General features: G+C 41.8%; 3 protein-coding genes across 4 annotated transcripts; 1 reads left to right on the forward strand and 2 right to left on the reverse strand.

Annotated features, from left to right (window-relative positions):
* Window positions 1-60,693: 60,693 nt before the first annotated feature.
* On the reverse strand, window positions 60,694-67,817 carry IRF1 (interferon regulatory factor 1). The gene is made up of 10 exons (XM_057539931.1): window positions 67,578-67,817; window positions 66,446-66,537; window positions 65,064-65,163; window positions 64,080-64,256; window positions 63,913-63,962; window positions 63,673-63,805; window positions 63,362-63,484; window positions 62,972-63,021; window positions 61,985-62,120; window positions 60,694-61,675 (listed from the first exon to the last, which is right to left on the reverse strand). The coding sequence occupies exons 2-10, from the start codon at window positions 66,530-66,532 to the stop codon at window positions 61,563-61,565; spliced, it is 969 nt and encodes a 322-aa protein (XP_057395914.1). The 5' UTR covers window positions 66,533-66,537; window positions 67,578-67,817; the 3' UTR covers window positions 60,694-61,562.
* Window positions 67,818-110,800: 42,983 nt separating this feature from the next.
* IL5 (interleukin 5) lies at window positions 110,801-113,111 on the reverse strand. Its single transcript, XM_007188554.3, has 4 exons — window positions 112,968-113,111; window positions 112,731-112,763; window positions 111,082-111,210; window positions 110,801-110,974 (listed from the first exon to the last, which is right to left on the reverse strand). Exons 1-4 carry the CDS (start codon window positions 113,109-113,111, stop codon window positions 110,876-110,878), a joined length of 405 nt encoding a protein of 134 aa, XP_007188616.2. The 3' UTR covers window positions 110,801-110,875.
* An 8,185-nt stretch (window positions 113,112-121,296) lies between these two features.
* Window positions 121,297-233,735, forward strand: RAD50 (RAD50 double strand break repair protein). 2 transcript variants are annotated; one of them, XM_007188550.2, is made up of 25 exons: window positions 121,297-121,730; window positions 123,772-123,855; window positions 151,694-151,845; window positions 154,181-154,366; window positions 154,726-154,930; window positions 165,229-165,357; window positions 165,587-165,752; window positions 167,162-167,355; window positions 167,778-167,984; window positions 169,037-169,219; window positions 170,189-170,346; window positions 173,331-173,506; window positions 173,998-174,235; window positions 177,317-177,506; window positions 177,953-178,079; window positions 178,497-178,690; window positions 182,009-182,119; window positions 182,563-182,655; window positions 182,748-182,861; window positions 188,585-188,712; window positions 191,105-191,329; window positions 228,676-228,761; window positions 229,288-229,430; window positions 231,779-231,912; window positions 233,388-233,735. In XM_007188550.2, the coding sequence occupies exons 1-25, from the start codon at window positions 121,602-121,604 to the stop codon at window positions 233,572-233,574; spliced, it is 3,939 nt and encodes a 1,312-aa protein (XP_007188612.2). In that variant the 5' UTR covers window positions 121,297-121,601; the 3' UTR covers window positions 233,575-233,735. The 2 variants fall into 2 exon arrangements, with proteins under 2 accessions (XP_007188612.2, XP_057396960.1); XM_057540977.1 differs by lacking the exon at window positions 123,772-123,855.
* The last annotated feature ends 21,476 nt before the right edge of the window (window positions 233,736-255,211 follow it).

The raw sequence follows: 255,211 nt of genomic DNA on the forward strand, positions 1-255,211 counted from the left end.
AGTCACTCTCACAAACAACAGTCACTAACTTGAGATTGTGGGGTATTTTTTCCGCGTCCTCTTTTTTAAAAAATTTTATTGAAGTATAGTTGGTTTAAAATGTTGTGTTAATTTCTGCTATACAGCAAAGTACAGCAATGTATTCAGTTACACATATATATTTTCTTTTTCATATTCTTTTCCATTATGGTTTATCACAGGATATTGAATATAGTTCCCTGTGCTATACAGTAGGACCTTGTTGTTAGTACACTCTATATATAATAGTTTGCATCTGCTAATCCCAAACTCCCAGTCGTTCCCTCTCCCATCCCCCCTCCACCTTGGCAACCACAAGTCTGTTTTCTATGACTGTGGGTCTGTTTCTGTTTCATAGATATGTTCATTTGTGTCGTATTTTTTTTTAATAAGGTTTATTTTATTTTATTTTTTTATAAATTTATTTATTTATTTATTTTTTGCTGTGTTAGGTCTTCGTTGCTGCGTGCGGGTTTTCTCTAGTTGTGGCCAGCGGGGCTACTCTTCATTGCGGTGCATGGGTTTCTCATTGCGGTAGCTTCTCTTGTTGCGGAGCACGGGCTCTAGGCGTGCGGGCTTCAGTAGTTGTGGCACATGGGCTCGGTGGTTGTGGCTCACGGGTTCTAGAATGCAGGCTCAGTAGTTGTGGCACACGGGCTTAGTTGCTCCGCGGCATGTGGGATCTTCCTGGACTAGGGCTCGAACCCATGTCCCCTGCATTGGCAGGTGGATTCCTAACCACTGTGCCACCAGGGAAGCCCTGTGTCGTATTTTAGATTCCACATGTAGGTGATATCATATGGTATTTGTCTTTCTCCTTCTGACTTACTTCTCTTAGTATGATAATCTCTAGGTCCATCCATGTTGTTGCAAATGGCATTATTTTATTCTTTATGGCTGAGTAATACTCCATTGTATATACATACTACATGTTCTTTATCCATTCATCTGTTGACGGACATTTAGGTTGCTTCCATGTCTTGACTATTGTGAATAGTGCTGCTATGAATATAAGGGTGCATATATTTTTCGAATTATAGTTTTGTCTGGATATATGCCCCGGAATGGGATTGCTGGATAATATGGCAACTCTATTTTAGTTTTCTGAGGAGTCTCCATACTGTTCTCCATAGTGGCTGCACCAATTTACATTCCCACCAACAGTGTAGGAGGGTTCCCTTTTCTACACCCCCACCTTCAGCATTTGTTATTTGTAGACTTTTTAATGATGGCCATTCTGACCAGTGTGAGGTGGTACCTCATGGTAGTTTTGATTTACATTTCTCTAATAATTAGCGATGATGAGCATCTTTTCATGTGCCTATTGGTCATATGTATGTCTTCTTTGGAGAAATATCTATTTAGGTCTTCTGCCCATTTTTCAGTTGTGTTGTTAATTTTTCTTTGTTATTGAGTTGTATGAGCTGTTTATATATTTTGGAAATTAAGCTCTTGTTGGTTGCATCATTTGCAAATATTTTCTCCCAGTCCATAGGCCATCTTTTTGTTTTGCTTATGGTTTCCTTGCTGTGCAAAAGCTTATGTTTGATTAGGTCCCATTTGTTTATTTTTGCTTTTATTTCTATTGCCTTGGGAGACCTACGAAAACATCAGTACGATCTATGTCAGAGAATCTTTTGCCTGTGTTCTCTTCTAGGAGTTTTATGGTGTCATGTCTTATATTTAGGTCATGTCCTCTTTTTTTTAAAACAGCTTTATTGAGATATATTTCTCATACCATGCAATTCCATTTAAAATGTACAATTCAGTGGTTTTTAGGATGTTCACAGAATTGTGCATTCATCACCAAAGTCAATTTAGAACATTTTCATTACCCCAAAAAGAAACTGTACCCCTAAATTATCACCTCCCCAATCTCCCCATTTCCCCAGCCCCTGGCAAGCACTAATCTACTTTGTGTCCCTATAGATTTGACTATCCTGGATCATATAAATAGAACCATACAATATGTGGTATTTTGTGTCTAGCTTCTTGCACTTGGCATGATGTTTTCAAGGTACATCCATGTTGTAGCATGTGTCAGTACTCCATTCCTATTCTTTGCCAAATAATATTCCATTATATGGGGATACCACATTTTGTTTATTCATTCATCATTTGATGGACGTTTGGGTTATTTCCATGTTTTGGCTATTATGAAAAATGCTGCAATGAGCATTTTGTGTACAGGTTTTGTGTGGACTGTGTTTTATGACTCTGTAAGCTGTAGTGACCAAGTCATGTTTTTAAAAATCTGAGAAAGGAAGAGAACTAAGTTGATGTTTGACATTTAAAGGGACAGTTTCTATGTGTAGATGTAGAACTGCATTCAAAAAGATTATCTATCTAATATGAGGTTAAAATCAAAAGGTAGTAGATCTAATTCTTCACCATATCACTTGAGTTTTCTAAGCTCTGTCTTTTAAATTCTTGCTTAAAAAAACACAAGAAAGAAATATGTATTGGTCCTTAGGTCTCACTTGAAATAATGTAGAATTAGTTTGGGTGGAGGGTTGTGCAAGTACCTTTTTCCAGATGTATTTAGCAAGTGGGTGGGGGAAGTGGAGGCATGGATCAGAGAGAGGAACAAGGCAGGAGGAGAGTCTGGGGTGATGTTGGTTCATCTTCGCCAGGGCCTACGCTCATGGCCACAGGGCACTGGGCAGTCATACTTAGTGTGGCTATTGCTTGTTATCTGGGTGATGTTCTTCATAGCTGAGTGCTTCTGTGTCCAGTTTCACTCTGCTTCTGACTCACAAAGCTCTGGTGTTGGGCTGTTGGTTTTTAGTAAAAGCAGGTGTTGGGAAGAATATGTTGAAGGGTGAATCAGCCCCTAAGGGACTCTGAGAGACATGGTCCTAAAAACATTTCCTGGCTGTTTGTTGTGTTTTTTTTTTTTAAACACCAGTTAACAGTTTTCAGTTTAACTGTGTTTTCCTTCCTGAAGTCTTTAAGTGAGACTAGTACTTGTGATTTATTCTATGCATTGTTTTCAGGGAGTTCCTTTACTTGTCAAGTCTGGGCTGGAGGTAGAGGTGGGTTTTTTTTTCCACACCAAGTATGCAGAAATAGAAATGATTTGAATTTGTCTCCAATTTATTTTTATATCTTTATTTTCCTTCCCTTGGGTAATAGAGGTCGCATTTGGGAGCATTTTAACTGAATTCTAACTTCAGGTGAGTCAGTCAGCAGGAATTTTTATGTATTATTTAATGCCTGGTTGGGGGGGACATCATAAGAGAAGAGACCATCAAGGATCTCTTGATCCTTGTGCCCTCAAGGATCCCACATTATGGTTGGAGAGTCAAAACTTTATTCCTATCTGTTAACATGCAATACTTACACCAGTGAGTGCCCAGAAAAGCCCATGTCAGGGGAGACTTCGTGAAGCTTGCCCCTGGGCTTTGGTAGGCTCAGGTAGGAGAGAAGAAGAAGAAGGCTACAGGTACACAGATGTGAGAGCAGGAGTTTCACAGGGAGCGGAGGGACCATACCCGGTACACTGGGTTGACTGGATTTTGGTGGTGGTGGGATTTGACTGTCAAGCCAAGGAGTTTCACTTTAAATATCATAAAGAATAGGAAGGAAAGACTTTTGAACAGGAGGACAAGCTTACTGTATAAAGTAGGGACATTTATTTCCATTTTACACCTGAGGGAAGCAGTGTTTTTCAAATACTGTCTTTTCAAAAGATTCTCCAAAATCACATGGCTGGTGGAGGTTGGATCTGCCAGACCCCAGAGTCCACACACACGCCTGCCCCTGCACTGGCCTGCGTTATCTGCAGAACACAGGCTGGTCTCCGGATCACCAAGGCTTCCCCCAACTCTGACCTCATGTGACCCTCTGAATCTATACATGACTGCATTTTTTTGTTAGTGTCACTCCCTGGGCTGATCCCATCTAGGGGAGAAAGGGGACTTTGGGTAAGTCACTTCCCAGCCTATCTGAGGCCCTGGGAAAGCAGGGGCAGGAACCCAGCCAGGCCTTCATGGTCTGCACAGCAACAGTCTGGACAAGTTCCGAGAGCTGCAGAGATTGTCAGGGGAGTTTTGGAGCTACAGGTCCCCAGGCATGTCTTCCCTCCAAAGTGGGAGCTGCAGGGCAGATCGAGGTCCGGGCAGGGTGACAGCACAGCTGCAGACACAGCACAAGTTGACTCTTGCTGCTACCCTAATCCTCCAGCTCGGGCAGGAGAATGTGACGACTTGGTTTGTATTGAAGTTTTCCATTCATTCCTCTGTTTATTCCTTTATAAAGTATTCAGCAAATAGTTAAGCACCTAAAAGTTATCAGCCTGTGGGCTTAGAGCAGCAAACAAAACAGCCTGCCCTCATGGAGTTTGCAGTCTGATCCGGGAGACAGGCAATACTTTATAGAGTATCTGGGAGCAGTAGGTGCTATGAGGAAGAGTCAAGCAGGGAAAGGGGTTAAAGTGACAGGCTAGTCCAGGAAGACTTCTCTAAGGAGGGGGTGTTTGAGCAGAAATCTGGGTGAAGCCAGGGAGCAAGCAATGTGACTGTCTGTGTTCCAGGAAGAGGGAACACCATGTCCATAGCCCTGAGTTGGGATTGCTGGCAGGGCAGGAAGGAGGCAGGTGCACCAGGGAGCCAGGAGAAGAGTGGGAGGAGGGGCTGGCCTTGCAGGGCACTGTAGGAAGGTAGGATTTTATTCTTGGCCCAGCTCTAAGGTGTGGTTGAGGCATTGTTCCTGGCTGGTTGGCCTCTAAATCTGCAGGTCTCCCAGATCCTGCACATCTCAGTATCCTTCTGTATAGACCCTCTTCTGGCAGTATTCACCACCATTTGTTCTGTTGTTTGCAATTGTGAGCCCTATCTGATACAGAGCTTTGCCAGGAGAGAGGGGACAACTACATTCAGAACTCAATATTGACCAGCTTTGTAGTGAAATAAAATTTGTTTTTAAGGTTAGAAAAGGTGTACTTGAATATTATGTTAAAATGTTTAAATTCTGGTTGGAGGGGCTCCACCTTGACAAAAAATGGGCCTTTTATCATCACTGTCCCCTCTTCTAGGAGCCACGAATCCTGGTTCTATCTCCCTCCTAACCTGCCAGCTGAGGGCCTAAGTTGGTCACCCTCGCTTGACCTTTCTGGTCTCACCTGTAGAATTTGGCTAGTCATGACATTCTTGCTCAAAGGGAAGGAGGGAGAAAAAAAATGGCTAATTGAGGGTCTTTCCCATTTTGGAGGTCTCTGATTCTGTGGACAGGTTCCACAGAATGTGCTTCAGGGGGTTAGGATTATACCTTAAGTGATGTCCAGGGGGTTGTGATTTATATTTGTATTTTGCAGCCACCCCCCCTTTTTTTTTTTGCTTTCAAACATTTTTACAACTGTCCTTGATCTTTATAAAGTAACTGTATGTCACAGTGGTGCAAAGCTTAGAAAAACAGACATGGTCCTGAGAGCCAGATCCACCTTTACTAACTGTGTGACTGTGGGCATGTCCCGTAACTTTCCTGTTCCTCCACAGTTTCCTGAAAATGGGAATGAAAATAGTACCTACCTCAAAGGATACTCTGAGGATGAATGTGATGATGCATCGAGCATAGGGCCTGGCTCAGAGTAATACCTCAGTGAATGGCAGCTACAATGATGATTATATGTAATTATTCCCATTTAACAGGAAGGAAATTCTAGACCAGGGAGGTCAGGTGACTTGCCTAAGGTCATGTGGAGAGTTAGAGGCAAATCTGGAAATAGGAACCATGGCTCATGGAGTCCCAGGCCAGTGCTCCCTCCCCAGGATTCACTTTGGTCTCCAGGAGAAAATGTTAATATACAGAAACAGTTCTGAGTCTAATCCTTTGGCAGCTGGTTCCGGCTGTTGTAGGGGATTGGGGGACAGGGCTTCCTCAATGCATAGGACCATCAGTCTTGGGCATTAAGAGCCCCTCAGGGAGGGACATCCATGGTAGCAGAGGCAGGGAGCCTCCTTCTTTGTTTTCTGAGAGGCGGAATGGGGCTGGGGGTGGTGTGCTTCCAGCGCTCCTCTTCCCCATTCCCCACCCTTGCCTGGTGTTGGCCAGACCCTGCACCACCCCCTGCCCCCTCCCCAGGGCAACAGAGACCGAACCTGGAGTGGGGAGGGGACAGGTGCAAACATGCAGTTGGCAGGTGGGTACTCTAGAACTCTCTGTCCCTGAGCAAAGCTGGGCCCTTACTCCTGCAGCAAACTGGGTGTGGGAGGAGTCTCCCTAAGACCCTTTGGAAAAACAAGCCTGACTTCTGCCCTGTGGGTCAGGAGTGGCAGATGCCCTTTCCATCTGCCCTAGTCACACTGTCACCTGAGGACCGCTCCCATTGGTCTTAGATACACAGTTGTGGCCCTTGCTCCTAGAAAAGTAGACTTAAGGACTACCCAAGTGGGTTTTCCCAGGGTATGGACAACTCTTAGAATTTTGCTTGAGATGGTATAGCACACTGGAGAAGTCCACAGTCAGTTAGGCCTGGGTTTGAATCCCAGTTCTGCTTCTTTGTGTGCGTACTCAGGTGAGTGGGGGGTGTACTTGGGAAATTATTCAGCTTCTTCACCTCTCAGTTTCTACATCTGTAAAATGCGAACAAGAACAACCTACCTCACAGATTTGCAGTTTGAATTAAATAAAATAACCTGTGTGAACTGTTTAGCATGTGCGTGGCCCATGGTCGCTATTTTTTATCATCCTTGTCATTCTTATTAAGCATATCAGTGGGCTCCACTAGTCTGTGGGTGGAAACAGCTTTCACCTGTGGCTCAGCTTCATGTAGGCTGTGCATCTGCCATGACTCAGGAGCCTAGAATGACTGAGCCAGAAAGCTCAAGCCTGTCTTTGCTGTACTATTATTTGCAGTCATTTCTGTTATCTGGGGTGGGTAATCAAGTTTCTGCTGATGTGTAAAGCCATACCATTTATTGCCCTGTTTCTTTTCTGTTTAGTTCAGTGTTCTTGAGAGAAAAAATAGTTATATAGTGAAAATGTATTGAGGGTTTTATACTGAAAGTTTTATGTATATTATCTTCTTTAATTCACATAATGACCAAATGAAGAAACAGAGGTTAGATGATGCCTAAGCTACACTGCTTTCATGCAGCAGACCTGAGCTTCACAGGTCCAGTTCCACAGTCCACACTCAGCCCTGTACTGCCTCCCTAAACAGGGCAGTGGTTGACTTTGGTGGCCTTGAGAGATCAGGTAATCTGGTCTGTCCCCCAACCCCCTTTCTGTGTGTCACAGAGGGGAGAATCCGTCCCACTTTAGAAACTCTCCTGAGAACACTGTGGCTCTTCCTTTGGTAGCCATTTCAGGGTCTGTGGGGACAGTGGCTTCTCTCTTAGTTCCCTTGTAGTGTCCTCTTGAGGCCAGCTGTCCGTCCTCGAGGGTCGTTCTGTTGAGAGTGTGCTCCGTCCTCAGGTGGACACGCAGACAGTGAGGGTGACGTTCCACTGGCACGCAGGTGGGGGGGTCTTCTGCCACTCTCACTGTGGTGCGTGGCATCCAGTGCAAGTGTGGCCAGACATCGTCCCTGTCTGCCCTCCAGCCGAGTTGCCTGACCACAGCTGACTCCTTCCTCACAGGTCTGTATCCACCTGGTTCTGGGAGCAGAGGAAGTGGCCTGTGGGCCAACTGGGTCACTTGAGGAGATGAGTGGCCATGTTCAGCATGGCCTGCAGTCCGGGTGACTCATGTAGGGGTGGGTCTGCTGCAGTCACAGCAGCCACTGAAGGATTATCTAAGGAGCCTTGACGCCTGAGAGCCAGCATACGCCCTGGGGGATTCTTCATTCAACAAGCAGTTATTGAGCACCTATTGTGTGCCTCAAGAGGCCCCCTGAAAGAGGCGTCAGGCATGAGATGGTGTAGGGCTGCGTCCAGCCCAGCGGGCAGGACCGCCAGTGGCCACCAGGGAGCATCACCATGCTCAGAAGGACCCGAGGCTGGCAGAGAAGCCAGGTTGGCTATGTTGCTGTTTATCTGAGCTGCTTCCATGACAACCAGGAGATAAATACCTGAGGTCAAGCAAATCCTGGAGCAAGATTAGGGTGTCTGGACAGGGTGGGGCCTGTACTGTGATTTGGAGACCCTTAAGTGACCAGAATCTTCTGGGTGGCCTATTCAGTATGTTTAATTAGTTTGTTAATTAGTTAATGTCCCACTCTATTCCAGCAAGGATTCAAAGTTGACTCCATTTAGCAGCTATCTTAGAGGGAAGAAAAGTATCCTAAGCTTGCTCTGAGTCAAATGTTGGGGTTTAGACCCCACGTGGGTCATTTACCAGCTCAGCTCCATGCTCCCAGAGCTGGCTCCTTGGGAAGCATGGCCTTTGCTGCCAAAGCTGGTTTGCAGCGTTTCTGTGATCACCTCCTGGTTCCTTTGCAACAAGTGGCCCCAACGTCTTCCTGCCTTGAAGCAAACCACGTGACTTAAGAGAAGCAAATCTGACCTCAATTACCAGGTGCAAATATCAGTCACTGGGAGTAACCAGGAGGCCGGTGTCCCTGGTCGTTTCAGCCTCTGGCGTTAAACATTAAGAGTGCACTGTTCAGAGTGTGATAAAGGCTGTCTCTCACAGTTTATGATTTCCAGTAAACCAAAGGACTTCAAGGAAGGGCCAGGGACAGGTGAGAGACTCCAGTCCTGGCCCTCCACTGAGCTGGCAGAGCAATTTCTGCAGGAGCAGAGGCCGCAGCTTCTCAAGGCTGTTCTAAAGCAGAGCCAGAGAACCACGCTGCCACGCCACGTGAGGCAGGGCCAGCTTCTGCACCCAGCCAGGCAGCTACGTGTACTCTCAAAGTGGCGATATGGAAAAGGAAGATTTCTGTTCTCAGTGTGCTGGCCACTGCACTTGCTTCCTGATGGGTGCCAAGCCAGCTGGTAGCCCTGAGCACATTCCTCTGTCAGTCTGGGCAATAGGCATCTGGAGCTGCTCTCACAGAAAGCTGGAGGAGCATTTCCAGCATCTGGAGGCTGCAGATACGTGGGCCAAGATTCCTCAGCATCTGATCACAAGGAAGCTGTAGGTAGGCAACATACCCCACCTTGGCCTGGGAAGGGAACTGAGGTCCCCCTCTCACCCTCCAGTGCCATGAGGGAGACCCTTCTCAGTTTCTCTGGAGCACCTAATCCAAGAGCAAAGAGAGAAGGCAAACATCAAATTAAATCAGAATGCAGTTAACAGTAGCATGCATTCATTTAACAAACATTTAATGAATACTCCACTGTATAGCACACACTTTGTCAGATGCTGGGCATATAACTGTGGACAAGGTTCCTGCTCACATGGAGCTTACGGTCTAGTGCTGGAGATAGAAAATAATTAAACAAACACATAAATAAAATGGCAACACAGTGAGTGCTGTGTAGCAAATTAAAATAACTGATGTGTAGCAAATTAAAATAACTGACGTGTAGTCAAGTGACTGAATGACTACTTTGGATCAGGTGGTCAGAGATAGCCCCTGAGGAAGTGGCATTTAAGAGGATTCCTGAAAAAGAAGAAGACCGAGGAAAGAGCAGGTGAGCAGTCATAAGGTTACCAGTCCTGACTGCTATTGGAGCAGGAGAGCCAGGGTGACAAGAGGAGAGGAAGAATGTTCTGGAACATATGTTCTTGATGAACATATGTTCATCAAGTTTGGTTAACTTGATGCTTTGGGATTTGTGACACTTCTTTTCTATTTTCTGAATTATTCCCTAAACGTTCATTCAGTAAAACTTTATTGAGTGTCCTTTGTGTGCCAGGCACTCTGCTGAATTGTGGTAAAACCAACATGAATATGTCAAGGTCCCTCAAGAGGTTTTCAGTCTGTTGGGAGAGTTAGGCCAGGAAACCAAGACTGTGGTATGTGCTGTGGTGAGACAATCAAAGAGGGTTAGTGGGAGCATACAGAGGGCTTCCCAATCCCTTTGGGTGTTGAGGGGAGGAGACAAGTTCAGTAAGGCTCCCTGGAGGCAATGACACCTGAGGGGTCTTGGAGGATGAGGTGAAGTTAGCCAGGTGAAGAATACAGAGTGTATGTTCCAGGCGGAGAGAGTGGCTTGTGCAAAGGCCTGGAGGGGAAGAGTCAGCGCATGTGAGAAAGGTTCTGGAGCAGAACAGATAGCCAAGAATGCTGTGCTCTGGAGCCTATACCAGACACTCAAGAATAGCTTGTAGAGTTAAGACAGATTCCTAAGGAGCCAAGTTGGCAACAGGCAAAGGCTTAAGGAAAGGATGCTGGGGTTCGTGAGCTCAGACCACTCTCTGGGCCTCCCTACCCACCGGGAGTCATCCCATGGGAGGACCAACTCACTCCAGGCAGACATTTCCCAAATCAGAATATAAGATTCACCTGAAACAGGCACACAGATGGGAGCATGCAAGTATTTGAACATCCATGTGAACAAATTTGACTACTTGGTTTTTGGAGGAAAGGGGGCACTGAGATAAAACCTATTAATGGATGTTTAGTGGCCGGTTTTCATGCTTGGTTTGTGACACTCTAAGCACAGGAGCAGAGGTTCTTTTTAGTTCTGAAACTGCTGATTCAGTTTGCATGAGGATATTACTTTTTAAGGAACTTTCAAAAACACCTAAAATTTAATTGTAGCCATAGTTGAGTTAGAGAATCCCTGGGTGCAGAATTTTCTCCACCTTCCAGTGTTTATAGAATCTGACATCACTTGGGGTTGGAGGGAGACTCTGGGGAGAAAGGCCAGGAGCCACTCAGCAGGTGGAAGGGCCTTACCCTGGGACTCTATCTGTGGGCAGCTGTATGGAGGTTGTTATTAAGACTGTCAGCTTCTGAGTGTCCTCCTGATGGCTTGTCTGGCCAGCCCTTCAAGATCTTAGCAGGAGAAGCCTATAAGAAGGCTGCTTTACATTTATTTATTAGTAAAGTTGACCCTTTAAAAAAGTTTTACATTTGTATTTCTTTTGAGAATTCTGTTCACATGTATGTTAGAAATTGCTAGTTGTTTCCAATATCCATTCCCCCCTCTTTCTTAGTAAAAAAACCCAATTTTTAGCTGAGCCGTTTGCCACCCAACTGAAAGGCTATGTTTCCCAGGCTCCCTTGCAGCTAGGTATGGCCATGTGACTGAGCTCTGGCCAATGAGATGTAATCGTCATGTGGGACTTCTAATAAGTCTCCTTAAAAGGAGAGGGCTGTGCCCTTCTATCCACCCTCCCTTTCTCCATCCTACTTCCTTAAATGAGGGCACGATGACTATAGCTCTAGCAACCAACATGGACCATGAGAGCTGTGCCCTATGGATGAGGCAGAATGAGCTGGAAGAAACCTAAGTCGCTAATGACTCCTGGAGTTACTATATCAACCCTGAACTGACTGTGCACTTTTTTTTCTTTTTTTTTAATGTGAGAGAGAAATAAAATTCCATCTTGTTTAAGCCACTGTTGTTTTCCATTTTATGTAATTGAACCAAATTGTAATTAATACAAAATGCTCTGTTTTCCTCTGAACCATTTTTTTCATTACTGGTCTGTGGTTTTTTTTTTTTTTTTTTTTTGAAGGATATTTCCTCTCTGTAAATGTTGTGAATATTTTTCCAGTTTTTGCTTGCCTTTTGATTCTGTTTGTGAGTTCTGTTTTTAAAGAATTGGTGTTTTTTAATGTTGGAATATTGACAGACGTTTAAAATGCTATTTGCTTTTGTATTTAAAGTCCTTCTCCATTCAGATCAGATAACATTCACCAGTGTTTTTTCTAGGTTTTTTTTTTGTTGTTGTTAACAGTTTCCCTGTTTATATTTAGCATTTTCATCCATTGGTGAGTGCTGTTGGTGAGTTTTGACTCTTTCTTAGGTCATAAGTTTCTAGCCCCAGCTACTCTCCTAGCTGTGGGACAGGAGCCAGCATCACTTCTCGTTTACACCACCTGGCCTGGCCTGAGCCTCCACACTCAGGCCAGCACACTCAGCACACATGCCGTCTCCGTCTCCTTCCCCCACTCACCCCTCCTCTGTGGGTCATCTACCCACTACCCAGGATAGCACTCTGAGCTTCTTCTGGAACTTCTGTCTTTGCCACCCTGTGTTCAGCTCTATTCCAGATCATCTCTAATTCCTGTTTACCTAGACCAGGGCATTGACAGACATCCCAAATATCCTAGGAGCTTTTTGTTATTTTTTTCTCTGAATAGGAAATATGAAGAATTTTTATATTTTTTTTCCAGGTGGACATAGAGCTTTTTAAATTAAAATCTTGTTTTCTTTTAAGAGGAATGAACTATGTTTATCACCTTTAAAAACTGGTAAGTACAGAAAAACACCAAACTAAATAAAAATAAAAGCCTGAATCTCTCTATTACTAGTACTTTGTAAAAACATAAAAAGTAAAAAGTAAAAGCCCTCCACTCCGAGAAATAACCTTTATCAACAGTTGATGTATCTCCTTCTAGACTTATTTATACAAGCACATGTAGAAGATATGTATATGCACAATTTTGTTTGTGAAAACTGGATCTTGCAGTGTATTTGTTCAGCAACTAGCTTTTTACAAACAGCAATATAATGTGTACATCTTTCTAAGACAGTACAAAGAGACCTGCTACATTCTTTTTAAAGGCTGCATGGTATTATTCCATTGTGTGGATGTACCATGTTTTATCTTCCTTCCTACAGATGAACATGGAGTTTTCTGATGTCATCCTAATATATATGAGGCTACTATAAACATCCTCATCCTTATACTTTCATGCATTTGTGCTGCCGTTTCTGTAAGATTTCTAAAATTGGGATTGTTGAGTTAAAGAGTATATACATAGAAAATTATAGATGCTGCCAGTTTCTTCTTGTCAAAATCTTGTACCAATAAATGCACTGTCCTTTTAAATGGTCCTTTTGCCACCATGTTCCCTCCCCACTGGTTCATTCCTTACTCTGTTGCTAGATAATGTTTATAAAATTCAGATCTGATCATGGCTTCCCCTGTTTAAAAGATCTCTTGTTGGCTCCTCCTTGCCAACAAGACAGAGTCCAGATACTGAGCATTCATCCAGGATCCTTCTCAGTCAGTTTGGGTCCTCTGGGAAGAGGACACCAAGATGGAATTTGAAGTGCAGGAGATTTACTTGTGGGCTGGGGGGTAATGCCTATGAAAGATAAAAGGAAGGGAGCAGGAGTAGATAGGGAGAAGGCAGCCTTCAGAGGGCAATCCAGCAGTGGAGGTCTACCTCCTGGGAAAGGAGAGGTGGGGAGGAAGGAGGATTGGATAGGAAGATCCTCTGACTGTGATACAGCTTTGAGAACATCTCAGTCAGCTCAATGGGAAGCTCCAGCATAAAGATTGCCCATTAGAGGAGTCCCACTTTGAGCAGAAATGGACAAGCCCTGCCACCCCTGCCATAATCTGCCACTGGTTGGGAGCTTCCTAGGAGGCAGTGGGGGCTTGACTTGAATGGTAGGTTTAGCAGCTGCTGAAGCTGCAGGCTGGTCCTCTGAATGGCACTTATCCATGGCTATCATAAACCGCAGCCTGCCTTTTATTTCCTCTTTCCCTGCTCCTAGACCCCATGCTCTGGCGCCACTGGCCTGACTACATGCCGTACCCGACATGACCAACTATCCATACCACCCCTCCCAACCGTGACCTTTGCTCACTCAGTTCTTTCTGCTTGGAATGCCATTCCTTCCCAGCTGTACCCATCAAAATCCTAATATGTTTTTAAAGCCCAACTTAAATGTCACCTCTCTAGATCACCTTCCCTGATCCCACCATGCAGAATTAATTGTTTCTTGCACCTGTGGTGCTATTTGTAGATTAGTACTTCCCAGGTTGGATTATTCTTAGCTGCTCTTTTCTCAGATTCTTGTCCCTTCAAACTTCAAAACCTAGCACAATGTAGGTACACAGTAAATGTTGACTGGACTGTTTTCCTGCTCCTCTCAAAACGCCTAGAGGTTGCAGAGCTCCAACTCCTGGAATGGTAGGAAGCACACATTCCGTGGTCAATAAATGTTTGTTCAGTTGTCCAGGACCTCATGTTGGGTGAGGCCAAGTGAGCTGAAGGGTGCTGGGGAGAGGTTGTTTACTGTTGTTAGGGATCACCTAGTTTGGTACCAAGTCAGAGTTTTAAGACTAGAACATGTCTTTCTCTGTTTATATTTTCCTCCATGATTTGGAAAGACCCCAAAGATTTTTTTTTTAAGTCATCATTTTATTGCCTCAACAGATGGGAACTTTTGGGGGGCTTCCCTTTTTCAAACACATTTTTATGTGTTGGGATTTTGCATTTCTTCACCAGTCATTCTCCTTAAGGGTGTAAGAAGAGCCATTAAAATACCTGGCATGAGATCTCCAGGTCAGATCCAGTCATTTTCTAACTGGGTGTTTATGGAGTGGAGAGAATTGGGAGGGATAGAAATATTTTTCCTCTTCCTCTTTCCCACACCCACCAGTTAAAGAACTTCCCTGGGAGGGGACCTGTGGGGAGTGACTGAGGGTTTCCAGGGTGGGCATAGCAGGGCTGACATCAGGGCTTGGTGGGGATAAGGGTGGGTGGAGAGAACAGAGAGGAAGAACTGCTGACCCAGACTCTTCACCCTCCTTTAGATGTCCCTTGGCCACTGTCCCTCGGCTGAAGGAGGTTAGGGCTGGGGTGGCCACACCCTCCCTTCTCTCCTCAACCTCTCCAAGCTGTTGGGCCCTCAGGAGGAACACTAGGGTTTTCGCCTCAAGGCATGAGGGCCCTGTGCCTCTGCCTTCTCTCCCACGGTGTTCAGTGCAAGTGGAAGCAGGGAGGTTCTCGGCTGAGGCCTTAACTGCTGATGCTTGTTTGGCAGTGGTTAGGAATATTAGAGGCTTTGTGTTATCAAGAAGCCCGTCCAAGGCCGAGGTTCTTATCTCTGTGTCCCCAGGCTCATCTTCGTGGGCTGTGAACCCACCCTCTCCCCTCAGTTAGTATTAAATTGTGCATTTGGTGGAGGCATAGCTCTCATCAGATTCTTTTTTACCAGAAAAGTCTGTGATCCAAACCACTGCTTTAACCCAAAGAATAGCCTTTCTAATTAAAAAAAAAAGAGGATGTTTTCCTACAAAAGCTGGATTCTAGTTGGATTGCCAACACTGAGCAATGGAGATCCCAGGGTGATTCTAGAAAGAAACCCAGATCATTACCTTCACATTGTGATTGTCCCCCAGGAACTTTCCATTCCCCCATAATCAGCGTTTGTGGTTTAGGGACCATATGGATTTGGTTGGTACAGATCCAGAGAGCTGAACTCCTGAGGGTTGCACCAAGTGGTCTGACATCCACCTCCAAGGAGGTCAACCCAGAGACAGAGCAGACCCTGCAGGTGTGTGGAGGGGGAGAAGGGGACCATGCTGACTCTGGTGGGCATGGAATGTCTATGAGAATAGAATATTCCCAGGCTTTTAAATGAATTCCAGCATAGCCATGCTAAAACCCCCTAAAAACCTGAGTTCTGGGCAGATTCTGGTCTCCATTTCAGGGAGACAGTTCTGATGTTATAAAAGCACCGAACTTTAATGTGACGGCCTCTCCAATTTTGACAACCCCTCTACTTTTATTTTTTAAGTCCTGGCCACAGTTGTAAATAGGGAACCATATCTGCTGAGACTTCCCAAGAATTACATAAACAGTTTGGATGGTTATCTTTTTTTTAAACAACAGTTTCTGAAAACACTGAAGAAAATCCCACTTATTTAACAGTGTGATGCCTGAGCCAGCCCTGGGAGTCCCTGGGAGGCTTGCAGAATCACTTCCTCCTGACTGCCCTGGCTTGGTCATGAAGCTCACTGATGAAATGGAGGAGGAAGAGCCCGGTGCAGGGGGAGGGAGGAGGAGGCTGCAGATTGTTCCTCCTCAGGGTGGCTGCTGAGAGTGGGGACCCAGGATGCAGCAGACATAGCTTTTCCTGGGGCTTGGCACTCTGGGGAGGGAGCATGTGCTTCAGACACACTCTTCCCATTTGAGGACTGGTATGATTGTAGAAACAGGGTTCCTGGGCCCCTATGTCAGTGAGAATCTCCCCTTCTTTCTAAGGTCTTAGCAGCCTCAGTGGCCTTGAAGGTTTCTTGAACCTGAGGGGCTGGGCTTCGTCTGAGAAATGCCTGTGTCTCTTCTGACACATCCTAGTCACCAACTCCCGTCTCTACTCCAGTAGACTTCGAAAAGCCATATAGACAGACAAACTGACCTTCTGCACCAGTGGGAGTGGCTGAAAGGATAGCGAGAAGGCCTCCTGCTTTGGTGTCATCCTCCCCACCTCAGGTTTCAACTGTACTTCAGTTTTGCCATTAGAGAGATGTTTTCAGTTAAGCAGTCTCCTTCCCCAGGTGTTATTTTGGAAGTGCAGTTAGCTGAAGATGCATAAGTCATTAGTGTAAATTAACTTTATCTTTAAATAGAGGGTTTGGTCCAGTGGTTCTTAGCATTTTTGAGGTCACACACCCCTTTCAGAATCTAAGGAAACAGATGGACTCTTTCCTCAGGAAAACGCACAAATATCCAGAATTTTGTATACCATTTGTGGATTTCAAGGGCCCCTTTGACCCTACCCTGGAGTTCTGAGTTCTCACGAGGGGATGGTAAATGGGAAAAGGTAGTGGTTAGGGGTAGGGAAACAGGACAGACAAGGAACCTGGGTGCTGCTAGAGACCACTTTGTGGTTTTGCCCAAGACCAGTTGTATGAACATATCAGAAACAAATGTCTGTCACCTGGCTGTGGTCACTCCCCTGCCCCAGAGAGAAGGTATGCTTCTATGGGTAGCAACGCTGGGGACCCTGTGCACTACATCTCTGAGCTCCCAAGACCATGTGCGGCATATCTCCATGAAGCTGGATAAGGAGAAAACCGCCCCGGGGGCACTGGGGCTGCCTTTCTCCTGGAGGAGGCAGAAGGCAGCTTGTGTCTGTCTGGTGGGCCGGGGTCCCCTTGGCAAGGTGGCAGGGGCCACCAGCCGGCCACCACCCCCCAGCAGAAGAGGCGGGGGCTTGGTCACTCTAGACTGCATACTTATCATAACCTTGAGTCTGAGATTCCTTTTATTTCCTTTGGGGAAGTCAATTTTACGAGGCAGCTTGTGATTCCCTGGGTATTGTTCTGTTCAAACTGGGGGAAACATGGGGAAAGTTTTTGGACCTAGACTTCATCTGAAAGCCTCACAGGGGATTTTGGAAGTGATGCAGCATAGTGAAACAAGCATAGCGATCATTTGTAGTCCCGTGCTTGTTCTGTGACGCTCCTTCTGTTTGTGGTGACTCAAGGAGGGGAGAATTTCCCCATCTTGAGCCAGCTGGACAAGTGTCAACACTGCTGTCTTTGCAGGCTCTGGCACAGAGGAGGAGAAGCAGGGCCTGGACTAGGGGGAGCCCCCAGGGTTTGGGGCGTTAGACCCAGGTTAACACACATGAAATGGGGTGGTCCTTCTCTTGAGCCAGTCAGCCAGGGTCCCCCTGTCCCCGCACAGCCATCCTCAGACCTGGCACAGCACCCTATCCAAACTGTGCACCAACACCTGCTTGTTGAACCGATCGGAGGCTCACCTCTCACCCACATCACGTCATAGAACAAAGCCCGGGCTTTGCACGTCACACTCAAGTGGGCACACCCTCATGGTATGATGCAGTCTTTCTCCCACTTACTGCTTTTTATTTTTATTGCATTTTTTTAAGATTTTTTTGATTTTAAAGGCTTTATTGACTTTGTTACAATATTGCTTCTGTTTTTATGTTTTGGTTTTTTTGGCCATGAGGCATGTGGGATCTTAGCTCCCCAAACAGGGATCAAACCTGCACCCCCTGCGTTGGAAGGCGAAGTCTTAACCACTGGACCGCCAGGGAAGTCCCTGTATTTTTAAATATTAGTTTTTTAAAAATTATTTCTATGTTCACTGGATTTCTTGGCATTAAAATAAAGATTTCTTAAACAAGATACAAAAAGCAGGGCTTCCCTGGTGGTGCAGTGGTTGAGAATCCACCTGCCAATGCAGGGGACACGGGTTCGAGCCCTGGTCTGGGAGGATCCCACATGCCACGGAGCAACTAGGCCCGTGAGCCACAATTACTGAGCCTGCGCATCTGGAGCCTGTGCTCCGAAACAAGAGAGGCCACGATAGTGAGAGGCCCGCGCACCGCGATGAAGAGTGGCCCCCGCTTGCCACAACTAGAGAAAGCCCTCGCACAGAAACGAAGACCCAACACAGCCATAAATAAATAAATAAATAAATATTAAAAAAAAAAAAAGATACAAAAAGCACTAGTCATAGATGAAAAGGTAGAGAAATTGAACTTTCATGGTCTTTTGTTCATCAAAAGATACCATTAAAAGGATGAAAAGGTAAGCCACAGACTGATACTTTCAGTGACATACCCGAGAGAGGACTTGTATCCAGAGCATATGAGGAACTCCTATAGGTCAATAAGAAAAAGACAGGCAAAATCAGCAAAAGTCTTGAACAAGAACATCTTTAAAGTGGATATCTAAATAGCCAGTAAGCAAATTAAAACTTATAACACTATATATCCACCCCAAAGGACCAAGACCTAAAAGATTGAGAAACTAAATGTTGGCAAATCCTCACATATTGCTGGTAGGAGTGTAAATTTGAGTGTTTGGAAATTTGGAAAACTGTTTAGCAGTATCTACTAAAGCTGAGATTATACCCATTCCATAAACTACCAATTCCACTCCTAAGTATATACTCAAGAGGACTGAGTGCGTATATCCACCAATGCTTGTAGTGTTCTTATTCATTGTAGACCCAACTGGAAACAGCCCAAATTCCCAACAACAGAATGGATAAATAAATTGTGTCATATCCATACAATGGAATACACCACAGCAATTTAAAAAAGAACAAACTATGTTGACATATAGCAACACAGATGAATCTCAGACATGTTGAGTAAAAGAAGCTGGACACCAAAAAAGTACATATTATATGAACCTGTTCTCCTGAAGGATAGGACCACACCTTTTATCTCTGAAACTCCAGAGCCCTGCCACATATAGCAGTCGCTCAATAGATGTTTGTTGACAGAGTGAGTGAAGTAAGACGTGGCCTTTACTCCTGAAGGTGTTTCTCAGAGTAATGTTTATGTGTGTGTTAGGGTGAAATCAGTCTGGGAGGCACTTAGCAAATGCTCACAGCTTGCTGTAAAATGAAGCAGAAAATACACAGTAAAAAAAGAAGCAGAAATGAATCCCTTTTACGTTAATGGGGATGGGGATGGCAAAAGGGCTGTGGGATTCAGAAAGAGGCATTCACAGGTGCTCAGGGGACAGGAGGGCTTCCTGAGAGGGATAATATTGAGCTGAACTTTGAAAAGTGGTTGAAATGACAACAAGCAGGAAAGGCCTGAGAAGGGCAACCCAGGCTTAGGGAATGGCATAACCAGGTGGTTCTCAGGCTTTAGTGCGTGTCAGAATTATCTGGAGGACCTGTGAAAACACAAGCAGCAGCGCCCCACCCAGAGATTCTGGTTCAGTAGCTCTAGGGTGGGACCTGAGAATTTGCATTTCTAGCAAGTGTCAGGTGATGCCGATGCTGATGCTGCTGGTCTGGGAACCACACTTTGGGACCCACTGGTTTAAGTCAAAGCTGGCTGGCCCAGGAAATTGCATCTCACTTGAGCCACACTCTTAGGTAAGTGAAGTGCAAGATGGGAGGGGGGTGTGGGCAGGTGGAGTGGGCCATGGCCTGGAGGCCTTTGGCTGCTGTCTGAGAAGTTTAGACCTAATCCTATAGACTTAATTTAGGGCCACATGCTTAGACATGTGTAATATCTGGTTTCCAGGATGCCCCACTGTAGGGTCTAGGTACCCTCAGCCTGAGGCTTAAGGCTATACAGATGTGCAGGTGATAAATGCATACTGAGTTTGGCCTTGTAGAGACAAACCCTGCATACAGCACACCTGCAGAGGGCAACACAGTTTATACTCATGGACAAACAAGGATTGAAGAAAGGCATTATTTTAAATCTGCAACATCAGAATTATTTGTAGCCATGCAACATATACATGCTGTGGGGATGGCAGGTGGAAAAAGAACCCGCCCATCTGACCAGACAGAAGCAGCACTTTTACTTTCAATAAAGATATAATTGCTCTGAATTTTTCTTTCGCATGGCCCACAGCCCTCCAGATTCCCAAGGACAAGGATGTTACACCACACACCCAGTCTATTTCTATCGCCAGGGAGACACAGAGAGCCAGGAGATTTTCCCCAAATGGTATTTCTTTGGCTAAGGAAGGGAGAGTTAGTCACCTGGGTGGGATTTGGGGAGGGAGGCACATGCGGTGAATGGCCAAATGAAGAGTCCCTGCCCTTCCCTGGGGCCATTCTTGTCAGGACACCGGACTAGCAGGACTTCCCTTTCTGGGATGACCCAGGCACAAAGAGCAGATGCCATCTGTCATCCTATACACTGGCTTCCAGTTATACCTCCAATAAGCTACACTTACTGAATACCAGCTCTCTTCGAAGTAATCTACTGGGTGTGGTCGATACGCAGATGAATCAGCCACAGACCTGCCCTCCAGAAACGTATAATTTAATAGGGAGAGGGAAGACAGAGGTCATTCTTGGTCATTAAAAACCCTCCTACCTGGTCCCTTGTTTACTCCCTCCGCATGCCTGGTTTAGGTCTAGCTCCTTCCTCTCCCTTACTCCCCATTGTTGGAGGCTGGGGGTCTCACTCATTCAGTAGGATCCTGGGGTCACAGAGATGAGTAAATCAAGATGCTTGTGGTCTGATAAGGAACTCTTCCTGCCCCATAGCTGAAGATAGGCCAGCCCTGAACAGGTGCCCTACAGCTCCCACCCCTGCTGCTGGGTCCATGACCATCAGCTCTGGGCTGAGGAAACCTAAGTCCCCTTGCTGGCTGGGTTCCACACTGGAAGATGGTGCCTGGGGGCCCCACCTTTGCATCAGCCTGTCCCAGACCAGCCAAACCATAGGCCTCTGGGGGCTGCAGCTGTTGCACGCGTGATGATCCACAAGAAGATGAGAGGGGGCTCAGGTGACTGCTGGTGCCCTGACAACTTTCCAACTCCCCGAGGACCTCATTCCTCAGTCAGGCTGAGTTCTGCCTGACTTCTCCCTCGGGGACATGGTAACTGGCTTGCTTCCTTCTCACCTCCACTCCTATTTGCAAGAGAGTCACCTAAAAGAGGGCAGGGGCCCAAAAATCAGAAGCAAGTTTAGATCTTGCTCTGCCACTCCCTGTCTGTTTAGGGCAAGGCACCTAATCTTTCTCCAACCTCAGTTTCCTTATCTGTAGAATGGGAATAAGGACCTTGCTTACTTCGTAGTGTTGTTCAGAGACCAGAGGATACAGACAAAATTCTTATCCTTAAAGTGCCCTGAAGTCTAATGGGGTAGTTGGAAAAGCACACACACAGTGTGATGTGTACCACACCAGAGGCATGTTTGGGGTACAGTAGTGAGCAGAATAAAGGCAAACAGTTCTAACAAGGGGAAACTGCAGACCTTCATGTCAGTGCCAGGGTCAGGGCATGGTGGAAGCAACTCTCCAGGGCTTTGGCCTCTAGTATTTCTTGAATACCCGACACTGTTAAGTATTTTACCCGTGTTTTATTTTTTAATTCACAACAAGCCTGTGAGAAGGTATTATCATTCCCATTTTACAGATAAGCAAACTGAGGCTCAGAAAGGCTCATGCATTGACCTGGCATAGTATTTATTGAGCACCTACTATGTGCTAAATGTTGCAGATAAAAAAGATATGCAAGTCCCTCCCTCATGGAGCTTGCATTTCACAGGTAAAGTCACTTGCCCAAGGTGAGGCTGGAATGTGCCAGAGCTAGGATTCAAACCCAGGTCTAGTGACCTCCTGGGCTTGTGCTTTTCCCACTCACTCCAGAACTCACTGTCCCTGAGGACATTCTTCACGTGGGGGGGACATAAACTGTTCCTGCCAGCCCCTCTGGGGAATTCAAGGATTCAGCAACAAGGCTGGATCAGGGATAAGAGAGGAGCTGCTATTTCTGTAGAACCCTCTATTTCACAATCACTCCCCAGCAGCCCTGCCCCAAAGAAAGACTGACTGCCTAACCACTCAGATGTTTACCCCAGGGAGGGATGGAGGGAGGAGCTTCCCCAAGGGGATTTCAAGAGAGGATAGGGGTAGCGGTCTGTGCTCAGGTCAGAGAGTGACACCCTCTTCCTGGCTCAGGTGGGGAATCCCTTTGAATTTCACTTGGCTTGTGGGAGGGTCTATTGTTTTCCTACTCCTCAGGCCCTCCAGGGAGCAAAACTCAGGACTGGGGTATGTCAGAGGATTAAATCAGACTCTGGCATCTGAGTGAACTCTGTGCCCCTTGGGTTCATGGGTCAGCTCTGCCCTCAGCCTCAGGCTGCCTCTAGATGCCATGAGACCTGTGGCACTCCCACTGGGCAGTGACATTTTCTTTTAACCCAAGGAAACAATCAGAGATTTGCAAGCCTCCCCCACTAAAGAAAAAAGATACATATAGGATTATTCATTATAGTATTTACTCACAGTAGCAGTCACTTGGAAACAATCTAAATGGCCAATGTTTGGGAATTAAATAAAATATGGTAAAAGTATGCCTTCAGTAAAATACTATGTAGCCATTAAAAATCATCATGTAGAAGAAAATTATATGATGAGTGCTTATAATAGGTTTAGTCAGAATTCATGACTAAAACAATGTACACAAAACAGAATGCACAACATGATCCCATCTTTTAAACATTCGTCTATATGTGCATAGAAAAATGTCTAGAAAGATGCACACCAAATGTGAACAGTAGCTGTCTCTGGGTAGTGGAATTGTAAGTAACTTCTGTTTTCAATATTTTCCAAATCTTTCAGTGAAAAATTCATGTATTTTCTAATCATGGAGAAAATCCCCACAATATATATTAGAGAGAGAAGAGAATATCTCTTTTTGGGCCTATACTTAGCTGGCCCCAGGCCCTATCCTACCTTGAGAGATTTGCAAGCTCAAGAGCAGTGTGGGGTAGGGGACAGCTTGAGGGGAATTAGCTGGGCACCATTCTCCAGGTCTCATCTGAAATGTCATCTCCCAGAGAGGCCATCTGACCACACACCCTGGCTGAAGGAGGCCCCTCCCACATTCTCTCTCCCTCTTTCACCCCATTTTATTGTCTTCATTGCACTTACCTACGTCTGCAGTGACCTGCCTGCTCATCTATTGCTCGGTGATTATTCCTCTTCTCCACCAGAAAGCAGACTCCATGAGAGCAGGAACCCAGCCTGTCTTGTTCCCTCTGACTTCCCATCAGGAGAAGAGACCCAAGTGAGATCTTGGTTTATATGAGGCCTGTTAGCAGCCCTCTGAAGTTGTGGGCATTGATCCTAAGGCTACTGGTGACCTTGAGAAAATGGGAATAACGTCTTGGGAGTCTAGAGACAAGCTGATTACTATCTCCTGGGGCCAGAACTGGTTGAAGCTCAGCAACATCGAGAACCTGGTCCAGCTTGGTAGCAACAGCTGCCAGATGGTTACATGTGTTGTGGAAGTGCCAACTTTGTGCTTCACAGTTTATAAATGAGAGAAGTGAAGCTAGAAGCAGTTTATCTGATCATCCCTTTCCCCTTTGCTTCCGGAGCTCCTACAGCTGCCAGCCCATTCTGTCCTCTAGCTCACGACTTGAGCTCCTCTCTTTTGAACCTGTTCCAGTCGGGTTCTCATCCCAGCCATTCTACTGAATCTGCCCTTGATCAAGATCACCTATGACTCCAAGACAGTAAATCCAGTTATTAACTCTCTGTCCTCATATGACTTGACCTATCACAGTGAACTGCTCCATCTCCTTGAAACCCTTTCTCCTGGTTTCCTTCCTATTGTACTTGCTACTCCTTCTTAGTCTCCTTTGCTGAGCAATTGAATGGGGCTCAGTCCTCATGGACTGAGGGCAGCTTCTCTATTGACAGTCCCCTCCTTGGTGATCTCCTCTAATATCATGGCTTTATAAGAGCTACATGCTGAGCACTCGCAAATCTTCATTTCCAGCCTGGACCTCTCCCCTGAACTCCAGACTCATATATCCACCTGCCTACAGGCCTCTCCACTTGAGTGTCTAAAAGTCATCTCATACTTAATATGTCCAAAACTGAGTTCCTTATCTCCCCGCCAAACATGCTCCATCATCAGGCTTCTGCATTCAAATAATGGCTATTCCATCCTCCCATTTGCTCAGGCCAAAAATCTGAGTCCTCTTTGACTCCTTTATTTCATATCTCACTTCCAAGTCCATGAGCAAATCCTGCTGGCTCCACTTTCTAGAATCTGCCTAGATCTCAACAGCACCCCTGCAATCTCTCCAGTCCAAGCCACCATTGTCTCTTGCCAGGATTTCTGCAGTACCCTCCCAACTGGTTTGGCCTATGCTCCCCAGTTTACTCTCAACACAACATCCAGAGTGACCTTATTAAAGTGGGAGTCATGTCATGTCACTTCTCTGTGTAAAACTTTCTAGTGGCTCCCATTTTGAGTCAAAGCTCCAGTTCAATCCATGATGCATTTTAATGCCCTGCACACTCCGGAGCCTCTCACTACCTCTAGGATCCCCTCTCTTCCCCTTCACTCATTCTACTCTGGTCACACTCCCCTCCTCTCTGATCTTTACCGTGTCAGGCAGGCTCTCACCTTCAGGCCTTTGCACATGCTGTTGACTCCACCTGGGAAGCTTCTTCCCCACTAATTCTCAGGTGCATGTCCTCATTTCTTTCAGGTCTTTGTTCATAAGTCATCTTCTCAAATGTCTGGGCTTCCCTGGCCACGTTATTTACAGTTTCAGTACTCCTTCCCACCTTCTGCTCCAACATTTCCTTCTACCATCTTTTGCTTTATTTTTCCTCCAGAACAGTTAACTCTTCTGACTACCATTTAATTAATTAATTTATCTGGTTGGTTGGTTGGTTGGTGGGTTGTTGGTCTCCCCCAATAGACATCAAGTTCCACAAGGGCAGGTTTTTTGTCTGTTTTGTCTACTACTGTATCCCCAGAGCCCAAGGACAGTGCCTGGCATATGGTAGGTACTCAGTAAATATTTGATGGATGGATATATGAATAAAAATGTATGACAGGGACTTCCCTGGTGGTCCAGTGGTTAAGACTCTACGCTTCCACTGTAGGGGGCACAGGTTTGACCCCTGGTCGGGGAATTAAGATCCCACATGCTGCATGGTGCGGCCAAAAAAAAAAAATGTATGACAGAACCACTTACTGTTTATACAAGGCCTTGAGACAAGGGGAAAGAGCATTGGGTTTCTGCCAGCATAGGAGCATTAACAAGCCAAGTGAGAAGGAACTGCCCCAAGCAGGAGAAGGCCCCTGTGTGGACGTCAGGGGCCTGTTTCTGCCTTGGCCAGCATGCAGCCAACTCACACCTCAGTGGCTTGTGAAGAACTTGCCACTGGTGAGCACTCATCACTCAGCTTGCATTCAGGTTACTTTGCCCCAAGGCTCCCCCTCAGTGCTCTGCCACAATCCATCGCTTACTTTCCTTTTTCCCTCCAGGTGCCAGAGTTAGCAGCCTATTGAAGGAAAACAACATCAAGGTAAAAGAACAATAAGACTGTGTCTAGTTTAGAACTGCCCCACCTAAGAGGCCTTGAAAGGTATTCAAGGAAGACCCAGAGTGCTGAATGTGTTGGCAACTGGCAGCCGAATAAAGTGAAGGTCCGGGAACTCGCATTAGAGTGTGAGTTCTCGGTTAGAGTGTGAGTGCTGGGGACAGTGAGGTACAGCTCAGTATCGAGGAGGGGATCATCAGAGGTGGCTGTCAGGTCTTCAGACCCAGGAAGACAGTGCTTCCCTTGGGAAAACCTGGCGACCTCCCCCATGCCAGTCAGTTGTGGGCCCACAGCCTGGCCCTCCTCCTCTGCTTTCCTCCCTCCAGGCCTCTCCCCTTCCTTGCTGTCTCTGGAGGTTCTGCCCTGCCTGCTGAAATCAGAGCAGGCTTTGGCAGAGTGTTTGGGCTTTTTTTTTTTTTTTTTTTAAGCAAGGTTGGTTTGGTTCTAAATCTAGAGGAATACACTAGGATGCTTCCTGCATAGGGTGGTCTCTGTTTCTGTGTTAAATCACAGTCCAAATTTTAAAAAGTGAAAATACTCAGTAAATAATGGATGTGGGGGAACATTCAATGATGTGTACTGCTGATGTGATTGGAAAAGGGGCAGCTTTTAAAAATGTGTCTAGCCTTTGTCTAAGCAATTCCACCTTCTGGAATTTATGCTACGAAAATAACCACATTTTTGCAGAGATGTATGAACAAAGATATTTATAACTGCATTGTTTATAATAGAAAAAAAAGGAAACATTAGAAAGCCCTGCAAAAAGGAATTGGTTGTTTAAACTCTAGCATATCCACACACAGGCATGTCATGCAGCAGGGTGATCTACGTGTATATTTATTGACAAGAAAGATGTTTGCATATATTGCTAAGTTAGAAAGAAAGAAGGAAGGAAGGGAGGGAGGAAGGGAGGAAGGGAGGAAAGAAAGAAAGAGAAAGAGAGAAAGAAAAAGAAAGAGAGAGAGAGGGAGGCAGGGAGAGAGGGAGGGAGGGAGGGAAGAAGGAAGGAAGGAAGGAAGGAAGGAAGGAAGGAAGGAAGGAAGGAAGGAAGAGTATGGTCAGGCCACTCAGGATGGCTATTCTCTTGTTCTCTGTACATCCCCTGCTCAATCAGTGCCTGCTTCACCTACACCTACCCTACTCACATGACTGACCTTCCTACATACTTGCCCCAGGCCTCAGCTAGAGATCGTTCTTATCGAAGAGGTGGTGAGGAGCGTGCCCCTCTGCTAGTTTCCCTGGTAACCTGACATCAGTTCCCCCTATAACTGGCAATCCCCCCTTCCCTCTGGGAGCGAAGACTGCTGCCTTGTCCTGTCCACCGTCACACGGTGGGGTGTCGCTCCAGGACCTTGCTTCACGCAGGTAAGATCCCCCTATCCATTAAATCATTGATGTCTCTGTCGCTGACTCCAGGCTCTTTATTCGGTCTTGAAGCTGGGCAAGTGCAGGCCTTGTAGGCCTGTGAGGTGCAGCCCAACAGAAAGAAAAAGAAAAATGGAAAAATCTTAAAGAAACATGCAAGGAAAGTAGCTTTGTACTCAGCCTGGAGGGTTGAAATCCAGATCTGTCTCTTAACCAACATGAGGACACAGGCAAGTGATATGATCTCCCTAGCCTCTGCTTCCTGCCTGTAAAATGGGCATAATAATGCCTGCCTCGCACAGTTGTGAGGATTTGGTGGGATTAACACCTCTAAAGGCCCAGCTCAGGGTCTGGCATGTGGTGAGTGCTCAGCAGTGGGTACCCAGATGAGATGTGGACCAGTAGTATTTTTACTGGGTACCTGTGAGGAAGCCTGGAAACATTCTGGAAATTCATAGACAAATATTGGTTTTATTTGGCTGACTGGAATTATGGGTGATTTTCAATATTTTAAAATTTTTCTACAAGGAATACGCATTACTTATGTTGACTGAAAAAAAATGCACAGCCTAAAAATTGAGAATTACATTTTATTCGGTGGACCTTCTGAGAACTTCAAGCCCAGGAGGCAGCCTCTCAGATAGCTCTGAGGGACTGTTTCAAAGAGGGTAAGGTAAGGGAGGAGCCAGGATATAAAGGAAAGAGTTTTGCAACAAAGACCAGGTAGTCGGAACATCAAAAGATTACTGTTAATTAAAGAAAACCAGACATCTCGAGTTAATGAATTTAGTGCTTTTCTGTATATGGGAAGATGCAAGAGTCTGGGCTCACTGAAATCATTCCCTTGATATGCACCTTAGCTATCTAAATCCAGTATTCTTTCTTTCCCTTCCTGAGTTCACTCTCGCTGACTGCTGGGGGCCTTGTTAGTGGCTGATGGCTTGATGGCCGCAGCATCCTTTGCTTGCTGATATGGCAGGAGGCATGTTTCATCCACACTTAAATAATGATGATGTAGTTTTTAAAAAGGAAGTAACAATTGAAAAGGTTAAAAAAAAAATATTGCAGGCAAGCCAACTGAGCAGCCCCCAGGGCAAAGATCCTGAGGACTGAGGTAGGGGTGGGGGGGTGTGGAGAGGGGGAATAGGCAGTGGGTGAAGGAAAAGGATGATTAGGCCTGAGGGCTGGTGCCCAAAGAGATGCACCTCAGAGGTCAGGCTCAAGGCCTCCCAAACATGTTCCCCACTTTGGCGCCTCCTGGGGGAGCCTCTGGTAGGAGATACGGTGACCCGTCAGATGACCATGAGTGTGTGCAGCCACTTTTGACTGATGAGAGAGCCTGACTCCGGCATCTCCAGGGAGCGGCCCTGTGGCCCTCTTAGAACTGCTTTTGCTGCGTCCCATAGGTTTTGGGTCATTGTGTTTTCATTGTCATTTGTTTCTATGTACTTTTTTATTTCTTCTTTGATTTTTTCAGTGACCTCTTGGTCATTTAGTAGCATACTGTTTAGCCTCCATGTATTTGTGTTTTTTACAGTTTTTATCCTGTAATTGATTTTCAGTGTCATAGCATTGTGGTCAGAAAAGATGCTTGATATGATTTCAGTTTTCTTAAATTTTCTGAGGCTTGATTTGTGACCCAAGATGTGATCTATCCTGGAGAATGTTCCATGTGCACTTGAGAAGAAAGTGTATTCTGCCACTTTTGGGTGGAATGTTCTATAAATATCAATTAAATCTATCTGGTCTATTGTGTCATTTAAAGCTTGTGTTTCCTTATTTATTTTCTGTTTGCATGTTATGACCATTGGTGTAAGTGGGGTATTAAACTCTCCTACTATTATTATGTTACTGTCGATTTCCCCTTTCATGGTTGTTAGCATTTGCCTTATGTATTGAGGTGCTCCTATGTTGGGTGCATAAATATTTATAATTTTTATATTTTCTTCTTGGATTGATCCCTTGATCATTATGTAGTGTCCTTCCTTATCCCTTGTAACAGTCTTTATTTTAAAGTCTATTTTAACTGATATGAGTATTGCTACTCCAGCTTTCCTTTGATTTCCATTTGCATGGGGTATCTTTTTCCATCCTTTCACTTTCAGCCTGTAGGTGTCCTTTGGTCTGAAATGGGTCTCTTGTAGACAGCATATATATGGGTCTTGTTTTTGTATCCATTCAGCCAGTCTGTGTCTATTGGTTGGGGCATTTAATCCACTTACATTCAAGGTTATTATCGATATGTATGTTCCTATTACCATTTTCTTAATTGTTTTGGGTTTGTTTTTGTGGGTCTTTTTCTTCTCTTGTGTTTCCCGCCTAGAGAAGTTTCTTTAGCATTTGTTGTAAAGCTGGTTTGGTGGTGCTGAATTCTCTTAGCTTTTGCTTGTCTGAAAAACTTTTGATTTCTCTGTTGAATCTGAGTGAGATCTTTACCAGGTAGAGTCATCTTGGTTGTAGGTTTTCCTCTTTCATCACTTTAAGTATATCCTGCCACTCCCTTCTGGCCTGCAGAGTTTCTGCTGAAAAATCAGCTGATAACGTTATGGGGATTCCTTTGTATGTTATTTTTTGTTTTTTCCTTGCTGCTTTTAATATTTTTTCTTTGAATTTAATTTTTGTTAGTTTGATTAATATGTGTCTTGGTGTGTTTCTCCTAGGGTTTATCCTGTATGGGACTCTCTGTGCTTCCTGGACTTGGGTGGCTATTTCCTTTCCCATGTTAGGGAAGTTTTCCACTATAATCTCTTCAAATATTTTCTCAGATCCTTTCTTTTTCTCTTCTTCTGGGACCCCTATAATTTGAATATTTGTGCATTTAGTGTCGTCCCAGAGGTCTCTGAGATTTTCAGTTCTTTTCATTCTTTATTCTGCTCCTTGGCAGTTATTTCCACCATTCTGTCTTCCAGCTCACTTATTCGTTATTCTGCCTCAGTCATTCTGTTATTGATTCCTTCTAGTGTATTTTTCATTTCAGTTATTGTGTTGTTCATCTCTGTTTGTTTCTTCTTTAGTTCGTCTAGATCTTTGTTAAACATTTCTTGTATTTTCTCAATCTGTGCTTCCATTCTATTTCTGAGATTCTGGATCATCTTTACTATCATTACTCTAAATTCTTTTTCAGAGTAATAGGTAGATTGCCTATTTCCTCTTCATTTATTTGGTCTTGTAGGTTTTTACCTTGCTCCTTCATCTGTGACATATTTTTTTGCTTTCTCATTTTTTTTTTTTTTTTGATGGGTGGGATTGTGTTCCTGTCTTACTGGTTGTTTGGCCTGAGGCTTCCAACACTGGAGTTTGCAGGCTGTTGGGCAGGGCTGGGCCTTGGTGCTGAGATGAGGACCTCCAGGAGACCTCACTCTGATGAATATTCCCTGGGGTCTGAGGTTCTCTGTTAGTCCAGTGGTTTGGACTTGGAGCTCCCACCACAGGAGCTTCGACCCAACCCCTGGCTTGCCTGCCGGCACATGAACCAAGATCCCGCAAGCCACATGGGGTGGCAAAAAATAAAAGGAGAACAATAACAAAGAGTAAAGAATAAAATTAGAATAGGAAACAGATATGTTAGAAAGAATATAAAAATAAAAATATAGGTTAAGCGGGCTTCCCGGGTGGCGCAGTGGTTGAGAATCTGCCTGCTAATGCAGGGGACACGGGTTCGAGCCCTGGTCTGGGAAGATACCGCATGCCATGGAGCAAATGGGCCCGTGAGCCACAGTTGCTGAGCCTGCGCGTCTGGAGCCTGTGCCCCGCAACAGGAGAGGCTGCGATGGTGAGAGGCCCGCGCGCTGCGATGAAGAGTGGCCCCCGCTTGCCACAACTAGAGAAAGCCCTCACAGAAACGAAGACCCAACACAGACAAAAATAAATAAATAAATAAAAACAAAAAACAAAAAACAAAAAAACCACACATCCCCATTATAACAAATTGCCCAATTTAGAAAAAAAAAATATATATATAGGTTAAGCAACAACTGGGAGGTAAATCAGAACCACAATAGTAAAAAAGAGTAGAAGAAAAAAAAAAAGATGGAAAAGGCGTTGGCTGTGGAGGATGGGGCCTAAGCGGAGGCGGGGTTTGAGTGGTGGGCAGGGTCTATGCTTAGGACCCACAGGGCTGGTAAAGGCTTGGGGTGGGACTTAGGCTCAGTGGAACAGAAGGGGCCCAGGCAGTGCCTCTGGTCTCAGAGGGTGAGGTACCCCACCTTCCTTGCCTTTATCTTCCAATCCTTCTATTGATTTTTAAAAATTTTGGCTTTTATATTTTTGGCTTGTATATTTTTAATACAGAAGTACTCATTCTTGTTTCTGATTTTTCCTTTTTCATAACATTACAGTCATGTTTTATGGATATACTATCTCCTGCTTATCTCTCCGAAGGTATTACTTACTTTTCATGTGTCTATTAGTTTTGTTTTAATATTCTTGTATTCTCTAAATTGTCTTTTTTTCCACCTGGCTTCTTTTGGTTTCTCTCTCTCCTTCCTGTTGGAAGCTTTCCTCAAACATCAAAAATATCTATTGATATTTATGAATGAAGCAATGAAAAGCTGAATTAAACTGTATTTGGGGAAAACTTATCAACTGGGGCCTCACTATAGGAAGCAAGCCAATCTTTTCATTAACAAGCCTCTGAATGTCAGACTCTTTTCTCTAGAGTTGGCTTTCTCAACTTTTGCATGCTGACATTTGGAGCCAAATAATTCTTTATTGTCAGAAGCTCTTGTGCATTGTAGAATGTTTAGCAGTATCACTGAACTCTGCCCACCAGGTGCCAATAGTAACCCCCCTCCCAGAGTTGTGATAACAAAAAATGTCAATAAACGTTGCCAAATGTCTCCTGGGGGGCAAAATCACCTTGTTGAGAACCATTGCTCTAGAGCCACGTGGCTTCTCAGGAGAAGCATTCTGACTCCCTGTTCCAGTTATTACTGTTACTGCATAACAAACCACCCCAATACTTAGTAGCATAAACAACAACCATTTTGTTGTGCTTCAAGTCAGGAATTGGGAAAAGGCACGACTCTTCTCTGCTCCACAGTGTCTGGGGCCTAGGCTGAGATGGCTGGAAGTTGGAACCAGCTGGGGCTGAAGGATCCGCTTCCAAGTTGGTTCTTCACTTGGCAGGGATAGTTGGAAGAGGGGGTGCAGCTGGGACTGGAGACCAGAGAGACTATACATGGCCTCTCTAGGACAATAGTCTGGTAGTTGGACCTCTTGTGTGGTAGCTCAGGACTCCAGTGTGAATATTCCAGCCAGCAATATGGAAGCTGCATGGCCTTTTATGGCCTGGCTTTTGATGTCACATAGCATCACTTCCACTGTAGTCACAAGCCCGCCCAGATTCAGGGAAGGAGACAGAGACCTACCTCTCAATGGAAGAAGTGTCAAAAAGAATTGCAGCCATGTTTTAAACTCACTGTACTCTGGTACAGGGTGGTATGTGCCTGCGGCAGGGTGGGGTATGCAGAGGGGGGACATTGAGTCCCACTGTTCAGTCTTCAGACTTTGCCCTCATCCCTCTGTTTTCATCCTTGTGGTCATCTGCCTTCTCTCCTGCCAGGGTCTCTCCTGTTTAGTGCCTTCAGTCTCCTGGTGTGTGGGACAGAGTATGGGGTGGGATCTGGGAGGATTCCAAACATTTTCCCTGGTTCCTTACCCCACCCACTCTGTACCTGACCCCCACCATCATAATACCTGGTCTCCCCAAGGTCTTAGCTCCCCCAGGGTTCTGAGGGGGAAGTGGCTTGCCTCCTGTCAGTATACCCCTCTGTGGGCCAATCTCTCATCCACCGATGTCTCTTTACCATTCTGTTTGCTCTTGAGGATTTATACCATTTTACTTTTTGACTGGCATTTTAGTAGCACTTCAGGAGAGAAAGGAGATTGAAATGTGTGAATAACCTGACATGTTTAACCCAAAGCTTGTTACACTTCTTTTGGATGGATTTATGGTGTCTCTAAATTGTGTCATAATCTTCTCCCCTGTTGAAGCTCTGTCAAGTAGTACAGTGACCACATTTAATGTTTTGCTGATAATTTAGAATCATCTTTATGAACATACATGTTTACCTTGGAATTATTACACTGAGTAGAGCTATCTGTCCCCCTTCATGTTGGAGACTCAGATCACTGTGCTAAACTTCCTTAAACCTTTTTCCATGGTCATCTCTGTCTCTGACTGCCTCTTGTCCCATTTATTTGTGGCGAGGGTGCCACATTACAGCACATTAACTTCTAATTTACTCCTTTTAAATGGCTACTAAACTAGATGACCATGCCGGGTGTCCCCCCACCAGCCTGCCCCTACCCATTTTCTACCCTTTCCCACACTCCCAGTATTTGCCCTTTGTGGATTGCATCAACCAGGCACCATGCCCTCATGCTCCCAGTTGGGTTTGGCCAATTGAAGACCCTGCAGGAGATAAGAGAGTGATTTTGGAGTGCATTAGGGTACTTTATCCGTAACCCCCTCACCAGCTCCCTCCCTCGCCAAGCCTCAGGTCAGGTCTGTGTTCTTCTCCCTAAAACCACCACTCTTCCCAGCAACCCTCTCCTGCAGCTCTCTCAGGGTCCTAGTAACACTCCCACCTCTTCCTTCCTCCAGGCGGTGGTAATTACTCCCCACTGTTGCTGGCTCCAGGGTGCTTCTCCTTCCCTTATCGGTTTCTTAATGCTGCTCACCCCCTTGGAAACAGTCCTTCCTTAAGCTCTCCTTGTTACCTGTGCAATGTGCATCTGTTTCTTACTGGGACTCTGCCCATACGGAAACTTCTGATTTACATCTGAAACAAGAATGGTCCCTGCGTGAGCCCTGAGAGATCCTCCTCGGAATGCTGTGTGTGAGCTCTGTGACATCTCTGGGCTACTGGGGCTTTTGAAAATTCACTTCCTAGTTGTTAACTAGAATACATGGTAGAGGGTACTGGATTACTGACGTCCCCATATGGGGAAATGTTACTTACTGGAATGTTTTGAGAAGGAAAATATACATGTAAATAGAAGAAAACCTGGAGAGAGAATTTGTAATGATTTTCAGAAATTATATGACAGGCTGGAAAATATCAACAGTTTCAGAAAAGGATTAAATACCTTCCTGGATAACAGACCCTTGCTGGGTCTTACGGTAAAGTGGATGTTTGGGGGAGATCCAGGCCATGTCTGGATGGGATTCCCCAAATGTGACATTAGAGGTTCCTCAGTTAGGACCTGCTGGGCCTCTGTGCTTCCAGGTCAGTAGCTTCTCTGATGGTTTTGCTCTGGGGAGTGCCATGTGCTTGTCTGTCCACTGGGCTGAGGATAAACTGGAGACCAGTGAGGCCCACGGCCTTGTAGCAGCATCACATCTCACACCCCACAGCAGCCGAGCTGTCCGACGGCCACCTCTGAGATCAGCTTACACGACTCTCCTGCTGAAGCACACTCTGGATTCTCTCACTTCCTCACCCTACTACCCTGTCAGCCCTCCGTTCTGTTGAATTGGTGCACCCCTTTGAAGCACATGTACCTCTAGGGGAAAAGTAGAATCAAGATCTCTTCCTGGCCACCCATTTCCTGAAGCACAAAAAGGAAATGTATCATAAATGCTTCTTAAAGATGACAGGAAGGGGTAGTGCCACTCTGGGTGGCAAGGGTTGTCACTGTGGTAATTCACAGACTGGGAGGTGAGGCGGCACATGGGGGCTGAGGTCCCAGCCAGGGGCAGCACAGGCACAGCCCTCAGGGTCCAGCCTTCCTGACCCACTCCAGCAGGCTGTGGACCTTCAGCCCTCCTGGGCAAGAGGAAGAGGCCTGGGAGGCATTACCTCTATTTCACAGGGAGGAGCCCAAAGCCAGGGAAATCGAGAGCTGCAGCTTCGGTGAAGAGACACTCTTATACCCTGGCTTCCTTATTCATGATTCTTTTACCTTTAAGGATTTTTCTTTTTAATTTGAGGAGTGGGGACTGGGCAGTTGGAGATAGGTTTGTTTGTTTTTAGTGTGGCTACCCTCAAGTGATGTAGCCTTTTTCAGTTCAGCTTATTCTCTTTCAACCCAGGCCACTCTGCGTCCTTTAGCCAAGTGAGCCCAACCAAGGCCCCCCAGCGTCCCGCCCAGCAGAGGTGCAAGAGGCCCATCCTGTTCATCCTTGCTCTGTAAATGCAATGCAGGAAGGCAGATATGCAGGAACATGGCCAGAGGAGCCAGCCCAAGGCTGGAAAGTGGAGGGCCCTGGAGGGCTGGGGGAGGCTTCTGAGGCCTCTCTGCACTGCTCCTCCCATGGCAAAATGTTCATGGTCCATGCACTTCAGGGAGGGTAGATGGGGCCCAAGTGGGCAGAACACCTGTTTAGTGTGTAAGTCCATGTCCTGTCTTGTCCTTTCCAAGAATTCAGCCATTGCTAGGTTGGCTGCCACTAACCACATGGAGTGTAAGGAAAATTCTCAAACCAGGCACTTGAGCCAAGCCTGACGTGGTCCTCAGCAAGATGTTGCAAGTTCCTAATCTGGACCCAGAGGCCAGGGAGTTGGGGCATCATCTGGAGCCCAGAGTTGGCTGTTCCCCACAAACATAGACACCCTGAGTGGGACCTACACACCCCGCCTTGCCTGAGGTGGGACCAGGGCCCACTTCGTTCCCATTACATACCATTACAAGCTGATGCAACCAGGTTTCAACAGACTCTGCCAGGGAAGAAACACATTACAACAGTATGCTGCAATACTTCCTCTGCCCATGCAGGAGGCTTCATCACATCAACAAAGTCGGACCTCTTCCCACCCCAGTATCTCACCCCACCAAGCTGGAAGTACCTTTTGTCAGGACCATTTACGGCCTTTGAATGGGTCTGCTTTTCCCAAGAAATTAAACCAGTGGCTTTCCATCCTGGCTGCACATTACAGTCATCTAGAATATTAAAAAATACTGATGCCTGGGCCTCACTCTCACCCCAAAGATACTGACTGAATTGATCTGGGTTTTTTTAAAAACAATTTTTTACTTAAGTCTTTATTGAAAGATAACATACATGCAAAAAGAAGAAGAAGAAAAAGAAAAAAGCACAAACCACAAGTGTAAATCTTGGTGAATTTTGACAAAGTGAATTTACCCTGAGTAATTTGCTTCCAAATCAAGAAACAACATCACCTGCGTCCCCTGGTGCCCCAAAGGGTAACCACCATTCTCATTTCTAATGGTATAAATTAGTTTTGCTTGTTTTCAAGCTTTATATTATATAAATGGAATCATACAGAATATATCCTTTTGTGTCTGGCTTCTCCCGATCCGCAGTGTGTTTGTAAGGTTCATCAAAGCTGTTGCTTGTAGTTGTTAGTTAGTTTAGTTAGTTAGTATTGTAGTAGTTCGTTTACTCTCATTGCTATAGGGTATTCCACCATGTGGATATTCCTCCATTTATCTATATTTGGGTATGTGGGTTGTTGTTGGCAATTTAGGGTTATTATGACTACTGCTGCTATGAGCATTCATTGGTGTCTTAGAGCATGTTTGCTTGCATTTCTGTTAGGTCCATACTTGGACATGGAATTGTTGGGCAGGTATGGAAATCAGTATGTTCAGCTTTAGTACCTTATGCCAAATAATTTTCCAAAGTGACTGTACCAATTTATACTCCCTCAGGGATGTATGAGAATTCTGGTTGCTTCACATCTTTGCCAACAGTTGGTATTTTCTAACTTTTTCGTGTTAGCCATTCTGGTGGGTGTGTGATGATATCACAGTGTGGTTTTAATTTGCATTTCCCTAATGACTAATACAGTTGAGCACCTTTTCACATGTTTGTTAGCCATCAGTCTTCTCTTTGCACAGTGCCTGTTGAAGTGCTTGGACTTGAGTACTTTTAAGAAGTCCCTTAGGTGGCTCTAGTGTGCAGCCAAGGTTAAAAACCATCGAGCAATACCACAACTTAGCACCTGCTGTTCTGTTTCTCAGTGTTCTGTCTTTGAGCTTAGAGTATTTTGGATCTGAAGGGACCTAATGGACCTGGAGAAAGATAACTGTCACCCACCATGCCAAGATGAGCCTACCAGGAAGAAGCAAGAGATTGGAGCTGGAGTTTAGGCAGTTGAGAATCTTTGGGAATGTGGTCTCCACTTCAGAAGAGTTCAGAGAGGGCCTGTGGTGTCCACAGCTGCCACAGGCATTTCCTGACCACAAAAACGACCCCTTGCTGGTCACCCTGGAGCTCCAGGCAATCATGTGGAGGAAGTGGAGGGGCCCCATGCCAGGTACTTCCCAGTTTCCAGGCCAGCATGAGCGGGACCCAGCTCGTGTGGCATTGTGGTCAGGCTGAGGACAGTGGAGCATGTGTTCCAGGGACCTGGGTGGGGCTGAGGGAGGCCTGCTGTCTGTGGCCTGTCTCCCGGTTGAAAGAGCGGCCTGTGAGCCTGTCCCACGTGAGTCCAGGCCTGGCTAGCCCTTGAGTTCTGCGGGTTTCCATAAAGGTTCCAGTTGTTGTCTCCCTCAGCTGTAATGGTCTCCTCTTCCTCTGCTCCAGGGCCTTCCTTGGTCACCCTACCCCTCCTTGACCCCTTACTCCTCTGAACTCCTGCAGCACTTAGAGTGAGAGCACACGATGTGGCTCCTGATTACACTTTGCCTTCTATTAAGTCCTCATTGCATCATCTGTGCTCATCTCATCCCCCCTTCTGGACTGCAGCCTCATCCCAGGGCTGCTGGGTGCTTCTCTGTGCTCCCCCACAGTGGGTTAAGTGGCATTTGGTAACTCAGTGATAACATCCTCCAAATTGGAAAGGGAGGTGCAGTAAAAATACAAACCACACACAGAATCCTTCCCTCAGACTGGAGCTATGCAGGTGTCAAGCAGCGCTGCCCTGTGTGGGCTCCGTGTTGACACATGTGCCACTCGTCTGGTAGGCAAGTTGGACCACCAGCAGGGGCTAGGATGCTGGTGCCTGACTGGGTGTGCATAGAGGCCTCTCAAGCAGAGGGGTTTTGCACACCCTGATGGAGTTCACCGGAGGGCCCAGAGCCCGCACCGTGTGCTCCTTGAAAAGAGCAGAGTCCACCTTCTGCCGACTGAAGTCCTGCCAGCTGCCTGACGTGAGATGAGGCGCAAGGAGGCACGTGGGCAGAGTTGACATTTTGGAGCCTGGTGAGCACAGAGCCAACTCTGGGCTCTTGGTTGTTCCATGTCCCCTGGATTCAGGCCCATCTTGGAAATTGCTCTGGACACAGAGCACTTCATGTCTGATAGTCCAAGTGCAGATGTTGGGGTTCCCTTGATTGGCCCCAATGGTAGCTTGAACCAACCAGCAACCAGAGTGCTGTCTGCAGCCTGGGAGAACACTCTCCCGGCAGTGGATGAGAGTTCTAGTTGCTTCAATCCTTGTCAGCGGCTGGCGTTTCCTGTCTTTTTCATATTGGCCATACGAGTCTCTTAAAAAGAGAGACCCCTCTCGTCCCACTGACCCTGCACCCCTGCCTCTCCCCTTTCACCCAACCCCCTACCCAGCAGTCAAGCCCTTCAGTTCTCTCATACTGGTCTTCAGACTCTCCTTCTCCACTGGCTCCTGTAGTGCAGTGTTTGGCATGCTCCCGTCTCCATCATCCCTGTAATGCTTCCCTCCACCCCCTTCCCCATGGAGTACAACCACGCTGTCTGCCTCTCGTGGCCAAGATTCTGGAAGGAGACATCTCCTCTCTCCTCTTCCTTCTCCTCACCTGCTCATTTATTCAGCGAGTATTCATTTTACCCCTGTCTGTGCTGGGCATAGCAGGGTTCAACAGTGAAAAAGACTAGCTGGCCCTGCTCTCATGAAGCTTATAATGGAGTAGGGAAGACAGACATAAATCATTAACAAGTGTTTATGTAGGGGCTGCCACAGCCCAACAGCACAGGCCAGTTCTTCTCTGCCCTCACGCACCTGCAAATGTCTGCTCGTCTTTTGGGGCTCAGCTCACATGCCACCTCATCTGTGCTGCCTTCCCCATGCTGCACCCGTAGACAGTGTGGCCCGCTGGGCCCACAGCAGCCTTGGGTATAACTATTTCCCACAGAGGTTGAAATCCGAGGGCAGAGACCAGACCATGCTCAACTTGGAGCCCCCTGCCGGGCACAGAGCCCAGTGCATTGGAGGTGCTCAGTAGATGAATGCAGGTCCCTGCCAAGACTGAGCCAAAGTGTGTGAACATCTCCAGGGCCTGAGAATCCACATCTTTCTTCTTCCTCTTTTTTAATAGCCTTTTCTTTCTTCTTATCATTATAAAAGTAATTTGGGTTTGGTCACAACCATGTGCATTTACTTAACAATACTGAACTTGACATTTATAAATGGTCATGAATGTAAATTTTATGTTACGTGTATTTTACAACAATTTTAAAAAACCATAGCGCAAAGATTAAGTACAAAAAAGGAGGAAAAGGTCCATATTATCAAGAAATAAAGGACAAAAGATTTGATTCAGGCAAAATTGGATTTAAAAAGTAAGTAGTTTGGATTAGGGAAATGCAAATCAAAACCACTAGAGGGGCTTTCCTGGTGGCGCAGTGGTTAAGAATCCGCCTGCCAAGTCAGGGGACACAGGTTGAAGCCCTGGTCCGGGAAGATAGCACATGCTGTAGAGCAGCTAAGCCCGTGTGCCACAACTACTGAGCCTGCGCTCTAGAGCCCGTGAGCCACTACTACTGAGCCTGCGCGCCACAACTACTGAAGCCTGTGCGCCTAGAGCCTGTGCTCCACAACAAGAGAAGCCCTGCAATGAGAAGCCCACACACCCCAATAAAGAGTAGCCCCGCTCACTGCAGCTAGAGAAAGCCCGCGCACAGCAACGAAGAGCCAATGCAGCCAAAAATAAATTTAAAAAAAGAAAAAAAAAATCCCACAGTGAGATACCACTTCACACCCTTTAGAATGGTGATTATTAAAAAAAAGAAAAGAGGGACTTCCCTGGTGGCACAGTGGTTAAGAATCTACCTGCCAATGCAGGGGACACGGGTTCGAGCCCTGGTCCGGGAAGATCCTGCATGCCACGGAGCAACTAAGCCCGTTGCCACAACTACTGAGCCTGCGCTCTAGAGCCCGCGAGCCACAGCTACTGAGCCTGCGTGCCACAACTACTGAAGTGCATGTGCCTAGAGTCTGCACTCCGCAACAAGAGAAGCCACCGCAACGAGAAGCCTGCACACCGCAACGAAGACCCAACGCAGACAAATAAATAAATAATTAATTAAATTTATTAAAAAAAAGAAAAGAAAAATAACAAGTGTTGGTGAAGATGTGGAGAAATTAGAACCCCTGTGCCCTGCTGGTAAGAATGTAAAATGGTACAGCCACTGTGGAAAACAGCATGGCAGTTCCTCAAAAAATTAAAAATAAACTTACAATATAATCCAGCACTTCTACCTCTGGCTATATATCCAAAAGAACTGAAAGCAGTGTCTCAAAGAGATATTTGTATACCCATATTCATATCAGCATTATTCATGATAGCCAAAAGGTGGAAACAATCCAAGTGTCAAGTGTCCATTGACAGATGAATGGATAAACAAAATGTGGTATACACACACAATGGAATATTATTCAGCCTTAAAAAAGAATGAAATTCTGCCACATGCTACAACATGGATGAACCTTGAAAACCATTATGCTAAGAAGTGAAATAAGCCGGACACAAAAGGGCAAATATTGTACGATTCCGCTTATATGAGGTACCTAGAATAGTCAAATTCATAGAGACGGAAAGGAGAAAGGTGGTTGCCAACCACTGGCAGTAAGAGAGAATGACGAATTAGTTTACTGGGTTTGGAGTTTATGTTGAGGATGATGAAAAAATTCTGGGGCTGGATGGTAGTGATGGCTGCACCACAATGTATATGTACTTAATGCCATTGAATTGCACACTTAAAAATGATTGAAATGGTAAATTTTATGTATATTTTGCCATAAAAAAGTAATTTGTGTATATTACAGACATTTTAGAAACTACTGATAAGCACAAAAGGGAAAAATTCAAATCATTCATAATCTTACCAGCTAGAGAAAGCCCGCTGTTAAAATTTCATTGTGTGTCTTCCATTCCCTTCTTGTTCTCTCTCTCTTAAAACAGAAGTGTGTGTGTGTGTGTGTGTGTGTGTGTGTGTGTGTGTGTGTGTGTGTGTGTGTGTATGTGTGTATCTATCTTTGGAGACCACACTGGACCTACAGAAAGTCTCCTCACGTCTGTCTCTCGACTGTTCCCATTGATACTGCTTCCTCCCTTCCAGCCATTCAAAACAAGGCTATCCCTGTTCTGGACATCAATCCTTTGAATAATTTCTCACACCTAATTTCACTGCCCTGTACCTCTAGGGTTACACTGCTCTGAAAATGCCCATTTCTTCCATGTGTCTGAAAATACGGTACAGAGCAGCCTCAGTAGTATGTTGGAAGGGGTTGGAGAGAACAGTGAGTGCCTCTCCCACTTTCTCAGGTACTGCACGTCTTAGATACGTCCATCTGAGCATGTCAGCTCTCTTGGATGATGCAGTTGTTGTGGTTCCTGCAAAGGTTACTGACAGCTAAAACCCCAAGCCTGTTAGTCAAGGCTGCACTTGGCCCAGGTCCCCATGCCCTGCCTTGGTGTCCTTACTTCTTGGACCTGGTGCTGGACCTCACATTATCCCTGTTGATTCTTACTCCTAGATTCAGCTTCTGCAGCCAGTCAAGAGCCTGTGGCCTCATGCCCTGATGAGCAGATCTACCCTCTCCACTGTGAGGGAGCTTGAAGAGTGAAGGCCCCATAGGCTCTACCCCTGCTGGGCCCTGGGAGGAGCAGCCTCTTCCTTTCTTCCTCCCTTGAGAAGTGGGCCTCCCTCTTTACCCCCGGCACCACTCTGCCCTGCACAGCAGTGAGTCAGCAGGAATGAGCCAAGCTGTCAGAGATAAGGGTGCCCTCCACCACATGGGCTCTGTGGGCTGAGGGGGCTGCCATCAGGCCTGGCCCCAGGGCCATGCCACAGCTGTCACGCCTTGTAGAAGTGCCCCCAGGCCCCTACATTTGTTACCACACATTTGGGCAAACTCCTTCCCCAGCTTTGCCACTTGGTCCAGGAGCCAGGACATAGCCAGCTTCATTGGCAGTGAGAGGTGAAGCAAGAGGCCATAGCCACTCAGGTGACTAAAGTTCATGTCTGTGCCCAGCCTTCATTTGTTTCCAAATCCAGCCACAGACGTGAGACCCTTCTCTCTTGGCTTTGAGGCCTCCACAGAAGGGTTTATTTAAGGTTTTAACCAGAACCTTTATAGCCCAGTCCTGAGAAGATTATCTTTTTATTGCAACTTTGATTAATGATTGATCAAAAAGTGATACAAGAAACACTGAAGAACAAATTTGCCCTAGAGATTACAAAGGTCTACATCTGCCAGGCTTGGGGACCTGACCACCTGCTCCAAGGTCAAACCACTGTAAGGGTGCATCGGAAGACCCACCCCACACACAGTCAGTCTCTGTCTCACATACACAGAGGAGAAAATACAGACATAAATGTCCTTAAATCCTTTTTGGAATTAGCAGGGACAGAGCAAAAGGACATAAGGGCTCTTAATAGAATTTTTCTTTCTTTTGTTTCTATTAATGCGTATTACAAATTAGCATCTTAAAGGGAAATTTGGAGTGTGAGGAAGAGAAGGGGTTGTGTGAGGACCATGACCTGGGCTTCCAGCAGACCTCCAGCCCCAAAGAGCTGACATCTGAAATGTGTCCAACACCAGGCAGGGAAGGGGGAACAAAGTTTCACAAGCACTTGTGGGAAGAGCCTTGGGGAGTGATTGGGCAGTGCTCAGCTGTGCTCTGGCTGTTTTGATGGTCTCTGAGGCTGTGAGTCCTAGTGGGGTCCATAGGCCACATCAGAATCAAAGGGCCCAAATCTACCACCTCAGAGACTGGGGAGCCAGGAATCTGCATTTTAACAACCTCCCCTACCTGGGGTTCAGCCAGTCCCCACCCTCTGTGAGCCCCAGGGAGCAGGGTACTGGCTGGAACACTTTTTTCTTGCCCCTCAGCTCCTCTGGTGCCCTGGGGCATGAGGAGTGGAGAGCTGGCAGAACAGCTTCTAAACGGAAACTGGAAAATGAAACTGGAAATCACAGCCTCACAACCCAAAGAGCTGGGGTTTCTTTTCCACAGGGAGAGTCCCCGAGGGAGAAAGAAGCAGAGGAGGGGAGAGAAGCATGTTTAGTGAAGGCAGCAAGGTGTTCCTTAAGGAGCCTAGCACTGGGCACACTGATGCAGGGTTGCGACGGCAGCCTGCAAGGCGGGCAGTGCCAGCAAGGACGGCCACAGCGCTGCACCCACTTCCCCAAGGCTGGCTGGCTGCCGTCAGCCCTGGAGGGCTTCCTCTCCAGCAAAAGCTAATTTCACGCTTTATGCTGAACAACTATTTTCAGAGGTACTTTAGGAAGGGCTCTGGCTCTCGGTTAATCTGAAAATGTTTAATTCTGAAAACGCATCTCAGAATTGAACATTTCATCCCAGCATTTCATCCCAGCAGCTTCGTGCCCCGCTGGCTACCTTCACCCGCCTTGCCCGGCCGGGGCTCTCCCACATGCACATGTAGGACTTTGATGAGGAATGGAGGTGCTTGAGTTTAGCTGAGGATCAAAGATCAAACACCCTAATCTGCCCTCCCCTCTGGTCTCCTACACCACACACACCTGAGTTTGTGCTCACCCAGGCACAAACACTAAAAGCAGCTGCCGCAAAAGCACCGCTTGAGGCAACTTTGAAGATACTTAGCAGAGCAGCTTTCATGGAAGCAGATTTCCTGAAGGGACAGGAATGCGGGGGAGAGGAGGGCAGTGGGATAGGGGCCAAGAACTGTCCCTACCTGCTAACTCCACACCATCCTGGCTTCCTCAGCCCCCAATCCCACACACTCCTTCTTTGATTAGTATTCTGAAGGGGTATCCTCTCAAAGCACGCTGTGTTTTCCAGCTATTCGTGTAATTATTTGCCTCACGTCTGTGTCCCTCATTGGAACTAAACTCCTCAAGGCCTGAAACATGGTCTGTGTTATTTACTGCTGTATCTTTGATACTTTGAATAGTGCCTGACTCTTGGTAGGGGCACAAAAAAGTGTATGTTCCATGAGTGAGGGCAGCCTGGAAAGACAGCACTCCAGCAAGGGATACGCACTGGCATATCTCAGTGTCCAGACCCCACCCCAGGCCCTCAGAGTGCCTTCAGCTGAGGATGCGGTGGACAGATAGACGCCCCAGCTCTGCTGCCCGCAGTCCCCAGACCCTTGCCCATGGAATGCTTTAACTGCCCCATGTGTACAGGCAAAGGCTTAGCAGGAGGAGGTGGGAGGTGTGGCGTTCTGTCACTCACCCTCCATGGCCCTGGCTTTGCCCCCCTTACCTGACAGATGGGCTCACATAGCTTCTTCCCAGCAGGCCAGGACACCTGTCTCCCTGGGCTACCCAGAAAAGAAAGGCCACTTTATAATATTTTTTATTCTTATTTTTTTATTTTTGGCCACACGGCATGCAGGATCTTAGCTCCCCGACCAGGAATCGAACCTGCACTCCCTGCAGGGGAAGCGCAGAGTCTTAACCTCTGGACCGCCAGGGAAGTCCCAAGAAAGGCCACTTTTAGCCTGTGGGTCAGGAGACAAGCTGGGGTTGGGTGCGGGGAAGAGGGGGAGGTGTGAGTGATTAAAAAAAAGAGGGGGGGAAGAAGGATGCCAGTGAATGGTCCTCCGGGAGGAGATGTGGACATGGAAAGCAGCCCTCATGTCAGGCCCCACACCTTTTATTCTTCTCAGCCTCACTTTCTCATCCATAAATAGGATTTGTTCTTGTGTATATGCCTTGAGGGGCAATATAACAGGAGATAATAGGGCAGACTTTGGAATTGGGCTATCTGGGATAAAATCTCAGCTCTGCCTTTACAGACTAGTAATTGACCTTGAGCCAATTACTGAATCTGTCTTTGCCTCATTTTTCTCTTCTGTCAAGTGGGAACAATTATAGTGGATTCTATGAGCTAATTCATGTTCCTGACACCTGGTGAGGGCTCAGACATTGTTAAGCTATGATTACCTTAGCAAGGCTTGTGAGGATCCAACCAGATGGCAGATATGAGCACAGTTCCCAGACTCGAAGGTGCTGTACGAATATGAGGAAAGAGGAGAGTGTTATTTTGGAAATAGTGAAGGCACAGCTTCCCTCCCACATTTGCCTGGGGTGGGGCAACAGTTTTACTTATTTAATGTTAAGCTAGAAGATGCACCAAAGGAAGGTGAAAAACTGAAACCGCCAACCGTTTGAGCTGTAGGCTGCACTGAAACAGCGTGGCCGGTGCAGATGTTAAGGGCCTGGGCAAGGCCCACTTCCTCCCTGCGTGCCATGGGTCTTCCTCATACCAGCAGCTTCCCAAGGCTACAGGAAGTGGGTCCAGGAACACTTGAGGGTGTGTGCAGGGAGGCTTGGGCTGGAGGTCGGCAGCTGCTGGGGCGAGAACAGAAGCCTTTCAGGTCCTTGGTGGGTCCTGGGGTCGCCTGTGCAGTAGCCCCTGCCCTCTCCCAGGGACGGGAGAGGCCTGCCCAGGATGGGTGTGTAGCCGACTCCCCACCAAGGCTCTTCTCTCTTGAGGTTGCAAGCCACTGTACAAAAGGCATCCAGCCCGAGAGAGGCAGGCTGGAGAGGAGAGCCGAATCTTTTCTCAAAGGAAGTGCAGTTGTGGTTTTGAGATGTTCACTTCACATCTGTGGTTGGCGTTTCCCAGAGTTCTCAGAGGTGAATGCAGGGTCAGCCCGATGTCGCCAAATAAGGTTCACCAGTGACCTTAGCAACAGGCTTCGCTGCCCATTGGCTGCCACTGCTGCTGCCAGCCAATGCGGCCTCTGCGGGCCAGCGCTGAAGCTGGACTGAAGCTTCCTCATGTGCAGGGATCCAGCTGCTCCCTGTCAGGAATCACTGCACTCTGAGGCAGCCACAGATAGGTAGAGAGCTCTGGGCAAAGGTGCCAGGGTGGCAGGACTGCCTGGGTGCCCACGTTTCAGAGTCGACCAGGCCAGCACTCCGGTGAGTCTTCACACAGCACCGATCTGCACCGTCAGCTTGATGGCCTGCTCCCAGCTTGCCAAGAAGAGTTGTTCCCTCCCACTCCCACCTTGTCCTAGCTGTCAACCTTGGAACTCTATAGCTCCTATTTCATAGTTCTGTTCCTTCCTCCTTTGTGCCAGGCGCTCTACTAAGCTCCTTCTACACATTATCTCTCTTAACTCTCTCAATAACCCTGTAAGTGAATTAGCCGCATTTTACAGATGAGGAAACTGAGGCTGAAGAAGGTAACCGGCCCAGTGTTGCACCAGTACGTAGGGAAGCCACAATTTAAAGCCAATGTAAACAAATACAGATCCTACACTATTAGCTGTTGTACTATATTGCCAGTTGCTCCGTGTCTGTGTGTCTCAGTGTCTTCATCTGTGGCATGGGACGATAACAGCTACCTCACGGGTTTGGGGTGTGGATTACGTGGAGTGACTTAGGTGCAGGAACCTAGTGCAGAGTGGCGGCTTGTCCCGTGGCACACCTTGGCACCTGTAGGCTTGGTGCCTGGTAGGTGTGCTCCACAGGCTTCCTGCACGTTCCTCTCGCATGGAGTGTGCTGCTGAAACATTGAGATTTGTGGACCGGACTTCTCTGTGGCCCTCATGTTTGGTTTCCACTTCCTTATTCTCAGCCTCCTCCCGCTCTCACCCAACTACATCACTGAAGCAGGGAGGCTGGAGAGGATCCTGCCGCGAGAGGCCCCGGCCTGTGAGTGCCGGAGGGGACAGGATGGCTGGGCTGGAGGGGGCAAGTTTGGAGGACCGAGCGTAGGCCAGTCAGACTGCAAGGGCAGGCATCCCTCATTTCCTCTATCCCAGATACAGCACTGCTTCCCTGAGAAACATTTTCAGAATTGAAAAATACGTAAGTGATCTGGTAAAGATGAAAATACATGTACCCTGTAACCCAGCAGCCCCACTCCTCAGAATCTGCTCTAACCAAAGTCTCACTCAGGTGCATCACAGTATTCACAAATAAATTGCACAGTATTCCTGCAGTGAAAATGAATGAACTACTGCGACCTGTAATACTGTAATATTGGATAATAATACTGTAATAATACTGTGACTCTCATCAACATAACGTTAAATGAAACTGCAGAAGAATACACACAGTATAATTCCTTTCATGAAAAGTTTAACAACTGGCAAAACTGAACTGTATTGTTTAAGGATATATGCAGAGGAGGTAAAACTATAAAAAGCACAGAAATTATTATCACAAAAGTCAATTTAGGGGACTTCCCCTGTGGCGCAGAGGTTAAGAATCCACCTGCCAATGCAGGGGACACGGGTTCGAGCCCTGGTCCGGGAGGATCCCACGTGCCGCAGAGCAACTAAGCCCGTGCGCCACAACTACTGAGCCCGCGTGCTGCAATTACTGAAGCCTGTGCTCAGCAACAAGAGAAGCCACCACAATGAGAAGCCCACACACCACAACGAAGAGTAGCACCCGCTCTCTGCAACTAGAGAAAGCCTGCGTGCAGCAGTGAAGACCCAATGCAGCCAAAAAAAAAAAAAAGTCAATTTAGTCATGAGCACAGGGGAGAGTTGGGGTTGTGATAAGGAGGGGCATAGCAGTCTTTGAGGGCGTTGGCATTGTTTTATCTCTTGACCTGGTGGTGGTTATACAGATATTTGCTTTCTATTTTATACTTATTAAACTAAACATATGCTTTGTGCATTTTTCTGCATAATTATTGTTTTGCAAAAAAAAAAATAGTGTACGTGTCATTTCTAGCACTGAACAGTGCAGTGAATGGACAGGACAGCAGAATGAGCTCTACCCCACATGAGCCTTTTTTTGGAATTTGGCATTCAGGAGTTCCACACTGTTTGCTGAACCACAACTTTTACTGCAGATGAGGAGCCTTGGAAGAAATGGAAGATAAAAGCCATTATGCAATTTAGGATTGAAGGATATCCTTTGACATATCACTGCAGCTGGGGACGATGAACCAGTGCTTGTGGAAACAGGGACCGGATCACACCACGGTCAAGACCTGGCTGGACTTGAGGGGATCTGAAGGGGCAGAAGGACACGTGCAAAGACCATACCTGGGAACCAGCCTGCTTGGCCCCCACAGAGGGTTGATTCAGCTGGAGTTCCCATCCCAGGATCCCCTCTTCAGGGATGTGTATATTTGTTGATTATCTGCCATATGACTGACCCCTTCAGAATACTGGAAGAAAATGGCCTTCAGCAGTGGCTGAGACAGGGCCTTTTAGGATGCACAATAAGGAGTCTCAGGTTACAGGATGAGGCTTTCCTGACTCTGCCTCCTAGGGTGCTGGCATTTCTAAGCTGGCAAGCTTGTTTTATTCATCCTTATTTCCCTAGCCTGGAGTAGGCCATGAATGACAGTTAATAAACATTTGTGTGTGAGCCAATGTGTAGAATATATGCTGTAGAGAGTAAGGCCTCATCAGGTCCCAGAGAGGCAGCCTACCAGACACCCTGCTGCTTCTCTGGTCCATCTCCAGACATCCCAGCCAGCTACAGCAGACTTCCTCAGGAGGTACCCAGGGCTCTGGCCCAATGGCAGCCTGTCAGGTGTTAAAAGATAACCCTCCTTTTTTCTTCTCCAAGCTAAACATCACCAGTTTCCACAACCATTTGTCTTATAGATCCAGTATTCTGGTTATCCAGTCTGGAGAGGCAATAAGAGGATCCAGACATGGTCTGAACAGGCAGAACCATGGATGCAGATGGCAAATTTGGGTTTGTGTGCTTTGACCGTCAGTGTATTCAAGCTGTGATGGTGACCGCTGCTGGCATGGCCTCTGACATGGTAGGAAGGTTCAGGGTCACTGCTGAGTGCCTTTCTTTCTTTCTTTGGTGTTCTCATGGGCTTTATGTAGACACTTTTTTGATATAAAACCCCAAGCTGTAGTCCTTGTCACAGTGTTGTATTTCTCCTCAACTCTCCTGGAGACTCCCTGAGAGCTGGCTAGAAGTAGGCACTCCATAGATATTAGCTCCTATTATTTACTTTATTGTTGTCTTTATCTGAATGAACAATCATGAATTCAGTGTCATTTATTGAGCATGTACTATATGTCAGGCACTGCTAGGTGCTGGAATATAGCGGTGAACAGAATATGCCTGTCCCTGCCCCCAGAGCTCCCAGACACTCTGGGAAGACTTGTTGATTGAATGGTTGAACTCACTGTGATCCACACCACCACCACCAGACATTCAGACATTCATTGGGTGCCCTCTGTGTGTTCAGCTCAGAATACATCCTCCCTTCTTCCAGTGCTGGAATGTGGGAGTTGTTGAGAAAGACACCACTGTGGGAGTGAAAAAACACTGGACTTGAAATCTCTAGAGATCAAGTCCTAGCTCTGCCACAAACCCATTGTGGGACCATGGGTGAGTTGGCTTGACCTCTCTGAGCCTCAGTTATCTTGTCAGTGAAATGAGAATAACAATACAACCCTCAGAGGCGAAAGAGGATCAAATAGGGTCACTACACTGCACAACTCCAGGGGGGTGCCGTTCAAATTTTAGTCTCTGCAGCTGCTGGTGGCCTAGGATTAAATGAGACCACTTTTGCTGTGCGACCTGAAGTTAACAGTCAATAAACGGTAGCTATTGTTATGTACAAGTTAGAGGGAAGCAGGGTTCACTGCAGGCCAGCAGGCTGCATAGGATTTGGCCAGGCTTTGTTCTTCAAGGAAGGGCAGGGCTCTGAGAAGTACAGTCTGTGATGCAGGCAAATGCCAGGAGCTAGCGACTCCCAGGGCAGGTCTGGGAGAAATGAGGCTGGTGAGGGAGGTGGTAAGGAGAAGCCACTGGAAGCTGAGCATGGAGCAGGGATGGATGAGACTAAGACGAATACTTTAATTATTGAGCTGCAGAGAATCCTAGAGAGCATCTTGTCCAGCATCCAGTCTCACCGGGCCAGCAGAGGCCAGGGCGGGAAAGTAGTTGAGTCTCCGAGATCCCGCAGCAAGGGCCAGGGTCAGGACTCCTGCCTGTGCAGAACCCAGCTCAAATGACTCTTCTAGCCCAGTTTGTGGTTCTACAAAAGGAAGTTCCTGGCATTTTTCATATATACATATATATATATAATTTTTTCTAAATGTAAAAGTACTTACAAGTCATTGTAGAGCATTTTTAATTTATACAAATATAAAGAAGAAAATATAATCCCCTGTAGTCCTACCAAAGATACCACCATTAGTATTCTGATGCATTTCTTCCAGTAGGTATCCCACATATAAAATTATATATTATATATTCATTAGATTGGAATTGTATTGTGTACAGTTTCATGTTCCAACTTTTCCCTGTAAAATCGTGAGTATTTTATGAGAAGGAGGGACTGTTTTTTATGCAAAAGAAACTCTAGAAAACTTTTTTTCTTAGGGGAAAGAAAAGGTGCAAAGCCCCAGTCTGCGGGTGGTTGGGAGGACATCCTGCGGGCTGCAGGGTGGCTCTGTCTCACGTCCGGTCTGAGCTCTGAAGCAGTGGCTCAGAGAAAGACAAGCCCTTCTCTCCTCTCCTGGCCAGGGTGCAGCCTCCTGCCTGTGGGCAAGGCAGAGTTGATGAGTCTGCACTCACCCTTCCTTCCCTGACACAGGATGTATGATCATCCACTCCATACAGAAGTCTGTGGGGCTGTGATCGTTATTGCTCATTAATAACAACAGCACCTCAGTCTGTGCAGCACAGCATTTTCTCATGCATTATCTGACCTGAGACTCACACACACTGTGAGGCAGGTAAGACAAAAGCTGTTATGCCTTTTCTGGATGAGAAGCAGGCTCCCAGAGGTTTAGTGCCTTATTTGAGGCCACACAGCTAGTAAGCGGCAAAGCAGGGATTTTATGAAGATCTGGCTGACATCCACTTTAGTGATTTTTTTCCTCTAAACTTTTTTCTCTCTAGTCCTCGGTTTTCCTAAGCCAAACTGAATTCCCTTAGTGAGGCCAAAGACTGAGAGAGCTGTGAGCATTATGGGTGTGTGGAAAGGACACAGAATGCCACCCTGGGAGTCTTAAGGCAAGTCCTGCCGGCTCTGGCTGGATGTGCTGGGTAGCCTGACCTCAGGGCAGCTCTTCCTGGACAGCTCAGAGCCAGAACCACTGGAGCTTTGGGGAATAGGTTCAAGGAGACAGCTGTTTCCTGTAGGCACATGCAGCAGAGGCACTATTCTTCGGCATCCTTCTTGACCCACCCAAGTCACGGAGGCCCATTCCCTGCGCAGGGCTCCAGAGTCACAGTGTCTCCCAGGACAGAGTCGGCTCTTTAACAGAGCGACTGTGGGACGCTGTGAGACTGACTCTAACCAGGGGATTCTGAGCAGTTACATCCTTCAGGTGGTATCCCAGTATTGCTGCTGTAACAAATTCCCGTAAATTAAGTGGCTTAAAACAACACAAATGTATTATCTTACAGTTCTCTAGGTCAGAAGTCCAAAATGGGTCTTACTGAATTAAACTCAAGGTGTCAGCAGGCTGCGTTCCCTTCTGGGGACTCTAGTAGAGAATCTGCTTCTTCGCCCATGCCAGCTTTTAGAGACCACCTGCATTCCTTGCCTTGTAGCCCCTTCCTCCATCTTCAAAGCCAGCAATGGCTGGTCAAGTCTTTTACATAATGCTGCCTCCCTGATTCTGACTCTTCTGTCTCCTTTTTCATTTAAGGACGCTTGGGATTACATTGGACCCACCCAGATAATCCAGAATAATCTCTTTATTTTAAAGTGAGCTAATTAGCAACCTCATTCCCCATTGCCATGTCACAGATTCCATGCATTAGGATGTGGACATCTTTATACCACCATGGACCATTATTCTGCCTACTCCTCTGGGTTCTCCAAGGGCTCCATTCTCAGGCATAGAAAGCAGGCTGGGCCAGACCACAGTCAGGATGTGCCCACCCTTATTAGGAGGGTCCTTTATGCCTAGGTCCCCTCCCACCTGTTCTGCTCCTCACTCAGCTCAACCTGTCCGAGATTCCTCCTTTCCCATGCTCTGCGCCCAGTCTTAGGTGGAGATGGGCTAGGCAGGAAGCGCCAGCGGGTGTGGACATGGAGGAGGGGGGATGCACGGCTGGATGCAGCAGGGCTGCGGGAAGCCCTGGAGGCTGAGCACCTCCCACCCAAAGACCCTAGGGCTTCCAAGGACTGGGGCCTCTGAGAACTAAGGCACTGAATTCTAAGGGAAGTTCCAGGCCTGGAGGGGCAGGCAGCCAAATATTGAAGCCCCTCCACCTCAGCATCCCTGGCTGACCTTGACAGCCAGAGGTCACCTGGCCCCTTTCCTCAGTATGACTGCCTGTCTGCCTTTACTCATTCCCTTTCCCCACTCCTTCCCTGGGCCTCAGGCTGGAACTCTGTGGGAGCCTGAGGAAGCAGTGGGCCCTGCGGAGCCTCTGTCCCTGAGCTGCCTGCTGAGGTCCCCAGGGATATAAGACTCAGTAGGAGGGCCAGTGGGCAGTGCAGAGAAGGAGGGGCTGGACAAGGCCTTTGGTCCTCCAAGTAGAGGGACCAACTCACCCCATTTTGCCCAGGACTTTCTCAGTTCTAGCGCTGAAAATTCCCACATCCCAGGAAACTCATCTGTCCTGAGCAAACTGGGACAGTTGGTATCCTGCCTCCAAGGCCCTTTGCCCCTCCTAATCTACTATAGATTACCTTGTCAGCCTGGATGGCTAGCCCTTTGGACTCTTGGATGCCAACCTCTGCACGGTATCTGGGAGCAGAGAGATCTGGGGGCTGGGGAAGGGCCCCAAGCGAGTGCCGGGGAAGTATAGATCCCTGCTTGCAGTGTTCCTGGACCCATGCCTGTATCTGCATGGGACAGAGCTCCTAAATATATGCACAGGGGGGTGAAGAATTGTGTTTGTACCCAGTTTCTAAACACTTAACAGCATGATTATTTTGGGGTGGTGTATTGCAGGTGGCTTTAATTAATGTTTCTATTTACTCATCTGTATTTCTTACTCTGTACAATTAAACCATGTTCCTTTTACTTGTGTACATTTTTAATAAAAGAAAGTAATTAATGACTCAGCCTTCCATCTCCAGCAGTCCTGCTGAGGGACACAGATGGGTTGTGCCGCATGTCGTGGGACACAGTGGCTCTTATTCTGGGCTGGTTGGTCATGGCCCATTCTGCCCAAGGCTCTACCTCAGGGTCAGAGCTAGTTACCACTCTGTGCCTTCCCTGTCTCTCAGCCTTCTCCCTGCACCCCAGAGTCCAGCCTGGATTGTCCCCCAAGGAAGGACTCAGAAAAGCCAGGTGGACAGTGGGTAGAGAAGGTGAGCAGATGCTAACTGCAGGGCTTTGCTGACCCAGCATTTTGCAAGAGATGTTCTCAAGTGCCATTCCTGCCTGAGCAGGATCTCCTTCTGTGAGAATATGGAGGAGATGAGCTGCTTGCCCCTGGGGAGCTTCCAGTCTGGTTGGAGAGGTTGGGCATGTGGGGAGTAGCAGACAGGAAGGGGACAGGCACTGGCTGCTGAGGTTTTGCCTGTGTGAGCCGTCAGATACGGGAGGGCCCCAGGACTGCATTGCATGTGTCTCAGTCTGGCCAGAGGCCAAAACTGGGGTCCTCCCGAGTGTCCTGAGGCAGGCCCCCAAAGTGGGGGCAGATGGTCTCCTAGGAGGAGAACTCTGGCTGCTTGCCAGTGCACGACAGAAGGGTGGTGATGAACTGTTTTCAGACGCTGTTCTGCGTCTTAGAAGTTTGGACACCCTTCAGGCCCTCCTCTGCCACACCCCACCCCACACACCTAGGAGCTCAGCCCTCACCCTGGCAAGCCCAGAAGGAGCACTGGGAGGGGAGCCCTGAGTCCCCAACAGAGGCAACCACCCTTCACCTCCCACAGGCAAGGACAGCAGCCCTCACCCCAGTCCACCATTGCGGTTGTATGGGCAACGTGAAAGGACTTCTTGACTTTTTCTCAGTTTTAAGGAAAGTAATTGCTATTCTGCCCTAATGACTCCCTCTCTCCCTGTTCACCCCAGATCCCTAAACACCAGCTCCACACAACCGAACAACTTCCTCGTTCCATGAAGTCAGCTTTCTCAGAGAAACCTGGCACACGATTCACCCTACCCCCACCCCAGGGCTCATGTGGCCTGGGCCACTTACTTTGCTCCTGAACTATGATCCCAAGCGTACCTCTTCACCTGTCTGAGCAAAGGTGTGGCTGGATATTTTTAACTGCTGTGGAAGAACTCACTGCACCTGCCCTAATCTCGGCGGATTTAGGATGGGCAGCGTGAGGGAGAGGTTGATAGTAGAACCAGACACCCCGTATCCACCTGGATGGTAAGGAAAAGGGGATGGCAGAGACTTAGAAGGACCCAGGCCAATCCAAGGCATGTGGCCAGGAACGGAAGTGAGAGCCACCCTTGCTTCCTCTCAGCAGAGTCTGGAGGGCGGGGGAGGCCTTCCCTGAAGGGAAACTGCCAGTGAGTCTGAGAGCCCACCTGATGTAGGGCAGCAATCAGCCAGCTGCCAGGGGCACTGGGTTTTCTCAGGGACCAGGAAGCCAGGATTAGACTCAAAACAGGAAGAGGGTGGCCCCAGCCTTGTGGCTGTGAGTTAGGATGCACCCTTGATGGGCTTGGCTCATACAGTTACCCAGAGTCCAGATCTCTGAGGATCCCAGGACTCAACAAAGGGTCTGATTTAAAGCAGGAGAACGAGAGAGATCCCGTTGCCTTGCTCGGACAGAAACGCAGCTGAAAAAGTCCTTTTTTTTTTTTTTTTTTTTTAAACATCTTTATTGGAGTATAATTGCTTTACAATGGTGTGTTAGTTTCTGCTTTATAACAAAGTGAATCAGTTATACATATACATATGTTCCCATATCTCTTCCCTCTTGCATCTCCCTCCCTCCCACCCTCCCTATCCCACCCCTCTAGGTGGTCACAAAGCACCAAGCTGATCTCCCTGTGCTATGTGGTTGCTTCCCACTAGCTATCTATTTTACCTTTGGTAGTGTATATATGTCCATGCCATTCTCTCACTTTGTCACAGCTTACCCTTCCCCCTCCCCATATCCTCAAGTCCATTCTCTAGTAGGTCTGTGTCTTTATTCCTGTCTTGCCACTAGGTTCTTCATGACCTTTTTTTTCCCTTAGATTCCATACATATGTGTTAGCATACTGTATTTGTTTTTCTCTTTCTGACTTCACTCTGTATGACAGACTCTAACTCCATCCACCTCACTACAAATACCTCCATTTCATTTCTTTTTATGGCTGAGTAATATTCCATTGTATATATGTGCCACATCTTCTTTATCCATTCATCTGATGATGGACACTTAGGTTGCTTCCATGTCCTGGCTATTGTAAATAGAGCTGCAATGAACATTTTGGTACATGACTCTTTTTGAATTATGGTTTTCTCAGGGTATATGCCCAGTAGTGGGATTGCTGGGTCGTATGGTAGTTCTATTTTTAGTTTTTTAAGGAACCTCCATACTGTTCTCCATAGTGGCTGTATCAATTTACATTCCCACCAACAGTGCAAGAGTGTTCCCTTTTCTCCACACCCTCTCCAGCATTTATTGTTTCTAGATTTTTTGATGGTGGCCATTCTGACTGGTGTGAGATGATATCTCATTGTAGTTTTGATTTGCATTTCTCTAATGATTAATGATGTTGAGCATTCTTTCATGTGTTTGTTGGCAATCTGTATATCTTCTTTGGAGAAATGTCTGTTTAGGTCTTCTGCCCATTTTTGGATTGGGTTGTTTGTTTTTTTGATATTGAGCTGCATGAGCTGCTTGTATATTTTGGAGATTAATCCTTTGTCAGTTGCTTCATTTATAAATATTTTCTCCCATTCTGAGGGTTGTCTTTTGGTCTTGTTTATGGTCTCCTTTGCTGTGCAAAAGCTTTTAAGTTTCATTAGGTCCCATTTGTTTATTTTTATTTCCATTTCTCTAGGAGGTGGGTCAAAAAGGATCTTGCTGTGATGTATGTCATAGAGTGTTCTGCCTATGTTTTCCTCTAAGAGTTTGATAGTGTCTGGCCTTACATTTAGGTCTTTAATCCATTTTGAGTTTATTTTTGTGTATGATGTTAGGGAGTGTTCTAATTTCATACTTTTACATGTACCTGTCCAGTTTTCCCATCACCACTTATTGAAGAGGCTGTCTTTTCTCCACTGTATATGCTTGCCTCCTTTATCAAAGATAAGGTGACCATATGTGCGTGGGTTTATCTCTGGGCTTTCTATCCTGTTCCATTGATCTATATTTCTGTTTTTGTGCCAGTACCGTACTGTCTTGATACTGTAGCTTTGTAGTATAGTCTGAAGTCAGGGAGCCTGATTCCTCCATCTTGAAAAAGTCCTTTTTAATCCCTAGAGCTGAGATAAGGCCTAGCGGGCCAGAGTCCCCTGGAGCTGGGAGCTGGTTCACAAACGGACATGCGTGGCTGAGGTGCCCCCTGCATTGAAGCCAAGTTACGGGCCTGTGTTCCACCCGCGCTGGGGGCCTCACCCATCAAACTGCAGGTGGCCTCTAGGGCATTTGCATCGCTTTCCTTTAGGATCAAGTCAAAACTCACCTCCCCGGGGCCCTGGGGCCTGTAGCTGCAGAGCCATGTTGCCTGGGGTTAGGGCAGGGAGCTGAAGGCAGGGGTCCCACACAGTGTCCAGAGCAGCTGCAGCTTTTGCTGCCTTCCCTCTGTGTTCCCAAATGCTTTTTCGGCATGAGGTGCTAGCTGCCCCAGGCAAGCTCTTCCAAACTTCTTCCCCAGGCCTCAGTTTCCACCTCTGTGGGCAGCCTGACATCGTGGAAACAGTCTGGGTTCCGGGCACAGACAGATGTGGGTTGGAATCCAGGCCCAATACTGATTAACTGAATCATCCTGGACAAGCGCCTTGTGCTGGTTGAGCTTTGGTTTCCGTGTCTGTGAACAGGGGCTGTGGTGGGGTGCCAGTGCCATGGTGCATACAGGGTGCTTGGCACAGTGCCTGATGCAAAGTGAGCACTCAAGGCTGTGTTGTCATTATCCAGCTGGACTGTGAGGTCCTTTTCAGTTCTGCTCCTTTCTGAGCTCGTGGAGCTGGATGAGGGATGGTGTGGTGGGTGAATGTCTGTCTCTCCCCTTGTACTCAGCCCCCATGTCCTTGCCTCATTGCCTCTGGTATCTCCCCAATTGAAATTAAACCCAACACAGACTCCGTAGGCCTGCCTCACCGTTGAGCCTGCAGAAGTGGGGGGTTCTTCTACAACCCCCCACCCCTAGGAAGTCAGCAGAAATGGGTCTCTTGGGAGCTGCCTGGAGCTAGGAAAACCATGTAGCCAACCAGCTATGCCCTTGTGCTGCCTTAGACTTGGACTCACAAGTGAGCCCTGGCTGACTAAGACAAGTCTTATTCTGCCCAGTACTTTGACTCCTGGAAAAGGAAGTACATGAGCTCCTCATTCACCCTCCAAGCCTCTGCCCCTGTGACTGCTGGCACAAGTGGGGAAAGGTTAGTGCAGAGTTCTGATGAATTTCAAACATTCTCATGATAGGAGGGTTAGCTGTGCCCAGATTAAGAAAGGGCATTACGTCTGACAGGCAAAAGCTTCCTGGGTGCTCCAACAGGGCTGCTGAGGAATCCTGTACCCCACTAATACAAGGATTTTTGGATGTGTGCAAACCATGTGAAAGAAGACCAAATGGTCCCAGAGAATGACAGCCTGGGTATGACCCAGCCCCACCAGCCTGGGGGCATCACTTGCAGAGGAAAGGACTTCACCTCCAACCAGGCCCAAGACTTTTTCCAAGACTTCAGTTCTGTCTTTGGCAGTCCCCACCCAAGACTTCCAGAGAGATCTGAGGATGCGCTTATCTTGCGCACAGTGCACTGAGAGATGTTGAATACTGATATATCAAGAAGGGATGGTTTGCATGTCTTCCCTAAAGGTCTTCTGCCACCATGAGCCTTTGTATGGGAAGCTAGCATATTAGCCTCTAGCTTCCTTCCTATTGCCAAGTAAGCTGAATGAGTAACAGCCCAATTAAAGTGACACCTTTGAAGTAAGGCAAGGAAACTCCTATTACTAACCAGAAATGCCCTTGAACATCTATAGACTCGGCAGGGCAGGAGTTCTAGCTGGTGTGCCTGAGCCCCACACTGCTGGTTTACCCCATTGGAAAGTGGTCCTTCATGACCATGATGTTATCACAACCCCAGCGAAACAGGTCTTTCAATGAACTCCTAGTCCCTCAGCCAAGAGCTTCTACCATTAGCACTTAAACTGAAATTCTTGGGAGTGAGCCAAAAAAGCACTGGCAGATTCTTCGAATGAATTTAAGTTATTTTGCCCAAATTTGACACAGATTATACTGATGTTGCTCCATTTCAGGCACTGTTTGACTAATGAGTTAGTATCAGCTGCCATCATCCTTAGGTGAGCATTTGGACTTTACTGTTACTCTTGTCAGGCACGGGCTGAGGTCCATGGTGGGGTGTGGTGAGACAGCTCACCATCCTGGAAAACCTGGCTCCATCCCACACTACTCCTCCATGTCTGGTCCCTAGGACTCAGCTCCCTTGTGATGGGGAGGGGTAGGTTTTTGGGGTCCCTCCCTGGACATTCCAAGGAGTTGGTTCCAATTGTTTAGGATGCCTAGGGTAAGAAGAGTTAGAGACCAGGACTCCATCTTGGCTGTAGAGATTGGGACCTCACTGATGGAATTCCTCTCCCATTTTGGTAACTTACAAGTGATGAACTTTGCATATTAGAACTTGAGAGATTTCCACACCTGCCTGGGACTTCAACATATCCACTGCCTACTCTCTGTCAGGGAATACGTCAAAGGACAAGAGGAGAGAAGTCAGAAGCTGTCCATGCTGTTTGCTCTGGGTTGCATCCCTTCCTCCCCATCCCTCCTGGGTCTACTCTACCTGGCTTCACACCACTCCCAACCATCCTTAGCTGGAAAATCCACGCACTAGAAGACCTTGCCAAGCCCCCAGTTAGAAGCCATAGGAGGCTAGCCTCCCCATCCTATTTTCCTCAGTAAGGGTGGGGCCCTGCAAGAGCTGGGAAAAGTCATCTTATCCCTTCCCTTTGGCCCCCAGATGATGCTAACTCTTGAAAAATCCAGGTGGATCTTCTGATGAGCAGTGCTTGAGACTGGTCTATCCAGGCATCCACAAACAGAATGCCTACCCAGCAGGAGGGCCACCTGCCCTTCAGGGAACAATACTTCCCAAGCTTTGCAGAGAACATCTGACTGAACTTCGCCCATTTTCCAGTTTTTTCATTATTTTCCCACTCAGCCTTCCCTCTCCCACACTCCTTCCAGATGGCTAGGCCCTACAAGGGGGTTTCTGGGACCAAGAATATGAAAGATGTGTCCACAGGGCTTGGTTTCCCTGAGTGACCCCTTCACTGCCATGGCCTCATTCCCTAGACGGTGCTAGTGATGCCTGCTGGCTTCCCTTGGCCAGCCTGCCTACTGCTTTGGGTGCTGTTTAGCCCCAGGGCCAGACTGTGGAGGGAAATGAGAAAAGCCTATTTCCAGATCTCTGCCTCTCAGACACTGTGACTTGGTTCTTATCTGAGACCCTTCATTGCTATGTATCAGTGATTCCCAGCCTGTGGTTTTCAGAAACGCTGTTCTGATCAAAGATATCCCTTCACAGAGATGCTGTGAGTCTCTTATTAGCCCAGCCAGAACCCTGAAAAGATGTGGAAGAAGGAAGCCTGCTTCATGTAAGGCCATCCACGGTTTTCCTAACACATTTGTGCATGGAGCTGTTTCACAGCACACTGCAGGCTGGTATTCAGCACCAGTTATTACTGACTGTCAAAATAGTAAAATACTTTTGAACAGTCAGGTAAATAGCCTCAAGCCCCTGTCCCCAGTGTCCTCCAACCACCCCAGCCCTTCCCCCTCAAATCTGCTCCCAATCCAGCATCGACCTGTACTGTCCAATATGGTAGCCACTGGCCACATATGGCTTTTAAAATTTTAACTAATTAAATAAAAATCCAGGGACTTCCCTGGTGGTCCAGTGGTTAGGACTCCACACTTCCACTGCAGGGGGGCACAGGTTCCATTCCTGATCAGGAAACTTAAGATCCCGCATGCCTCGTGGCGCAGACAAAAAAAAAAAAAAAAAAAAAAAAAATTAAAAATCCAGTTCCTCCATTGCACTGGCCACATTTCAAGTGTTCGGTTAGCACATGTAAGTATGCCGCTACCTACTGCAGTGGACGGTGCAGAGACAGAACATTCCTGTCACTGCAGCAAATGGACAGCAAGTACTGCTTGGCGGCACAGCAGGCCGCGGGAACCTTTTGGGGGCTGGTGTCTGTTCTGATTGCCAGTGACCATGCTGTGCCAACTGTTAACTTTTTGGAGTAGCACCTGAGTACACTTGCATTTGAATTTAGCAGGACATTCGAGTCTATGGCACATTCCTCAGAAGAGCTCAAAACCTAACACTGCCCAGGCCCCAGGAGCCCAAGTTCAACTCATAGCTCTGCCTATAAAGCCATGGGCAAGTGACTATATTTACATGAGCATATCCCTGTGCCGTAACTGTCCCTTCTCCTGCCACCTTCTCCATGAACATAATTGAAAGGATTTCACAATAGGTGCACATCACCGCTCACCCTAAAGGCAAGCTCAGGCAGGATGCCAACAATGAGTCCATCAGAATGTGTCTACAAAAAGTAAAATCATCTAATTTATGTCTAAGTAAAAGGCCACACCACTTATAAACAATTAACGTTTTATAAAAAGACAAATGTACATATTTACACACATGTACATGTGTGGTCACACATGACTTAGTGGTCAGATGACGTTTCCAATTTTAAAAGTCACACTCACACTTGCCTCCCTGGGCCTGCTGGGGGCTGCTGGGGCCTGCCTGAGGGGGCAGGTGGGTGCAGAGCAAGGCACAGTATAAATAAATGCAAAGGCCAAGAGCTTGGGGGAAACGTTAGTGTACACCTCTGATCAGAAATGTGGCAAGGTCCACAAGAAAAAGTGCCAGGTTTTTTCACAAGCCCCTCAGCCTACGCAGGGAGCGGGGCAGAGCTCCTCTGAGGCAGAGGGGGCACTGTCCCACAGGACCCCATTCTTCCTTCACATTTCACTGGCTTTGGAACAGTCCCCAGGGCTCAGCTAGGAAGGGAGGTGGTTCTTTGGGAACAGGATTCACTTAGTGCAATTGTCTCTTAGTGCAGAGCCAGCCCTGGAGTTGGTGCTGTGCTTTCTGAGGTCACTGGCCCGTTCCCTTGGGCCAGCTCAGTGACAGCAAGACCCTCTCCAGGCAGCTGGGCTCAGAGGGAAAAGCTGGAGGCTGACTCCTCTCTGAGACCTCCACCTGACACACCAGTCTCAGGACGCCATCTTCCCAGGAAGCAGGGCCAGCTTTACCCCACAAGATAAGCCCAGACCCTGGCCTGCCGGACCCCCAGAGGCCACTGTCCCAAGGAGGAAAGCCCCATCCCTGGTCAGCAGTGGGGTTACACTTTGTCGTATCAAGGGGCCACAGGATTCCTGCTTCTCTGCACCACAGCTGCCATGATGCCAGGTCCTGCTTGCCTAGAGAAGTAAAAGGGGGCCAGGGGCCCACCTATGGTGCACAAGGAATGGCCTGGATGGAGGGCAGCCTGACTGGGGGCAGCAGGCTGTCCAGCCAGCTGGTGTCCATGTTCTTCAGATCTGAAGATATCAGCCCAATATACCCTAGAAGATGTGAAGAAGGTTTTGTGAGGATTGGGGGTGGGGAGGCAGGTGTGTTCTCCCCCCACCCTCCAGCCCTATCCGTGAAGGCCACAGACACAGCAGCCTCTGCTGTCCGCCCCATGGCAGCCTCAATCTTAGGCAAACCTGAGGGCCTGGAAGGAGTAGCCAATTTGCAAGCTGTCTGTACCCAGATGAATTTAACAAGGATGCTTTACGCCTGCTGCTCTCTGGCCCTGCCCCCAAGCCTTCCCCACCCGCTACTTGGTTTTCCCTTCTTTGAGAAACCATATGGATCCAGGGTCTTCTTACCCCCAGGGCTGTCAACTTCTGGCTCCTCCTTGCAGCTGAAGTCTCCATAGACAGAGGTGGGCTGGGCCCCAGGTTCATTGAGCAGGTACCCCTTCCCATCCACGCTTGTCTGCTGCCACCCTGACTGCTCCAAGAGCTGGGGACAGATAAATAAGAAGCCATCAGCTCACTCCCAGTACAGACTCACCCTCTGGTCCTGCCTTCAATGAGCCAACGCTTCCCAGCCAGGATCACATCCTTGGCCATTTTCACATTCTCAAATGGATACAGACGTGGAGTGCAGTTAGGATAGGGGCCTGGGAGGTGAGGGTCTGCCCTGGGCCGACACTCCCACATCTACCTTCTGGCATAGAATCTCCAAGACTTCCCTCTCAACTGGGTAAGGACATACCAACTGGGAGGGTGGCTTAAAGCAATGGTTCACATATTAAGTCAAGAAAAGATGCCTAGAAATTTCAGGTAGAGATAAGGAACTATGCCCATGTCTCCATTTTCTGTGCTGATGGAACAGAGCCTGGGTACAGCTACTACAAAAACTTTTTTACATTTATTTCAAAAACTGAAGCAGAAAAAAACCTGGAGAATAATTTGCTTAAACAAAGAAAAGCCATCATATTACAGATCCTGAAGGCTGATTACTGAAACCTGATGTGCATTTCCCAAACTAACAGGACTGGGGCATGTTGGGGCGGAGGACACGGGCCAGGGACCCGGCACTGATGGTGGCTGACTCAGAGCTATCTGAGGCCCTAGGACAGTATGTCAGAAACCCAGCCTCCCTCCTGCCCCCACTTCCACAGTGTCTTTCCCACCAGCCAAAGAGGTCAGTGGTCCCCAGCCACATGGATGTGACACTTGTAGGACCATGCAAGCAGACAGGTCACAGCAGCAACTGCCTACCCTCCAACTTAGAAGCTCTCACTGGTTCTCTCCCCTGAGAAGTAGCCACCTCAAAAGAGCACTGAAGAAGGAAGGAAGGGGCTTTACCTTCATGATGTCCTCAGTTAATTTCCCTTCCTCGTCCTCATCTGTTGCAGCTGTGGGTGGGGAACAGCAGAGAGGTTGGCTGAGGTCAGTCAGCCAGGCTCACCCTGCGGTGCCAGCCCCACCAAGTCCCCCTACCCCTTCACACATGCGCACACACACGCTGGCCTCCCACTGGATATCTGCCTGCCATGAAGATTCCAGAACAGAACACTGTCCTTGTGACTCAGCCTCTTGAACCCTGAAGCCACACCTCTTCCCCTCTTCCCTCTTCTCTCCAGCCCACCAGTCAGCTCAGTGCCAGGTGGAGTTCTGAGCATCTTTTCTCCCTCAGGAAACCCCTCCTTGGATCCCAACAGTCAGGCAGGCAGGCCAGGCCCCGGAGGCACGAACCTTCAGAGGTGGAGGGCATGGGCGACACCTGAAAGTTGTACAGGTCACTGGTGCTGTCTGGCACAATTTCCACTGGAATGCGCCAGTCGGGGAGAGTGCTACTGACGGCACACGGTGACAGTGCTTCAGGACAACAGAAACTGAGGGTCAGAGCTGTGTGCTTTCTTAGTTTGCCAGGACACCCAGCATCCCCCCCCACTCGCAGCCTGCTCCAACAGGTCACCATCTACAAGCACGGTGCCCCCTAGACCCAAGAGAAAGAGCCATCCCACCAACCTATGTGGTCCCCTGCCAGACCCGGCCCACCTTACCTGGAGTAAGGGCCCGTTCAACGTCCAAGTCCTGCCCCATGTAGCCCTGAGTTGTGTAGCTGCTGTGGTCATCAGGCAGGGTGGAGCTGCTGAGTCCATCAGAGAAGGTATCGGGGCTGGATTCCCCAAATGACTGTAGAGGGAGAAAGAAGCTTAGGCCCAGGCTTGCTGGGGCACTCCTTCTACTGCCCACCTTGACTCTCAGGTGACCAAAGGCTAGCTGCTTAGGATCATACTCACCTTCTTCTTGGCCTTGCTCTTAGCATCTCGGCTGGACTTGGACTTTCTCTCTGTGGGGCAGATAGGCTGTCAACCTTGGTACAGGCAGGCATGCCAGCCCCAGCTGACCTCCTTCCTCCTTCCCTCTCTCCCTGAGGGCTTTCCCAGGACCCAGAGCCCTTGGATACCTTTCCTCTGGTTCTTGGTGAGGGGTGGGAGCATCCGGTACACCCGCACAGCTGAACTGCCCTTGTTCCTGCTCTGGTCCTTCACCTCCTCGATATCTGGCAGGGAGTTCATGGCACAGCGAAAGTTGGCCTTCCATGTCTTGGGATCCGGCTCCTTTTCCCCTGCTTTGTATCGGCCTAGTGGGCAGGAAAGTGAAGAGGATCATCAGGACTATAGGTGGGAATCCTCAGCTGTGCCCTGGCTTGGAAGGAGAAAGACAAGAGTACCCCTGAGCTCTCATGCTGCCAGAGATCCACAATGGTCAAACCAGCAGGTATTCCTGGGTGACACTTGTGCAGGCCCTGGGCTTCTCAAATGCCCAGACTTGGCTCAAATACATCCAGCAAGCCTCAGCAAAGGGCCTAGCCAGAAGCACTAGAGGGCCCAAGCCCCAAAGTGCTATCTTTGTCACAGATCATGCCCAGTCTCCCTTTGTCTGTCAGCAGCCAGACAGCAGGGACTGGGGCTTATGTGATAGTTCCAAACATGGGAATGGACACAGAGTAGGCATCAAAGAATATTTACTGATAGGTGGGCTGACTGGTCCGAGATGGGCCAAGAGCCCCATCCCTGAAGGATAAAAAGAGGTTGCCAACCAGATGGGCCTTGGACCCAGGACTATTGGTCAACATCAAGAAAAAGGAGGGCCTGGATCTCTTTCAGTGTCCGTGCTCACAACTGCTTTTGCCAGGGAGAGCTTTAATCTAGCCACAAACTCCATGAAGCCACACTTTCTAAGATTTTGGTTTCATAAATTCCTTTGTGAACGTGCTGAAATGATGAACCCTCTCCCCAAAAACACAGGTCTGCTCCCTGCCCACCCCTGAGTTCTGTACAACATCTCAGGGAGCTCAGAGACCCCAGTGAAGAGCCTCTGTGTTAAGAGAAGTGCCTCCCCTTATCGCCTCCCTGCCCCTCTTAAAGCTGGAGTCCAGGGCACACACCTGTGTGAATGGCCCAGCTCCGAAACAGACAGGCATCCTTGTTGATGTCCCAGCCATGCTTGGCAGCGTGCTTCCATGGGATCTGGAAGATCATCTCCTCCTATACAGCACACAAGCACACATACATGTAAGACCGTGTCAGCTCAGAGACCACAGGCTTTTGGCCTGAATCTGCCCAGCCCCCCAGATCTGGGAAAAGGCTGACTTCCCCTTTTCACCCTCACATCTGGCTTGGGTTGACCCATCCTGAGAATGGCTTAAACAGGCTGCTCCATCACTAGATCTTTCAGAAGGGGCTCTGGGTTCTGATGAGCTAGGGCATCATCAGCTCAGCAAAGACCTCCTTCTGCCTATTACAGATGTGCTAGGACCCATACAGAGTACCCTGGGATGCTTCTCTCAGACTTGTCAGCACCAACATGGAAGTGAGAAGTCAGTTCATTAGATGGAGCTGCTCAGGACAACTGCGACCACTGGCTCCTACACAGGGGGTCCTGGCCATATACCTGTGGGAGCCCAGGGCCAGACTTGGATGATGACTACCTGTGTGACCCTGGCATTGTCACTATACCTCTTTGTCCCTCACTGTTTTCTCTTCCGTGAAATGAAAAAAACACAGTAACAAATATAAAAGCTAAGGTCTCACTGTTATCATTACTGGTGGTTAACAGTATGGATTTTTGAGTCAGACCGCTCAGGTTCAGATCTTGACTTTATCGCTTTTTGTGTGATCTCATCATCTACTTCTCAGTGCCTCAGTTTCCTTATCTGAAAATGGAGATATTAATAGAATCTACCTCACAGGGCTATGTTGAGGATTAAATGACACAATGTAAGTAACATACTTAACATGGTGCCATGCTCGCTCATAGCAAGTGTACAGTAAGCATTAGTTGTTATTATGAATACTATTATTACTACTAAGTCTGCAGGGTCTATGTTGTCCTTTGTGCACCAGCAAGAGGCCTCTTGGGTCTGGACAACTGGTGCAAGGTTAATTCTTGGGTCGCCTGCTGAGCCAGTCACCTTCCTGCCAGCAGTGCCCACTTTTCTGTCTCCTATCTGCCTGACTGGAGCCCTCTAGAATGTTGTGTGTGCTTGTAGGGGTCTCCCTCAGGAGAGACCAGAACTTTGGCTCTGCAGATGCTGGGAGAATCTTGCTGCTGGAAAACTGTCAGTGCCTTCAGGTGGATGCCCAGGGAGGCAGGCAGAAGTCAGCCAGTGGGGCCCTGGCTGGGTCTTGTACACTCCCTGCAGGATCCACTGAGAAATACATCTGCCTGCTCCCTATCACTTCCCTTTTTGAGCTGCATCTGAAGCTTTGGTCCCCTAAAGAACATGGGTTAAAATAGTGGCAGAAAAACCCAAAGAGTAACACTCACTTTATTAATCCAGATCAGCCCTGGGATTTGGTTGGAATTAATCTGCATCTCTAGCCAGGGTCTCATGCGCATCCGAGTGATGGGCATGTTGGCTGTAAAGAGAAGACAGAAGGCTCCTGTTTGGAGTCTGTTGAGCAGCCCCTGGGCACTACCCTGCCCCACCCCAGGTCATTCAATTACCCTCCCCTGCCCTCATCCAGATACCAAGTACTACAATCATGGGGAAGGGGGCTTTCTCTGGAATAAAACCGCCCTCCAAATCTTTTCAGCATCTTGAGCAAAATGCTTCTTCCCTCACCCCCTCCTAGACAGTCTTGGGAGGAGACAGGCATGCATGTGTTAGTTTCAAGATTTATGTGCAGGAAAAGAGACAAAACACAGAGATATCTAAATACCAGAACTTTTCTCCCAAAATTCAAATCCTTTGGGAAGCAAGGGGCTTCTTTTGCTTGATGCCAAGAAATTTTCCTGCTTGAGTTGTTGCCACTAGATGTGCACCTTCCCTGATGGACAAGCAGTCACCCTACATCCTGGACCCCCCCCCCCCAATCTATTCTATGCCTCCCTGACAGTCACAGTGTAGAGGCTCGGACGCCAACCCTTCCGGCCTCGTTCCCCTCCTCGGGCGAAGTGGCCCAAGGAACACCTGTGGCGCCTCTTCCCGCGGCCCCGGGAGGTCCTCCAACCATCCAGGGCAGCAAGCCCCAAGCCCCGCCACCTGCATAAATAGCCTGAAACCTGGGGCCTGGGCGCGAGCTGGGACCGCCGAAAGCCGGCGCCGGGAGCAAAGGGCGCCCACGCGCCGGCATACACTCGAGTCCCGCGCACGGCTCCTGGATGCGCGCAACCAACACACAGGGCCACCCAGAGGCCGTCAGCGGCTTCGCGCACACAGAGCTGCGGCAGCCGCCGGGGTCGGGCAACCTCGGCCGGGTGGGAGGTCCACGCCGCGGCCCGCCCTCCCCGCGCAGCTGCTTGCCGCTCTCCACCGCCTTCTCGAGTCCGCGCGGGGGCCCAGGCCACGCCGCGAGCCCGCCACTCTCCCGGCTGGGGTTTTCGTCCCCCACTTCCTGGTGCCCAGCACGCTTTTGTTCGACGCCACCGGTGCCCCCTGCGGCGAAGACGGGCTCACCTCGGCTTCAAGCGCTTTTCAGCGGCGGCGCCCGAGGGTCCCGGCGCGGCGAGGGCTGCTGAGCGGGCGCGGGGAGCGCGTGGGAGCGGGCAGAAGGCAGAGGATGCCTGGGTCGCGGAGCCGCTGGGCACGGCTGGCCTCGGCTTGGCTCGGCTCCCGCTGGCCTCTGCTCCGCCCGGCTCGGGCGCACGTCCTGCCTCGACGAAGGAGTGGCGCGCTCTGCCGGGGTATCGGCGCCGGCGAGAAATCTAAACACTTAGCGGGATTCCCCCAGCCCAGGCCGGGCCCCGCCTCCTAAAGAGCCGCGAGGGCGCCCATTGGCCAGCGCCGCCTCATCATTTCGGGGAAATCAGGCTGTTGTAGAGCTAGCGGCGAAGGGGAAGTACAGGGCGGCTGCCCCTCCCCACCCCCTCCGGCCTGGCGCCGCCGCCCCGGGGCGAACGCGGGCCCGCCCCGCCGGCTCCCACTCCACCCCCATACCAGCTCGCCCGGAAGAAAGCTGTCCTGGAAAGTCAAACGCCCCCGGCCCATAGTTACTCCCCTCACTCCGCACTCACCCAGCCTGCTAGCTCCTCTGTCCATCTCCTTGCCCTCCTTTCCTGGGGATGGGGACATCTATCTCCCCAGCCCCGGTGAGGGAGTCACCCGGGCACCTGCGCCTTCTTCAGAGTGGACGCCAGGACTGAATCCCCGGAAAACCAACCTGCTTCCTCAAGCCCGTTAATGGGGTGTCAAGAAGGGAGAGTTTTGGCTCTCAAACTGCCCCCTTTTTGAGGGATGACCCACCTCCAGGTCATTCACCTTCCCTGGAGAAGTAAAGGAAAGCCTGCCCTGCTTGGGGCTGCCAAGGCGAGAGGAAATCCCAGCTTGGCCGCTGCTGGCGCAGCCTGCCAATGGACTAGGGACCTCAGTTTCCTCAACTACAAAATAACGATAGCCCTACCTTGCTGGTTTACAGTGACAGAGATGATGTCTGTAAAGCATCATGCCCTACTTGGGCAGCAGATGATGCGTGGTTTGCGAGGTCCCTGCTCAGAGTCTAATAGTGACCAGGGAGAGACCTCTTCTGCTTCTCCTTCTACACCCTTGGGACTGCCCCACAAAGGGAGAAGGGTTTCAGAGAAGCCAGGACAGCTGAGTTGAGGTGGGTGTGGGCTAACCTTGGCTCCTCCTAGCACTCCTGCCTTAGGCCACCTCCACAGTCTCATGTGGCCCTTGCATGGGAGCCCCTCGGTGGCAGCATTAGTGTCATCTCTGGGCCCTCAGAGCTTGGCCCAGAGATATTCTGGGCAACATGGGGGAATTGCTTAGGTCTGACCAAGGCCTTAGGTCTAGCCAAAGGATTGGGGAGCCCAGGTCCCAGGCCCCTTGGGAATGGAAGCTATTTAACTCTTGGGCTTACAACTAGACCTTGACCTACTTGTACTTCTAGACGCTGGGCTGAGTGTTCATTTTTCTATCTAGAACTCTGGCACAGCAGGCTTCTTCCTTCAACCCCATCAAGCTGCTGATTCAGAGGTAAATCACTCTTCCAGGCCGGGTTGGTTGTGTCACTCCTGTCACCCCAGCTCTCCCTCCATAGTGGCACCCAGTTGCAATGTTGCAGGCTATAAACAGACACATTGATGCAGCATTCCACCTGTCAGTCACACTAGAGCTTCCTTCCCACAGAGGAAATGGATGGGTCAATCCAATAATGGTGCACCAGAATCTGATGCTGTGACTAAGACCAAGCTTGGTTCCCAGGAAACCAACAGGAATGGGTCAGAGCTGTCTCCCAGATACTGATGGGTGCAGGAGCCAGGAGAGGCAGAAAGGCAGGAAAACTGTGAGGAGTGAGCCTAGCTCGGTGTTAAGCAAAATAGAAGGTGCTGAGGCCCTGGAAGTGGGGAGAAGGGTTGGGGTGCTTTAAGTGACAGAAGGGAGTGGGAATGCACTACAGATACCAAGACCTTCTGAGCAAGAAGAGCAGAAAACAAGTGGCTCCTGAGTTGCGAAGTCTGTTCTCTGTGCAGCAAATGGGTGCTTGTCCTACCCCTAAGAACCTGACATAGCCACTGGAGAATTCAGAGTGAGATTAGGGAAATGAAGTTTGCGTTTCATGTGGTCTGAGGAATTGACCCTGTGAAGGCAACAGGAGAGTGTAAAAAGTGCTTTAAAACAAGAACTTTATTTTAATTCATAATCATCTGTATATATATATCTATAATGAGCATCTTTCTGTGTCATGAAATGTACTTCTGCAATATCATTTGTAATGGGTACATATTATTCTATCATAAGGATAAATAAAAATTTACCCAATTAATCCCCTATTGTAGGACATTTAGGTTATTTCCATTTTTTCATAATACAGACAGCGCTGTGTAGCTAAATCTTTGCGCACATCATAATTTTTTGCTAAGGAGAAATTCCCCAGTGTTAGTATTTACCAGTGAAATTGTCATTTACATTTTTGAAGTGTTCTTTGCCTTTTTTTTTTTTTTTTTTTTACTTTTAACTTTAGGGATTCTTATGTAATCTTGAAGTCTATAAGAATCTGCTTATCATGATTGGGGGTGCTATACTCCAAATCAGTGAAATAAAGCTAACCCCTGTTTAAGTATCTGAAATTTTTATTGTAACTGTTCTTGATGAATCCCATTCTAAGATATATCACACATTCCTTGGGAAGCTGGACAGAATATATATTGTCCTTTTTAGGTTTCTCTTAGTAGTTCAGGGCTGGCCCTTTACCCTCTCTGACTCAAAATACTCATCTTCTGTAATTCCAGCCATCCCCTCTGGGCAGGTGACCTCCCAACCCAAGCTCTGGCTGCCTTCTGGGTGCTCTTCTACAACCCTATCCACAGATTCACACACAAGCAAGCAGAACTTTTCACCTCCCCCTTCCACACTGCCCCAGCAGCTTTCTCTCTTCCTAATTCCAGCTCCCTCTCTGGTGAACTCTTTGCCTCACCTGGTCCTCTGGTCTTCCTTGCCTGAATCAAGTCCTGCTTTCACATTTCAGGATCAGACTATTGTTGCCACAGCCTCCCCTTGAGACTCCCTGCCTGTCAGGCCTGCCCCTGCAGGCACCTCTGCCCTAGGATTATCTCCCTAACTTTGATGACCTCCCTAACATTCAGGTCCACACAGGAGCCTTGTGGTTCCCTCAGACTCCTTAGCCCCACATTCAATTCACTGCTAACTCTGGTCCCAAGGGTCCCATTCCAACCTTCTTTCCCACAACTCCCCTACCCTTGGCAGTAACTACAGGGCGGTGGAAAGAGAGTCTAGGAGTCTCATGCGGTGGAAAGAGAACATGGGATTTGAGTCTGAAAGCTGTGTGCTTGTGCTTTGCCATTTGCTGTGTGACCTTAGGCAGGTTACTGTCCCTCTCTGGGTCTCAGTTTTCTCTTCTGTAAAATAGAGGTACTCTCTGCACATCTGTCCTAATTGTTACAAAGATGAAATTAGATAGACTATCAAACTCCTTTCTAAACTGTAAAATGTTAGTCAAAGGACATGTGTTCACAGTAAAGCATGAACCTTTCACTGTATTTCCATTCTCTGAACACACTTTGTGTTTTTCTCCTGTCTTTGCTCCTTCCATTTGCTCCTCATCCCTGACTTCCTAGGATACTTAGCAACACTCACCTCACCCGCCATTCCCCCTTGCTCTCTCAATCTTAGTTCTCCCCCTCCCATTCCCCCCCCCACGCCCGCCACACTTCAATTTCAGTCTCTGTTTTAAGGCCCAGAGCAAATGCCTGGTCTTCTATGAAGCACCTCCAAAGCAGCCAACCAGAAATCCTTCCCCTCCTCAAAACCCCCTAGCCCTTAACATTCATGTTTTCTTTTCTCCACTTATCACCTTCTGGATGGTGACCTTCTGGGGAACAAAGTCTGCTGGGGTTTTTTTCTGGCCAGGCCACACAGCATGCGGGATCTTAGTTCCTTGACCAGGGATCGAACCCGTGCCCCCTGCAGTGGAAGTGCAGAGTCTTAACCACTGGACCACCAGGGAAGTCCCAAAGTCTGCATTTTTCTGCAAGAGACCTGAGCGGGTTCCTCACACTGCAGCTGGAGTTAGCTGGGGGTTAGCTCTGGAGCAGGGTCTCACTCAAAGGGTACCTCCCATCTATACTATCACTCAATGAGGGTAAATTTATTGCAGTTTCTCTGTATCAGGCTCTGGGGTTTTCTGGGCTGGCAGAAGAGGCTGACTGGCTGGCAAGATCAGCCTTTGAGATGACTTCTGCAATCAGGCTGCTTGGGGCAAGATCACCTCTATGGAAACCTTCCTCGGTGGACCAAATCATGTCCCTAGCCCCCTCTCTCAGGCTCTCAGAACACAGTGTTCACCCCTTGGGTGGGTTCCAGTTAGTCCTGAAGTACAGCACCCAGCAAGGTTTTAACTAGGGTTTTGAGAGTAGGGCAGCCCTGGGCCCCTGTGGCGCCTGCTACCCAGAGAAGAGGCCACAGTCCCCAAAGCAGATGAACCCCAGCAGGCGTTCCACCTCCCAGGTCCAGAGGGAGGGCTCTCTTAGATGCTAAAAGTCCCTCCCAGCCATCCTCTATTTTCACAGCAACCTGGGAGGCAGGCAGTCCTAAACTATCAAGTGCAGAACACAAAGCCAGGCATAAAATAATCTGAAAGCAACAAAAGCTTGAAGATAGAATCTAGGCGTCATCACCCTGGCTGAAAGGAGCCTAATTATAGATAAAGAAAGTCGTTTCTTAATTCATTCAACAAATATGAATGGCATTCCTGCTCTGGGTCAACTACAGGTTTGGCCCTGGGGATGTGCTGAGGCACGAGACGAGCCCCTCCCCTCTCGCAGCTCCGGCAAAAATGGTGTATGACACAGCAGAATAAATGTTGTGCTGTTATAAGAATCCTAAACGCAGAGTGGGAGGCTGCAGCTGGCTGGGAAAGCACTAGGGGTCCTGCGATGTAAGAGTGGGCCGAGAATTGCTCCAGCGCTCTGGGCTGTTCGGAACCCCGGAGGAGGAGCGGGGTGTCAGTGTGGGCTGCCGCTGATGCCCTGTGCAGTTTCATTTCTTATAAACACTGCATTGGGAGGAAAGAGGCCTCGGCCCTCCATCCGCCCCAAGGGGCCCCGAGGCGGGGGTGAGGCTCTGTGGCCAGGCCCGGCGGCCGCGACCCGGAATGGGGCTGGATGGGAGCAGCACCCTCCTCCCCCACGCAAATGGGCCTTGCACCACGGCCAGCGTCCCTGGCAGGCTTCTTGGCCTTTATGGGGGCAGCAGCACCCCTGCTTCAACCTGGGTAATCGAGACCCGATCTGGAGCCCTTCACCGCCAGGTGACCCACGCTCGCGCTGACCGGGCTTGAGATGGGTGTGTGTTTGGAGGGGAGGGGGCCCAATCCCTTCCGGCCAACTTCCACATTCCTGCTCGGCCCCGGCTGGGGGTGAATTGGGGTGAGCAGCCGGCTCCGGGCTGGCCGGCTTCCTGGAAAGGGAGGGAGGGAGGGAGGGAGGGAGGGACAAAGCAAAGCTTCCAGTCCTGCGGCCCGGGTGGCTGCCAGGGACCGCCCCTCCCCCTCCCCAGCTGGCTGCCCCGCCCGTGCCAGGCGGCTCACCTGCCGGCAGCCTGCCGGGGCACTTCCTCCTCCTTCTCTGCCCAGCCTCTGGCTGCGGGCCACAGGTTTGCAGCCAGCTCCACAGCTACAGACTTTGTGACCTCGGGCAAGTTGCTAAACTTCTCTGTGCCCGCCCTCCCAAGATGAAGCTAGCCACATTCTGGGTGCAGAGCTCTTTGTAAATGCCCTTCCGCCCCTTCCCTGGTTTGGCGGACACACAGTAGGCGCACAGAAATGGCGCCCACCTCTACGTTGCTGCAGGGGAGGCCGCACTGCGTCCCCTCCCTCGCTGGGCACTCCGCCATCCGATGCAGCCAGAGCGATCGGGTTAGACTTGCAGCTTTCCTGTGGGAGGCGCGGGTGGTGCTGGGCCGCTGGGGACGATTCCCGCGGGGGGTGGGCGCCGAGCCGAGCCCAGGCACTCAGAGGGCTCCCCACCTCCGCCTCGGCCCTGCCGGTGGGGGAAGGGCCGCTCCGGCCGCCCAGTTCGGATCCGGCCCCTCACGCAGGCCCCAGCCCCCAGCCCCACAGCCCCCAGCCGGCGCGGAAGGCGGGGCCTGGGTTTCGGTTTCTTGCAAACGCCGAGGCGACAGGGAAATCGAGGAGTTTCCGGGAACCAAGCCGGGAGCGCAGAGGTTCGCAAGCTGCGGATGGGGGAGGAGGAAGGGGACGGGCGGGCGTCCAGTGTCGCGGGTCCGTGGCCCTCTGGAAGTTCCAGCGGGAGCGGGGGAAAACCGGCCTCGGAAAAGCCCCACCTGAATGCACCTGCCCCCAGCCCGCTCCCGGGTGGCGTTCCTTCAGAAGGGGGCGTGGTGGGGTGTGGATGAGGGAGCTATACTTGCATGGGAGGAGGGCATTGTGGGCAGGCAAGAAGTGTCTGAGGAATGTGGAGGCCCCCCTCCAGTGGCTGAGGTCCCCAATTGTACCACTCGCTGTCGCGGTCACATCCTGATTTATTGTCTTCATAGCTCTTACCATTGCTGAACTTATCCTTTTTGTGTATTTTATTTGTTGGAGGATTCCTCCTACCTGTCTTGGAGCCCCTTGAGGTGCGGGCCTGCCTGCCTAGTCCAGCCTGCTGGGTCCTTCGGGCCTCGAATGGGGCTAACACAAGGAGGGTCTCAGTGAGTGCTTATTGAATGAATGAAGAAATGGAGTGAGTTAGAGGTATTTAGGGTGGGCCTTGTGGCCTTCTGACCTGCTCCCAGGGGACCTCTGGGCCCATCTCTTCTTGGCCCCTAGCCCAGTCAAGTCATGCTGATGCCCCCAGCTGAAGGAGGCCCCCCCTCTGTAAGAGAGGCCTTAGCCTCTTTGGGAGGGAGTCCCCTGTGGCTCCCTGAGAACTGCCCTCCAGATGGGGTGCTTGGGCAGTGAGCAGACTGGCGTCATCACAGAGGAATGCTGGCTGTGGGGTCGGCCACTTCCTTCCCTCCCCAGGGCTTGCAGCTCAGGCCAGGGATGACTGTGGGTTGGGCCTGGATCTGAGCCAGGGAGGCTGGGAGTTTGGGATGGTGAGGCAGAGTCCAGCACCCTACCCTCCCTGACCTCTTCAGACCAAAGTAATAGCTGCCGTGAAGGTGGGCAGTGCTGCCTGCAAGCCCATATTTCCTAAATTCTTGCTTTTGAGCTCCTACGTAGGGATCTCCTTACTTACAGTCTGGAGAACATGGCTCTTGGAAAGACACATCGAACAGGTAGAGCTCCCTCAGTCCAGAGGAGCTGAGGGTGGGGCAGCTAGCAGTGGTGGCCACTCTGGAGGCCAATTAGCTAGTGGAGGGGCAGACAGACCCTTAAGCATTCCTTGTCCAGTCCAGCATTGATTTCCTCTGGTCCAGGCTCAGGATCAGGGTGGTTGGCCTGGGAGAGGGCCAGGGAAACTCCAAATGCTGCAAGAGTGGAGCGTGTGCTATGAGCACAGCCCCTGGTGACCCTGGTGACTCAGCCTGGGAATCCCGACTCCAGGGGCTTCCCTGGAAATAAGGCTTAAGACAGTGAGGGGGTGCACCTAAGGGGTCCAGGGACCATGGCAGCAGTTTAGTGAGGTCCCAGACCAAATAGGGTCTTGTCCTCTCCTTCTCCTGGGCTCAAGTCTGGACCCACTGATGCTGTTCCTCTGCCTAGTCCAAATAGTATCTTTGAGGCAGAGAACCCAACCCTGATCCTAGCCCATAAATTGGACTTGGTGGAGGACCTGATCTTCAGAGTGTCTGTGTTGGGCTCCATTTGAGGTCACATTTTAGAAACAGTAGATGTAGCTTAAACTAGAAAATATCAACAGGAATACGTCTTTGTAGCTTGGACTCAGCAAGTGCTGAGTTATAGGAACATTCATAGAAGGAAAGCAGGGCAAGAGGCAAGAGAAGAAGGGGTTGGTCCAGTGGGTGCTCTGTCCTGTTCACTGCTGTAGCCTCCAGATCCAGCCTTGGCTGAGCACAGCAGGTGCCCTATGAACCAGTGTGGCATGGATGGGGATGGATAGATGGACGATGGTTTCAGATTGTCTCAGCAGCATGCACGTTTTCCCTGAGATGGTCTTGGCAACAGACAGTTTTCACAGAAACTCATAGATGCCCCCAAAGGGAGGGAGGAAGGGAGGGACATGGCTTCCCTGAGTAGCACTGTGGTCATTTCTGTCTGGTTCTATCCTTCCAAGGGGATCTTTGCTCTCTCTCCCATTGCCCTGTTCACATGTGTGTCGTCTCCCGGTCCTGCAGAGAGACTGGGAGTCTAGTGACGAGGGCCTGCCAGCCACTTAACAAGGGGAAGGAGCTGTTAACATCAGGTAGGGTCTCTCTTCCTCTCCTGGAAGGTAGGTCCACAAAGGGCCTCAATTTAGATAGAACCTCAGCCAGGTGTGAGAGGTTCCAGTCCTTTCTCTGCATGAGTAAGTCCTCAGGAAGTATCTGTTGGCTGACTGAGTGACTGGCGGGAGGGGTGAAAAGTCAGCAGAGACCCACCTGCCTGGCTAGTCCAGAGAGAGCATGACTGTCTGCCCTCCAGCTTGGCAAGTGAGAGACTACAATGAGCATGTCACTATGTCAGATAGCCAATGTGAAATGCTGCTCTGGGAGTATTTCAGAGGACTGGGTCCATATTGGGGGGCAAAATGGACCAGGGTTTGCTGGGAGAAGGAGCTCTGAGCCAGGAGGCCTCAGGTGACTGGCCACCCCCAGGAAACAAAAGCTAGTCTCCCTTCCTCGAGAACCCTCAAGAACATTGGAGAAGGCTTCCCACAGCCTCATGGGCTGGAGCACACATGTATTACTTTATTTTTAGTGGAGTGGTAACTCCAGAAGGCTGAAGACTTAGGGGCATCTGATGATCACAGAATGTTACTCAGCCCTGTGCCTTTGCCAGCCATGCAGGGGGACTTAGAAGTGAGTAGGCACAGTTCCCACCACTAAGCTGGATGTGAGCTCTCCAAGGACAAGAGATGTGGTTATTACACTCAGAGCCATTTCCCTGGCACCCAGCACACTCCTTGCAAACAGTAGGCACTTAGTAAGTGTACTCGATTACAGAATGACAGATGTATGTCCTACCTGGAGTGTAAGGCGAAGGAGCAGCAATGCTGGGGTGTGGGGACAGGAGCAATTTATCTCAGCCAGTGTTCGCAGATGGCCACTCTGAGGAGCTGGCATTCAGCAGGGCCTTGAAGGATGATGAGTCAGCAGTGGGAGAGGGTGTTTAGGATGCAGGAACAGCCCAAGCAAAAGCCTGGAGGCTCAAAAGTGCAGGACAGATCCTACACTGTGGTGTGGCCTTGTATGGCTGCTTTAGGAACTAAGGCTGGACCAGCCAACCAGGGCCACACTGTGAAGAAGCTTGAATGCTCCTCAAGAGTATGGACTTGATCCTGGCAGACAGGGCTCTGAGGGGTGAGACCCATGGTTTCTCTCGTACTGGAGAACCAAGGTCTGTCATCAGATGTTTGTTGAAGTAAACTCTAGGCCAGGCCCTGTGAGAGTAACTGGGAGTCTGACCTGTGCTTTAGAAAACCTTCTGTGGAGGAGGCACTCATGCAACTCTGTTCTTGAATGACCATGAGAGTGAGTGCCTCCTTAAATGTTGTACCATAGGCTCCTGCTTGCATCGCCCTAGTCTGGGACCCTGCTGCACACTGGATAGGAGGCAGCTCAGGTAGCTCCATGTGGCTTAGGACTCTGGCCGTAGGGGATAGAGAGAAGTGGGCCTGGTTGAGAGCAGGATCCGTGGATGGTCAGGATGTGAGATGGGTTGGAGCAAGACCCTTCTCAGTCCCTCCCTAGGTTCCCCACTCTGGGAGAAGTGTAGGGGAACCCCCACTCTGCCTAAGGGGCCTTTGCTTCGGTCTTAGGTTGTGAGTCTGGGGAACTGAGGGCATTGAGCTAAAGAGTAGGGCAGGAGGTCAAAACTCACAGTTTGCCCCAGGAATGCCCAGGTCGCTGGTGATCACAGCCAGAACCAGAAACAACATACCAGCACTGCTCAGCCCTGCCCTTTGGACACTGCGTGTGTGGGTACAGCAGGTAAGGAAGGCCGGATGAGGACGCCCCACTGCTGGATGGGGTGTGTCTATCAATTCATCATCCCTCTGCTATCCAGCAGGACCAGAGTCCACCTGCTAGGGGATTAGCAGTTCTGCTCCCAAGCCCCAGCCCTCTGGATGCTCTGACCCTGTGGCAGCAGTGCCCCCTGCTGGATAGCACCCTCCTCGGGGTCTAGGGAAGAGAAAAGGGTGCATGGACAATGCTGGCTCAAAGGGTAAGAGCAGGAATTGAGGATGGACTTTGGCTAAGGTAGATAGGCGGGTGCCACCTGGTAAACAAAGCACCTGCTTCCTGGTCAGTAACCTTTAGCAGACTCCAAGAAAAGGGAGACGTGGGGTTTCTAAGGTGAGGGGAGGCGAGAGAAAGAGGACCCTGTCCTCTCCTCTGGTGTCATGTCCCAAGAAGGCCTGCATCCTAGACAGAGCACACATCTCCTCAGGTGGGCTCAGGAGCCCCATCAGGTTCTCCCAGAGCAACCCCCCTGGTCCCTAGAGGGATTTGTCCTGGGACTGAGGGCCAAGGGATAGGCTTGTGAGGGGACAGTGCCTTAGGCACTCTAAAAAGAGGAAGAGTCATCCCCAGACAGAATTCCTACCCCAGCTGTCCAGTCCAGGCTGAGAATGGAGACAGGGACATGTCAGAGAACAGGAATCAGAGAGTCCATGAGCAGCTGCCTGGCTTCTCAGATTCAAACCTTATCTGGACTCATTCCCCTCCTGAGCCCCAGGCCAGTGCCTCGGACACAGGGACCAACTGGGAGTGCAATGAGATGCCCAGCGGACAGAGGAGTGAGAGGACCCCACGTGTGCCACCTCAGTCCCCCATCTCTGAGCCAGAAAGTCCACAAACAGGGCCACACCCTGGGCAGCCACTTCCCAGGAGTTTCTGCCACTAAAAAAGAAGGTGGCTTTCCCCGACAAGTTGTGCTCTCCCATAGCCCTGGCACCTGGAGTCCCCACCTCAGATAAGAGGCTTCTGGGAGTTTGTTTACATCGTGACTCTTGGTTACAGTGAGGCCTCACCTGGCTCCTCGGAGCCCAGGCAACAGTCTTGACCCCCAGGAAACTTGTTTCCCTGGCCAAAACAGTGTGGGTGTTTGCTGTTCTCTTTGAGACAGACCCTAGAGAAGGCCTAGTGCTCAGGAGAGCAGTTCCTCACCATGGCCCAGGTGTGACCTTAGCAGCCATCTTGATGCAGCAGGACAATGTAAGCTCCTCACAGAGACTCCTCAGAGCCCTCAACTACCAGGCTCTCAGGGAGAGAAGAGGCCTATAGGAGGATCCTTGAAGAGAAGAAACAGATGCTGTGTGCTGAAACTGCGTACGCACCCTAGGTGCCAGCTCAGCCAGCAGGCCAGGTGCCACATGGCCCGAGAGAGGGTGGAGGCCCTGGGAGCAGTGAGCTGTCACCCGTTCGTGGGAGGGCTGGCCCACCGTGCTGAGGATTGTGGGATGGGAAAATCAACTTGCAGACCCCCGGAAGCACAGGAGCAGAGTGAACAGTGGATTAGGTCAAAAGGGTCTAATTTCCTTTGACAAGCAAGCCTTGTGAAGGCCTTCTGGGCTGTGCCTACGAACTGCACCATTACCTCGTGTGCATTCTGTGTGGGCCTCACAGCCCTAGCAACCAAAGTAGGGCTGTCCCTTGGGTGGGAGCCCACACCAGAGCCAGGGACATGACAACTCTGTCACAAAGCTCCCAAAACACTTCTAGAGGAATTGATCTTCTCTCAAGCTTCTCTGCAATTTTTCTCTTGTCCTTTTCCTGCATATGTGTCTTTTCTCTCCCACTTCTAGCCCAGGGATACTTTTGATCATTGGTGCCATGGGGATGGATTACTTGACAAATTCAGACAGCAAACATTTACTCTCTAGCCAGGTGACAGGCACAGAGGTCGGTGCTATGGGCACAGACATTCAACCTGTACTATGTACAGCCTGTACTATGTGCCAGGCATGGCTCTAGACACTAGGAATATAGAAATGAATAAGATGAAGTCCCTGCTGTCATGAAACTCATATTCTAGTGAAGGCAGGCAACAAACAACAAGGAGAGTGTCATACTGTGATAACTATTCTGCAGAGAAATAAAATAGCATGATGTCATAGACAGTATGGAGGTAGCAACTTTAGATTTTGTGTTCAAAGAATATCTGTCTAAAGGAATGATATTTTAACTTTCTAAATGACAGAAGGGGCAGCAATGTGCAAAACAGTGAAGAGCACTCCAGGCAGAGGGAATAACTAGTGCAAAGGTCTTGGGAAGAGAACAAACTCAGTGTGTTTAAGGAAAAAGATTCTTGTGACTGCAGCATGGAAGCCAAGGGGGAGAATGATAGAAGATGCGGCCAGTAAGATAGGCAATGGTCAGATAATGTGGGGCATTTGGGGCTTGAGCGTATGCCAAGGGATTGGAAAGCCTTTGTATGATGTTATGTATGGAGGTGAAATGATTCAGTGTGCATTTTTAAATGCTCACTAGCTGCTGTTTGCAGATTGGACTGTGGTCTAGTCCAAGTCTTTCTGCAAGTGTGGAAGCAAGAAGACCATGGGGAGGCCAGTGTAGGAGGATGATCCTGGAGAGATGAACCAGGGTGGTGGTGGTATCAATGGAAAGAACAGGGAGTGGATCCAGGTAGAGTATGGAGGGGAAGCCAAACAGAGCTGAAGAATGGGAGAAAATATTTGCAAATCATATGTCTGATAAATGACTTGTATATAGAATATATAAAGAATGCTTAAAGCTCAATTATAAGAAGACAACACATTTTTTAATGGCCAGAAGATTTGAATGGCTATTTCACCAAAGAAGATATGCATATGGCAGATAAGCACATGAAAAGATGCTCAACATCAGTAGTCATTAAGGACATGCAAACTGAAACTACAATGAAATACCACTACACATCCACTAAGAAGGCTAAATGAAAAAGACTACACCAAGTATTGGCAATGATATGGAGCAGCTGGAATGCTCCTAAGCTGCTGACAGAATGTAAAATGATACAACTACCTTGGAAAACATTTTGGCATTTTCCTAGAAAGTTAAATATACACCTACCGTATAACCTAGGCTTTCCATTCCTAGGTATGTATGCAAAATAAATGAAAGTATGTGTTCACGCAAAGACTTGTACATGAATGTTTATTGCTGCTTAATTTGTAAAAGACAGAAACTGGAAACAACAAAAATGACCATTAATAAGAGAATGGATAAATAGATTGTAGCATATTTATACAGTGGAATACCACGTGGCAGTAAAAAGGAATGAACTAGGTAACATAGAGTAAATATCCTCTTCCCTGTCTCTCCCAGTGAATGCAACATTAAAACCTTGACAAAATGCATGGAAGACTTTCAAGAGTAAATAGTAGGAGGTGAATTGGGGAAGAAAAGCAGAATTTGGAGTACCATTGAACTAGGGGTGAGTTTTCCATTTTCCCTCCAGTATTCCCTGGGCCAGACTCAAAGCATCCTGAAACCTGAAAGTGGGTAACTGGGCCACAGACAGTGAAAACTCTAGGAGAACCCTTCTAGTTCTGGTTTGAAGAATGGAAAAGGAACTCCTAATGCTCAGAGAGAGTGAGGAAATACCCCTTTAAAAGTTTTTCTCCATTCTCTCATACCCCAGCCCCCTAACATTCCTGCTGCAGTCTGAGGCATTCAGGTGCCTAAAACTCTGAGGGAGAGAAACCTTTGTTCTGATTGGAGGTGTATCAAGAGATCGGGACAAATCTAACTGCTCTCCTCTTTCATTTGCTCTCTCTTTCTCCATCCTTTTACCACTTAGCCCTGGATGCAGGAAGTACACAACAAAGCAAAGTAACTGAAACTCCAGGTTTTTGGCTAGAGAACCAAAAAGAGGAGCCCCAGAGAACCCAAAAGTACCAAAGAGATTGTGGAGAAGGCAGCACTCAAGAAACTGACTCCATAAAGCTGTTTATGAACTCCTGGGCTCACCCCCAAGATGAGCATGCATGGATTTGATCCTAAGCAGCACACCAAAGACTTGAGAACTAAACTAAAGAATAAACCACCGTCTGTTCTCAGACTGACCGCTGGAGGGTGCACATACAGGACAGATCTAAACAGCACTGAAAAGCCTTTGAAAATGGAACTAACATTGAAACCACAATCCACAGTAGGCTGGTCAGAATTTGTGGCCTGAGCCCAATAGAGTCAATTGCCTGCTAAAATATAAATGTCAACATTCTCCATAGTATTAAAACAGGATCCAGAGTCTCATAAAATTCAAATGTCCAGTATTCAAAACAAAATTATTTGGCGTACAAAGATCCAGTAAAATCTCAACTTGCATGGTAAAATATGATAAAAAAAAAGGCCAACAGTGAGATATTGAAATTAAATGACAAAGATTTTAAAGTGCTATAATGAAAATACTCTAAAAGGTAAAGGCTAACACTCTTGAAATAAGTGGAAAGATAGAAAGTCTTAACAAATAAATAAAAGATAAATAGAGAAACTAAAATTTTAGAACTTAAAAATATAAGAGCCAAAATCAAATACTCACTAGATAAGCTCAAGAGCAGAACAGAGATGACAGAGGAGTCAGTAAGTAAGTAAACTTGAAGATAGGCCAGTACAAATTATCCAATCTGAGTAACAGTGAGAAAAAGATTTTTTTAAAAAATGAATAGAGCCTCAAAGACAATACCAGAAAGTCTAACATTCATGTCATTGGAGTTCCATAAAGAGAGGAGGAAGAGTGCAGTGAAGACAAAAAATTTGAAGACATAATGACTGAAAACTTCCCAAATTTGGTAAAGGACATAAACCTACAGATTCAAAATCTCAGCAAGCCCCAAACAGGATAAACCAAAGAAATTCATGCCCATATGTATCATAATGAAACTGTTGAAAACTGAAGATACATACACACACACACACACACACACACACACACACCTGTATGTGTGTATTTCACTATATATTTCATTATATATTATATGTATTTATGGTATGTGAATATATTAAAAGATGTATATATTTTAGTATATGTATGTGCATATTTCACTTGATTTATATCTGCCAGAAAAAAAAAGTTTCATTGTGGAAACCAGAAGGAAGTGGATCACATCTTTAAAGTACAAGAGGAAAAGAACTATCAACCCAGAATTGGATACAATTCTGTATCCAGTAAAAATACCCTTCAGGAGTGAAAGTGAAATAAAAACATTTTCAGATGAAGGAAATCTAAGAGAATTCCTTGACAGCAGACCTGTTCTAAAATAATTTCCAAAAAAATTTCTTCAGACAGAAGGGAAATGATACCAGAAGTTAACTTGGAGTATCAGGAATGAAGGAAGACCAAAAGAATGGTAAAATCTGGTTAATTTAACATTCTACTCTTTTGCTCTTGAGTTCTTTAAAAAATGTTTTATGTTTAAAACAAAAATTATAACATTTTCTGATGGTGTTTTCAATGTATGTATATGTAATATATTAAAACTACAACAGAAGGAGGGGAGAGTAAAGGAAGCTACATGATGGTAAGTTTTTACATTCTGTTTAAAATGGTAAAATGTCTATTCTAAGCAGACCTGAAAAGGAAATATGTATATATTGTATTGTAATCCCTAGAGCAATCACTAAAAAAAAGAGAGAGGTAATTACAAACACAACACATGCATTTAAATGGAATGCTAAAAAAAAATGTTCAAACAATCCAAATATACTCAGGATAAAGGGAAGGGAAAACAGAAAACAAATAATAAAATCCCTATACATAAATCCAACCATATCAGTAATTACATTAAGTATAAATGGTCTAGGAGTAATGTCAGCAAAAATGGAGGAGTAGGGAATTCCAAAAGCCTATCGCTACACAAAAGCAGCAGAGAAACTGGCAAAAACTGTCAGAATCAACTTTATTGGAACTCTGGATACTTACCAAAATTTTACATCAACCAGAGAAATGCTTAATCAAGAAAAACAAAACAAAATGCTGAATCTTGGTAGGAGAATTTTGTGGTGTTTTAACTTACCCATTCCCCTCTCCCCAGCTTGGTGAGAGCCTTGAAGACAACAGCCTGAATTCCCAGTTTAGGTTCTCAGTACCAGAGGGAGCAGAATGGGCCCTGTTCTCAAGGAATTGTGGTTGTTTGTTTTGACCTATCTTTTCAAATACACATGGAACATTCTCAAGGAAAGATCATATGGTAGGACATAAAACAAGTCTTAGCAAATTTAAGAGGATTGAAATCATACCAAGTATCTTTTTGATCACAGTGGTATGAAACTAGAAATCAGCAGCATGAGGAAAGCTGGAGACTCTACAAATTGTGGAAACTAAACAGCTCATTCCTGAACAACCAAAGGGTCAGAGAAGAAATCAAAAGAGAAATCAAAGAATATCTCAGAACAAATGAAAATAGAAACACAACTTACCAAAACATATGGGACACTGCAAAAGCAGTTCTGAGAGGGAAGTTTATAGTGATAAATGCTTACATTAAGAAATTAGAAAGATTGCAAATAAAAACCCAGCTTTTTACCTCAAGGAACTAGAAAAAGAAGAACAAATTAAGCCCAAAGTTAGCAGAAGGAAGGAAATAATGAAGATCAGAGTAGACAAAAATGAAATATAGACCAGAAAGACAATAGTAAAGATCAATGAAACTAAGAACTGCTTTTTTAAAAAGATAAACAATTGACAAATCTTTATTGAGACTAGTAGAAAAAAAGAGAAAAGACTCAAAATAAAAAATGAAAGAGGAGAGATAATAACTGACACTACAGAAACACATAAGATCATAAGAGACTACTATGAACAGTTATACACCAATAAATTAGATAACCTAGAAGAAAGGAATAATTTCTTAGAATCATACAACCTAGCAAGACTGAACCAGGAAGAAATAGCAAGTCTGAACAGGCCAATAATAAATAAGGAAGTTGAACCAGTAATCAAAAACCTCCCAATACAGAAAACTCGAGGGCAAGATGGCTTCACAGGAGAATTCTACCAGACATCTAAAGAAGAATTAATGCCAATCCTTCCCCAACTCTTCTCAGAAATGGAAGGGGAGGGACCACTCCCAAACTCATTCTATGAGGCCAGAATTACCCTGATACCAAAGCCAGGTAAGCACACTACAAGAAAAGAAAATTATAAACGAATATCCCTGGTGACCATAGATGCAAAAATTCTCAACAAAATATTAGCAAACTGAGCTGAGAACTTATTAGAAAGATTATATACCATGGCCAAGTGGGATTTATCCCTGGGATACAAGAATGGTTCAACAAATGTAAATCAATAAATGTGATATACCACATTAATAGAATGAAAGAAAGAATCATATGATCATCTCAATAGATGCAGAAAAGGCATTTGACAAACTGCAACATCCTTTCAGGATAAAAACCCTCAATAGATTGGGAATAGAAGGGACATACCTCATTGTAATAAAGGCCATATACAACAAACCCACAGCTAACATTATAATTAATGGAGAAAAATGGAAAGCTTTTCCTTTAAGATAAGGAACAAGATAAGTGGGCCCACTCTCACCACTCTTATTCAACGTAGTACTCTTAAGTACTAACTAGAGCAGTCAGGCAAAACAAAGAAATAAAAGGCATCCAAACTGGAAAGGGAGAAGTAAAATTATTGTATTTGCTGATTATATGATCTTATATATTGAAAATCCCCAAGGGTCAACTTAAAAAATTATTGGATCTAATCAATGAATTTAGTAAAGTTGCAGGAAATAGAATCAATACAGAAGTTGCTTTTCTGGGACTTCCCTAGTGGTCCAGTGGGTAAAACTCTGCGCTCCCAATGCTGGGGGCCTGGGTTTGATCCCTGGTCGGGGAACTAGATCCCACATGCATGCAACTAAGAGTTTGCATGCCTCAACTAAGAAGTCCGCGTGCTGCAACTAAGAAGTCCGCATGCTGCAACTAAAGAACCCGCATGCCACAACGAAGATTGCGGGTGCCACAACTGAGACCTGGCACAGCCAAAATAAATAAATAAATATATTTTTTTTAATTAAAAAAAAAAGAAGTCAGTTGCTTTTCTATACACTAACAATGAGACATCTGAGAAAGAAATAAAACTATTTCATTCACAATAGCATCAAAACAATAAAATAACTGCTCCTATGACAATTATATTGCAATAAAAATGTATCAAACCAATATATTGTACACCTTAAACTTACACAATCTTGTGTTTCAAATATAACTCAATGAAAAATAATAAAAATTAAAAAACTTACTATAATGCTACTGTAATCAAAATAGTGTGGTATTGACAAAAGATAAATATATATGTATATCCAAATTTATACATATATATATTTGGAACAGAATTGAGAGTACTAAAACAAACACTTACATTTATAGTCAATTCATTTTTAATAAAGGTGCCAGGACAATTCAATTGTATTTTCAATAAATGGTGCTAGGACAATTGAATATCTATGTGCATGAAGAAGAAGTTACATAATTACCTCATATAACACTCAAAAATTAACTCAAAGTGGATCATAGACAGAATTGTAAGAACTAAAGTTATAAAATGTTTAGAAGTAAACGTAGGAGAATATCTTTGTGACCTTGGATTAAGCAAAGATTTCTGAGCTACAATACCAAAAGCACAACCCATAAATGAAAAATTGACAAGTTAGACTTCAAAATGTAAAACTTTTGATTTTCAAAAGACATCATCGAGAAAATGAAAAGTTAAGCCATAGATTTGAAAATATTTGAAATCCTATATTGGATAAGACATATCTAAAATATATAAAGAACTCAAAAGGCAGAGACAAGAAAATAAAGAAATGAGACATGAGAGAACAAACAAAATGAACAAAAAAATGAAATGGCAGACTTAAGCAATAATATATCAATAATTACATCAAATGAAACTGTTTCAGCATAATTAATAGGTAAATGCAAATTAAAACTATGATGAGCTATCACTACACATCTATTAGAATGGTTAAAATAAAAAATATTGGCAAGACCAAGTGTTGGTGAGGAGGCGGAGCAACTGGAATTCTCATACGTTGCAGATGGAAATACAAAATGATATAGCCACTTTAGAAAACAATTTGGCAGTTTCTTATGTAGTTAAACATTCATTTATTATATCATCCAGTGATCCTACTTTTAGGTGTTTATCCTAGATAAATGAAGATGTATGTTCACACAAATACCTGTACACAAATGTTTATAGCAGCTCTATTTATAATTGTGAAATACTGGAGGCAACTCAAATATGCAACAAGTGAACGGATAAACTCATGCATCCATTCAATGAAATACTACTCTTCAAAAAAAAAAGGAAGAGAGGGAGGGAGGAAGGGAGGGAGGGAGGAAGGGAGGGAAGGAGGAAGGAAGGAAGGAAGGAAGGAAGGAAGGGAGGGAAGGAGAGAGGGAGGGAGGAAGGGAGAAAAAAGAGAGAGAAATGAACACATGATTTGGGTGAATTTCTTAGTCATCATGCTGAGTAAAAGAAGCTGATCTCAAAAAGCTATGTGCTGCCTGATTCCATTAATATGACATTCTCGAAAAGGCAAAACTATGTTGATGGAGATCAGACCATTAGTTCCCAGAGGTTAGGGGCAGAGGAGTTGGAGATAGCATCAAGGATTATTTTGTTCTGTATTCTGATTCTGTGGTGTTGGTAACTCACATATACCCATGTTAAAATTCATAGAACTGTTCACTAAAAAAAATTTTTTTTAACTGTTTGTTAATTTAAAAATAAATCAAACAAGGAATAAACTACAGTTGACCCTTGAACAACACAAGGGTTAGGGATGCCGATTCCCCTATACAGTCAAAATCTGAATATAACTTTTGACTGCCCCAAAACTTGACTACTGATATCCTACTGTTGACTGGAAGCCTTAACAGATAACATAAACAGTCGATTAACACACACACACACACACACACATTTTTTTGGTTTGGCCGCGCCACGTGGCTTGCAGGATCCTAGTTCCCCAACCAGGGATTGAACCCGTGCCCCCTGCAGTGGAAGCACAGCGTCTTAACATTGGGCTGCCAGAGAATTCCCCAACACATATTTTCTATATGTATTATATACTGTATTCTTAGAAATAAGTAAGCTAGAGAAAAGAAAATGTTATTAAGAAAACAATAAGGAAAAGAAAATACATTTACAGCACATATATGTATTTATTTTTAAAAATCTTCATTTAACTGGACGCATTGCAGTTCAAACCCATGTTGTTCAAGGGTCAGCTGTATTGATATATACTACAATATGGATAAATCCCAAAATAATTCTTCTCAGTCAAAGAAACCAGGCTGAGGATGATCCTATTTTTATAAAATTCTAGAAGATGCAAACTATAGTGAGAGAAAACAGACCCATGATTGCCTAGGGGAGGGGAGGCACAAAAAGAGTAGAGGAAGGGATTGCTAAGTGGTACAATGAAACTTTTGGGGGTGATTGATCTGTTCGCTATCTTGATTGTGGTGATGGTTTCACAGGTGCATACAGATTCCAAACATTAAAAATTGTACACTTTAACTAAGTTCAGTTTCTCCTATGTTAATTATACCTCAGTAAAGCGGTAGAATAAAATGCAGTGGTTGCCCTCAAGGAGCACAGGGTCTGGTGACAAGGGAATTGAGTTTTGTAACCCAGAGTTACAGGAAAAGAAACTGTGGGAGCCCAAAGCTGGAGCACACCCCCACCCACCCCAGTCCCCACCCAACTTAGAAATCCTCCTGTAGCTGGCTACTGCTAACACTGTTTAACCTTTGCATCTGCAGCCTGAGTGACAGAAAACACACGGCCAGCTGATGGTAAAGCTGAGCACTTGAGAAAACTTTTTCTCTTTTCAGAATGCTCTCCCAGCACTTATCTTTTGTCCTCATTCTGTATCCCAACCTACCTTTCACAAGCTGTGGGACTTTGAACAAGTTACTTAGCCTCTCTAATTCTCACTTTCCCCATGTATGAAAGATGGATAATTAAGTGCCCTCCTGGCAAAGTGAAAGACACCGAGGCTATAAAGTAACAACATATCCCCAACTAATGGAGGATACTTCTGGGAGGCTTTTGTCTTATACATTTGTGAATGTATATATTTTTTTACATCATGCCTGCAACACTTTTGTTGCTGAAAGAGAGAACTGCAGCTCTGGGATAGGACATCACAGTCCTAAGTAAGGTTGGGTACCTTCTCATTCCACTTACTTCCTAGGGCTGGGAGTGCCCCATTTTAGTTATGGATGGGGCGATGAGAAACTCCAGGAGCTCATTGATGGCAGAGCTGGGATTCCTGACACACCTAGCCCAGTGTTCTGACAACAAGGGCGGATCTTGGAGACCAAGGCCAGGGGGGAACCAGAAAAATTGTCACTTGAGGGCTGGAGGTGGGAGAGTAGGGGAGGTAGTTAAGTGGAAAGCTATTAAGAGCCACAGCGCACTGCATTCTAGAGGCAGGATGAGAAGGCAAGAGGGAGCGAATGAGCCATATTCATTACACGCATCCATCCCTGCATCCATTCACTCTGCCGTCTGAAATTTGTAGATTGCCAGCACTGTGCTAGCATCTGAGGGATGAGTAAGGTAGGCCCCTTCCTCTGACGGAGCTAACACTGATATGAGCCTGAGGGATGAGGAGAGAAAAAGTGATGCTTGGACACAATTTTAATTGTCAGTGCATATGGTTCTAACCATTGGCCAGAGTCACCCTTGTCCCCTGGATTTGTTCTTGCTGCCCATTGGGGCAGTGTTTAGGGTGGAGGTCAAAAAGCTGTGAGATGTGAAGTGGTCAAGAGAAGGACTTGAGACCAAAGATGGGTGGTGATCTCTGGATCCCTTAGGCCATTCAAGCTCAGGGTCCCACCTGACCTCTTTCCTTGACTGGACTCAGACCACTGCTGAGACTCAACTGGGTAGGCCCCCAGAAATCTAATGGCTCCTTCGCAGAAGACAGAACTCGGTCCAAGGACGTGGCTCTGTCTACACCTGGGGAATGAGCCATTGGACATCAAGGTGGGGAAGGCTGGTGCTTGGCCTCAGAGGTGGGAACAGTGGGTTTTAGAATTAACATCTGTCAGCCACCAGAGGGCGGTGTTGGGGCATGTGAACGTCCCTGAAAACTGTGTAAACAGAGCTTGGCTTCCTTCAGCCTAGGCTTCTGTGTCGGACAGGTTTCATTTGTTTTCTGATATGTCTTAAGCACCTTAAACTCTTAGGATGACTATATGTGCAGGGGCTTCAATGGCAGCCTTGCAGCCAGTCACAGTATCCAGTGTTAGTAGGAATTCTTGGGGAAATACCTGGGTCAGACAGTAGAGGGAGCCGGGAAGCTGAGATCGTGGGTCCCTGGGTGAAAATAGGAGCTGAGGTCCCGAAAGGGCTAGGAAATTGCTCTGTATTCGAAATGAACTGGAATTGGATGAGAAGGGATGGGGAGCTGGCAAGATGGCACAAAGCTGGAGATGAGGGGCATGAAAAAGGGGATGGAGAAGAGGAAAATCCACCACATGACTTCAAAGACCAGGAACACTAGTGTTCAGTTTGAGATTGCCTCTGTCATAGAGATCTGGGTGGCTGGTCAGCTTTGCTGTGTGAACAGGATTCAGTGGAAAGGGCTGCATTCTAGGAGCAGCACTCGTAGAGTATCTGGATAAACAGCAGGAGCAGGAACCCAGTGATGGTCATGCGAACACAAGCCCCTGGGACATGCGGCCGCCTTGGCAAATGCTGCATGTGGGCAGATGGGAGTTGGAGGCTGCTCATCCAGGTCTCAGGAGCTGGATGAGCCTAGCATTCATCTGAGTTACACAAGAGGGCTCCAGGGCTATGAGGCAGCAGGTGGGGAGAAAGGAGGCAGGGACCCTAGGTCCAGAGAGGCCTACTACCTACAGAGAGGGTGGAATTCAAAGAGGGGGAGGGCTTTTCCAACAGCAAGTGGAGTTCAGATATGGATCCCAAGGGCAGGGAAGAAGCTGCAGGGAGTGGTCCCACTACAAGCCCTGCATGATGGGATTCTGCCTCCTCCAGCCCATCCCACACTGTTCATCCTGTATCCCACGCAGACCCAAGTTCAAGCCACCAGCACTAGAGCAATAGCCTCCTAACTTATTTTATTTATTAAACATTAGTACACTCATCTGTTTCTACACAGATGCAAGAGATCTTTTAAGAACATGTCAGGTAATGTCCCTCCTCTGCTTTAAACATTCAGTGAGTTCCCATAGTAGAAGAAATGCCAAGTCTTCTCATGGCCTGCATGGGCCCTCCCTTCCCTCCCTAGCCTTGTCTCCTGACCCTCAACTAATGTGCTCCAGCCACCTCTGTCTTCCTGCTGCTCCTCAGCCGCACCAAGTTCACACCACTTCAGGACTTTCACACTTGGTAGTCCTTCTGTTTGGCAGTCTCTTCCCCCAGACTTCCACAGAGCTGGCTCCTTTTCACCATTAGCACAGAGGCCTTCCCTGACATGTAAGGTGGCCCTTGCTCCCCAGCACCTCCCTGATCTCCCTCTGTCATATCAGTACCTAACCCTTATCACTACCTGAAATGGCCTTTGCTTATCCAGGGACTTCCTCCACTACGTTGTAAGCACCTTGTGGGCAAGGCCTTGCCGTCGTCTTCACTACTAATCCTTTGTGGCTGGCACGTAGAGGTGCTCAGCAAATATTTTTTGAAAGAATAAATGTTCAGTCAACTCTATACAGTAAGTTTGTTTATCACTTCCAATTTATAGAAAGGAAAACTGAGGCCTAGGAAGGTTAGTTAACTGACCCAGAGAATAGGCAGTAGAATTTGAACTTGGGTACCCTGACTTTCATACTTATACCTTGGCATGGGGTTATTTTCCTCCACCTCTGTCTGTTTTTCCTGGATAGCACTGACCACAGCTTATAGTTGTTTCATTTGCCTATTGTCTGACCTGTCTGCTGGTGTAATGCTGCAATGCTGCTAGAGCAGGCCTGTGTCCTGCTCCCTGCCGTGTCACCAGTGCTGAGAACAGTGGCACATCACAGGTGCTCGCTGAGTGTTTTCTGGGTGAAGGATAAACAATCATGTGCCCAGACAAGGGAAGGATGGATGTGGAGGAATTGAGGGCACAGGTGGTGGCAGACATCCCCGGGCCCCAGCTGGAGTCGAAGCCCAGAGCCCAGCAGTGCCTTCACTGTGGTACAAGGCTTCTTTGGGGGCAGATGACGTGGCCTTGCTCACTCTTACAGCAAGAGGCACCTGCTCCATGAATCTTGAAACTTGGGGCCATTCCCCAACTAGGGGCCTGGGTTTGGCCTTTGCACCTGACCACAGCTGAGAGTCCAGCCTGTCCACTGGGGTGGTACCCAGGGTTCTGGGTGGATCTGTATAAACAGCCTTGCTTCCACTCATTACATCATGTCAGCACCTTTTTCAGCTTCTGAGAAACAGGAAGCACCATGATGTGTGGTGGGATTTGAAAGGATGATAAGAGACATAATCACATTTCTTTGGTTTGGGCATGGAGGGCTGGGGTTCCTGTTTCCTCTGACACTAACGCATCACCTTTTCCCTTAAGCCAGAATTCTGGAGGATGAGGACTGTGTGGAAAATACGCTTTAGGGGAAAAAAAAGAGCAAGGGGGTAAGAGCTTTAGAATTATTATTATGAAATGTATCAAACATACAAAATAAAAGAAAAGAAAATGTACATGGACAGTTTAAAGCTTAACAAAATAAAAACCCATGTGCCCACCACCCTATCCCCGTGAAGATGTCTCTTCCATAGCATCCCACTCCATCCCCACCAGAGGTAACCACTGTCTTGATTTTTTGGTTAATTATTTCTTTGCTGTTCTTTATAGTTTTATCACATATGTAAACATCCTCAAATTATATATGATTGTATTTTGCTGACTTTTGACCTTTTCATAAATGGGATCATGTTGGGTATATTTAAAACCGACTTTTATTGCTCAACAAAATGTTTTCAGATTCATCCATGTTGACCCATGTAGCTATACGTTCATTTACTGTATTTACTGTAATCTGGTGAATGAATAAACAACAATTTATTTATCTACTGGTGGATATTTATGTTTTCCCCCAATTTTAGCAATTAAAAACAATAATTCAAAAAGGACATTAGACAAATAATAAGGAAATCTGAATAAGGTATAGACTTTAATTAATAATAACATATCAGTATTTGTTCATCAATGTGACAAATGTACATTTCTTATATAAGATGTTAATAAGAGGGGAAATTGGGTGTAGAGTACTCTGTACTCTCCTCACAATTTTTCTGTAAATCTAAAATTATTCTAAAATAAAAAGATTTATTTAAAAAAACCCAGTGCTGTTATGAACATACTTGCTTATAGCTCCTGATGTACACATGTAAGAATTTCTTTAGAATACACAGTAGATTGAAATTCTGGGTCAAAGAGTACATGCATCTTCCATTTTACTAGGTACTACATTTCAGAAGTACCAGTTTACTGTCCTGCTTACACTTATACTTTACAACGTGTAAGAATTCCTTTTACTTCACATCCTGGGCAAGACTTGTAATATCTGACTTTTTCATTTTTGCCAGTCTGGTGGGTGTGAAATGTTATCTCATTGTGGTTTAATTTTGCATTTCCCTGACTACTAACAAGGTTGAACATCTCTTTATGTTTATTGGCCATCTGTGTTTCCTGTTCTGAGAAATGCTTATTCATGTCATTTACCTTTTTTTTCCTAGTGGGTTATTTATCTTTTTCTTATTGATTATGAGGACTTTGTTACATGTTCTGGAAACTATCCTTTGTCTTTTATACATGATACAAATATTTGTCCTAGATTGTGGCTTGTCTTTTCACTCTGCTTATGGTAAATTTGAGGAATGTTGACTATCCGTCTTCTCCTTAATAATCTGTACTTTGGGGGTTTATTTACGAAATCCTTCTGTTGGCACTGGAGAGCTTCTGTTTGCTCCTTCAGACCCTCTCCCACCCCTTCTTTAACCTTTCCCAAGTCCTGGGAGGCAGAGACCTGTGTGGACTACGTTAATGACTTCTTTGCTCACGGGCTCCCCATTGGGTTTGGCTGGGAGCTCAGTCAAGTCAGGGTACATGTTCTCCCAGCTCTCTCCTTGCAAGGTTGCTGCATGCTGGCTGTGTCCCTTGACTGAGTGTCCCAGCTCCTACCAGTGGCCCTCTCCACACAGCCCTCTGGAGCTCAGAGTTTCAGTAACTATTCCCTCTTCTGTTACAGCTCCTGTGATTAGCCCCAGAGGACTGCATTTTCCCTCGTGGTTTTCCTATACCCTGTTCTCACTTTTATAATGGTCCCTTTATTAAGTAAACTCTCCTCAAGTTGCCTAACATGAGTGTTCCAGCTGTTTCCTGCTGGATATGCCCACCCCAAGGTCATATTTTTTGTTAGTTATTTGTTGGTCTACCTCTCTCCCCAGGATTTCACAACCTTGGCACTATTGGCGTTTGAATGCGATAATTCTTTGTTGTGGGAGCTGACCTGTGTAGTGTAGGATGTTTAGTAGCATCCTGGCCTTTACCCACTAGATTATGGTAGCATCCCCTCCGTCCTCTCCAGCTGTAACAACCAAAAGTTGCCAAATGTTCCCTGGGGGAAAAATCGCCCTCTGTTGAGAACCACTGCTCTACCCCATGTCAGTATCAGACTGACCTAGCTATTAAAGCCTGGTATCTAGTGGGGCAAGTTCTCTCTCTGTGACCTCCCTCTTTAGGATTGCAGTGCCTGTTCTTAGACTCTCATTCTTTCATGGACATTTTAGAATCAACTAAGTAAGTACCATGAAAAAAACTGTTGGGATTTTGATAGAAGTTGCATTGAATTTTTAGATCAGGTTCCAAATTATGGTATTGAGTTTTCATATGCATAAACATAGTAGATCTCTTCATTTGTTAAGGTCCTTTTAAAATGTCTTTCAGTAAAATTTTAAATTTTCTCTCATATTTTGTTAGATTTATTCTTTGGCACCTTATATTTTTGTAAGTATTATAGGTGATATCTTCTTTAAACTTGCATTTCTATTTGTTGGTGATGTGTAATAATATAATTGATTTTGCATATTGATCCAGCAATTTGCTGAAGTCTTGTTCCTTATAATCATTTGACTGACTTTATCTTCTTTTGGGTTTTATTTTTGTCATATTGTATCATTTGCATATATACATACATATATATGTATATATGTGTATGTATGTATGAGTTTTGTGTCTTCTGTTACAATCCTCATATTTATTAGTACTACTTATAAAATCTTATTGCAAAGTCCAGGACCATCAGTCACAGTTTTTAACAGAAATGGAGTTAACATTATCCAGGGCCACCACTTGCCCATATAAAGCCTTTGTGCAAACTGGAAGAAAAAGCCTCTTCCTCAAGATACTTTACTCCTGTCTAGTAGGAAATCCTCATGATACATATTCAAATCTGCAATGGTTATGGTGTAAATGGTGCTCCCTGGGATTGTGCAGGGCACATACAGTGGTCCTGCAGGCATTCTTGCATTGTCCTTGCTTTCAGAGGAATGCTTTTACATGTCACCATCGAGCACAGTATTTGCTGTAAGCTTATCAGCTTAAAGAAGTTCCTTTCTATTTCAGCTTTGCTAAAAGTAGTTATAATAAATGGATTTTAAATTTCAGTATTTTTTTTTTGCATTGATATAATGTGATTTATCTCTTTAATTGGTTAATGTAGTAAATTATATTAATAGATTTTCTAATATTGAATCTTGAATTCCTGGAATAAACTCAAGTTAGTTTATTATGTAATATCTTTTTATACATGCTGGATTTGAATTAATAACATTTGTTTACAGTTTTTGCATCCATGTTCATGAGTGAGTATAGGATCATAATTTTCTATTCTTATACAATCCCCTTCTGATTTTATTATAATATATATTAGCTTCATAACATGAATTGTAAAATATTCCATTTTATTCTCTGGAAATGTTTATATATGTTTGGAATTACATATGACTTGAAAGTTTGTGGAGACTTACCTATAGAACTATCTGGCCTTTGTGTATTCTTTGTGGGAAGATTTTAAATGATTGATTGAATTTCTTTAACGGTTATAGAACCCTTCCGATTTTCTTTGCCTTCTTACATCAGTTTTGGGAATTCCTGTTTGTACTGGACACATGTTTGTGTGCCTTCTCAGAGCTTCTCCCCTTCACTTGCAGACGTAGATGAAATGCCACACGGTGTGGAATGAGGTCTGGCTTCTTATGTGGCTGCTGATGACTGGGTGATATGGTTTGGAAGTTCAGGGAAGTAAGCTCCTGTGGAGTAAACCTTGAAAAATGGGGTATGGGAGAGAAAAGGGAGTCTGGCATATCAATTCCTCTCTCCTTTGCCCTTTCTCTGCACTGTTCTAAGGTATACTTTCTCCTTTCAGCACTTCTGCAGCAATTCCATGAGACAAGCAAACGTACCTGCTGAGACTTGCTATGCTTCTTCCTGCCTCCGTGTGATGTTGTGGCCAGTATATCACATCACATTGCTTCACTTATTTCTCCCCTCACTTCCCCCTTTTCCTCAGCCTCACCAACCTAGGCTTATACAGTAAGTCCCTTACATACAAATGAGTTCCACTCGGAGAGCACGTTCGTAAGTCCAATTTGATCGTAAGTCCAATAAATTTAGCTTAGGTACCCAACTAACACAATCTACTATATAGTACTGTACTGTAACAGGTTTATAATACTTTTCACACAAATAATACATAACAAACAAACAAACACAAAAAATAAAACATTTTTAATCTTACAGTACAGTACCTTGAAAAGTACAGCAGTACAGTACAACAGCTGGCATACAGGGGCACGGTCGCATCTTTGAAAGTTCACAACTTGAAGGTTCATATGTAGGGGACTTACTGTAACTCCCAAATAAAGTGTCAGCACTTCAATCCTTGCCTCAGGCTCTGCTTTCTGAGGAGACCTGGGCTATGACAATCGGTATCAGGTGTAATGAACCCTTGGGATGAAATTTTGGAGTTGGATCGCTCACCTCTCTAGAGTAATAGGAACCTACTGCTGAGAATAAGTAGGTTGGCAATTATTTATTTATTTATTTATTTTTGGTGGCTCTGCGCGGCTTGCAGGATCTTAGTTCCCAATCAGGGATCAAACCCATGCCCCATGCAGTGGAAGCGCAGAGTCCTAACCACTGGACCACCCGGGAAGTCCTGGCAATAACTTCTGCCATGCAGTGGCTTTCAGATGTCTTAAGCTTTAAACTTTGGTTAATTTGGGTGAAGGGCAGATGGAGAGCAAGGCAATGGCAGTTACAGTGGCTGGGACTTATGGGAACCATGTTAATTATTATATAAGGATTGCAGAATACACTGACTCTTCTGACAGCACTGGAGACCTTACCAAACGAGAATGATAGGCTCAGGGCACTCTAATTCCACTTTAAGATATGCTCCGAATACTAGGATATGCCTATGGCAACTTTATAGCAGACCCTTATCTCCTACAGCCATAAGGCAGACTGAGCTGAAAATTAGGCTCAGGGTCTGATTATTTGCAGGTCTTTGTAGCACTTCAAGGGAGAATAGTTGTGTACCTTTGACATTCTTCTTTATCAAAGTTGGGGCTCTTATAGGGAAAGAGTAAGACCATGAGACCTGTGATAGGAAATTTTGGATGGGAAAACCTGAGACTCTTGAAAGCCCCAGTTTTTCAGAGGCCTCCTTAACTGGCATAAGCAGCCCTTTCCCCATTACCAGAGTAGAGTAACTTCTCCTTGCTTGGAGACAGAATAATTATTTCTCCTGAAACATATGCTTCACATGATGACATTTATTCTCCTTGTGACCCTCCCTCAACATCCCTCACTGCCTCTGGGCTAATAATCACAGTCAGATCTCAGATAGCCTGTATCAATTAGGGCCCAGTCAGGAGACAGAAGCTATACCAGTTACTTTAATAGAGAGAATTGACTATAAATAACTGTTAGGCAGGCATTTGAAAATGAGAAAAGCAAAAAGGGAAAAATATATGTACCACATCTTCTTTATCCATTCCTCTGTTGATGGACATTTAGGTTGCTTCCATGTCCTGGCTATTGTAAATAGTGCTGCAGTGAACATTGGGTACATGTATCTTTTGGAATTATGGTTTTCTCTTCAATAAGTGGTGCTGGGAAAACTGGACAGCTACGTGTAAAAGAATGAAATTAGAACACTCCCTAACACCATACACAAAAATAAACTCAAAATGGATTAAAAACCTAAGTGTAAGGCTGGATACTGTAAAACTCTTAGAGGAAAACATAGGAAGAACACTCTTTGACATAAATCACAGCAAGATCTTTTGTGACCCACCTCCTAGAGTAATGAAAATAAAAACAAAAATAAACAAATGGGACCTAATGAAACTTAAAAGCTTTTGCAGAGCAAAGGAAACCATAAAAAAGACAAAAAGACAACCCTCAGAATGGGAGAAAATATTTGCAAACGAAGCAACTGACAAGGGATTAATCTCCAAAATATACAAACAGCTCATGCAACTCAATATCAAAAAAAAAACAAACAACCCAATCAAAAAATGGGCCGAAGACCTAAATAGACTTTTCTCCAAAGAAGATATACAGATGGCCAAGAGGCACATGAAAAGATGCTCAACATCACTAATTATTAGAGAAATGGAAATCAAAACTACAATGAGGTGGGCTTCCCTGGTGGCGCAGTGGTTAAGAATCCACCTGCCAATGCAGGGGACACGGTTTCGAGCCCTGGTCCAGGAAGATCCCACATAATGCAGAGCAACTAAGCCCGCGAGCCACAACTACTGAGCCCGTGTGCCACAACTACTGAAGCCCATGTGCCTAGAGCCTGTGCTCCGCAACAAGAGAAGCCACCACAATGAGAAGCCTGTGCATTGCAACGAAGAGTAGCCCCCGCTCACCGCAACTAGAGAAAGCTGGCGTGCAGCAACAAAGACCCAACGCAGCCAATAAATAAATAAATAAATAAATAAATTTATTAAAAGAAAAAAACTACAATGAGGTACCACCTCACACTGGTCAGAATGGCCATCATCAAAAAATCTACAAACAATAAATGCTGGAGAGGGTGTGGAGAAAAGGGAACCCTCTCACACCATTGGTGGGAATGTAAATTGATACACCCACTATGGAGAACAGTATGGAGGTTCCTTAAAAAACTATTGCAGCACTATTTACAATAGCCAGGACATGGAAACAGCCTAAATGTCCAGCAACAGAGGAATGGATAAAGAAGATGTGGTACATATATACAATGGAATATTACTCAGCCATAAAAAGGAACAAAATTGTGCCATTTGCAGAGACGTGGATGGACCTAGAGTCTGTCATACAGAGTGAAGTGAGTCAGAAAGAGAAAAACAAATATCGTATATTAACTCATATATGTGGAATTTAGAAAAATGGTACAGATGAACCTATGTGCAAAGCAGAAATAGAGACAGAAGTCCAGAACAAATGTATGGACACCAAGGGGGTAGGGGGTGGAATGGATTGGGACATTGGGATTGACATATGTACACTACTGTGTATGAAGTAGTTGGCTGGTGAGTGACTACTGTATAGCACAGGGACAAAAAAAGAGAAGGTACAGTCTGTTTGCAGGACATATATTAAGTTAACCTTAAAAATGCATTCCAATACACATTAATAATAAGTGCAGACAAATACTGTTTGATTCCACTTATATGAGGTACCTAGAATAGTCAAATTCATAGAGTCAGAAAGTACGTTGGTAGATACCAGGGGAGGGGAGGGGGGAGGGGGAATGGAGAGTTAGTGTTTAAAGGGGACAGAGTTTCAGTTTAGGAAGGTGAAAAATTTGGGAGATGGATTGATGGTGAGAGTTGCACAACAATGTGAATGTACTTAGTGCCACTGAACCGTACAGTTAAATATGGTTAAAATAGTATGTTTTATATTATGTGACTTTTACCACATATAAAAACATTTTTTAAAAAAGGGAACAGGGAGGGCTTCCCTGGTGGCGCAGTGGTTAAGAATCCACCTGCCAATGCAGGGGACACGGGTTCGAGCCCTGTTCCAGGAAGATCCCACATGCTGCAGAGCAACTAAGCCCATGTGCCACAACTACTGAGCCTGCGTGCTGCAACTACTGAAGCCCGTGCGCCTAGAGCCCATGCTCCGCAACAAGAGAAGCCACCACAATGAGAAGCCCGCACATCACAACGAAGAGTAGCCCCTGCTTGCTGCAACTAGAGAAAGCCCACGCACAGCAGCGAAGACCCAGCACAGACAAAAATAAATAAATAAATAAATAAAATAAAAAGGGAACAATAAGGTATTTGATGAAGCTAGCAACTGTGGGAAGCAGTTACCACCTGTATGGCTGGGGATCAAAGGGAAAGGGTTAACAATATTAAAACCTAGTACCTTGGAGGGCCTGAAACTCAGACCTCTGAGAAGGGGGCACTGCCCCACTGGTGGTAGTATTTCTGAGCTCAGGAAATGGGTTTATGGGAATGGGATCCAGACCTCTGAGGGGGTGCTGATTGGCTGATGCTGCGGTCCCAGAGGGAAATGAGGTTGTGCTGAGGTTGGTTCTATGAATATGGGAAAAACTGCAAACTGTAATCAGTTGCTGCTACTTGAACAAACTGTTGCTGCCAGGGTTAACCTTAGGGTTAGGAATAAGAATATTAAAGGCAGGAGTAGGAAACAAAAATAAGGAATAGGAAGCAAACAGAAAGGAGCAAGTCCCTTCTTCCTCCAGCCTCCTAGTCTAGCTTCTGCTATTGACAGATTCTAACAGAGAAACAGCTGGCAAAGGAGAAATTCGTTTGCAGCACCCCAGTTCCAGCAGAGTATAGAAAGTAGGTTTGAAGCTGAGAGGCAATAGCTTTAAAACTGACATACAGTCTTGGCAAGGAAGTGAAAGGCCTGCAGGAACTCACTAATATGTACTGTCAGAATCCAGAGCACAGTGGTCCTGAGGCTATTTGTCTAGAAGAACATAAGAGTTGAGTAGGTTTGAATTCATTGACATGGGGGCTACTCACTGACTCAGGATTTAATGTTTTGGCAAGAACACCTAGAGCTAATCTTGACAGTTTGCTGGAATGGCTCTTTGAAACCGGACCCTGATGATGGCGTACAGAATATGAAATGGAGGTGCCAGAACTTCCTTTCTGTGGTGTTGAAGCTCTGACTACGTTCCCTAGAGGGCACAGAGAACACTCCTTCACTAACACAGCAAAGGATGCACTAGTGAGGAGAAACAGGCATCATTGCATAGCTTGGTAGTGGATGTTCTCTGTAAGCTGGGTTGAAGGTGGGGGATGCTTCCATTGACCCCCTAATATCAATGGGCATGATGGGATCCCTAGAATGGCAGTGGCCAGGTTGGGGGCACTTAATCATCAGAGAAAAGGTAGGCATAATTACTACAATTGGCAGCAAGGCTATAGTGGCAACCAGGGTGCCTTGATCTTTGACGCTTAGGGATTTATAGTGATGGCTGTTACCTTAAGTTGTTCCTAGAGGCAAGAAAGGTGGATAATCAATCAACATGCTATTCAATGTCCAGTCGTCCCTCAGACTTAGACCAGCTTGCACAAACTAGCCCTCTGGCTAAGAACAATTAAGAAAGCTGTTTTTAAATAGATTTAAAAATCTATTTTAAAAATCAGAGAGCTAACAAGGCAGTGAAGACTTAAGATACTAAGGTCCTAGAGAGAAGGAAACTTAGAAGTGAGCCTGACATGGCATAGCTTTTGCCTTGAGGCATTTACTGACCAGTAAGCATTGGTCTAGAGGTTGAGGAGCTGAGCCACAGAGAAGCTGACAGAAAAGCTGTGGCTGAGGGACTGGACTGTGGATAAAGCAGAGTTTTAGGCGGTCTCATGGGTAAAGAGGAACAAAAATGGAAGTTCAGTGCCCACCAGGTAGGTGGGGTTCCTGTAAATACTGCCAGGTTTTCAGTTGGGACCCCTGAAGATTTATACTCTCAGAATAATAACTAACTTAAAATAAACCAGTCTGTTAAAACCAAAGCCCAGCTTTCTATCACCCATCTCAGACTAAATTAAGATGGCCTGTCCTTATGCTAAAGTGAAATAAATCATTTCTGGAAGAAAATAATATCATCCTGTATAAAATAGTAACTGGGTAATTCCTTCTTGCATTTCAGACCTTCCTTCTGAGATGATTTTTCTCCTTCCAGAGGTGCAATCTATCAAAGTTCTTTTAGTGAGAGTTTATTGGTTTATCCCGGTTTTTATTCCTCTTAAAATGTTTTTAGCCTATTTTAAAATGGGCAAAAGACATGAATAACACCTCATCAAAGAAGAGGTACAGATGGCAAATAAGCATATGAAAAATGCTCAACATCCTCTGTCATTATGGAATTGCAAATTAAAATAACAAGATACCACTACACATCTCTTAGAATGGCCAAACTCCAAAACACCAAGTGCTAGAAGGATGTAGAGCAACAGGAACTCTCATTCATTGCTGGTGAGAATGCAAAATGATACAGTGACTTTGTTTTTGGTTTTGTTTTTCTTCCAGTTTTATTGAGTGTAATTGACATACAGCACTGTATAAGTTTAAGGTGTACGGCATAATGGTTTGACTTCCATACATCATGAAATGATTATCACAATAAGTTTAGTGAAATCCATCATCTCACATAGATACAAAATTAAAGAAATAGGAAAAAAATTTTTCCCTTGGCATGAGAACTCTTAGGGTCTACTCTCTTAACAACTTTCATACATAATGTACAGCAGTGTTAATTATATTTATCATGTTATACATTACACCCCTAGTACTTATTTATCTAATAACTCGAAGTTTGTACCTTTTGATTACCTTCATCCAATTCCCCCTGCCCCCAGTACAGCCACTTTGGAAGACAGTTTGGCATTTTCTAATAAAAACTAATACAGTCCAACAATCATGCTCCTTGGTATTTAGATAAATGAGTTGAAAATGTATATCCACACAAAAACCTGCACACAAATATTTACAGCAGCTTTATTTATAATTGCCAAAACTTAGAAACAACCAAGATGTTTTTCACTAGATGAACGGATAAATAATTGTGGTACATCCAGATAATGGAATACTATTCCGCACTAAAAAGAAATGAACTATCAAACTATGAAAAGACACGGAGGAACCTTAAATGCATATTACTAAGTGAAAGAAGCCAATCTGGGAAGGGTACATACTGTATGATTCCAACATATGACATTTGGAAAATGTAAAACTATGGAAACAGTAACAATATTAGTGATTTCCAGGGCTTAGGAGGGAGGGAGGGATGAAAAGGTGGAGCCAGGAGATTTTTAGGGCAGTGAAAGTATTCTGTATGACACTATAATGGCAGATGCATGTTATTATACAATTGCCAAAACTCATAAAACATACAACATCAAGAGTGAACCCTAATGTATACTTCGGGTGATAATGATAAGCAGTATAGGTTCATAGATCATAACAACTGTACCACTCTGGTGGGAAATGTGGATAGTGGCGGAGGCTGTGCATGTGTAGGATCAGAGAGTATATGGGAAATCTGTACTTTCTGTTCAATTTTGCTATGAACCTAAAACTGCCCTAAAAAATAAACTCAATTTTTAAAAAATGTTTTTAGTTCATCCTTATTTTTGAAGGAAATTTTCACTGATCATAGAATTCTAGGTTAACAGTTTTTTCTAGCATTTTGAATGTAACATTGTGCTGTTTCTGGGCTTTAATTTTTTGCTGTTGAGAAATTAGCTCTCACTCTAATTATATATCCTTTGTAGGCAATCTATCTTTTCTCTCTGGCTGCTCTTAAGTTTTTTTTCCCCCTTTGGTGTTTTAGGCTTTTACTATATGTATCTAGGTATTGGTTTCTTTTAATTTATCCTGCTTGATTCACTAGATGTCCTGAAGCCATGGATTGGTGTTTTCATCAACAGTGGAAAACTCTCAGCCATTGTCTCCTCATATATTTCCTCTTCCCCATTCTCTTTGCTCTTTCTGGAACTCTCAGTAGTTGCACGTGAGATGTTCTCATTTTATCCTCAGTATCTCCTACGGCTCTTCCTGTGGGTGCTGGGGATCCAGAGGAATGGCTGCTCGGCTCTGTTTCATAAGTAGCACTGAGAATGGATTGCAGAGTAGAAGGATGGGAAGCCATCTGGCATTTGCCTTGGATTTTGTTTGGGGTCACCTATAATAGGGAACTTTCTCAGTGAGAAATATTCACCAGGACTTGGGCCCACAGGGGAGTACAGCTTCTGGCTCTGGGGCTGGGCACATACCAGGGTGCCATGAGGTTCACCTGACCTGCCTGAGAGGCCCTCACAGAAGCTACTTTGTGGGAATGTCCATGATGCACTACATCAGAAAAACCCTGGGGCCTCCCGAGTTGGTTTTTCCACACGTGTGTCAGCACTTTGTTTTTCCGATGTACAGCCTGCTGTTTCAAAATTCTGTGGATTCCTAAAATGGAGGGAACATGGGATCTGTCTGCTCCTCGTGGAGGTAAGCCTCTGTATCATCCCAGATGCTAGAGGAAAATGTTTCTTTTTAATGTGTATTATGGACTGAATTGTATTCTCCAAAATTTGTATGTTGAAGCCCTAATGCCTGGTACCTCAGAATGTGACTGAACTTAGAGACAGGGCTTTTAAAGGGGTAAATAAGTTGGTCAGCCATCTTTTCTACTTCACTGATTTCTTAAGGTCAAGAGAATATGACTTCCTCAGAAATTAAGGGAGGGAAAAAAAAATTATGGGGGGTTTGGAATGAGACATACCAGGGTTTGAATCCCAGCTGTATCACTTATTAGCTGTGTGACCTTGGCCAATAATTTAACCTCTCTGAACCTTTGATTCCATATCATAAAAAAAGAATAATTTTATCTCACATTGGCTTGTGATGAGAATTAATTGAGATAGTGATATAAAATGTCTAAGAAAGTCCTAACCACAGTAAACGGTCAGTAGACGGTAGTTTGGTTCCCCCCCTTGACAAAACATTGGAACATTGCGAACATCTGTTGAGGGTCTATTGTGTTAGATATTAGTGTTACTCTTTAATATGTCTGACTCTCCTCTCTTTCTGAGCACATGAGAGAATTGTATTTCCCCCCGCCCCTCGAAGTTTTTCATGGCACTGTGACTTGATCTAACCAATGTGATTTAAGTGGAAGTTTTTTTTTTTTTAATTAATTAATTAATTAATTTATGGCTGTGTTGGGTCTTCGTTTCTGTGCGAGGGCTTTCTCCAGTTGCGGCAAGCGGGGGCCACTCTTCATCGCGGTGCGCGGGCCCCTCACTATCGCGGCCTCTCCCGTTGCGGAGCGCAGGCTCCAGACGCGCAGGCTCAGCAGTTGTGGCTCACGGGCCCAGCTGCTCCGCGGCATGTGGGATCCTCGCGAACCAGGGCTCGAACCCGTGTACCCTGCACTGGCAGGCAGGCTCTCAACCAGTGCGCCACCAGGGAAGCCCAAGTGGAGGTTTTTAAGAACTGAGGTGTGATTCTCCAAGGGAATGGCAACAGCAATTGCTGACATGGCAGTACCATAGGATGGAAGCATCCTGGAACACTGAGCCAACACGTGGAGGACAGCTGCTCTGCAGGGCACACCCATAGTGTGATTAAGAAAGATAGTGTGATTAAGAAAGAGACTTTTGTTGTGTCCTTCTGCTGGGATTCAGAGGTGATTTATTACTATAGCATCATCTAGATGATACTGACTGATACATATTCAGAGTTGTATAAGGTGGATCTGAAAATACTACAATATAAAAACAAGAGCTGTGATAGAGGAATGTCCAAAGTAATGCAGGACACCTAATACTGCTGGGAGTAATAGCCAGGGAGAGAATCAAAGAGGAGGTAGTATTGGAGCCAGACTGTAAGAGCCAAGTTAGAGGGATGGATGAAAACATTCAAAGGGCAATTGCATGTTCCCCACGTGAGAAAAGACAGATGTACTGAGACAGTGTGGGCAAAGGCACAGAGGTGTAAAAACTCCAGCGTATTCTGGGAAGAAGAAGAGCTAGCATACCCTACAGAACTTCTCCCCAGTTTTCCACGTAGAACATTTCTTCATAGAACATATAGGCCTTTCAGGACTTCCCTGGCGGTCCAGTGGTTAAGAATCTGTCTTCCAATGCAGGGGACTCAGGTTTGATCCCTGGCTGGGGAACTAAGATCCCACGTGCCACGGGGCAACTACTGAGCCCACACACCACAACTAGAGAGGCTGCGAGCCACAGCTACAGAGTCCACATGCTCTGGAGCTCACATGCCAAAACTAGAGAGAAGCCCGCACAACACAAGGAAAGATCCCACGTGCCGCAACTAAGACCCGACACAGCCAAAAATAAATAAATAAATAAATAAATAAATATTTTTTAAAAAAAGATCTGTAATAAAGAACCAATAGAAAAAAAAAAGAACATATATGCCTTTCAATACAATCCTTTTCTACCAATACTTACATAGGGAAAATATTAGATATATGTCCCCCAAACTCAATGCATTTTTTAAAAAATTTATTTATTTATGGCTGTGTTGGGTCTTCATTTCTGTGCAAGGGCTTTCTCCAGTTGCAGCAAGTGGGGGCCACTCTTCATCGCGGTGCGTGGGCCTCTCACTATCGTGGCCTCTCTTGTTGCGGAGCACAGGCTCCAGACACGCAGGCTCAGTAATTGTGGCTCATGGGCCTAGTTGCTCCGTGGCATGTGGGATCTTCCCAGACCAGGGCTTGAACCCGTGTCCCCTGCATTGGCAGGCAGATTCTCAACCACTGCGCCACCAGGGAAGCCCGGCAATGCATTTTTAAACAAAGTGATGAGGGAGGGAGCTCAACAGAGAAAGCCTTTAGGTTTATTCCAAATATATTGGTAGCATATCAAAGTTCACAGAAGACAATTGGAAAGGCTCTGAATGTCAACTAAAGGGACATGTAGCATGTTATATGGATAAAGAGGCCATATTAATGGTTTAGTGATCAGGAAGTACAGTTTTAAATATTTTACATCCTTATTTTACCACAATTTATTAAATAAACAAATACAGAAATATAAATTTTAAAATATTTTACAACCTAACATGTTAGCTTGTTGCTTATACACAGGCATTTTACTGTGTTTTGTGTTTTATGCTTTGAAAATTGGTTGAGGATTTTGGATTGAGATGTAATGCATGAAAAATTTTCCAATTTAAATAATGGGAATGAGGCTCCTGGTTAGCATTTTCTTGCCAGCAGTGTTTAGTGAGAGATGCCTGTATTTCTTTTTTTTTTTTTATAAATTTATTTATTTTATTTATTTATTATTTTTGGCTACGTTGGGTCTTCGTTGCTGCGCGCAGGCTTTCTCTAGTTGCGGCGAGCGGGGGCTACTCTTCGTTGCAGTGCGCGGGCTTCTCATTGCAGTGACTTCTCTTGTTGCGGAGCACAGGCTCTAGGCACGCGGGCTTCAGTAGTTGTGGCTCGCGGGCTTCAGTAGTTGTGTCTTGCGGGCTCTAGAGTGCAGGCTCAGTAGTTGTGGCGCACAGGCTTAGTTGCTCTGTGGGAGATGCCTGTATTTCTGAATGGCAGGGCTTGGAGGGGACAAAGGTATGACCTGTGAAGGAGATGGACCTGAGAGCCAGAGGTTTTTATGCCCAGAAGTGACATATGGCCGTGAGTGTATTTTATCAAAAGCCCTGACTTGACAGTCATGGGGAGATCCTAAAGTAGGGAGCTGGTGATGGCTTGAGTCTAGGTGAGAGGCAAGGGCCTCAACTGAGGCAGCAGGGATGGAGAAGGGGAATTGGAGAGACATTTCAGAGGCTGAATGGTGGATGGAAGGGCACAGAGGGTAAAAGTCAGGGAGTCTTCCGGAAAGGTGATGGGAAGGTAGTCATGGTTATATTAGCCAAATAGGGAACCTCAAAGGAAGAGGAGAAAGAAGGACAAGGAGGAGCAGCAGCAGCAGCAGGTTTGAGGGGATGAGGATGGATTCCAAAGAGGGACTTCGGTTTTAGATGCATTGTGTTGAGGTGTTCTCCGGAAAGGTTCCTCTGTGGCCCTGCAAAACCCAGCCTAATATTTCACTCTGGCTCCTCCCACTGGGCAGTAACAGCGACATCACTAAGAGTGCAAATAGATGCTCTTTTATTGGGATAAGCTTTGAGAGGAAAAGCAAGACTCATGAAAGTTTTCCTGTAACCTGGAGCCTGCCAAATCCCTCTCCTTTGATACCCTAGGTTCTGGAGCCCCACAGTAGTCAGGTTAGGTGAGGGAGCAGTTGATATAACTTGTAAGAATCCCACTCTTTCTGTCCAGGGACCATCTGGTTGGCATTACTTTTATGGGGAAAGTAGATCAGCTGGAGAATCATTGTTTCTGCCTTAAAAATCGTTGGTAGGTCTAAGAAGTCCCATTTTGGTTAGTTTCATACAGCCCTGTTTGCGTTCGGCTTCTCTGAGATGGTAGATTGGTAAGAGTTCATTAGTGGGACTTTAGGATATTCCAGCCTTAAATCCATAACTATATTGGACCTTGATAAAGAAGTGGGAAAATGACTTTTTTTTCCCTACCAAATTAATTTTATTTTTATTTTAATGGAGGTATAGTTGATTTACAATATTAATTTCAGGTGTACAACATAGTGATTCCAAATTTTTCAAAATTCTATTATGGAGTATAATAGATTGTACTCCATTTATAGTAATTATAAAATATTGACTGTTTTCCCTGTGCTGTACAATATATCCTTGTAGCTTATTTATTTTATACATAGTAGTTTGTGCCTCTTAATCCCCTACCCCCATATTGCCCCCCTTCCCCTCCCTACTGTTTGTTCTCTATATCTGTGAGTCTGTTTCTTTTTTGTTATATTCACTTGTTTGTTTAATTTTTTAGATTCCACATATAAGTGATAACATACAGTATTTGTCTTTGTCTGTCTGACTTATTTCACTAAGCCTAATACCCTCCAGGTCCATCCATGTTACAAATGGCAAAATTTCATTCTTTTTTATGGCTGAGTAGTATTCCATTGTATATATATATCAATATATACACCACATCTTCTTTATCCATTCATCTGTTGATGGACACTTAAGTTGCTTCCATATCTTGGCTAGAAAATGACCTTTTCTGAGAGAGAATACAAGTTTACAAGGGCAGGGAATTTTGTCTTTTTTATTCACTGATGAATCCTAGTCCCTAGAACAGTCCTGGAACATATGGGAGCTCAATAAATATTTGCTGAATTGAATTAAATTGACATTCAGTCTCTTCTCAAATTGAGTTTCCTGTTTCCTGTCAGTTTCGAGAACAGTCAGCGTAGCACTGTGCTGACACCTCTTCATCATCTCAGCCCCAGCTCTTGGGGCTTGGTGGGTGCACAAGTTGGGAGCCTAAGCCACACCAGAGTGCTGACTACCATGTCTGTGTTTGTGCTGGAAGGGAAATATGTCTTCTTGCACAAAAGGACTTGCATTCTCCCACCTGGGAATCTGTGTCTGACTGCCCTGGCCCCTCTCCCACATCCAGAAACAGTAGGAGCAGTTGCTTCACACAAGTAGTGAAGCGCAACACGTGCAATCTATGCAGATCATGCCCAGGGTAATGGCACCATCCGTAAGGCCCTGTAGCACATGCCCACAGCTGCCTCCCAGCATGCAGTATAGGGCCTGTGATCAGTAAGCAAAGGAAGGAATTAATGGCATAGCTGAATATTGTTACTGGGCCTCTCCCCTCCAGGTCTCAGTTTTAAAATATATCTTAGGGCTTCCCTGGTGGCGCAGTGATTGAGAATCTGCCTGCCGATGCAGGGGACACGGGTTCGAGCCCTGGTCTGGGAAGATCCCACATGCCGCGGAGCAACTGGGCCCGTGAGCCACAACTGCTGAGCCTGCGCGTCTGGAGCCTGTGCTCCGCAACAAGAGAGGCTGCGATACTGAGAGGCCCGTGCACCGTGATGAAGAGTGGCCCCCACTTGCCACAACTGGAGAAAGCCCTCGCACAGAAACGAAGACCCAACACAGCCATAAATAAATAAATAAATAAATTTATAAAAAATAAAAATAAAATAAAATAAAATATATCTTAAAGAACATATTTTCTGAATCCTTAAGAAATTTCCTCAAGAGGAGGAACTTCCGATTATGGTACTGATAGTCATAAACAGGCAGATTGGAGTGTTGTTCTGCCTAATGCTGCTCTGCCCCTGGGAATACAGATGGTGGGCACCTCTAGAACCCAGCCTCCCCAATATAACTGCCTACCAGTGCTTCTCTGACCATTGTTATGCCACAATGTCAGGTGAGGTGAAGAACCCCCAGGTCACAGTGCTCTGGGCTCCACAAGGAACGTTTCTTCCCCAAACTGGCAGTGGGATTGGCCTGCCACATTCTTCTTATAGGCTGGGAAGAGACCTAGATACAGATTCCTACACTGCCCTCCTCCCCAGGGGAAGCCGTGAAACTCATTTTAATTCTCTGGCCAGTTCTGGAAGGCCCTTATAATCATTCATTCATTCACTCATTCATTCATCACCTCCCATTTTACCTGCACCAACCTAGGCTCTGGGTATACCATGGAGAGGAAAACAGGCTCCAGCCCCCGCCCATGTCCCTGCTACCCCCTTCCCCACTAAGTCCTGCTAGATCTCATCCACCCATGGCATGCCTAGCAACCTGTGACTTCTGCCACCTGGAAGATGGGAATGCCCTCCAAACTTGGCATGTTCTCACACAGACTGTGCTCACTTCAGAAGTCAGACAAAGGCCAGCAACAAATTAAACCAGAGTTGTCTATTTTTGTTTTATTGGAACATAGCCTAAGGTGAAATAAATATTAATTTTCCAAGTTCTCAATTGTTTCATAAATAATATTAAGTTAACAGACATTTTACAGAATGTTATGTTAAATAAGACAGATGAAAGTATATATCTGTTTTGCTTAGAGCAAACTGATGGAAAATACTTCAATGATTCTGATATCTGAAATACAGCTCAAATATTTTGTTTTTGTGCTTTCTGCCTGTGTGAGGTAGCAGTATGCCTGAAATATTTATTTTGCCTCTGAAGTTTCATTACACTGAATATTAAGACCCCACCCTTGGTTGGCCCTCATCCTTGTTGCAGTAAAACATCCTTCTCCTCCTCCAGGATCTTTCGCTACAGTGAGACAGGTTGGTCTCAACTTTCCGTTGTCCACTCGGTGTTTATCACACTAAGAAAAGCTTGCAGGTAGTCTAGGAATTGTTTTACTCTCCATCTTTCTCCTCCACACTTCTTCTGTGAAAAGAGTAGACAGTAAGTATTGTAGGAAACTGTCAATTCTTGTAAACATAGGCAGAGCCCGACAAATATACTTAAGTTTCCACTAAATGTTTTTAACTTACTCTTTGGAGGTCTATGTATTCTTTTATTAAAAACAAGTTTTGGAATAGTTTTTCCACGGCATCCCCTTGTGCAGTTTGATTCTTCAATGTGTCTATTCCCTGAAAGACTTCTTTAATGCATAGTTGGTGCTAAATAAGGAAGATTTAAAAACTATAAATAATCAAAACAAGGTATAAAAATTTAGTTCCAGAAGTTAGTTGTGTTGTTTACATGAGTTCTCTTCTCCAAAGAATATTTTACTTGTTCCTTTTCCAAGTGGCAAACCACTTCACACTGAGATATAATTTCCAAAAGTAGATAAAGTTTATATGACTACTGAGGAGTTTTACAAATGATATAAATTAACTCCTTAACGGAAATTAAAATGTTTAGGAAGTATAATGCATCTACAATACTGATTGAGCTCCCATGAGTTTCCTTTTGTAGTTCTGGCTGGTAATTTTATTCTATTTAGCCTAATGAAATCATATATTTTACATTTTAATACAACCATGACATACTCCAAATGTATACAATTCCATTATATGGTCATAATAATTTAAATATGTGGAAATGACACATATATTAATATAGAGCATTCATTGTATATTTTAATGTCTACTGACCATGATTCTAAAAATATAAACCTAACTTGCTAAACTTTCAGAAAGACATGAGAGTGAGAGGAAAGCCATAGATAGAGTTGAATGGAGACTAGGAGGCCCCTCTCACCCAGTATGGAATTCTTCTGGAAAGAAGCACTATTTACAATAGCCAAGACATGGAAGTAACCAAAATGTCCATCGACAAATGAATGGATAAAGAAGATGTGGTACATATATACAATGGAATACTACTCAGCCATAAAAAAGAATGAAATAATGCCATTTGCAGCAACATGGATGGACCTAGAATTATCATACTAAGGGAAGTCAGAAAGAGAAAGACAAATACCATATGATATCACTTATATGTGGAATCTTAAAAAATGATACAAAGGAACTAATTTCCAAAGTAGAAACAGACTCACAGACATAGAAAGCAAACTTATGGTTACCAAAGGGGAAAGGTGGGGGGGGGGATAAATTAGGAATTTGAGAGTAGCATATACACACTACTATATATAAACTAGATAAACAACAAGGACCTACTGTATAGCACAGGGAACTCTACTCAATATTTTGTAATAATCTATATGGGAAAAGAATCTGAAAAATAATATTTATATAAAAGAACAGACATATATATATATATACATATATATATATATATATATATATATATATATAACTGAATCACTTTGCTGTATAACTGAAACTAACACAACATTGTAAATCACCTATACTTCAATTAAAAAAATAAATAAATTTTAAAAAGCATGTAGCAAAGAAAAAGACATTAAATACCTAAAAAAAAAAAAAAGAATGCCTTACATGAGGCTCTTTGAGATGGAGAACTGACAACATCACCAAAGGGCCTGATCCACTTGTTTAATGAATTCTACTTGTAAAGTTATTCCTAATATTTATAAGTACATACATTTGCATCCACACACACAAAAACAAAATGGAGAAAATTAAATCATCCCAGTGATAACTAATGCTTTATAGCTTAAAATATGAAATTTACTTATTCACTCAATCATTTATCAAATCTTGATTTAACTTACATTTGTATGTTCGGGAGTAGGAATCATCAAGTTCTGAAAAGGAAAGAAAATACATTCATGTTTAAAGCACTCTAGCACTCATAACTTTTAGTAAAATGCTTGCTAGTAATATGGTTATCAATTATATAGTACTAACACTCTCATAATTTCATGATTAATGACAGATCTTTAAAAATTAGCCACCACAAATGATTACCTATATATTTTAAAGACTGTAGGAATCAAAAAGAAAATTACCCCGTCGCCTATCAGCAGAGTTCGATGAGTGGAGAGCAGTGTCAAGGTCTCTGCCACCAGTCTATTCATGGGACTTTCTACAGCAATGACACAAACGTAGGCAGCTCCAAGAGCCAGCAAACTCAAATGCAGAAGCATTCTCATGGCTCTGAAATGTTGAGTGTTTGCCTTGGCAAAGAAAGTGCATAGTACAAGATTTCATCCCCAACCAATTTATTCTGTCTCTTTGAGGAAATGAATAATTTCTAACAATCAGATAGAGAATGCTTAATAATGGCATATAGTGAAACTGTTTCCAATGCCTGTACCTTAAAAAATAATTTTACTTTTATCTTTTAATAATAATAAAAATCCCTATTTTTCACCTTTAAAAACATTTTCTATTACAAAAGAAAATCCTTAGGTGGATACATCATTGCCCCACCTTTGCATTTCTTAAAATCAGAAGATTGAATTTCCTTTTAAAAGATTTGTGTAAAAGGAAGTATAATGTAAACCACTAAATAGAATTTTATGCTAAAATACGTAAATATTGAGAATTTCTTTTTGCGTCAAGTAAACTCTAATGCAGTTGTAGCCAGGTTGATCTGTCTTAAAAGGAATTGAAAATACTGGTGATTGAAGATGGTGATTAGAGCAGAGACCATCAAAACTTAGCTGGGTCAAGTTGTGTTCACTGGGGTCTCAATTAGGATCCTTTCTGTTGCCAGTGATCAAAAACCTAACCCAAACTGGTTGAAGGCAGATGGGGGATTTGTTAGCTCATATAACCAAATGATCCAGGGTGGAGGCTCCTTTATGTTGCTTACCTCAGTGACCATTGTCTTCATTCTCAGGCAGTGACCCATTCTTGGGTCACTGTGGACCCAAGATGATGTCCAACCTCCTGAATCTATATGCACCCTGTTCATGAGCCTCAGGAGAAAGCAAATTGTGTTTTTCTGATTGCTCAATTAAAAGTCCAAGAATTTACCCTTGTTCACCCTTGATCCCTTATTCACCCTTGAACTGTGGCCAGGGGTATGAGATATACTAATTGGTTCTCCCTGGAGCTGGAGATGGGCTTCATCCCACCCAAACTTCATACCTGAGAAATTTGGGGTCCTAGGTAGTAGTAAGAGGGACCTAGATGCTAGGAAGGCAACCAAAAAACATCCATCACAGCCACATAACATATGGGCATGCCCTCTCCTTCACGTCCCACAAGGGTAGGAGTGTCCTTTCACACCCTGGGTGGGCCATGTATGAATAGGTGTAATCAGGGGAATCAGCCTTTGTGTACCTTAGGCTCTGACCTATAACCCCAGAAGGGAGCAAATGAGGCCCCCTTCTAGACCACACACTTCCTTCTTCCCTGGCCTTAGCACACATAATGGAGGTGTAAGCCATTGCTTATAATGGAGAGTTTCAGTGAGCATCCCAAAGTGGTTCTTTGTTGGTGGCCTGGAAGCCTGGCTTTAGGACTACCTTGAGTATCTAGCACAGATTGTACCAAATATGAATTGTTACCTAGAATCCTTTTCCAAAGCTGGATGTAGTTCTGTATGTGAAGTAGAGGCATCTAGGAGGTGGACAAGCCTTTTATTTTATTTTTTTAAGATTTATGTATTATTTATTTATTTTAGGCTGCGTTGGGTCTTAGTTGCGGCATGTGGGATCTTTCCTTGCAGCGCGGACTTCTCTCTAGTTGTGGCGTGTAGTTTTCTCTTCTCTAGGTGTGGCACACAGGCTTCAGGGCGCGTGGGCTCTGTAGTTATGGTGCACGGGCTCTAGTTGAGGCACGTGGGCTCAGTAGTTGTGTCGCGCGGGCTTAGTTGCCCCGTGGCATGTGGGATCTTAGTTCCCTGACCAGGGATTGAACTCGCATCCCCTGCATTGTAAGACAGATTCTTTACCACTGGACCACCAGGGAAGTCCCGTCAAGCCTTTTACATGGGAGTAGTCACAGCTCTGCACAGGTAGGATAAAAGTAGTATGGGACTTCAGTGGCAGCCTTCCTGTACCATGTCTGGTTTTGTTTGTGCTAAAGTTTTGGACTCTTGGTTAGATATGCCTGGTTTGAACACTTGAAAGACCTTTTCCTTGAGACTGCAGGAGTGACCGTGGCTTGCTGCAGGAGTGAGGTAGGAATCACAATAGACTGGATCAAGGTGCTCTTAAAATGGTGCTTTCAAAACCAAAGCTGAGTTCTGGCAGAGCCTTCTCTCCCCAGAAGATTTCATAGAGAGAGTTTGTTCTGGTTCTCCTCAGCTCCTTTGGGCTACACTGAGGAAGTGTGGGCTTAGATGAAGGTTTCAGAGGAACTGCCAAGTGACTTGTTATTTTAGTACCTTAAGCACACGAAGTTCTGCGTTTTAAACTTCTCTCTGTTATAGGGTTGCACAGGGAATCTAGGTGGTGGAGGATTGAGATACCACTGTACTAGTGTTCACTAAGCAGGAGAAAACTCACCAACCACTCACTATTTTTAGGGAGTCATGCTGGCTATGAAAATGAGTGAGATGGGCAAGGTGTGACAACAGCACAGATGGTGGGGCTGCAGAAAACTGCAGCAGAGTGACCTGTCTCCAGGTGGCAAGTACTGCTCAGCTTCAGCTGACTGTTGCCATGTGACACCCTTGGACTTATGTTGCCAAATCATCCAATTTTTCAAAGAAGCCAGAAATCCTGATTATTATGTATAATCTCCTGATTTTTAAATGTTGGCAATTCACAGTTTTAAGAACCATACAGGGTGCTATTGTGCAGTCTCTGATCTACAGTATAACTGTGGGTCCCTATTGGAGGGCAAGTTATTTAAAAATCCTCCTATTCAAAATTATGTATCTTCAAAAATGTTTTAATTGTGGTAAAATACATGTAACATAAAACATAACATCTTAGCCATTTTTAAGTATACAGTTCAGTCGTGTTGAGCATGTTCATAATGTTGTACAATCCATCTCCAGAATGCTTTTTATCTTGCAAAGCTGAAACTCTGTACCCATTAAACAACAACTCTCCGTTTTCCCCCTCCCTCCCAGCCCCTGGCAACCATGCTTCTACTTTCTATCTCTATGAATTTGACTATTCTAGGTAACTCAGATAAGTAGAATCATATAGTATTTGTCATTTACTGACTGGCTTATTTCACGTAGGATAGTGTCCTCAACGTTCATCCATCTTGTAGCATGTGGCAGAATTTCCTTCCTTTTTTTTTTTTGGCCTCACCACAAGGCTTATGGGGGATCTCAATTCCCCGACCAGGGATTGAACCTGGGCCACGGCAGTGAAAGCCCGGAATCCTAACCACTAGGCCACCGGGGAACTCCCCTCCCCTTTTAAGGTGGAATAATCTTCCATTGTATGCATATACCACATTTTGTTTATCCGTTCATTTATCAATGGACATTTGGGTTGCTTCCATCTTTTGGCTATTGTGAATAATGCCATTATGAACATGAGTGTACAAAATTACATTTCTTATAACGTTTTCATAAGTCAATAACTATTCCTCTATTAGTCTGATCTCCCCAACCTGATTGCAAACTCTCTGAGCAGGGACCATAAAATAATGTATTTGAAAGAGGTTTATTAATGTTAACCTGCAAACAAAAGTTAATAATTTTAATCTCCTATGAAGAATTCCAAGTAATTTTTGTAGATATTCTAGCCTCAAGGAAATGAAGCATAATTCTCTTTAAGTGTGGGATACACTTAAGGTAAGTGTGGAATACAATTCATTTTAAAGTGTGCAGTCTGGAAGGGGGATTGTGAGAGGAGTAACTTTGCAATGGAGAAACCTGACAAACCTCAGCCAGGTGATTAAGGTCCACATCAACAGTGATAACTCATGTTAGTAGCATGTCCCCTTAACATGATGTAATGAGAATGGCATTTTATCTCTGCGGTCTTCCTCCCCAAAACTTATAACCTCTGTCTAACCATGAGAAAACATATTACACATATCCAAATTGAAGGACAAAATACCTGAAAAGTACTCTTTAAAACTGTCAAGGTCATCAAAAACCAGTAAAGTATAAGAAACTGTCACAGCCCAGAGGAATCTAAGATGACATGATGACTAAATGCAATGCGGTATGCTGGATGACATCCCAGACAGAAAACCCCGTAAAACTAAGTAGGTAAAAACTAAGAAAACCCCCTAAAAACTGTGGAGTCTAGTAATGTGCCAATGTTGGTTACCCAGTTGTGACAAATGTACCATAGTGATATGAACAACAGAGGAAACTGAGTACAGGGTACACAGGAAATCTCTATAATATTCTTTCAACGTTTCTGCAAATCTAAAGCTAAATGAAATAAAAGTTTATTAAAAATAACCTTGCAAATTGAGAAAAAGTTAATGATTGTTTATATTATTATGTAAAAAGACTTTGTAGCCCATAAGTGTCATGCACTTGGGACCTTTTTACTTCACTAGACTGTGAGCTCCTTGAGAATGAGGGTTTTATTTAATTGATCTCTTTATCCTCAATGACCAGCCTATTATACACACTCAATTAATGTTTATTGAATAAATAACTGAATGAATAAGCAGGAACTTGGTTGTATTAGTTGAACACATTAATGTGAATACTGTGGAAACTGAAGGAGTCTATTCCCTGGGGCCAGGAGCCTGATAATAGAAACAACTTTGGCAGGACTCCTGGAAAAAAGACAGAGCAAAGCTGTCGGCTCATCTATAGAGAACAAACCAATGTGAACTACCATGGTATTTTAAAAAACCCACATTATTTTAGGAGACTAGAAAGAAATTAGCAAACAGTATTGAGAATTTTAAAGAATTACTAGTAATTGTATAGTTTAGAAAAAGGACTTTGGTGTTGAAAAGTTGTATTAGTAGGCAACATTCATCCTTTTGCCCTAAAACCTTTGTCTCTATTAGTGGCTTCCAAATTGGCAACATGTTTTTAAAAACTGATAACTGTGTTTTTTTACTAACTGTGTAGTTAGTCATTAAGGTCAAATGACTTTTCTATGAACTGATTCTAATCAATTAACAGGGCATGATGCCACAATTTTTTTTGCAGTGACTAAATGTAAAATGATAGCATCTCTTTCTTTTTCTTGACCTTATTCTAACCTCCATCCTTTCAATCTCCAAGTATATCTTTTAAATAATTTTTTATTATTTAAATAACATCATATGAAAATAAACACAAAACTTCTTCCCCTCGACATAGCAACTACTGTATTAGGTTTTTGTTGACCTCTTCCAATCTTTACTAAGACAGCTTTACAGAGTTGTAATCAATGAATGTGTGCGATTTTGTTTATCTTTTTTGTTATTAATACTTCTCTTTCATGTAGCTACTTATTATTTTAATGGTTACCTGCTATCAGATGAAATTGATGTACCACAGTTTACTTCACCATTTGGGATGTTGCTAGTATTCCACAATTACCAACAATGCTACTAAAAAGCTCTCTGTATAATATAAAAAATATTTCCTTATGCTGAGGAACTTGTGTGATCATTTTAATAGCTTTGTTACAATTTACCAGATTAACCCTCGAAAAATATTCAATGCACAAAAAATAAATCTCATATTTTTACAGTGTTTTACCATTTATAAAGAACTTTCACAAAAATAACTTTGTTTAATCCTGATATCAGCACTGTGGGATAGATTTCTTTCCCTCAAGATTCTTTAGCACTAGGGTTTAATAGTTCTGCTAATGTAATGAGTGAAATGAACCACAAAGGATGGTGTGATACAAGAAGCAGTAGTAGTAAAAAAGCTTGATAAATATGTTGGTAAACATAAATAATGCTGATTTTAAAAAATAACTCAGAGGATTTCAAGACAACATGGAACAAAAATACTAAACAATGATAATGTGGAAGACTAAGATGCAAGGAGTGATCAGATTCGGTGCATTTTATGGTTCCTGTACTGTTTAAAAGGATACTAAAGGTATTAACTTCAGATTTCAAAATAGGCACGTGAAAAATTCAAGAATAATGACTAAAAGAATCAAAATAGAATGTGCAACTTCAAAACCAGTAGAATAAAACAAGAGAATAATGAAAACTCAATCAATCCAGAAACCTGGAAAGGAGAGAAAGAGGGAAAAGGCACAAAAAAAGATATGAGAAATACATCCAAATTTATCAGGAATAACAGTTCACTTCATGCAAAATGACATTAAGAGGTTTAAAAATCAAGGGATAGAAAGACATACTAGACAAATACTAATCAAAAGAAAGCTGATTTACCGATATAAATATCAGAAAAAGACAATTTATGTCAGAAAGTATTATTAGGATAAAGAGATTCACTAATAGGTATAAGATAGTATCTCATGGTATTTTATTTTCCATTTCATTAATTATGATATAAGTGAAACTAAACATTTTTCAGTAGTAGTTTACTGAGAACTGGGAACTTGACTGATTCGCCTTTTTAGTTCTTTTTATTTTAAAGATTAATCATTTTTATTGCAAATCTTTCCACCTGCCCCTCCTAGAGTTGTTATCTTAGTTTTATAGTTTCCTACTGTTACAAAGTTGAAAATTTTTGTAATGGAATCTGGCACCTTGTAATGTCCATTTTTTTCCTTCAACTTACTTTTTTTTTTTTTTTTATAAGCAACTTTTTTTTTTTTTTAAGATTTCTTTATTGATTGATTGCTATGTTGGGTCTTCGTTTCTGTGCTAGGGCTTTCTCCAGTTGTGGCAAGTGGGGGCCACTCCTCATCGCGGTGCGCGGGCCTCTCACTATTGCGGCCTCTCTTGTTGCGGAGCACAGGCTCCAGACGCGCAGGCTCAGCAGCTGTGGCTCACGGGCCCAGTCGCTCCACGGCATGTGGGATCCTCCCAGACCAGGGCTCGAACCCGTGTCTCCCGCATTAGCAGGCAGACTCTCAACCACTGCGCCACCAGGGAAGCCCCCTTCAACTTACTTTTTCTCAAGTATTTTAAAGTAAATTATAGAAAGCCTGACACTCTATCATTAACACTTCTATATGCATCTCAAAAAAAGGATCTTTTTCATGTAGCAAAATATCATCACATCTAATATAATGAAAACAACGGGTTCTTTTTTAGCATTTAATCTCCAGTCTACATTCAAATTTCCCCACATATACCCGAAATTCCCTTCACATCTCTATGTCCTAAGCAGGATCTAATCCAGGATCATGTGCTGCATCTTGGTAACATGAAACTCAAATCTCTTTTAATTCTCAACCATCCTTTTAGAATCTACAAAAGTTCTTGTTCTATAACAGTAATCTGAAAGTCTGGGCCAGTGTTTTGTAGCACATTCCACCTTCCAGATTTGCCTTTTCCATCCTTGTGATATTATTAGCTTAATACTTCCTGTAAACTGGAAGCTTAATCTAAAGGTGCTAAAGATTCAAGTTAAACTTTTTTTTTTTTAATCCAGCTGCATAAGAGGTAATTTTGGCTACTTCATATTAAGCAGGAGACATAATTCAATGCCATTGGTATATCCGACACCTCCAAAAGTTTCTTCTCACCTTCCTTACGTTTATTTTCTATTTAATTATTTATTAATTTATTTTTTGTGATAAGAACAGTTAACACAATGTCTACCGTCTTGGCAAAATTTTAAGTATACAATACATTATTGTTAAATATAGGCACGATGGTGTACAGATCTCTTATTATTCATCTTGCATAACAGAATCTCTTAAAGGTGTCTATTCCTATCTTGGGGTGGTACTTACAGCAGTGGATTTCCTTCACATATTTTCATAACATTTTATACTCTTATAATAGCTTTTTGGCTTTTAGTCTACAACGGCAGTTCACAAACTTTTGGTATCAAACCCCTCTCTGAGGATCCCAAAGGGCTTTTACGTGAGTTATAACTACTAATATTTACTCAATTAGAAACTAAATTTGAAATTTTTAAAAAAGCACAAGAATATACAAGCACACATTCCATTAGCCATCATTGCGATGGTGTCCCGCACGTCACGTAATTACTAGAAAACTCAGTACATTAGGGAGCGACTGAGAGCGCAAAGGCAAATAACGTTTTAGTATTGTTAGAGAAAGTTTTGACGGGAGCGAACACCGCACCCCCCTCCGCTCCAGGAATCCCGAGATCACACTTTGAGAATCGCTGTCCAACACAAGTCGTCCCTTAGAGTTAGTGCCTCTCAGTGCTGTCCCGCCCCGCCCCCGCCGCCAGCAAGGAGCCGGAATCCGTTTTCTAGACGACATTGCACTCAACTTTCTTGCGCGGTAAGGTTCCTGGAACCCAGAGCTGCGCGCGCACAGCGGGCCTCTGACTTCCCGGCGTGCCCCGGGCCTGCGGCGTAAAAGCGCGCAGGCCGTAGCGTCCCACGTGACCCGCGGCGCCGCGGAGGCGGGAGTCTGTGAGTGACCACGGTCGCGGGGTCCTCGGGCTTGTGTTCTGTGTCTCCCGCGGGCAGCCCCGGGCTGGCCCCCACCCCCACTCTCGCCCTCCAGGAGGGAAGAAAGCCGGTGTGGGAGGAACGGTTCCAGCCCGAGCCTTCGCTCTCACCTGGAGCCTCCCGACCCTGGGACGCGCGAGTCCTTACGACCCGCTCTTGCTCTGCTCGGGCCTCACTGCTAAACCTTGGTGTGCCCTGGGCTCTAGACCCCTGCTGTTGAGAAAAGAAACATTTGCAAACATGTCCCGGATCGAAAAGATGAGCATTCTGGGCGTGCGGAGTTTTGGAATAGAGGATAAAGATAAACAAATTATCACATTCTTCAGTCCCCTCACAATTTTGGTTGGACCCAATGGGGCGGGGAAAACGGTAAGTCCTAAGTAGCCGCCTTCAGTTTACAGGTCGCCACGTGTTAGAAATCTGGAGTAAAATATCTGCAGAGTTCGGAACTCTTGATTAGGATGAGAGGAGTCCATATGACTCAGCTCCTGGGGCCCCAGGGTGTACCTGAGTCTCCGGCTGACTTCCCGGCCCAGGGGCGTGGCTTGGTGTGGCCTTCAGGCCACTGCGACCTCAGGAACCGACCAGACTCCTGTGTTCAGTCATGTCCGGTGGACAAGGTTTCCACCAGAATCCTAAGAGACCGGGAGTTACCTCCGTCCGGGTTCAGCGAGCTCACAGTCCCACAGGAAGCCTTTTTGTCTACATTGATGTTTTATCGTTCCTTACGTGGCATAGCATTCACTTCCTGGTAGTCGCCCCCGTACAGGATTTCTTTAAAAGTTATAAAACATGATAAATATGTGACTTTAAGAAGACTGTCTATCCCGACTAAGATAATAAATGATAAGTAAATGACATTTTAAAATGAAACATGCATTGGGGCTTGGTTAAATTGAGACAGTATTTTGTTGTTAGGATGCTCTTACTTAGTAAAAATAAAAGATCGGAGCGCAGCTTATATACTGTGCTCCAGTACTGGAAATATTTAGAAATTTGAGTTGGACCTGGAATGGTATGCAATTATGAAAAAAGTACAGCCAAGAGGCTCTCTGATCTGAAAGGGTGCTTTGAGAAAAAGCAAGGTGATATCATTGTAACAGGGAGAGGAGTAAATGAAGTGAAAATCATAGAAAAAGACATAAGGTTTAGTGTTGAGAGTTGAATGCCAGACTCTTGTCTACTTTTATTTGTTTATGTAGAAATATTATTTATTGAATGCTTTTTATGTACCTAGCATTGTATTAAGTGCTCTACTGGTAGAGAGACTAGTATGTTTAGTGTTTATGAGCCCTAGCTTCTTTAATACAAATTTTTTCCTTCACCATTTATTAGCTGTGTGACTGGGCAAAAGTGACCTAAATGCTCCATGCCTTAGTTTTCTCCTCTGTAAAATGGAGGTTAAAAAATAGTTTCTACGTGGGGCTTCCCTGGTGGCGCAGTGGTTAAGAATCTGCTTGCCAGTGCAGGGGACACGGGTTTGAGCCCTGGTCTGGGAGGATCCCACATGCTGTGGAGCATCTAAGCCTGTGCGCCACAACTACTGAGCCTGCGCTCTGGAGCCCGCGCAAGCCACAGCTACTGAAGCCCGCGCGCCTAGAGCCGGTGCTCCACAACAAGAGAAGCCACTGCAATGAGAAGCCCGCGCACGGCCCCGAAGGGTAGCCCCCACTCACCCCGCCCGTGCGCAGCAAAGACCGAACACAGCCAAAAATAAGTAAATGGATAAATAAAAAAATAAATTTATTAAAAAAAATAGTTCCTACAGCCTAGGATTAATGTGAGAATTAAAAGCTTAATGTATGTAAAAGTGGTTAGTACAATACCTGGCACATAGTAAGGTCTTTGTAGATATTAGCCATTTGTTTAGTTTCGACTTTTAAAAAAATTTTAGCTTTATTGGAGTATAATGACATATAAATTGTAGGCTATTTAAAGTATACATCATGGTGATTTGACACACATGTATATTGTAAAAGGATTCCCCCTATCTAGTTAATTAACATGTATTTATGTTTTTTTGGTGAGAACATTTAAGTTCCACTCTCATTAAATTTCATTTATACAATATAGTGTTATCAACTATGGTGACCATGTTTTACTTTAGCCATTGTTATTAAAAACTTGACTTAGTTTAAAGGGTTTTAATTAGAAATAGAGAAATTTTCCCTCAAATAATAATTCTTTATTTTATTTCAGTATACCTCGTTAAGTATGTAGCTTTTCTATGAACTTACAGCAATTATTCTTTAACACTTAATCATATTTATATGGTTTTATAATGTCAAATTTTATCTGATCATATCTTTTATAGTCTCTATGGTAATAATATTTTATAATGAGTTAACATTTTATGATTAAATTCTGCAGTTCTCTAATAACTAAACAATATAATTTTCTATTTCTTTAGACCATCATTGAATGTCTAAAATATATTTGTACTGGAGATTTTCCTCCTGGAACCAAAGGAAATACATTCGTTCATGATCCCAAGGTAATGGTGCTAGTAAAACTTTGTACTTTTAAAGTAAAAAAAAAAAATTGATTTTTGTTTTTTGTTTTTTTTTAATTTTTTTTTTAAATTTATTTATGGCTGTGTTGGGTCTTCGTTTTTGTGCGAGGGCTTTCTCCAGTTGCGGCAAGCGGGGGCCACTCTTCATCGCGATGCGCGGGCCTCTCACTATCGCGGCCTCTCTTGTTGCGGAGCACAGGCTCCAGACGCGCAGGCTCAGTAATTGTGGCTCACGGGCCTAGTTGCTCCGTGGCATGTGGGATCTTCCCAGACCAGGGCTCGAACCCGTGTCCCCTGCATTGGCAGGCAGATTCTCAACCACTGCGCCACCAGGGAAGCCCGTTTTTTGTTTTTTTTAATTTTTGGCTGCGTCAGGTCTTAGTTGCGGTGCGCGGGCTTCTCTGTAGTTGTGGCATGCGGGTTTTCTCTCTAGTTGTGGCGCATGGGCTCTGTAGTTCGCGGCATGCAGGCTCTCTAGTTGAGGTGCCTGGGCTTTGCTGCCCCACGGCATGTGGGATTTTAGTTCCCCGACCAGGGATTGAACCTGGGTCCTCTGCATTGAAAGGCAGATTCTCTACCACTGGACCACCAGGGAAGTCCCTAAAATAAAATTTTTATAATTATGGAAGTGATGATAGCTCATTGTAGAAAATTTGGTAATGGAAAAGTATGAAGAGATATGAAAGTCACCCACATACAGTCTTAGCACCCAGTGATAGCCATTGTTGACATTTTCATGTATTTCTTCTCCTTTACATACAGTCTTATATAGCTGAAGTCATACTCTAATTTTATATTCTGAGGTGTTTTTCCACCTAACATTATAATAAAGTCCCATGTTATTAAAAAACTGTATTAAATTCTTAATCTGGGTGTTTGATACATGGGTGCTTTTAATCTTTCTACTTTTTTGTGTGTCTGAAGTATTTCCTACGTAAAACATGTAACCTTTTATGACCATTTTTAATAATTGCATCATTTTCTTACATTTAGATTGCTTTTAGTTTTTCTAAAACTAAAACATTAAAGTGTACCATGATGAAAGTCTTGGTGTATGAATCTTTGAATGGTATTTATTTTTTTAAAATAAATGTATTTATTTATTTATTTTTGGCCGTGTTGGGTCTTCGTTGCTGCACATGGACTTTCTCTAGTTGCAGCGAGTGGGGGCTACTCTTCGTTGCAATGTGCCGGCTTCTCACTGCGGTGGCTTCTCTTTTTGTGCAGCATGGGCTCTAGGCGCGCAGGCTTCAGTAGTTGTGGCACGTGGGCTCTAGAGCACAGGCTCAGTAGTTGTGGTGCCTGGGCTTAGTTGCTCCGTGGCATGTGGGATCTTCTCGGACCAAGGCTCGAACCCGTGTCCCCTGCATTGGCAGGCAGATTCTTAACCACTGCGCCACCAGGGAAGTCCTGTGAATTATGGTGTTTAAACTCTTAGTGTGTGTGTGTATAGGACATAGACTTTTCTATACACATTTTGGCCTGTAGGTTTTTCTTTCTTTTTTTTTTTTTTACTGAAGTATAGTTGATTTACAATATTGTGTTAGTTTCAGGTATACAGCAAAGTGATTCAGTTATATACGTATATATTTTTTAAAGATTATTCCATTATAGGTTATTACAAGATATTGAATATTGTTCCCTCTGTTATATAGTAAATCCCTGTTGCTTATCTATTTTATATATAGTAGTATGTATCTGTTAATCCCAAACTCCTAATTTATCCCTCTCCCTGAATAGGTTTTTCTTGTTCATGTATATAGTGGGGTCATGTGCCTCGCTCATTACCCTGCCTGCCAAGAGTTTGTTGTGTATTTCCTCCAGGCTTTTTTCTGTGTTTATAAAAACATATCTGTGTGTGTGTATGTAAATACGCTCATGTAAGTATTTTAATACAAATAGAATTTTATTTTACCATTGTATCAGTACACATCAAATATTTATTTAGTGATATACTGTGGATATGTTAAAATATATATACACCTTTGTTTCATTATTTTTAATTACTAAATAGTATTTCATTGAGTTTATATTCTCTAATTTATTTAACCCACTGTTGATAGTCTTTTAAGTTGTTTCCACATTTTTGTGACTAAAGATAACTCTGTGATTATGAAAGTAATCTCAGGTGGCCTTGGCCTGCAGTGGCTTGAAGAGGATTTCGGTTCCCTGGCCAGGGATTGAAGTCAGGTCGTGGCAGTGAAAGCGCCAAATACTAGCCACTAGACCACCAGGGCCAGTGGGCAGTGACAAGGCCCTGGTCCGCTGGCTTTGTAGAAATGAATTTCCACAAAGACATGGAAAGTAGTGAAACAAGTAAAGTATTTATTAGGAAAAAGAGTACATGTGAATAGACTCACACGGGCGGGCTCAGAGAGTTGCACCCTCATGGTAGTTTCAGTCACTTATATGGGACATTTCTTCTGGGTTTCCTCTGGCCAGTCATTTTGCTTTGTCTGGCTCTGAGCCTGTATTTGGTTTAACTCAGGGTCCTCCCCTGTGTGCACACGTGTCTCTTAGCCAAGATGGATTCTAGCGAAGAGGCCTATGGGTAGGTTGACATCACCTACTATGGGGTGGCGCCCCCTCCCTTTTTGGCCCCCAGGAGCCTTTTTGCGCAACTGTAGTCGGGAAGGTCTCCTTGACCTTGAGAATGAGGAACATGTGGTCTCTTTATCTTTTATCTGGGCAGAGCTCAGCTCCTCCTTGCTCCTTGCTATTCATCTTGGAGTACCTGTCCACAGGGGACAAACTCCAGCTGCTCAGCCTGGGGCCCATCTATCTCCTGCCTCAAATCCCCCCTGTGAGACATGAGCCCCAAGAAATCTTTCTTGGGAGGGTGTAGGGCAAAGGTCTGTCTTTCGTAGCTTCTTCAGGCTGGCATGTGGCTCATAGACCCTACCTAGTTGGGGTCACGGAGCTCTCACCGTCTCATTAAGGGGCCCAGGGTGACTTCTGTTGTTATTCCAGCAGGATCTGTTCCGAGGAATGGCCAGAATCTCTGCATCACCGTTGTCTTGATGTGAAACTATTGTAATCTGGAAGAGACAAACTTAACAAGTAGATTAAAAAGGCAGGGGCCAAAGACCAATAAAAGAACTGTTGTAACCAGTGGCCTAAGCAGGAGTAAGAACCAGGTTATGTTTGGTAGCAATTTTGATCCTGGTCCAGATAGAGTCACTGCTTGGGTTACCCTGTCCAAAGGAATGGAGCCATTTGGCGTGGTCATATATATTTTTGATGTCTGCTTCTATTAGCCCAGTGTGATTTGATGTGGGTGTAGTACACTCAGTTAGTTGGACAACCTGACATTAATAGACAAAATAGATCTCATTTCTTTTCAGGAGAATAAGCCTGAAACCCATTCTGGACCTGGCGCTTTGGGGAGACTTGTAGCCAGGTAGCTAGTTGTTTAGTTTTATCTAAGTAGGTTGTAACCTTTGATGTGGTATTAACACATAAATAACAGGAGCTATTGGTCATCATGCATGTCTCTTTTTTTGGTTAATATATGATATAAAGCTATTTCATTGTCTAAGAATAATAATTATAAGAGGAGACCTTTAAATTGTTTATTGTTTTATCTTAAAGTCAATTAAGTCCTCTCGGAGGCTGGATCAAATCAGTCCCTTTTGCCAAGTCAAGCATTTTGCTTTTCAGTTGTCCTTGCTCCTGCATTAGCAGTTTCTCCCTCTTTAGGGGATCATTTATATCAGCATATAAACATGGCCTGGTAGCTCCAGTCTACAAACAGACAAACTCTCCCTTTACTGCAGATCAACCTCTGGCTACTACTTTGTTCCAGTTTATAGCAAAATTCACAAGAGTTGTGTGTACTGATTGTTTTCACTTTATTGCTTCCCCTTTCCTCCTCAGCCTACTCTGTTTAGATTTTTCTCCTTTTTTTCCCCTCACTAAAACTGCTCTTGTAAGGTCACCAGTAATCTCCATACTGCCAGATAAAACGGTTATTTTCTAATTCTCAATAACTTCTTTGCAGATTTGATATAGTTGGTTCCCCCCTTTTTAAAAAACATTGCTCTGTTGGCTTTCATGACACCATAATCTCATACCTCCTTTTTCACTGGCCATACTTTAGTCTCCTTTGATGAGTCTACTTTTGCCTGACTCTTCTTGGGTGATCTCATTCACTCTCACAGCTTTAAGTATTGGTTATGTTGCTCTTGTCTAACACTTGGAAATGAATTGTCCGAGGAGACACACGTGCTGACAAAGCAAGAGACTTTATTGGCAAGGGGCACCTGGGCGGAGAGCAGTAGGGTAAGGGAACCCAGGAGAACTGCTCAGCCGCGTGGCTCACAGTCTTGGGTATTATGGTAATGGGGTTAGTTTCCGTGTTGTCTCTGGCCAGTCATTCTAACGCAGTGTCCTTCCTGGTGGCTCACACATCGTTCAGCCAAGATGGATTCCAGCGAGAAGGATTGTGGGAGGTTGGTAGGACATATGGACTGGCGTCTCCTCTCTCCTTTTGACCTTTCCGGAATTCTTCCGGTTGGTGGTAGCTTGTTAGTTCCGCCTTCCTTACCAGGACCTCCTGTTGTAAGATAACTCATGCACGTGATTACTATAGCGCCTGGCCAGGGCGGGCGGTTTCGGTCAGTGGTTCCCCTAACAGTTACATGCTGATGAATCCCAAATTTATATATATAGCCCTAACTTCTTTCCTACACTCTAGATATATATGTCCAGCTGCTTGATTATTTAATGGGCATCTCAAATTTAACATATTCAAAATAGAACTTTTGGTTCCCTGTTCCCCCATCCCTTTCACATTCTCAAGCCTGTTACTACCTTAGTACTCTCCAGTTTAATAAATATCATCATCATCCACATGTTTGCTCACGCAAAAACCTGTGTGCCATCCTTTGAGTGATTCCTTTATCTCATCCTGTTTCTAATTCATAAGCAGTTCTTACCTACTCTTCTAAAATATGTCCAGAATATGTCCCTTCATTCCATCTCTACTCCTTTCCTGGTCCAAGCCACCACCCTTTTCCCTTTGAATTATTCTGGTAGTCTCCAAACTTGTTTTTCCTGCCTCATTCCTTTTTTTTTTTTTTGGCCGTGCCACATGGCATGTGGGATCTTAGCTGCCCAACCAGGGATCAGACCTGTCCCCCACTGCAGTGGAAGCACAGAGTCTTAACCACTGGACCCCTGGGAAAGTCCCTCCTGCTTAATTCTTTTTTTTTTTTTTTCTTTGATAGTAAGAAGTGGATTTATTTAGAGAGAACCTCCTGCTTCATTCTTGAAGTTCTCTTTTTTACATAGCAACAAGTTATCTTTAAATATTTATTCATTCATTCAACAGGGAGTGAGTCACTCAAAATCTGAGGGAAGAATATTCCAGTCAGTGTTAATACTAAGTGCAAAGTCCTTGAGGTAGGAGCATGTTTGGTGTGTTCAAGGAATCACAGGAAGGAGCAAAATGGTAGGGGAAGACTGGTAGAAAATTAAGTTAGAGTAGTTGAAGGGTCTAGATCTGGTAGGACCTTGGGTTCTAATTTAAATAGGAATCTATTGGAAGATTTTAAGCAAGAAGAGGGCATGCTCTGTATTTTAAAGTGATCAGTCTAGCTGCTGAGAGAAGACCGTCTGTAGGTGGCAAGGGTAGAAGGGTGAAGACTAACAAAGGGGATTTTGTGGTAATCCAGGTGAGAAATATTGGTGGTTAGATTAAGTGGTAATGGTAGAATGTATGAGAAATGCTTGGATTTGGGCTGTATTTTAAAGGTAGAACCAGCAGATTAGCTAATGATTTGAGTAGTGATGTATGAGAAAAATAGAAGCATCAAGCAGAACTCCAAGTTTTTTGACTTGAGCAAGTAGAAAAATAGTGTAATGAGGAAACACTGGAAAAGGAGATTTGGGTGGCTCTAGTTTAAACGTAAATTGGGATCGGAATTCCCTGGTGGTCCATTGGTTGGGACTCGGTGCTTTCACTGCCGGGGGCCCAGGTTCAGTCCCTGGTTGGGGAACTAAGATCCCACAAGCTGCACAGCACAGTCAAAAAGAAAAAGAAAAAAAACCCATGTAAATTGGGGATGTTTGTTAGATATCCAAAGGAGATGTCCAGTAGGTAAGTAGAAGTATGACCGGGGGAGAGGTTTGAGTTAAAGAAAGAAAACTAGGAATCATTGATGCATACAGTTATATATGTGTATAGTTAGTCTTAAAGCCTGATGGGATCACACAGGAAGTGAATATAGAGAAGAGATCCAAGACCTAAGCCTAGAGCACATTAGCATTTAGAAATAAGAAAGAGGAGGAGGAGCCAGCAAAAGATGCTGAAAGAACAACTAGTAAAGTAAGGAAAACAGAGAATAGTGTCTTAGAAGACAAAAGAATAAAGTGTTACAAGAAGGAGGAGTCATCAACTGTGTCAAATATGTCGATAGCTCAAAATAGATAATTAATGAGAACCTACTGTATAGCACAGGGAAATGTACTCAGTGCTCTGTGGTGACCTAAATGGGAAGGAAATCCAAAAAAGAGGGGATATATGTATACATATAGCTGATTCACTTTGCTGTATAACAGAAACTAACAAACATTGTAAATCAACTATATTCCAGTAAAAATTAAAAAAAGAAATGTCGATAGCTCAAGTAAGAAGCAGGTTTGACTATGGGAAGGCCATTGGTGATCTTGACAAAACCAGTTTTAGTAATCTGAGAAAACAGGAGGTAAGGAAGTGAAACACATAGAATTGTCTTATGAATTTTGCTGTAAGTGGAAAGAGAGATAGGGCAATAGCTGAAAAGGTTTGCAGGATCAAGGAGAGTGTTGGCTATTGTTCTTGTTTTTCTACATATGTATGTATGTATGTATTTTCTGGATGTTTCCGTGTTGATTGATGCTCTAGTATCTCTGCCAATCTCATTCGTCACCCATCCCAAATGCTTTCATATTTCTAGAGCTGTTTTTCTCAGCTATCTGCTTATGTCCTCTCTGTGGTTCTTCTGGCCATGGTGGTTTAGCTCTCTTCACTTACTACCCACTTTTTGGCTGCTCTCATTTCCCAGTTCTGAGCTCCCACCCACACTTGCTCATCAACTCTTCTCTCCTGAGTCACTCGCACCTCCTACTGTCGATGGAGCCATTCCACTTACCTGAATTGCCCACATCCCCTCAGTTTTCCCTATATGCTATGTTCTTCTCATTATTTCAGTTCTTCTCACCCTCTTATATCTTCAGCTTCTCTTGTCTTTCCTTTTCCCTGTTTAAATTTGACCCTGAACCTAATATTGTTTACCTTGTCTTAAACAAACGCCTGAATTTTTCTGGTTCTCCTCAATAATTTTTCTTACCTATGTTCAGTTGTTTCTATCTTCTTAGGAACTTTGATTTCCATGTTGCTCCATTTGCCTAACTTCCCACTTTTCTCCTTTACTTCTTTCAAACTTTTGGCTACATCAGTCCTTCCATTCTTCCTCTGATCTAATTTGCATCTCCTCAGTTGACCTGGACCCTCAGAAGCTCATTTCTCTGTTGTCTGCATCTTAACAGTTTTGTTTTGCTTTTGGCTGATACTGTAAATTGTTTGGATCCTTATTTCTTCAGCTGTTCCTTTATCCCGTTTTGCTCCCGTATGTTGTGTTCCTAAAAGTGGGAGATACTAGAGCATTTATAAACTGATAGGAGTGCCCCAGATAGAAGGGAAAATTGATGCAAGGGAGAAGATAATCACAGAGCAAAATCCTTGAGTAGGCAAGAAGAGATAGGATCCATTGCTCAGCTGAAGGAGTTAACAGGAGTGCACACTGTTTATCCATTGTAAAAGGATGGCAGGCAGAGTATATATGGTAAATTTAGTACTGAGAGAATGAATCAATTCTCTTTTGATTGTTTCTGTATTCTAAGTGGAAAAAAGAAGTGAAATCATTGGCTGAGGGTGGGAGAAGGGGTTGATTGAGGCTAATAGAAGTGTAAAGTAGTTTTTATCTCAGAGTAAATTGATTAGGGAAGTGTTAAAGGGTTACATGACAGTGTTAGGGGGTCACTTGAGGTCTGTGGGTGAAAATTTATAGGGAGATCAGTCATTATGGTTGTGTTTTTTCAGTTTTGTTCAGCTGCTCAATGGCAAGCACTGAGTAAGCTGGAAAGTTGGATTTAATCAAGGTTGGGCATTTGCCTGGTAAATAAAATGAAGGAAGTGAGAAGCAAGGAATTGACTGTATTCTTAATACATTTACTTATTTGATCAATCCCCCATATGTAATGAATCTCCTATCACTGCCCTAGAACTCTAACACTCCATACTGGACCGACTCTACCCCCATGTGCAAGCTCTCTTCACCCTGCTTGGGCAGTAACTCCTCATGCTGGCCCTCTCAAATGGACGTTTTCCCATTTTGCTTATGCTCTGACTTCCCATGCAAGGCCACCTCCCATTTCCCACCCATGGACAGCTTACTTACCTTTCTCAATCCCTAATACTCTTTACCAGGTGGCCTCTCGTAAGGATGCCCTCTCTAATCTGGGATCTGAACTACCCTAGCAGGCTTCCCCCGTCACGTGGATTCCTTCCTCAGTGTTGTCAGGCTCTGAATCCCCACATCATGCCTTCTCCCAGTATGGACATCGGCCTCCTCCTCCTGAGCTTGGTCATCCATACTCACAGATGCCCTTCTTATCCGGCTTGAACTGACACCCTTGGACTTTTGAAACTCTGTGCCAAGCTATCTCCCCATATGGATACCCTTCTTAGCCTGCTCAAGCTCAGCATGCTCTCTGTTGAGCTACCATGTCCCCCCACCTTCAGCCAACGTGGACATGTACCTTCTTCTGCCACATCTAATGGTTTTACAACTAGATTGTTTGGAAAGAGAAGGACTTATTTTATTTATTTTTTTATTTTGGATAGATATTGTTCTAAAGTGTTTCTCTGCCCTAATAAATTAGCTCAATCTAAATTACTCTTTTTGAAGTGATTCTTCTTCAGTAAGAGCATCAACAACAATATTGTGCTTGAAATGCTACAAGATACCCCTTCTCTGAATTACATTTACTCTTTTGATACTTGACAGAAAGGTAGATGCCAGGAGAACAAATATGTGTGTTTGGCCTGCTAGTCAGGCACATTGTAAACAAATTAACTCATTTTCTGGTACATAGATGGAAAAATCCTTTGTTTAACTACTGTGGACTAAGACCTCAGCAGCTACTTTCCTTGGGATGAAATTGTTGCAGGAAGGGGGACCCCTTCCAGGCCCGAGAGGAAGGGAAATGAATTGTCTGAGGAGACACACGTGCTGACAAAGCAAGAGACTTTATTGGCAAGGGGCACCCGGGCGGAGAGCAGTAGGGTAAGGGAACCCAGGAGAACTGCTCAGCCGCGTGGCTCGCAGTCCCAGGTTTTTTGGTAGCGGGGTTAGTTTCTTGGTTGTCTCTGGCCAGTCATTCTGACTCAATGTCCTTCCTGGTGGCTCACACATCGCTCAGCCAAGATACAGTCCAGTGAGAAGGATTCTAGGAGGTTGGTAGGACGTATGGACTGGTGTCTCCTCTCTCCTTTTGACCTTTCCCGAGTTCTTCCAGTAGGTGGTAGCTTGTTTAGTTATGCATTCCTTACCAGGGCCTCCCGTTGTAAGATAACTCATGCAAGTGGTTACTGTGGGGCCTGGCCAGGGTTGGCGGTTTCAGTCAGTGGTTCCCCTAACAAAATGATAGGGTCAAGTCCCTGGGCTCTAAAAGCTGAATATCAATCTCTGGCTACCTCCTCACTGAGATGTCTATATCCTGAATTTCTCCTGGATTACTCTCAGCTTCCTATCTTGCCTCAGTCCAGTCTGTTTACCCTAAAGACAAAATGATTCTTCTAAAAATGCATATCTCTTGCATGCTTTTCCCCTGGATTAAACCTTTTAGTGATTTTCCATTGTTTTAAGTCCAAAACCCTTAACATGTTTCAGAAAGCTTTTAATTACTGAAACCATTTTCTGTCTTTACTTCCCTTTTCCCTACTTTCTGCACCAAACATTCTGAAATTACTTTAGCCATTCAGTGACTCAGATCTTTTCATCTGCGAACTCTTGCTTATCTCTTTCGGGTCTCAGTTTAAATATTCACTTCCTTTAGAAAACCTTCCCAGAACTCTCCTAAATAGGTTAGATGCCCCTACTTTGTGCTCCCAAAGCAACCTGTACTTCTCTTATGATGATGTTTAACATTCCTTTCTCTACTCTTTGTTTAACCTCTCTGTCTTCCATGCTTCAAAGGAAAAAACTGTCATTTTGGGGCTTCCCTGGTGGCCCAGTGGTTAAGAATCCACCTGCCAATGCAGGGAACATGGGTTCGAGCCCTGGTCCGGGAAGATCCCACATGCTGCGGAGCAACTAAGCCCGTGTGCCACAGCTACTGAGCCTGTGCTCTAGAGCCCGCGAGCCACAACTACTGAGCCCGTGTGCCACAACTACTGAAGCCTGCATGCCTAGAGCCTGTGCTCTGCAACAAGAGAAGCCACTGCAATGAGAAGCCTGCTCACCATGATGAAGAGTAGCCCCCGCTTGCCGCAACTAGAGAAAGCCTGTGCACAGCAACGAAGACCCAATGCAGCCAAAAATAAATCAATTTATTTTTTTAAAAAACCTGTCATTTTTGAACCAAAACAACAAATGAAAGCTACAAAGTGCCTAATAAATATTTGTTAAACAATTTGATGAGTTAATATAAAAGTTAAATTTATGCCCAAAGGTCATGAAAAGTCCAACAAAAGTTATTTATGATTTTAAAAAAAGGCTGAATCCAGGGCTTGTGATTTTGGTTGCAATAGAGTAGTGAGTATCATACTTGTGCTCCCAAGATGAACAACTATAAAACTGGAAAAAATATTTGAATCCACTCTTTTCAGGCATTGGGCAACAGATGGTGCAGGGCTGTGATTTTTGAGAAAAGAGAAATATATGCGGTGACTACACATTTATTCTAGTTTTCTACCTAGGGATATTTTGCGAACTTCAGTGCATAGAGTTAGAACCCAACAGAGAACAGGAGTCACTAGGCAGATGAAACAAAGAAAGAAGTTTGGGTTTGCTGAGGTGGTTGTGAATTGTGAGGCAGGGTACAGGGGTGGGGTTTTTGTGCAGAGATGGGGCACCAGGAATCTGTACAAGGAGCCCATGAGTCTTTGGCCAAATACTAAGCTGCATGTGTTCCAGAATGAGATTCAGTGAGGACTAGCAGTGAACAACTACTGGAGTAGAGGAGTGGGATTGTGAACTGAATGGAGATTCTAGAGTTTACACAATGCTGGGAGACATTTGAGTCATGATATGCCAGAGTAGGAGGAGCTTGTGGAACTCCTTAGTATTCTGTTGAGGCCTCAGAAAGGCCATCCTAACAAATCCTAAAACAAGCTTTGACAGAATCAAGCTGAGTAGCCAATAAATTAACTGCCTTCTAGCACAAAACTCAGCACTTTTTAAAGGAAGTCAGGACAATCCAAACTCACATTGTAGCATCTACAATGTCCAGGATATAATAAAAAATTAGTGTGTATATGAAGAAACGAATGTAATCCATAACTGAGAGGAAAAAGTGAATAGAAACATATCCAGAGATGACAAATTTTGGAATTAGCAGACAAGGATTTTAAAAGCTATCACACATAAGTTCAAGAATTTGAAGGAAATTGGCCGTAATGTGGGAAAAGATCCCAACAGAGAAATAAAATTATAAAAAAGACCCAAGAAGCTCAACACATAACAAGCAGCATAAACACACTTATATTGCATATTATACTAAACTTGCTGAAAACCAGAGGTGAATTCTTAAAAGCAGACTGAGGAAAAAGTAACACATTAAGCAGAGGGGAAAAATAATCATTTCTGACTTCTCATCAAAAATTTCCAAGCCATGAGATAGTGAGACAGCATCTTTAAAGTGCTGGGGAATAAAAATTAATCTAAAATTCTATATACAACAAAAATATCCTTCAAAAATTGAAGATGAAATGGAGAACATTTTCTGATTGGGAAAAAAAAAAGGTAGAGGTATTAGTTACCAGCAGATCTGTACCATAAGAAATGTTAAAGGAGGTTCTTGAGGCTGAGGGAAAGTGATACGAAATTAGTCCTAGAGTAAAGGTTGCTGTAGATGCCCCCTTACAAACCTTAAAAACAAACGTTCAAAAGGACCAGGCCTATAAGGAATTCCCTGGTGATCCATTGGTTAGGACTCCACACTTTCACTGCCGAGGGCACGGGTTCAATCCCTGGTCAGGAAACTAAGATACTGTAAGCTGTGCAGCTCGGCCAAATAAAGAAACAATATCCACCATTAAATATTGGACTTCCCCAGAGGTCCAGTGGTTAAAAGACTCCGTGCTTCCACTGCAGGGGGCCCTGGTTTGATCCCTGGGAGAGGAAGTTCCACATGCTGCGTGGTGTATCCAAAAAAAAAAAAAAAAGGATCAAGCCTCAAGAAACTTAGCTGCATGCCTGAACCAAATTCAACACTCATTAAAGGAGTAAAACAAAATTATTCATTCAACAATGTAAAATTCACAATCAGAAGTTACCAGGCATGCAAGGAACCCATAACCAGGCGAAAATGAAATCATAGAAATAGATAAAAAATGAAAGAGATGACAGAATTAGCAGACGATCTTAAATTACAAATCTTGTAAATATGTAGACAGATGGAAAGGAAAACGTGAAGTTTAATGAATGGAATAGAAGATATAACAAAAAGACCTAAATAAAGCAAAAGGAATACCAGTGGGGGTTTTTTTTTTTTGATTGAAGTATAGTTGATTTACAATATTGTGTTAGTTTCAGGTGCACAGCATAGTGATTCAGTATTTTTGCAGATTATACTCCGTTGTAGGTTTTTACAAGAAAATGGGTAAAGTTCCTTGTGCTATACAGTGTATTCTTGTTGCTTATCTATTTTATATGTAGTAGTTTGTATCTGTTAATCCTATAGCTCTGATTTGTCACTCTCCCCTCCACTTTGGTAACCACAAATTTGTTTTCTGTATCTGTGACTCTGTTTCTGTTTTGCATATACATTCATTTGTATTATTTTTTAGAGGGAATAACAGTGTTTTTAAATATAATACAGATAGGTTAAAAGTAAAAGGATGGAAAATCCTTTAGTTGGCATACTAAAATATGCTAGCTAATAAAAAGAAAACTGAGTCGGCTATATTAATATCAGACAGTGTACTGCAGAACTAGTAACATTAGCGTAAGAAGTGATGTTTTATGATGAGGATATAACAAGAGGATATAACAACTCTAAATGTAGAGCTTTGATATGGAAGAGGCAAAAAAAATCTATGGAACTAAAGGAGAAATAGACAAATCTGCAATTATAGTTGGAGATCTCAATACCCCTCTTGGTAAAGAAACAGAAAGAGTAGACAAAATATCAGAAGGACGTGGAAAACTTTAATACAATTAATCAAATTAGCCTAATTGATGTTTATAGGACATTCTACCAGTGAACAGCAGAATATACATTATTTTCAACCACTGTAAAACATTCACAAATATTTTGAACCATAAAACAAGTGAAAACAAATTTTAAAGGATTGAAGTCATACAGAATGTGTTCTCTGACCACAACAGAATTCAACTAGAAATCAATAACAGAAAATCCCCAGATATTTGAAAATTAGGCAGTGCATTTCTAAATAACCCATGGATCAAAAAAGGGATCATGAAGGAAATTCAAAAATACTTTAAATAAAAGCATATCATACAAAAAATTTGTGGAATGCAGCTAACTAATGCTTAGAAATTTATAGGATAAAATGTTTATATTAGGAAAGAAAAAATGTCTAGAATTAATTACCTGAGCTTCTATCTTAAGAAACTTGAAAAAGAAGAGCTAATTAAATTCAAAATAAGTAAAGGAGGGAAATTAAAGATAAGAGCAAAAATCAGTGATACAGAATACAGAGACAGAGAAAACCAGTGAAACCAGAAGATGGTTCTTTTAAAAAAAAGAATCAATAAAATGAATAAGCCTCTAAGCAAAGTGGTAAAAATGTCATAAGTTACCAGTATTAGGAATGAAAGAGGCAACATCACTGTGGATCCTACAGACATTATGTAGGTAATAAGGGAATACTGCTAGCAGGTTTATGCCAATAAATTCAGTAACTTAGATGAAGTGGAAAAATTCCTTTAAGAACATAAGCTACCAAAGCTTACGCAAGAAGAAATATGCCTACTAAAGAAGTTGATTTGTAGTTAAAAACTTAACAAGAACTTCAGGTTGTGATGATTTTACTGGTGAGTTGTACAAAACATTTTAGGAGGAAATAGTGTCAGTTCTACATAAACTCTTTCAGAAAAGAGGCAAAGGAACTATGTCCCAACTCATTTTATGAAGGTAGTATTACTGTGTTACCAAAAACCAAAGACATTATAAGAAAACTACAGATGGGTAACTCTCATGCATGCAAAAATCAATAACAAAATATTAGCAAATCAAAGTCAGCAATATATAAAGATAATACACCATGATGGAGGTCCAAAAGCCAGTAGATGAGGGACTTCCCTGATGGCGCAGTGGTTAAGAATCCACCTGCCAATGCAGAGGACATGGGTTCGAGCCCTGGTCCAGGAAGATCCCATATGCTGCGGAGCAACTAAGCCCGCGAGCCACAACTGCTGAGCCCACGTGCCACAACTACTGAAGCCCACGCGCCTAGAGCCCGTGCTCCACAACAAAAGAAGATACCGCAATGAGAAGCCCGTGCACCACAACAAAGAGTAGCCCCCACTGGCCACAACTAGAGAAAGCCTGCGTGCAGCAACAAAGACCCAACGCAGCCAAAAATAAATAAATAAATTTATTTTAAAAAACCCGCAAAAACCAGTAGATGAGACTGAGAGAGGAGGGCATCCACAAAAACCTGGTTGGGAATTGGAGCCCAAGAGAGGAATGCATGAGTCCATAGTGATATTTAAAAAATGAAAAACAAGGCGGCGGTTGGGGCGGGTGTGAAGGACAAAGCCCTTCCTTATAGTAGAATCTTAACTAATGTAGGAGGAATAATGGAATTAGAAAATTACTCTTTGATAGCTATCACAGTAATCATTCATTTAAGAAACATTAATAGAGATGTTAAAACTAATGGAGGAAAAGCTTGATGAGATTATGAGACATTTACACAGTCTCAGTGTATCTCTTTCCCAAATATTTAGTAACAGCAAAGTAGAAAAAATAATATTCTGCCAGAAATATCTCCTGGTAGATAACCACCTTTACCAGGAGATTGAAGGTAACATCCTCAGTAATGAAATAAATTGAAATCGTGCCCATCCGATAAGATGCAATGTAAGGAACATATCATCACTTCTGTAATATTGCTGCAAAGATGCATAATCTGATTCTAGTCCTGAAGAAATATTAGGCAAATCCAAATTTTGGGAGATATTCTATAAAATAACATTTGGTAGTTTTTAAAATTACCAGTCATGAAAGAGAAAATCTGAGGAACTGTTCCAGACTGAAAGAAACTAAAGAGACATGACAACAATGTGTAATTCTGAACAATGTGTAATACTGTGTGTAATTCTGAACTGGATCCTATTGTTGTAAAGGATATATTGGAAGAATTGGAAAAATTGAATGGGATCTGAGGAAAAATTGAATGGGATCTGAGGACCATATGGTAGTAATATATCACTCTCAATTTCCTGATTTTTATGGTTGAAAATGCCCATGTTTTATAGGAAATATCAGTGTTGAGATATCAGATCAGCAGCTTATTCTCAAGTGGTTTGGGTGAAAAGTCATGGTGTATACTGTATTTCTACTTTTCTGTAAGCTTGTGATTGTTTTTTAAAATATTTTAAAAAACACTTTTGGTACATAAAAGGATAAAATTCATTTATTTGAAAAATCCACATAGCTGATCTCCTAATGATGCTGAATAATGGAGGTAGATAATACAGTTCTAGTAAATCAAACAGTATTCTTTTCCTCCTTATGTATTTTTTAAATTTACTTAAAAATTTTTTTTTACTTTATATTGGAATATAGTTGATTTACAGTGTTGTGTTAGTTTCAGGTGTACAGCAAGGTGATTCATTTATACATATACATATGTCTATTTTTTTCAGATTTTTTTCCCATGAGTAGAGTTCCCTGTGATGTACAGTAGGTCCTTGTTGATTATCTATTTTATATATAGTACTGTGTATCTGTTAATCCCAACCTCATAATTTATCCCTCCCCCCACCACCTTTCCCCATTGGTAACTATAAGTTTGTTTTTGAAGTCTGTGAGTCTGTTTCTGTTTTGTAAATAAGGTTTTTTACATTCATGTATAAGTGATATCATATATTTTTCTTTGTCTGATTTACTTCACTTAGTATGATAATCTCTAGGTCCATTCATGTTGCTGCAGATGGCATTATTTTGTTCTTTTTTATGGCTAATATTCCACTGTATATATATATTACCACATCTTCTTTATCCATTCATCTGTGGATGGACATTTACACTGCTTCCATGTCTTGGACATTGTAAATAGTGCTGCAGTAAATTTTTGGGTGCATGTATCCTTTCGAATCATGGTTTTCTCCAGATATATGCCCAAGAGTGGGATTGCTGGATCATATGGTAGCTCTATTTTTAGTTTTTTAAGGAAGCTCCATACTCTTCTTCATAGTGGCTGTACCAATTTACATTCCCACCAGCAGTGTAGGAGGGTTTCCTTTTCTCCACACCCTCTCCAGCATTTATTGTTTCTAGACTTTTTGATGATGGCCATTCTGACCAGTGTGAGATGATACCTCATTGTAGTTTTGATTTGCTTTTCTCTAATAATTAGTGATGATGGGCATGTTTTCATGTGCCTGATGGCCATCTGTATGTCTTTTTTTTTTTTCATTGAAGTATAGTTGATTTACAATGTTGTGTTAACTGCTGTACAGCAAGGTGATTCAGTTATACATATATATATATACATTCTTTTTTTCATATTCTTTTCCATTATGGTTTATCATAGGATACTGTATGTAGTTCTCTGTGCTATACAGTGGAACCTTGTTGTTTATCCATTCTATATATTAAAGTTTACATCTGCAAACCCCAACCTCCCACTCCATCCCTCCTCCAACCCCCTCCCCCTTGGCAACCACCAGTCTGTTCTCATGTCCATGATTCTGTTTCTATTTCATAGGTAGGTTCATTTGTGTCATATTTTAGTTTTTATTATTATTATTTTTTAATTTATTTTATTTAATTTTTATTTTTGGCTGCTTTGGGTCTTAGTTGCTGTGCACAGGCTTTCTCTAGTTGCAGCGAGCTGGGGCTGCTCTTTGTTGTGGTGCATGGGCTTCTCATTGCGGTGGCTTCTCTTGTTGTGGAGCATGGGCTCTAGGTGTGTGGGCTTCAGAAGGTGTGGCATGCAGGCTCAGTAGTGTGGCTCACGGGCTCTAGAGCACAGGCTCAGTAGTTGTGGCACACGGGCTTAGGTGCTCTGTGGCATGTGGGATCTTCCCGGACCAGGGATCGAACCGGTGTCCCCTGCATTGGCAGGCGGATTCTTAACCACTGTGCCAACAGGGAAGTCCCTGTATCATATTTTAGATTCCACATATAAGTGATATCATATGGTATTTGTCTTTCTCTTTCTGACTTACTTCACTTAGTATGATAATCTCTAGTTGCATCCATATTGCTGCAAATGGCATTATTTCATTCTTTTTTATGGCAGAGTAGTATTCCATGGTATATATGTACTACATCTTCTTTATCCATTCATCTGTCGATGGACATTTAAGTTGTTTTCATGTCTTGGCTATTGTGGATATTGCTGCTGTGAACATTGGGATATGTGTATCTTTTTGAATTATAATTTTGTCTGTATATATGCCCAGGAGTGGGATTGCTGGATCATATGGTAATTCTATTTTTAGTTTTCTGAGGAACCTCCATACTGTTTTCCACAGTGGCTGCACCAACTTACATTTCCACCAACAGTGTAGGAGGATTCCCTTTTCTCCACACCCTCTCCAGCATTTGTTATTTATAGACTTTTTAATGATGGCCATTTTGACTGGTGTGAGGTGGTACCTCATTGTAGTTTTGATTTGCATTTCTCTAATAATTAGCAATGTTAAGCATCTTTTCATGTGCCTATTGACCATCCATATTTCTTCTTTGAAGAAATGTCTATTTAGGTCTTCTGCTCATTTTTGGATTGGGTTGGTTTTTTTCTGTTGTTGAGATGTATGAGCCATTTGTATATTTTGGAAATTAAGCCCTTGTCAGTCGCATTGTTTGCAAATATTTTCTCCCATTCTGTAGGTTGTCTTTTCGTTTTGTTTGTGGTTTCCTTTGCTGTGCAAAAGCTTGTAAGTTTGATTAGGTCCCATTTGTTTATTTTTGTTTTTATTTCTATTACCTTGGGAGATTGACCTAAGAAAACATTGTTACAATTTATGTCAGAGAATGTTTTGCCTGTGTTCTCTTCTAGGAGTTTTATGGTGTCATGTCTTTTTTTTTTTTTTTTTTAATATAAATTTATTTATTTATTTATTTATGGCTGTGTTGGGTCTTCGTTTCTGTGCGAGGGCTTTCTCTAGTTGCGGCAAGCGGGGGCCACTCTTCATCGCGGTGCGCGGGCCTCTCACTATCGTGGCCTCTCTTGTTTCAGAGCACAGGCTCCAGATGCGCAGGCTCAGTAGTTGTGGCTCACGGGCTTAGTTGCTCCGCGGCATGTGGGATCTTCCCAGACCAGGGCTCGAACCCGTGTCCCCTGCATTGGCAGGCAGATTCTCAACCACTGCACCACCAGGGAAGCCCTATGGTGTCATGTCTTACGTTTAAGTCTTTAAGCCGTTTTGAGTTTATTTTTGTGTATGGTGAGAGGGTGTGTTCTAACTTCATTGATTTACATATGGCTGTCCAGCTTTCCCACCACTTGCTGAAGAGACTGTCTTTTTCCCATTGTATATTCTTGTCTCCTTTGTTGAAGATTAATTGACCGTAGGTGTGTGGGTTTATTTCTGAGCTCTCTATTCTGTTCCATTGATCCATATGTCTGTTTTGGTGCAAATACCATGCTGTTTTGCTTACTGTAGCTTTGTGGTATTGTCTGATATCTGGAAGGGTTATGCCTCCTACTTTGTTCTTTTTCTTCAGTATTGCTTTGGCAATTTTCTTCAGTATTGCTTTGGCAATTTTGGCAAAAGTATTGCTTTTGGCCTCCTACTTTGTTCTTTTTCTTCAGTATTGCTTTGGCAATTCTGGGTCTTTTATGGTTCCATGTGAATTTTAGGATTATTTGTTCTAGTTCTGTGAAAAATATCATGGGTAATTGGATAGGGATTGCATTAAATCTGTAGATTGCTTTGGGTAGTATGGCCATTTTAACAGTAATAATTCTTCCAATTCAAGAGCATGGGATATCTTTCATTTCTTTGAATCATCTTCAGTTTCCTATAATTAATGTTTTATAGTTCTCAATGTATAAGTCTTTCACCTCCTTGGTGAGGTTTATTCCTAAGTATTTTATTTTTGGGGTTCCGATTTTATTTTATTATCATTTAAAAAATTTATTTATTTATTCATTCATTTTTGGCTGCATTGGGTCTTCGTTGCTGCGTTCCGGCTTTCTCTAGTTGTGGCGAGAGGGGCCTACTCTTCATTGCAGTGTGCGGGCTTCTCATTGCGGTGGCTTCTGTTGTTGCAGAGCCGGAGCTGTAGGCGCACAGGCTTCAGTAGTTGCGGCATGTGGGCTCAGTAGTTGTGGCTTGCGGGTTCTAGAGCACAGGCTCAGTAGTTGTGGCACATGGGCTTAGTTGCTCTGCAGCATGTGGGATCTTCCCGGACCAGGGATTGAACCCGTGTCCCCTGCATTGGCAGGTGGATTCTTAACCGCTGCGCCACCAGGGAAGTCCCGGGGTTACAATTTTAAAAGGTATTTTTTTTTACATTCCCTTTTTGATATTTCACTTCTGGTGTAAAGAAATGCAACTGATTTCTGTATGTTAATCTTGTATCCTGCTACCTGGCTGAATTTATCAGTTCTAGCAGGTTTTGTGTGGAGTCTTTAAGGTTTTCTATATATATTATCATTTGCATATAATGACAGTTTTACCTCTTCCCTTCCAATTTGGATACCTTTTATTTCTTTTTCTTGTCTGATTGCTGTGGTTAGGACTTCCAATACTGCGTTGAATAAAAGAGATGAGAATGGGCATCCTTGTCATTTACTTATTTATTTTTTATTTGGCTGTGCCGGGTCTTAGCTGTGGCACTCGGAATCTTTGTTGCGGCATGCAGGATCTTTAGTTGCAGCATGCGAACTCTTAGTTGTGGCATGTGGGATCTTGTTCCCTGACCAGGGATTGAACCTGGGCCCCCTACATAGGGAGTGCAGAGTCTTAGCCACTGGACCACCAGGGAAGTCATCTGGGCATCCTTGTCTTGTTCCAGATTTTAGCATGAAGGCTTTCAGCTTTTCACCATTGAGTATTATATTGGCTGTGGGTTTGTCATAAATAGTTTTTATTATGTTCCCTGTGTACCCACTTTGGTAAGACTTTTTGTCATGAATGGTTGTTGAATTTTGTCAAATGCTTTTTCTGCATCTATTGAGATGACGTGTTTTTTGTCTTTTCTTTTGTTTATGTGATGTATCACATTGATTGATTTGTGTATGTTGAACCAACCTTGGGAACTTGGGATATATCCTACTTGATCGTGGTGTATGATCTTTTTATGTGTTGTTGGATTTGGTTTGCTAATATTTTGTTGAGAATTTTTGTATCTCTATTCACCAAAGATATTGGCCTGTAATTTTCTTTTTTGGTGTTGTCTTTGGTTTTGGTATCAGGGTGATGGTCACTTCATAGAATGTCTTCGGGAGTGTTCCCTTCTCTTCCATTTTTTGGAAGAGTTAAAGAAGGATCAGTATAAGTTCTTTGTATGTTTGGTGGAATTCTCTTGTGAAGCCATCTGGTCCTGGACTTTTGTTTGTAGGGAGTTTTTTAATTACACATTCTATTTCACTTCTAGTGATCGGTCTGTTCAAATGATCTGTTTCTTCTGGATTCAATTTTGGTGGACTGTATGTTTCTAGAAACTTGTCCATTTCTTCTAGGTTGTTGAATTTGTTGGCATATAATTGTTCATAGTACTCCCTATGGTTTTTTGAATTTCTGTGGTATCAGCTGTTATGTTTCCTTTTTCATTTCTTACTTTGTTTATTTGGGTTCTCTCTCTTTTCTTCTTGGTGAGCCTGGCCAGAGGTTTGTCAATCTTATTTATCCTTTCAAAGAACCAGCTCTTGGTTTTCTTGATTTTTTTTCTATTGTGTTTTAGATCTCTATTTTATTTATTTTCTCTCTGATCTTTATTATTTCCTTCCTTCTGCCAACTTACGGTTTTGTTTGTTCTTCTTTTTCTTATTTTTTTAAGTGGTAGGTTAATGTTGTTTATTTGAGATTTTTCTTGTTTTTTTTGAGGAAGGAATGTATTGCTATGAACTTCCCTCTAAGAGCTGCTTTTGCCGCATCCCATAGTTTTTGTATGGTTGTGTTTTCATTGTCTTTTGTCTCAATGTATTTTTTAATTTCCTCTTTGATTTCATTGTTGACCCATTGGTTTTTTAGTAGCATGTTGTTTAGTCTCCATGTAATTGTTTTCTTCTCTTTCTTTTTCTGTGGTTAATTTCTAGTTCCATGCTGTTGTGGTCAGAAAAGATGCTTGAGATAATTTCTATACTCTTAAATTTGTTGAGGCTTGTTTTGTGCCCTAGTATGTGGTCAGTCCTAGAGAATGTTCCATGTGTGCTTGAAAAGAATGTATATTCTGCGTTTTTTTGGATGTAATGTCCAAATATCAGTTATGTCTAACTGTTTTACTGTATTGTTTAGGATTTCTGTTGCCTTATTGATTCTCTGCCTGCAAGATCTGTCTGTTGATTTGAGTGGGGTGTTAAAGTCTTACTATTATTTTATTCCTGTCAATTTCTTCCTTTGTCTTGTAGTAGTTATTTTCTGTATTTGCATGCTCCTATATTAGGTGCATGTATGTTGACGAGTGTAAAATACTCTTCATGTATTCTTCCTTTTATCATTATATAGTGTCCTTCTTTATCTTTCTTTATGGCTTTTGTTTTAAAGTTATTTTGTCTGATATAAGTATTGCGACCCCTGGTTTCTTGTCATCTCCGTTAGCATGAAATATCTTTTTCATCCCCTCACTTTCAATCCATGTGTGTCCTTTGCCATAGGGTGGGTCTGTTATAGGCAGTGTATTGTAGGCTCTTGTTTTTTTATCCAGTCTGCCACTCTGTGTCGTTTGATTGGAGCATTTAGTCCATTGACATTTAAAGTAATTATTGATAGGTATGTATTTATTGCCATTTTAAACCTTGTTTTCCTGTTGATTTTGTATTTCTTCTTTGTCCCTTTCTGTTTTTTTTTTGTGGTTTGATGGTTTTCTTTTGTATTATACTTATGTTTTCTTCTTTTTCATTTTTGTGAATCTATTGTATGTTTTTGATTTGTGCTTACCTTATTTTTCAAGTATGTTAACCCCTTCCTATATCTATTGGGTTGGCCAAAAAGTGCCTTCGGTTTTTAAGTGAAAATAAAAGACACATTTTTCATTTTCACAAGAACGTTATTGAACAATGTATTCACCCTTTTGTTCCACTACCTAGTGCCATTTTTCAGGCAACTTCATAATTCCATCTTCCCAAAACTTTTTATCTTTTTGAGCAAAGAACTGTTCCAGGTGCCTTTTACAGTATTCCAGAGAATTGAAATTTTTTCCATTAAGAGAATTTTGTAAAGACCAAAATAAATGGAAATCTGAAGGTGCAATGTCTGGTGAATACAGCGGATGAATCAGAACTTCGCAGCCAAGCTGTAACAGTTTTTGCCTGGTCATCAAAGAAACATGTGGTCTTGTGTTATCCTGATGGAAGAGTATGCGTTTTCTGTTGACTAATTCTGGACGCTTTTCATTGAGTGCTTTCAGTTGGTCTAATTGGGAGCAGTTCTTGTTGGAATTAATTGTTTGGTTTTCTGGAAGGAGTTCATAATAGAGGACTCCCTTCCAGTCCTACCATATTCACAACATCACCTTCTTTGGATGAAGACTGGCCTTTGGTGTCGTTGGTGGTGGTTCATTTCGCTTGCCCCACGATCTCTTCTGTTCCACGCTATTGTACAGGATCCACTTTTCATTGCCCGTCACAATTTGTTTTAAAAACAGAATGTTTTCATTACGTTTACATAGAGAATCACATGCAGAAATACAATCAAGAAGGTTTTTTTCACTTAACTTACGTGGAACCCAAACATCAAAGCAATTCACATAACCAAGCTGGTGCAGATGATTTTCAGTGCTTGATTTGGATATTTTGAGTATGTCGGCTGTCTCCCGCATGGTATAACGTTGATTGTTCTCAATTAATTTTTTTATTTGATCGCTATCAACTTGGTCTGCCCGACCGTGGAGCATCGTCCAGCGAGAAATCTCCAGCACAAAACTTCGCAAACCACTTTTGACACGTTCAATCAGTCACAGCACCTTCTCCATACACTGCACAAATCTCTTTTTGCATTTTGGTTGGGTTTTTACCTTTCTTGAAATAATAAAGCACAGTATACCGGAAGTGTTGCTTTTTTTCTTCCATCTTCAATATTAAATGGCTACACAAAAATTCACCAATTTTGAGAAGTCTTTTTTTAAATGCACGCTGATATGACAGCTGTCACATACAATCTAACAAAATTGTTTTGAATGAAGTTAAAGAGAGCTAAGTGCCACTAGAGCCGTCTTATGGAAAAAACCGAATGAACCTTTTGGCCAACCCAGTATTTCCCTTAGACTGGTAGTCATATAAGCTCAAACCCATAGTGGGAAAAAAAAAAATCTACATTTTCTTACTCTTCTCATATTACGATTTTGATGTTCTCTTTTACATCTTCATGATCATTCTTTTGCTCTTCATTGTGGTTATCATCACTTTCACAGAAATATTTTGATTTTTTTAAAATCTGTGTATTGGCTTATTTAAGTGATTTACTTTCCAATTGTGATTTTCTCTTTCCTGTAGGTTCTTCTTTTTTATTTAGAGAAGGCCTTTCAGTATTTCCTTTAGGATAGGTTTAGTATTGCTGTATTCTTTAGTTTTTGCTTTTCTGAGAAATTCTTTACCTCTCTATTTTTTAACTTATTTATTTTATTTATTTTTATTTTTGGCTGTGTTGGGTCTTTGTTGCTACTTATGGGCTTGCTCTAGTTGCAGTGATGGAGGGCTGCTCTTTGTTGCAGTGTACAGGCTTCTCGTTGTGGCTTCTTGTTGTGGAGCACGGACTCTAGGCGCGCAGGCTTCAGTAGTTGTGGCTTTTGAGGTCTAGAGTGCAGGCTCAGTAGTTGTGGTGCATGGGCTTGGTTGATCCGCTGCATGTGGGATCTTCCCAGACTGGAGCTCAAACCCGTGTCCCCTGCATTGGCAGGCGGATTCTTAACCACTGCGCCACCAGGGAAGCCCTCCTTCTGTTCTAAATGATAATCTTGCTGGGTAGAGTATCCTAGGTTGCACGTTTTTCCCTTTCTGGACTTTGAATATGTCTTGCCACTCCCTTTCGGCCTGCAGTGTTTCTGTAGAGAAATCTGCTGATAGCCTTATGGAGTCCACTTAACTCTTTGTGAAGTATTGTGTGCAGATGCGGAGTAATTAACTCTGTTTTTCTTTTGCTGCCTTTAGAATCCTCTCTTTATCTTTAAATTTTGCCATTTTTATTATATGTCTTGATGTAGGTCTGTTTGGGTTTATCTTATTTGGAACCCTCTGTGCTTCCTGAACCTGCATATCTGTTTCCTTCTTTAGGTTTGGGAAGTTTTCAGCCATAATTTCTTCAAATACATTTTTTTTTAAAGTAAATCATCACCTTTTTTGACCAGGATTCTTCCTTCCTTCCTTCCTTCCTTCCTTCCTTCCTTCCTTCCTTCCTTCCTTTCCTTCCTCCCTCCCTCCCTCCCTCCCTCCCTCCCTCCCTCTCTCCCTCCCTTCCCTCCCTTCCCTCCCTTCCCTTCCTTCCTTGCTGTGTTGGGTCTTCGTTTCTGTGCGAGGGCTTTCTCTAGTTGCGGCAAGTGGGGGCCACTCTTCATCGCGGTGCGCGGGCCTCTCATTATCGTGGCCTCTCTTGTTGTGGAGCACAGGCTCCAGATGCGTAGGCTCAGTAATTGTGGCTCACGGGCCTAGCTGCTCCGCGGCATGTGGGATCTTCCCAGACCAGGGCTCGAACCCGTGTCCCCTGCATTGGCAGGCAGACTCTCAACCACTGCGCCACCAGGGAAACCCATCTTCAAATACATTTTTGATCCACTTTTCTCTTTCTCCTTCTGGGATCCCTATTATGTGTAGATTGGAATGCTTTATATTATCCCATAGGTCTCTTATGTTACTTTCTTTTTTTTTTTTTTTTTTGATCTGGCTTTCTGTCTGCTGTCCTGATTGGGTGGTTTCTGTTATTCTATCTTCCAGGTCACTTATTTATTCTTCTGCATTGTTCATTCTGCTTTTCATTGCTTTTAGCTCAGCTTTCGTCTCTGCAAATGAGTTTTCTAATTTTTCGTGGTTCTTCTTTATAGCTTCTTGTTCCTTTTTACAGTATTCTACATTTCCGTCAATAGTCTTTCTTAATTCCTTCAGTATTTTCATTATCTCCTTTTTGAAACTGGTGTCTATTAGAAGAGGTGTGTTTCATTGTTTGTTCTTTCAGGGGAATTCTCTTGGTCTTTGGGAGTGGTTGCTGTGCTTTTTCATTTTATTTATATTTCTTTTACTTTGTGAGTTTAGGAGAAACAATTATATACTGTAGTTGTGGAGGGCTATTTATACATAGGGGTGTTTCTCTGTAGATTGTGTGAGTTTAATATATTTGGTGCAAGGGCTCTTTTTAGTATGGATGCCTATCGCCTCTTTCCTCAGCGTGTGCTGGTTATTTTCTTGATAGCGGGTGTGCAGATGTGGCAGCTCGTGCCTGGTCCTCAGGTTTGTGGTGGTGGCTCAGGAGCACCCTAAGAGCATATAATGGGAATCAAGGTGGCTTGTGACCACTCCTGGAGTCCAGGCAGGCAGCGGCAGGGCCTCAGAACCACTCCTGGGGTCCGGGAGGGAGGCAATGAGGCTCACGACCCCTCCTGGGGTCTGGGATGGAGGCAGTGGGGGCTTGCAACCACTCCTGGCATCTGAACGGGTAGTGGCAGTGGATTGCGACCACTCCTGAGTTCTGGGAGGGAGGTAGCGGGGGCCAGGAGACCACTCCTGGAGCCTGTGCAGGCAGTGTCCTGCCCTCTGAGACCACACACACAGGGAAAAAGGCTACAATCCGGGTCCTGCTCCTCCTCTCATGCAGCCCCAAAACAATGGTGACTGGCCTCTAAGGCGGCCCAGGCTTCCTCTGAGTACACCCTCAGTTGCGCTCACACTGGATTCCAGTCCCCCTGCAGGCTGTTTCCACACGGCCAAACCTAGTCCTCTCTCTGGTTCTGATCTCTGAAGCCAGAGTTCCAGCACCCAGCCCCTGCCCGCACTGGTGGAAGAGTGTCTCAGGCTAGGGAGTGCAGGGTGGCAGCACTGACCATCTGTGTAGTTCTCCCTCTGCTCTGGCTGCCACAAACCCAGTGCTGCATTCACTTATGAGGCTCAGAAATTCCCCTTCTGTCCTAGCCAATCTCCCCACTGGTGAGGGAGTTCCCAGGGTACAGGAACCTTTCCTCTTTCACAGCTCCCTCCCAAGGGCGCAGGTCCCATCCCAATTGCTTTCTCGCTATTTTCTTCTTTTTTCCTACCCGCTTACTGGAGATTTTCTTTCCGTTTCAACAGTCTGAGGTCTTCTGCCAGCTTACAGTAGATATTCTGTGAGAATCATTCCACATGTGGATGTATTTTTGATGTATTTATGGGAGAAGGGGAGCTTCATGTCCTACTACTCCACCAACTTGATCACTCCTCTGTGTGTCTTCTTTGGAGAAGTGTCTAGTTAGATTTTCTGCCCATTTTTTGATTGGATTGTTTGTTGATATTGAGCTGTTGAGCTGTTTGTATATTTTGGAGATTAATCCCTTGTCAGTCACATCATTTGCACATATTTTCTCCAATTCTGTGGGTTGTCTTTTCCTTTGTTTATGGTTTCCTTTGCTGTGCAAAAGCTTGAAGTTTTATTAGGTCCCATTTGTTTATTTTTGTTTTTATTTCCATTACTCTAGGAGGTGGATGCAAAAAGGTATTGCTGTGATTTATGTCAAAGAGTGTTCTGCTTATGTTTTTCTCTAAGAGTTTTATAGTATTCAGTCTTACATTTAGGTCTTTGATCCATTTTGAGTTTATTTTTGTGTATGGTGTTAGAGAATGTTCTAATCTCATTCTTTTAGATGTGGCTCACCAGTTTTCACAGCACCACTTATTAAAGAGACTTTCTTTTTTCCACTGTATATTCTTGCCTCCTTTTTGGTAGATTAATTGACCATAGATGTGTGGGTTTATTTTTGGTCTTTCTATCCTGTTCTGTTGATCTGTAAGTCTGTCTTCGTGCCAGTACCATACTGCTTTGATTTCTGTAGCTTTATAGCGTAGTCTGAAGTCAGGGAGCCTGATTCCTCCAGCTCTGTTTTTCTTTCTCGAGATTGCTTTGGCTATTCAGTGTCCTTCTGTATTTTGAATGATATGTAATCTCATTTATTTTGGATGTTTTTCTTTTTTTTCATTTTTGATGAGTAAGATTGCTTATATATTTTCTTTCAGAACTAATGTTCTGATACTTATTAAGGTAGCATAATTTTTCTCTCTTTACCTTCAAAGGTTGCTCAAGAAACAGATGTTAGAGCACAGATTCGTCTGCAGTTTCGTGATGTCAGTGGAGAACTTGTAGCTGTGCAGAGATCTATGGTTTGTACTCAGAAAAGCAAAAAGACAGAATTTAAAACCCTGGAAGGAGTCATTACTAGAACAAAGTAGGTGTTTATTATATATTTGAATTATCTGTTCATTTTTTTGTCTTTAGGTCTATAAAACTATGGTTTTTTTACTACTACTATAAGTTTATTTTAGGGGAGCTTATTAATTTTTTAACAGACTTTATCTTTAGAGCTGTTTTAGTTTCTTAGCACAACTGAGCAGAAAGTATAGAGATCCACCTTGACTCTATACCTGCGCAGCTTTGTCCACTATCAACATTTAATTATTTATTTGATACTATTTATCAGTTAAACAGAATGATCCCATTAAAGATTTAGTGATAATGCTCCACTCCTTTGAGTAATTTATGGACAGTTGCTGAATTGAAGGTGCATAATCACTCAAATATAGATTGAATGAATGAAAAGTGCTAGTAATCATGTCTATAGGGAAGGATGAAATAAGCAGACAGGTCCCTTTCAACTATTGTCATTCTGTTAAGGGCAGGTATTATATTGTAATGGGTATGGATATTGGAATTAGGTAGGCTGCCCTGAATTCATGGCTTTATCCTTGTTGAGCAAATTACTTATCATCTTATCCCTTCCTTTCATTTATTCATTTGTTAAACTAATTAAATAATTTCTTTATTTAATCAGTAATGTGTCACACCTGTCATGTGCTAAATACACTGTACTAGCTACTGGCTTGTCAAGTGGATTCTTTTCACTGGCTTTTAAACATACTCAGGTCTCTCCCACACCTCAGATTTCATTTCACTCCAGTTACGGTCTGTCTCCATCTTCCCCTTTACAGACAATTTTTTCAAAAGAGTTGTTGATACTCACTGTCTCCATTTCTTGACATCCTCCTGACTCCTACTGTAGCCCCATTCTTGTACTGAAACAGCTCCAACTAAGGTCACAAATAACCTCTGTATTAATTAGGATAATGCTATTGCTATACAAAATAGACCTCCTTATCTCAGTGAATGACACCCCCATCCGTCCAGTGACACGGAGCTAAGTCTGTCTTGACAGCTTCCTTGCTATCTATATTCAGTTCATTACCAAGTCCTATGGATTTTGCCTAACTGGCTCTTCAGTCTGTTTCTCTCCATCTCTGTGAGAACCATTCTTGTTCAGGCTACCATCATCTTTCCCTGGTCTAATGTCTTAATCTCCTGGTCTATCTTTGTCCATTCCATCCCCCTACAAAACATTCTTAGTACATTCAGTGTAATATTTTCAGAATACATATAAAATGACAGTATAGACAGACACTGCGTCCACTCACCTAATCTAGTTGTTAACAGATACTGGACAGAAGATATGAAAGAAAATGGTCAGTTTATCCTTCTGTTGAAAGATGCTGAGAGATCTCTTGGAATCCGAGGGCAGGGATGCTTCTGGCCCTGGGTATAATGAAGTAGGGAACTTATTTAAAAGACCCTGAGGCAATTCTGTCTATTTGATCGCTTTGTCAGTGTGACTGTAGAACTTAGGTCTGTTGATTAAGAATCTTCCTTGGATTTGCTTGGATGGGCATCACTAAGGTTTGCCTTTACACTCCTTTTACTGTGTGTCTTTTACTGAACAATCCCTTATCTAAGCTGTACAGTCAAAAACAAAACAATACAAAAATAATTGGCAAAAATTATCTTTCTTCTAAATCAATATAATTTACACTTTGAGAACTTATTTACCATAAAATAAAAACAATAAAATATTACATATAAGGCAAATATTTTTAAAGTTTTAGTAATGTACATTTCATGTATATACAACTCATTTTTTTATACTATCAAAAATTTGTTTCATGAGAAAAGTCCAAATGTATTGCTGCTTTCCTAAGATTTTATTCTGAATCGTGGTAAGTTTAATTGATATTTCTTTTCCTCCTATTTAAATATATACCTATTTTTCAGCAATGAGGTTTTACTGACCTTACAGAATAAATTGGTGACTTTAAAAATAAATAAATAAATAAAAAATAAACTATACAGTCTTTAGATGTTTTTAAGTACCTTTGCCTGTCTGTTATGTATCATCATGTTTTGTTTTATTCTTTTAAGTCTCTTATTTTCAAGTTCTGGGGATAGAAGATAGTTTATTTTCCTCTATGTATTGTCTATAAATGTTTTAGATTATTATATTAAAAGTCCAACTATGTATAAAAAAAAATTCTGGCACCTTTTCCCTATCACCGTTTTACATTTTCATTAGGGAACTACTGAGTCATTTAAGAGTTATACTTTTTAATATGAGAAAGCTATCCACAGGGAGTGGATGAGGGGCCTTTTTTTTGTTGTTTTTTTTTGCAAGTACAGCATGAAAGATTGATTAAGTAACAGAATATTTTACATAAGTTCTTGATTTTCATTTTCTATAGGCATGGCGAAAAGGTCAGTCTCAGCTCCAAGTGTGCAGAAATTGACCGAGAGATGATAAGTTCTCTTGGTGTTTCCAAATCTGTGCTAAATAATGTCATTTTCTGTCACCAAGAAGAGTCTAATTGGCCTTTAAGTGAAGGAAAGGCTTTGAAGCAAAAATTTGATGAGATTTTTTCCGCAACAAGGTTTGTAACCTTTAATTAAGATTTTGTAGTCCATTAAGTTATTGAGCCAGAGTTGCAATTTGGATGCTTCTTTTTTTTAAACAGAAAAAAATTGTAAAGCAAGAAAGTCAGCAGTTATTACCGCTTATCCAGTGGCAACCAGTCAGCATATTTCCTTTCAGTTTTCTTTCTTTGCATCTTCATTTACCTGGTTGACAGTATATATGTAACATTTGTACTTACTATTATGTCATAAGCATTTTCTAAGTTATTAAAAACTCTTTGTAAATGTAAGCTTAATGACTGCATTATAGTCCATTGTTTGACTATACTATAATTTGCTTAGCCAGAAATTTGATTTTTATTTAATATCTTCAAAGGTACATTAAAGCCTTGGAAACACTTCGGCAGGTACGTCAGACACAAGGTCAGAAAGTAAAAGAATGTCAAACAGAACTAAAATATCTGAAGCAAAATAAGGAAAAAGCTTGTGAGATTCGCGATCAGATTACTAGTAAGGAAGCCCAGTTAACATCGTCAAAGGAAATTGTCAAATCCTATGAGAATGAACTTGATCCATTGAAGGTAATTTAGTTTCTTGTATGCTGAGGAGAAGGTCACCATTTACCATGGTATCTCTCACCCTAAAAGCATTATTTTTCTGTGCATTTGAATGGTGTGTATATTTCTTGAAAAAATTATCAGAGACTATATAATGTTATGGTTAATGCCTTACATCTGTGTTTAAGTTGCCCAAAGAGCTTGGATTTGAGGGTAAACAAATTTGTAGCATCATTAAATTAGTAATGTAGATCACTAATTTTTAAATATCAGTGTAATGACTCAACCTTACAGTTCTGTATTCTTAAGGAGACTTTTTTTTTTAATTGACAGGTCTTTCTAGGGAATTTTTATAATTTGCAGGATGTTCTTGACGTTGCACAAGATTTGAAATTGGTGCATAATGTGTTGATATATTTGCAAATGAGTTAGCTTTCTAAATTCTGTGGTTTATAAGTAAGATCTTAAAGAAATCCCATTTATTCATTTCACAAGCATTTATTAAGTGTTTTCTGTGTGCCAGGGTATACTATGCTTGGGGCTATAGGTACAAGGAGAACTACAATAGTGTCCTTGCCCCTTAAGGTATTCCTAGTCTAAATGAGAGCATTCTTAAAAATGGCTTTTTGAAGTTGCAGATAGTGGGAGATTTAAGAAAAAAAATAAATTATTGATTTAGTTTTTTAAAACTCACCTATAAATGCTGGTATAGATCTTGGAATTGTAATATGGAAAAACTTTGGTTTTCTGTCCCAGTGCCCATTGACATGAATGCATCTTTTAGTGAATATTTATTGTTTTGTGCATAGCACTGTGCTAGGTGCTCTTGGGGATAAGGAAGCTGAAGACTTAGACCTTGCTTTTAATGATCTTATAGTCTAGTTGGAGAAATAAGGAATATATTTTAAAAGACAGTTAGGATTACAGAGAAGTAAAGTGAAGAGCTATGTGAATGATATAGTTTAGAACAGAGGTTCCCAACCCCTGGGCCATAGACCAGTACCGGTCTGTGGCCTTTTAGGAACCAGGCTGCACAGCAGGAGGTGAGTGGCGGACAAGCGAGCAAGCTTCATTTGCTGCTCCCCATTGCTCGCGTTACTGCCTGAACCATCACTCCCCCAACCCTGCCCCAGTCTGTGGAAAAACTGTTTTCCACAAAACCGGTCCCTGGTGCCAAAAAGGTTGGGGGCTGCTGGTTTAGAACATAGGTTCTTTAAGAGCTAAAAGATGGTGACTGTGGCACAAGTGAGAAAAGAAAAGAAAAAATGGATAAATTGGACTTCATCAAAAGAAAAAACTTTTGTTCTACAAACTATACCATCAAGAAAGCAAAAAGACAACCCATAGAATGGGAGAAAATATTTGCAAGTCACATATGTGATAAGGAACTTCTATCTGGGATATATGAAGAACCCAATAAAAAAAAGTAACACAATTTGAAAATGCACAAAGGCTCTGAATAGATATTTCTCTAGAGAAGATACGTATGTGTCCAATAAGCACATGAAAAGATGCTTGACGTCATTATTCATCAGGAAAATGCAAATCAGAATCACAATGAGCTATTACTGCACATCCACTAGAATGGCTAAAAGTCAAAAAGATAGGTAATAATTATTGAAAAGGATGTGGAGAAATTGGAACCTTCATACATGATGGTGGGAATGTTAAATGGGGCAGCCACTTTGGAAAACAGTTCAGCAGTTCCTCAAAATGTTAAACATAGGGACTTCTCTGGTGGTGCAGTGGTTAAGAATCCACCTGCCAATGCAGGGGACATGGGTTTGAGCCCTGGTCCGGGAAGATCCCACATGGTGGAGCACCTAAGCCCGTGCGCCACAACTACTGAAGCCCGCCCACCTGGAGCCTGTGCTCCACAGCAAGAGAAGCCACTGCAATGAGAAGCCTGCATGCTGCAACAAAGAGTAACCCCTGCTGACCACAACTAGAGAAACCCCACGTGCAGCAATGAAGAACCAACGCAGCCAAAAATAAATTAAAATAATAAATAAATTAAAAGAAAATGTTAAACATAGAGTTACCATATGACCTGGCCATTTTACTCCTAAGTATCTTATACCCAAGAGCAATTAAAATGTACATCTATACAAAAACTTGTATAGGAAAGTTCATAACAGCATTATTCATAATAGCCAAAAGATGGAAACAATTCAAATATCCATTAACTGATGAATAAAATGTGGCGTATCCATACATGGAATATTATTCAGCGTTAAAAAAAGAATGAAGTTCTGATACAAGCTACAGTAGGCAAGAACCTTGAAAACATGTTAATTGAAAGAAGCCAATCATAAAAGACTACATAATTGTATGATGCCATTCCATTTATTTGAAATGTCCAGAATAGGCAAATCTATAGAGACAGAAAATAGATTAGCAGTTGCCTAGGGTAGTGGGTAGAGAGGAATAAATAGTTGACTGCTTAAGGGCACAGAGTTTCTTTTTTGGAAGTGAAAATGTCATGGGGGATGGTTGCACAGCTCTGAATATACTAAAATATGTTGAATTGTACACTTTAAATGGGTGAATTGTATGGTAGGTGAATTCCGTCTCAATACAGTGATTTTTAAAGTGATGGCCTGGCCTTTGGGATGGAACTGCCATCTTCCAGTAATTCACCAAAATGACCAACACAAAGGGAAAGAGGAGGGGTACCTGCTATATGTTCTCTAGGCCTTTTAGGAAACGTGGAGGTGTTCCTTCGGCCACATCATGCAGATCTACAAAAGTGGTATTGTAGATATCAAGGGAATGGGCACTGTTCAAAAAGGAATGCCCCACAAATGTTAAATGGCAAAACTGGAAGAGTCTACAGTGCTACCCAGCATGCTATTGGCATTGTTGTAAATAAGCAAGTTAAGGGCAAGATTCTTGCCAAGAGAATTAGTGTGTATGTCAAGCATATTAAGCACTCTAAGAGCCAAGATAGCTTCCTGAAGCAGTCTGAAGGAAAATGATAGAAAAAGAAGGAAGCCAAGCAGAAAGGTACTTAGGTTTAGCCGAAGTGCCAGCCTTCTCCACCCAGAGAAACACACTTTGTGAGAACCAATGGAAAAGAGCCTGAACTGTTGGAACCCATTCCCTATGAATTCATGGCATGATAGGTGTAAAGAAAATAGAAGACCTGAATTGTAAAAAAAAAAAAAAGTGATAGCCTGGAATGGAAAGCTATCACAAGACCTTCAAGGGAGAAGCTGATCTGGGCTATAAAGATGGGGAAAAATCAAATTGACAGACTAGAAGCTATTTTATATATGTTTGTTTTGTTTTTTTGTAATTTTTTAAAAATTTTATTTATTTGTTTATTTGGTTGTGCCAGGTCTTAGTTGCAGCGGGCAGGCTCCTTAATTGTGACTTGCCAGCTCCTTAGTTGCAGCATGTGGGCTCCTTAGTTGTGGCTCCAGGGCTCCTTAGTTGTGGCATGTGAACTCTTAGTTGCAGTGTCCATGTGGGATCTAGTTCCCCGACCAGGGATCAAACCCGGGCCCCCTGCATTGAAAGCTCAGAGTCTTATCCTCTCTGCCACCAGGGAAGTCCCTGTATGTTTGTTTTTATTTTGTATTTTTTTCTTTTAAAACTAATACGTGCTCACAATGAAAAAATTATGGAAGAATATTAGTTGAAATGTAAGAGATGCTCTTCCTATTCCTCATGTCTGACCTCCCACATATATCTTATGATCAGGTGGGTTTTCTTGCAAAAATACACTACATGTGTGTATACAAACATGCACATGTATATATGTACATATTCACAAATACGAGCTTATTAAAACAGGACTGTGAGGAAGAGCCTGGGTTAAGTAAATCAAGGTAAAAGGAGTGGGAGCTATGACTTGCAGTCAGATTATGAAGAGCCTAATGGGTTTAGAATTTAGTGCAATAGACATAAGAGTGAGAAAAAGTATGTTATATTTTAGAAGTAGTTGTTTTAATAACTGTGCGCAGGTACTGTGGTAGTTACCAAGATATTGGAACACATTTTATTTTCTTCAGGAGCAGCCTGGTTGGAAAGATGACAAGCACATATAAGGCAGAAAAAGACAAGAGCTGTGAGAGCTTTGAGGAGGAAAGAAGAGAAAGTCTGAGGTGGCCAGAAAGGATTTCATAGGACTGAATTTGGGGTATCATTTTATTGACCTTAAGTAGATGGGTAATTACAGATATGGTGACAGCAAAATGCAGGCTGTCTTTGAACAGTATCAAGGAAATCCTCATAGTTGAAATGGAGCATTTGTATAGGAAATAATGTCATGGTAGAGCTAAGTGATAATACCTGGTATTTATTGAGCAGTGCCAGGATTCTAAACAAGGTTGTAGCAAACGTTGAGGTGTTTGTTTATTTCTTTATTTGTATTTAATTTTGGCTAGTCCAAGGGTTTAATCTTACTCTCTATCTTTAGAGCCTAGCCTGGTGCCTGGCACTTAGCAGGTGGTTCAGTAAATATTTATTAAGTGGATGATTTCCAAAGTCCTTTTTTTTTTTAGCTCTGAGTTAAAAGGATTCTTCCCTTCATAGAACTCAGCATAAAGCTTGAATCAGATCATCTTCCCAGCAGCCATCCAGAAGACAGCTCCATTTCAGTACTGCACTATAATTCATGCTTTCCCATTTTTACGGATTTCCTACATTTTCAGGAACTGTCTCATAAACTACTTTATTCCCATACCACCACATCCTATCCTGACCTTGGCCCACTTAGGCCTGTTTTCCTTTCTTGCCCTCAGTGGAAATGGCTTGAGAAATTTGTTTTCAAGTTCAAAAGCACCCTCTGGCCCTCTTATTTATTCTTCCACACATAAGTTCATGATGCTTGTGTACCTTATAGCCCAAGTGCCTGATTCTTTTGTCTTATTTCACACACCTAAGCTTTAAACACTCTGCTGCTATATTTTTTGTTGTCTTTCTATTTGTTTTAGCTTCTTTTACTAGGTTGTTTGCTCTGGGGGTAGAGCCTGTGTTTTGTGCTCTGGGGTTCGAGCCAAAACACAGATGTCAAAGAAGGAATCCCCAGCATCTAGTTACTGTCTGGATTTAAGGAATGAAGCAGCTAGAGATGTCACAAAAGATCTAAGCCAAGATAATGTTAATGCTGCCACAATACAGTGAAAACATTGATAGAAACCGAGTAGTTTCTGAGAAGTAGGGTACCATAACAGAGGTGTTAATATTCGTTGCTCTTAAGGGTTAATCCAGTTCTCTTTGTTAGATTGCTCAAAGATATTTTGTGAACACAGAATTTTTTTCACAAGTGATGTGAATGGTCCCGTTCATTGAGGGCCTACTGTATGCCCAGTTGCTGATCAAAGTGCTTTAAAATGTATTATGTGAGCCCCACAGTAACACCGTGAAGTTTCATAGATGAGAAAAGTGAGGCACAGGTATTCACGTTGGAAGTAAGGGGTAAAGCCAGGATTCGATTCCAGGCTTCTCTGATTCCTAAACTGATACTTTTTTTTCCTTAGTCAGATTTATTGAAATATAATTTACGTTTAGTAAAATCCACCCTTTTGAAAGTAAATGATTTGATGAGTTTGGGCAAATGCATACAGTAGCATTACTATCAGTACAGTCAAGATATAGAACGTTTCCACCCCAAATAGTTCTCTCAAGTCTATTTGTAGTCGGTCCCCTACCTCCATTTCCAGCCCTTGGTAATCCCTGATTTGTTTTCTGTCAGTATAGTTTTGCCTTTTCCAACGAATGCCACATCAGTGGAATCATACATTATATAGCCTTTTGTATCTGACTTCTTAGCATAATGCTTTTAAATTTATCTATGTGGTTGCATGTATGAGTAGTTCATTCCCTTTTATTGCTGAGGGTATTCCATTGTAAGGATATATTACAGTTTGTTCATCCATTCCTTTGTTGATGGACTTCAGGTTGTTATCAGCTTTTAGCTATTACAAATAAAACTGCTATAAACTTCTGTGTACAGGTCTTTGTTTAGAGATATGTTTTCATCTCTCTTGGGTAACTCCCTAGGAGTGGGATTGTTAGGTTGTGTGTTAAGTGTATGTTTTACCTTATGAGCTGCCAAACTATTTTTCAAAGTGGCACGTTTGGTAGTCCCACAACAAGGTACAAGAGTGCAGTTGCGCTTCATCCTTGTCAGCACTTAGTATTATCAGCTTTTTATTTTATCCATTAAAATAGATGTGTGATAGAATCTCTGAGCAGCTTTTTTTCTTTCATTATGGTTTTAATTTGCATTTTCCTAATGTTAATCAACATTGAACATCTTTTTATGTGTTTATTTTCCATTTGAATATCTTTTTTGGTAAAGTGTCTATGCATATCTTTTGCCTGTTTTCAATAGGTTTTATGAGTGTGTATTTTTTGGTTTTGTTTTTGGTCTTACTGTTGAAGCTGTGAGAGTTCTTTAATTATTCTGGACGTAAGCCCTAATCGGGTATGTGTTTTACAAATTTTTTTTTTTTTTCTTAACTGCTTTCAAAGGGCAGGAGTTTTAAATTTTGATGAAGTCCAGTATTTCAAAATTTTCTCTTATAGTTTTTGCGTTTTGTTTCCTATCTAGGAAATCTTTGCCTGACCCAAGGTCACAAAGATTTTCTTCTTGAAGTTTTCTAGTCTGAGTTGTTATATTTACGTATATGCTCTATTTCAGGTTATCTTTTGAATATGATGTGAGGTAAGGTTGAGGTTTACTTCCATTTTTTTTTTTTAGTTCATTTTTATTGGAGTATAGTTGCTTTACAATGTTGTGTTAGTTTCTGCTGTACAGCAAAGTGAATCAGCTCTAGGGAGGTTTACTTCTTTACACAGAGATGTCCAATCATTCCAGCTCCCAGAGCCTGTAGTCTTAATTGTTATACCATCCTGCCTCCCAGTCTTATCTCCCATTTTTAAGTATGTGGCTTTATACAAGTCCTCTGAGTCTCCTACTTAGCATGTACAGGCATACTTTGCTTTACTGTGCTTTGTATATTTCTTTCTTTCTTTCTTTTTTTTTTTTTTAACAAATTGAAGGTTTGTGGCAACCCTGTGTCAATCAAGCAAGTGTGTTGGTGCCATTTTTCCAATAGCATTTGCTCACTTCGGAAGGCAGCTATGCTCGCCACTATACCACCAACACCATTTGCTCACTTTGTGTCTCTGTGTCACATTTTGGTAGTTCTTGCAATATTTCAACCTTTTTCATTATTATATTATGCTGTTCTGCAATCAGTGATCTTCGGTGTTACTATTGTAATTGTTTTGGGGTGCCACAAACCACATGCATATAAGATGGCAAATTTAATCGATAAATGTTGTATGTGTTCTGACTGCTCTACCAAACAGCCATTCCCTCATCTTTCTCCCTTTCCTCAGGCCTTCCTACTCCTTGAGGTACAACAATATTGAAATTAGACCAGTTAATAACCTTATAATGGCCTCTAAATGTTCAAGTGAAAGGAAGAGTCACACGTCTCTCACTTTAAACTAAAAGCTAGAAATGATTGAGCTCAGTGAGGAAGTCATATCAAAAGTGAAGAGAGACTGAAAGCTTGGGCCTTTTGTGCCAAATGGTTAGCCAGGTTGTGAACGCAAAGGAAAAGTTCTTGAAGGAAATTAAAAGTGCTACTCCAGTGAACTCATGAATGGTAAGAAAGTTGAAACAGCCTTATTGCTGATATGGAGGAGGTTTTAGTGGTCTGGGTAGAAGATCAAACCAGCCACAACATTCCCTTAAGTAAAAGCCTAATCCAGAGCAAGGTCCTAACTCTCTTCAATTCTGTGAAGGCTGAGAGAGGTAAGGAAGCTGCAGAAGAAATATTTGAAAGTAGCAGAGGTTCTCGAGGTTTAAGGAAAGAAGCTGTCTTCAAAACTTCAAAGTACAAGGTGAAGCAGCAAGTGCTGATGAAGCTACAGCAAGTTACAAAGAAGATCTAGCTAAGATCATTAATGAAGGTGGCTTCACTGTACAGTAGATTTTGAGCGTAGGTAAAACAGCCTTATACTGGAAGAAGATGCCATCTAGGACTTCCATAGCTAGAGAGGAGAAGTCAATGCCTGGCTTCAAAGCTTCAAAGGACAGGCTGACTGTTGTTAGGAACTAACGCGACATGTGACTTTTAAGTGGAAGCCAGTGCTCATTGACCATTCCAAAAATCTTCAGGGCCCTTAAGAATTATGCTAAATCTACTGTGCCTGTGCTCTATAAATGGAGCAACCTGGATGGCAGCATCTCTGTTTACAACATGGTTTATTGAATATTTTAGACCCACTCTTGAGACCTGCTGCTCAGAAAAAAAAAAAAGGATTTTTTTTCCCCCAAAATATTACTGCTCATTGACCATGCATCTGGTCACCCAAGAGTGCTCATGGAGGTGTACAATGAGATTCATAGTTTTTTAAATTAATTTATTTATTTTTGGCTGTGTTGGGTCTTCGTTTCTGTGCGAGGACTTTCTCTAGTTGCGGTGAGCGGGGGCCACTCTTCATCGCGGTGCGCGGGCCTCTCACTGTCGCGGCCTCTCTTGTTGCGGAGCACAAGCTCCAGACGCGCAGGCTCAGTAGTTGTGGCTCACGGGCCCAGTTGCTCCGCGGCATGTGGGATCCTCCCAGACCAGGGCTCGAACCCATCTCCCCTGCATCGGCAGGCAGACTCTCAACCACTGCGCCACCAGGGAAGCCCGAGATTCATGTTTTCATGTCTGCTAACACAGCATCCATTCTGCAGCCCATGGATCAAGAAGTCATTTGACTTTTAAGTCTTTTTAAGAAATATATTTCCTAAGGCTATAGCTGCCATAAATAGTAATTCCAGTGATGGATCTGGGTAAATTGAAAACCTCCTGGAAAGGATTCACCATTCTAGATGCCATTAAGAACATTCGTGATTCATGGGAAGAGATCAAAATATGAACATTGTTTTTTTTTTAAGACATAATACTATTGCACACTTCTACAGTATAGTGTAAACAACTTTTATATGCACTGTGAAGCCAAAAAATTGTGTGACTTGCTTTATTGCAATAATCACTTTATTGCAGTGGTCTGGAACTGAACCCAGTATATCTCTGAGGTTTGCCTGTAGTGTCATAATGATTAGAGGGAATGTATGGCAGCACCTAGTACAGTGTCTGCAATATAGCAGGCATTTGATCAATGATAGCTATGACTGTTATTACTGGTAAAAAATTTTTTTTCAAATCTCTCAGCTAACATACTGAACACTTGTTACATGTGCTGAGGAAGCATTGGTGAACAAAGTAAAGTTTCTGTGGTGATAACGTGTTACCTATTAATATACAAATCATAAGATATGGTATTAGTATAATTTATCAAATGACATTGAAGTTGAGGATGCATTTTGGTGCAGCCATGAAAGCTTACAATTGATATCTGTAATAATGTGTTAGTTTAAAAATCAGGTTCTAAAAATGTCTTAGAAGAGGAGTTGGTCAGCCTTGGAATTGTAGAGGCAAACACCAGAAGAGTATCCAAGGAGGGAAGACTCTGAGCCAGATCACTCATATTCCTAGGAGATGAGGCAACCAGCTGTCCCTGGAAGCAGGCCACTGAGATCATTTGTCACATTTCACTTGTGATGCACCATGAGTTTCCAGTCCACTCAGTAGTTCTAGTTTCTTTTTTAATAAATTAAATAGTTAGCCTTTTAAGGATTAAGTTCTGTTTAAAAAAATTTTTTTTTATTTTTGGCTGTGTTGGGTCTTCGTTGCTGCTCATAGGCTTTCTCTAGTTGCAGCGAGCGGGGGCTACTCTTTGTTGCAGTGCGTGCACTTCTCATTGCGGTGGCCTCTCCTGTTGGGGAGCACAGGCTCCAGGCACGCAGGGTCAGCAGTTGTGACTCACGGGCTCTAGAGCACAGGCTCAGTAGTTGTGGAACATGGGCTTAGTTGCTCCACGGCATGTGGGATCTTTCCGGACCAGAACTTGAACCCGTGTCCCCTGCATTGGCAGGCAGATTCTTAACCACTGTGCCACCAGGGAAGTTCCAAGGATTAAGTTCTTAAAATGTGGTACTTTACATAATGTGGCTCCAAGTACCCAGTGAATGAATGACTTTTGTGGGAGCTGTTGAGGACAGGGGATGGGCTTTGAAGTTAGAAGGGAGTTAAATTCCTGCTTTTCTTTACTAGCTGTAAGGAGTTGGACAAGTTACTTAATGCCTCTGATCCTCAGTTTCTCGATGCTCCCTTTATAGCAGTGTTACCGTTAAATGAGATCACTTTTACTAAGTGCCTGGTCCTGGGACATGTTATTTATCTTCAGTTATTTGCCGTGTAAACAATAGTGAATTCTGTTTATGTAGGGTGTTTGTTTATTTTCAGAATCGTCTAAAAGAAATTGAACAAAATCTCTCTAAAATAATGAGACTCGACAATGAAATTAAAGCTTTGGATAGCCGAAAGAAGCAAATGGAAAAAGATAATAGTGAACTGGAACAGAAAATGGAAAAGGTTTGTGGTGGTAGAATTTTGTTTTACTTCAGAATTGTGAGATTATTGTAATGAACCTCATTTGATTCCATTTTGACAGTCATATTTTGAAACAAACATACAAATCTTGATGTTTGTGTTACTTCCATGTTTATGTTAAAAAGGATATTGAATAAGCTTTGGTTCATATTTTGTACCTCAGAGTGATACCTTGTTATACATTAAAGCTCTTTATTTTGGTTCTACACAGGTTTTTCAAGGGTCTGATGAGCAGCTAAATGATTTATATCACAATCACCAGAGAACAGTAAGGGAGAAAGAAAGGAGACTGGTAGAATGTCAGCGTGAACTGGAAAAATTAAATAAAGAATCTAGGCTTCTCAATCAAGAAAAATCAGAACTACTTGTTGAACAGGGTAAGAGACAGTGTTTACTTGGTCTTTTTCCCTATTATAATATTACGCATTTTTTGCATGAATGACAAATCTCCAGGGAATTATGCTGAGTGAAAAAAGTCAGTCTCAAAAGATTATATATAGTATGTTTCCACTTTATATGACATTTTGAAATGCCAAAATTTTAGAAATGTAGAACAGATTAGTGATGGCCAGGGTTACCCAGTAGGAGGAAGAGCAGGAGGAAGGTTAATGTGGTTATGGTTTTAAAAAAAACAAGAAGGGTCCTTATGGTGTTGGAACTGTTCATTATCTTGGCTGTCATGGTGGATATAAGAACCAACACAGTTGATAAAATTATGTAGAACTTAATACACACACAGATATGAGTAAAACTGGGGAAATAAGAATAAGATTGATGGATTGTATCAGTGTCAGTATCCTGGTTGTGATATACTATAATTTTGCAAATTGCTAAAAGAAAACACTATTTTTCTACTCAACAACAGTTCTGACGCCAGGTGTGTGTGGGTTTTTCCACACCAAGCAATTCTCCAATTCTCAGTGAACACCAACTAAGTGTCCTGTAATTTATTTCAGTTCTGACACTCCCTGTCCGGAGTTAGCATAGACCCCACAGATTAAGGGCTCAGTCCCATGAGACTGTCTCCCACTCCACTTCAGCTGCCAATCCCAAGTCCCAGGTTGTCTGGCACCTGTACTTCTGACCACTGGCTATAAATCAGGGGTTTCCACAACCCTTTTCTCAGGTTCAGTAATTTTCTATAACAGCTCCTAGAACTCAGGGAAGCACTTACTATTACCAGTTTATTAAGGATATAGGTCAGGAACACCCAGATGGAAGAGATGCATAGGGTAAAGTATGGGGGAGGGACATTGAGCTTTCATGCCTTCTCCACATGCATGACTTGCCCAGCACCTCCATGTAGTATTCACCAACCTGGAAGCTCTTTGAATGCCATTGCTTAGGGTTTTTATGGAAGTAATCATGTAGACATGATTAATTAAGTCATTGGTCATTGGTGATTGAACTCAGACTTCAGCTCCTCCCCAGAAATGCGAGGGGTGGGTACTGAAACTTCCTACTCTGATCACAGAGCTGATTCCTCTGACGACTAGGTCCCATTCTCCAGGAGTCACCTCATTAGAATAAACTCAGGTACAGTTGAAAGGGACTTATAATGAATAACAAAAGATACTTCTCTCACCCCTATCACTGAGAAATTCTAAGCGTTTTTTGGAGTTCTGTACCAGGAGCTGAAGACAAAAACCAAATATGTATTTCTTACTACATCTCAATACAATAGTTACCATTGGGGGAAACTGAGCAAAGGATGTAAGAGATCTTGCTCTTTTATTTTTTAAAAAATCAGCTGATAAAAAAATTACTATGATTGTGTTTTTTAAAGGTCGTCTACAGCTACAAGCAGATCGTCATCAAGAACATATGCGAGCTAGAGATTCATTAATTCAGTCTTTGGCAACACAACTAGAATTGGATGGCTTTGAGCATGGACCATTCAGTGAGAGACAGATAAAAAATTTTCACAAACTTGTGAGAGAGAGACAAGAAAAGGAAGCAGAAACCGCCAGGCTACTGATGGTAAATACTGTTATTTTCTTTTGTTGGTATCAGATTGTCTAGTTGAATTGTTTTAATTTTTGGATTGACCTTATTTTGTCATATTTTTGGATTAGTGTTAGGATAAAATTTACTATGAGATAGAATAAAACCTTTACGGAAGCAAATCTTTTAAAAGTTTATAAGTATAAAAGTACAAAGAAGATATAGACCTATTTTTTTAATTTGATTTTAAGTAAAATTTCTTTTTAAAGCTAATTGTAAAGAAAAAGTTTGCTCGAAGTTAATAATGATTATCTCTGGGTTATGATCATTATATTTTTGTATGCTCTTCTATATTTTCCTCAGAGTGCATGTGTTACTTTTGCATCAGAGAAACTTTTTCTTAATGAAGTTTTTACTGAAAAAATTGTTAATGCTCATGCTTCTCATTATGTATTTAGAACGACTTTGCAGAAAAAGAGACTCTGAAACGAAAACAGATAGATGAGATAAGGGATGAGAAAACTGGACTAGGAAGAATAATTGAGCTAAAATCAGAAATCCTAACTAAGAGGCAGAATGAGCTGAAAAATGTGAAGTATGAATTACAGCAGTTGGAAGGATCTTCAGACAGGATTCTTGAACTGGACCAGGAGCTCACAAAAGCTGTAAGATACTATTTGAGTAATCTAATAAATTTAAGGTGTAAGATATTTAGAAGTATTTTTTCTTTTGCTAATCCTAAGATTATGGCCTTTTAATAAAAATATCAACATTGTCTATCAATCTCACGTAAAATGAATTTATCTGAATATCTTAATGACCCAACTCTGCTCCTGGAACCTGGTGGATTGAAAATTAGAATCATCTAAGGAAGCTTAAAAAAAAAAAACTTATGCTTAGACCTTAAACCTTGCAAATAAAAATCTCTAAGAGTGGGGCATAGAAATGTGTTCAAAACAGAACTGGGTGATTCTTATGAGTACCTTGGTTGAGAACCACTTACCTAAGTTTAAAAAAAAAAGTATTTTCCCTCTAGGTTCCACACACTACAGATTTTATATGATTATTGCTGTGTTATCGCTTTTTCTGTGGTAGAAACTTTCTTAGCCCACCTCTTCCTTTCATGAATTTCCAAAATTTCTTCTTTGTTTCTAATCTCTTCCCTTCCTTCACACCTCCATTACCAAAATAAGCATCCTAAAGCTTGGCAAATGCCACTTTCAGGTCCCGTCTTGATAATTTAAACATTTCTATTTACTCCCAAACTTAACATCTAGCATACATTTTTGTCAGTTTAGCACAATATTGTCCTGTTGTGATGGGGAGATACTGTTCAGGGACCACATAACACTATTTTTAGTTTCTATATGCCAGGCAATGTAGTGAGTTACATGGCTACTTGATAAATGCTTAGTTATTGACTGAAGAGTCACTAAACTGTATACTTAGGCATATTTTTCTTAATTTTGCACTAATTTTCATTTTTCCCTCCTGTTTGACTCTTCCAGATTCATTTACTAAGTCTCTACTGTTATAAAATAGTAAGGTAACTTTATAAGATATTTCTTAAAAATTTTATACCTTCTGCTTTTTCTGTTGTTGGATAGAATCAAACAGTAATATTTTGACCATCCTGAGGAGTAGCTGATTTCTAATACACTTTGTCATTATTTTAACACAACACATATAAACCTGTTCATTTATTTGAATTATTAAGGAACGTGAGCTAAGCAAAGCTGAGAAAAACAGCAATGTAGAAACTCTAAAAACAGAAGTAATAAGCCTTCAAAATGAGAAAGCAGATCTAGACAGGACCCTGCGTAAATTGGACCAGGAGATGGAGCAGTTAAATCATCATACAGCAACACGTACCCAGATGGAGATGCTGACCAAAGACAAAGTATGACCTTTCTTTTTGTTCTAATTATACTGTCTGGTATTTAAAATAGCTTATCTTACATTCATAATCATTACACTGTGAAGTATTTTGTTGATATTGGCTTTTTATTTTAGAGGTTAAGTGAACTTAATATAAAATAGACTTTCAAGTTTAAAAACTGTTTTCTAATTACAAAAAAATAATAATACAGAAGTGTATACACACAAACACACACATGTACATTGCTGTTAATTTTTATCATATACCATACAGAAGTTTTTTTTTTTTTTTTTTTTTAAATTATAGCTACTTTATTTATTTATTTATTTATTTTTGGCTGTGTTGGGTCTTCGGTTCGTGCAAGGGCTTTCTCCAGTTACGGCAAGTGGGGGCCACTCTTCATCGCGGTGCGGGGACCGCTCTTCATCGCGGTGCGCGGGCATTTCACTATGGCGGCCCCTCCCGTTGCGGGGCACAGGCTCCAGACGCGCAGGCTCAGTAGTTGTGGCTCACGGGCCCAGCCGCTCCGCGGCATGTGGGATCCTCCCAGACCAGGGCTCGAACCCGTGTCCCCTGCATTAGCAGGCAGACTCTCAACCACTGCGCCACCAGGGAAGCCCCCATACAGAAGTTTTTAATTTTTATATCATCAGACTTGTTATTCTTTTCTCTAATGGCTTAGAAAGTCCGTCCCCACTTTAAGAGTTTAAGAAATTTTCAGGAGTTCCTTGGTGGCCTAGTGGTTAGGATTTGGTGCTTTCACTGTCATGGCCCGGGTTCAGTCTCTGGTCAGGATGCTGAGATATTCCTCAAGCTGTGCGGCATGGCCAAAATTTAAAAAAAAAGAAGAAATTTTATATTTTCTTCTTGCATTTTTGTAGTTTTATTTTTTAAGCCTAGAACTGTAATCAATCTAAAATTTATTTTTGTTCTTTATATATTGTGGCGATATTGAGCTTTATTTTTAAACGATTTTTTTTTTTCCTATAGGCTGACAAAGATGAACAAATCAGAAAAATAAAATCTAGGCACAGTGATGAATTAACTTCATTGTTAGGATATTTTCCCAACAAAAAACAGCTTGAAGATTGGCTTCATAGTAAATCAAAGGAAATTAATCAGACCAGGGACAGACTTGCCAAATTGAAGTAAGTAGTTACAACATTTGAAGATGTAGTAGAAGTCTCTTATTTCATGCTTTCACTTTTCATTGTTTTGAAATCATTTATTGTCATGAAGTGGTATGTCTTATTAATTGACTTTGATTTTCCTATATTTTACAAATTAAGTAAAATGGTAACAGTGAGTTGAGCTTCTTGTTCCTTGAAAGTTTACAGAACTAAGTGAGAGGGTTAAAATATTCCTTTATAAAAAGTGAGACCTGAAACTATAAAACTCCTAGAAGATAACATAGAGGAAAAGTTTCATTGTATTGAAATTGGCAATGATTTCTTGGATATGACACCAAAAGCACAGGCAGCAGCAGCAAAAATAGACAAATGGGACTATATCATACTTAAAAACTGCTGCACAGCAAAGGGAACGATCAACAGGGAAAAGGCAATCAACAGAATGGGAGAAAACATTTGCAAATTATATATCTGATAAGGGGTTAGTATCCAGAATATGTAAAGAACTCATACAACTCAATAATAAAAAAACAAATACCCGGATTAAAAAAGCGGGCAGAGGGACTTCCCTGGTGGTGCAGTGGTTGGGACTCCGAGCCCCCAATGCAGGGGGCCCGGGTTCGATCCCTGCTCAGGGAACTAGATCCCACAACTAAGAGTTCGCGTGCCACAGCCAGGGAGCCCGCCTACTGCAACTAAGACCCGGCACAACCAAATAAATAAACAAATAAATATTTTTTTAAAAAAACGGGCAGAGGACTTGAATAGACATTTCTCCAAAGAATATATATAAATGGTCAACAAGCATATGAAAAGATGCTCAAGATGATGCTAATCATCAAGGAAATGCAAATCACAACCACAGTGATATCACTTCACACCACTTAGGATGAGCATTATCAAAAAAAACAGAAAATATAGTAGTGTGTCATAATAAGCTATAATGGAAAAGAATCTGAAAAAGAATAATATAACTGAATCACTTTGCTGTATACTTGAAACTGATACAACATTGTAAATCAACTATACTTCAATTTAAAAATAAAATAAAAAGTTGAAAAAAACCCCAAAATAACAAGTGTTGGTGAGGATGTTGAGAAATTGGAACCCTGTGCACTATTAGTGGGAGTGTAAAATGGTGCAGTTACTGTAGAAAACCTGTGGAGATTCCTCAAAAAATTAGGAAAAGAATAACCAGATGATCAGCAATTCCACTTCTGAGTATATATTCAAACGAATTGAAAACACGATCTCAAAGAGATAATTTGCTAATCCACGTTCACTGCAGCATTATTCACAATAGCCAAGAGGTGGAAGCAACCTAAATGATGGATGAATGGATAAAGAAAAATTGGTGTATGTATAATGGAATATTATTTATCTTTGAAAAAGAAAGAAATCCTCTCATATGCTATGACTTGATGAACCTTGAGGATATTAAAGTGAAGTAAGCTAGGCACAAAAACATAAGTACTGTTTGGTTCCGCTTATGTGAAGTATCCAAAGATGTCGAACTCTTAGAAAGTATGTAGAATGGAGGTTCAGAGTAGCCAGGGGACGGGGGCGGAGGGGGAGGGGGGGGAGTTGTTCAGTGGGTATAGAGTTTTAGTTTTGCAAGATGAAAAAGTTTTAGAGATCTGTTGCACAACAATGTGCATATGGTTAACACTACTGTGCTGTACAGTTAAAAATGGTTAAGATGTTAAATTTTATGTTTTTCCCACAATTTAAAAAAGTGATCAATTTTTTCAAATATCACCTTGAGTGGTACTTAGATAGGAGGGTCAAAAATTCCACAAATATTTTTGAGGAAGATAGTGGATTTGACCATGTTAAATTTGTGTTTCTTGTGGAAATGTCTGTTAGGGAGTAGAATACTGGAGTTTGAAGTTCAGAAGATTGGAAGTTGTTGCTTTGTAAGCGATAATTGGAGTCAGTAGGTCATGTCAACTTGAAGGAGTTATTCAAAGAGAAGAGAAAAAATTGTAGTCAGACTCCTGGAAAACACCAACATTTAAACTGTTGACAAGCAAAGGAAGAGAGGAGCAAGTGAAGTCAGTGCCGCAGGAGCCAGGGTGAGAACAAGACAGGAGTGATGTCTGAGTTGCCTTGAGAAAATAGTCTTTCAAGGAGGGGTTCAACCGTGTTTGGTGCTGCTGAGATAGTGATCTTAATGAGCAACGCTCAATGGCTAAGATGGTGAGAGCATCATCTACATGTTATTTTTTTTCCAAATTTTTACTGTGACTTACAATGGGAAGTATCAAGATGAGGCACATGTGCACTCACACATTTATCTGAAACAAATTTCTTAAAATAGTACCTATCCTAACCATGCACAATCTACTCCAATATATTCTACGTATTATGCTTAATTTTTCAAAATATGCTGAATATAATGCATTGAATTGATTATATGACTTGCCTAATGCATCAAAACCTGTAAATTGAAAACCCCTGATCTATAGGGGCATGGAGGCTGGCTAGGATTATATTTAAGAGTTGGAGTGGAAATAAATTGTACTAGTGAGCAAAGTCTTTGATGAATGAGAGGCAGTGAATGATCAGGTTGTAAGTAGATGACAGCAACAAGGAGGGAACAAAGGAAAAGTTTTTACAGGAGGGAATGGAAGTACAGTTGTGAAAGGGTCCACACAGAGTTAGGAGAATGTTCTCCTTTTTTTCTCTTCCCTCCAGATCTGGCAAGCATATTCTCCTTGCTGAGGCTCTTAACCCAAGATCTAAGACCATGAACCCCTGCAAAACCAAGCAGGGTTTTGTCTGTACGCATTTTTCTGGGAGCAGGCATATGACCAGGGTGAGTCCATGTGCTAGGGGTAGATTCAGGCAGTAGTGGACTGTTGCCATGACTTCTAAAAAAAAGTGCTTGGTCACAGCAGACCTTTGTAATATTTTCTGGCAGAGTTTGTCTTGGATCTACCTTCTCACACTTTTCATTTCTCATATTTTAAAATTGTAATCCATATTTGTTCTTATTTTAGCAAGGAACTGGCTTCAGCTGAGCAAAATAAAAATCATATAAATAATGAGCTAAAAAGGAAGGAAGAGAAGTTGTCCAGCTATGAAGACAAACTGTTTGATGTTTGTGGTAGCCAGGATTTTGAAAGTGACTTAGACAGGCTTAAAGAAGAAATTGAAAAATCCTCAAAACAACGAGGTAGGTTACCTACTTTCTATTAGAAAAGGCATTTTGATGTTTTTGAATTTTTGTTCACAGGTAACTATTAAGGATGGGAGATTTTTAAGCTTGGTTCTGGAGCTTGGTGGCTTAAGTTTCAGTTCTGGTTCTACAACCTACTTGCTGTGTGACTTTGAGCAAGTTATCGAAACCTTTCTGTACTTCAGATTCATTAATAATTGCCTACCACGTGTAGGGTGTTAGGGAGGAGTAAATGAGATGATAGTTTCTGGCACATAACAAGCTCTAAAAGTTTTATTATACTTGTGTGTTACCAGAAAATAATTTCTACAAATCTGAATGTATTGTGCCCTTGGGAAGATTTAAATATCAGAATTTTGATTTCTTTCATTGTGTGTTTATAAAGCAAGAAGAATAATCATGTATTTACAGAAAAGGATATAACCATGTTGACAAAACTATATTTTATATTCTTTTCACTGGGAGTATATATATATATTTTTAAATAGCCATGCTGGCTGGAGCTACGGCAGTTTACTCGCAATTCATTACTCAGCTAACGGATGAAGACCAGTCGTGTTGCCCTGTCTGTCAGAGAGTTTTTCAGACAGAAGCTGAATTACAAGAAGTCATCAGTGATTTGCAGTCTAAGCTGAGGCTTGCTCCAGATAAGCTCAAGTCAACAGAATCAGAGCTAAAGAAAAAAGAAAAGCGGCGTGATGAAATGCTGGGACTAGTGCCCATGAGGTGAGAATAGGGATTTACCATTACTGTACCTGTACAGTAACACTGTAAGAGGTACCTATTCCACTGTCTTAACATATGGTAGGTATTCAGTAAGCAAGAATTGAATGAATAAAGGTTAAAGTCAGGATTCTAAGCCAGTATGCTCATCTCATGTTATTTATGTGATAAGAAATATTTTGTTTCAAGATAAGCTTGTTTCTTAAACTAGTCACAGGGTAGATATAATCTTTAATTTGTGTATGTTTGTTTCATTCCTGAGACTTGGCTTGAGGGCAGAAATTTTGATAGATTTTATAACTATGTGTCACTTTCTAAACCCAGCAAAGAATTAAAGTACTGGAAAGCTCCCCTCGAGACAAATTTTAAACTATACTTTTATGTTTTTCTCACTTCCAGAAAGAATGAATCATAGATGATTTCTATTGTTTATTTTTCCCTTGCTTGTATAAGAAGTTCAGATGATTTTCTATTTATAAATAAAATCAAGTCAGAAAGTATGTGATGATTGCCTTCGTGTCTCCCAGAGCACAAAGATGGTCACAGAGACCAATAAGATATGACCTTCATGGAGCTGATGGTCTATGTAAGGAGAAAAGCTCTCAGAATTAGACATAGAAAGCTGGGCTTAATAAAATACTTAATTGGTTCAAATAAATGCATTAATTAGGAAGAGAGAAGCCAGTGGACTGCAGAATGAGAATAGGATTTTGAGAACAGGGTAGGAGGAGGGATGTAAAGCATAGGGAAGGTGGTTTGACTTATTTAAGAGGAGGAAAGGGGAGAGGGTGTGTGTAAAGGGTAGGAGAGTAAGACCTGTGCTGCAGTAGAAACATTATCTGGAGTTTGAGAACTTATTTGTAGTGATTGATTCACATAAGTAGGGAAGATAGAGCTACAATTATGTTCAGGCCTAGTTATAGCTCTATTAGGTGATGGGGAGCCATCCTAAGAGATTTAATGAAAGATGTGTTTTAGGAAAATTAATCTAATGTTAATACATTGGATGAAAGTGAGACAAACTCTGGAAGCAAAAAAACCCGGAGGGTATGTTTTCCTGGAAAACTGAAGAGGAGTTTAAGGAAAAGAAGGAAGGGAAGATGCAGGAAGATGTGCTTTGTGGTAGCCAGCCTCTAAGATGGTCCCCAATGATCCCCGCCTCCTGGTATTCACACTCTTGTATTAGTCTTCTCTCATGTTCCAGGATTGGTCTGTGTAACCAATAAAATACAACGGAAGTGATATCATGTCCCTTCCGGCATGTCCCATACCATCATGAATGAAATTTCAGCTGAAAATGTACCTCTTTATCATTTTTCTTAGTACTGACTTGGGTTCATTTTTTATAACACCTCATTTAAATAAAAGCTCAGTATTTTTCCCACAGGTGTTTTTCAATACTGTATCTGCTTTGGTCCCTTTTACATAAAATTCCCTTGGAAAAAGAATGCTGTCACAAAATTGAATTTCTGAAAAACTTAAAAGCAAAAGAGAAAACCCTACTAGAGCTCAGTAACCATTCACTCAGGAAATATCTTTACTGTTTCTTAGAATACTTATTTTAGCATCTTAGGTAATCATCAGAAAAGAAGGCACCAAAACCTGGACCACATCAATAAGGGGTTTTTGTGTGTGTGTGAAAATGTAAAAATGGGGTTAAAATTGAATGTATGCCTGTAGTTCTCCGCAAAAATGTCCCAGTCAAGTGAGTGCTTGACTGTCATTAGGCTATCATAGCTTTGTCACTTTCTAGGTACTGGGTACATAACTTAAGAGCAACTTCTGGTCTATAACACTGGGAAGTAATGTGAGCATGAATTATTCATAATCTGAATATGTTCATATTTATTCAGGGAATTTTTTCATTGCTCTGGTATAAAAAATTACAGGTCTCTGTCACTCAGATCAATTCAGGTTGGCATTTCTTGGTCATAGTATGGACTTTAAAAAAATCATTAAGTAATAACAGTATCTAAGAGCTAATCCTTGAGTTTCTGGTTTATTATAAGGCTCCCATTAGAAACCAATTTAATTTATTATACTAATTTGATTTTAAGAATTTGGGATTTTTCTGAAATAAGCTTAATAACTTTTTTTTTAAAGATTACATACAAGTTTTATTGTTTCAGAGGTATCAACAAAAATAGGTGTGGGGCCAGTACCTGCCATAGGGATGGTAATTCGTTAGCTAGAGTAGCAGCGGTAAAGTGGGTTTAACAGCTTTTGTACCATAAACCCATGTATCATTTGACTGATACATGGGTTTCCTTCTTTCCTATTTTCTTCCTATTTCCTTCTTTCCTATTTTCTTTCCTTCCTTTCTTCTGTCCTTCCATCATTTTTTAAACTTTTTTATTTTAAAATAATTTTAGACTTACAGAAAATTTACAAAAATAGTACAGAGAATTCACATATACCCTTCACCCAGCTTCTCCTGATGTTCACAGTTTATGTAACCATAATATGATTATCAAAATCAAGAAATTAACTTTGATATAATTCTATTAATTAAACTACAAACCATATTTGAATTTTAGCAGTCTTTCTATTTAACATCCTTTGTCTATTTCAGGATCCAACTCAGGATTCCCACATTGCACATACTTGTTATTTCTCCTTAGGCTCTTGTAGTCTACCATAGTTCTTCTTTGTCTTGACAGTCTTTCTTTGTCTTTCATGGTCTTGACACTTATGATGAGTATGGTCAGGTAATTTGTAAAATATCTTTCAGTTTGGCAAACAACACGGTAAAACTTGCTGCTTTCAAGATCTGTCAATAGGTACTATTTATAAAATCAGTGGACAGAGGTTTGAGGAGAAACAGGATATTTACATTTTCTTCAATGTATTTCTCCTATGATACTTATCGATTACATAGAGAAAAATAGTAACTTTACAATGGGTAAATCTGGCTGACATCATCTTAACTAAGAGTAACATACTGACATCATATACCCACTGATATGTTGCCCTAAGAAGGATACAACATCACTTCTGTGGTATTCTTGCCAAAAATACATAACCTCAATCTCATTATGAGAAAACATTAGATTGCTTATTTTTAATTGTGTGTGTTCTGTGAAGGCAAAGCATAATTGATTTGAAGGAGAAGGAAATACCAGAATTAAGAAACAAACTGCAGAATGTGAACAGAGACATACAGCGCCTAAAGAATGACATAGAAGAACAGGAAACACTCTTGGGTACGATCATACCTGAGGAAGAAAGTGCTAAAGTGTGTCTGACAGATGTTACAATTATGGAGAGGTTCCAGGTAAGTTTACTGCAGTTTAAGGCAGACTAAAACTTGTTTCATGGTGGTTTGAATATGAAATGTGAGTATTAAAGATAGTAGCTAGTATTCTGGTACAGATTGTGTTTAGAGTTCCCTATCCTGAATTTTAGGTAGTCTCAGGGAGTAACTGCTTAGCTTATTTATATTCCTGAGTTTAGATTTTATTATCTATAAGTTCTGAGAATTAAGAAGTAGTCTTGTTTATTTTTCTTTTTTAGTCTGCTTCCTTTTGTTTACATCATTTAAATTAATTTCATCATAAAAATTAATTTTATTTTTATCCTTTAAAATTTGTTAAAATTATATCTGAGAGCAGTTACAAATTAGATTTTTAAAAGTAATTAAAAGCAGTTAATTCTTAAAGATTTTGAATAATGATAATGGCATAAGTTTCTTAAAGGAAATAACTTTGATTTATTCTTAAGATGGAACTTAAGGATGTTGAAAGAAAAATTGCACAGCAAGCAGCTAAACTCCAAGGACTAGATTTGGATAGAACTGTTCAACAGGTAAACCAGGAAAAACAAGAAAAACAACACAAATTAGATACAGGTAATAGAGTCTGTTTCCTTATAAAGACTTCAACATTCCCAACATATGCTTTTTACCATAAACTTTATAACTATTATGTGGACAAAGAACAGTCTTTCTTCCAGTCCATGGTATATGCAGTTTCTTTTCTCAAAGGCATCACTTCTCCTCTGTTTCCTTTCTTTGCAGAACAGATTTTGAATGATGAGTAACAAATGAGCTGTACTCTTTCTCAGTCATATCTGCCCTATTCAGGAGGGGACAGCAAGCAGGTTTGGGAGCTGGACAGGTTCTTGTGGCATTTTTATTGCAGTAGGTGGGACCCACAGAAACTCAGCCTTTGTGAATGCCACAGAGACCTATAAAACTGGAATGAGGCTGCTTATAGTATTTTCTATACCCTTACATTAATCACTGTATCAATATGTTTTCATGCAGTTTCCAGTAAGATTGAATTGAATCGTAAGCTTATACAGGACCAGCAGGAACAAATTCAGCACCTAAAAAGTACAACAAATGAACTTAAATCAGAGAAACTTCAGATATCCACTAATTTACAACGTCGTCAGCAACTGGAGGAGCAGACTGTGGAATTATCCACTGAAGTTCAGTCCTTATACAGAGAAATAAAGGTAAAAACATTCATATATATTAGTTTTAAAAATCAGTTCAAATATGTGAAATTCTCTTTATTGGGGCAATGGCCAGAACTATGGTTATTGTGAGGATCAAGTGAAAACGGTATATAGAACTTCTACTAATAGGTAAAAATTTCTGGAAGATTTATTGACCATAATAAGGAAGAACTGGCTGCCTGGTTAAGTAGTGAACTTCCTGTTACTGGTGGTGGCTGGCTAACTCCATATAAGGATTCCTACTTGTATGGGAGGTTTGTCTTATCTACAGATCCTATATCCATGACAGACACTGCCTCTCAGGCATAGCACTTTTTCTTTTTAATTCCAGATGTAGTCTCGGAATACTTCCCACTACACTGAGCAGGCACTGAGTTGACACATGGAATGGAACCCATTTGGCATCCCTCATCTAGATTTATCAAATCTAAGACCCAACCAATTAAATCTGGTTAGAATCTGATTAGAATCTGTTACTAATTACTATAAATGTTTCTTAAGTAGTTTTGGATTACAAAATAACAGAGGCTTAGAGTATGGTATAAAATGTACTACCTTACATTTGTATTTTTTATTGCTTATAAAGCACTTTGACATTAAACCGTTCAGTGTCTCATTTTGTATTCAGTGTGTCATTTTGATAAATGTGACTAAATCTCCTTTTTATAGGAAAAGAAATTGAGACTTACAGATATCCCATGACTTGCCCAAATTCATACAGTTAGTAGGAGGCAGGGTTAATTTTCTGGTAGGTCTTCTGATGTGTAAGACATTTGACTTCCCACCACACCAAACTACTTCCTAATATAAAATATTCCTACATTGAAGTAATACTAAATAATTATTTCTACCTTTATGGATTCATTAGGTATTTCAGGATCTTAAAGTACTTGAGGATCATGGTTTTGAACAGTGGTTATTGTATACTTATTCTGTAGAGATGTTATAAGGCCAAATGATGTGGAGTTCTGATTAGTAAAATAGTTTGTTATTTGAAAACCCCTTTCCTTCCAAAATAATTGTGGGCACACCAACATCAATGTACTAGTATGCTTTCATTACCATAAAATATCTACTTAGCCTCAGCAAACTAAGCTTAAGATCAAAAGTTCCTTTACGATCGAGACAGGCTACAGCAGACTGTGGACCTTTCGGGTACAGAGAAAAATATTCTACCTTCAGGATGCTTTGGCTGCTCAAATTCAGAAACACTTATGGAAGTAGGTATAGTTGAACAGTCCCTAGTTGCTGTGCTTATTAATTCAGCAGGCAGTCAGAATACCAATGTCAGGAATGTCGGTGCATCTTATCTCACCTTGGATAATCCCTTGATGGAAGTAGAAACATCAAAATGTAACCCTTCCTTTAAAATTCCATTTCCACTCAGGATTTACAGCTTCCAGAAAGTAATGTTGAAATGTCTGGAACAAGTAAGGAATATGGGAATTGCCCCTTCTCGTAAGTCTCTGTGGCAGTTGTCAGCCCTCTGTAGAGTCAGCAGAGGAATCTTGCTCATCTATAACAGCAGCCTTGAAGGAACTTTATGAACTTTTGGTCATTAGTAGTAAACCAGCTTCAGAAAACACATCTGAAGAAGTTTTCTGTCAATCAAAGACAGTAACTGAGGGCCAAACAGGTATTAAGGACCTTTCTGAAAGGTGGACCCAAAATGAGCATCTTACAGCTACCGAGAATGAGCAGGTCTCCTTTCATCAGGCCATATCTGTATCAGTGAAGATGGAAGAATTAACAGACACTTCAGCTGACACTAGAGTAGAAGATGTAGAAAATATTAACTTCAGCGTCTAGGTGATGGCCTGTTAGTACTGATAAGGAAGGTGTCCCCAAGTCTAAGGAGTCAATAAATGAGAGCAGTTCTGTCACTCTAGCCTCAGATGAAACTTCTAATCCAACTACATTGCACCTTTGGTGTAGAAATTTCACCCAGACTTTTAGCAGGTAAGGAGGATGCACTCAATCAGACTTCTGAGCAAACTGAGTCCTTGTCATCCAGTTTCATATTGGTTAAAGATCTGGGTCAGGGCACACAGGCCTGAGACCAGAGAAAATGTCTGTTCTGAAGCTGCAGGGCCACTTCTAGAATTTGAACCACCTACCAGCCATCCATCATCAAGTCCCTCCTTTCTTGCACCATTAATTTTTCCTGCTGCAGACATTGATTGGATCCTCCATGCCGGCTTTACTTTGCAGGAAGCTCTTGGGGCTTTGCATCGAGTTGGTGGAAATGCAGACCTTGCACTTCTTGTTTTGCTAGGAAAGAACACTGTAGTTCCTACACAACCATGGAAACGTGGACTAGACCATACTCCGTTCCCTTAAAAAAAGCTATATATCTACACACACACACACACACACACACACACACACTTGCTGTAGAAACCTGCAAGCAGAATGTTGAGCTGTATTTTTTTTTTAAGTTTTTTTTTCAGTCAAAATAATTTATGATCTCTTGTCTGATGAACTTGTCTAATCTTTTGTTAAAATTTGGGCCTTTTTAAATGTATCGGCAGTACGTGCATACAAAAGCTTTTTATTATTAAGATGATGTATTCTGGAATAAAACTGATGGTTTTGTGTATAACATACCATTTTAGAATGAGAGTGAATACTTTAAAAAGCAGAAGTCATGAGAAATCCCACTACCCATGCAGCTAAAAGCAGATAAACTTTATAATTTGGCTGTGTCTGTGCTGAAGGCAAGGTATGGCTTGTTAACTCAATTTTTGGTTTACAAACTTGATCACATGGTTTTGTGTTTGGAATCATACTTAGTGCTCTGTGTATTATGATTCATCAGTTGTAACAGGAAATGGAGGAATAATTGAAAAAAAAAGTTCTTTTATGATCATATTTCCATCTGTAAAAGAAAGACCTGGACTGAAAGAGCTTTCCTATTCTTCAGTCACACAGAGCTGATATGGGCCCCTACAAACTCATGAAAATTTATACCTGAAGCCACATGCTCATATAATTGGGAGTACGTGGTGTAGATTAAGAATCAAGTCAGTGGCTGACGCAGTATAGCATAGTGGTTAAAAGAAAGACTCTGGAGCTGGATGAGATTTGAATCCTGGCTCCTTCATTTACTGGCTTTTGGGACCCTGGACAAATCATCTCTGTGCTCATCTGAAATATAGCAGGAAAATAATGTACCTTCCTCATAGGGTTGTTGGAAGGAGCGAATGAATTGACTTTTAAAGCCTGGTACATAGAAAGTGATTTTATTATGAAGTCTGACACCTGAAATAAGGTAATGGAATGTTATATAAGACCTTATATTTTTTATATCCTTAGGATGCTAAAGAGCAGGTAAGCCCTTTGGAAGCAACATTGGAAAAGTTCCAGCAGGAGAAAGAAGAATTAATCAACAAAAGAAATACAAGCAACAAAATAGCACAGGATAAAGTAAGGTTTCATGTATATATTTACTTATCAAAAATATATGTTAAAATTATTATTCAGAGCACCATGTTGGATACTAGTATTTCACACGAAATTAAAAACATGATGAAATAGTATTTTCATATTTGTGACATAATCTTAACATTCAAAATTTTTTAGAATGATTAAATGTAAATTATTTTGCTTCTTGATCTAAAATAGAAGTTGAGAATTGAGACCTTTTAATCTAATCCCATAGGTAATAAAGGGAGATCATAAAATTTGAGTTCAGATAAAATCTGCTGGTGATGGAAACTGGAACCCGGGGCTTCTAACTTCCAAGCCAGTGTTTCACTGTACTCTCCTATTAAGTTTTTGTTATCTTAATAAAAGATATTCCTTGGAAATAAATCTTCTTAAATGCCCTAGTCCCAACTACTGTATTTTTAATAAATATTTTTCCACAGATAAATGATATCAAAGAGAAGGTTAAAAATATTCATGGTTATGTGAAAGACATTGAGAATTATATTCAAGATGGAAAAGACGACTATAAGAAGGTAATTTAAAACTATTTAATTGAATATAATTTAAAATGATTTATTTGTTTATATTTTTATTTCTTGTGCTTAAGAAATTTTCATTTTTGTAGCAAAAAGAAACTGAACTTAATAAAGTAATAGCTCAACTAAGTGAATGCGAGAAACACAGAGAAAAGATTAATAAGGAAATGGGAATCATGAGACAAGATATTGATACACAGAAGGTAGGTCCTATTTTGGCTAATGATTTATGGTGGCACTTATACCAGTAACATTCTTATCTTTCTTTTTTATTTTTTACTTTTATTTCCAATACTTGTATTGAGTAGAAATGCAAACAGTAGAGAAAAGCAATTCTTTTTTTTTTTTAATGTGTATATGTTTATATAAAAAGTATGTTCCTTTTTTATGTTACTGAGAGACAAAATTTTCCTTTGGCAGTATAAAAAGAGACATATTTTCATTTGTAAAATGAAATAATAAAAAAAGGTGCACTTGGTATAACTCAAGCTGTTGTGATTCTTTTCATCATAACATTTTTACCTGATTGTATTCTTTTTTTTAATTTATTTTTTATTAAAGTATAGTTGAATTACAGTGTTGTGTCAATTATTGCTGTACAGCAAAGTGACTCAGTTACATATATATATTCTTTTTCATATTCTTTTCCATTATGGTTTATCACAGGATATTGATTATATTTCCCTGTGCTATACAGTAGGACCTTGTTGTTTATCCATTCTATATATACCAGTTTGCGTATGCTAATCCCAAACTCCCAGTCCAACCCTCTCCCACCCTCCTCCCCCTTGGCCACCATAGTCTGTTCTCTATGTCCCTGATTCTGTTTCATAGATAGGTTCATTTGTGTCACATTTTAGATTCCACATATAAATGATATCCTATGGTTATTTATCTTTCTGACTTACATAGTATGATAATCTCTAGTTGCATCCATGTTGCTGCAAATTGCATTATTTTGGTTTTTTTTATGGCTGAGTTCCCTTGTATATATGTAACACATCTTTATTCATCTGTTGATGGACATTTAGGTTGTTTCCATGTCTTGGCTATTGTGAATAGTGCTGATATGAATATAGGGGTGCACGTATCTTTCTGAATTATAATTTTGTCTGGATATATGCCCAGGAATGAGGTTGCTGGATCATATGGTAATTCTGTTTTTAGTTTTCTGAGGAACCTCCATACTGTTTTCCACAGTGGCTGTACCAACTTACATTCCCACCAACAGCGTAGGAGGGTTCCCTGAGAAAAGCAATTCTAATAACATTGTCTTTTCTTCTTTCCTTTTTTTATATTTATTTTCAGTAAAAGACTTACCTGGTAAAAGTTTAAACATAAAAGCATAAAATTAAAGTCTCCTTCCCCTTCTGCCAATTCTCAATCTCACTTCTAGATATCATTCTTAAAAGTTGTCTGTAAGTAAAATATGTATATACTAAGTTGTTTTTCAGTTGATTCCTTTATCATTTACTTTCTTGATTAAGGAAATTAATTTCCACAGTATAATTAAAATCACATTAAGAAAATAATTTTCAGCATGCCTTATATAAGCATGATAGTTAATGCCTTTAAAAACTACACCGTTTCTCTGTTCCTGCTGTTTTGAATAAAATTTGCTATTTGAATGCTTTAATCACTTGGTTATAAATAATGGTTAAAATCTCTTTGAAGATTAGCCATACCCGTTTTCTGCAGAATCTCTGGCCATAGTGCCAGGAATGTCAAATATATGAATATCAGTCAAAGGTAAATCAAATCTCTGCCATCTAATAAATGCTATATAAATTTATGATGCATGTATAACAAAATACTTAGTTATCACTAGCTTATATGTGGGTTTTCTATTTAAAATCACAGTCTATAAATCAGTAATGTCCATACAAATATAGAGAGATAATTAAGATACACCAGTCTGTGACCCTTTTCAAGTTGAAGGTCTAAATTTAGTGGATCTGACTATATTAGTTTACTTTTATAACCTACCGTGTTCTAGAAATTGTTTACTAGGTTATATACATAGAGTAATGCTAAATAACATTTTAAATTGATGAGAAAATGAGACAATGTGGAAATAAGGACAAGAAGAAGGCAATGAAACCAGGAGAGTAGTAAGTATATAAAATGTAGGCCATGAAATCTGATATGCTTGCTAAAGATTTTAGTAGTCACATGAAGAGAGAAAGTCATAATTAATTGTTTCACATTGTCTCAAAGCTAAAAAGAAACCAGTTCTGTGGACTGAGACCAGAGAAAAATGTCTCCATAGGCATTCATGGAAAGGAAGACACTGTACAGATTAATAAAAAGCAGGTCTTCAACAAACTTCATGGTTGGCTTTGTTTGTTTGTTTGTTTGTTTTTACAGTGTGTTTCAGCACCTTTATCATCCCTTGATGAGTGTAGAAGGTGGTGTGATTGGAGCCTAAAATATATGTTAGAGTGTTTGGAGAGCAAAAGTTAGCTATAGGCACCCATCAAGATCACCTGGGTTTTTCCCACTCCTAAGTGTATAATAACCAAGAAGACGTAAAACATATGTTTACATAAAAACTTGTACAAGAATGTTTATAGCAACATTATTCATGACAGTCAAAATATGGAAAAACAGCCCAAATGGTTATCAACTGATGAACAGATTAATAAAATTTGGTATATTCATATGTATTTGTCAGGGATCTCCAGAGAAGCAAAACCAGTAAGAGATCAATAAATATAGATATAGATAAAGATATAGATATAGATAAAGAAATTTATTATAAGGAATTAACTCAAGTGATTGTGGAGGCTGAGATGTCCCAAGATCTGTGGTTGGCAAGCTGGAGGCTCAGGAGAGCTTGATGGTATAGTTCCAGTTTGAGTCTGAAGCCTGAGAACTGGGAGAGCTAATAGGCTCTAGATCCAAGAAGAGCCGAGGTTTCAGTTTAAATATGAAGGCAGGAAAAAACCACTGTCCCACCTCATACAGTCAGGCAGGATGAGTTACCCCTTATTCAGCCTTTTTTGTTCTGTTCACGTCTTTAGTTGACTGGATGAGGCCCACCCACATTAGGAAGGGCAGTCTGCTTTATTTATTCAGTCTACCAGTGTAAATTTTAATCTCATCCAGAAACACTGTCAAAGACACTCAGAATAATGTTTGACCAAATGTCTTGGCACCCTCTGGTGTCAAGTTGACACATAAAATTAACCATCGTGGAATGTTACTCAGCTATTAAAAGGAATGAAATATTGATAGATGCTGCAACATGGACAAACCTTGAAAACATTATGCTAAATGAAGTCAATCACAAAAGACTGTATTGTATGATTCCATTTATATGAAATGTACAGAATAGGCAAATCCATAGAGACAGAAAGCAGAGAAGTGTTGCTGGGGGTTGGGGGGAAGGAAAGAAAAGGGAATAGAGAGTGACTGCTAATGGGTATGGAGTTTCTATTTGGGGTGATAAAATGTGCTGGAATGAGAACCTTGTGAATATACTGAAACCACTGAATTGTGCACTTTAAATTGCTGAATTTTATGATGTATGAATTACATCTCAAACTTAAAAAAAAAATCACCTGGGTTATTGAAAATACACATCTCTTTCTCCATTCCAGACCAATAAATAGGAACCTCTGGGGCATGGGCATACGCATACGCATGTATATTTTGTTAAAGTTCCTCAGGGGTTCTGATGTATCCCCTTAACTGTCAATCACTGAGTCAGAGCACCGCATGGCTTTCAGGAAATCCTCTATAAATGGCATTTTTGCCAACCAGACTTTTGGTGGATTTTGGAATCGGGTTTATTCAGCATATTACTCTATCACAGGTAACTAGAAAGCAGCTAATTTTTATGCTTCCTTTAAGTGGCCAGCTGCATGCATTAACTGCTCTGAGCTGAGTGATTGGGGTTACTATCTAAGAGTTGAGGAGCCTAACAGCTTATTTACGCACTTAAGCCCTATTAAATTTACTCCACAGAATTTTAAAATTTGGAAGTTTAATAATCTTCCTCCCTCATTTTTCAGATGAAGGGAACTGGAGGTGACCTGAATTGCCCAAGGTCACAAAAGTAGTGAGTAACAGAGGTAGAACTTGACCCTACATTGTCAAATTGCTAGTATAATAGAAAAAGTTTTGGTGTAGTATACCTGCATCTGGTTTTCTCTGATACTTCATCTTCTTTCTCTCCTATTTTCTATTTTGAAGACTGTAACTGGAATTTTTACTGCTTAAAGTATAAGGACAGATTTGACCCAAAAGGTATTTCACTAGCAATTATTGAGCCAGGCACTGTATTTAGTACTTTTTACATACACTAACTATTTTAATCTTTAAAAGGCTCAGAGAATTTAAACTAATTTGTCCAAAGTCACCCTATTTGAAAGTTGTAATGCTGAGATTTGAGCCTAGGTATACCTGACTTCAAAGCCTATGCTCTTTAACTACTGTGCTATATACTGTCTTTCAGAATGAAAGAGCAATTAGAAGCTGACCTAAAAGAAGGAAATCCCTAGCTTTCTGGTGACCATGCAGGATAACACACCAGGAACATTATTTCATGCAAAAAATCATTCTCACCTAAAAATGTGATAGCCCTTTAAAGAGTCCTTTCAGGTATTCATGAAAGCAAATTCCATTGTTATATAATATTAGATGAAAGCAAGCAGTGCCACATTCTTTTGTTCCTAATAAGGAAAATGTATAAGCATAGTTCCCCATGGGAGAATCTTGGAGAGTCATAGCAGCTGCGGTGGTACATTAGGTTGCCTTGGCAACAAAAGGACATTTACAACCATATCATTTTAGTCATCTCTAACTGCTTATAATGATGCCTTTAATAGAACGTATATATTTATATTATTAGTTCCAGGAAAACTGAAAGGAACCTTAATGACAGTTAAGAAAAACAAAAAAAAACTCAAAATAGTGATTCATAGATGGGCAGGGTTGGATGTGAACATTAAGCATATGAGAGAAGTCCTTGGCTTCCCTTCTTCTCTCCCACCTCCCAAATCCTTTTTCCCTGGTGACTCCTGTGTCAGTACTGTTGGCAACAAAATGTTACCAAAGATCTGCCCCTGCCTCCTACTTCCCACATCACTGAGTTTATCTCAGCTACAAGGGTTGCTGTAGAAGGGTCTTTGAGAAGGCCTGACTCCAAACTTAGGATGAATTTTTTCTGTTCAGGCTTTTATGGGCCAGACCACCACTTTCTGCAGGAAATTTTGTTTTCCTAAGTTCCAAAGAGTCAACTTATAAATTGTTTCCTGTTTGTCTCTTGACAACATAGTCCATTTTAATCACCAGGAAAACTACTGAAATAATTGTGTTGGTGCTGCTGCTGCCACCAGATGATTTAGTGGTTGCTTTTTAAGGACAAAACTACTCAACAAGAACAGCTAAGTTTGAATTTTTCAGTTCAATTCAGTGGCCAGAAAAGTGTCATCAAGTATATAGACTTACTGTTTTTGTGAAACTTCTTACTAACTTGTATGATTATCTGTCAGCTCGAAGGTAAAAATCTTATCTGACATACTTAATAGTATGTAATGGTCTTGGCACGTGTTAGTAGACAAATACAACTAGGGGAAAGTGGGGGAGACTTTGATAGTAGTCTTGCTCTCTTGTTATCTTTTAGATCACTAGGCTCCATTGTGAGGTTATTATGCAAGATGATCCAATGGGGCATAGGTATAAAATATTAAAAATCCAGTTATATCATTTTATCTCATCATTTTAATGTCTGTTTTGTGTGTATATGGGCCATCCAGATTCCTCCAGGCCTGGAGATTCCTTTACACTGGCTTCTTCTCCCTCTGCTGAGTTACACATGATTCTAAGGCAGAATTAGCACTACCTGTCACCAGCTGCCTGCTATGAATCACATGTTTGTAACTTGATTATTTTTATTAACGAATTTAATATTTACATTTAGATACAAGAAAGGTGGCTACAGGATAACCTTACTTTAAGAAAAAGGAATGAAGAACTAAAAGAAGTTGAAGAAGAAAGAAAACAACATTTGAAGGAAATGGGTCAAATGCAGGTTTTACAAATGAAAAAGTATGTTTTTAAAAATAGTCTTTAGTTTAAATAAAGGTCTTTATTATTGAAACATGAAAAATATTCAATACATGTTTTTTAAAAAGAATATAAGCCTGTAGCCAAAGTGTCCTTTCAGTCTTAAAGGAAGATGGGCACTTTTTTAAAAATTTTATTTATTTATTTATCCATTTTTGGCTGTGTTGGGTCTTCGTTTCTGTGCGAGGGCTTTCTCCAGTTGCGGCGAGTGGGGGCCACTCTTCATCGCGGTGCGCGGGCCTCTCACTGTCGTGGCCTCTTCCGTTGCGGAGCACAGGCTCCAGACGTGCAGGCTCAGTAGTTGTGGCTCACGGGCTTAGTGGCTCCGCGGCATGTGGGATCTTCCCAGACCAGGGCTCAAACCCGTGTCCCCTGCATTGGCAGGCAGACTCCCAACCACTGCACCACCCGGGAAGCTCCGATGGGCACTTTTTATACAAATATATTTCATGGCTTTACAAGCTGAAGTAGTAATATAGAATTTATAGTCACACTATGACTACGCAGTGATGGCCAGTATTAAAAATACCAAGTTCCCAGACTTTTGCGAGCCTGCTTCACAAAATCATGGCATAAAGAATATATGGCCTCTGGACCCTGCCTGGGTCAGAGCTTAATGCTTAACTCTTAATGGAGTTATTGCCAAAGCAATTTGACATTGGTGACCCATTCTACATGGTCCCAGGTGTAATTATGCGCCAACCAGAGCATTATTTTTGTGATTAATAGAATTCTCCTTTCATCTGGTTTTATTGGTACTTACTGTAGTTGCTATCTTCCTGCTACAGCAGAAAAGATTTTATTCTTGCTTTCTCTGCCTTAGAGTTGCCTTAGGAATTCTGTAAGAACCTGGTTGATGCTAAGGCACTAGACTGGTGTAAAAGGTTGTACTAGCCAAAAAGATTTTTTGGAACCACCTCAGCTGGTTGGATATACTCATTCATTCAGCCATTCCTTGTAGATTTTTCATTTTTCTTGTGATTTCACAAAGAAATCTGAATCAAAGAATGCTTAAGTTTTTCTAAAGGATATAATAAATTGAAATTTAATTTAGTTATTAAAACCTAACAAATAGTTACTCCTATGTTATTGTAAGTTCTCTTGGTTTAGCTATTTTAAATCTCTTTCATATATCAAGGAAATCAGACTTAATAACTAGAAGAGTGCTTCATCTTTCAGCCTGTTTGTTTTTTATGCATTAGGACACTGAGACCCAGAACAAAAGATCACAGGAAATTAGAATGAAAGCCAGGAATGTGACCAGATATCCTAGCTTCCAAGCCTCAGTTCTTTAATACTGTAATGTTTGTGTTCTTGGTGCCAAGTTGAAAAAAAAAAGGGAAGCTTATAGAACAAGCTTTTAAATGAAACAGTTTATTCCTTGCTACTAAAGATCAAAAGCAGATATTTTTATAATTCCTTCTGTAAATAGTACATAACAGTGCTTTTTACATTCATTCAGGCTACTAAGCATAACTTCTCTTTTTCAAACCTTCAACCAGGACACAACAGAAATGTCAACAAAACAGGATAATCAGGCCAGTTCTATAAGGATGTTCATAATCTTGAGAGAAGTTCCTGGCAAATAAGAGGATGCCTAATAAGTAATTGTTAAATGAATGAAGATTTTTAAAGCACACGTTAAAATCTGTATTATCTACCAAGTTATCAGAAAAGTTTAAGTATTTTACTGTTTTGTCAGTATTGATGCTTTGTTTTTTGGAACTCCTCTCCATGTTTTTCTTTTCTTTTTTTTTTTTTAATTTTTGTTGGAGTATACTTGCTTTACAATGTTGTGTTAGTTTCTGCTGTACAGCGAAGTGAATCAGCTATACGTATACATATATCCCCTCTTTTTATTGATGCTTTTTATACTTATGCAAGAGAAATTTTGTTTTAATAGAGAAATACAAACTTTTAGTAATACTACTGCGTAAATTGTTTGAGATAAAATTTTATTTTGTCTGACATACTGTGAACGAACTGATGATACCTGTTGCTCAGTAACTTCTCAGAGTTGGTAACTGCATTCTTAGTTCACAATGAGAAGTTTGTGAATTTGTAATATTAATCACCAAGAGTACTTTTCTTAGGTTAGTGTGTAAACGTCAGGAACATTTTCAGTGTTCACATGTTACGAGAGTACTTTATTCAGCACACAGAAATCAGCTGTTCAGAAATGTGGATGCTTCAGAGATTTGGAAAGAAAAAAGTTTTCTTTAGTACTGAAACCTTAAAGAAAAAGCAAGGAGAGACTGTTTTCATATGCTGATTGCTAAAGAGAATGATATTTATCTATCTGAAGAAATCTGTCTTTTCCACTTTAGGCTGCGAAAATCTAAAAATGGTCCTCATTTGTCGTTTTCCCTCCTAGTGAACATCAGAAGTTGGAAGAAAAAATAGAAAATATAAAAAGAAATCACAGTTTGGCAATAGGGCGACAGAAAGGTTATGAGGAAGAAATTATTCATTTTAAGAAAGAACTTCGAGAACCTCAATTTCGGGATGCCGAGGAAAAGTATAGGGAAATGATGATTGTTATGAGAACAACAGAGCTTGTGAACAAGGATCTGGACATTTATTATAAGACCCTTGACCAGTAAGTATTGGACTGGGAATTTGGTTCCCATTGCAATCAATATTAACTAGCATAATTTAGTCTTACTTTTCCCCTTTTTAACTTTTTTAATGTATTTCATACCTACCACAGAATGGAAAAATATATGTATATATGTGTGTACACATACACACATGCTTACTTGAATTATGAAGTTAAGTTATAAAGCATATTAATATTAAGGAGCACTCATGATCCCACCCCCCATACACAATCCAAGAACTCTACAATTATCACTAACTGCCATCCACGTAGATGCTCCTCCTTATCTCAGCCATTTGTCATCCTCACTCCTTGTAACCACTGACACAGATTTTTGCTCCCTGCTTTTTAAAAAATAATTTTATCATATGTATCATTTTTTGAGCTTTTTTAAAAAAATGATATACTCTGTGTACTCTTCTAGAATTTGCTTTTTTGCTTGTTTTACTTTGTATTGCTTTTATTAAGTTGCTTATAGCTGTGGTGTATGCATTTTCACTGATGTACAGAATTCTTTTGTGGAAATATACCATAATGTATCCATTTTCCAGTAGATGGACATTTGGGTTGTTTCCAACTCTTTACTGACATAACCCTTGCTTCTAGGAACATTCATGTCACGTCTTCCAGAGCAAAGGTGTAAGAGATTCTCTAGAGTACATGTGGGAGTAAAATTGCTGGGTTGCAGGGTATGCTCAATTTTACAAAATAATGTTAGATTGTTTTCCAAAGTCGTTTTACTAATTTATACCACTAGCGGAATACAGGGTTCTTTGATGCATTCTGTGACATTGATTTTGTTGATTTTTAATTTTTGCAAATCGAATGGGTTTTATTTTTATTTTATTTTATTTTTTTAAACATCTTTATTGGAGTATAATTGCTTTACAATGGTGTGTTAGTTTCTGCTTTATAACAAAGTGAATCAGTTATACATATACATATGTCCCCATCTCTCTTCTCTCTTGAGTCTCCCTCCCTCCCACCCTCCCTACCCCACCCCTCTAGGTGGTCACAAAGCACAGAGCTGATCTCCCTATGCTATGCGGCTGCTTCCCACTAGCTATCTATTTTATGTTTCGTAGTGTATATATGTCCATGCCACTCTCTCACTTTGTCGCAGCTTACCCTTCCCCCGCCCCGTATCCTCAAGTCCATTATCTAGTAAGTCTGTGTCTTTATTCCCGTCTTGCCCCTAGGTTCTTCATGACCATTTTTTTCTTTTTCTTTTTTTTTTAGATTCCATACATATGTGTTAGCATACGGTATTTGTTTTTCTCTTTTTGACTTACTTCACTCTGTATGACAGACTCTAGGTCCATCCACCTCACTACAAATAACTCAATTTCGTTTCTTTTTATGGCTGAGTAATATTCCATTGTATATATGTGCCACATCTTCTTTATCCATTCATCTGTTGATGGACACTTAGGTTGCTTCCATGTCCTGGCTATTGTAAATAGAGCCGCAATGAACACTGTGGTACCTGACTCTTTTTGAATTATGGTTTTCTCAGGGTATATGCCCAGTAGTGGGATTGCTGGGTCGTATGGTAGTTCTATTTGTAGTTTTTTAAGGAACCTCCATACTGTTCTCCATAGTGGCTGTATCAATTTACATTCCCACCAACAGTGCAAGAGGGTTCCCTTTTCTCCACACCCTCTCCAGCATTTATTGTTTGTAGATTTTTTGAGGATGGCCATTCTGACCGATGTGAGATGATATCTCATTGTAGTTTTGATTTGTTTTTCTCTAATGATTTATGATGTTGAGCATTCTTTCATGTGTTTGTTGGCAGTCTGTATATCTTCTTGGGAGAAATGTCTATTTAGGTCTTCTGCCCATTTTTGGATTGGGTTGTTTGTTTTTTTGATATTGAGCTGCATGAGCTGCGTGTAAATTTTGGAGATTAATCGTTTGTCAGTTGCTTCATTTGCAGATATTTTCTCCTGAGGGTTGTCTTTTCATCTTGTTTATGGTTTCTTTTGCTGTGCAAAAGCTTTTAAGTTTCATTAGGTCCCATTTGTTTATTTTTGTTATTATTTCAATTTCTCTAGGAGGTGGGTCAAAAAGGATCTTGCTGTGATTTATGTCATAGAGTGTTCTGCCTATGTTTTCCTCTAAGAGTTTGATAGTATCTAGCCTTACATTTAGGTCTTTAATCCATTTTGAGTTTACTTTTGTGTATGGTGTTAGGGAGTGTTCTAATTTCATTCTTTTACATGTAGCTGTCCAGTTTTCCCAGCACCACTTATTGAAGAGGCTGTCTTTTCTCTTCTGTATATTCTTGCCTCCTTTATCCAAGATAAGGTGACCATATGTGCGTGGGTTTATCTCTGGGCGTTCTATCCTGTTCCATTGATCTGTATTTCTGTTTTTGTGCCAGTACCATACTGTCTTGATTACTGTAGCTTTGTAGTGTAGCCTGAAGTCAGGGAGCCTGATTCCTCCAGCTCCGTTTTACTTTGTCAAGATTGCTTTGGCTATTCGGTGTCTTTTGTGTTTCCATACAAATTGTGAAATTTTTTGTTTTAGTTCTGTGAAAAATGCCAGTGGTAGTTTGATGGGGATTGCATTGAATCTGTAGATTGCTTTGGGTAGTATAGTCATTTTCACAGTGTTGATTCTTCCAATCCAAGAACATGGTATATCTCTCCATCTATTTGTATCATCTTTAATCTGTTTCATCAGTGTCTTATAATTTTCTGCATACAGGTCTTTTGTCTCCTTAGGTAGGTTTATTCCTAGATATTTTATTCTTTTTGTTGCATTGGTAAATGGGAGTGTTTTCTTAACTTCAATTTCAGAATTTTCATCATTAGTGTATAGGAATGCAAGAGATTGCTGTGCATTAATTTTGTATCCTGCTCCTTCACCAAATTCATTGATTAGCTCTAGTAGTTTTCTGGTAGCATCTTTAGGATTCTGTATGTATAGTATCATATCATCTGCAAACAGTGACAGCTTTACTTCTTCTTTTCTGACTTGGATTCCTTTTATTTATTTTTTTTCTCTAATTGCTGTGGCTAAAACTTCCAAAACTATGTTGAATAATAGTGGTGAGAGTGGGCAACCTTGTCTTGTTCCTGATCTTAGTGGAAATGGTTTCAGTTTTTCACCATTGAGGACAGTGTTGGCTGTGGGTTTGTCATATATGGCCTTTATTATGTTGAGGAAAGTTCCCTCTATGCCTACTTTCTGGAGAGTTTTTATCATAAATGGGTGTTGAATTTTGTGGAAAGCTTTCTCTGCATCTATTGAGATGATCATATGGTTTTTCTCCTTCAATTTCTTAAATGGTGTATCACATTGATTGATTTGCATATATTGAAGAATCCTTGCATTCCTGGGATAAACCCCACTTAATCATGGTGTATGATCCTTTTAATATGCTGCTGGATTCTGTTTGCTAGTGTTATGTTGAGGATTTTTGCATGTATGTTCATCAGTGATATTGGCCTCTAATTTTCTTTTTTTGTAGTATCTTTGTCTGGTTTTGGTATCAGGGTGATGGTGGCCTCGTAGAATGAGGTTGGGAGTGTTCCTCCCTCTGCTATATTTTGGAAGAGTTTGAGAAGGATAGGTGTGAGCTCTTCTCTAAATGTTTGGTAGAATTCGCCTGTGAAGCCATCTGGTCCTGGGCTTTTGTTTGTTGGAAGATTTTTAATCACAGTTTCAATTTCAGTGCTTGTGATTGGTCTGTTCATATTTTCTATTTCTTCCTGGTTCAGTCTCGGAAGGTTGTGCATTTCTAAGAATTTGTCCATTTCTTCCAGGTTGTCCATTTTATTGGCATATAGTTGCTTGTAGTAATCTCTCATGATCCTTTGTATTTCTGCAGTGTCAGTTGTTACTTCTCCTTTTTCATTTCTAATTCTATTGATTTGAGTCTTCTCCCTTTTTTTCTTGATGAGTCTGGCTAATGGTTTATCAGTTTTGTTTATCTTCTCAAAGAACCAGCTTTTAGTTTTATTGATCTTTGCTATTGTTTCCTTCATTTCTTTTTCATTTCTTTTTGATCTGATCTTTATGATTTCTTTCCTTCTGCTAACATTGGGGTTTTTTTGTTCTTTCTCTTATTGCTTTAGGTGTAAGGTTAGGTTGTTTGTTTGAGATGTTTCTTGTTTCTTAAGGTAGGATTGTATTGCTATAAACTTCCCTCTTAGAACTGCTTTTTGGGTCGTCGTGTGTTCATTGTCATTTGTGTCTAGGTATTTTTTGATTTCCTCTTTGATTTCTTCAGTGATCTCTTGGTTATTAAGTAGTGTATTGTTTAGTCTCCATGTGTTTGTATTTTTTACATGTTTTTTCCTGTAATTGATATCTAGTCTCACAGCGTTGTGGTCGGAAAAGATACTTGATATGGTTTCAATTTTCTTAAATTTACCAAGGCTTGATTTGTGACCCAAGACATGATCTATCCTGGAGAATGTTCCATGAGCACTTAAGAAGAATGTGTATTCTGTTGTTTTTGGATGGAATATTCTATAAATATCAATTAAGTCCATCCTGTTTAATGTATCATTTAAAGCTCGTGTTTCCTTATTTATTTTCATTTTGGATGATCTGTCCATTGGTGAAAGTGGGGTGTTAACATCCCCTAGTATGATTGTCTTACTGTCGATTTCCCATTTTATGGCTGTTAGTATTTGCCTTATGTATTGAGGTGCTCCTATGTTGGGTGCATAAATATTTACAATTGTTATATCTTCTTCTAGGATTGATCTCTTGATCATTATGTAGTGTCCTTCTTTGTCTCTTGTAATAGTCTTTGTTTTAAAGTCTATTTTGTCTGATATGAGAATTGCTACTCCAGCTTTCTTTTGATTTCCATTTGCATGGAATATCTTTTTCCATCCCCTCACTTTCAGTCTGTATGTGTCCCTAGGTCTGAAGTGGGTTTCTTGTAGACAGCATATATACAGGTCTTGTTTTTGTATCCATTCAGCCAGTCTATGTCTTTTGGTTGGAGCCTTAGTCCATTTACATTTAAGGTAATTATCGATATGTATGTTCCTCTTACCATTTTCTTAATTGTTTTGGGTTTGTTATTGTAGGTCTTTTCCTTCTCTTGTGTTTCCTGCCTAGAGAAGTTCCTTCAGCATTTGTTGTAAAGCTGGTTTGGTGGTGCTGAATTCTCTTAGCTTTTACTTGTCTGTAAATGTTTTAATTTCTCCGTCAAATCTGAATGAGATCCTTGCTGGGTAGAGCAATCTTCGTTGTAGGTTTTTCTCCTTTATCACTTTAAGTATGTCCTGCCACTCCCTTCTGGCTTGCAGAGTTCCTGCTGAAAGATCAGCTGTTAACCTTATGGGGATTCCCTTGTGTGTTACTTGTTTTTTCCTTTCTGCTTTTAGTATTTTTTCTTTGTATTTAATTTTTGATAGTTTGATTTATATGTGTCTTGGCGTGTTTCTCCTTGAATTTATCCTGTATGGGACTCTGTGCTTCCTGGACTTGACTATTTCCTTTCCCATGTTAGGGAAGTTTTCAACTTTAATATCTTCAAATATTTTCTCAGTCCCTTTCTTTTTCTCTTCTTCTTCTGGGACCCCTATAATTCGAATGTTGGTGCATTTAATGTTGTCCTAGAGGTCTCTGAGACTGTCCTCAATTCTTTTCATTCTTTTTTCTTTATTCTGCTCTGTGGTAGTTATTTCCACTATTTTATCTTACAGGTCACTTACCGTTCTCTGCCTCAGTTATTCTGCTATTGATTCCTTCTAGAGAATTTTTAATTTCATTTATTGTGTTGTTCATCATTGTTTGTTTGCTCTTTAGTTTTCCTAGGTTCTTGTTAAACGTTTCTTGTATTTTCTCCATTCTGTTTCCAAGATTTTGGATCATCTTTACTATCATTACTCTGAGTTCTTTTTCAGGTAGACTGCCCATTTCCTATTCATTTGTTAGGTCTGGTGGGTTTTTGCCTTGCTCCTTCATATACTGTGTGCTTCTCTGTCTTCTCATTTTGCTTAACTCACTGTGTTTGGGGTCTCCTTTTTGCAGGCTGCATGTTCGTAGTTCCTGTTATTTTTGGTGTCTGTCCCCAGTGGCTAAGTTTGGTTCAGTGGGTTGTGTAGGCTTCCTGGTGGAGGGAACTAGTGCCTGTGTTCTGGTGGAAGAGGCTGGATCTTGTCTTTCTGGGGGGCAGATCCACGTCTGGTGGTGTGTTTTGGGGTTTCTGTGACCTTATTATGATTTTAGGCAGCCTCTCTGCTAATGGATGGGGTTGTGTTCCTGTCTTGCTAGTTGTTTGGCATAGGGTGTCCAACACTGTAGCTTGCTGGTCATTGAGTGGAGCTGGGTCTTGGCATTGAGATGGAGATCTCTGGGAGATTTTCACCGTTTGATATTACGTGGAGCTGGGAGGTCTCTTGTGGACCAGTGTCCTGAACTCGGCTCTCCCACCTCAGAGGCACAGCCCTGATGCCTGGCTGGAGCATCATCCACATGGCTCAGAATAAAAGGGAGAAAAAAAAGAAAGAAAGAAGAGAGCAACCAAACCAAAACACAAATCCACCAATGATAACAAGTGCCAAAAACTATACTAAAAAAAAAAGAAACGGACAGACAGAACCCTAGGACAAATGGTAAAAGCAAAGCTATACAGACAAAATCACACATAGAAGCATACACATACACACTCACAAAAAGAGAAAAAGGGAAAAACAAATATATATATTGGTGCTCCCAAAGTCCACCTCCTCAATTTGGGATGATTCGTTGTCTATTCAGGTATTCCACAGATGCAGGGTACATCAAGTTGATTGTGGAGATTTAATCCGCTGCTCCTTAAGCTGCTGGGAGAAATTTCCCTTTCTCTTCTTTGTTCACATAGCTCCTGGGGTTCAGCTTTGGATTTGGACCCGCCTCTGCGTGTAGGTCGCCTGAAGGCGTCTGTTCTTCGCTCAGACAGGACGGGGTTTAAGGAGCAGCTGATTCGGGGGCTCTGGCTCACTCAGGCCGGGGGGAGGGAGGGGTACGGAATGCGGGGCGAGCCTGTGGCGGCAGAGGCCAACATGATGTTGCAACAATCTGAGGTGCCGTGTGTTCTCCCGGGGAAGTTGTCCCTGGATCTCAGGACCTTGGCAGTGGTGGGCTGCACAGGCTCCTGGGAGGGGAGGTGTGGATAGTGACTTGTGCTTGCACACAGGGTTCTTGGTGGCTGCAACAGCAGCCTTAGTGTCTCATGCCCGTCTCTGGGGTCCGCGCTGATAGCCGTGGCTCACGCCTGTCTCTGGAGCTCCTTTAAGTGGCGCTCTTAATCCCCTCTCCTCACGCACCAGGAAACAAAGAGGCAAGAAAATGTCTCTTGCCTCTTCGGCACCTCCAGACTTTTTCCCGGGCTCCCTCCCGGCTAGCTGTGGCGCACTAGCCCCCTTCAGGCTGTGTTCACGCAGCCAACCCTAGTCCTCTCCCTGGGGTCTGACCTCTGAAGCCCGAGCCTCAGCTCTCAGCCCCCGCCCACCCCAGTGGGTAAGCAGACAAGCTCTCGGGCTGGTGAGTGCTGGTCGGCACCGATCCTCTATGCGGGAATCTCTCCGCTTTGCCCTCTGCACCCCTGTTGCTGCGCTCTCCTCTGTGGCTCCGAAGCTCCCCCCTCCGTCACCCGCAGTCTCCGCCCGCGAAGGGGCTTCCTAGTGTGTGGAATCCTTTTCTCCTTCACAGCTCCCTCCCACTGGTGCAGGTCCTGTCCCTATTCTTTTGTCTCTGTTTTTTCTTTTTTCTTTTGCCCTACCCAGGTACGTGGGGAGTTTCTTGCCTTTTGGGAGGTCTGAGGTCTTCTGCCAGCGGTCAGTAGGTGTTCTGTAGGAGTTGTTCCACATGTAGATGTATTTCTGATGTATTTGCGGGGAGGAAGGTGATCTCCACATCTTACTCTTCCACCATCTTGAAGCTCCCCCAGTCTAATGGGTTTTAAATGGTAAATCATTGTGGTCTTCATTTGCAGTCCCGATTTCTAATGATGCTGAACATCTCTTTATGTTTGATCATGTTTCTTCTTTGAAATGTTTGTATTTTGTACTCATTTTTTTTTAATTTAATTTAATTTTTGGCTATGTTGCTGCCCGCGGGCTTTCTCTAGTTATGGAGAGTGGGGGCTACTCTTCGTTGCGGTGCGCAGGCTTCTCATTGTGGTGGTTTCTCTTATTTCAGAGCACAGACTCTAGGCATGCAGGCTTCAGTAGTTGTGGCACGCAGGCTCTAGGGTGTGCGGGCTTCAGTAGTTGTGGTGCACGAGCTCAGTAGTTGTGGCTCGCAGGCTCTAGAGTGCAGGCTCAGTAGTTGTGGCGCACGGGGTTAGTTGCTCCACGGCATGTGGGAGCCAGACCAGGGATCAAATCCGTGTTCCCTGCATTGGCAGGTGGATTCTTAACCACTGTGCCACCAGGGAAGTCCCTGTACCCATTTTTTTTTTAAAACATCTTTATTGAAGTATAATTGCTTCACAGTGGTGTGTTAGTTTCTGCTTTATAACAAAGTGAATCAGCTACACATATACACACGTTCCCATATCTCCTCCCTCCCGCATCTCCCTCCCTCCCACCCTCCCCATCCCACCCCCCCAGGCGGTCACAAAGCACCGAGCTGATCTCCCTGTGCTATGCGGCTGCTTCCCACTAGCTATCTATTTTACATTTGGTAGTGTATATATGTCCATGACACTCTCTCACCCTGTCACATCTCACCCCTCCCCCTCCCTATATCCTCAAGTCCATTCTTTAGTATGTCTGTGTCTTTATTCCCATCTTGCCACTAGGTTCTTCATGACATTTTTTTTCCCCTTAGATTCCATATATATGTGTTAGCATACTGTATTTGTTTTTCTCTTTCTGACTTACTTCACTCTGTATGACAGACTCTAACTCCATCCACCTCATTACAAATACCTCCATTTCATTTCTTTTTATGGCTGAGTAATATTCCATTGTATATATGTACCACATCTTCTTTATCCATTCATCTGATGATGGACACTTAGGTTGCTTCCATGTCCTGGCTATTGTAAATAGAGCTGCAATGAACATTTTGGCCTGTACCCATTTTTAATGTATTATTGGTAGTCTTAACTGATTTGCATGTGTTCTTTTAGCTCTTCTGAATTTTAATTCTTTTTCAGTTATATGTGTTATAAATATCTCAAGTTTTTTGTTTATCTTTTCACTTTCTTATAGTGTCTTTTAATAAACAGATTTGATTGTAAGATAGTTATATTTACCAGTCTTTTATGGTTAGCTCTTTTGTGTCTTAAGAAATCCTTCCCTATTCCTATATTTTCTTCTAAAAGTTTTACAGTTTTGCTTTTCACATTCAAATACATTTAAGTATTTAATTCTAAATTGAATTTTATGTACAGTATGAGGTAGGAACCCAATTTCATTTTTTCCCTTATGGATACCAGTTGTCCTGGCTCTGTTTATTGAGAAGTCTATCCTTTTCTAATGATCTGCAGTGTCACTTCTGTCATGTCAGAATTCCATGTGTGCATGGTTCAGTTCTGGGTTTTATATTGTTTCATTGGTCACTTTGTCTATCTCTGTCCCATTACCAAGACTGTTGTAATTGCTACAACTTTACAGTATATTCAGCATGTAGCAAAATTTTGTTTTTTATTCAGTCTGTCCATCTTTTGTCTTTTAACTAGTGAATTTAGTCTGTTCATTTCATTGTGATTGATTACTTAGTTATATTTATTTCTAGTTTTTTTCTACTTTCCTGACTTCTGTGGGATTGATTGATTTATTTTTCTTTATTCCTCCTTTTTCCCTTCTTTGGGTTGTAAATGATATATTATACTTTAGTTATTTGGGTGTTTACCTTTAATTTTTTAACATGCATATTCAACCTAAAAAAATCAAATGTATTGATTCCCAAAGGGGTCCTGGAGCAACATTATCAGCATCACCTTGGAACTTGTTAGAAATGAAAATTCTCACTTTCCACTCCAGACCTGTTAGTTCAGAAATGTTAGGGACAAGTCCCAGCAGGCTGTGTTTTAACAGGCCTTCCAGGTGATTACAATGCACATCAAAGTTTAAGAACCATGTCTCTAATATGACTTGCTTTATCTTCTTCTTGAATGTTAATTAATTTCTCCTGTCTGCTGTGTTTCTATTGTCTGGTATTTTCATTTTACCTTGTTTTTATATCATCTCAAATTAGTAATAATTAATGTTATGGTTTCATAGTCAGTGCTTATTTGGATAAGCCCACATATGTTTACCAATTTCTTGTAAATCCCACTCCTTCCTTCTTTAGCTTCAGTTTCTCTCTCTTTTTTTTGTTTTTTTGAAGTACATCCTTTAATAATTTTTTTCAGTGAAGGATTGTTAGTAGTAAATTCTCTTCCAGTCTTTGAAAAGTCTTTGCTTTCAGTCTTGATAGTTTAGCTGAGCATAGGTTCTAGATTAAAAGGTTGTTTTTTTCTTTTAGTACTTTGAAAATATTCCATTTTTTCCTGACCTCCATGTTTGCTGTTGAGAAATCATTCTAATTATTCCTTTGGAGGTAATCTGCCTTTTTTCTCTGGTTCTTTTAAGATTTTTCCCTTGTCTCCAGTATTCTGCATTTTTTTAGAGTGCGTCTAGATGTAGGTTTAGTTTTAGTTCTATTCAGGAATTATGCCTATTGATCTGAGGGTTGATACCTTTCATTAATTTTGGAAAATTTTCATATATTATCTCTTCAAGTATTATCCTTCCCCCATTTCTTACTATTATCCTCTCCTTCATTTCTCATTAGACATAAATAAACCTTCTCATTCTTTTCCTTCCATATTGCTTAACCCCTCTTGAATATACTGGTAATACACTGGGTAACTTCCTCATAAATACCTTCCAGTGCACAGATTCTTTAGCTGCTGCTTATACTGCCTATTGAGTTGTCCTATTTAAATTTACTTTTCATTTCAGTATTTCAACGTATTTTTCAATTCCATTAAGTTCTATTTTATGCATTTTCAGAAATTTTTCTTTTTTTCATAATATATTTTTTCCTTAGTGTTTTGATTCCTTCTTGTATGTCTTTACTCATTTTAAATATACATATTTCATATTCTCTTTCACATTGTCATTTTTTTAAAATTATTTTATTTTTTGCGGGGGGGGCGGTGTGTTGGGTCTTTGTTGCTGCATGAGGGCCTTCTCTAGTTGCAGCGAGCAGGGGCTACTCTTTGTTGTGGTGCGTGGGCTTCTCATGCCAGTGGCTTCTCTTGTTGCAGAGCACAGGCTCTAGGCACGTGGGCTTCAGTAGTTGCAGCATGCCGGCTCTAGAGTGCAGGCTCAGTAGTTGTGGCGCACAGGCTTAGTTGCTCTGCAGCATGTGGGATCTTCCCAGACCAGGGGTCGAACCCATGTCCCTTGCATTGGCAGGCGGATTCTTAACCACCAGGGAAGTCCCCACATTGTCATTTTTTTATTTCACATTTTTAGGAGTCTCTTTCTACTATTTTGTGTGCTGATTCTAGCCCTAGTGAAGTATTTCTTGGGTTTCATGTAGTGTTTAATTGTAAGCTCATCTTTAGTAGTGCTTTTTTTTTTTTTCCTATGAAGCGCCCTTGTGACCTTTTTGTGTGGCTGTCCTTCCACACAGAGATTTGTTTTGTATCTGCTGGGCACTCTGGGATAACACTGGCCTAAGTCTAGTTTTTATGTTAATTTTTCAATTTGGGAGTTCCTGAACTACACTGGTGGTATAACAAAGGACCTTAAAACCATGTAAGGCATTTGCCCAGTACTTTGAACTTGCAAATTATTAATTTTCCACTCTTTTATTGAAGGTTGCTGTTCAAGAGTCTTAGCCTTTATGTTGGGAGTCACTTCTTTCTGCCTCACTTGGGTCCTATGCCTCATCTTCTGTCCTGGGTTATAATACTGAAACTCTGGGTTATGAAAATAATAACTAAATTCAGCTGCGGTATCATATCACACATTGACCATTCTGGTTTTTAGTTCCATCTTTGTTTCCACCATGTAGGGATTTGCCTTTCTTTCTTGTAAACTCAGCTATAATGTAAAGTAATTTTTTTTTATAAATCAGACTGTCTAGCATTTCTAGGTATTTGTAGCAGGAGAATTATCGGTCATCTTAGATTTTATCTGTTGTTGTTTTCTAAAAAGGAAAATATCCTCCTCAGTGCTAAGGGAAGTACACAGACAGGGGCTCTTCTCTCTTTTTTTTTTTTTTTAAATTAATTAATTAATTAATTAATTTTTGGCTGTGTTGGGTCTTCGTTTCTGTGCGAGGGCTTTCTCTAGTTGTGGCAAGCGGGGGCCACTCTTCATTATGGTGCGCGGGCCTCTCACTATTGTGGCCTCTCTTGTTGCGGAGCACAGGCTCCAGATGCGCAGGCTCAGTAGTTGTGGCTCACGGGCCTAGTTGCTCTGTGGCATGTGGGATCTTCCCAGACCAGGGCTCGAACCCGTGTCCCCTGCATTAGCAGGCAGATTCTCAACCACTGCGCCACCAGGGAAGCCCGTGGGTCTCTTCTCTTTTAAGGCTTCCTCTGGAAAGAGCATAGTGAACAGACCAGCCTCAGCAGTGGCATTCAGACCACAAGGCTCAGGAGGACAGGAAGACCCCACTTTTCAGTATGAGGATTCTTTTAGTTAATGATGATAGCAAAGGTGGCCCCAGAATCACCTAGCTATAACTCTGGCATGTATAAATTTTGGAAAGTACATAGTCTTTTAAGATAAGTGAAAATTGGAACTGAGCCAATTATGTTATTTTCAAAAATAAATACTAATAAGATTTTTGTTGGATTAAGTTCGACTTCTACAATGACTTTTGGAGGGACACATCTTTTGTCCTCTTTCACTGTGAGTGAATAAGTTAACATTACAGTGCTCCTTGGGTCCAGAAAGGCTCATGGATATGTATGTCTGTACCAAGTGGAAACTTTTTTTTTTAAACCTCTTCAAATATTGAAATTATTCTCTCCTAGATTTTTAGATCCAACGGTTTAAATTGTTGAAATTTAATGTTTTGAAATAAGAGCATAAACAAGACATTACTAAAGAATCCTCGCCTCGGGGACTTCCCTGGTGGTCCAGTGGTTAAGACTAGGCGCTTTCACTGCAGGCAGCTCGGGTTCGATCGCTGGTTGGGGAATGAAGATCCCACATGCTGTGCCACGGCCAAAAAAAAAGAAAAAAAATTCCTTGCCTGGTAGACTATTCATATATAACATTTGTCTTTTTTAAAAAAAAAATTCCGTAATTCCTTTTAGTCTTTCCAGCTATAGGCATATATGCCTTTAGAAGGCTTTTTACTTCTTGAGTTCTTTACCAACTGATGCTATGTGTGCAGTAAACTTACCAAACATTTGTGAGCACTAAGGAGTAGGAAACCCAGTCCTTACTGGCAAGTTTATTTGAAGAGACAAAAATCAAAACCGATTTTTATCAGTAAAAATCTACTGTACAGAATAGGATGACTTAAGTTGGTTTTGATGAAAAAATTGAACTGAGTTTTAAACAGCAAGAAATGTTTGTGTAAAAGTTGATAAATTTCATCTTCTTGAATCCTGAAAAATCCATAATCCGTGGTTAAAAGTATTGTCTCTAGGGCTTCCCTGGTGGCGCAGTGGTTGAGAATCTGCCTGCTAATGCAGGAAACACGGGTTCGAGCCCTGGTCTGGGAAGATCCCACATGCCGCGGAGCAACTAGGCCCGTGAGCCACAACTACTGAGCCTGCGCGTCTGGAGCCTGTGCTCCGCAACAAGAGAGGCCACAATAGTGAGAGGCCCGCGCACCGCGATGAAGAGTGGCCCCCACTTGCCACAACTGGAGAAAGCCATAGCACAAAAACGAAGACCCAACATAGCAATCAATCAGTCAATAAAGAAATCTTAAAAAAAAAAAAAAAAAAAAGTATTGTCTCTAGAGACTACCTGAATCTGAATCTGACTGTTGACCTTTAGCAAATTATTTAAATACCCTGAGCTTCAGTTTCCTTATCTATGAAATGGAAACCTTTTTTTTTTTAAGTCCATTATAGCATTCAGTATAGAGTCAGAATTAAAAGGGAAATTTACCGGCCATTTAGTCCAGCTTTCTTTGTCGTGTTACATTCTTTATTTTTTATTTATTTATTTGGTTGCACTGGGTCTTAGTTGCGGCAGGCAGGATCCTTAGTTGTGGCATGCAGACTCTTAGTTGCAGCATGCATGTGGGATCTAGTTCCCTGACCAGGGATTGAACCTGGGGTTCCTGCATTGGGAGTGCAGAGTCATAACCACTGTGCCACCAGGGAAGTCCCAGTGTTACATTCTTTAATGTATATTGTTAAATTCTCTATTTCTTTTTTTTTTAAATTAATTTTGTAAGTGAAATAGGGAGCGTTTTCTTTTATTTTTTTTTAAATTTTATTTATTTATTTTATTTATGGTTGTGTTGGGTCTTTGTTTCTGTGCAAGGGCTTTCTCTAGTTGTGGCAAGCGGGGGCCACTCTTCATCGTGGTGTGCAGGGCTCTCACTGTTGTGGCCTCTCTTGTTGCGGAGCACAGGCTCCAGACGCGCAGGCTCAGTAACTGTGGCTGATGGGCCCAGTTGCTCCGCGGCATGTGGGATCTTCCCAGACCAGGGCTCGAACCTGTTTGCCCTGCATTGGCAGGCAGATTCTCAACCACTGCGCCACCAGGGAAGCCCAAATTCTCTATTTCTTAAGAGCACTAAGGAACTTGACCAAGAAAACGTAGGTTTCTGTTGTTTCTATTTAAACATGCTTTAAGACTAAATTTCTCAAGGGCGGGGGCTCTGCAGAGGAGATACTAATATTAATTCAATACTTAATATGTGTTAGCCATAATCTGATTGAATTCAGGCATCTACGTGTAAAGGGCAAGTATTCATCAGAGAGATTAAGAAGACTGTCCAAGATTACCCAGCTAAATGGTTGAGATAAATTAGATCTCAGAACTAAGGCCTTTATATTCCCACTCTGCTGTGCTGCTACCATGGTCCCCCCCACCCCACCCTTTTTAACCTTTAAAAAACTAATATCAATATTTATATAGAAAGTTTTCCTAACTGTTAATTAACTCATACTTCCTGGTTTAGAGCCACAAAAGTCAATTTATTTTAATATATTTTATACCTCCTCAGCAAAGTGTGTATGTATGTATGTGCATAATATATATTGTCATATGTATTAGGATTTTGTTCAATTAAGATTTGAGTGCTTACATGTTTGCTACTGTTCTAGATACTGTATACTAAGTATACAGGGATGAAGAAACAGAAAATTAAGAAATAAATCCATAAACAGTGAAAATTAACTGTGGTGATGGGAATAACTGAGGGGCTACTTCAGGCCTTTTCTAAGGCAGAATCTTTCTGAGAATGTGACATTTAAGCTGGGACCTGATTGATGAGAGGAAGCAAGATATGCACAAAGCTGAGATGCAAGCATTCCAGATGGAGATAGTAGCTGATGCAGAGGCCCTAAGACCAGTACAAACATGAGGTGTTCAAGGAATAGGAAGAAGCCAAGCGTGGCTGGAATATAGTGAGCAGGGGAATAAGGTCAGAGGAAGATGGTTCCCAGAGTATGCCATGCCTTGCAGCCTTGGTTAACAGTTTGATTTTATTCTAAGTGTGATAGGAAGTCACTGGACAGTTTGAAGGAGGGAGGTAACGTAATCTGATTCATAGTTTGAAGAAATCACATGTGTTGCCGTGTGGAGAATGGATTATAGGGGCACCCAGGAGAGAGTGGTGGACTGGTGTAGGATGGTAGCAGTGGAAATGGAGAAAAGTAGATGGACTCCATTTTTGTTTTGGAGATAGAGTTGACAGGCCTTGCTTCTGAATTGAGTGTAGGGGAGGAAAAGCAAAAGAAAGAAGGATTTATCCTACATGTGTTTTCTTGAGCAGTAGGATGTTGGAAAAGCAAATTCCCATTCCCTAAAATGGGCAAGATTGGGGAGGGGAAAATCTAGAGTTCTGTGTTGGACACTTTAAGTTTGAGGCGCCTGTAAACTTCTAAGTAGAGATGTCAAGCAGGCAGTTGGATGTATAATCTGGAGTCTAGAGTTCAGGGGAAATGTATAAATTTAGGAATTATCATCATATCTATAGTATTTAAAGCCATGGAATGAGATTACATATGGAATAACTGTGGATAGAGATGGGAAGGGTCCCAAAACTCACGATGTTTACAAATGCAGTGAAAAAGTAGCTGATGAAGTAGAAGAAAAAATTTAAAGGCGTGGTAGCTTGAAAACCAAGTACAGAAAGTATTTCAGGAGTCTAATGCTATTGAGAGGTCAAATGAGATGAAGGACTAAGAAGTGACCCTTGAAATTGATAAAATGGAGGGTGTTCATCACTTTGGGGAGCAATCTCAGTGGCATGGTTGGAACTGAAGCCTTAGAGTTGGATGAGGAGAGAATGGGTGGTAAGAAATGGAGACAGTGAGTATAGATAATTCTTTTAAAAATTCTACTGTGAAGAGGAGCAGAAAAATGGAGTGCTAACTAGAGGGGACAGAGGGGCCAAGTTAGGTATTAGTAGGTTGGTTTTGTCTTAAATTTTATGTGCACATATTCTGCTACAAGGTAGCTCTTCCTCTTAGTACACTGACCTGCAGACCTGGGATTTCATGTGTTAACTAAATAGAAAACTATACCTAGGAGCCCTTCTGCTATCCCTACAGACCCTGAGAGCCATTGACAGCAGGAACAAGAGGAATTCCCTCAATAAGGCACCTGTTCATTCAAAAACCCCTGTTCTGTCTTCTCTTGGCAGACTCTGGGAAGACAGAAATATCATACCCTGTCCCTCCTGCAAAGTGGTAACAGTTTAATAGGGGAGACCATGGTAGGTGCTCCATAGTCTATACGTGACCTGGGCCATGAATAATGAAGGAAGGGCATTTCAGTAGAGAAAAGTGCCTCAGTCATAGAGGCATCACACTGAGCGGAGTGAGGCCATGTGAGGGAGCTTGATGGGGCCAGCCAGGAGCTTGTGGGGGTGGGGAGGTACAGTGGTGCTTTCCAGCAATTTCGGCTTGCCTGAGGAACAAAGTCAGGCTGTTTACTGAGTTCTGTTATCTGGTTATCAGATGGGTTCTTCTAAATGAGAAGAAAAGAAGTGGTACCGATTTCTCCAAAATTGAGTGTTTGTAGGCTTATGCTTGCAAATCTTCTTAAGGTTTATACTGTGAGCCTTAAATTTGCCTTCTCACCTAGAAGAAAGTAAGGTCCAAAATTTCCCTTATTGTTTCACCTCTTAGAAGCAGCATGCAGTCATTGTAATTGTTGCATTCATCTGTCTATTTAAGGTAACACAGGAAATTAGCAGTGCATTTTCAAGAGAAGCTGATTACCATCTTTTATTAGTAATCATCTAAAACAATCACTGATTGTAAGCATTGCCAATGGTCAGAGACACACTAGATAAGAAGAGGGAAAACATCCATTATTTAGAATTTATTATCCCTTATCCACCCCCTTAAAAGAAGACATCAATTAAAATTAAGTGATCTTGGAATATATCAAAGTACACTGTTCTACCCTATCCCCAAAATGTTCCACTGTCATTTTCCCCCAAATGTGGAATGTTGCACATTAAGTCATATTTCTTCTGAGACTCAGTGAAAACATGTAAGTTTTGCATCCAAGGCAGCCAACTCTCTTTGAGTCTTTTCAGAGCCTGGCTTCTTACAACTCAAGGAGAGCTTGGGGGTGAGGGCTTTAACCAGGACTCACTCATGGCCACCATTCTCATTCTTGTCTTGGGTGCAGTACAGTTTCACATCAGCAGCCCCTGTAGCATCAAATAAGTAGATTACAAAACCAAATGATAGCTGGTGGCATTTCACACTCGCAGGTTTTTTTAACCAAATATTTATCAAGCACTGTATTAATAGTGGGTGACCATTGCCTGAATTTTAAAAGCTGATATTTGGGAGTTTGGCTAAAGGAAATACAACAATTCAACAATTTTAAGTGTTTTAGGAGATTAGTTTAATAGTCTTAAACATTTTATCCAGAAAAAGAGGACATTTTTCTTTTAAATGTGCAACTTAAGTTTGGCAAGTTAGGGATTTTAAAATGTGCTAAGTAATAAAAACCACTATTAGTTTGGAACATGATACTCAGTAGAATGTGATACTCATCATATCATTTCCTTTATACTAGAGGGCTTCCGCTGACCTAAATGTTGGAAGACAGGAAATTCTCACGGTGGTAACTACAGTAGGGAAGAGTATTCAATCAAAATTGATCTTAGTCAATTTTTTGGCAACCTGTATATCTCATAGTTTGGTACAATTTTGTAAACAAAGATGAGGATAATACTGTTGGCAAATGTCTTTTGTAAGTATAATCTTTTCTACTGCTTTTGTCCAGCTTGGATAATCTTCATGAACTTATTTGATTTTATCCTACTTCTGAATGAATTTTTTTTATTAGGAAGGCACACATGTATTTGGCCCTTTTAATTATTATTTTATTCACTGAAATAGCTTGAGACATGAGGAAATCCAGTTCAAATTTTGCAAAATGGTAACTAACCTTCCTCGGTAGTTTGAGTCCTGGAGATGGCTAAAATACGAAAGATGTAAGAGCTGGAAGGGTCTTTTCCTGGCAGGTGAGATTTTGGTCTACCTAATGACTAATGACCTAATGACATTTGGTCTAATGACTCTATTTCAGGCATTCAGTTCTCTGCTAATGACTAAGTCCTGAGATGATTTTAAAAGTGGCCTCAGAGCAGGGTAGCAGCAAAAACCCTGAACTACTGTCCTGGGGATGCCTAATATGCTTCATTCGTGACATCAAGCTAGAACCCATGTGCACTTAGAAAGTAGATAACTCCGAGGCTTGCAGAAGCTTTTCATTACAGGTCCAAGAGTGGAGGCAGTTAGATTAGAACACAAAGGAAAATCATCTAGAAATTGCTGGGGCAGAAGCCATAGTGCAAAGAGGTGCTGAAGGACAGTATAGTTAGCTTGGCATTCAAAGGAGGTGTCTGTGTGAAGAAGGAAGGAGGGGCATGGATGAAAACAGCTCTACATACTACACTAGCGCATACCCCTTTCTCTCTCTTTTTTTTTTTCTTAAATAATTTTATTTATTTATTTATTTTTGGCTGTGTTGGGTCTTTGTTGCTGCGCATGGGCTTTCTCTAGTTGCGGTGAGCAGGGGCTACTCTTCGTTGCGGTGCGCGGGTTTCTCATTGTGGTAGTTTCTCTTGCTGCAGAGCACGGGCTCTAGGTGCACGGGCTTCAGTAGTTGTGGCTTGCAGGCCCTAGAGTGCAGGCTCAGTAGTTGTGGTGCACAGGCTCAGCTGCTCTACAGCATGTGGGATCTTCCCGGACCAGGGCTCGAACCTGTGTTCCCTGAATTGGCAGGCAGATTCTCAACCACTGCGCCACCAGAGAAGCCGTCTCTTTTTTTAAATAGACTATTTTTTGGAGCAGTTTTAGATTCACAGCAAAATTGAGCAGAAAGTACAGAGATTTCCCATATACCTCTGCCTCCCCCCACCCCAACCATAGCCTACCCCACTATCAACATCCCTTACCAGAGTGGTACATTTGATGAACATACATTCACACATCATAGTCACCAAAATCTGTAGTTCACATTAGGGTTCACTCATGGTGTTGTACATTCTGTGGGTTTAGACAAATGTTTAATGACATGTGACTACCATTATAGTATCATATAGAATAGTTTCACTGGTATTTGTCTTTCTGTCTTTTGGCCTCATTGTGCCTCCCTTAAAACAGTAAATATATTAGGCCTTTGTCATTTGTGAGGATCACATCCTAAGACTTTCATGGATCACCAAAATTATAAATACCACTTAAACCATCATTTGTCCCCATAAAATGCGACAGATTGTTACTGAAATTTTCAAGGAAATCTTTCAGATTCTTAAGAATATTTAAATATAAGATTGATTTATAAATCACTATTTTCTTAGATCTTAGACCTTTTCATTTTATTTTGGGAATCAGTTTTCACAAAACATACACTTAATATGAGTTAGTACTATGTGCATTTAACTGAATGACATGCACACTCCAGGCACATGGTGGTGCTGATGCAACCAGCCAGATGACCACTTACCCACAATAGTTTCTAGCCCATGAAATTTATATCTTTGCCTCAGCAGAATGATAGTTTACTAGAGGTCATGGACCTTCAAGGTCATTCTTAAATGTTAGTTACCTGTAAAGTCCAAGTGCTAAAAAGTGTGTTAGGTTAATCTTTGGGTCTGTATAGTTCAGTCAGCAGTCAGCTCCCACAGGGTTCCTGCACAGTTCTGTTTCAGAGCTGCTTTTCTTCCACAGCCCATGCCTAAGTCAAGCCCTCCTTAACTCTTACCTGTATTACTGTGGTAACTTCCCCCATCTCGTTATCCCTCCCACCCCTGTTAAACTTCTACCAGGTTAATTTTCTTAAAGGTGGTGGTAGCTATTCTCTTCTAATTTTAGGAAAGACTTCCACACCTGGCCTTTCCCATTTCATCTCTCACTACTCACTATTTTCTAACCAAACTGAATAATTTTGTTCCTTTAAGACACCTTGCATTTTACTATGTTGTTTCTCGTCCTTTGAATGTTACCTTGATAGAGCCCTTCCCAAACATGTAATTTTTTCCTTCCTTTGTATGCCATAATATTTTGTGCCACTTAACCCATTCAGCCTTGTATTACAGATATTTATGCTTCCTCTACTCCATTATTCTGCAAATCACAGAACATGGTTCAAGCTGGGACTTCGGTTCATTTCCTTGACAATGTCTAACATTTATTCAGCACTTAAGTAGTAGTACATTGGTGACATATTTTCATTTCCTTCACAGTGCTTTTGCATGTATGTACACACAAATCTTTTTTGTTTTGTGTGAATAGTATCACACTGTAGGTGTTTTTTGTTTTTTTTTTTCCACTTTACCATGTGATGAAAATCATGTTCATATATGTAAATAACTCATTATTTTTAATGGCTGCATAATATTCTATAAAATGGATATTACCTACTTTATTTAACCACTGATAGACATATTAGGAAGCCTTTAAATGCTTGCTACTACAGATAATGCTACAATGTATGTCTTTGCACACTTGTGCAGATATATCAGAAAGATAGCTTCTTAGAAATAGAATTACTGGGTCAGAGGGTATGTATATTTTTAACTTGTTAGTGCCACATTGCCTTCCAAAAGCACAAAGTTTATGTTTCTACCAGTAGTGTATGAAAGTACCCATTTCTTTATGCCTGCTTTTCATATTATCAACCTTTTTAATTTTTGACAGTCTGTTACACCAAAAATGCTCTCACTTTAATTTACATTTCCCTGTTTAATAGTGAGGTTAAATGTCTTTTCATATGTTGGCTGTTTGTATTTCTTCTCCAAGAATTGCCTATTCACATCTCTTTGCCAATTTTTCTATTAGGTTGTCTTTTTCTAAGTGATTTGTATCATTTTTTTTTATAGATTCTAGATATTAATCCTTTCCACATACATATCAAGGAGTTATTCCCAGTTTGTCACTTGTCCATTAACTTTCTTTTTTTTTAAAGGAATTCCTTTATTTTATTTATTTATTTATTTATTTATTTATTTATTTATTTACTTTTGGCTGTGTTGGGTCTTCGTTTCTGTGCGAGGGCTTTCTCTAGTTGCGGCAAGTGGGGGCCACTCTTCATTGCAGTGCGTGGGCCTCTCATTATCGCGGCCTCTCGTTGCGGAGCACAGGCTCCAGACGCGCAGGCTCAGTAGTTGTGGCTCACGGGCCTAGTTGCTCCGCGGCGTGTGGGATCTTCCCAGACCAGGGCTCGAACGCGTGTCCCCTGCATTGGCAGGCAGATTCCCAACCACTGCGCCACCAGGGAAGCCCCATTAACTTTCTTTATGGTGTTATTTGTGACTTAATTTTTAGGTAGACAAATCTTTAGTCTTTTTATTTATGACTTCTCAATTACAAGGGCCTTCCCAATCCTAAGGTTACAAAAATGTTTTAATAGTCTCATTTATTTTTAATCTTTTAATTTATATGAATTTTATTTGAAATTTGATAAAGGATAGTGATATAATTTTAATCTTTTCCTCTTTCCAACACTATTAAAACCTGTCCCATTGATTTGAAATGTCAGTTATAAACACTAAAGTTCTGTGTGTATTTATTTAGTTTTTATTCCTGTCCCAGTACTATGATTTTATTTATTTGCATTATCTCTCAAATATGAACTTTAGAGTCACCTTGTGGGTTTCATTTAAAAATATTATTTAATCTTGTTGGGAGTTTTGTTTGGATTGCATTTAATTTATGGATTACTTGGGGGAGAATGGACACCTTTGCAATATTGAATCTCCCATTTTGGACCCCTATAGTATGTCTCTCATATTTATTCAGGGTGTTTTTTGTTTGTTTGTTGTCCTATTGTAAAGTTTTATAGCTTTTTCCTCTAGATCCTGTACCTTTTTGTTAGATTTCTTCCTTGGTATTTCATAGTTTTTATTGCCACCATGAATAGGATCCTATTTTCTATTATGTTTCCTATTGGATTTTGCTACTAGGTAATGTATAGTTTATTTTATTTCTGACCACCTTATTAGTCTTAATAGTTTTTCAGTTGATTTCTTAGGTTTTCTGAGTATACAGTTATATCGTCTGCAGAAACAATGACAAGTTGCTGTTTCTGTTCCCCTCATTTAGTCTTCATTTCTTTTTATTGTCTTGCTCAATTGTTAGGCATCTCCAGCACATTATTTTAGAGTAGCAATAATAAGAGGTATCTTTCTCTTGTTCTTAGCTTTAGGAGGAACGCTTTTGTATATTTTAACATTAAATTTGATTCTTGATGTGGCTATCTGATAGTCATTTTGTCTAATTAAGAAAATTTTCTATTTTTCTCTTATTGAGTTTTATCAAAACTCAGTATTATAACATACTTCTTGACACCTATTGAGATAATTTTTTTCTTTTAATCTCTTAATGCAGTAAATTAATTTTTTTTCCTGTTGTACTGTTCTTGGTTTCTTGGGATAAACACTGTTTGGTCATGATACATTGTTTTTAACACCTTCAGTCCTAAATTTGATTTTATTTAAAATGTTTGTATCGGGCTTCCCTGGTGGCGCAGTGGTTGAGAATCTGCCTGCTAATGCAGGAAACACGGGTTCGAGCCCTGGTCTGGGAAGATCCCACATGCCGCGGAGCAACTAGGCCCGTGAGCCACAACTACTGAGCCTGCGCGTCTGGAGCCTGTGCTCCGCAACAAGAGAGGCCACAATAGTGAGAGGCCCGCGCACCGCGATGAAGAGTGGCCCCCACTTGCCACAACTGGAGAAAGCCATAGCACAAAAACGAAGACCCAACATAGCAATCAATCAGTCAATAAAGAAATCTTAAAAAAAAAAAAAAAAAAAAAAAAAGTTGCTAAAATGTTTGTATCTATATTCATAAGCAAAATAGGCCTATACTTTTTTTTTCTCTTTTTACTTATGTTTCTCCTTGCTGTGTAATACTTTATATACTTGGGAGCTAGGTGTACCTTGAAGAATTGATAACATTCACTTATAAAACTATCTGAGCCTGATGACTTTAAAGACGGCATTTTGACTGCCTTTTTAATTTTAATTATATTCAAGGGCTGTTAATATCCTATTTTTCTCTGATCTTGAGCACATTACTAATTTGATTAAATCTCAGTTTTCTCCCCCCTCCCTGTTTTATTTTATTGAGAAATAACATACATCACGGTATAAGTTTAAGGTGTACAGCATGATGGTTTGATATACACATATTATGAAATGATTACTATAGTAGGTTTAGTTAAAATCCATCATCTCATAGAAAAAATAAAAAAGGAAAAAAAAATTTTTTCCTTGTGATGAGAACTCTTAGGATCTACTTTCTTAACAACTTTCTTACATGTCATACAGCAGTGTTAAGTACAGTCATCATGTTGTACATTACATTCCTAGTACATATTTATCTTATAAGTGGAAGTTTGTACCTTTTGACCACCTTCATCCAATTTCCCCATCTCCCCATCCCTCCACCTCTGGTGATCACAGATCAGTCTCTTTTTCTATGAGTTTGGTGTTTTGTTTTAATTTTTTTTAATTTATTTTAATTTTGGTTGGGTCTTCATTGCTGCACGCGGGCTTTCTCTAGTTGCAGCGAGCGGGGGCTAGTCTTCATTGCAGTGGCTTCTCTTGTTGCGGAGCACGGGCTCTAGGCGCATGGACTTCAGTAGTTGTGGCATGTAGGCTCAGTAGTTGTGGCATGTGGGCTCTAGAGCACAGGCTCAGTAGTTGTGGTGCACAGGCTTAGTTGCTCTGTGGCATGTAGGATCTTCCTGGATCAGGGATCGAACCTATGTCCCCTGCATTGGCAGGCGGATTCTTAACCACTGCGCCACCAGGGAAGTCCCTGTTTTGTTTTTAAATTCCACATATAAGTGAGATCTTGTCTTTTTCTGTCTGACTTGCTTCTTTTAACATAATGCCTTCAAGGTCCATCCACGTTGTCCCCAGTGGTAGGACTTCCTTGTTTTTTATGGCTGAATATTCCATTGTATGTATGTTTGTATATGTGTGTATATAGAGATATGTTATAGATTTAGATATATATAGATACGTATAGATATATATCTCACATCTTCTTTATCCATTCATCCAACAATGGACACTTAGATTGTTTCTGTGTCTTAGCTATTGTAAACAATGCTGCTATGAGCACAGGGGTGCAGATAACTTTTCGAGATAGTGTTTTCATTTCCTTTGGATATATTCCCAGAAGTGGAATTGCTAGAGCATATGGTAGTTCTAGTTTTAATTTTTTTAGGAACCTCTATACTGTTTTCCACAATGGCTGTACCAATTTACAGTCCATCCCACCAACAATGCACAAGGGTTTCCCTTTCTCCATATCCATGCTGTCATTTGTTATCTCTTGTTGGTGATGGCTGTTCTAAGAGGTGTGAGGTGATATCTCATTGTGGTGTTTTTTTTTTTTTAAAGATTATTTATTTATTTATTTATTTAATTTTATTTTGGTTGCATCAGGTCTTAGTTGCGCCACGCAGGATCTTTCGTTGCAGCACGGTGGCTCTTCATTGTGGCGTGTGGGTTTTCTCTTTCTAGTTGTGGCGCATGGGCTTAGTTGCCCCACAGCAAGTGGGATCTTAGTTCCCTGACCAGGGATTGAACCTGCGTCCCCTGCATTGTGAGGTGGATTCTTTCCATTGGACCACAAGGGAAGTCCCTCATTGTGGTTTTAATTTGCATTTCCCTAATGACTGTGAGCATCTTTTTTCATGTACCTGTTGGCCATTCATATAACTTCTTCGGAAAAATGTCTATTCAGGTCCTTTGCCCATTTTTAAATTGGATTTTTTGTTTGTTTCCAAGTTGTATGGGTTCTTTATGGGTTTTGGATATTAACCGCTTATCAAATACATGGTTTTCAAATATTTATTCCCATTCTATAGGTTGTCTTTTCACTTTGTTGTTGGTTTCTTTTGCTGTGCAAAAACTTTTTAGTTTGATGTAGTCCCACTTGTTTATTTTTTGTTGCTTGGGCTTTAAGGTGTGATTCCCAAAGAATCATTACCAAGACCCATGTCAAGGAGCTTTCTTCTAGGAGTTTCACAGTTTCAGGTTTTACATTTAAGTCTTTGATCCATTTAGAGTTTATTTTTGTGAGTGGTGTAAAATAGGGATCAAGTTTCATTCTTTTACATGTGAATATCCAATTTTCCCAGCACCATCATTGAAGAGACTGTCCTTTCTCCATTGAGTATTTTTGGCTCCCTTGTCAAATATTAGTTTACCATATGTGCTTGGGTTAATTTCTGGGCTGACGATTGTGTTCTCTTGGTCTGTTTGTCTGTTTTTATGCCAGTACCATACAGGGTTTTTCTGTAAGTCTTTTTTTTTATATTGAAATATAGTTGATTTACAATATTGTGTTAGTTTCAGGTGTACAGCACCTGAAACTAACATATTCAGTTATACATATATATTCTTCACTTACACATATATATATTTTTTTAATTCTTTTTAAAATTTTTTTTTATTTTTACAAGTTATTCAGTTATACATATATATATTCTTTTTTTTAATTAAAAAAAATTTTTTTTTATTTTTACAAGAGATAAATAAACTGACACCAAGCATTGTAAATGGATGACCACAACAAAAGCAACAATGATTGCAATTACCAAACACGAAACACACTCATACTATGTCATAATATTGACATTAAATCCAGTAATCCTCCACTGTAACAGCTCCATTACTTTGCAGTGAAAATTGATTTGTATATTTTTTGCCTCTGAGTCCTTGTGGGATTTTTTTTTTTTATTGGAACAGAAAGTCACATAAATTATAATCATCCTCATCAGTTCACTCAGTCCCATGTAATTACTTTTTTTTTTCATCTTGATCTTTTGTTAGCACTTTTATGAATTCATCAGTTTTCCATTAGAGTTCTGAAAATGCTTATTCATTCAGTTGAGCAGTATGGTCAGTTACCAGAAACCTGTACTTGTCAGAGTCTTTTCCATGAATTCCTTGAAGATGAAACCCTTTTATAGGAACATTCTTGCTAAAGCATCAGAGTACACCCAGAACTGTCTGTAAATGACAAAAGACATAAAAATGACCACGGTTAAAGATTTGATGAAAGTTCATAATAATGCAGTTGACAAGAAAATTAGTTATTTCTGAGATATACATTTTAAAGTAATAACTAAGATTATGACTTATAACATTACACCAGAACATATAAGATTTTTAGAAATTTCATGTAATGTCTGAAACATTTATATTAACATATTTCCATACAAATAACCCAAAGAAAGTTTAGTATTAGTTGTGTTTTTTGTTTGTTTGTTTTTTTATACTGCAGGTTCCTATTAGTCATCAGTTTTATACACATCAGTGTATACATGTCAATCCCAATTGCCCAATTCAGCACACCACCATCCCCACCCCACCGCGGTTTTCCCCCATTGGTGTCCATACATTTGTTCTCTACATCTATGTCTCAACTTCTGCCCTGCAAACCGGTTCATCTCTACCATTTTTCTAGGTTCCACATACATGCGTTAATATACGATATTTGTTTTTCTCTTTCTGACTTATTTCACTCGGTATGACAGTCTCTAGATCCATCCACGTCTCAACAAATGACTCAGTTTCATTCCTTTTTATGGCTGAGTAATATTCCATTGTGTATATGTACCACAACTTCTTTATCCATTCATCTGTCGATGGGCATTTAGGTTGCTTCCATGACCTGGCTATTGTAGATAGTGCTGCAAGGAACATTGGGGTGCATGTGTCTTTTTGAATTATGGTTTTCTCTGGGTATATGCTCAGTAATGGGATTGCTGGGTCATATGGTAATTCTATTTTTAGTTTTTTAAGGAACCTCCACATTGTTCTCCATAGTGGCTGTATCCATTTACATTCCCACCAACAGTGCAAGAGGGTTCCCTTTTCTCGCCACCCTCTCCAGCATTTGGTCTTCTGCCCATTTTTGGATTGGGTTGTTTGTTTCTTTAATATTGAGCTGCATGAGCTGTGTATATATTTTGGAGATTAATCCTTTGTCCATTGATTCGTTTGTGAATATTTTCTCCCATTCTGAGGGTTGTCTTTTGGTCTTGTTTATGGTTTCCTTTGCTGTGCAAAAGCTTTGAAGTTTCATTAGGTCCCATTTGTTTATTTTTGTTTTTATTTCCATTACTCTAGGAGGTGGGTCACAAAAGATCTTGCTGTGATTTATGTCAAAGAGTGTTCTTCCTATGTTTTCCTCTAAGAGTTTTATAGTGTCCAGTCTTACATTTAGGTCTCGAATCCATTTTGAGTTTATTTTTGTGTATGGTGTTAGGGAGTGTTCTAATTTCATTCTTTTACATGTAGCTGTCCAGTTTTCCCAGCACCACTTATTGAAGAGACTGTCTTTTCTCCATTGTATATCTTTGCCTCCTTTGTCATAGATTAGTTGACCATAGGTGCGTGGGTTTATCTCTCGGCTTTCTATCTTGTTCCATTGATCTATGTTTCTGTTTTTGTGCCGGTACCATATTGTCTTGATTACTGTAGCTCTGTAGTATAGTCTGAAGTCAGGGAGTCTGATTCCTCCAGCTCCGTTTTTCTTTCTCAAGATTACTTTGGCTATTCGGGGTCTTCTGTGTCTCCATACAAATTTTAAGATTTTTTGTTCCAGTTCTGTAAAAAATGCCATTGGTAATTTGATAGGGATTACATTGAATCTGTAGATTGCTTTGGGTAGTATAGTCATTTTCACAATATTGATTCTTCCAATCCAAGAACATGGTATATCTCTCCATCTGTTGGTATCATCTTTAATTTCTTTCATCAGTGTCTTATAGTTTTCTGCCTACAGGTCTTTGGTCTCCCTAGGTAGGTTTATTCCTAGGTATTTTATTCTTTTTGTTGCAGTGGTAAATGGGAGTGTTTCCTTAATTTCTCTTTCAGATTTTTCATCATTAGTGTATAGGAATGCAAGAGATTTCTGTGCATTAATTTTGTATCCTGCAATTTCACCAAATTCATTGATTAGCTCTAGTAGCTTTCTAGTGGCATCTTTAGGATTCTCTATGTATAGTATCATGTCATCTGCAAACAGTGACAGTTTTACTTCTTCTTTTCCAATTTGTATTCCTTTTATATCTTTTTCTTCTCTGATTGCCGTGGCTAGGACTTCCAGAACTATGTTGAATAATAGTGGTGAGAGTGGACATCCTTGTCTCGTTCCTGATCTTAGAGGAAATGCTTTCAGTTTTTCACCATTGAGAATGATGTTTGCTGTGGGTTTGTCATATATGGCCTTTATTATGTTGAGGTAGGTTCCCTCTGTGCCCACTTTCTGGAGAGTTTTTTTCATAAATTGGTGTTGAATTTTTTCAAAAGCTTTTTCTGCATCTATTGAGATGATCATATGGTTTTTATTCTTCAATTTGTTAATATGTTGTATCACATTGATTGATTTGCTTATATTGAAGAATCCTTGCATCCCTGGGATAAATTCCACTTGATCATGGTATATGAGCCTTTTAGTGTATTGTTGGATTCTGTTTACTAGTATTTTGTTGAGGATTTTTGCATCTATATTCATCAGTGATATTGGTCTGTAATTTTTTTTTTTTTGTAGTATCTTTGTCTGGTTTTGGTATCAGGGTGATGGTGGCCTCATAGAATGAGTTTGGGAGTGTTCCTTCCTCTGCAGTTTTTTGGAAGAGTTTGAGAAGGATGGGTGTTAGCTCTTCTCTAAATGTTTCCTAGAATTCACCTGTAAAGCCATCTGGTCCTGGACTTTTGTTTGTTGGAAGATTTTTGATCACAGTTTCAATTTCAATGCTTGTGATTGGTCTGTTCATATTTTCTGTTTCTTCCTGGTTGAGTCTTGGAAGGTTATATACCTTTCTAAGAATTTGTCCATTTCTTCCAGGTTGTCCATTTTATTGGCATAGAGTTGCTTGTAGTAGTCTCTTAGGATGCTTTGTATTTCTGCGGTGTCTGTTGTAACTTCTCCTTTTTCATTTCTAATTTTATTTTTTTTAATTAATTTATTTATTTATTTATTTTTGGCTGTGTTGGGTCTTCATTTCTGTGCGAGGGCTTTCTCTAGTTGCGGCAAGTGGGGGCCACTCTTCATCGCGGTGTGCGGGCCTCTCACTATCGTGGCCGCTCTTGTTGCGGAGCACAGGCTGCAGATGTGCAGGCTCCGTAGTTGTGGCTCACGGGCCTAGTTGCTCCGCGGCATGTGGGATCTTCCTAGACCAGGGCTCGAACCCGTGTCCCCTGCATTGGCAGGCAGATTCTCAACCACTGCGCCACCAGGTAAGCCCTCTAATTTTATTGATTTGAGTCCTCTCCCTCTTTTTCTTGATGAGTCTGGCTAATGGTTTATCAATTTTGTTTATCTTCCCAAAGAACCAGCTTTTAGTTTTATTGATCTTTGCTATTATTTTCTTTGTTTCCATTTCATTTATTTCTGCTCTGATCTTTATGATTTCTGTCCTTCTGCTAACTTTGGGTTTTGTTTGTTCTTCTTTCTCTAGTTCCTTTAGGTGTAAGGTTAGATTGTTTACTTGAGATTTTTCTTGTTTCTTTAGGTAGGCTTGTATAGCTATAAACTTCCCTCTTAGAACTGCTTTTGCTGCATCCCATAGGTTTGGGATCGTCATGTTTTCATTGTCATTTGTCTCTAGGTATTTTTTGATTTCCTCTTTGATTTCTTCAGTGATCTCTTGGTTATTTAGTAACATATTGTTTAGCCTCCATGTGTTTGTGTGTTTTACATTTTTTTTCCCTGTAATTCATTTCCAATCTCATAGTGTTGTGGTTAGAAAAGATGCTTGATATGATTTCAATTTTCTTAAATTTACTGAGGCTTGATTTGTGACCCAAGATGTGATCTATCCTGGAGAATGTTCCGTGTGCACTTGAGAAGAAAGTGTAATCTGCTGTTTTTGGATGGAATGGCCTATAAATATCAATTAAATCTATCTAGTCCATTATGTCATTTAAAGCTTCTGTTTCCTTATTTATTTTCATTTTGGATGATCTGTCCATTGGTGTAAGTGAGGTGTTAAAGTCCCCCACTATTACTGTGTTACTGTCGATTTCCTCTTTTATAGCTGTTAGCAGTTGCCTTATGTATTGAGGTGCCTCTATGTTGGATGCATATATATTTATAACTGTTATCTCTTCTTGGATTGATCCCTTGATCATTATGTAGTGTCCTTCCTTGTCTCTTGTAACATTCTTTATTTTAAAGTCTATTTTATCTCATATGAGTATAGCTACTCCAGCTGTCTTTTGATTTCCATTTGCATGGAATATCTTTTTCCATTCCCTCACTTTCAGTCTGTATGCGTCCCTAGGTCTGAAGTGGGTCTCTTGTAGACAGCATCTATATGGGTCTTGTTTTTGTATCCATTCAGCAAGCCTGTGTCTTTTGGTTGGAGCATTTAATCCATTCACGTTTAAGGTAATTATCGATATGTATGTTCTTATGACCATTTTCTTAATTGTTTTGGGTTTGTTTTTGTAGGTCCTTTTCTTCTCTTGTGTTTCCCACTTAGAGAAGTTCCTTTAGCATTTGTTGTAGAGCTGGTTTGGTGGTGCTGAATTCTCTTAGCATTTGCTTGTCTGTAAAGCTTCTGATTTCTCCATCGAATCTGAATGAGATCCTAGCCGGGTAGAGTAATCTTGGTTGTAGGTTCTTCCCTTTCATCACTTTATCATGCCAGTCCCTTCTGGCTTGTAGAGTTTCTGCTGAGAAATCAGCTGTTAACCTTATGGGAGTTCCCTTGTATGTTATTTTTCGTTTTTCCCTTGCTGCTTTCAATAATTTTTCTTTGTCTTTAATTTTTGCCAATTTGATTACTATGTGTCTCGGCGTGTTTCTCCTTGGGTTTATCCTGTATGGGACTCTCTGCGCTTCCTGGACTTGGGTGGCTATTTCCTTTCCCATGTTAGGGAAGGTTTTGACTATAATCTCTTCAGATATTTTCTCTGGTCCTTTCTCTCTCTCTTCTCCTTCTGGGACCCCTATAATGCGAATGTTGTTGTGTCTAGTGGTGTCCCAGAGGTCTCTTAGGCTGTCTTCATTTCTTTTCATTCTTTTTTCTTTTTTCTGTTCCACAGCGGTGAATTCCACCATTCTGTCTTCCAGGTCACTTATCCGTTCTTCTGCCTCAGTTATTCTGCTATGGATTCCTTCTAGTGTAGTTTTCATTTCAGTTATTGTATTGTTCATCTCTGTTTGTTTGTTCTTTAATTCTTCTAGGTCTTTGTTAAACATTTCTTGCATCTTTTCGATCTTTGCCTCCATTCTTTTTCCGAGGTCCTGGATCATCTTCACTATCATTATTCTGAATTCTTTTTCTGGGAGGTTGCCTATCTCCACTTCATTTAGTTACTTTTCTGGGGTTTTATCTTGTTCCTTCATCTGGTACATAGACCTCTGCCTTTTCATCTTGTCTATCTTTCTGTGAATGTGGTTTTTGTTCCACAGGCTGCAGGATTGTTGTTCTTCTTGCTTCTGCTCTCTGCCCTCTGGTGGATGAGGCTATCTACGAGGCTTGATGGGAGGCACTGGTGGTGGGGAGAGCTGACTGTTACTCTGGTGGGCAGAGCTCAGTAATACTTTAATCCAGTTGACTGTTGATGGGTGGGGCTGGGTTCCCTCCCTGTTGGTTGTTTGGCCTGAGGCAACCCAACACTGGAGCCTACCTGGGCTCTTTGATGGGGCTAATGACAGACTCTGGGAGGGCTCAGGCCAAGGAGTACTTCCCAGAACTTCTGCTGTCAGTGTCCTTGTCCCCATGGTGAGCCACAGCCCCCCACTCCCCCCCGCCTCTGCAGGAGACCCTCCAACACTAGCAGGTAGGTCTGGTTCAGTCTCCCCTGGGGTTACTGCTCCTTCCCCTGGGTCCCGATGCACACCCTAGTTTGTGTGTGCCCTCCAAGAGTGGAGTCTGTGTTTCCCCCAGTCCTGTCGAAGTCCTGCAATCAATTCCCACTAGGCTTCAAAGTCTGATTCTCTAGGAATTCCTCCTCCCGTTGCTGGACCCCCAGGTTGGGAAGCCTGATGTGGGGCTCAGAACCTTCACTCCAGTGGGTGGACTTCTGTGATATAAGTGTTCTCCAGTCTGTGAGTCACCCACCCAGCAGTTATGGGATTTGATTTTACTGTGATTGCACCCCTCCTTCCGTCTCATTGTGGCTTCTCCTTTGTCTTTGGATGTGGGGTATCTTTTCTGGTGAGTTCCAGTGTCTTCCTGTTGATGATTGTCCAGCAGCTAGTTGTGATTCTGGTGTTCTCGCAAGAGGGAGTGAGAGCACGTTCTTCTACTATATATATTCTTTTACAGATTCTTTTTTTATATATATAAATTTATTTATTTATTTATTTTTGGCTGCATTGGGTCTTTGTTGCTGTGTGCGGCTTTCTCTAAGTGCAGCGAGCGGGGGCCACTCCTCATTGCAGTGCGCAGGCTCCTCATTTTGGTGGCTTCTCTTGTTGTGGAGCATGGGCTCTAGGCATACGGGCTTCAGCAGTCATGGCACATGGGCTCAGTAGTTGCAGCTCTCAGGCTCTAGAGCGCAGGCTCAGCGGTTGTGGCACACGGGCCTAGTTGCTCTGCGGCATGTAGGATCTTCCCAGACCAGGGCTCGAAACCGTGACCCCTGCATTGGCAGGCGGATTCTTAACCACTGTGCCACCAGGGAAGCCCCTACAGATTCTTTTTCCTTATAGGTTATTACAAAATATTGAGTATAGCTCCCTGTGCTATACAGTAGGTCGTTGGTTATCTATTTTACATATAGCAGTGTGTATATGTTAATCCCATCATCCTAATTTATCCCTCCCCTCCCCCCTTCCCCTTTGGTAGCCATAAGTTTGTTTTCTACGTCTGTGGGTCTTTTTCTGTTTTGTAAATAAGTTCATTTTAATGTTTTTTTTTTCAGATTCCACATATAAGTGATATCATGATATTTGTCATTCTTTGTCTGGCTTAACTTCACTTGGTATGAAAATCTCTAGGTCTGTCTGTGTTGCTGCAAATGGCATTATTTCATTCCTTTTTATGGCTGAGTAATATTCCATTGTATATATGTAGCACATCATGTTTATCCATTCCTTTGTCAATAAATAGTGCTGCAGCAAACATTGGGGTGCATGTATTTTTTCAAATTATTTTCTTCTCCGGATATATGCCCAGGAGTGGGATTGCTGGATCATATGGTAGTTCTATTTTTAGTTTTTTAAGGAACTTCCATACTGTTCTCCATAATGGTTGTACTAATTTACATTCCCACCAACAATGTAGGAGGGTCCCGTTTTCTCCACACCCTCTCCTGCATTTATTGTTTGTAGACTTTGATGATGGACATTCCGACCAGTGTGAGGTGATACATCATAGTATTGATTTGCATTTCTCTAATAATTAGCGACCTTGAGCATCTTGGCCGTTGCGTTTTGGTCATCTGTTTGTCTTCTTTGGAGAAATGTCTCTTTAGATCTTCCACCCATTTTTTGATTGGGTTGTTTGTTTTTTTGATACAGAACTGCATGAGCTGTGTGTATATTTTGGAGATTAATCCCTTGTTGGTCGCTTCATTTGCAAATATTTTCTCCCATTCTGTGGGTTGTCTTTTCATTTTATCATTTCCTTTGCTGTGCAAAAGCTCATAAGTTTAATTAGTTGCCATTTGTTTATTTTTATTTTCATTATTCTAGGAGATGGATCCAAAAAGGTATTGCTGTGATTTATTATTTTTTTAAATTATTTATTTACTTATTTATTTTTGGCTGTGTTGGGTGTTGCTGCATGCACAACAGTTGCGGGGAGTGGGGGCTACTCTTCGTTGTGGTGCACAGGCTTCTCATTGTGGTGGCTTCTCTTGTTGCAGAGCATGGGCTCTAGGCACGCGGGCTTCAGTAGTAGCAGCACTTGGGCTCAGTAGTTGTGGCTCGCAGGCTCTAGAGCGCAGGCTCAGTAGTTGTGGCGCACGGGCTTAGTTGCTCCATGTCATGTGGGATCTTCCCGGACCAGGGATTGAACCCTTGTCCCCTGCACTGGCAGGCAGATTCTTAACCACTGCACCACCAGGGAAGCCCTGTGATTTATTTCAGAGAGTGTTCTGCCTGTGTTTTTCCTCTAGAAGCTTTATAATATCTGGTCTTACATTTAGGCCTTTAATCCATTTTGAGTTTATTTTTGTATATGGTGTTAGAGAATGTTCTAATTTCATTCTTTTACATGTAGCTGTCCAGTTGTCCCAGCACCACTTATTGAAGAGACTGTCTTTTCTCCATTGTATGTTCTTGCCTCCTTTGTCATAGATTAATTGTCCATAGGTGTATGGGAGTACCATACTGTTTTAATTACTATAGCTTTATAGTATAGCTTGGAATCAGGAAGTGTGATACCTCCTGCTTTGTTGTTCTTTCTCAGCATTTGTTTGGCTATTTGGGGTCTTTCATGGTTCCATATGAGTTTTAGGAGTGTTTTTTTCTATTTCTGTAAGAAAATGCCATTGGAATCTTGATAGGGATTGCATTGTATCTATATATGGCTTTGGGTAGTACTGACATTTTAACAATATTAATTCTTCCAATCCATGACCATGAGATACCTTTCCTTTTTTAAATTTTTAAATTTTTTTAATTTTTGGCCCTGGTGCATGTCTTGTGGGATCTTAGTTCCCCGACCAGGGATCGAACCCATGCCCTCGGCAGTGAAAGCACAGAGTCCTAACCACTGGAGTGCTGGGGAATTCCCACCTTTCCATTTATTTCTGCCTTCATTTTCTTTCATCAGGGTCTTGTAGTTTTCATAGTAGAGATCTTTCACCTTCTCAGTTAAATTTATTCCTAAGTACTTTATTGTTTTTGATGCTGTTGTAAACGGGATTGATTTATTTCTTTTTTAGAAAATTCATTGTTAGAATCCCAGTTTTCTTAATGGTAAAATGGAGATAACAGAATCTAACTCTCAGTATTGTAGTAAGGATTAAATGAGATAAAATATGATTATTTAGCGTAATTGTACCTTACATAAGGTAAATGGTCATCAATAGTAGCCACTTATCATTGTTATTCCCTCAAGTAGATTAATGTAGTTACTGTAATCATTGCACAGTGGGGTTATAAGCTCCATATTAGCAGAGAGATAAGATACAAAGATAAGTGAATGGTCCAGCCAACAGTAGTGGGCATCCACTCTGTCTGCCGTGATCGATGGTGAGTCTGGATCCCTCTAAGGACTAGAGCTTTTTCCTGCATTGTTGTCTCTCAGCAGACCTACCCATGGGCGAGGATGCACCACCTCTGTTGTACCAGGGAGCTGTGGTGTAGGCTATATGTGTGCACGTGGGACATCTGTGCCCCACCTGGAGCTTGTTCTCCACATTGGGAGTGCTTATTTATGTTGATTATGGAAGATTTTTAACTTGAATGGAAAGATGACATTTTTAAAAAGTCATTTGAAGAATCAAGGTCATACTGTATAAAGCTAAGCATTACATGATTGGTCTCAAGAACATTCTCTGAGGTTTTTATTTTTTAAACAAACACTTAGAAGTTGTGTCTCTGTCTTTTTGAAAGAAGTATAAAATCTGAGACTGAGATAGATGTATAAAATAGAAAATGGAGACGTTGCTTTCTCATCAACAAGCAGAATATGGTTTTTTCCGGTTTTTATTACTTCACAATCCTTCATCTGATATTTAAAATGTATTTATGTTGAGTCATTTCTTTCTCTTTTGCTAGTAAACTGGAAGATCATGAAATGATTCTGCAGAGGCAGTAGCATTACGTTCAGTTTCTTTTTTTGTATATATCAGATAAGAGACTTGTAAATGGAAGTATGTCCACCTCACATCCTTTGTATGGTAATGGCAGTGTTATTTGCCTTTTTGTGACTGGTGCAACATTTATTAATTCATAAACCCACTTCCAAATAACCTAAGGGCTTTTTGACGAAAGGTGACTCTAGTAAGAACGGTGTTAGATTTTGACAGGCTACTTTTGTTTTTACAGACATTTCTTTTCTTCTTTTTAGTGTTTCGAAACTACTAGTATTTTAAGAGCGTTGTGGGGGCAGAGGGGTGCCACGGTCAAAGAAAGTTAATGCACATATTTGGAGTTAGGGTTTCTGAATCTTCAACTAGGAAGGGAAAATTAAAGTTTTGAGGCTCAGCTCAGCTTAAGCCTCTTTATCACCCTCTCCGAACCAACACTTCTGGTTGGTAAAAAGCTCACAGATCTGAGAAATAAAAGCAGCTTAAGAGGTTGACTTTGGTCAACCTTAGTAATAATAGAAGAGGAAAAGGGCAGCAATTCCAGAGATTCACCTATTTTCCCATAGACTAAGGGACCCTGTACACCTCCTGTCCCCTCTTTAACTCACTGTCATCTGTTCAGCAGGGCTTCCTATAACCAGTTGGTATCAGTAGAAACAGTCCTTCCATTAAGCCTAAGAAATGTCTCCTAAAAAATTGTTTCAGAAGTGTTCACAGTATTTGAGCATTTAAGGGAGTATTTGTCATATCATAGAGAGTGAAAATGGAGAAGGATAAGGACTCCAGAGTGCTGGAATTATATATGCCTGAGAGTTTGCCATACTAGCCAATAGCAAGGTTTGGGTTCTATTTATTTTTTATAGCTCTTACTATATTCTACTTTTATCATTGAGAATATTGGGGAATTTATCTCATGATATTACTTATTATATACATTATTATACATTGCATTTTTTAAAATATATACTGTTAAATTTATTGTTACAATATGTTATCTTGAAAGTATCAATGGCTTTTTGCAGAGCAATAATGAAATTTCACAGTATGAAAATGGAAGAAATCAACAAAATTATTCGTGACCTTTGGCGAAGTACCTATCGTGGACAAGGTAATTAACATGGTGTACCATGAATGCTCTTTCTAAAGCCCTATATCCAGCTCTTGCCTCATATGACTGCTCATCATGCCAGTATTACCTCTGGGCCTCTCTCGGAACATCTCTTTCAGATTTTCTAAGAATTCTTAGCAAGAAAAAAATGCAAAGTTTTCTATTCCAAAGCCTGACAGGACTTACAGATTTGGCCATGGTGCACATTATATTTAGTTGATGATGTAATAGGTTCTGTCGAAGTGCAGATAGGGATAAGCCGAAATGTGATAAGAAGAAAACCATCAGGAGGAAACTCTTAATAGGGGAACTAAGAAAAAGCCACCTCGGAGACTGAGGGTTGGGGCATCTGGTTGCTTCTGGCCAGGAATCTTCATCACCAGAGAAAAAGTTTCCAAACCAGCCAGTGTTTTCCTCTGGTAATGTCAGCCTCACATGTTGCTTGTAACTTACTTTGATAAGGTTTGCAAGTGACAAAAGGCTGCAGAGTGTAGGTTCCCCTAAAATCTTCTTCTTTCTGTGTCAGATATTGAATACATAGAAATTCGATCTGATGCCGATGAAAATGTATCAGCTTCTGATAAAAGGCGGAATTACAACTACCGAGTGGTGATGCTAAAGGGAGACACGCCCTTGGATATGCGAGGACGATGCAGTGCCGGACAAAAGGCAGGTATCTCAAGAGCCTAGGGAACCACCTGTACACAGAGAATTGACAAAGAGGAATCATTGTCAGTGCAGTGGAAGCACCCAAAGTTGCCCTTGAATGGTAGGAAGCTCCTTATAGCACTCCTTGCTGCCATGTAAAGTGAATCAGGCTCAGTCACTCTCATTACACTCTCTCAATTCTAACCAGCATTTCCTGCAACATTATGTAAAGTAGGCTTTTAGAAGAGAGGCCTGAAACAGTCTCACAGGATAGCCTAAATGTAAACCAAGAAGTTGAAGACCATTCACTGTTCCACAGCACTCCTTATGAGAATAAGGTTACTGGGTTATCAGTTATAGACACACCACTATTTTATGTGCCACCAAGAAAGAAAAAATTCAATTGTAATTGTAAGATGCATCCTCATTTCAGAGAAGTCAAAGGGTGGGGGAAGGGTATGTTTTAGAATCAGTGACATACAGTATTAGCAAACCAGATCCTAGATTGAGCCAGATGAGGCATTACAATAAGTGAGAGTCTTAATTGAGAAGGTAGCCTCATCATAGGACTGAGTCCTCACCACCACTCCCAGCCTAGCCTTTGGGCCTGAGGACCATCTAAAAGAAGGGTCTGCCAGGGTCAAAGGCTTTGATACCCACAGGTGCCTCTGTCCCCACCACCACACACACAGGGACTCAGTGCTGGGCCAGACCATCTAACTCTACAGGAAGCTCTAGGAGGATAGCCTGGGTTGGATATATAGAGCACAGAGGAATAAAGTTTCAAAGAGTTGGGAAAGTGGGACCCGCATCCTTAGGGTACAAGGCTGGGTTCTTTCACTGTGCACTGGTTTGTAAAAGATGTTAAAGGTTTTCGAGCTTCCTCCTTTCAGATTAGAAGCAGAACATTATACTTGATAACATCTCTGGACCCCTGATTTTCTTAACAAAATTTTATAGTTCCAGAAACGGATGCTCACATTATCAGAGTTACTTTCATAAAAGGTTTGCAATTTTTGCTTAAAGACACTCTATGCGTGTATGCATTTTGTCATCAACCCGGACAGCTGATACCAATTAATAAGGCATCTGCAGATTATTATCTTAATCATAGTCTGCAAAAATGACAAATTTGTGATCTACAGTCAGTATCTCCTACTTGCATTGATGATTTTTTGTGGTAATTATGAATGAGAAAATAGTTTGAAACATGTCTGTTTGGATTAAAAATACTTTCTGAACAAAAGCAGATTTCCTATAGCTACTCCAAATTATAAAAATTAATTAGCAGTAATTGCTTCCCTGGTGTTGGGTGACAGAATAGGCAAATGGTTTGGTAGAGGTGGGCCAGGAGCTCCAGTCATACTCCACTCTGAGTGGGTGGTGGTGGAGGTGGCAGCAGGAGAGAAGTGCCTATCCCCAAAGGGCCAAACTATGGCCCTGGCATCTTCAATCTGCCAGTGTCAGAGAAAAGCTATAAACTGCTCTAAAATCACTAACTCACTCACTGATGCTCCTTCACTCACAAATCGGGGTGGGGGGTGGGGTGGAGGGGGCATTACAGCTCACACAAAAAGTAGTGTATACTTCCTAAACTAGTTCTTCACTCTTAATTCTTTGTCCCTTGTACCCTCAAATGGCTTCAGCGGTGGCCTGTTTTAGTATTAGGCTTCTATTAACCACAAAAGTGCCTCATAGTTTTGGTTGCTTGGATTTCCTACAGTCAAGCTTAAATAAAACCATACTTCTGTACTCCTGGTACTTTTCCCCCTCCCTTCCTTTCCCTCTCTCCCTCAGAATCATACACATAAACATTTAAGTGTGGGTTAGAGCAGTGGTGCCTCTTTGGGAGCCATAGATCTCACAGAACATAGAGATTTAAAGATGTCTCTGAGAGAAAAGGTGTCTGTGAGGCTCTGGAAAATGTATTATGTCTAAGTTTTCTAACAAATATCATTATCAGGAAAATAGCCAGGTCATGAATTTTTAAGGTTGTTAATCTTATAGCATTATTAAAATTACTAGTTAAGATAAATGTTAATGCATTTCTGATTCAAGTCTGTAATTTGAAGTTTTGTTGTAGCTGATGTGAGGTGTTTGTGCAGGGTCAGCACTGCTTTTAGCATTGTATTTCATTGCAAATGATAGGATGAGATGGTGCAAATGATAGTTCACCTTCTGTAAGGGCATGAGCGTTTGGTCACAGTGCCAGGCTCTCCCAAACAAGAGCAGTGACTTACCTAAGGTCAGTGATCCTGTGACATTGCCCCACCTTTCCCTTCTAAAGACATTATGCCAGGTCTTCCTGCTTTCCTAAGGTGAATGAGAAAAATGTGCAGTGCAGCTAAGCTCTGGTGCTTTTTTTCCAGGTATTAGCTTCACTCATCATTCGCCTAGCCCTGGCTGAAACATTCTGCTTAAACTGTGGCATCCTTGCTTTGGATGAGCCAACGACAAATCTTGACCGAGAAAACATTGAATCTCTTGCACATGCTCTGGTTGAGTAAGTATCTCAAATTTGGGGCCAAGTTATGATAGTTTTTAAAGTAAGGTTAAGAGAATTCTATGATGAAAATCCTCTGTAGATGTGTCTTCCTTGAGGAAACTGGTTTTGCCAGACCTTAGGCTTTAGCTGGATCGTAATTCTTCAGATGCTTAAGAAAAGAACTACATGGTGAACAGCCACCCCAGACACATCCTGCATCTCCCCAAGAGTGTTCATAGGGAAACCCATGGTGAGGGTCTCCTGGCTTGGTTTGGTTTTCCTGTAAACCCACCAGAGGGGCCCACATGTCCTGTACAGGAGTTAGCATTCCCTGCTAAAGCCTTCCTAGGTGGTAACGGTAGTGACAGTGGGTTTTAGACTATTTCCCCAGCTTCTCACGTGTGTCAGCATCTATGAGGAATGACGGTGCTTACTCAAAAAGTGTATTAGTGGTGAAGTAGAATCCAGAGGGTAAAACTGCATACACTTTTTTACCATAGTTCATCTGTGGTGGGTGCATGCTCTAGGGATGGCAGCCCTTGCTTATGGGCTGTGCTGGCAGAGGAAAGGCACTTTCCGTGAGGTAGAGAAGCTATTTTGGGTACTTCTGGCTCCAGACAGACTCCTTCTAGCAGAGAAAGCGTTTCCTGTGTGATAGCAGGGATGGAGCCAGAAGGAGACTTGAGCAGCCACAAAGCCACCTTTCTCCAGCCATCTCTCAGTAGTCCCGTGTGACCAACAAGTAAGGGCTGGTGCTTTTGAAACCTAAGTGCATCCACCTCCAGGCAAGGGATAAATAAGTGGTTAGGTAAAAGAAAAAGTCTTTCAAGTCTCAGACACGTAACTAATTACCTCAGCACATAGATAACAAGCAAAAATGTTCTCAGTACACCCACTCAGGCCCCCTGTGTGTCATACCAATGATGCATCCAGTGACTGGTGGTGGCAGAATTCTAAGTAGACCCAGCTCCTAAGAAGGCAGTGGGGCTCACAGTGTTATTCCCCTTGCCTGTAGTCTGTCTTGTCTCTCTTTTTTTTTTTTTTTAATGTAATTTTATTCCAGAGAAAACTAGTATCAGGTCAAGAAAACCCCAGGCAAAGGAATAATCAGACCCCTAAAGTTGAGCAGCACAGACATTAAGGAAAACTCAATTAAACATTTCCACCTGCTTTAAGAATAAACTAGATCATGTATTCTCACCAGTCTCTAAGCCAGACCTGAGTGAAGAGTCATACCATGCATCCCCACTGTCCGGAGAGGAGACGGGACTGCTACCTGGCTGGGCTGAAGGCCTGGATCCACCCCACCCCTCCCCCTGCCACTTCCTGCAGGGCTGTCAGAGGCCCTGATACTCACACAGCACAGGAAAAACCTGGTCATCACACACAGCATACATTTATGTGTCTGACAAGGTTCTCAGTGCTTTTTTCAAATAAAAGAAAGGGTTATGTATGTTCTTTAGTAATAAAATGTTATAAATATATTGTTTCAGGATAATAAAAAGTCGCTCACAGCAGCGTAACTTCCAGCTTCTGGTGATCACTCACGATGAAGATTTTGTGGAGCTCTTAGGGCGTTCTGAATATGTGGAGAAATTCTACAGGATTAAGAAGAACATTGATCAGTGCTCAGAGATCGTGAAATGCAGTATTAGTTCCCTAGGATCTCATGTTCATTAAAAACATTCAAGATTTATATGCCTTAGAAACATGGGTCCTCAGCCAACTGCTTATTTCTGGTATTGAGTCAATATGAAAATATGTTCTTTCAGATGAGCCTTGTGTCTAGGGTTTTTAATGTCTGAGAGGTTCAAAAATCATTAAAATTGTTTCACATGGAATTTGGACTGCTTCCCTGAACTTCATTCCCCTCCAGGCAGCCTCTGACAGGCCTGTGGAGCTCAACAGCAGCACAGTTGGACTCAGCTTCCCTGCTTCCCTTCCTAACACTAATGAAGGAGTCTATGGGACCTGAAGCTTCTTACTCGCCTTTCACTTCTCAAAGCATTAGTGAGAAGCAGTTCTCTGCCTGGATACTTTAAATTTGAAGTAGTCGAATGGGGGCTTCAGGGTTTGAAAAGAACCTTAATTATCTAATTCAATACCCACTGTCTTCCCTCCCCACATATCCCTACTAGGTAGTCATCCAAACCTGGGCTCTTTCTAGAGAAAGGAAGTTCCCCACTGTGCACATTGACGTTTGGAAAGCTCTGCCCAAGAGCAAGGCCTCTCTTCACTTGGGGCCTGACCTGCACTCATGAAGGAGTCTGTAACTTTCCCATATGTCTATGCTATTTATCAGGTTGGCCTTATCATGAATCCCGATTGCTCTCCAAGTATGCAACTCTGGTGTGGAAGGTAAGCAGAGCTCACTCAAAGTCAAGACTGGCTCCCCGTGGGGTCCAAGCAGACCTGAAAAAGCAGGCCTCATTTTCATTCCAGGTGTTGTTTCTAATAAGAGCCTAATCATACCCTTTCCCTGGAATTGCTGGCTGACAACTTGAAGCCTTTCACAAGCATTCCACACAGAATGCTACCAAGTGATGCACTTTTGAATTAGACTTTCAGAGTCAGTCTGTCAGTCATGTGGCGCAATCACTAGGAGCCAAGAACCACTTGGCAACCACTAGAAGCTGAAAAAGGCAAAGAAACAGACTCGTCCCTCAGAGCCTCCAAAAGGAACCAGCTCTGCTGACACCTTGACTTTTAGCCCAGTAAACTGATTTTCAGACTTTTAGCCTTCAGAATTACATAAGAGAATAATACTTGTTTTAAGCTGCAGAGTTTGTGCTTATTTGTTACAGCAGCAATAGAAAACTCATACACTATCCACTGTAAATATAATCAATTTCTGTGTATCTAATATGATACTAGTTACTACTATCCTTGAGACAATTGAAAAAAGGTTACTCATCATTTTTTATGTTCTGTGGTTCATAAGGATGCTGGTTGAGAAAGTCTGGTCCAGACCCTCACCCAATCCATGGATGAAAGGGCCAAGCAGCAGAGCCACCACTCCAGCCACCTGCTTCTTGTCCACTGACTGACAATGTTCAGTCATCCTAATTAGCTTTGAAAACCTAAAATCACCATTATTAGCCAAACTAGCATGATATCAACAAAGGTACCATGAGAAAAAAACAGCAGACCAATCTCACTCAGAGGACACATCCAAGAATTCATAAATTAAGAACAAATCAATTCCAGTCATCTATTAAAATAAACATACATAATAACCAAGGTGTCTTTATCCCAAGAATGCAAGAATATTTCAGAAGATAGTTCAAGGCATTAAAAGAAATCTCTGTCCAATCATCAATATACCACTAAGCTGAGACTTCAGTGACCACACATGAGAAAGAATACAGCTTTACAAAATTAGTCCAGGAAAGTCACTAAACAACAATTACAAACTCTGGGGAGAGGGTAATCTGATTTTCAGAGTTAACACATATTACTTTAAATGTCCAATTTCCAACAAGAAATTATAAGACATGCAAAGAAACAGGAATATATGGCCCATACACAGAAAAAAAAAAAAAAAGCAGTCAATAGGAGCTGTCCCTGAGGAAGCCCAGATAAAGACTTTAAATCAGCTTTTATAAATATGTTCAAGGAACTAAAGAAAATCATGTCTAAAGAATTAAAGTATGAGAATGACATCTCACCAAATGGAGACTATCATTAAGGAAGTAGATATTATTTTTAAAAGAACCAAATAGAAATATAGAGTTCAAAAATACAATAACTGAAATAAAAATTCACTAGAGGAGCTAAACGGCAGATTTAAACTGGCAGAAGAATCAGTGAACTTGAAAACAGCTCAATTAAGATTATCTAGTCTGAGGAACAGAAAGAAAAAGAATGAAGAAAAATGAACAGAAAGAGACCTATGAGACACTGTCAAGCATACTAACATACCAAGCCCACCAAGCTTAACAGGAATCCCAGAAGGAGCAAAGAGAAAGGGGCAGAAAGAACATTTGAAGAACTAGTGGCCAAAAAGTTCTGAAATTTTATGACAAATGTTAATTGTCATATCCAAGAAACTGAACAAACTGAAAAACCCAAATGAACCTTTCGGCCTACCCAATAGAATAAACTCAAAGACCCAACAGCTAACGTCATACTCATCAGTGAAAAGCTGAAAGCTTTTCCCCTAAGATCAGGCACAAAACAAGGGTGACCACTCTTGCCACTTTTATTCAACATAGCATTGGAAGTCCAAATAGGAAGAAGTAAAACTGTCACTATTTGCAGATAACATGATATTATAATAATAGAAAACCCTAAACACCATTAAAAAAAAAAAACCTGTTAGAACTAACAAATCAGTAAAGTTGCAGAATACAAAAGCAATATATAAAAATCTGTTCCATTTTTATATACTAATAATGAGCTATCAGAGAAATTAAGAAAATCCAATTTACAATTGCAATAAGAAAGCATAAAATACCTAGGAATAAATTTAACCAAGGAGATGAAAGACCTTTAAACTGAAAACTACAAGACATTGATGAAAGAAAATTGAAGATGACACAAGTAAATAGAACAATACTCCATGTTCATGGATTGGAAGAATTAATATTGTTAAAATACTTCCCAAAGCAACCTACAGATTGAATGCAATCCCTATCAAAATTCCAATGGCATTTTGCATAGCAATAGAACTAACAATCCTAAAATTTGTATGGAACCACGAAGCATCATGGAAGCATCATGGTCCCTAATCTCAAACTGTATTACAAAGCTATAGTAATCAAAACAGCAGTATGGTATTGACATGAAAACAGACATATCATGGGACTTCCCTGGTGGCCCAGTGGTTAAGACTCTGCACTTCCCATGCAGGGGATGTGGGTTTGATCCCTGGTTGGGAACTAGGCTCTCACATGCCATGTGGTGTGACCCAAAAAAAAAAAAAAAAAAAAAGCCAAAAAAACAAACAAAAAAACCCAGATACATCAATCAGTGGAACAGAATAGAGAGCCAAGAAATAAACCCACACATATATGGCCAATTTTATGACAAAGGAGCCAAGAATATACAATGGGGAAAGGACAGTCTCTTCAATAAATGGTGTTGGGAAAACTGTACAGCCACATTCAGAAAAATGAAACTGGACCACTATCTTACACCATACACAAAAATTAACTCGAAATGGATGAAAGACTTGAACATAAAACCTGAAGCCAAAAAAGTCCGAGAAGGGGCTTCCCTGGTGGCACAGTGGTTAAGAATCTGCCTGCCAATGCAGGATACATGGGTTCGAGCCCTGGTCCGGGAAGATCCCACATGCCGCGGAGCAACTAAGCCCGTGCGCCACAACTACTGAGCCTGCGCTCTAGAGCCCGTGAGCCACAACTACTGAGCCCACGTGCCACAACTACTGAAGCCCACGTGCCTAGAGCCTGTGCTCCACAACAAGAGAAGCCACCACGATGAGAAGATGAGAAGCCCGCGCACCGCAAGGATGAGTAGCCCTCGCTCTCAGCAACTAGAGAAAGCCCGCGCGCAGCAACAAAGACGCAACGCAGCCAAAAATAAATAAATAAAAATTAAAAAAAAAAAAAAAAGTCCGAGAAGAAAACATAGGTGGTTAATTCCTTGACATCAGTCTTGGCAATGAGTTTTTGGATTTGACACCAAAAATGAAGGCAACAAAAGCAAAAATCAACAAGTGGGGCCACATCAAAAAAGCTTCTGCACAGCAAAGGAAACCATCAACACAATGAAAAGGCAACCTACCAAATGGGAGAAAATATTTGCAAATCATATATCTGATCAGGAGTTAATATCCAAAATATATAAAGAACTCATACAACTCAAAAGCAAAAAAACAACAATCTGATTTTTAAAATGGACAGATAATCTGAAAAGACATTGTTCCAAAGAAGACATTCAGATGGCCAACAGGTACATGAAAAGGTGCCCAGCATCACTAGTCATCAGGGAAATGCAAATCAAAACCACAATGAAATATCACTTCAAAGCTGTTAGAATGAGTGTTATCAAAAAGACAAGAAATAACAAGTGTTGGCAAGGATATAGAGAGAAGGGAACCCTTGTGTACTGTTGGTGGGAATGTAAAGTGGTACAGCCACTATGGAAAACAGTATGGAGCTTCCTTTAAAAATTAAAAACAGGATTACCATATGATCCAGCAATTCCACTTCTGGGTATTCATGTGGAGAAAACAAAAACACTAACTTGAAAAGATATATGTACCCCATTGTTCACTGCAGCATCATTTATAATAGCCAGGACAGGGAAACCACCTAAATCTTCATCAACAGATAGGTGAATAAAGAAAGTGTGGGGTGTGTGTGCACGCGCGTGTATAATTCAGCCATAGAGGAAGGAAATCTTGCCACTGCAACGACATGGATGGACCTTGAGGGCATTATGCTAAGTGAAATAAGTCAAGAGAAAGACAAATACTGTATGATCTCACTTACATGTGGAATCTAAAATAGAAACAAAAAAACAGCTCATAGATGAAGAGAACTGATTTCAGGTTGGTAGAGGTGGAGGATGAGGGGTGTGTGTGTGTGAAATGGGTGAAGGAGATCTTAAGATTAAAAATTCCAGTTGTAAAATAAATAAGTCATGAGGATATAAGGTACAGCATAGCCACTATACTTGCATATTTGAAAATTGTTTAGAGAGTAGATCTTAAAAAGTTCTCATCACAAGAAAAAAAAACTGTAACTACGTATGGTGATGTAACTAGACTTATTGTGGTAATCATTTTGCAATATATACAATTTTTGAATCATTATGTTATATACCTGAAACTAATAATAATGTTATATGCCAGTTATACCTCAAAAAAAAAAAAAACCCTCAAGAGACTGGCACTTAGGTGCATCCTAGCCAAACTGTGAAAAACAAAAGAATCTTGGAAGGAGCAAGACAAAGCAGTGAAAAAGCCTCAATAAAATTAACAGTTGACTTCTCCTTAGAAACAATGGAAACCAAAAGTCATACTGGGATGACATACTAAAAGGGCTGACTGTAACCAAGAATTCTATACCCAGTAAAACTATCCTTCAAAAACAAGAGAAAATAAGACATTTTCAGATAAATAAAAACTAAGATAATTTGTCTCCATCAGACTTGCCCTACAATGCTAAAAGAATCCTTCAGGCTGAAATGAAATAAAACTAGACTTAAATCCACATGAAAAACAGCTCCAGTAAAGGTAAATACACAGGTAATATAAAAGTATAAATGTATTTTGGTTTATAATTCAGTTTTCCTATCTGATTTAAAAGATAACTGCATTAAGAATTAATTTAAACACTGTTGATGGGCTTATAATGTTTAAAGATGTAATTTATATGACAATAATAGTACGGGGAGGGAGACTGGGCTATATAGAAGCTTTTGAAATAGAAATTAAGCTGATATTCATCTAAGCTAAAATGCTAATTTGTAATCCCCAGGGCAACCACAAAGGAAATAATTCAAAAAACCTATAGTAGAAGAAACAAAGAAACTTAAATGGTATACTCAAAATTATCTACCTAACACAAAAGAAAGGAGTAATGGAAGACTAAGAAAAACAATAAAGGCATGAGACAGACAGAAAACAAATAGCAATTTAAAAAAATAGCAAAATGGCAGACATAAATTCTGTATTATCAGTCATTACACTAAGTGTAAATGGACTAAAGATGCCAATCAGAAAGCAAAGGTTAGCAGAATGAGTTTTTCCAAAAAAATGTCCAACTGTATGTTTATAAAAGACATGCTTTAGATACAATGACACAAATAGGTGGAAAATAAAAGGATGGAAAAAGAAATTCCACACAAACAGTACTCAAGAGTGCTGGAGTGGCTGTACTATATCAGGCAAAATAGATTTTAAGACAAAAATTGTTACTAAAGACAGAGAAGGGCATTCTATAATGATGAAAAGTCAATCCATCAGGAAGATATAACAATTATAAACATATATGCACCTAACAATAGATATCTGAATGCAAAATATATGAAGAAAAACTGACAAAGGAAGAAGTAGACCATTTCAACAGTAATAGTTGGAGACTTAATTACCCCACTTTCAATAATGGACAGAATACATAGAAGATCAACAAGGAAGTAGAAGACTTGAACAAAACTATAAACTAACTAAACCTAACAGACACCTATAGTACACTTCATGTACAAAAGCAAGATACACATTCTTCTTAAGTGACATGGAACATTCCCCAGGACAGACCATATGTTATGCCATAAAACAAGTCTCAAAAAATTTGAAAAGATTGGAATTGTAAAAAATATGTTCTCCTACCACGATGGAGTGAGATTAGAAATCAGTAACATAAAGACATTTGGGAAAGTCACAAATATGTGGAAATTAAAAGATACACTATTAAATAACTAATAGGTCAAAGAAGAAATTACAAGGGAAAAGACAAAAGATTTTGAGATAAATAAAAATGAAAACAACACCCAAAACCTATGGGATGCAGTGAAAACAGTGCTTAGAAGGAGGTTTACAGCTGTAAATGCCTCCATTTAAAAAGGAAAAGTGATCTCAAATCAATAACCTAACCTTCCTACTACAGACTGAATGTTTGTATCCCCCAAAATTCATATTTGAAATTTAATCACCAATATGATGGTATTTGGAGGTGGTGCCTTTGGAAGATTATTAGGTCATTAGGGTGGAGCCCTAGTGAATGGGATTAGTGCCCTTATACAAAAGACCCCAGAGTGCTTCCCTTGCCCCTTCTACCATGTGAGGACACAGCAAAAGGATGGCCATCTCTGAACCAGAAAGCTGGCCCTCACCATACCCCAAATCTGCCAATGCCTTGATCTTGGACTTCCCAGCCTCCAGAACTTTGAGAAATAAGTTCTTCTTGTTTAAGTCACCCACTAGTATTAAAAATACCAGTCTATGGTATTTTTTAACAGCAGCCCAAATCACTTAAGACAGAAATAAGTACCAAGAGTAAGATGCTGCTATAACAACCCAGAGAATATACAAATGGCCAATAAGCACATAAAAAGATGTCCAACATCAGTAATCTTTAGGGAAATGCAAAGCAAAGCCATGATTAGGTATCACTTCACATCTGTTAGGATGGCTATCAAAAAAATAGAAAATGTGTTGATGAAGATGTGGAGAAACTGAAACACTTGGGCACTGTTTGTGGAAATGTAAAATGGTGTAGCCACTATGACAGTTCCCCCAAAATTAAAAATAGAATTACCATATGATCCAGCAATTCCATTTCAGGGTCCATATCCAAAAGAACTGAAGTCATGAGGTCATACTGATATAAACAAGTACTTAATTAGATAAATGAAAGAGGGATAAGGGACAGCTCTTCTTTATAGTAGAATTACAAATAAATGAAAAGAGGCAAATAGAAAAATCACCATTAGGCAAACACCACGGTAAAGATTATTTCAGACAATATCCACTGATGGGTGCTAATATTAGTGGGCACAAATTTGGAAAGAAACAATTTATATAGTCTCAAACTATCAATATATTTATTAACTAAAAAGAGAAAGTAACTTTATAGTGGAGAAACCTCGTAGAAACCAGTTTAACCAAGTGACAAAGGTCAACATCACCAAAATAAGATATACTGGCATCATGAATCCTATGATGTGCACTGAGGACACAATTTCATTTCTGTGATATTCTTGCCAAAAAATTTTAACTTTATTTCAGTTATAAGAAAACATCAAGATCGGAATTGAGGAACATTTGACAGCATAACTGATCAATACTGAAAAGTGTCATAGGTTATGAAAGACAAGAAAAACTAAAGAACTGTTACAGACAGCAGAAGACTAAGGAGAACTAATAAATAAATGCAATGTGGGTTCCTGAGTTAGATCTTGGAACAGGAAAAGGACATTAGTGGAAACACTGTTGAAATTAGAATAAGATCTGGGGACTCTAAAGAGTCCACCTTCCAATGCAGGGGACGTGGGTTTGATCCCTGGTCAGGGGACTAAGATCCCACATGCTGTGGGGCAACTAAGCCCACGTGCCACAACTACTGAGCCCATGCTCCTCAACTAGAGAGGCCACGCAGTCTGGAGCCCGCACGTCACAACTAGAGGGAGAAAACCCGCAAGCCACAACTAGAGAGAAGCCCACGCACTGCAATGAAGAGCCCGCGCGCTGCAACTAAGACCCGACATATCCAAGAATAAAATTAATTAATTAATTAATAAAAATAGAATAAGGTCTGTAGTTTACCTGATACTAGTAAACCAATTTAATTTTTCTGTTTTTTATAATTGCACTATGATTATTATATACAGTATGATATACACACACACAGACTGTTGTGTGAATTATTTGCATAAAACATGTCTTCCACACTAGGTTGAATATTTACAAAGGCAAAGATTTCATTTTTAGTTTAGGAATGAAGTATTTATCATATATACATACACCTACTAGAGTGACAGATACCAAGATATTACAATGATTATTGTCTGGATGCTGAGATTATGGGGGATTTTTCTTTGCACATCTGCATTTTATACAACATTTTTGTGTATTTTTTAAAATGCAGAATACTGATATTGGAGAATGCTCTTCATATATGTTGCGTGAAAAAAAAAGATGGTAAAAGCTGTGTAGAATATAATCCCATTTTTGTAACAAAATATAAACATACATAGAAAAAGGACTGTTAATAGATACTGAGGTGTTATCGGTGTCAGGTCAAAGAGGTGCAAGGTTAGTGTTTCCTTCTCATTGCTTGTCTCTTTAATAAATTCTCTACATTAAAAACATATATTCCAAGTAAAAACAAGGGAATGAACACATAAACTCCCACCTGATAACCCAGTAAGATGAGGGTAACTGAATCTTTAAAAGGTTTAAACTCACCAAAATGGGAGAAAGGAACAATAGCAACAGCATTTTGAAGGGTAGAAAGCAGACTGACAGCAGACAGACTACTTGGCTGACCCCCCAAAACTGAATCCTAAACCAGCCATAAAGAAGGTGAGACCTATTCTGAGGTATAGATTCCTCAAATGCTCAGGAACAGGCAGGAGACCAAGTACCTCTGGATGGGGAGTGGTTAAAATAAGTTGGAACTTGGTTTAAGAAGCAGTTAAATCCCCATTTCCACTCCTCAAAGTTGAGTGACCCCACTCCAGCAGAAGATGGAAGTATTTTTTTCTCTGGAGAGGGTATCTAGACCAAGAAACACTAGGCACAGTTGAGAGTGGCCTAGCTGTGCTAAAATCAGGGCACTAAGTGAATAATTAACAGATGCTGGGACCCCCATGCCCAGCCCTCTACGCACCCTTGGCTGCCAAAATGCTGTCAGCCAGGCTGGAGACATGGCGATTCTATTCTGGGGAAGTTGCCCCACCTGCCACAAAATGACCTAAAGAAGCTCGTATGGGAGGTCCCCCAATGAAACAAGCCAACAGTCCTCTAGTGAACACCACCACCACCACCACCACACACACACACACACACACAAACACACTCACACACACACAAAGGCTTTCAATCTACTGCTAGTCCTCCACTCGTAGATATGAGCAGGGAATCCCGGATAACATGATATCCAAGGAAAGTCCATAACATGAAAGAAAAAGATCAAAATAAATTTAAAAGAAAAAACATGGAGGAAATAGAGACTATGTATGGAGAAGGAAACTTTTAAAAAATACCAATTATCAGTAAAAATTTCAGATTGCTAAGAAAAGATATCCATCAATGAAATAAGAACTTGATGCAATTAGACACATGCATATTCAGAGAAAAGTATAACACCCTTGGGATGGAAGATAATGTTATGGAAATATCCCAGAGAAGAGAAAATTTTTGAATAAAAAATAAGAGAAAAAGATAAAATTAGAGCACTAGTCCATGAGGTATATAATCAAAAAAATGGTAGTTCCAATAAGAGGGAAGAGATAGAATAGAGGAAAAAGTCATAAAACATTTTTAAAATATTCCAATCTAAGTGTGAATATAGAAATATCTTCTTATAAAAAGTGAGAAAAAGCAAGGTGCAAAATGTATATAGGATGCTACCTCATGTGTAGGAACAAGATAAAAATAAGACCATATATTCATAGTTGCTTATATTTATATAAACTCAGGATACACCAAAAAATTAATAAAAAATAGTTATTTGGGGGGAGGGTGTTGAGGTATCTCACTGAATTTTTTCATATATTTCATTTTGATTTTTGAGCCATGTGAATGGAATACCTATTCAAAATTAGAAGTAAAAATAAAATTACTCTGCAGGAACCAGTGTTGTGGTAGGGAAACTTGAACTATAACTGATGAGTTGCTGGAGACTCTGCATGGTCAAGTCTGAGAGATAAAAACTCCAGGGGACCCAGTCATGGGGGGGCACACTTTTGTGAGTTTTGCCTCCAGGATCTCACCAGGTCCTCACAGTGAATATCAGAGAAAAGTCACCTCATGCTTCAGGCAGGGGGAAGGGAAATGAAATATTTTGAAATATGCCAGAGCATTCTATTCTGCTTAATAAGTCTGCCCTCAGGAGAAACTATTTAACTAAAGCCTAATCTGCTGGAGTTTTATCAGAGCCTGACTGGCCTAAGAGAAGAGAAACACCCAGCTCCAGCTGGCTCTAGCCATTCTGTCCCACTGAAGGGTGAGGGGACTTAGAGGCATGTGTGAAGTTCATAGTCTAGAGGGACAGGCTCACTAAAAGACTAAGACCTACTACTCATAGGACTATAGAAAACTACGCCCCCAACATACCATCACATACCATTTACCATCACATTAATAAAGGCATATTTACAGCAGTTCTTTTTACCCAATACATTATATCTGGCTATCAAGAAAAAATTATGACATACTAAAAGGCAAAAATCACAGTTGGAAGAGACAGAGCAAGCAAGAGAACCAGACTCGGATATGGCAGGGATGTTGGGATTATCAGACCAGGAATTTTAAACAACTATAAGATGCTAAAGGCTTTAATGGATAAAACAGACAAGATGCAAGAATGGATGGGCAATGTAAGCAGAGAAAAGGAAATTATAAGAATGAACCAAAAAAAATGCTAGAGATCAAAAACAATGAGAAAAATGTCTTTGTTTTGCTTATTAGTAGACTGGACGCAGCTGAGAAAAGAATCTCTCAACTTGAGGATATCTCATTAGAAACCACCAAAACTGAAAAAAGCAAAGAGAATAAAAGAGAGAGAGAAAAAAAGAACAAAATATCCAATAACTATAGGACAACTACTAAAGGAGTAACATAAGTATAATCAGAATTCCAAAAGAAGAAAAAGAGAAGGAACAGAAGAAATATTTGAAACAATAATGATGGAAAAATCCCCCATATTAACGTCAGACACCAAACCACAGATCCAGGAAGCTCAGAGTACACTGAGCAGGATAAATGCCCCACCCCCAACCCGTCTCTCCAAATACACATAGGCATATCATTTTCAAACTACAGAAAGTCAAAGATAAGAAACTATTTATTCATAGAAACCAAGACATGGAAACAACCTAAATGTCCACTGACAGATGAATGGATAAAGAAGACGTGGTACATATATACAATGGAATACTCCTCAGCCATAAAAAAGAATGAAATAATGCCATTTTCAGCAACATGGATACAACTAGAGACGATCATACTAAGTGAAGTAAGTCAGAAAGAGAAAGACAAATACCATATGATATCACTTATATGTGGAATCTAAAGTATCCTGTGATAAACCATATGGAAAAGGATATGAAAAAGAATATGTATATGTATAACTGAGTCACTTTGCTGTACAGCAGTAATTAACACAACATTGTAAATCAACTATACTTCAATTAAAAAAAACTCTAAAAGAAGCTGGGGGTGGGGGTGGGGGAGGGATGCCTTACCTATAGAAGAATAAAGATAACAATTACACTTGTTTCTCTTCAGAAATCATGCAAGCAAAAAGTGGAGTGAAATATTTTAAATGCTAAGAGAAAAAAAAAACCCAAAAAACACCACCAACCTAAAATTCTGTACCCTGCAAAATTATCCTTCAGAACTGAAGGAGAAATGAAGACTTACTCAAGTAAAAATTAAGGGAATCTATGGCTAGTAGACTGAACTTGTAAGAAATGACAAAAGAAATCTTTAGTGGGAAGGAAAATGATAAAACTCAGATCTATATAAAGAAAGAAAGAAGGAATAAGTGAAGGTAAAATAAAAAACATTTATTTTTCTTATTCATAATCGATCTCATAATAATTTGTTCAAAATAATAATGGCAACAATGTATTTGATTATATATGCTTTTATATAAATAAATAAATATCAATACACATACACACACGCACACACAGTTGGTCCTCCATATCCACGAGTTCTGCATCCGTGGATACAGAGGGCCAACTGTAAGGGACTTCAGCATCTGTGAATTTTTGTATCTGCAGAGGGTCCTAAAACCAATCCCCTGTGGATACTGAGGGATGACTGCACACATATATAAACATACATGCTTATGTATAAATGAAATGAATGACAACAATGAAACAAGACGGAAGAGAGGAATCAGGATTATTTTATTATAAGGTACTCATACTACCCATGAAGTGGTATAGTGTTATTTGAAAATGAACTTGGATTAATTGTAAATACATACTGCCAACTCTAGGGCAATCACTGAAAAAAGTTAAAAAGTATAACTAATGTGTTAATAAAGGAGAGACAACTGAAGCATATAAAATGCTTAATTAAAACCATAAAAGGCAGTAAAAAAGTGAAAGGCAAAAATAGCAACAAAGAACAAGGAACAAATAGAAAACAGTAACAATTACGGTAGACATTAATTCAACTATATCAATAATCCTTTTGAACATCAATGGCCTAAATGCACCAATTATTTCAGAGTAGGTCAAGAAACAAGACCTAAGTATTAATCTACTTTAAATATAAAGACATATATAGAATAAAAGAAAATTGATGGAGAAAGATATACTATGATAACAGTAACCAAAATAAAGCAGGAGTAGCTATATTAATACTAATAATGTATTAATTTCAGACAGAGCAGACTTCAGACCAAGGAAAGTTATTAGGGATAAAAAGAGGCATTACATAATGATAAGAGTCAATTCTCCAAGAAGACATATCCATCTTTAATGCGTATGCCTCTAACAACAGAGAATCAAAATGCATGGGGCAAAAACTGATAGAACTGCAAGAAGAAATAGATGAATCCAGTATTATAGCCAGGAGACTTCAACACCCCTCTATCAGAAATGGAAAGATTCAGCAAGCAGAACTTCAGTAAGGACACAGTTGAATTCAACAGCACCATCAATCAACTGGATATAATAAATATCTATAGACTACTTCATCCAACAACAGCAGAATGTATATTCTTCTCAAGCTCGCACAAAAAGTTCACCAAGAACACCAAAACACCAATGCCTGCTGTCATACCACAAGGAAATTAAACTAGAAATCAATAACAGAAAGAAAGCTGGAACACCCCCCCAACTATATGGAGATTAAACAAAATATGTCTAAATAACTTATGGGTTAAAGAAGAAATCTCAAGAGAAATTGAACAATATTTTGAACTAAATGGATATGAAAACATAACATCAAATTTTATGGGATGTAGTGAAAGCAGTGCTTAGAAGAATATTTATAGCAATGAAAACATACAGTAGAAAAGAAGAAAGATCTAAAATCAATCATCTAAGCTTCTACCTTAGGAAATTAGAAAAAGAAGAGCAAATTAAATCCAAAGTAAGCAGAAGAAAAGAAGTAATAAGAATTAGAGCAGAAATCTATGAAATTGAAAACAGGAAATCAATAGAGAAAATCAATAAAATCAAAAGCTGGTTCTTTGAAAAGATCAATAGAATCGATAAGCCTCTAGCCAGGTGAACTAAGGAAAAAGAGAGGACTCAAATTACTAATAACATAAATGAAAGAGCAACATCACTATAGATCCTATGGACATTAAAAGGATAATAAAGGAACAATATGAACAACTCTATGGCCACAAATTTGATAACCTAGATGAAAATGGACCAATTCCTTGAAAGATACAATCTGCCAAAACTCACGCAAGAAGAAACAGGCATCTGAATAGGCCTATATCTATCAAAGAAATTGAATAATACTTAATAACCTTCCAAAATAGAAAGCACCAGGCCCAGAATTCATGGGGAATTTGACAAAATGTTTAAGAAAGAAATTAAATAAATTCTCTGCAATATCTTTCAGAACATGGAAGTAGAGAGAATACTTCCTAACTCATCCTATGAGGCCAGCATTACCCTAATAACAAAACAGACAAAGATATTACAAGAAAAAAAAGTACCAATCAATATCTGTGGTAAAATGCAAAAATCCTCAACAAAATATTAGCAAACTGAATGTAAAAAATGTAGACAAAGAATTATACAGCACCACCTAGTGGGATTTATCCCAGATATGCCAGGCTGCTTCATATTCAAAAATCAATTAATATAATCCATCACATCAACAGGCTAAAGAAGACGAATCACATGATCATATTAATAGATACAGAAAAAGCATTTTATAAAATCCATCACCTATTCATGATAAAAGCTCTCAGTAAACTAAGAATAGAGGGGAACTTCCTCAATTTGATAAAGAATATCTACAAAAACCTATAGTTAACATCATACATCATGGTGAGAAACTTGAAGCTTTCCCACGAAGATCAGAAACAAGGCAAGGATATCTCCAATCACCACTGCTTTTCAATGTCATACTAGAAGTCCTAGCTAATGCAACAAGACAAGAAAAGGAAATAAAAAGAATACAGATTGGGAAGAAAGAAAGAAAACTTTGTTTGTTGATGACATGAGAGCCTAAGTATAAAATCCAAAAGGATCAACAGAAACTCCTGAAACTAATAAGTGATTATAGCAGGGTTGCAGGATATAAGTTTCATACACAAAAGTCGATCACCTTCCTATATATCAGCAATGAACAAGTGGAATTTGAAATACTGTTTACAGTAGTAACCCAAAAATGAAATACTTAGGTATAAATCTAACAAAATATGTATGAGATCTATATGAGGAAAACTACAAAATTCTGATGAGAGAAATCAAAGAACTAAATAAATGGAGAGATAATCCATGTTCATGGATAGGAAGAATCAATACTGTCAACATGTCAGTTCTTCCCAACTTGGTCTACAGATTCAAGCAATCCCAATCAATAGTCCAACAAGTTATTTTGAAGATATCAACAAACTGATTATAAAGTTTATATGGAGAGGCAAAAGATCCAGAATATTGAAGAAGAACAAAGTTGGCGGACTGACACTACCCAACATCAGGACTTAATATAAGGCTACAATAATCAGGACAGTGTGGTATTAGTAAAAGAATAGACAAATAGATCAATGGAACAGAACAGAGAGCCCACAAATAGACCCATATAAATATAGTCAACTGATCTTTGGCAGAGGAGCAAAGGGAATACAATGGAACAAAGATAATCTTTTCAACAAAAAACGCAGGAACTGGACACCCGCTGGCAAAAAATAAATAAACAGGGCTTCCCTGGTGGCACAGTGGTTAAGAATCGGCCTGCCAATGCAGGGGACATGGGTTCAATCCCTGGTCTGGGAAGATCCCACATGCCGCGGTGGAGCAACTAAGCCTGTGCACCACAACTACTGAGCCTGTGCTCTAGAGCCCACGAGCCACAACTACTGAGCCCACGTGCCACAACTACTAAAGCCCATGCGCCTAGGGCCTGTGCTCCGCAACAAGAGTAGCCCCCGCTCTCCACAACTAGAGAAAGCTCACGCGGAGCAACAAAGACCCAACGCAGCCGAAAATAAATAAATAAAACTTTAAAAAATGAATAAAAAATAAAATTATATATATATATATATATTTATTTATATATATACATGAATCACAGACCTGAATGTAAAACACAAACCTATAAAACTTCTAGAAGATAGCATAGGAGAAAATGTAGATGACTTTGGGTTTGGTGATGACTTTTTACATGCAACACCAGAGGCATGCAGAGGCATGATCCATGAAAGAAATAATTGATAAACTGGACTTCATTAAAATAAAAAATTTCTTCTTTGCAAAAAACACTCTCAAGAGAATGAAGACAAGCCACAGACTGGGAGAAAATATCTGTAAAAGACATCAGATAAAGGACTGTTATCCAATATATAAAACTCAACAATAAGCAAATGAAGAGCCCAATTTTAAAAAGAGGTCAATGACCTTAACAGACACCTCACCCAAGAAAATACACAGACGGCAAGTAAGCGTATGAAAAGCTACTCCACACCATATATCAGCAGGAAAATGTAAATTAAAACAACAGTGAGGGCTTCCCTGGTGGCGCAGTGCTTGGGAATCTGCCTGCTAGTGCAGGGGACACGGGTTTGAGCCCTGGTCTGGGAGGATCCCACGTGCCGCGGGGCAACTGGGCCCGTGAGCCACAACTACTGAGCCTGCGCGTCTGGAGCCTGTGCTCCGCAACAGGAGAGGCCGCGATAGTGAGAGGCCCGCGCACCGCGATGAAGAGTGGCCCCCGCTTGCCGCGGCTGGAGAAAGCCCTCGCACGGAAACGAAGACCCAACGCAGCCAAAAATAAATATATAAAAATAAATAAATAAATAAAAGATTACTATTAAAAATAATAATAATAATAAAATAATTAAAAAAAAAAAAACCAACAACAGTGAGATACCATTACATACCCATTTGGTCAAAATCCAAAACACTGACAACACCAAATTCTCACGAAGATGTGAAGCAACAGGAACTCTCATTCACTGCCGGTGGGAATGCAAAATGGTACAGTCACTTTGGAAGACACTTTGACAGTTTCCTACAAAATTAAACATACTCTTACCATATGATCCAGTGGTTGCATCCTTTGGTACTTATGCAAATTGAAAACTTATGTCCACACGAAAATTTGCACATGGATGTCTATAGCAGTTTTATTCATAACTGCCAAAACTTGATGCAACCAAGATATCCTTCTGTAGATAAGTGGATAAATAAACTTGGTACATCCAGACAACAGAATATTATTCCATGCTAAAAAGAAATGAGCTGTCAAGCCATGAAAAGACATGGAAGAAACATAAATGCATATTACTAAGTGAAAAAAGCCAATCTGAAAAGGCTACATAATATATGATTCCAACTATATGATTCTGTAAAAGGCACAACTATGGAAAAAGTAGAAAGATCAGTGGTAGCCACGGGTTAGGAGTGAAGATAGGGTGAATAATAGGTGGAGCACAGAGGATTTTTTAGTGCAATGAAACTACTCTCTCTCTCTCTCTCTGGAAATGGATATATGACATTACACATTTGTTAAAACCCATAGAACGTACAACAAAAAAGAACCCTAAGGTAAACTATGGACTCTGGGTGATACTGACGTGTTCCTGTAGGCTCATCAATTGTACCACTCTGTTGGGGGATGTTGATTATGTATATGTGGGGTTAGGGAGTATATGGAAACTCTGTACTTTCTACTCAATTTTGCTATGAATCTAAAAAAAAAAAAAATCTATTTTTTTAAAAAGCAATGGCTTTACAATAATTTTTTAAATAAAATAATAACAGAGGTTTAAAATTTTTTTTAATCAGAATGGCCATCATCAAAAAGCCTACAAATAATAAATGCTGGGGAGGGTGTGGAGAAAAGGGAACCCTCCTACACTGTTGATGGGAATGTAAATTGGTGCAGCCACTATGGAAAACTAAAAATAGAGTTACCATATGATCCAGCAATCCCAATCCTGGGCATATATCCAGAAAAGACGAAAGCTAATTTGAAAAGATACATGCACCCCAATGTTCACAGCAGCACTATTTATAATAGCTAAGACATGGAAGCAACTGAAATGTCCAAGGACAGATGAATGGATAAAGAAGATGTGGTGTATATATACAATGGAATACTATTCAGCAATAAAAAAGGAGGAAATAATGCCATTTACAGAACATGGATGGACCTAGAGATTATCATACTAAGTGAAGTAAGTCAGAGAAAGACAAATATTATGACATCACTTAAATGTGGAATCTAAAAAACAGTACAAATTAACTTATTTACAAAACAGGAACAGACTCACAGACATAGAAAACAAACTTATGGTTACCAAAGGGAAAGGAGGGAGAGGGATAAATTAGGAGTATGGAATTAACAGATACACACTACCATATATAAATTAGATAAACAACAAGGATTTACTGTATAGCACAGGGAACTATATTCAATATCTTTAAATAACTTATAATGGAAAAGAATTTTTTTAATATTATATATACAACCAAATCACTTTGCTGTACATCTGAAACTAACACAATATGGTAAATCAACTATATTTCAATAAAAAATTTTTTTAAAGAAAGAAAATTTCCCAGAACTTAGTGACATGTTTGTTTGAAAGAGCCCACTGTGTCTGGCATCATAGATGAAAACAAAGCTACACCAAGAAACATCACTGTAAAATTTGGGGCATGGGAACCAAGAAATTTTCCTACAGATTTCCAGAGAGTTAGAACTAAGATCTGGATACAAAATGCTTTTGGACTTCTGAAGATAGGAGATACTGGAAGATAGGAGGCAATAGCACAGGTATTCAAAATTCTGAAGGAAAATTATTTCCTGCCTGAAATTCTGTGTTTATTTGGATGTGTTCCCTGCAAGAAAGAGGAAGACCTGGGATGCAAGGAATAGGAGAGCCACATAGGAAAGAGGAGAAGGTAATTCCCATGGCAGGATGACAGGAGTCCTCAGCACGACAGCTGTATAGAAGTTGTCAGATGGCAGCTGTCCATGTCCGAGCAGGTCAACAGGCTCCAGGGGAGATTTTCTTGGGAAGATGAAATTGTGAAAATAACTGATTTACCCAAATCTGTTAAAAGGAGATTTATGTAAGTGGCTGAGAATTTAGGATTAAATCACAGAGGAACATAGAAAAACTAAGCAAATGGAAAAATAAGACAATTATTAATTATTAGGAAAAAAAGTTTTGAGGGAAAACTAATCTTAGTTAACTATATGTTTCAGCTGAGAATATATTACCGTAATTATGTAAACAGTAAACAAAGCTTTTGGTCAACCCAAATTATGATCTACGCATATTGGTAGAATGAGAAAAAAGGAAAGATACAGTGGAAGAAGGACAGCAAGGAGGAGAAGAATTAAATATTCATCGCAAACCACAGATACTGCCTGCATTTGAAAATCGAGAAATCCAGAAACATGGAGGTGGTAAATATCAAAAGAAGCAGTTACGGTCGTGGTTCCTCTGGAGAAGAGGCCAAGGGGGTAGGGGTGGGGAGCTGCTTGTCAACAACTGAAGGCTCTGAGATTTTATCCCACTTGCATGCTAACCAGTCAGCTTGCCACAGTTTCATGGAGGCTGGCAGAAGACACAAGACTCCTGCATCAGAGACAAAGAACAGATTGTTAGACACAGCACTAGTAGTATTAAGAGTATTATCTTTTATTTGGTCCCCTGAACCCCAGTTCTCACAGAGTGGTGCCAGGAGAGCCAGATGGTACCTGTACACACAGCGGAAGTACAGGAGAAGAAGCCTGAGCTGAGACAGCCTGAATTGCTAATAATGGACAGTAAGTCTGCCTGCCTTTTTGCTTCAGAGGAAGATGCTGTCTCTTCCAAGGTTGCTTGCTATGCAAACATGTCGAAAAAGATTGTAGGGAACAAAGTAGGGCAGTCAGTGCCTCACTCACGAGACGTGAAGACCAATGGAGGAATACATCAAAAGTGATGTTTTTCTTAATAAACCTCCTCAAATTATTTGATTTTTTAAAAATTACATGCACGTATAACTTTCATAAAAATGAAAATTTACTAACTTAGGAATTTTACATTATTAAAACAACTTGCCTGACACTTCTACTGACTGGGTATCTCTTCTCTCCAACGGAGAGCCAAGGTCGGAAAAAAACTGGAAAAGGACGTTTTCCAAAACTTCGCGCATGGCGGGCTGGTCCCAATGAAGGGCGGTCCCAACCCCAGCTGTCCAATCTGTGCTGAGAGCCAGGCGGTGAGGCCGGCGAGCCTGCCCTTCCCTGGCCCTGGCCTCGCATCGGGGCAGGCTCCTATACGCCCCGAGCGCCCGGTTCTGCATCTGCAAGACCCGGATGGGGCGGCCCAACGCCGTGGCCGGTGGAGAGCTGCAAGCCACGTGTGTCAAGTGCCCGGAGCAGCCCTTTTGTAGTTGTGTTGATTGCAATGATCCGGGATGTGAACCAAGCCTCGCTGGAAAAAAAAAAGCATCATGGTCCAGCTGACTAGCCAGCGGGGGCTCGTTCGGGGCTGAGTCAGAGCGGGTCTCCAAGAGCACAGCGCAGGAAGAGGGGTGGGCAGCTCTGCCGTGTCCCCGCAGGATCCCCGACCCCGGGGGACGAACGCGACATCCCCTCGCTGGTGCGCACAGGCGCCCTGGCCCTGCCGGGCGCTCGGACCACTCGCTCCCGCCCTTGCAGCTCCCTCGCCCGGCCTCTGACCCGCACAGACCCAGGCCGGGTGCGGGCGTGGGCGCTTCTCCGAGAAGCGGGTCTGCACTCCTACCCCTCCCTCCCCGGCCGAAGCCTTCGGCCATGGAGGGAGCCTGGCCTAAGCGGATCCCGTTTATCAGCCCCATCTCCCATTACATAAGGCGGCGCCTATCTCCAGGGCATCGCCACAACCGCGGGGCCTTCTCCCACGCGCGGGGGCGCGCCTGCCCACCGCTCCCCGCTTGGTTTTGCTGGTCCTAGAGGGAGAGGCGGGCGTTCCACTCATCTTGACGCAGTCCACGGTGGTTCCCCACTCCTTCCGCCAACACAGGGACCCCCACGGGAGATGCTACTGACCCTATTCTGCAGATAAGGAAACTGAGGTCACAGAGGCAGGCAGCAGCACTCCAGGCACTGGGGAGCCACGAGGGGCAGGCCCCGGCTTCCAAGCGTTAGGGCCCGCAATTGTGCTGGGAAGCTTGGGGCTGGGAGAGAAGAGAGGGTGGGAATCACGTTACCAGTGAGAGGAGAAGGTGGGCAAGGCCGGGAGGCTTCTAAGCAGGGGCGACAGCCCCAGCATCCCTTGGAGGACCCTTGTGAGGAGGCTGAGCCCCACTGTCATTGGACAGAGAGGCAGCCTGAGCAGACAGAGAGGGGGCTGAGAGGGGGAGCCACTGGCTTAGGGGAGGAAGTGGGTGAGGGAGAGACTTGACATCAGCACCCAAGAGGCAAATGCTGTGGCCTTGGTTGCACGGGTTTCTGGAAGACTTCTGGAGAAATGAGGGAAAAGCAGGGAAATGGCTACAT

This window comes from Balaenoptera acutorostrata, chromosome 2 (genome assembly GCF_949987535.1).
Source record: "Balaenoptera acutorostrata chromosome 2, mBalAcu1.1, whole genome shotgun sequence".
Classification (NCBI taxonomy): Eukaryota; Metazoa; Chordata; class Mammalia; order Artiodactyla; family Balaenopteridae; genus Balaenoptera; species Balaenoptera acutorostrata.

Excerpts from the sequence above, each read along its gene's own strand:
- IRF1 (XM_057539931.1), bottom strand. The coding sequence starts at position 66,532 with ATGCCCATCACTCGGATGCGCATGAGACCCTGGCTAGAGATGCAGATT. Across the intron at positions 63,022-63,361 it reads CATGCCCTCCACCTCTGAAG|CTGCAACAGATGAGGACGAG; the intron begins GTTCGTGCCTCC and ends CCCCACCCACAG. Across the intron at positions 62,121-62,971 it reads TAACTGAGGACATCATGAAG|CTCTTGGAGCAGTCAGGGTG; the intron begins GTAAAGCCCCTT and ends ATCTGTCCCCAG.
- IL5 (XM_007188554.3), bottom strand. The coding sequence starts at position 113,111 with ATGAGAATGCTTCTGCATTTGAGTTTGCTGGCTCTTGGAGCTGCCTAC. Across the intron at positions 112,764-112,967 it reads CTCTGCTGATAGGCGACGGG|AACTTGATGATTCCTACTCC; the intron begins GTAATTTTCTTT and ends TTTCCTTTTCAG. Across the intron at positions 111,211-112,730 it reads CTACTCCCGAACATACAAAT|CACCAACTATGCATTAAAGA; the intron begins GTAAGTTAAATC and ends TTCCTTATTTAG.
- RAD50 (XM_007188550.2), top strand. The coding sequence starts at position 121,602 with ATGTCCCGGATCGAAAAGATGAGCATTCTGGGCGTGCGGAGTTTTGGA. Across the intron at positions 165,753-167,161 it reads AGAACTACTTGTTGAACAGG|GTCGTCTACAGCTACAAGCA; the intron begins GTAAGAGACAGT and ends TGTTTTTTAAAG. Across the intron at positions 178,691-182,008 it reads CCTTATACAGAGAAATAAAG|GATGCTAAAGAGCAGGTAAG; the intron begins GTAAAAACATTC and ends TTATATCCTTAG.